The sequence below is a fragment of the Athene noctua genome, chromosome 23 (genome assembly GCF_965140245.1).
Source record: "Athene noctua chromosome 23, bAthNoc1.hap1.1, whole genome shotgun sequence".
In the NCBI taxonomy this organism is placed as follows: Eukaryota; Metazoa; Chordata; class Aves; order Strigiformes; family Strigidae; genus Athene; species Athene noctua.
In genome coordinates, this window is record NC_134059.1 from 1,606,870 (window position 1) to 1,884,740 (window position 277,871).

General features: G+C 54.6%; 9 protein-coding genes and 1 long non-coding RNA gene across 14 annotated transcripts in view; 7 read left to right on the forward strand and 3 right to left on the reverse strand.

Annotated features, from left to right (window-relative positions):
* The first annotated feature begins 411 nt into the window (after positions 1-411).
* On the forward strand, positions 412-10,075 carry LOC141969714 (uncharacterized). The gene is made up of 4 exons (XR_012635088.1): positions 412-520; positions 2,615-2,735; positions 4,092-4,133; positions 9,995-10,075. It is a non-coding gene; the product is annotated as an uncharacterized LOC141969714 (long non-coding RNA).
* A 123-nt stretch (positions 10,076-10,198) lies between these two features.
* Positions 10,199-24,259, forward strand: LOC141969736 (uncharacterized). Its single transcript, XM_074925814.1, has 10 exons — positions 10,199-10,212; positions 10,646-10,697; positions 10,840-10,965; positions 11,533-11,664; positions 12,849-13,001; positions 14,299-14,496; positions 15,128-15,287; positions 17,653-17,859; positions 20,326-20,466; positions 23,619-24,259. The coding sequence occupies exons 1-10, from the start codon at positions 10,199-10,201 to the stop codon at positions 24,257-24,259; spliced, it is 1,824 nt and encodes a 607-aa protein (XP_074781915.1).
* A 16,396-nt stretch (positions 24,260-40,655) lies between these two features.
* Positions 40,656-42,911, reverse strand: LOC141969737 (uncharacterized). The gene is made up of 7 exons (XM_074925815.1): positions 42,824-42,911; positions 42,193-42,264; positions 41,742-41,813; positions 41,480-41,551; positions 41,281-41,388; positions 40,991-41,098; positions 40,656-40,828 (listed from the first exon to the last, which is right to left on the reverse strand). Exons 1-7 carry the CDS (start codon positions 42,909-42,911, stop codon positions 40,656-40,658), a joined length of 693 nt encoding a protein of 230 aa, XP_074781916.1.
* Positions 42,912-48,534: 5,623 nt separating this feature from the next.
* LOC141969738 (uncharacterized) lies at positions 48,535-72,533 on the reverse strand. The gene is made up of 13 exons (XM_074925816.1): positions 72,401-72,533; positions 70,187-70,307; positions 68,920-69,042; positions 68,789-68,830; positions 62,827-62,920; positions 61,950-62,075; positions 61,251-61,382; positions 59,913-60,065; positions 58,418-58,615; positions 57,627-57,786; positions 55,059-55,265; positions 52,454-52,594; positions 48,535-49,301 (listed from the first exon to the last, which is right to left on the reverse strand). Exons 7-13 carry the CDS (start codon positions 61,341-61,343, stop codon positions 48,535-48,537), a joined length of 1,719 nt encoding a protein of 572 aa, XP_074781917.1. The 5' UTR covers positions 61,344-61,382; positions 61,950-62,075; positions 62,827-62,920; positions 68,789-68,830; positions 68,920-69,042; positions 70,187-70,307; positions 72,401-72,533.
* Positions 72,534-82,706: 10,173 nt separating this feature from the next.
* LOC141969739 (uncharacterized) lies at positions 82,707-87,973 on the reverse strand. Its single transcript, XM_074925817.1, has 8 exons — positions 87,935-87,973; positions 87,404-87,497; positions 85,447-85,518; positions 84,996-85,067; positions 84,734-84,805; positions 84,535-84,642; positions 83,341-83,448; positions 82,707-83,178 (listed from the first exon to the last, which is right to left on the reverse strand). The coding sequence occupies exons 1-8, from the start codon at positions 87,971-87,973 to the stop codon at positions 83,006-83,008; spliced, it is 738 nt and encodes a 245-aa protein (XP_074781918.1). The 3' UTR covers positions 82,707-83,005.
* A 25,920-nt stretch (positions 87,974-113,893) lies between these two features.
* On the forward strand, positions 113,894-120,459 carry LYZ (lysozyme). Its single transcript, XM_074925649.1, has 4 exons — positions 113,894-118,277; positions 118,621-118,779; positions 119,019-119,094; positions 119,494-120,459. Exons 1-4 carry the CDS (start codon positions 118,121-118,123, stop codon positions 119,552-119,554), a joined length of 453 nt encoding a protein of 150 aa, XP_074781750.1. The 5' UTR covers positions 113,894-118,120; the 3' UTR covers positions 119,555-120,459.
* Positions 120,460-122,087: 1,628 nt separating this feature from the next.
* CACNA1S (calcium voltage-gated channel subunit alpha1 S) lies at positions 122,088-172,699 on the forward strand. 2 transcript variants are annotated; one of them, XM_074925726.1, is made up of 45 exons: positions 122,088-122,432; positions 124,185-124,500; positions 129,226-129,331; positions 138,070-138,209; positions 138,788-138,921; positions 139,511-139,663; positions 139,946-140,151; positions 140,736-140,839; positions 142,545-142,693; positions 143,700-143,781; positions 144,263-144,423; positions 145,110-145,335; positions 145,868-146,075; positions 146,364-146,484; positions 146,977-147,091; positions 147,216-147,309; positions 148,080-148,149; positions 148,359-148,491; positions 148,775-148,904; positions 149,643-149,702; positions 150,326-150,432; positions 150,862-150,949; positions 151,212-151,319; positions 152,164-152,216; positions 153,140-153,286; positions 153,558-153,759; positions 155,156-155,314; positions 155,659-155,769; positions 156,271-156,354; positions 159,735-159,791; positions 161,747-161,875; positions 162,506-162,571; positions 163,040-163,131; positions 163,612-163,771; positions 164,315-164,442; positions 164,856-164,952; positions 166,315-166,417; positions 167,476-167,577; positions 167,693-167,817; positions 168,868-168,996; positions 169,714-169,913; positions 170,632-170,696; positions 171,174-171,283; positions 171,915-172,031; positions 172,266-172,699. In XM_074925726.1, exons 2-45 carry the CDS (start codon positions 124,340-124,342, stop codon positions 172,512-172,514), a joined length of 5,541 nt encoding a protein of 1,846 aa, XP_074781827.1. In that variant the 5' UTR covers positions 122,088-122,432; positions 124,185-124,339; the 3' UTR covers positions 172,515-172,699. The 2 variants fall into 2 exon arrangements, with proteins under 2 accessions (XP_074781827.1, XP_074781828.1); XM_074925727.1 differs by lacking the exon at positions 159,735-159,791.
* Positions 172,700-177,566: 4,867 nt separating this feature from the next.
* Positions 177,567-220,241, forward strand: KIF21B (kinesin family member 21B). Of its 4 annotated transcripts, XR_012635069.1 has the most exons (36): positions 177,567-177,662; positions 191,934-192,156; positions 192,517-192,699; positions 195,660-195,809; positions 196,039-196,173; positions 196,559-196,726; positions 197,222-197,337; positions 197,942-198,137; positions 198,542-198,731; positions 198,850-198,913; positions 199,385-199,609; positions 199,911-199,992; positions 200,488-200,605; positions 200,870-201,061; positions 201,683-201,882; positions 202,058-202,165; positions 202,608-202,676; positions 203,052-203,281; positions 203,692-203,839; positions 203,937-204,131; positions 204,949-205,050; positions 205,188-205,353; positions 205,653-205,713; positions 206,023-206,080; positions 206,599-206,804; positions 207,280-207,354; positions 207,523-207,636; positions 208,298-208,336; positions 210,123-210,259; positions 210,551-210,731; positions 211,625-211,789; positions 212,329-212,446; positions 213,198-213,368; positions 213,850-214,049; positions 214,485-214,745; positions 215,319-220,241. XR_012635069.1 is itself a non-coding variant. In XM_074925353.1 (35 exons), the coding sequence occupies exons 1-35, from the start codon at positions 177,625-177,627 to the stop codon at positions 215,371-215,373; spliced, it is 4,878 nt and encodes a 1,625-aa protein (XP_074781454.1). In that variant the 5' UTR covers positions 177,567-177,624; the 3' UTR covers positions 215,374-220,241. The 4 variants fall into 4 exon arrangements, 2 of the variants coding, with proteins under 2 accessions (XP_074781454.1, XP_074781455.1); XR_012635070.1 differs by lacking the exon at positions 208,298-208,336; XM_074925353.1 differs by lacking the exon at positions 214,485-214,745.
* A 4,345-nt stretch (positions 220,242-224,586) lies between these two features.
* Positions 224,587-229,487, forward strand: ELF3 (E74 like ETS transcription factor 3). Its single transcript, XM_074925486.1, has 9 exons — positions 224,587-224,690; positions 225,474-225,642; positions 226,119-226,340; positions 226,595-226,681; positions 226,775-226,894; positions 227,073-227,162; positions 227,806-227,922; positions 228,084-228,279; positions 228,424-229,487. Exons 2-9 carry the CDS (start codon positions 225,480-225,482, stop codon positions 228,542-228,544), a joined length of 1,116 nt encoding a protein of 371 aa, XP_074781587.1. The 5' UTR covers positions 224,587-224,690; positions 225,474-225,479; the 3' UTR covers positions 228,545-229,487.
* Positions 229,488-275,190: 45,703 nt separating this feature from the next.
* Positions 275,191-277,871, forward strand: part of GPR37L1 (G protein-coupled receptor 37 like 1) — a 5,944-nt gene continuing 3,263 nt past the window's right edge. Inside the window, exon 1 of the mRNA XM_074925263.1 lies at positions 275,191-275,919. Within this exon, the coding sequence (XP_074781364.1) occupies positions 275,224-275,919 (696 nt within the window). The 5' untranslated portion in view covers positions 275,191-275,223. The remainder of the gene's footprint in view (positions 275,920-277,871) is intronic.

The following is a 277,871-nucleotide window of genomic DNA, read 5'->3' on the forward strand; positions in this document are numbered from 1 at the left end:
GTCCTTCCCCCTCCCCTCCCCAGCTCTGACTTTACTCCTGGGCCTGCCCTGGCCGGGCCCAGCTCCAGCTGACCAGGAGCACACACGCCCGCCCCCCCGCCCCCCAGGCATCCAGCGGGCAGGAGAAACCCCGACACCTGCCCAAGGGCCCCAGGGGTGACCCCAGTACTGACCGCAGCCGGGCCGCAGCTGGAGCAAAGGCTGCAGCTCCCGAGACCAACATGGCCGCCGGTGAGCCCCGTGCCCGGGACTGCAGCTCCCAGCATGCCCCGGGAACCAACATGGCCGCCGGCGAGCCCCGTGCCCGGGACTGCAGCTCCCAGCATGCCCCGGGGCACCCGTTCCCGCGGTCTGACCCTGCGCGGACACCGTCCCCCGGCCCGGCCCCGCCCCCCAGCCCCATGGCCGCCTCCCCGGGCTGCTGCGGCCGGTGGAGCAGGGGAGAGGCGGGGGAAGAGTTGCAGGAGAAGAAGAAGAAGGAGAAAGAGAAGAGGAGGGAGGGACAGAGCGGCGGAGAGAGGTGGGACAGGGCGTTGGGCTGCTGGAGAGGGACGGGCGGTGGGCAGAGGGATGGGAAACGGGCAGTGGGACGAGGAGAGGGGGGGGAGCTGGGCAGGGAGTGGGGGAAGGAGAAATGCTGGTGAGGAGCCGGGCAGAGGGGCAGAGCGGGAGGAGGGTGGAGGGGAAGGGGACAGCGGGTGCAGGAAGGAAGAGAGTGGTGAGCCTCAGGACGGAGGGACAGCGAGAGGAGAAGGGCAGGAAGGAGGACAGAGGGACGGACAGACACAGGCAGGGCGAGTGAGCGGGCCGGGGGGCGAGAGACAGCAAAGGCACCAGCAGAGTGGAGGGACAGAGACATGGGACAGGGAGCAGGAGAGAGGGACGGAGGGGAGAGCAAGGGAGAGGCAGGGACAGAGAGCAGGGCACGGAGCAAGAGAAGATGGAAACAGTCCCAGGAGACTGAGAAACAGGGTGTGGGTCAGGACAAGGGTCCGAGAAGGACACAACAGCGATGGCCTCCGGGATGGAGATGGAGGAAGAGCAAAAGGGGATGGGGGGCAGAACCGAGGCCCAGAGAGAGGGCCCAGGCAGCTGAGCAGGGGAGACAGGGGGGAGAGAGGGGACAGGCTGCAGGAGAGAGAGGGAAAATAAGGCCAGGAAGCAGCACCTGGTGACAGAAAAAAGAGGACAGGGAGCGGAAGAGAGAGATGTGGAGAAAGGCAGAAAATAGCAACAGGCTATATCATGTCTATAAACTATGACAAAGGTGTTGGGGGCACCAGTTACCTGGAGGGATACTGAATGTTATATGTAATCTGTAATTTTTAATGTACTATAAAGTGAGTAATCCAAACTTGTTTTCAAAGATTTGAATGACAAACTGTAAGCTATTGATCCAGCATAGCGTGAAACAGACCTGTACCTGTTACCAGGAACTGCTGTGCTTCAACATTTTTCTTAGAGTTACCGATGAAATGCTACATCTAGTGCCAGAGGAAGAGAAGTTCCTGCTCACGCTCCCTGCAATTAAACTGTGGGCAAAATATGGATAAGGTGATTGTTCATAATCTTTAAGCTTTTCAGAGACACCTCATGCTGAAAAGATAATACCGTTGGAAGTACTTCAGCTTTGGATAGCCGTTTAAGTGACAGTTTTCAAACAAAGCCCTGTTTTTTAGTTTAGATTCAAGGTCTGTCCATGGGGTGGAGTGGGTGTGTTTTTTAATGGGGGTAGAGTGGGGAGAAGAGGGGAGTTCCTGCAAGACAAGGTGCTTTACTGCTTATCAGGAACCTGACTACAGATTGTAAAAAAGACAAGTTAATATAAAAGCTTGTTCCATAAGGAATAAGAAAGTATTGTTTGGGTATGCGTCTAGAGCAAGTGCTAGAAGAATGACAGAATTTTTTTCTTAAGGGACGTTGGAGTGAAGCAGTAGCTGTAGCAGTGTAGGCAAATTTCAGAGTAGCAGGATTTTGGGAAGTGGTGTGGGAATGATCCTTTTTCTCATCGCTGTTAAGGACCAACAGTTTTGGCCTCATGGCACTGCAATAACAACTGACTTTGAGGCTGAAGTGTAGTGAGTATTCTGTAGATTGTGAAGTTGGTGCTGCAAATTTGAAGGAATATCCTTGGGTATTGAAAGACTGCAGGCTAACTCCAGTGTATCCGCTCTGGGACAGGGCATTTTCTGCAGCCTGCTGGGATTTCTTGGTGGGCTTTCCTGGGCAATGCTGGTAGCGAGAACATGTCTGCTCTACCCAGATGCTTTGGCTTCTGCTCTTGTGAACAAGTTCTTGTTTTTTTTTCACAATAGTAAGAGCTATTGTTTATTCTAATTTGCAGCAAGAAGTAACACTTCTAGAGGTAGTTTTTCATAAAAGGTTTATGTTGACAACATTTAGTCCTACCCTGAATTACATGGCAGTTTTAGATGGACGGTTACTGGCTTTTCTTATAGAGGGAATGGCCAAATCCTGCGCTGCTGACACAACCCAAAGACAGCAATCTTAATTTACCACGGTGGGACCCTAGGGTGTGTAAACATTGACTTCAGAAGCCTTTAAACTTTTTTCTAACCTGTTGATACTGAGCACAATTGTTTTAACATCCCAGGTGACCCCCTCAGACCAGTACCATGTAATGGGGATCCTCGGCCCAGGCTCTCCACAGCAGGACACTGCACACACGGGATCTGCATCAACGACAGCGGTAACGGGAGAGGAGATCAAACATGGTAAAGTCCTTCCTGTGCTTGTTAAGTGATTTAAAAATGTAATCCTTGCTATATGAAACCACATCATCTGAATTGGTACCTAAGCACAATTCACAAGTGAAACGGTCCTGCCAGCATAGCGCTTTTTGAGCAGCAACAGTTCAGTGTTTCAAGCAAGAAGACATCAGAGCAATTAAAAAGGGAAGAGTGAACATGTATCTGGAAAGACAGTGCCTGGAGAGGCAGTTAATTTGGAGGAAGGAGAGATTGGAAGAGATCTCCAGGTCCATCAAAAGCTGACTGAACTCCATAGTAAGCAATGAGGGGTTGGCTGGTTGCTTCCTCCGATTCACGGAAACAGACTCTACAACTCGAATAGAGTTATACAGCAGGTATGTTTACTCCAGGGTGCGAGGAGATTTTTCTCCAGAAGGTTGCACTCCGACGGCACATTTTACCAAAGCTTATAGACTGTGCATATACATATTAATTGGATTACATAGCACAAATATCCATATGCATAAGTGAGGCTGGGTTAGTTCTAGAGGCTGGTGTCAGCAGTTTCTCTTTGCACCTGCCCATTGCCTCCTGGGGGGCGTCTCTGGGGGTCTGTTGGCGGAAGGCTCATAGTCTTTCTCACCTTGTACTTTTCCTCAGAGATTCTCTTAGCCAGTTTCTTGAACAAGCAGAGTGGTTCCAGAAGGTTTGCCACCTCTGTCTTATCTAAAACCACCAGTATACTAGTTCTACCACCCATACATGGCTACTACATCTACTCTATCCACTACAAAACCAAACTTGTTAGAGGGCATCTGCTTTCAAAGGACATGTCTCTTATTTTTGCTGAACACAGTGGCCCTTGGTAAGCTTTCACAGAACTGTCAGGGCAAGCAGGATTATTAAGCAATATTCAGAAATCATTACAAGTTGCTATAAGTAAATAAGTTGCCAAAGCAGGTGGTCATTTCCTTGTATCACCTCCTTTCTTTATTTCCCTTGGAAGGCTGTTGCAGCACCCAAATCTTCTAAGCATTAAGAAGTTTTCTTCCAGTTTGCAGCTTAAAGTTACTCAGGACCAGGCAGTACACATTTTTTCTGGTGCTCACACCCTTCAATCTTAGTAACTGTTCTCCCTAAGTGTTATTTCCCTCTCCTGCATTTACAGGAGTCACCCCACTCTTCTCCCACTTGCTTTCCTGGCCCGAGCAAATCCGGCACTCCTGACGTCAGCCCTCACGTCCGCCTGCCATGTACCTGCGATCCTTGAGAAGCGAACCTGACCCCAGAGGTCTGGGTTTTCCCACTGTGTGTGGGGGAAACAGCCTGACCCCTGGTTGGTGGCAGCAGGGTGTGATACTGGTTCTCCTGTCTCTGCAGATCCCAACAGAGAAAAGAGTTTTGGCAGGACGCCATCCTCAGGTGAGTCCCGCTGCAGTAGCAAAGCTCTGGTGCCAGCGTGTCCGTCGGTGGGATGCTCCAGCTGAGCTGAAAGGCAACTCGAGAGCTGGGGGAGAGGTACCCCCACTGCTGGGGCAGCTGCAGGGCAGCGCTGGCCGAGTTGCTCCGCCTTGTGTTGGTAAAGTAACACCAAGCTGATCCTGCTGCCACCATTTGCTCCTTTTGTGTCTGGATTTCTCCTGATGTAAATGGTGCTGGAGGGGCTGGCAGGGGAGAGAGCAAAGGAGGAGGAGGCGAGTAGTGAGGAGGTGTTGAGTAGCGAGGAGGAGGCGTGTAGTGAGGAGGAGGAGGGTGTGGTGATCAGTGGAGGCGATCAGGGAGGAGGAGGCGGCGGCGAGCAAGATCAAGGCCATGGCGAGCAGGGGCGGGACATGGCAGCCGGTGCCACCAGCAGCTCCCAGGCGCGGCCGGAGCCAGACCCAGACCCAACAGGCTCCTCGGCAGAGCTGCCTCTCGCTGTGCCCGGAGCGCTGGCCCTTCGACCTGAGCCACTCGCCGCCGTGGTGAGTGGGGCTGAGGGGGCTCCGGGGACCTGGGGATGGGCTTGGGGGGCTCCAGGCGGGGCGCTCAGGAGGGCTTCAGAAGGCCCAGAATCGCTCCGGGGGGACTGTGGAGGGCCCAGGGCTGGCCCGGGCAGGCTCTGGAGAGCAGGGGTGTCTGGGGGCCGGTCTGGTCACTGTCCCTCCCGCGCAGTCCTGGGCAGTGGCAGCAGGGGGGACATGGGGGCCGTGGTGCAGTCAGGGTCACCCCTTGCGCGTGAACTGGGTTAACTGGGCAGCCGTGCTCGTTTCCCAGCCTCGGCCTTTCGATTCTGTAAGAATAACGATGCGGAATTGAGCACCGCAAACAGCTGGAAGCCCTGAAGGTGTTTCCCGGCGCTCGGTGCGGGCAGAGCGGTGGTTCTGGCTGCGAGGTTTGGTTGGGGGGAGCCGTCGGGCGCAGGCCGGCGCCTTGAACCCGGCTCCTCTGCGCATCCCGGGCCCTTGCGCCGTGGTGACGGCGTGTGCTGGGAGCGGGGCCGTGGCCTCAGGCCTTCCCCTTGTTGTTGTCCAGCTTCAGAGCTGCAGGTTGTGAGTGTCAGCGCAGCCAAACAGTGAGGTTAGACAAAGGTTCAAGTCAGGTGAGACAAAGAGTAAAGAAGTAGTGTGAAGCCTGTGAGACAAAACCCAGGTGGATGTGAGCCGAGCATCCGTGGGGCAAGGTGAGCAGTGGTCTCTCTGAGGTCAGATGGTCAGGGCTGAAGGGGTCCTGCAGATTTTTCAGCAAAGATACGAGGTGATTTGGAGAGACTGTGGCCTCTCCCTCCCGTGGCTATGACTTGAGTAAAACGGTACGTGTGCTTCAGGGTTTGGTGGCCTTGGAAGAGACCAGTTAATTATTGTTGGGCTCCAAAGCCCCATCAAAATGTCGCCTGCTGTCTCGGGTCAGTTTGTTCAGTAGCCGTGTCCCGGCGTGGTTTCTGACAAGCCCGGCAGTAGTAGTCGAGGTTAATAACTGTGGAAGCCAGGGCAGTTCCTCGAGGTGAAGTCCCTGAGGCGCAGTGCGGGGCGGCGGGTGGCCCAGCCGTGGGCAGCGGCTCCCTCTCGGAGCAGGAGGGTCAGTGTACATGTGACAGAGCCCTGGCTCCTCACACAGCACCAGCCTCCTTTTGTGGAGACAGGGGATTGTTTTCCGGGCTTTTCATCTTCTGAATAGTTGGCCTGGGAGAGAGAGGAACCCGCTGGCCCTATCCGCTTAGCGTAAGCTTGGAGGCACCAAACAAAATAAAGATTTTTGCTGTATAGTGTCATAAAGGCAGCAGTTACCTTCTGGATGCCTGTACTAGCATGTAGATGGCAAAATCCCGTTCTCTGTGATGGGCTTGCACCATCTTCTAAGTCCTAAGCCCACATGGGCCTGTTAGGCCATTCCCAGCGGGGACTCACAAAGTCCTTACCATCAGGATTTAACGCCAAATCCCAGTTCTGCAGAGAACCACTTTGTCAGCATCGGCTTCCCTCTCTGGAGACTCTGACAGCATTTTATTGTGGAAGTGGGACCTAGGTGATGGTGGCTGAGGAGTTTCTTAGGGAGGGAATGGCAAGCAGGTGCCAGGTGCCTGGAAAGTCTCCTCAGAGGAGTCTTTGCTCCCCAGCGGAACGCGCTGGGCCAGTGCCCCTGCCTTGGGGGACTTTGAACTTGCTGTTTGTGGTTGACAGCCTGTGGTGAGACTTGTCCTGCCTGAAAGCCGGACGAGCCTTTCTTGTTCGTGTCCCAGCAGACACGGTGTGAGATCCAGCAGGTTGCTGGGGTGAGGAGTGGTCTCCCCCAGGGCAGGGCTGGCTGGCTGAGGGGCAGAAAGCTCCAGCTGGGGCGTACGACACTGGGGCTCCGGTTCCCCGTGACTCCACCAGTGCGGAGCTACAGCTTTGGGGCTCTCTTAGATTATGCCTCTGGGGAGCAGTCACTGATTTAATTGCCCTGTAATTATTAACTGCAAAGATTTGCTTTACAAAACTGACACGGGATGCCTGCTGTGACTTTGTCTTGATATCCTTTCAAATGAGCAAAAAATCTTTGTGATACACAGCCCTGGCCCTGAGTACAGTGTGTTGTGCACTGCAAGGTGAGAAAAACCAGATACTGGTAATAAATAATAGTGGCAGTGATACTACAATACAAATCCTGCTGAATACGGAGTTCCAAGTGGAAAGTTCCTTAATTGTCTAAAATCCTGGTCATCAGCTCAGCTCTGGTTTGTGTTTGTTTTTGTAATCCCAATTTGCTCTGTTTCAGTAGAATGGCCAGTTAATGCAAGGGATATGTAAATTGGGGAATATTCCTTTTTCCCATGGTATATGGTCCCTCACTTCAACATTCTAGACAGGTGAGAAGCAGAGATAATTTTGATGGTGACCTTTTCCTTTGAAACTCCAAAAATCTAATCTTTAATATAAAGTATATTCTCATCTACGATAGTAAGCAAGGTAAAGAACATTTATGGTTTAAAAAGTGGATGCCCATTGAAAATGTATTGTTAAAAGGGGATGTCACCACTTCTCAGCAACTCTGTAGTAAAAGTGCTACATCTGGAACATCCCCGCTGAAGAATTTTGAGGAGATTGCCTCATTTGAGTCAGTCTTGATTTGGTATGAATTTGGGGAACTGGACTCAAATTTAGGTGCAGGTGAAGGAGGATTTTGAGCAAATTAAAAAAAAAGAAAAAAAATCAGGAACAAACAGTGTACATCCAAGCATTTTAAATCACCTTAAATGAAATTACTGAACTATCAGTGATGTGAAGTTACTGTCTGTGATACCAGAGAAACAAATGCGATACTAGTTTTGAGAAGAGCTTCGACTCTCGTCTTGGAGGCTACAGATCAGTCGGTCTAGCTTCTGTGCTAGGAAAATTGTTCAGCAATTCCAGTAAATACCGAGAATTTGTAGAGAGAAGAAGAAACAGGATAAACAGCAGAGAAAAAGGAGTCCCAGAAATAAAAATTTTAAAAAAGACTTTTTGGGCTTACTATGATACCGCTGTAACAAACATTTTGTACAGTACTGTTTAAGACTGATTCTCCTCCTTTGCTGTCTGTTTTCCTAACACACATTTTTGTCAGTTCTGCACTTATATTTCTTGTAGAGGATTTAGGGGTGACATTCGTATGTAGCTCTTAAATATTTAAATCTCTGGAAGAAAGCTTCTCAGACATGAACTTCTGTTTTCCCTTTGCTGACAACATGTGCAGGAGCAGAGGACTAAATGAGACCAGGGGTCGGCTTTGCTCAAGAGCTTGTTTCTGACAGTCATGGAGGTAGGAAATCCGTGACGTTTCTGCGATAACTTGCTCTTGGGGAGGCGCTGCACAAGCCCCAGGCTGCGTTGCTCTGTGGAGCCAGCAATGAGCCCAGATCCGTGCTGCGCGGGTGCCAGCGCCCGGCGTGTTCCGTGCGGTGGCCCTGTGCCACTCTCCTGGGCGAGAGGGGCCTTCCCTGGCAGAGAGCTCGGGCTGCCCGCCGCACCGTGCCTCTGCCGAAGCCCAGGGCATCCAGCTGCCTTCTTTCCAGCGGTTTGATGGGTCTTGGTTGAGGCCCCAAACATTTCCTCCTTCCCTCCAGTACCTTTTTGAACCTTGAATTGAATTCAGCATTTTTGAGGACCAGCCCGTTCATCATTTAAATGAGAAAATACAGGTACAGACTTCTTTGAAACTGAAGTTACTACATCCCTCTGCTCAGGTGGGAGTTGCATTTTAGCTGCTTTTATGGTCCCTGAAATATTAGATGGAAGGAAGTCAATGAAAAGGAATTGGATTGACTTTCTCCTCTGCTGCTGTATGCAGCTGCCAGGTGATAGCATGAGTCAATCCTCAGCAGAACCAATGTAATCTGGTGGTTTCAAAGCGAATGCAAGCAGTGGATTCAAAAAGTAATGTAGAACAGTTACTGTAGTACCGGTGTTTCATCAATGTGCATAACAGGGTGAACTAACTTGTTTGTTTAAAGTTTAATTTATTGTTGGTAGGCTACCTGTGAGATTCTTGGGAAAGCGCAGATAAAATTCCTGTTAATCCATGATCTCTTTGGGTTTTTTGGTTTCTTTTGTTTAAATTGTTTGTTCTTTTGTTGAGCACACCTTTGTGTGTGGTAATTCAGCATAGCAACAGACATTTATCTTGAATTATCCTGTTGAAAGGTGTGTAATACAGGTACAGTGGAATTTAAATGTAAAGCCAAAGGAAGCAAAGGAGTTCAATCTCTTGTTGTGTAATTAAAACACAACCTGCCTAGAGAGCCCAAAGGTCAGACTGAACGTATTATGCAATAAATTTATGCGCTCACAAATGTGAGCGGACTTAGAGTATTAAAAACTGAAGCCTACTGTCACTTCCTTGGTTATTTCTCCTGTCTTCCAGAGGGTGAAGTCAAATAAGGTTGTATTAAGAACTACTTAAAACTGTGTCTGCTAATTATGGATGCTTCAGCTTTTGTGTTCGTTCAGCTCATACCTGAGGTTGAGTTTTTGGAACCTCTGCTCTTTGGTAGCTGTGATGGTTCAGCTCTGTTGGCTTCCCAGGGATGCAGGACGTGCCTTGGGTAGAGCAGGGGAGGGTCCTGCTTGGATGGGCTGCGTGGTCTGGTTCTTCCTTTGTTGGTCTTACAGCTTCTCACCAATAAATAGGAGAGAGGTGAATTTGTTCACTTTGGATTGTTCAAGGTACGCATTAGAGAACCTTGAGCATATTGACATGGGAACTGGAAGAGACTTGAGGAGGCCTTGCATTCATTTTTGTTGCTCTGGATACAGAGGAGGACTTGGCACCCCTGTGCCAGGGCTCTGGGAAGGGGAATAGCCCAGCAGAGAGGAGCCCGGCCCAACCCTTCTGGCCTCTACAGCAGGGCAGTCCCGGGAGTCTGCTGGACCGAACAGCCCTTCAGAGTGGGGGCAGTGCTGTCTGGTCGGTCTCTCTCAAGCCTCGGAAGCGCGCTCTAAAATCTCGGAAGAGTCCGTTATCCGAGGAGGCTGTTGCGGGGGTTGGTCTTGGAGGAGACCTCCAGGGCTGGGCTCTGCTGGAGCCTGTGCCTTGGTGGTGCTACGCCGTTCGGTGCTGAGCTGCTCTGTCTGCTGTAGACATCCCTTGTTTCTGACGGGAATCCTCCGGAGGCCGTAAGATGTTGCTTTTACATAATCTGATGGGCATTTACCTGGCAAAATGTTGGGCATGGTTCAATGAGACAGCATTTTGTGCAGCAAACGATTGGGCAGGTCTTTGTAAATGAAGCTGTAATGATTTGGCTGTCAAGGGACTTATATGCATCTGTATTGCTTTTATTTCAGATTACTGAAAACCTACGACAGACTGAAGGACAAACACTTGACTAAGTACGTCAGCAATACCTGGATAAGACAACATCATCAGAGATCAGGACTGGTGAGATTGAAAAATTTCCTTTTCTGAGAAAAAAAGAAAAGAATGAATTGTTTCTCTTAATATTGCACAAGTCAAATCACTGATAGTCCTGTTGTTCATTTCTTAGAAGTATGCGTTGTCATTGGTAAGAATTTGACCAGCCAAACACGTGCAATTCTGCTGTGCCAGATCAAAGCCACACGATCCCAAAGTTCTCCCCTACACCGTATCCCGCAGCAGCATTGATTCTCTTAGGTTACTGTTTCTCTTAGGTTTTTAAAATGTGACATCTAAGCATCTTTGACTCTAATAGCTGTTTAAATAGGTTCAGTGTTATTTTTTTAAAAGACTTCAATGGAAAACTGAAGGATTTGGTCAAGGTGAATGTGCTGGACATTTTGAAAAATACTTATGCACTCCTGGGTGTGACTCTGCTTAGCACAGGCAGATGCAACCCCTACGCAGTAGGAAGGCAAGTATTTAATTGCCCTCCGCTGACTTGGGCAGCGGCCCCTGAAGAGCAAGGCTGAGCCCACAGCTTTTAGGAAATGTGACTGGGGCTCTCCTGCCCTCTTCAGTTGGCTGATGGGGTCCCCGGGGTCAAAGAAACGACAATTCTGTGCTCGGAAGGTGAGTTCCAGCACCGTGGCAGAAGCAGCGGTGGTAACTGACTGGGAAGAGAAAGTAGCCTTTCTGGGGAATTGGGCTCTGTTTAAAAACACACCCTGTCCTGTCTTGTCCTTCTTAGTTACATTCTATTTGTTTATGGCAGATCTCGAAGAGTGGAAGAATCCTACCTGAGAAGGAATGCCAGCTGAATACTATAGAGGAGGAACACCTGAGATACACACGGGAGGGCCTGGCTGGCACCGTGTTTCGTAAGGCCCTTGGCATAGAGGTATGCATTGACCAGGACACAGGAACCTGGCTGCAATTAGCAGAGTAATTTAATCCTCAGCTCACACGTTCAGTGAATTTGGCTGAGTAGCTAATCTGAAAGAAAAGAAGAAAGACAGATGACTGAGCAAGGGAGGATGAGAGACAGAGCTGTCTGTCTGCAGAAGGGTTGTCAGCCCAGTGTGGGGCTTTTGAAAAGAAAAGGGAGGGAGGGGCAGCAGCCAGAGCAAGGAAGTGTCAGATGCACTCAGATTTAAGAGACCTTCAGCCAAGCCAAGAATCAGGAGATACGGAGAAACAGGCAGATGATTGAATTTAGGAGGATCAGCAGCTGGAGAGGACTGCAGGGAAATGAGTCAGAGGTGGGAACAAGTCTTGTCCCTTGTCTCTCTCCTTCTCCCCGTGATTTCCTTTCCTTCCTTAACCAGGCGTCCCAGTGTCACAGCTGTCCAGTGAAAGACAGCTGGCAGGCAAGCTCAGACGTTGCTGTTAGAGCTGGCAGGCCGATGCTGATGTGCTTCTTTCCCACAATTTAGTACCTCAGAGACATAAATTTCTCTTCTTTTAGGCGGGACCATCCAGAAGACCGGTGGGAAATGCCAGCTTTATGCACTCCCCTCATCCACCACCCGGTCCAAGAAATCATCGTGGGCTCTTCCCTCCCCTTGGCAGAGAAGCAACTGGTCGCTCCCAACAACAGGTGAGTTTTAGCAGCCACCCCGAAGGCGCTGGCGTGAGCACACAGAGCGCAGGCGTGCACGTAGGCCTGTGAGGTCTGACTGCCCCATCCTCCATCCCCTGGGGCCGACCTCCTGTTTGCAGGGTTGTCTCATTAGAGAGAAGTCTGCAGAAGCCGATGCTGCAGGAATGGCACATCAGAACGTGGAAAAAAAAAAATCTTTGTGATAAACCTGCTTTAATCCTTCCCTTTTCTCTGCCTTGTCGCCCAAAGCTAGGCCGGTGTCAGTACGTTAAGTATTGTTAATGGGTGCTGCGGCTGTAGGTGCGTTCACACGCATTCTAAAATCCTGAGAGCAATGGAGGTCTTTTAGAAAACAGAGGTGAAGGGGTGAAGAAAGATGAAAGCTCATGCAGAAGGCTGTGCTTTGGAGCTCTGGCTCAGAAACCTCTTCCTCTCTGTTAACAGGCAGAGAAGGAATGTTAATATACTCTTGAAATATAAGGATACTAACGTCTAAGGTCAGAGGCCAAATATATGGTTCAGTTTTCACCGGTTCTCGATTTCAGTGATGATCATGGGTGCAGACTGCAGTGAGATTTTCAGTCCTGAATAACCTCCTCTCCAGAAAGAGGACACTTGGGCCTGTAGTTGTGTGTGGTGGTGGACATCGTCACATCAACACTGATCCAAGGAGTCTGCCTGTTCTAAGGCAGCAAGTTAACTCGGATAAACAGGTTTTTAACTTGGTGTTCTGAGGGGTATACAAAGAAAAGCTGAACTAAAAAAGTCACAAAAATGCAGAGTATTGCACAAAAATAGGCCTGCTTTGGTGGTGCGTTCTCTCAGTGTGCGTGTGCTGAAGGCACCAAAAGGCAGCACGTGGCTGCGTTCCTGTGAGTGTCTGTGAGCTCACGTGTTTGCTTCAAGGCTGCACTGTGAAGAGACAGTAGCAAAACCTGGATTTATGGTCAAGAGTTATTCTGGATGCTCCAGTATTTGGATGCTTAATGAAAGATGCCTAAAGGGGCCTGGCTCTTTGGAGGCAGACTAGAAAATGTAATTTCCTGAAGGTACCTGAGAATCACTCATCACTTCCAAATATCTCAATCGGTGCTGGTTTTTTTTCCCCCCCCTCATGATGCTGTTCTGCACTGGAAACTATACGCTGAGATTTTGTAGCTGTTTTCTCTATTCTGTTCTAGACTTCCAGGCGACCACATGCAGCTCCAGGGGATCTGCAGCACTCACTCCATTTCCCACCACTTCCCATCTGTGCTGCAGTGGGGGCTGTAAATACTTCAACATCTAAAAAGAAGTGCCTGGCACCTCAACTCAGTCTACAGCCTGCCAGCAGGGTGAGGCCATATTTCATTCTGAAAATAATGTCATTTTAGGGACAGCTTTATAATACTGCTTTAGTACTGTAGTTCCCAGACCTGGTTAGTGCAGGCAACATGCCTTCCAAATGGTGATCAGCTTTTATTTAAACTCTCCTTGTTAACCTCCCCTTAATTTTCAAGACATTGACTTACTGGTCTAATGCCCAGTTCTTGATCACAGTGAGGAAAAATGTGGTGGCTTATCTTTTATAGTATAAAACCTCTGCATGCATAATTTTCTCCCTCCACATAGACTATCTGTTATGTCGAGAGGGAGGCAGCCACCTGGTTAACACCAAGAACTCAGGAATATTTCCACAGAGCCTTACAAGTTTTCACCTTCATCTACAGCTGCAAAGTAACAAAAAACCTCCTTTATTTTTTCCTGTTACCATTCCTCCTGCTAAGTCACACTGGCAGGTTCAGAGAATGAGAGCTTTTTGGAGTAGCCAGACATGATCTTGATACATACACAGTTACTTTCAGGTGAGATTTGGACTTTTTTTCTAGGAAAACATGGTGTAATTGGTTTTGTGTTAGGAGTTCCATGGGGCTGGAGGATTTCGGAATGGGGCTGTGACCGCTGCCTGGCAGACACTGGACGAATAGCTCCCTCCTGCATTTGCTCTTACTGTGATGGGCACCATCCTTTCTCCAAGAATTTGCCGGCACTTTCTGCTTCATGCTCCCTGCTGACAAAACAGCCGGATCAGTCACAGGTTATGCAGACATGATGCAGACCTCAGACCCAGAGCACACGATGTTTGTGGAATTTATTCTCTAGAGTTGCCTTTTGCTTTTCAGGGCCCTGGGCCTCTGTTTGCATTTCATCTGAAGGAGGACGAGACCTCCACTACAAATGGGAGAGAAGCGTTTTGAACCACATCTTGTGTAACTGATGCCAAATGACGTTACTATTGGGAGACCTTGGCTGCTTTGGAACTTGCTTGCCAGCGGAGGGAGCGCAGCAGTGCCGTGGGGTTCTGTCTGCTGGGGATCAGAACCCTGCACTACAAGCAGTACCCGGCTCACAGTGCTGTATATAGCTATGGGGGTGATGCTCCCAGGCAATCTGCCTGTTGCTTTGCAAATTAAAAGAAAGGGTTTTAGCACAGAAATCTTTTCCTGAACAAAATTGCAAGCACTCAGTTATGGAACTGTTCTAGAAGCATGTGTCTTACGAGGTGTAAAGAGCCATCAAACTATGGTTGGTTCAATACGCTCGGTCGCTGGTTTTGCATAACCTATTTAACTTGGTTATATGTTTTCACAGGAGGAAAGGAGCGAAGTAAAAGGTCCAAATGCGGTAAAATACATGACCAGTTTATCTCCCGTCGTTAACACCGGCCTGATACCGGCACCACCTCCACCCCAGCAAAAACGTGGAAACACAGTGAGAAGTGAGGTAACCAGAGGGAGAAAATTGTGTCCCGTCAGTGTGCCCACTGAGGCAGAGCACCCTCCGAGGAAGGTAAGTTAGCTCTGTCTACATCTCTGTTTATGTACAGGTATATAATCTTCCTTGTTGGTGTATTTGCCTAATGCTGAAAGATGTGTCTACCTAGTTTGCATAAAGATTCACTGAATTTTTGAAAGAAATAAAATTCCTAACTATTAAAATCTGTAACTGCCACCCATCTCTGTATATACTAAAACATTTGGTGTTTTTCATCAGCTGGGGGAAAAAAGGTGCTTGAACAGAAAAACCATGGGATCTCTTACTTAACACCTTCTGGTGTAGTCAGTCTGATCCTGTCTCTGACCATGTCTGAAATGCCTTGAGCGTACGAACCTTCATCTGTTACACTAGACCTCCAGCCAGTTTTAACTCCTGTGAAGGAAATGGTAGGAACCCTGGATTGGGAGGCGCGATGTGGGTCATGGTCCCTGCAATTTTGGGCAATTCGATGCAGTGGATTTTCAGTTTGAAATCTTTTCCTGCCCTTCTGCATATTACAAATCAGTTCCCAATTTAAGCAGCTCAAGGCCTGTCTTAAAAGACTGGCAGCCTCAAGTGTACGGCACACATACATGCTCTTTGTGTTCACCTTCTGTTAGAGTTGGAAGCTGACTGCATTTTTTTTGTGTATTTCCTGCTACAGAATTCTGGCGTCGTCTCCAGGTCCCTGGTACGCAGTGGCGCGCGTGTCACCGTGGCCTTGGTGGGGAAAAATCTCTGTTTACCTGGCAAGGCTGCTGGGGACAGGCAGCACTGTGGAGGGGAGAACCTGTGTATGTACAAAGGCAGACTACTGGAAGGAGGTAAGGGTGCAGAGTCAAAGAATTCATATCGATTCTGGCAACGTCTTTTTTTCTTTTGGCTAAAATGTTGGTGTGGCATCAAAATGACTTCAGCTGAGCTCAGTCAAGATACATGGATCCAGGGATTTTTATACCATCTTTTATACCATCTGCCTCCAGACTAAATGTGGATCTACTGTTTCATGATTGTAAGTGAGGTTAGAGTGACTTCTGCAAATTATGGTAGAAGGAACTTAGAGAACTAATTTAACAAAATACTGTAGCTTAGGTGAATTTCGTATAGAGACGTGTGGTTAATAAAGTAGTAGTAGTAGTAGTAGTGGTAGCAAACTGTCCTTAAATGGGGGTTGTCTCTTTCTGACTTGCTCCATCACATCATGTTGCTTATTACTCCAGAAGGAAAAGTGCATAATGGGAGCCCAATTCCCATCTCTCTGACGTGAGTGCAATCCCATAGCACCAGTAAAAGGTGAATTGTGTTCTGGGATCCTGGGAAGAGGCGATGGCTGGGAGATTGTCACTTGTGAGGAGGAGTGATTCCACCGATGACACCCCTCATTCCAGCTCACAGACCCCCTGTGCTGGCGTTTTCAGCGGGCGTGGGAAGATGGTGCAGAGCTCCCTGCGCTCCTGCCCGTCCCCGAGGCTGTGGGAGCACCGCGGCGTGCCCGCGGATCAGCTCATGGGCTGCTGGGCTGGCTCCCCGCTGTGTCCTCTGTGCCTGCCCCTCTTGTCCCCAGCCCTACTCACAGGCCTGCGGGAGTGACCAGTGTAAAGGGGGTACAACCCCGTCCCCCCGGCATGGAGGGGGGTGGCCGCCTCGGTGCCCTCCCGCCTGGATGCCAAGCGGTGCCCTTGCAGAGCAGCCTGGAACGGCTCCAGAAGCAGCATCTTTCCGGTGCCCGGTGTTGCCTGAGCCCAGCCGCGTCCGTGCGGGCCCAGAGCCGCTGGTGCTGAGCTGTGCTCATCTGGAGCCTCGGCTGCCCCTGCCAGGGGTGTCCCACTGCGGGGGCTCTGACGTGCTGCTGCCCTGCACCCGGTGGGCACGTGCCAGGAATCCTAAACCTCCTGTGCACGATGCCCACTCTTGTAAGGCAAGGGCGGAGTTAAGTTTGTGGAGATGGGAGGCTCTGCTCTCTGTTCTGCTGTGGCTGTGAGTGCCCAAACGGAGTGGCTTGTCACAGGGGTGCCCAGCTTGGCACTCTGGGGCTGGAGAGAGACGGGGCTGTTGTGTAGGGAGGAGGTGGGGTATTACCCCACAGAAAAAAAAAAAAATCTCCTTATTCCCTTAATTCTCATTGTCTGGGTAACTGTTTATCTGCCTAATTGGTTCTGCATCAGATACTTGTTATTTCTGTCCCTGGCATCTGTCACTTCAGTGTTTTAAAAGCACCGATCGAAAGAAAAAGAGGCGGGCAATAAAATCTGAAAGGTGAGAAGTGATGGCCATGAGGGACAGCTGGTGTGTCAGCGGTGGCAGCTCTCCTGCACCGTTTGGGTTTGTTGCCTCTCTGCTGCGCGCGCAGTGAGCTGGTGGTGGCAGTGGAATTACTGAATGTCACGGGGAAATCACTGACATCACCGTGCGCTGGTGCCTGGGGTTCCAACCGCGGCAGCTCGGCTGGGCAGGGGAGGATTCTTTAATGCGTACGCGTGGGGCCAGTCTGTACTACAGATGTGAGCAGAGCTGTCTGTGAGCTACTACAGCTTGTCAGGCTCGTGGCCTGGGACGGAATCCAGACCATGTTGGTGTGGAAATGGTAAATCTGTTGTAAGCCTCATTTGTATGAGGATTTCACGTGGGAGCTGAAGGAGGTACGGGAGCAGTGCGGTGGCAGAGTGTTCCTGCGCAGCACCCTTTGCCTGTATTGATTTAATTCATTCAGTTTGTAAGCCACTGCTTTGCTGATTAGCCATGTCAATCCACATTTGTCTTACTTTGTGCTGCAGTAGATTATCTTTCTCCAGTTTTCTCTGTTGCTGGCATTTTTTCTTCATTGCAACAGTTTTTTCTCCTGTAACAAGAGACTGTGTGGCATTTTCCTTCTGAGTTTGCCCAGTTCTCAGTTTTTCTAGTCCTTTCAGTGGCTAATGGTTTTGTTTGTTGTTTTTAATGTGTTGACCACACTTGATGCATCATTCAGTAGCTTTAGTGCTTTTTGCTATGCTGTTTATGAAGAATACGATGCTTTTTTATGATAATGTGCTGTTACTCTTCCATCTGTGGTCCTAGATTCTCTCATGGCATTAAAAAGACAGAGCAAATGTACAGGCAAAAGGAGACTGATGAAGTTAACCTCTGCCTGCTTAAAAAGAACTTTATTAGTTGTGAATTCCGTCTCACAGTATGATTCTTGTATTTTAGAGTACGATGATGATATTGAAGCAGAAGAGAGACAGATTGACGATCAAATGAGTGGAACATCAGAGTCACCCTCAGGTGATGAAAAACCTGACTTGGACACTGAAAAGGAGAGTGAAACCTTATCAGAGAAGGCATTGGAGGTCTCTGACAGTGAGAAGGATGAAGATGATAAATACTCTGACAGTGACTTCTGGGACAATGAACAAGGTTAGATTTTTTTCATACTGAGGCTTAAAGAAGTTGACCTGATGACTGTTTTACATTTTTTATGCACGTTTTACATTTTGCGCGTGCCCGGTACATGTTAAGGGGAAAACACATGAAAAAGCATGCAATTCCTACTGAATTGGGAAAAGATAGCTGTTTTATCTGTTATTAATTCAACCATCCGTCACTGAAATGCAGCAAAACCCACGGGCAGTGTAAGGGTGTGCCAGCTCACAGCAGACTTTGCTGAAGTGCACCGGTGCAGAAGTGGAGCTGGAGCCAGTCGGCAAATTAGCTCTAAATACTTGGGCAGATCAGCACTTAATGTCAGCGGTCACTGACGTCCGAGACCACTCACACCTTCGGAGGATAGGTGCTTTCACCTGAGAAGCCCCCGGCACACCCAGCGTGCCTCCTGGTGGTTTAGCAGTGCTGTCTTTAATGGCCCCGAGCAGCCAGAACCTCGGCGGCGTCCCCTGCCGCACTGCTGGCCCGTGCTGGCCGAGGGAGGAGATGCCGTCAGCTCGGCTCTCCCTGCTGCCTGCCTGGGATTATCTTCATCAGTAATCCCATGGAAAACTCGCAGGCAAGTTCTCATTTCTTAGATGAACAGCAGCATTCCATTCACCACGTCGTTGCCTCTTCCTTGGGGCAGTGTTTTAGTTCTTCTTAACTTTTCTCCTCTATGGCTTTGTGAGATCCTGAGCTGACTTCTGTGCCTCTTGCTTGTCATAATGTACCAGGATTTCTCCATTTCCTGCTCTTTCAAAATCAGTTACTTTACATTCCTTACATTTGACAGTCCTAATGTGCAAACCATTTCTCGAGTTAAACGGAAACTTTCACATTTGGATTTCTAGGTGAATTAAGCAATGGCAATATTAAGCAATACAGCTCGTTGTGAAAAGGTTGCAGCTGCAAGAAAGATCCAGTCTTTTTACAGAAAGTATAAATTCCACCAGAAATTCCAATTAGGTTTGAAACTTCCTTGCTTATAAAATCATTGCAGTGATCAAAAAGAATCTTAACTTTTGTTCTCTCGTGATAATGAGAAATAGCTTGTGATTCAGGAATAATCAGTACGATTTTCTGCTTGTTAGTGCATGGCATTATGAACTTCTCTGTGACTTTACTCAGCTGCCTCTCAAGCTCTAGCAGTGTGTGATGATCATTCATTCTCTTTCCTATTTGTTGATTTTTGATATTTTCCCCTTTGAAATGAAATCTTACTACTTTTTTCCCCACCACTGAACAGAAGAGGTGGAGAGAAGGGATAAAAAAGATGTGGGTTTCTCCCAACGGAGTAGTAATAATAAATTCATGAAACATAAGAATTCATTGGTAATTTTGAGGGCAAGAAGAGCTTTCTGCTTGAATGAAGGACTCCCTGAAAGTAGTATAGGTGGAAATATTCCAAGCAGCGTTAGTAGCAACTACTAGTTCCATTTTTTTAGGAGACCGGTAAAGTGCCTAATAGCTCTCCACAGTGGAAGATGTTTCTGGATATTCATTATTTTAAAAGTTTTTCTTTAATTCAACACCATTTTTTTTTAGCTATGCGTTTAGCTATGCGTTTTTGCACATCCTTAAGCAGGTCTTTTCCATTCTTTCTATTTACAAATTCTCCAAGACAACATGACCCCATTTCACTGTTGTTGGCTTCAGCTTTCATCTGCGTGTGTCCTGAAATTCCACATGCTCTGTACATTTATTGTGCTTTGAGGTCATCTGCCGAGCCTTGGGCCTGTAATTTTTTCAAAGAAATACTCGCTTAAGCTTAAGTATGTGTCTTAGTGTTGGTAGACCAAGATTTTGGATAGCAAGCTTTTGGGCATGGATGCTACGTTTCTGTGTTTCAGCAATCAGTACACTAATCCTCTTGTAAGCTATGAGTGCTGCTTTGGCAGAAATAACGCGCTAATAGCAATGGGATCTGGATCTTTATGAGTGCGTGTTGTGGACAGATTTTGTCTCATCTTAGTTCAGCATATGATGACGCTTGTTCAAGAGTGTCTGAACCCGTTGGGCCCCTTGGGTCAGTTCAGCCAGCATACAGAGTCCAGAATAAAATCCAGATAACTGAGGTGCCACAGATGTGACTTTTGCATACAATATTATGAGTCGGACATAAATAAAGAGCGTGTAAGAGGGACCTTGGCATTCAAATCCCTGTGGACCATAAGCCTGTGAATGAACTGGGGAGAATCGCTGACGGTTCCCCTGGTGCAGTGTGTAATCTGCACGTTGGAGTGGTTCTGTCTGTTTGTACTCTCGTCAGTGTCTGGGAGCGGTGGTGTTTTCTGGGACTGTGAACACACCTCCTGTCACAACAGAGGCGCGAGTCCGGGGCAGGCTGGAGGTGCCAGAGTCATTGCCAGGTGGTGGCTGCCCAGTCATTTGTGCCTCACGCCTTTTGCTTTTTAATGGCTTCTCTTTCCGGCTTCCTCTTTTGTAACTTTGTGATAGTTCTTGAAGATTGCAGTCCAGTCCAGGTGGAAACAGCAACGGCACCTGGATGTGGTCGTCACGTGTATTCTGAACCTGATGACTCCTGTCCAGATGTGGAAGAAGAGGTCCTAGAAAGTGGGGAGTATGATGCCAGTGAAGGTGAGGTTGGCTGTTGAGCAGGGATGAGATCTGATTCATCTGAAGTCTTTTTATAGAAGTGCTTGCCCTTTCCCTTTCCTTGCTAGTCTATCAAACCCTATGTCTGCTCTTTTCTCTCCTAACTTGTACAAAATTGGGTGGTGACTAGCTGGCTTCTGCAGTCATGTGTAGTTAACCTGTATTACAGTAAACAACTGCTTTGTTGGCAGCTGTAATGGTCCTAGGAAAAGAATCCAGGCCATGAAAAACTGGGTGCCAGTCAAGAAAAGAGCTGTGGAAAGCAGGAGTCTAGCGAGTTTCCCTTTGCTTCCAGGTAGCGCAGGGGCTCCTGGGGAGGTGAATGTCCAGGACAGGCAGGGTGGGACTGACAGATGGAGGGCAGCTGAGCTGCAGCCTCCATCTCCGTGCTGCGCCCCATTTGTCTCCCAAGCTCATCTCCTGGTGAGCAGTTGGCCTAATTGGCAGTGAGGAACCTTCAGCTCGGTCTTGGTTCCCTCCAAGAACGTTTCTGGTCCCTGCAGCCTGAGCCATTCATTGCTGGGAGCGTGGTCTGCCCGACAGAAGAGCCTTGCCTGTCACCCCGGGGGTGTTCCAGCCAGCCATCCTGCCGCGGCCATCAGCCGTACCGGAAGGTCACCTTAAGCTTCCGCTCCCCAGCGGCAGTGAGTCTGAAAAGCGAAGAAACCCACAGGTTAAAACTGACTTCAGTCTGCACTGCTGCTCTTCCATTTCCTTCTGCCATCCTCTAAGGCTCTAAGAGCTGGCAGGAACAGGCCAACTCTACTGTTTTTAAATTGCAAGTTGCGCACGGTCTTGTACGTTGACACATTAATCCCGGGTGTTGCAAGTTTGTTTTTCTGGTCAGCTGGGAGCCTTTTGACCTCCTTCCTCTATGTAGCCTAAGAGCACAGTCTTGTAAGGTGAGTTGTCTTTCATCTGGAGAGTGTATGCAGGAGGCTGGAGGTTCCTTCTTGTCTCTGGTCTGTCAGCAATTGTCTTTTTCCTCAGTAATTCTTTGTCAGGTGAAACTCCTTCTGCCTCAGTCCCATCAGCTGACTGCAGACAACAGTCGGTACCATTTAGTTTCAAAGCCTGGTGGTCTTCATGTGTTGGTCTTCACACGGATCCGTGTTTCTGATGCAGAGAGCAGGGTAGCGAAGATGTAGTTCCTGGGCAGCCCGACTTCTGTGGCAGTTGTCCCTCTGGATCGGGGTTGAAACCTGTTTGCTTCCCGGGGGGCAGGTGGTCTTTGGAAAGACCCGAATCTCCTAGTTGTTACCTTCTCAGGTGCCACGGTGCCTCATCTGGAATACTTTAATGCTGAAACAACCTCACGGTTGCTGTTATCATTCTGCCCAAGGCAAGACCTCACTTTACAGAAGGGAATACGTTGTAATCAGCAGCCAGAGTAAATAAACTGCTCTTTCTGCTAACGAAGCAGGTAAACAGGCAGACTATGCCATGCACCACACAGCATTTGGTTTCTTTCAGGCAAAATGAACAAAGCATCTATTTTGCAGGGACCAGCAAAATCCATTACATTAGACTCAGTCCGGTATAAGCAGCTGGACAGTTTGGACACTGTACTTTTGTGGAGAGAGGAATATTTACTCTGAGCTGGGATGACAGTTTGGGATGTTTTCATTTTGTACCAAAACTTCCCTTGGAAAGTTTTAAAATGATTTCATGTTACTGATGTTGGTAGTAGACCTGAGCTCTCCCAGATTCAGGAGGTAGGGTTTTCAGTGTGAGTGGTGTAAAAGTATGGTAGTGATTGATAACTGCCTTTTTATATCTATGTAGATATATATATATAATATGTATAAAAGAAGAAAAAATTTAAAATATAAGGTACAGAAAGCTAGTAGTGAACATAAGCAACAAACCTGGTGCAAGATGCGTCTTGGACGAAGGCATGATTTCTTGTATTGCAAAATGTAGAGTTTTTAATTATAATTTTGAAGTGTGGTCCAGTGTTTAGCGATGTGGGGTCTGGTGGGAGGAAGCAACCTGCTGAGCTCTCTCCTCTCCTTCCCCATCCTCCCTTCTCTTTCTGGAAACTGTCTTCCCAGCCTGTCCTGCCTGCTCCTGGTTCCTGCACTGTCTGCAGCCACCTGGGCTCCTTGTGCACCTTCCAGTTCCCTCTGCGGAGACCTGGGAGCGAGTCGGGCCCGGCTCTGAAGGGCAGGAAGGGAGGGGTGGGCGCGGGGAGCAGCGGGGCCAGGGGGAGGGTTGTGGCAAGCCGGACACGAGCTCCACTCGGCTGGCAGAGATGGGCCAGGCAAATAGCGTCCTCGAGGCCTGGAGCCTTCTCTGTCTGCCGTCCAGAAAGGGGCTCTGGTTGCACAGTGGGTTGCGCCAGCAAGCAGCGGAAAGCAGTAACTGTGGGGTGCAGCAGCAGTGCAGGAGGGTAAAACAAGTCAAAAGGAGTGGGAGATGATTTGGGGCAAGACAGCCTTTGCACAGTTTGGGAAAGGTAGCTTGGGAAAGACGTTGCTCTTGTTCCTTGTGGTGGCACAAAACTTCTCTTTTCTTCAAGAACCGGAACGTGCCGTGTTTGTACAGAGCACTGGTGCAGCAGCACAGGCTGCCGGGGGGGCTGCCTCGGGACAGACCCCACAGCACAGAATTCAGTGAGGGCACTGCCGTGAAATTCCCAGCGGGCAGGAATCGACCTTGTGTTATTCCCCTGATGTAATTACAGAATCCATGGGAAGCAATTACACAAAGAGCTGAGTATTCTTTTTCCTGTGTGTGCGTATTTTATGTGAGCAATTTACCACCTATTTCTTAACTTTTGAACATTACTGCCAAGCTTATAGCTACTTCGTAGACACACCTGGGCTCCCTGCTAGGCAGGTGAGGGAAGGAGGGAGAGTACAGAGGGCAAGCAGAGCTGTCAGAGTTGAAAGATGGTCGGGCATCGGCATTTTGGCTTAAATTGGTTATGCCAGATGCCCGAACAGCAGCACTAGAAACGTAGTCAGAGCAAAGGTGCATGATGAGAAGCAGCAGAGCCAGCTGTCGTCTTGTCACCATGCCGATGTCCCCTCATTGCTTGGGAGAGATAGCATCTTTAACAATAGCCCTGTAAACAGCCTTAACACTAACACAACTCTCAGTAAAACTATTGTTTTGTTTATATTTAATAGCACCAGACGGAACTTTTGTGGCAGAAGGAAGAAGAACACTTGATGTGCAGGAAGCATCAGAAAAAGCGGGACGAGAAAGGACGATGCTAGGGGAGACAAAAGCAATTGAGGAGGCACGTTTTGTTGAAGAGGAAGAAGTTTTCACCAAAGAGGCAGGAGAAGAAGTGGAACGGTTGGGAGACTTGCTGCCCGAGGACGAAGCAGTGGCTGTGCTGCAGGCAGAGGGTCAGCCTGTGGTAGAGGAATCTGCACCTGAAGAGAGTGCCATGGCAGAGGGAGATCCCAAAGGACAGGGGATAGGGAAAGGAAGGGCCTTTGGCATTGAGATGACACCTGGGGAACGGGGAGTTCTGGTGGAGGGGATGGAGAGCGAGGCAGAGCTCAAGGAGCGGGGAACTGGGGAAGAGGAGGTGCCAGGAGCAGGGGAATTGCTTGACGAGGAGGAAAGCAGAATGCAGCCCGAGGGACGGGGTGGGGCTGAGGAATGGTCTGAGAGTGATGAGGAGGAATCAGAAGAAGAGGAGTCTGACGGAGAGGAGGACATGGAGGAGGGAGATACTTCAGGGGAGGACGACATGGCAAGTGATATGTCTGAGGGGGAGGAGGACGGGGTGCAGGAGAATTTGAAGAGACAGATGTGAGGAGTCCTTTTTCTGAAGAAGAGGAGGAGATGGACGAGGTAGGATTTGAAGGGGAAGATGTGCTTGGTGCTCTGTTTGAGGGAGAGGAGGATGGGGATGAGGGAGAATTTGAAGGGATGGATGTAGCGAGTCCTTTTTAGGAAGAAGAGGAGGACATGGACGAGGGAGGATTGGAAGGGAAAGATGTGTTGGTGCTCTGTCTGAGGGAGAGGAGCACCTGGAGAAGATGTATTTTGCACGGTAGGACGATGCGGGGGTGGCCAGAGCAGAGTCAGGAGGTGGAGGCGAGGCCATGGGTGGAGCAGCGGGGTCAAGGGAGCTTGGCAGGGAGGGATCACTGCGGAGTGGGGAGCAGAGGTGGCCTGGGGCGGGGATGGTTGCTGGGGTTAGAACCGGGGGTCGACAGGGCACAGGGAGGGTGATGGGAGCAGCGGGGGGAGATAGAGAGGGCCGGGGTGGCAGCTGAGGGAGGGGCTCTAGGGCTCTGGGGGGACGGGGAAGGGGCAACCGATGGAGCTTGCGGGCGAGGGGCCAGCCAGGAGGGGTGTGAGGGGAGGGGCCGAGGACCAGGGCGAGGCGGGGGGCAGGGGGGCACAGCACATCTTTTGTTCCCACGTCCTTTGGAGAGCAGCTGAAGGCAGAAACATCCCTGAGCTCAGAGCCGAGGTGGAGCGGGTCTGCAGGAGCCAAGGAGCTGTGCCCGGGCACCCAGCAACACCTGACAGCTCCTGGGATGGGGCTGTGGGGGCCAGGACAGGCTGCAGGAGGGGACAGAGCAGGCGGGGTGAAAGCTGAGGGGGAGCAGCCAGAACTCTGTGACAACAGGGGAGAGGGGGGGTAGCGCAGGGAGAGCTGCTGAGGACACGAGCAGAGGAAGGACAGTCCCTTCGGAGGCGACCCAGACGCCCTGGGAGCTGCTGTCGGGGCCAGAGGAGCAGCAGCCCCGTGAGGCGAGTCCTGCGTGGGTCGGCCCCTGACCTGTGCCCGGTCGAGTCCCCAGGCTGGTCCCTGCAGGAGCAGCGGGTGCAGCACTTGGTCCCATTCCTTACGCTTCCCTTAAGTATCTGCTGCTGGCCGCTGGCGTAGGGGATGGTAAATCCTTTTGGGTGGCCGCTTCTGCCCCCTTCCCTGTTCCCGAAATCTCCTTGCAAATCCCTTAGTTCTGGTGCTAAGCTGGCGGCCCCTCAGCCCCTCGCCCCTTGCGGAGCAGCTCCCGCCACCCAGCAGTGCAGCCCCAGGTCAAGGGCAGCACCGGCTCCTCTGCTTGCTCTGGCAGCTGCTCCTAGTAAATCTCTTACAGTGGTGTATCAGTAGCTCGAAGCTTAGCGTGTTTTTTGTGAAGCTAATGTTTTTCTCGTTGGTTTGTAGGATGATAGAAGCCCAGATGCAGTTGTCTGCCCTCAGTGCAGGCCCAGGATGGGGAAGAAACTGTCCTCTAAGCTTCTGCTGCTGCTTCAGTGCTCAGTCCTGCAACATTTACAAAAAATGCTGCATATTTGTGCCGGTCGGGAGCAGCTTCTCGGTGTGGAGCAGACAACTGAAATGAGCCAACCCAGGAACCATCACTCCCTCGTGCTCATGAAGACCATAATTGCAAGGATTATTCCACAGCTGTCAGGCTCGCTTTCCTAAAACACAGAAATATTGGACCGGCTGAACCTTCCTTCCTTCCCTGGGCACCACGTGCTTCTGCCGTCTGTTGGGTGTGGGGCTGAGGGGAGATGTGCTGTGTGTGTTTGTGGTGGTGTTGACGTTCGTGTCCATCCATGCCTGTGTGCTGTGTTGTTCTGTCCGTCATCTGCGTCTCGCCTGCTGAGAGCCGGGGCTGTGTCTTCGCTGCAGCGCAGGGCAGCTCAGCAGAGCTGGGGGACGGCCGGTCCCGGGGGCGGCGGTGGCCTTGCCCAGGGGTCTTTAGGCTGGGGGCTGCCTCCACCCCACGCTGCAGGCAAGCGACCCTCGGGCGTGTGCGGGAGGGCTGTGCTCCCCTCGGGGACCCGGGCGTGTCGCTGGCCACACTCCAGGGCCTTCCCGGGACTTGGAAACATTGAGAGCTGTTAAATCCGAACCACTCCAGCTCCCGTTTATAAATGGTTCAAGCCCGGCCTTTTGCTTCTGCTGGGCTCAGGCAGGAGTAGCTCCCCGGGCCCACAGAGTCCGTGCGGGCTCTGCAGGAGGGGTGGTCAGAGCAGAGCGGTCCCAGCCCAGTGCTGGCTGCAGATCTCTGCTGCCGGAGCCCCCCCAGCTCTCGCGCAGCCCCGGGGGCTCCCCGAGACCCCGCCAGCCCCCGGCGCGTGGCAGGTGTTGCTGGGTGGCTGCAGGATGCTCTGCCCCGGCACGGCAGGGCCGTCACGGTGTGTGCAGGCTGGGAAACGGGGCTGAAACGAGCGGGATTTGGGGTGGATTTGACACTAAATCACTGAGGATCAGTCTACCTGGGAGAGGACCTTCAATCAAGTAATCGATGTTTGTTCCCTCCTGTGCTAAAGGCAGTTGCATTTGTTTTCAGTCTGGAGTTGATCTCTGCTTTCTAACGGAATATTTGTGCTGCTGAAGCCGTGTCACGCAGATCCCCTGCAAAGCAAATGCCTCTGGCTTGTGGGCATGACTGTGCCGAAGCCGCTGGCCAGCGCACGTAGGCGATGCAGTTCAGGGGCCACGGGTGACCAGTGGCGGAGGGGGGAGCACAGGGCTCTCCTTGGCAGGGGGTCCCCGGGAGTGTCAGGATTAAACCTGAAGCTGCGCTTGGGCAGGTCCCGAGCCACACTGCCTCATCTGAGCGGCTTCACTGAGCGCAGAGAAGACGCTCGAGGTGGGATGGTTGATTTGCCCGGCACGGGCCAGAGCTGGAGCCGTCTGCACGGCCTCTCCACGCACGCTCAGACAGTCCTCTCACTCTGCAAACCGGGAGCGGGGTCCCGGCTCCAGCCAGGCTCCGTGCCGTGCCCGGGAGCCGCAGCCCCCCAGGAGCCCCGAGCGGCCCCGTCCCGTGTCCCCGGGGCGGCGGCTGAGCCTCGGCCCTTCCCTCCCAGGGCCCAGGGCTCTTTCCTTGGGGGTAGAAGCACCTTTAGAGAACCCCGGCGCTGGGAGCGGGCTGGAGGGGCGGGTGGGTTGGCAGCGGCAGCAGACAGCTTCACTAGTGCCGCTCGGCCTTGGGGGAGAGAAGGCGAGTGGGGAACCACGAGGCAGCCGATCTGCCGAGGCGCTCGGGCGGCAGGACACCTGGAGCACCGGGCAAGTCCCAGAGGAACGGCACAGTAGTGGTTGGAGGGAACTGGAAAGCTGACAATTCCTTATTTAAAGTACTTATAAATGGCGCTTGTGCATAGGAATTTAGCAATTAGGGAATAGAATCCTTGGCTTAGGAACGTGTCGACTCATACAAGTTCTTGCATTGTTCTAAAAATCACACTTTGAATACTCTGGTTTTATAGAGAGAGAGGGAAAAAAAAAAAAAAAGATCAAGTTTCCCAAGAACACTCCACGATTTCTGAGCTCATACTGTATTGGTGAAAGAATCTGTTTTCTCTCGTGCTTCCTTCTGACAGCCACATTTACAGGATGGGTACAGGCGGAAACCACCCATACTCCATCCTGAGAGCTCACCCCCCTGCCATACCAGACAGTTTCCCCCCGCTCACAGATTCACCTTTTTCCTCACTTTTTGACACGCTGGCAATGCCACGGGCAGCTGCTTGGCACAGCGCAGCTGCAGGGTGACGAGAGCCCGACTTGTGCCTGGGACACTGCGCTGTTCACGTCTGGCTCCTGTAAGGCAACTGATTTCTAAACTGGTCGGAGGACTGGAACCAGACACGGAATTGAGCTGAATTTGGCAATTTCTGCTTCAGAGCCCTGCTGTGCTACTGGTGGTGTGGCTATCGAAGACGTACCAGCTGTGTGCTTTCAAAACAGGGGCATGCCTGTAGACTGAGCAGGTGGAGTTCTGGTAAGATGCAAACCCATTCAAATGGATAATTTTACGGTTTTGAAAATGCTACTCATGGTAATTTTTGCTCTCCTAACATTGCTAGTTAGTAATTAACTTCAAAGTGAAGAAAGGTAGGTGGCACTTAGGAAAAACAAGATGTGCGCACAAAAAAAACAAGGGGGGGCGGGGGCTAATATTCCACTGCATATCTGTGAGAAAAGCAAACTGTCCAGCAGTGTTGCAAAACTCGTTGCTGGCTCACCACAAAGGCTTTTTTTTGCTCCCTCAACTGTCGGGTATTCTCAGTAGCTTGTCCCTGGATGCTGCTGATGGTGCTGCGGACGCTCGCAGGGCTGAAAGCGCACCCCAGGACATTCAGCACAGGCTAAACAGATGCCTCTTGCCCTGCCGTGGGGTGGCACAGGGGGGCTCGCGGGCGGGGGGCTCGCAGCAGCGTTTTGTGGGCTCGGTGGTAAAAATGGAGTGTGACTGACCCGATTTTCACAGTGAACTGCTTTGTTTTGATGGACACAGTAGTCCTTGGTGAAATGCCACAGCAGAGTCTGGGCAAGCAGGTTTCTCAGCAATATTTAAAAACACTCTGAGTAATACTATAACTTGCTCTGAGTAAGTTGCGCAGCAGTTTTCTATAAGCAAGTAAGTAAATAAGTCCCCAAACAAGTCATCTCATTTCTCTGTATCACCAGAAGCCCAGGGGGTACCAGCGCCCAGGGCCAGCTGGCCCTGGATGGCCCCTCACGAGGGGAACAGGCCATGCCCACAGGAGCCTCAGGGCTCAGGGCAGCCCCGGCACCACGACCCAGGAGTCCTGGTTGCCACATGGTCCCCTGAGCCCGCTGGGACCCTCAGGCAGGGCTCTCACAGCAGCCCCCAGCCCTGTCCAGCCACCCCCCAGCCCAGCAGCTGCAGCTTTGGAGAGTGGACAGCCCCACTGTGTCACCGCAGTCGGGAACAAACCTCTCAACACCAGCGCAGCGTTCAGAAGCAGGCATTCCTTTATTCGGCGCTGGGTGCGTGGCGGGTCACGCACACACTGAAACAAAAGGTCATCCTTGATGTACCTTAAAGACATGAATGTTCATCCGGTTTTGGAGAAGTCTCCACCTTTTTGCCTATCTGCTGCGTTTCCATAATGCTGGCGTTGCAAACCTACACTACGCGTGCGCGGGGATCTCGGGTGGTCGTTTGGGGAGCTACTCCCCTACTCCTTTTCCCTTTTATGGTCACGAGTCTTTTGGGGACGATTTCTTCTCCTTGGATGTTTCCCAGCTCTGTTGTCTGGCCGAGCTGTTCTTTCTTACGCGCCTTGCTTCAGCAGCTCTGCCAGGATGTGTGTCAAGCTGAGGATATCTTCTCTGTAGACTTGAGTCGCTCAGGCCTCCTTGCTCCATACAAAGTTCGACGTTGTTTGGTAAAACATTTTCTCAACCACTGCAACCCTTTGGGAAGGAGCTCCTGAAAACCTTCCCCGTGCTGGAGAGCCGCAGGAGCGTGGGGAACAAGCTGCACAGCTCAGAGCTGACAGCCGCGGTGCAGCAGCCCTCCATCACGCTTGCCGCCTGTTGCCCTCAGCTGGGAAAAAAAGATGCTCTTGCCAGAGCGTCTCCTCTCCAACGCGCCCCTGCCCCAGGGCCGTGGCTGCGGGGGAGAGGCCGCACTGTGACGTCACAGAGCCCTGCGGTGCCACGCCGGGGTGTGCAGTGCTGTGCCCGGGCACCACATCAGACGTGCCAGCAGCGGCAGCAGCGGTAGCAGCGGCAGTGACGTGGTGCGGGTGCAGGTGCAGGTGAAGGGGACCATGACTCCCACGCTCATCCTCCTCCTGCTTCTGGTGGCCCTGCGAGCCCAGGGGGCCGGGGCCGCTCCGTGGCGAGCGCGGGCATTAGGTAGGTGGGCAGGTGAGGGCCAGCGCCCAGCCCTGGCAGCGTGGGGCAGCACCCACTGCACCTCGGGCTGACAGCGGGGCTGGGGTGGTGGCGGGGCAGAGCCGGGAGAGCCGCGGGGCCGGGCTGGGCCGGGCCAGCTGTGTCCAGCTCCACGGGCAGCGGGAGGCAGAGCCCAGGTCGCCATGGGACACACAGCCCCAGCCCACAGCCCGGGGCACAGACGGGGCAGCACTGGGGCAGCCTCTGGGCTCTTCTCCACCAGACACGGGAACAATAACGTTTTCACGGGGGCGCCTTTTCCGCCCAGAAACCACGTGCCAGGGAGAAATCCCCAGGGGCCGTACGTTTGTCCGTCCGGTGCTTGAGGGCTCTTGCACAGGGCCTGGAAACCGTATTTTGAAAGCCTCCGGGTGCAGCTCCCAGGTCACCCCGGCCCCTCTGCACCTCTGGAAATCTCCCCCCATGTCTGGGCCCCAGGGCATTACCTGACCCCCTGCAGTCGCTGCAGGTCACTGGGAAAGGAGCTCACAACCTCTAATGGGAACCTGCTTGCTTACAGCTGTGCCCGGAGCCAGTGGCCACTCGACGGCTCAGCCGGCTCTAGTCAGGGAGGATCAGGGCCATCCCACAGGTACGTCCCTTGAATGAGTGAGCACTCGGGTTTTAATACTCCGTTTGTGTGAAATTTCACTTAACACTCTCTCGGCCCACGCTCAGCCGTGCGGAAGAGGAGCAGAGAGGGACTGGATGCCGTGAGCACTCTGCCTTGCCAAGGAGCTCAGAGCTGGTGTGCACTCCAGGGGGTCCTTGCTCCCAACGCCTCTGTGCATGTTTGGTTTTCCATCCGCCTGCTCCAGGCACCCAGTACCTGTCTGCACAGCGCTCCTGATGGAGGGGGGAGACGAGTGCCACGGAGCACTCCCGTGTGGGAACTGCCTTCGCGGCCGTTCAGCCCTGCAGAGGTGTATAGAAATAGGTCCTGGGAGCTTCTCTGTTCTGTCTGTTCACAGAGGTGTCTGGAGGCAATGGCTCCAGGGGAGAAGCTCAGGGAGATCGCACGGGTACGTCACAGCTTTGAACTTCCTTGGAGAGCCGCCGGCTCAAAGCCCCGATGTGAGCGAGGCGTCTCTGGTGGCTGTGAGAACGTGGGCCTGCACTGTGTGTGCAGTGTCCTTGCGTGATCCACTTGTATGTTCTGCTGCTCGGTCATGACGGTGCCTGATGGGAATTCTTGTGGGTGTTTGGTTGCAGATGTGGGTACAGGGAGGGCTCTGCCAGCTCGTCGTGAAGATCCTGCGCTGGGGCTTCGCTGGCTTCGCAGGCGTGAGTAGTCAGCCGTGACTGACTTGGTAGACGTAGCACTCGTTTCCAGGATTGTATTGGTGAGAAATTTAACTCTGGACTTTCTGTTCAGGTCCTCAAAGAGCAAAGGATAATGCTGAAGTGGGACAACCCTCGCAGCGGTACTCAGAAGTCCTCCAGGAAATCCTGAAGGAGCTGGAACGGGCCGTGCCAGCCCAGGGTGGGTGTCTGTCCCTGTTAAGCAGAAGCCTTGGCAAGCTGAGGTTTTAGACGCGTGGAGGGACAAGGCGTAGCCTGCACAGTCGGAAGGGGCCGCCCAGAGCCTCCCTGCGGCCAAGCTCAGTTTCGGGCCTTGCGGGCGCTGTCGAGCTGCAGAGAGGGTCGACTCTCTGCTGGCAGTTGGGGTTCCAGCCGAGCCCCAGGAACCGCTGCTGCCCCAGTTACAGCCTTACTGGGGCCAGAGCTGTTCTGGGCAGACGGTGGTGTCCAGCTGGCCGGAGCTGGTGGTGCTCACGCCTTGAGTGCGGGAGGGACTTGCTGAGGAGCTGGTGGCTGCTCAGTGCTGAGGGGGCAGCACCCTGCCAGTGGCCGGCGGGGAGAGCGCAGAGGATGCGCCGGCAGCTGGGGCTGGCTGAGAGCAGCAGACAGTGCCGGGGCTGCAGGCCTGCCCTGGCCAGGATGGGAGCAGCCCCAGCTTCAGAGTCCAGCCCCGTCGTTCTCCTTGATGTCTGAGGCCTCTCGGTGACGCCTCGGTGTCAGGGACAGGTGAAAGCTGGACACCCAGCCTCAGGCCGGACACCTGACCTGAAGGCAGCGAAAAGGAAGGGCTGTGAATTCCGTCTCGGGGCCTTTATCTCTCTGCTTCTAGCTGTGCTTTGGAAAACTGGCTGGTGGTTTTCCTCTAGTTTTGGGGGACGGTGGGAAGTGCTGCTCAGAAAAGCTCTTTCCCCAGCGCGACGGGCGACAGCATCTTCCTGTCCTCTCTGAAGGACGTAACCTGCCATCACCTTGCAGGTTGCCAAAAATGCACTAAGTGGCGTGTGAACAAGACCACGTGCAGTCTCCTAGTCTGCGGGCAGGTCAGGATTTGCTGTCTACTGGTCAGCTGGAGAGGATCTAGCGCTGAAAGTTTTCTCCATGAATGACACCTTGTTTGCACTGGTGACCAGGTGCACCCCCAAACGTCCAGGCCTTGTTTCTTGGCACTGTGAATGTCTTTTGAGAAGTACTGCCCTCGGAAGGCACCATGATCCTGATGAGGAACGGTTACTTCTGCTTAATCTGACCTCCTTTCTTTCTTCCTAAAGGGAATGGCCGTGGTTCTGTGGAGAAGGAGGTGTTTGGGGAAGGAGGCCGCCAGGCGGTGCCAGCCTCTGCTGAAAGAACAGGGGCGGTTCAACCAGCAGGCGTGCCAGGTAATTGCTGTCCTTGGGTCACCCAGTGTCACACATCCAAAAAAGCCTGTCTGCAGGCTCTGCCCCCAGTGCCCGCTACGGCACACCCTGTCAGCAGCACAGCCCACCGCTCTTAGTGCAGAGCAAGTGTTTGAAAACCTCATCAGTCTCCTCTCTCTGCAGGCGCCTCGACGAAGCTTCGAGATCCCAGCCTGGCAGCAGCCGCTGTCCCTCGGCCCTGGAGAGCCGGACCGTCCACCTCGGCACCCCCGAGAGCTGGGACAGACACCAGCAGCCGCTGGAAAACTGTCCCGCTTACCACAGAGCCCCAGGGGCCGACTGTTCCTTTAGAATAAATTGATAAGGATAAACACAGACCAGGAGCGCACTTGTCCGCCTCTGACCAGCAGCAAACCCAGGAATTCACCCATTCTGGGCCGAAGTTCACCTCAGGGCATGAAGGTCAGCGAGGCTTGCCCAGCGCAGCCCCCCAGCCCCCCGACGCCACTCCTGGCCGTGGAGCAGCTCCGAAGGGCAGCACTGGGGAGCCTCTGAGCTGCGCCCCTGTATTGGGTCTGGCTGAACTGGAATCGGTTTTCCCCTATAGCAGCCCTCACGGTGCTGTGGTTTATGCTGGGAGCTGCAGGGTGTTGGCAGCACCCTGGTGTTGTGGCTGCTGCTGAGCAGTGCTTACACAGCACCAAGGTTCTTTCTGATATTTTCCCCAGTGGGACGGGGTGGGCAAGATCTTGGGAGGGGATACAGCCAGGACAGCTGACCCAAACCGACCAAAGGGATATTCCATACCATATGACGTCTGCTCAGTATAAAGCTGGGAGAAAGGAGGAAGGGGGTGGGGTCACCCTTGGTCCTCCGAGGCAGCTACTACGCGTATTGGAGCCCTGCTTCCTGAGAAGGCCTGACAGCGCCTCTCCATGGGAAGTAGAGAATAAATCTCTTTGCTTTCGCTTCCGTGCGCGGACTTTTGCTTTGCTTTGCTTATATTAAAACTGCTTTTGTTTCACCCACAAGGGTTCGTTTATCTTATTTCCCCTCTTTACCCTGTTGAGAAAACAAAGGGAAGGGGGGGGAAGTGATAGAGCGAGATGAGCGCGGTGAGGCTGGGCCCTCGGCTTGTGCTCTGCAGAGCGCCGGGGGTCAGGGGGGCCTGGGCGGACCCTGTGCGGGCTGGGCTGGTGTAAGGAACTTTTTGGACTTTTAGTATGTCTCAACATCGCTGTCTCCACGACGACCACCTCCTGACTCAACGGAGCAAACACACAGTCCCTGACGAAAACCACATCCGCCCTAGATGAGAACATCAGCAGTCATCTATCGAGCTGCGAGCGCGTGAGCCGGGTGGAGGGGAAACCGCGACGAGACAGATTGGCCCCTCACCAGCACGACCACCATGGACACCCAGGCATGCGCGCACGGAGGGCCACGGGGTGGCACCTACAACAACAAGCCCCGTGGAAATGGGTGGACAAACTGTGGGGACGGGGACTATAAAAAAGACAGACTGTGTACTCCTTTGTAAGAGGGAAACCAGCTAGAAGATGGGAACCAACAAGAAGAGGGGAACCAACTCGGAGCCAGGAACGTGGAGCATCATCGGACCGACAGAACATCGCCGGATCCCCAGTCGTGGTGGTGGTAATTAGTTGCGCCTCTACCGTGTTCTTGCTTAGGGATTCCAACCTTTTCCTTTCTTTTCCTCTCTGTCCTATCGCTCTTATTAGTTGTTATAGAAATAAAGTTCATAAGGTTATGCAGCATCTGACCTCGTTTGTGTCTTAATCTTGCTCTCGGGATTTTTTAAGAACCCTCCCCCGATATCGGGTTGGGACAGCTGGGCCTGGCCCCGGTGCCACAGCCCGGGAGAAACGCTCGAAGGATGGGCTCGGTGACAGCTGTCACAAACAGGTTCGCCTTACACCACGGTGTAAATCTGTCAGCGTGCAGAAGATGGCTGCAGCAAGGGGGACAGTCGAGAGAGGGTTGGGCGACTGCAAACTGCGGCGTCACAGCCTGGAGAACGGCTGAGACGGGTGATCCCAGCGTCAGGGCTGGGGTGGAGACCTCGCTTTCTCTGTGGTTGGTCTGGCAGTGTTCTGGTGAAGGGCACATCCTGAATTATCTCAGATCTCCTGCTTTGCCGTGGGCAATAGATGAGCTCTTTGCTATGAGATGAGAGATTTGCTCATAAAATTAAAAAAAAAAAAGTGAATCTAAACTTAGTCATGTTTGGTTTACAAAATTCCTCCTGTGCAGCATGCCATTATCCAAAGGTTATTACTTAATTTTTACGGTCACTTGGAGTCTTGGGTTTTCAAAGTATTCAGGTTATTTAGCTGATGTGATGGTTTAGGCCCTGCCGGGACTGGAGAACACGTTGCCATTGTCCCTCCCCACCCTCCGGTCAGACAGACTGAAAGCAGGCACAAACCCCCGGGTTGAAATAAGAAGAGATTTAATACAACAATGTGATAAATGACAATCTGAACAACAACAGTAGCAATAATAACAGCAATAAACAGCAATAACAGTAAACAAGACAGAGAAATACCGCAAGGACACATCCAGCCCGCCGCGCGTGCTCCCGTGACCAAAGCCACACAGGAAAGCTTCCCGCGCTGCCGCGCCGGACCTGACATCAGCATGGTCTGAATAACCCGGCTGGAGATCCCTTCCCCCTGATGGGGAAACTTAACCCTATCCTAGCTGAACCAGGACAGCTGATGTGTGATGTGCAATGTCCCCATGACAGAGTTCTCTTCATAGGATAGAAGAAAAAAAAAAATTGCACTCAATTTATTTTCTGAAAATTATACGTGGGTTTTGAAAACTGCTGATTTCTGCTGCTTTCCATGACTCTGTCTGGTTACACGATAAATATTAAATTCTAAAGCATTGTTGAATTTGATATCAAAACAACTGCTAATATTTTAAAACGCGCACTTTGTTCTCTTGGCTGTAGCAGAAGCCTGGTAAATCAGGAGGTGGTTCATGGTTTATTTCCACTGGACAGACGTTTTTTTCCCCTTCAGTACCGTCATTTTGAAATTTCATCTCACTTTTCAAAGATTGGCCGCTGGTAGGCAGGACTTTGTACAGCCTGGGAAAGAAAAGTGTGTCAGTTAGCTGCCTGCCCCAGGTCAGGCGAGGCCAAAACTTGCTCTGCTACTCTAATGCTGGGAGAAAAGAACCGGCTACAAAATACCTGTGTGGAGCTTGAATCTCTTGCTTCCTCTTCTGGTGCTTTTCATTACAGAACCCTGAAGGCTCATTCTGAAAACCTCCATCAAATTAGTTAACCTTTAATATGCCTGCTGTTAGGAAAAATGTTTTGCCTTGAAGGTAGATGTCCTGTGAGTCGTGGTACGTGTAATTTTTGGCCACGGATGGATGGAAAGACAGGCTTTTGTAAATACAACGTATGATATTGGTAGCACAGACCTTGAGGGGTATTTGTCTTTCAGGTTTTTGCGGGTAAGCGCCCTGCGCTGGCACGTGCGCTGTCTCTCGTGCAGTGTTTGCAGAACGTCTCTAGGAAGACGTACCAGCTGTTACAGCAGAGATCGAGATGCCTTCTGCAAACTTGATTGTTTCAGGTATCAGACAGGAATATAATGTTATTAGACAACGTGTTACGCTTGCTTATTGCTTTTCACTTAAACCGCAACTAAAATGCACATTTGAGCTCTTTGGTTTAATTTGCCAGGTTTATTTTCAGGAGTTAAATTCTGGCATCTCTTGCAGAGGGACTTGGAAAACCCAAAGTCGATCTGACGTAACTACTTAGACTGTGCCCCGCTCCCCCGCCCCGCCCTCGCCCTGGTCCTCGGCCCCTTCCCTCACACCCCTCCTGGCTGACCCCTCGCCCGCAAGCTCCATCGGTTCCCCATCTCCCCCCGAGCCCTAGAGCCCCCTCCCTCAGCTGCCACCCCGGCGCCGCTCTATCTCCCCCCGGTGCTCCCATCACCCTCCCTGTGCCCTGTCGACCCCCTGTTCTGACAACAAGAACTATGTACCTGACACCTTATTTCCCTTAAACCTGTGGCTACATAAAAAAAGCAGAAAAGCATTTAAGAGTTCCATACTTAAGAGAGCTGCATTTTATCACTCACATGGGCACGAATCAGACAAAGATGTCTCACACCTTGATGCTCACACCCCCCCGGGACCAACAGGACCTCAGCAACACCCAGGCTGTAAGATGGCTGGCCTGGAGCCTGACACCTCTTCCTTTCCTCCCCGGGCTTCCCAGAGGTTGTGGCTATCTGGGATGCGTGTCTGCATACATCCTGGGACAGCTGAAACTGGACAAGGTGGGCTGGCGTCTTGGTCCCCCTTTGCCCCGCGGATCCCAGGCCCTGGCGAGCGATCCCTCCCTGAGCATGGTGGCAGCACACCGAGGCAGCCCCGTGTGCCCACAGCTGCTTCTCGGTCAACCAGGAGGGAGAGACCCCGAGTCCGGATCTAGTCTGAGAAAGCGTTGGGCCCACAATGGGGCTTCCCTCTTTCCTGTGATCAGAGTGCAGAGTGAGCTGGGGCGAGGCCCGTGTTCTCCCGGAGCGACGGGGCACGGCCCGCGTGTCTCACGCCCAGCCTGGCGTCGGTCACATCAGACAGAACCAGCTGCACAGGGTTAGAGCTCCACTTTCTGGTGCTGGGGGGAGATTGCCAACAAAACCTCTGTGTGCCCACAAAGGGAAAGGGATGCCATGCCTGGCACGAGAGTCAGGAGGGTTAGTGCTGGGGAGCTGCAGAGGGTGGGGCTCACCCTTCTGCAGGCCTGTGTCAGCATTTGCTTTCCAGGTTTCAGTTCCTTGTTACCAGCGGAGCAGCGGACAAGGATTTCTCCACCCGGCACAAGGCGGGGGCTGCACAGGAAAAGCACAGGCCCAGAAGAAGTACAGGCACGGGCCCGTGCTGTCCAGGGCTGACCACAGCCCGGTTAAAATGCCCTCCCCGTGGGGCTGCTCCAAAGAGCTTCCTCCCGGCTGCAGACGGGTGTCCTGGCACGCTGCTGCAGAGACGGGCCAAGCCTTCCCTGCCTGTGCTGCCAGCGCAGGGGCCAGGCACCAGGCAGCAAGGCACAGGCAAGAAGCCTTCTGCCAGGCGAGACACTTGTGGGAAGGGATGCAAGGGATCCCTGCACTCACGCAGGAGAGACATCCGCTGGGGCCACTCGGGCTGTGGGGACTCGGGAAGGTCCCTGGCACATGCCCCACGTCTCTCGGGAGCTCGTTTGCCCCGTCGCAGGCCCCTTAGCGGGGAAGGCAGAGGATACTTGTGCACCCGCCCTCGCCTGTCCTTACAGCAGAGCTGAGGGGCACCTCTCCCCCATCCCGAGCCCAGTGGGGCTCAGGAAAGGCTCCCCCTTGCCCTGGGAAATGGCCCCCCCTGCCCCGCTGCTTCTGCCAGCCTGGGGAGCTTTGATGCCCAGTGAAAATGGGAGAGCACCCTCCCCACGCTCGTGCCCACTCCTCCCGGGGTCTCTTTGCAGGGGGCTCGCCCCGTGCCCAGGCAGCTCCCCCAGGACAAAGGAGACGGGCAGGCAGGGGCAGCTTCTCCAGCCAGGCCCACCGCTGCGCTCCCGTCATCCCAAGGCTGCAGGAGAGCGCTGCAGGTACGTGCCTTGCCGTGACTGCCGTGCTGTTTGAGACTCAGCAGAAGGCCCTTTGTGCAGAGAGCCCTCCTGAAAGGATCCCGTGCGTTCCTTGCAGCCATCTGTCGCCTCTGTAGGAGTCTGGGATGCATTAGACGGGAGTTAATGCAGACAGGAGGATTCAAGGCCAAAGGCAAAGCGAGCAGAAGAAGGAGCAGCTGTACAGATAGCAAAAGAATGAACACCTGTGGTCAGCAAAAGCAGAAAGAGCTGTGGTCAGCAAAAGCACACCAGATTGAACAAAGCAGGATATGAGATAATGAAGTTTTGGCAAGTTTGGGACTTTATATAGGTAAATCCAACTAATCGATGCAAACGCTTGTAGAAGCGTGTGGACAGCGCGTGTAGATAGCATGGAGACTATCAGAGGACGGATAAGCGCGTGTACGGGACTTAGCGTACCATAACCGTAACCAGAATCCGAGAATAAACGACCGATCTGATCATCCTATTGATGGTGTGTCGCTCCTGATCCCGCATGAGCAGAGACGCCGGCACACCTCCTTCAGATCTTCTTCCCAAAGAGGAAGGTGCTGCACACCCTCCCCGCCTGATCTTGCCCCCGGGGTTGTCACGAAGCGCTTTCTTCAGGCCAGGGGCTATGGCAAATGGACAAGTCCCGTCTGGGCGATGGCAGCGGAGGTCTTTGGTCACTCAGCTGCGTTTGCCATGAGCTGAGGAGCCTGGCGTGGCTGCAGGGCCCCTGATCTCTTAAGGGCAAAGCCGACCGCCCCGCTGGGGCAAGGGGCAGCAACGTGGGTCAGGCCCAAAGGAAGCCCCTCCAGGAGCTGAGACTAATCCTGCCTGCTGCTGCATTCCTGTCCCCTCCAGGAGGTCTGGCAGCTGCCTGCACAGCGGGAGCAAGCGCAGAGCCGGTGGCAAGAGCGGCGAGAGCAAGCACAGGCAGAACGGGAGGCGTGGGAAGCCCGGCCTGCAGGGGAGGACCGACAGCCCCCCTGGGTACGGGCAGCGATGGGTGCTGCGGAGAGCAGCAGCGACTCTCTCTGTCGGGGCACCCAGGGCAGCAGGTCTCCGGGGGATGGGAGCAGGACTAACTGCAGGGCAGGGCTTGGCCTGCTCATCCCCGTGGGGGAGAGGTTGGCGGCAGCATCCAAGGGGCAGGGGCAGCCCTCAGCCATGATGGCAGGCACGCGGGCCTGAGTCTCCTGGCTCCAGGTCCTGCTGCAGGCCCCTTTCAAGAGTCTTCTGGGAAACGGCACCTCTGTTTGCCATCTGGCTTGCTGAGACTGTCTCTTCCTTGGCAGGCACTCGGCTCCCCTGGTAACCGTCTCCAAAGAAGGGCTGCGCTTCCCCTGGCTCCAAGGCCCATCCCTCCACGGAGGGCAGCCCTGGGGGAAAGAGGGGATTTCTCTGACACCCCTCATGAGACAGCAGCAGGGTCTGCAGGCTGGCTTTGGGCTGCACCGACCCAAGGGGGACTGCCTGGGCACCCAGAAGCTGCTTTCCCTGTGACATGTAAAAGCCCTGGCGGCAGACAGAGGGATCCCTCTCATGGCTGCCTCTCCCCTCGCCACACCACAGAGCGTGTCCTTCCCTGGCACAGTCCTGCCCCAAGACACCTCGCCCCGAGGCGGGACACCTGCACGGGACACCCAAGGCCTTGGCTGCACTTGATCCAGGCCCAGCTGAGCAGCCGCCCCTGGGACCTGCTCAGGGGCTTGGCCACAAGGGGCCTCTCCCGGCTCACAGGCACCTCGCGGCTCCATCGCACGCAGATCCCATCCCAGGCGGCCGGAGCTCAGCCTGCGGGACTTCTCTGCCTCCTCCCTGCCCGTAAGATCTCACGCTTCTCTTTCTACCTCCCTGCACTAGATGCTGGTTCCGCAGCAGAGGGGAAACTCCCGGCAGGCTGTAGCAGTGCAGGGGCTAGAACGGATTGTGTCAAAGGACCACGAGAAAGGGGGTGACCCTTTCCCAGACTGCGGCGGTGCCAGCACTTCCCAGCAAGGCCTGGGCGCTGCGGGGCGCAGCTCAGGGGCTCCCCAGTGCTGCCCTTCGGAGCTGCTCCACGGCCAGGAGTGGTGTCGGGGGGCTGGGGGGCTGCGCTGGGGAACCCTCGCTGACCTTCATGCCCTGAGGTGAACTTCGGTCCAGAATGGGTGAATTCCTGGGTTTGCTGCTGGTCAGAGGCAGACAAGTGCGCTCCTGGACTGTGCTTATTCTTATAAATTTATTCTAAAGGAACAGTCGGCCCCTGGGGCTCTGTGGTAAGCGGGACAGTTTTCCAGCGGCTGCTGGTGTCTGTCCCAGCTCTCGGGGGTGCCGAGGTGGACGGTCCGGCTCTCCAGGGCCGAGGGATGGTGGCTGCTGCCAGGCTGGGATCTCGAAGCTTCGTCGAGGCGCCTGCAGAGAGAGGAGACTGATGAGGTTTTCAAACCCTTGCTCTGCACTAAGAGCGGTGGGCTGTGCTGCTGACAGGGTGTGCCGTAGCGGGCACTGGGGGCAGAGCCTGCAGACAGGCTTTTTTGGATGTGTGACACTGGGTGACCCAAGGACAGCAATTACCTGGCACGCCCGCTGGTTGAACCGCCCCTGTTCTTTCAGCAGAGGCTGGCACCGCCTGGCGGCCTCCTTCCCCAAACACCTCCTTCTCCACAGAACCATGGCCATTCCCTTTAGGAAGAAAGGAAGGAGGTCAGATTAAGCAGAAGTAACCGTTACTCATCAGGATCATGGTGCTGGGCCGCGGGGAGGCTCTGGGTGGCCCCTTCCTACTGTGCAGGCTACGCCTTGTCCCTCCACGCGTCTAAAACCTCAGCTTGCCAAGGCTCTGCTTAAAAGGGACAGACACCCACCCTGGGCTGGCATGGCCCGTTCCAGCTCCTTCAGGATTTCCTGGAGGACTTCTGAGTACGGCTGTGAGGGTTGTCCCACTTCAGCATTATCCTTTGCTCTTTGAGGACCTGAACAGAAAGTCCAGAGTTAAATTTCTCACCAATACAATCCTGAAAACGAGTGCTACGTCTACCAAGTCAGTCAAGGCTGACTACTCACGCCTGCGACGCCAGCGAAGCTCCAGCGCAGGATCTGCACGACGAGCTGGCAGAGCCCTCCCTGTACCCACATCTGCAACCAAACACCCACAAGAATTCCCATCAGGCACCCTCATGACCGAGCAGCAGAACATACAAGTGGATCACGCAAGGACACTGCACACACAGTGCAGGCCCACGTTCTCACAGCCACCAGAGACGCCTCGCTCACATCGGGGCTTTGAGCCGGCGGCTCTCCAAGGAAGTTCAAAGCCGTGACGTACCCGTGCGATCTCCCTGAGCTTCTCCCCTGGATCGCAGCTGGGAAGCTGCAGAGCCATCGCCTCCAGACACCTCTGTGAACAGACAGAACAGAGAAGCTCCCAGGACCTATTTCTATACACCTCTGCAGGGCTGAATGGCCGCGAAGGCAGTTCCCACACGGGAGTGCTCCGTGGCACTCGTCTCCCCCCTCCATCAGGAGCGCTGTGCAGACAGGTACTGGGTGCCTGGAGCAGGCGGATGGAAAACCAAACATGCACAGAGGCGTTGGGAGCAAGGACCCCCTGGAGTGCACACCAGCTCTGAGCTCCTTGGCAAGGCAGAGTGCTCACGGCATCCAGTCCCTCTCTGCTCCTCTTCCGCACGGCTGAGCGTGGGCCGAGAGAATGTTAAGTGAAATTTCACACAAACGGAGTATTAAAACCCGAGTGCTCACTCATTCAAGGGACGTACCTGTGGGATGGCCCTGATCCTCCCTGACTAGAGCTGGCTGAGCCGTCGAGTGGCCACTGGCTCCGGGCACAGCTGTAAGCAAGCACGTTCCCATTAGAGGTTGTGAGCTCCTTTCCCAGTGACCTGCAGCGACTGCAGGGGGTCAGGTAATGCCCTGGGGCCCAGACATGGGGGGAGATTTCCAGAGGTGCAGAGGGGCCGGGGTGACCTGGGAGCTGCACCCGGAGGCTTTCAAAATACGGTTTCCAGGCCCTGTGCAAGAGCCCTCAAGCACCGGACGGACAAACGTACGGCCCCTGGGGATTTCTCCCTGGCACGTGGTTTCTGGGCGGAAAAGGCGCCCCCGTGAAAACGTTATTGTTCCCGTGTCTGGTGGAGAAGAGCCCAGAGGCTGCCCCAGTGCTGCCCCGTCTGTGCCCCGGGCTGTGGGCTGGGGCTGTGTGTCCCATGGCGACCTGGGCTCTGCCTCCCGCTGCCCGTGGAGCTGGACACAGCTGGCCCGGCCCAGCCCGGCCCCGCGGCTCTCCCGGCTCTGCCCCGCCACCACCCCAGCCCCGCTGTCAGCCCGAGGTGCAGTGGGTGCTGCCCCACGCTGCCAGGGCTGGGCGCTGGCCCTCACCTGCCCACCTACCTAATGCCCGCGCTCGCCACGGAGCGGCCCCGGCCCCCTGGGCTCGCAGGGCCACCAGAAGCAGGAGGAGGATGAGCGTGGGAGTCATGGTCCCCTTCACCTGCACCTGCACCCGCACCACGTCACTGCCGCTGCTACCGCTGCTGCCGCTGCTGGCACGTCTGATGTGGTGCCCGGGCACAGCACTGCACACCCCGGCGTGGCACCGCAGGGCTCTGTGACGTCACAGTGCGGCCTCTCCCCCGCAGCCACGGCCCTGGGGCAGGGGCGCGTTGGAGAGGAGACGCTCTGGCAAGAGCATCTTTTTTTCCCAGCTGAGGGCAACAGGCGGCAAGCGTGATGGAGGGCTGCTGCACTGCGGCTCTCAGCTCTGAGCTGTGCAGCTTGTTCCCCACGCTCCTGCAGCTCTCCAGCACGGGGAAGGTTTTCAGGAGCTCCTTCCCAAAGGGTTGCAGTGGTTGAGAAAATGTTTTACCAAACAACGTCGAACTTTGTATGGAGCAAGGAGGCCTGAGCGACTCAAGTCTACAGAGAAGATATCCTCAGCTTGACACACATCCTGGCAGAGCTGCTGAAACAAGGCGCGTAAGAAAGAACAGCTCGGCCAGACAACAGAGCTGGGAAACATCCAAGGAGAAGAAATCGTCCCCAAAAGACTCGTGACCATAAAAGCGAAAAGGAGTAGGGGGGTAGCTCCCCAAACGACCACCCGAGATCCCCGCGCACGCGTAGTGTAGGTTTGCAACGCCAGCATTATGGAAACGCAGCAGATAGGCAAAAAGGTGGAGACTTCTCCAAAACCGGATGAACATTCATGTCTTTAAGGTACATCAAGGATGACCTTTTGTTTCAGTGTGTGCGTGACCCGCCACGCACCCAGCGCCGAATAAAGGAATGCCTGCTTCTGAACGCTGCGCTGGTGTTGAGAGGTTTGTTCCCGACTGCGGTGACACAGTGGGGCTGTCCACTCTCCAAAGCTGCAGCTGCTGGGCTGGGGGGTGGCTGGACAGGGCTGGGGGCTGCTGTGAGAGCCCTGCCTGAGGGTCCCAGCGGGCTCAGGGGACCATGTGGCAACCAGGACTCCTGGGTCGTGGTGCCGGGGCTCCCCTGAGCCCTGAGGCTCCTGTGGGCATGGCCTGTTCCCCTCGTGAGGGGCCATCCAGGGCCAGCTGGCCCTGGGCGCTGGTACCCCCTGGGCTTCTGGTGATACAGAGAAATGAGATGACTTGTTTGGGGACTTATTTACTTACTTGCTTATAGAAAACTGCTGCGCAACTTACTCAGAGCAAGTTATAGTATTACTCAGAGTGTTTTTAAATATTGCTGAGAAACCTGCTTGCCCAGACTCTGCTGTGGCATTTTACCAAGGACTACTGTGTCCATCAAAACAAAGCAGTTCACTGTGAAAATCGGGTCAGTCACACTCCATTTTTACCACCGAGCCCACAAAACGCTGCTGCGAGCCCCCCGCCCGCGAGCCCCCCTGTGCCACCCCACGGCAGGGCAAGGGGCATCTGTTTAGCCTGTGCTGAATGTCCTGGGGTGCGCTTTCAGCCCTGCGAGCGTCCGCAGCACCATCAGCAGCATCCAGGGACAAGCTACTGAGAATACCCGACAGTTGAGGGAGCAAAAAAAAGCCTTTGTGGTGAGCCAGCAACGAGTTTTGCAACACTGCTGGACAGTTTGCTTTTCTCACAGATATTCAGTGGAATATTAGCCCCCGCCCCCCTTGTTTTTTTGTGCGCACATCTTGTTTTTCCCTAAGTGCCACCTACCTTTCTTCACTTTGAAGTTAATTACTAACTAGCAATGTTAGGAGAGCAAAAATTACCATGAGTAGCATTTTCAAAACCGTAAAATTATCCATTTGAATGGGTTTGCATCTTACCAGAACTCCACCTGCTCAGTCTACAGGCATGCCCCTGTTTTGAAAGCACACAGCTGGTACGTCTTCGATAGCCACACCACCAGTAGCACAGCAGGGCTCTGAAGCAGAAATTGCCAAATTCAGCTCAATTCCGTGTCTGGTTCCAGTCCTCCGACCAGTTTAGAAATCAGTTGCCTTACAGGAGCCAGACGTGAACAGCGCAGTGTCCCAGGCACAAGTCGGGCTCTCGTCACCCTGCAGCTGCACTGTGCCAAGCAGCTGCCCGTGGCATTGCCAGCGTGTCAAAAAGTGAGGAAAAAGGTGAATCCGTGAGCGGGGGGAAACTGTCTGGTATGGCAGGGGGGTGAGCTCTCGGGATGGAGTATGGGTGGTTTCCGCCTGTACCCATCCTGTAAATGTGGCTGTCAGAAGGAAGCACGAGAGAAAACAGATTCTTTCACCAATACAGTATGAGCTCAGAAATCGTGGAGTGTTCTTGGGAAACTTGATCTTTTTTTTTTTTTTCCCTCTCTCTCTATAAAACCAGAGTATTCAAAGTGTGATTTTTAGAACAATGCAAGAACTTGTATGAGTCGACACGTTCCTAAGCCAAGGATTCTATTCCCTAATTGCTAAATTCCTATGCACAAGTGCCATTTATAAGTGCTTTAAATAAGGAATTGTCAGCTTTCCAGTTCCCTCCAACCACTACTGTGCCGTTCCTCTGGGCCTTGCCCGGTGCTCCAGGTGTCCTGCCGCCCGAGCGCCTCGGCAGATCGGCTGCCTCGTGGTTCCCCACTCGCCTTCTCTCCCCCAAGGCCGAGCGGCACTAGTGAAGCTGTCTGCTGCCGCTGCCAACCCACCCGCCCCTCCAGCCCGCTCCCAGCGCCGGGGTTCTCTAAAGGTGCTTCTACCCCCAAGGAAAGAGCCCTGGGCCCTGGGAGGGAAGGGCGGAGGCTCAGCCGCCGCCCCGGGGACACGGGACGGGGCCGCTCGGGGCTCCTGGGGGGCTGCGGCTCCCGGGCACGGCACGGAGCCTGGCTGGAGCCGGGACCCCGCTCCCGGTTTGCAGAGTGAGAGGACTGTCTGAGCGTGCGTGGAGAGGCCGTGCAGACGGCTCCAGCTCTGGCCCGTGCCGGGCAAATCAACCATCCCACCTCGAGCGTCTTCTCTCTGCGCTCAGTGAAGCCGCTCAGATGAGGCAGTGTGGCTCGGGACCTGCCCAAGCGCAGCTTCAGGTTTAATCCTGACACTCCCGGGGACCCCCTGCCAAGGAGAGCCCTGTGCTCCCCCTTCCGCCACTGGTCACCCGTGGCCCCTGAACTGCATCGCCTACGTGCGCTGGCCAGCGGCTTCGGCACAGTCATGCCCACAAGCCAGAGGCATTTGCTTTGCAGGGGATCTGCGTGACACGGCTTCAGCAGCACAAATATTCCGTTAGAAAGCAGAGATCAACTCCAGACTGAAAACAAATGCAACTGCCTTTAGCACAGGAGGGAACAAACATCGATTACTTGATTGAAGGTCCTCTCCCAGGTAGACTGATCCTCAGTGATTTAGTGTCAAATCCACCCCAAATCCCGCTCGTTTCAGCCCCGTTTCCCAGCCTGCACACACCGTGACGGCCCTGCCGTGCCGGGGCAGAGCATCCTGCAGCCACCCAGCAACACCTGCCACGCGCCGGGGGCTGGCGGGGTCTCGGGGAGCCCCCGGGGCTGCGCGAGAGCTGGGGGGGCTCCGGCAGCAGAGATCTGCAGCCAGCACTGGGCTGGGACCGCTCTGCTCTGACCACCCCTCCTGCAGAGCCCGCACGGACTCTGTGGGCCCGGGGAGCTACTCCTGCCTGAGCCCAGCAGAAGCAAAAGGCCGGGCTTGAACCATTTATAAACGGGAGCTGGAGTGGTTCGGATTTAACAGCTCTCAATGTTTCCAAGTCCCGGGAAGGCCCTGGAGTGTGGCCAGCGACACGCCCGGGTCCCCGAGGAGAGCACAGCCCTCCCGCACACGCCCGAGGGTCGCTTGCCTGCAGCGTGGGGTGGAGGCAGCCCCCAGCCTAAAGACCCCTGGGCAAGGCCACCGCCGCCCCCGGGACCGGCCGTCCCCCAGCTCTGCTGAGCTGCCCTGCGCTGCAGCGAAGACACAGCCCCGGCTCTCAGCAGGCGAGACGCAGATGACGGACAGAACAACACAGCACACAGGCATGGATGGACACGAACGTCAACACCACCACAAACACACACAGCACATCTCCCCTCAGCCCCACACCCAACAGACGGCAGAAGCACGTGGTGCCCAGGGAAGGAAGGAAGGTTCAGCCGGTCCAATATTTCTGTGTTTTAGGAAAGCGAGCCTGACAGCTGTGGATTAATCCTTGCAATTATGGTCTTCATGAGCACGAGGGAGTGATGGTTCCTGGGTTGGCTCATTTCAGTTGTCTGCTCCACACCGAGAAGCTGCTCCCGACCGGCACAAATATGCAGCATTTTGTGTAAATGTTGCAGGACTGAGCACTGAAGCAGCAGCAGAAGCTTAGAGGACAGTTTCTTCCCCATCCTGGGCCTGCACTGAGGGCAGACAACTGCATCTGGGCTTCTATCATCCTACAAACCAACGAGAAAAACATTAGCTTTACAAAAAACACGCTAAGCTTCGAGCTACTGATACACCACTGTAAGAGATTTACTAGGAGCAGCTGCCAGAGCAAGCAGAGGAGCCGGTGCTGCCCTTGACCTGGGGCTGCACTGCTGGGTGGCGGGAGCTGCTCCGCAAGGGGCGAGGGGCTGAGGGGCCGCCAGCTTAGCACCAGAACTAAGGGATTTGCAAGGAGATTTCGGGAACAGGGAAGGGGGCAGAAGCGGCCACCCAAAAGGATTGGAACCGTCCCCTACGCCAGCGGCCAGCAGCAGATACTTAAGGGAAGCGTAAGGAATGGGACCAAGTGCTGCACCCGCTGCTCCTGCAGGGACCAGCCTGGGGACTCGACCGGGCGCAGGTCAGGGGCCGACCCACGCAGGACTCACCTCACGGGGCTGCTGCTCCTCTGGCCCCGACAGCAGCTCCCAGGGCGTCTGGGTCGCCTCCGAAGGGACTGTCCTTCCTCTGCTCGTGTCTTCAGCAGCTCTCCCTGCGCTACCCCCCCTCTCCCCTGTTGTCACAGAGTTCTGGCTGCTCCCCCTCAGCTTTCACACCGCCTGCTCTGTCCCCTCCTGCAGCCTGTCCTGGCCCCCACAGCCCCATCCCAGGAGCTGTCAGGTGTTGCTGGGTGCCCAGGCACAGCTCCTTGGCTCCTGCAGACCCGCTCCACCTCGGCTCTGAGCTCAGGGATGTTTCTGCCTTCAGCTCCTCTCCAAAGGACGTGGGAACAAAAGATGTGCTGTGCCCCCCTGCCCCCCGCCTCGCCCTGGTCCTCGGCACCTCCCCTCACACCCCTCCTGGCTGGCCCCTCGCCCGCAAGCTCCATCGGTTGCCCCTTCCCCGTCCCCCCAGAGCCCTAGAGCCCCTCCCTCAGCTGCCACCCCGGCCCTCTCTATCTCCCCCCGCTGCTCCCATCACCCTCCCTGTGCCCTGTCGACCCCCGGTTCTAACCCCAGCAACCGTCCCCGCCCCAGGCCACCTCTGCTCCCCACTCCGCAGTGATCCCTCCCTGCCAAGCTCCCTTGACCCCGCTGCTCCACCCATGGCCTCGCCTCCACCTCCTGACTCTGCTCTGGCCACCCCCGCATCGTCCTACCGTGCAAAATACATCTTCTGCAGGTGCTCCTCTCCCTCAGACAGAGCACCAACACATCTTTCCCTTCCAATCCTCCCTCGTCCATGTCCTCCTCTTCTTCCTAAAAAGGACTCGCTACATCCATCCCTTCAAATTCTCCCTCATCCCATCCTCCTCTCCCTCAAACAGAGCACCAAGCACATCTTCCCCTTCAAATCCTACCTCGTCCATCTCCTCCTCTTCTTCAGAAAAAGGAATCCTCACATCTGTCCCTTCAAATTCTCCCGCATCCCCGTCCTCCTCCCACTCAGACATATCACTTGCCATGTCGTCCTCCCCTGAAGTATCTCCCTCCTCCATGTCCTCCTCTCTGTCAGACTCCTCTTCTTCTGATTCCTCCTCATCACTCTCAGACCATTCCTCAGCCCCACCCCGTCCCTCGGGCTGCATTCTGCTTTCCTCCTCGTCAAGCAATTCCCCTGCTCCTGGCACCTCCTCTTCCCCAGTTCCCCGCTCCTTGAGCTCTGCCTCGCTCTCCATCCCCTCCACCAGAACTCCCTGTTCCCCAGGTGTCATCTCAATGCCAAAGGCCCTTCCTTTCCCTATCCCCTGTCCTTTGGGATCTCCCTCTGCCATGGCACTCTCTTCAGGTGCAGATTCCTCTACCACAGGCTGACCCTCTGCCTGCAGCACAGCCACTGCTTCGTCCTCGGGCAGCAAGTCTCCCAACCATTCCACTTCTTCTCCTGCCTCTTTGGTGAAAACTTCTTCCTCTTCAACAAAATGTGCCTCCTCAATTGCTTTTGTCTCCCCTAGCATCGTCCTTTCTCGTCCCGCTTTTTCTGATGCTTCCTGCACATCAAGTGTTCTTCTTCCTTCTGCCACAAAAGTTCCGTCTGGTGCTATTAAATATAAACAAAACAACAGTTTTACTGAGAATTGTGTTAGTGTTAAGGCTGTTTACAGGGCTATTGTTAAAGATGCTATCTCTCCCAAGCAATGAGGGGACCATCGGCATGGTGACAAGACGACAGCTGGCTCTGCTGCTTCTCATCATGCACCTTTGCTCTGACTACGTTTCTAGTGCTGCTGTTCGGGCATCTGGCATAACCAATTTAAGCCAAAATGCCGATGCCCGACCATCTTTCAACTCTGACAGCTCTGCTTGCCCTCTGTACTCTCCCTCCTTCCCTCACCTGCCTAGCAGGGAGCCCAGGTGTGTCTACGAAGTAGCTATAAGCTTGGCAGTAATGTTCAAAAGTTAAGAAATAGGTGGTAAATTGCTCACGTAAAATACGCACACACAGGAAAAAGAATACTCAGCTCTTTGTGTAATTGCTTCCCATGGATTCTGTAATTACATCAGGGGAATAACACAAGGTCGATTCCTGCCCGCTGGGAATTTCACGGCAGTGCCCTCACTGAATTCTGTGCTGTGGGGTCTGTCCCGAGGCAGCCCCCCCGGCAGCCTGTGCTGCTGCACCAGTGCTCTGTACAAACACGGCACGTTCCGGTTCTTGAAGAAAAGAGAAGTTTTGTGCCACCACAAGGAACAAGAGCAACGTCTTTCCCAAGCTACCTTTCCCAAACTGTGCAAAGGCTGTCTTGCCCCAAATCATCTCCCACTCCTTTTGACTTGTTTTACCCTCCTGCACTGCTGCTGCACCCCACAGTTACTGCTTTCTGCTGCTTGCTGGCGCAACCCACTGTGCAACCAGAGCCCCTTTCTGGACGGCAGACAGAGAAGGCTCCAGGCCTCGAGGACGCTATTTGCCTGGCCCATCTCTGCCAGCCGAGTGGAGCTCGTGTCCGGCTTGCCACAACCCTCCCCCTGGCCCCGCTGCTCCCCGCGCCCACCCCTCCCTTCCTGCCCTTCAGAGCCGGGCCCGACTCGCTCCCAGGTCTCCGCAGAGGGAAGTGAAGGTGCACAAGGAGCCCAGGTGGCTGCAGACAGTGCAGGAACCAGGAGCAGGCAGGACAGGCTGGGAAGACAGTTTCCAGAAAGAGAAGGGAGGATGGGGAAGGAGAGGAGAGAGCTCAGCAGGTTGCTTCCTCCCACCAGACCCCACATCGCTAAACACTGGACCACACTTCAAAATTATAATTAAAAACTCTACATTTTGCAATACAAGAAATCATGCCTTCGTCCAAGACGCATCTTGCACCAGGTTTGTTGCTTATGTTCACTACTAGCTTTCTGTACCTTATATTTTAAATTTTTTCTTCTTTTATACATATTATATATATATATCTACATAGATATAAAAAGGCAGTTATCAATCACTACCATACTTTTACACCACTCACACTGAAAACCCTACCTCCTGAATCTGGGAGAGCTCAGGTCTACTACCAACATCAGTAACATGAAATCATTTTAAAACTTTCCAAGGGAAGTTTTGGTACAAAATGAAAACATCCCAAACTGTCATCCCAGCTCAGAGTAAATATTCCTCTCTCCACAAAAGTACAGTGTCCAAACTGTCCAGCTGCTTATACCGGACTGAGTCTAATGTAATGGATTTTGCTGGTCCCTGCAAAATAGATGCTTTGTTCACTTTGCCTGAAAGAAACCAAATGCTGTGTGGTGCATGGCATAGTCTGCCTGTTTACCTGCTTCGTTAGCAGAAAGAGCAGTTTATTTACTCTGGCTGCTGATTACAACGTATTCCCTTCTGTAAAGTGAGGTCTTGCCTTGGGCAGAATGATAACAGCAACCGTGAGGTTGTTTCAGCATTAAAGTATTCCAGATGAGGCACCGTGGCACCTGAGAAGATAACAACTAGGAGATTCGGGTCTTTCCAAAGACCACCTGCCCCCCGGGAAGCAAACAGGTTTCAACCCCGATCCAGAGGGACAACTGCCACAGAAGTCGGGCTGCCCAGGAACTACATCTTCGCTACCCTGCTCTCTGCATCAGAAACACGGATCCGTGTGAAGACCAACACATGAAGACCACCAGGCTTTGAAACTAAATGGTACCGACTCTTGTCTGCCGTCAGCTGATGGGACTGAGGCAGAAGGAGTTTCACCTGACAAAGAATTACTGAGGAAAAAGACAATTGCTGACAGACCAGAGACAAGAAGGAACCTCCAGCCTCCTGCATACACTCTCCAGATGAAAGACAACTCACCTTACAAGACTGTGCTCTTAGGCTACATAGAGGAAGGAGGTCAAAAGGCTCCCAGCTGACCAGAAAAACAAACTTGCAACACCCGGGATTAATGTGTCAACGTACAAGACCGTGCGCAACTTGCAATTTAAAAACAGTAGAGTTGGCCTGTTCCTGCCAGCTCTTAGAGCCTTAGAGGATGGCAGAAGGAAATGGAAGAGCAGCAGTGCAGACTGAAGTCAGTTTTAACCTGTGGGTTTCTTCGCTTTTCAGACTCACTGCCGCTGGGGAGCGGAAGCTTAAGGTGACCTTCCGGTACGGCTGATGGCCGCGGCAGGATGGCTGGCTGGAACACCCCCCGGGTGACAGGCAAGGCTCTTCTGTCGGGCAGACCACGCTCCCAGCAATGAATGGCTCAGGCTGCAGGGACCAGAAACGTTCTTGGAGGGAACCAAGACCGAGCTGAAGGTTCCTCACTGCCAATTAGGCCAACTGCTCACCAGGAGATGAGCTTGGGAGACAAACGGGGCGCAGCACGGAGATGGAGGCTGCAGCTCAGCTGCCCTCCATCTGTCAGTCCCACCCTGCCTGTCCTGGACATTCACCTCCCCAGGAGCCCCTGCGCTACCTGGAAGCAAAGGGAAACTCGCTAGACTCCTGCTTTCCACAGCTCTTTTCTTGACTGGCACCCAGTTTTTCATGGCCTGGATTCTTTTCCTAGGACCATTACAGCTGCCAACAAAGCAGTTGTTTACTGTAATACAGGTTAACTACACATGACTGCAGAAGCCAGCTAGTCACCACCCAATTTTGTACAAGTTAGGAGAGAAAAGAGCAGACATAGGGTTTGATAGACTAGCAAGGAAAGGGAAAGGGCAAGCACTTCTATAAAAAGACTTCAGATGAATCAGATTTCATCCCTGCTCAACAGCCAACCTCACCTTCACTGGCATCATACTCCCCACTTTCTAGGACCTCTTCTTCCACATCTGGACAGGAGTCATCAGGTTCAGAATACACGTGACGACCACATCCAGGTGCCGTTGCTGTTTCCACCTGGACTGGACTGCAATCTTCAAGAACTATCACAAAGTTACAAAAGAGGAAGCCGGAAAGAGAAGCCATTAAAAAGCAAAAGGCGTGAGGCACAAATGACTGGGCAGCCACCACCTGGCAATGACTCTGGCACCTCCAGCCTGCCCCGGACTCGCGCCTCTGTTGTGACAGGAGGTGTGTTCACAGTCCCAGAAAACACCACCGCTCCCAGACACTGACGAGAGTACAAACAGACAGAACCACTCCAACGTGCAGATTACACACTGCACCAGGGGAACCGTCAGCGATTCTCCCCAGTTCATTCACAGGCTTATGGTCCACAGGGATTTGAATGCCAAGGTCCCTCTTACACGCTCTTTATTTATGTCCGACTCATAATATTGTATGCAAAAGTCACATCTGTGGCACCTCAGTTATCTGGATTTTATTCTGGACTCTGTATGCTGGCTGAACTGACCCAAGGGGCCCAACGGGTTCAGACACTCTTGAACAAGCGTCATCATATGCTGAACTAAGATGAGACAAAATCTGTCCACAACACGCACTCATAAAGATCCAGATCCCATTGCTATTAGCGCGTTATTTCTGCCAAAGCAGCACTCATAGCTTACAAGAGGATTAGTGTACTGATTGCTGAAACACAGAAACGTAGCATCCATGCCCAAAAGCTTGCTATCCAAAATCTTGGTCTACCAACACTAAGACACATACTTAAGCTTAAGCGAGTATTTCTTTGAAAAAATTACAGGCCCAAGGCTCGGCAGATGACCTCAAAGCACAATAAATGTACAGAGCATGTGGAATTTCAGGACACACGCAGATGAAAGCTGAAGCCAACAACAGTGAAATGGGGTCATGTTGTCTTGGAGAATTTGTAAATAGAAAGAATGGAAAAGACCTGCTTAAGGATGTGCAAAAACGCATAGCTAAACGCATAGCTAAAAAAAATGGTGTTGAATTAAAGAAAAACTTTTAAAATAATGAATATCCAGAAACATCTTCCACTGTGGAGAGCTATTAGGCACTTTACCGGTCTCCTAAAAAAATGGAACTAGTAGTTGCTACTAACGCTGCTTGGAATATTTCCACCTATACTACTTTCAGGGAGTCCTTCATTCAAGCAGAAAGCTCTTCTTGCCCTCAAAATTACCAATGAATTCTTATGTTTCATGAATTTATTATTACTACTCCGTTGGGAGAAACCCACATCTTTTTTATCCCTTCTCTCCACCTCTTCTGTTCAGTGGTGGGGAAAAAAGTAGTAAGATTTCATTTCAAAGGGGAAAATATCAAAAATCAACAAATAGGAAAGAGAAAGAATGATCATCACACACTGCTAGAGCTTGAGAGGCAGCTGAGTAAAGTCACAGAGAAGTTCATAATGCCATGCACTAACAAGCAGAAAATCGTACTGATTATTCCTGAATCACAAGCTATTTCTCATTATCACGAGAGAACAAAAGTTAAGATTCTTTTTGATCACTGCAATGATTTTATAAGCAAGGAAGTTTCAAACCTAATTGGAATTTCTGGTGGACTTTATACTTTCTGTAAAAAGACTGGATCTTCCTTGCAGCTGCAACCTTTTCACAACGAGCTGTATTGCTTAATATTGCCATTGCTTAATTCACCCAGAAATCCAAATGTGAAAGTTTCCGTTTAACTCGAGAAATGGTTTGCACATTAGGACTGTCAAATGTAAGGAATGTAAAGTAACTGATTTTGAAAGAGCAGGAAATGGAGAAATCCTGGTACATTATGACAAGCAAGAGGCACAGAAGTCAGCTCAGGATCTCACAAAGCCATAGAGGAGAAAAGTTAAGAAGAACTAAAACACTGCCCCAAGGAAGAGGCAACGACGTGGTGAATGGAATGCTGCTGTTCATCTAAGAAATGAGAACTTGCCTGCGAGTTTTCCATGGGATTACTGATGAAGATAATCCCAGGCAGGCAGCAGGGAGAGCCGAGCTGACGGCATCTCCTCCCTCGGCCAGCACGGGCCAGCAGTGCGGCAGGGGACGCCGCCGAGGTTCTGGCTGCTCGGGGCCATTAAAGACAGCACTGCTAAACCACCAGGAGGCACGGTGGGTGTGCCGGGGGCTTCTCAGGTGAAAGCACCTATCCTCCGAAGGTGTGAGTGGTCTCGGACGTCAGTGACCGCTGACATTAAGTGCTGATCTGCCCAAGTATTTAGAGCTAATTTGCCGACTGGCTCCAGCTCCACTTCTGCACCGGTGCACTTCAGCAAAGTCTGCTGTGAGCTGGCACACCCTTACACTGCCTGTGGGTTTTGCTGCATTTCAGTGAGGATGGTTGAATTAATAACAGATAAAACAGCTATCTTTTCCCAATTCAGTAGGAATTGCATGCTTTTTCATGTGTTTTCCCCTTAACATGTACCGGGCACGCGCAAAATGTAAAACGTGCATAAAAAAATGTAAAACAGTCATCAGGTCAACTTCTTTAAGCCTCAGTATGAAAAAATCTAACCTTGTTCATTGTCCCAGAAGTCACTGTCAGAGTATTTATCATCTTCATCCTTCTCACTGTCAGAGACCTCCAATGCCTTCTCTGATAAGGTTTCACTCTCCTTTTCAGTGTCCAAGTCAGGTTTTTCATCACCTGAGGGTGACTCTGATGTTCCACTCATTTGATCGTCAATCTGTCTCTCTTCTGCTTCAATATCATCATCGTACTCTAAAATACAAGAATCATACTGTGAGACGGAATTCACAACTAATAAAGTTCTTTTTAAGCAGGCAGAGGTTAACTTCATCAGTCTCCTTTTGCCTGTACATTTGCTCTGTCTTTTTAATGCCATGAGAGAATCTAGGACCACAGATGGAAGAGTAACAGCACATTATCATAAAAAAGCATCGTATTCTTCATAAACAGCATAGCAAAAAGCACTAAAGCTACTGAATGATGCATCAAGTGTGGTCAACACATTAAAAACAACAAACAAAACCATTAGCCACTGAAAGGACTAGAAAAACTGAGAACTGGGCAAACTCAGAGAGAAAATGCCACACAGTCTCTTGTTACAGGAGAAAAAACTGTTGCCATGAAGAAAAAATGCCCGCAACAGAGAAAACTGGAGAAAGATATCTACTGCAGCACAAAGTAAGACAAATGTGGATTGACATGGCTAATCAGCAAAGCAGTGGCTTACAAACTGAATGAATTAAATCAATACAGGCAAAGGGTGCTGCGCAGGAACACTCTGCCACCGCACTGCTCCCGTACCTCCTTCAGCTCCCACGTGAAATCCTCATACAAATGAGGCTTACAACAGATTTACCATTTCCACACCAACATGGTCTGGATTCCATCCCAGGCCACGAGCCTGACAAGCTGTAGTAGCTCACAGACAGCTCTGCTCACATCTGTAGTACAGACTGGCCCCACGCGTACGCATTAAAGAATCCTCCCCTGCCCAGCCGAGCTGCCGCGGTTGGAACCCCAGGCACCAGCGCACGGTGATGTCAGTGATTTCCCCGTGACATTCAGTAATTCCACTGCCACCACCAGCTCACTGCGCGCGCAGCAGAGAGGCAACAAACCCAAACGGTGCAGGAGAGCTGCCACCGCTGACACACCAGCTGTCCCTCATGGCCATCACTTCTCACCTTTCAGATTTTATTGCCCGCCTCTTTTTCTTTCGATCGGTGCTTTTAAAACACTGAAGTGACAGATGCCAGGGACAGAAATAACGCGTATCTGATGCAGAACCAATTAGGCAGATAAACAGTTACCCAGACAATGAGAATTAAGGGAATAAGGAGATTTTTTTTTTCTGTGGGGTAATACCCCACCTCCTCCCTACAGAACAGCCCCGTCTCTCTCCAGCCCCAGAGTGCCAAGCTGGGCACCCCTGTGACAAGCCACTCCGTTTGGGCACTCACAGCCACAGCAGAACAGAGAGCAGAGCCTCCCATCTCCACAAACTTAACTCCGCCCTTGCCTTACAAGAGTGGGCATCGTGCACAGGAGGTTTAGGATTCCTGGCACGTGCCCACCGGGTGCAGGGCAGCAGCACGTCAGAGCCCCCGCAGTGGGACACCCCTGGCAGGGGCAGCCGAGGCTCCAGATGAGCACAGCTCAGCACCAGCGGCTCTGGGCCCGCACGGACGCGGCTGGGCTCAGGGAACACCGGGCACCGGAAAGATGCTGCTTCTGGAGCCGTTCCAGGCTGCTCTGCAAGGGCACCGCTTGGCATCCAGGCGGGAGGGCACCGAGGCGGCCACCCCCCTCCATGCCGGGGGGACGGGGTTGTACCCCCTTTACACTGGTCACTCCCGCAGGCCTGTGAGCAGGGCTGGGGACAAGAGGGGCAGGCACAGAGGACACAGCGGGGAGCCAGCCCAGCAGCCCATGAGCTGATCCGCGGGCACGCCGCGGTGCTCCCACAGCCTCGGGGACGGGCGGGAGCGCAGGGAGCTCTGCACCATCTTCCCACGCCCGCTGAAAACGCCAGCACAGGGGGTCTGTGAGCTGGAATGAGGGGTGTCATCGGTGGAATCACTCCTCCTCACAAGTGACAATCTCCCAGCCATCGCCTCTTCCCAGGATCCCAGAACACAATTCACCTTTTACTGGTGCTATGGGATTGCACTCACGTCAGAGAGATGGGAATTGGGCTCCCATTATGCACTTTTCCTTCTGGAGTAATAAGCAACATGATGTGATGGAGCAAGTCAGAAAGAGACAACCCCCATTTAAGGACAGTTTGCTACCACTACTACTACTACTACTACTTTATTAACCACACGTCTCTATACGAAATTCACCTATGCTACAGTATTTTGTTAAATTAGTTCTCTAAGTTCCTTCTACCATAATTTGCAGAAGTCACTCTAACCTCACTTACAATCATGAAACAGTAGATCCACATTTAGTCTGGAGGCAGATGGTATAAAAGATGGTATAAAAATCCCTGGATCCATGTATCTTGACTGAGCTCAGCTGAAGTCATTTTGATGCCACACCAACATTTTAGCCAAAAGAAAAAAAGACGTTGCCAGAATCGATATGAATTCTTTGACTCTGCACCCTTACCTCCTTCCAGTAGTCTGCCTTTGTACATACACAGGTTCTCCCCTCCACAGTGCTGCCTGTCCCCAGCAGCCTTGCCAGGTAAACAGAGATTTTTCCCCACCAAGGCCACGGTGACACGCGCGCCGCTGCGTACCAGGGACCTGGAGACGACGCCAGAATTCTGTAGCAGGAAATACACAAAAAAAATGCAGTCAGCTTCCAACTCTAACAGAAGGTGAACACAAAGAGCATGTATGTGTGCCGTACACTTGAGGCTGCCAGTCTTTTAAGACAGGCCTTGAGCTGCTTAAATTGGGAACTGATTTGTAATATGCAGAAGGGCAGGAAAAGATTTCAAACTGAAAATCCACTGCATCGAATTGCCCAAAATTGCAGGGACCATGACCCACATCGCGCCTCCCAATCCAGGGTTCCTACCATTTCCTTCACAGGAGTTAAAACTGGCTGGAGGTCTAGTGTAACAGATGAAGGTTCGTACGCTCAAGGCATTTCAGACATGGTCAGAGACAGGATCAGACTGACTACACCAGAAGGTGTTAAGTAAGAGATCCCATGGTTTTTCTGTTCAAGCACCTTTTTTCCCCCAGCTGATGAAAAACACCAAATGTTTTAGTATATACAGAGATGGGTGGCAGTTACAGATTTTAATAGTTAGGGATTTTATTTCTTTCAAAAATTCAGTGAATCTTTATGCAAACTAGGTCGACACATCTTTCAGCATTAGGCAAATACACCAACAAGGAAGATTATAGACCTGTACATAAACAGAGATGTAGACAGAGCTAACTTACCTTCCTCGGAGGGTGCTCTGCCTCAGTGGGCACACTGACGGGACACAATTTTCTCCCTCTGGTTACCTCACTTCTCACTGTGTTTCCACGTTTTTGCTGGGGTGGAGGTGGTGCCGGTATCAGGCCGGTGTTAACGACGGGAGATAAACTGGTCATGTATTTTACCGCATTTGGACCTTTTACTTCGCTCCTTTCCTCCTGTGAAAACATATAACCAGGTTAAATAGGTTATGCAAAACCAGCGACCGAGCGTATTGAACCAACCATGGTTTGATGGCTCTTTACACCTCGTAAGACACATGCTTCTAGAACAGTTCCATAACTGAGTGCTTGCAATTTTGTTCAGGAAAAGATTTCTGTGCTAAAACCCTTTCTTTTAATTTGCAAAGCAACAGGCAGATTGCCTGGGAGCATCACCCCCATAGCTATATACAGCACTGTGAGCCGGGTACTGCTTGTAGTGCAGGGTTCTGATCCCCAGCAGACAGAACCCCACGGCACTGCTGCGCTCCCTCCGCTGGCAAGCAAGTTCCAAAGCAGCCAAGGTCTCCCAATAGTAACGTCATTTGGCATCAGTTACACAAGATGTGGTTCAAAACGCTTCTCTCCCATTTGTAGTGGAGGTCTCGTCCTCCTTCAGATGAAATGCAAACAGAGGCCCAGGGCCCTGAAAAGCAAAAGGCAACTCTAGAGAATAAATTCCACAAACATCGTGTGCTCTGGGTCTGAGGTCTGCATCATGTCTGCATAACCTGTGACTGATCCGGCTGTTTTGTCAGCAGGGAGCATGAAGCAGAAAGTGCCGGCAAATTCTTGGAGAAAGGATGGTGCCCATCACAGTAAGAGCAAATGCAGGAGGGAGCTATTCGTCCAGTGTCTGCCAGGCAGCGGTCACAGCCCCATTCCGAAATCCTCCAGCCCCATGGAACTCCTAACACAAAACCAATTACACCATGTTTTCCTAGAAAAAAAGCCCAAATCTCACCTGAAAGTAACTGTGTATGTATCAAGATCATGTCTGGCTACTCCAAAAAGCTCTCATTCTCTGAACCTGCCAGTGTGACTTAGCAGGAGGAATGGTAACAAGAAAAAATAAAGGAGGTTTTTTGTTACTTTGCAGCTGTAGATGAAGGTGAAAACTTGTAAGGCTCTGTGGAAATATTCCTGAGTTCTTGGTGTTAACCAGGTGGCTGCCTCCCTCTCGACATAACAGATAGTCTATGTGGAGGGAGAAAATTATGCATGCAGAGGTTTTATACTATAAAAGATAAGCCACCACATTTTTCCTCACTGTGATCAAGAACTGGGCATTAGACCAGTAAGTCAATGTCTTGAAAATTAAGGGGAGGTTAACAAGGAGAGTTTAAATAAAAGCTGATCACCATTTGGAAGGCATGTTGCCTGCACTAACCAGGTCTGGGAACTACAGTACTAAAGCAGTATTATAAAGCTGTCCCTAAAAGGACTTTATTTTCAGAATGAAATATGGCCTCACCCTGCTGGCAGGCTGTAGACTGAGTTGAGGTGCCAGGCACTTCTTTTTAGATGTTGAAGTATTTACAGCCCCCACTGCAGCACAGATGGGAAGTGGTGGGAAATGGAGTGAGTGCTGCAGATCCCCTGGAGCTGCATGTGGTCGCCTGGAAGTCTAGAACAGAATAGAGAAAACAGCTACAAAATCTCAGCGTATAGTTTCCAGTGCAGAACAGCATCATGAGGGGGGGGAAAAAAAACCAGCACCGATTGAGATATTTGGAAGTGATGAGTGATTCTCAGGTACCTTCAGGAAATTACATTTTCTAGTCTGCCTCCAAAGAGCCAGGCCCCTTTAGGCATCTTTCATTAAGCATCCAAATACTGGAGCATCCAGAATAACTCTTGACCATAAATCCAGGTTTTGCTACTGTCTCTTCACAGTGCAGCCTTGAAGCAAACACGTGAGCTCACAGACACTCACAGGAACGCAGCCACGTGCTGCCTTTTGGTGCCTTCAGCACACGCACACTGAGAGAACGCACCACCAAAGCAGGCCTATTTTTGTGCAATACTCTGCATTTTTGTGACTTTTTTAGTTCAGCTTTTCTTTGTATACCCCTCAGAACACCAAGTTAAAAACCTGTTTATCCGAGTTAACTTGCTGCCTTAGAACAGGCAGACTCCTTGGATCAGTGTTGATGTGACGATGTCCACCACCACACACAACTACAGGCCCAAGTGTCCTCTTTCTGGAGAGGAGGTTATTCAGGACTGAAAATCTCACTGCAGTCTGCACCCATGATCATCACTGAAATCGAGAACCGGTGAAAACTGAACCATATATTTGGCCTCTGACCTTAGACGTTAGTATCCTTATATTTCAAGAGTATATTAACATTCCTTCTCTGCCTGTTAACAGAGAGGAAGAGGTTTCTGAGCCAGAGCTCCAAAGCACAGCCTTCTGCATGAGCTTTCATCTTTCTTCACCCCTTCACCTCTGTTTTCTAAAAGACCTCCATTGCTCTCAGGATTTTAGAATGCGTGTGAACGCACCTACAGCCGCAGCACCCATTAACAATACTTAACGTACTGACACCGGCCTAGCTTTGGGCGACAAGGCAGAGAAAAGGGAAGGATTAAAGCAGGTTTATCACAAAGATTTTTTTTTTTTCTACTTTCTGATGTGCCATTCCTGCAGCATCGGCTTCTGCAGACTTCTCTCTAATGAGACAACCCTGCAAACAGGAGGTTGGCCCCAGGGGATGAAGGATGGGGCAGTCAGACCTCACAGGCCTACGTGCACGCCTGCGCTCTGTGTGCTCACGCCAGCGCCTTCGGGGTGGCTGCTAAAACTCACCTGTTGTTGGGAGCGACCAGTTGCTTCTCTGCCAAGGGGAGGGAAGAGCCCACGATGATTTCTTGGACCGGGTGGTGGATGAGGGGAGTGCATAAAGCTGGCATTTCCCACCGGTCTTCTGGATGGTCCCGCCTAAAAGAAGAGAAATTTATGTCTCTGAGGTACTAAATTGTGGGAAAGAAGCACATCAGCATCGGCCTGCCAGCTCTAACAGCAACGTCTGAGCTTGCCTGCCAGCTGTCTTTCACTGGACAGCTGTGACACTGGGACGCCTGGTTAAGGAAGGAAAGGAAATCACGGGGAGAAGGAGAGAGACAAGGGACAAGACTTGTTCCCACCTCTGACTCATTTCCCTGCAGTCCTCTCCAGCTGCTGATCCTCCTAAATTCAATCATCTGCCTGTTTCTCCGTATCTCCTGATTCTTGGCTTGGCTGAAGGTCTCTTAAATCTGAGTGCATCTGACACTTCCTTGCTCTGGCTGCTGCCCCTCCCTCCCTTTTCTTTTCAAAAGCCCCACACTGGGCTGACGACCCTTCTGCAGACAGACAGCTCTGTCTCTCATCCTCCCTTGCTCAGTCATCTGTCTTTCTTCTTTTCTTTCAGATTAGCTACTCAGCCAAATTCACTGAACGTGTGAGCTGAGGATTAAATTACTCTGCTAATTGCAGCCAGGTTCCTGTGTCCTGGTCAATGCATACCTCTATGCCAAGGGCCTTACGAAACACGGTGCCAGCCAGGCCCTCCCGTGTGTATCTCAGGTGTTCCTCCTCTATAGTATTCAGCTGGCATTCCTTCTCAGGTAGGATTCTTCCACTCCCCGAGATCTGCCATAAACAAATAGAATGTAACTAAGAAGGACAAGACAGGACAGGGTGTGTTTTTAAACAGAGCCCAATTCCCCAGAAAGGCTACTTTCTCTTCCCAGTCAGTTACCACCGCTGCTTCTGCCACGGTGCTGGAACTCACCTTCCGAGCACAGAATTGTCGTTTCTTTGACCCCGGGGACCCCATCAGCCAACTGAAGAGGGCAGGAGAGCCCCAGTCACATTTCCTAAAAGCTGTGGGCTCAGCCTTGCTCTTCAGGGGCCGCTGCCCAAGTCAGCGGAGGGCAATTAAATACTTGCCTTCCTACTGCGTAGGGGTTGCATCTGCCTGTGCTAAGCAGAGTCACACCCAGGAGTGCATAAGTATTTTTCAAAATGTCCAGCACATTCACCTTGACCAAATCCTTCAGTTTTCCATTGAAGTCTTTTAAAAAAATAACACTGAACCTATTTAAACAGCTATTAGAGTCAAAGATGCTTAGATGTCACATTTTAAAAACCTAAGAGAAACAGTAACCTAAGAGAATCAATGCTGCTGCGGGATACGGTGTAGGGGAGAACTTTGGGATCGTGTGGCTTTGATCTGGCACAGCAGAATTGCACGTGTTTGGCTGGTCAAATTCTTACCAATGACAACGCATACTTCTAAGAAATGAACAACAGGACTATCAGTGATTTGACTTGTGCAATATTAAGAGAAACAATTCATTCTTTTCTTTTTTTCTCAGAAAAGGAAATTTTTCAATCTCACCAGTCCTGATCTCTGATGATGTTGTCTTATCCAGGTATTGCTGACGTACTTAGTCAAGTGTTTGTCCTTCAGTCTGTCGTAGGTTTTCAGTAATCTGAAATAAAAGCAATACAGATGCATATAAGTCCCTTGACAGCCAAATCATTACAGCTTCATTTACAAAGACCTGCCCAATCGTTTGCTGCACAAAATGCTGTCTCATTGAACCATGCCCAACATTTTGCCAGGTAAATGCCCATCAGATTATGTAAAAGCAACATCTTACGGCCTCCGGAGGATTCCCGTCAGAAACAAGGGACGTCTACAGCAGACAGAGCAGCTCAGCACCGAACGGCGTAGCACCACCAAGGCACAGGCTCCAGCAGAGCCCAGCCCTGGAGGTCTCCTCCAAGACCAACCCCCGCAACAGCCTCCTCGGATAACGGACTCTTCCGAGATTTTAGAGCGCGCTTCCGAGGCTTGAGAGAGACCGACCAGACAGCACTGCCCCCACTCTGAAGGGCTGTTCGGTCCAGCAGACTCCCGGGACTGCCCTGCTGTAGAGGCCAGAAGGGTTGGGCCGGGCTCCTCTCTGCTGGGCTATTCCCCTTCCCAGAGCCCTGGCACAGGGGTGCCAAGTCCTCCTCTGTATCCAGAGCAACAAAAATGAATGCAAGGCCTCCTCAAGTCTCTTCCAGTTCCCATGTCAATATGCTCAAGGTTCTCTAATGCGTACCTTGAACAATCCAAAGTGAACAAATTCACCTCTCTCCTATTTATTGGTGAGAAGCTGTAAGACCAACAAAGGAAGAACCAGACCACGCAGCCCATCCAAGCAGGACCCTCCCCTGCTCTACCCAAGGCACGTCCTGCATCCCTGGGAAGCCAACAGAGCTGAACCATCACAGCTACCAAAGAGCAGAGGTTCCAAAAACTCAACCTCAGGTATGAGCTGAACGAACACAAAAGCTGAAGCATCCATAATTAGCAGACACAGTTTTAAGTAGTTCTTAATACAACCTTATTTGACTTCACCCTCTGGAAGACAGGAGAAATAACCAAGGAAGTGACAGTAGGCTTCAGTTTTTAATACTCTAAGTCCGCTCACATTTGTGAGCGCATAAATTTATTGCATAATACGTTCAGTCTGACCTTTGGGCTCTCTAGGCAGGTTGTGTTTTAATTACACAACAAGAGATTGAACTCCTTTGCTTCCTTTGGCTTTACATTTAAATTCCACTGTACCTGTATTACACACCTTTCAACAGGATAATTCAAGATAAATGTCTGTTGCTATGCTGAATTACCACACACAAAGGTGTGCTCAACAAAAGAACAAACAATTTAAACAAAAGAAACCAAAAAACCCAAAGAGATCATGGATTTACAGGAATTTTATCTGCGCTTTCCCAAGAATCTCACAGGTAGCCTACCAACAATAAATTAAACTTTAAACAAACAAGTTAGTTCACCCTGTTATGCACATTGATGAAACACCGGTACTACAGTAACTGTTCTACATTACTTTTTGAATCCACTGCTTGCATTCGCTTTGAAACCACCAGATTACATTGGTTCTGCTGAGGATTGACTCATGCTATCACCTGGCAGCTGCATACAGCAGCAGAGGAGAAAGTCAATCCAATTCCTTTTCATTGACTTCCTTCCATCTAATATTTCAGGGACCATAAAAGCAGCTAAAATGCAACTCCCACCTGAGCAGAGGGATGTAGTAACTTCAGTTTCAAAGAAGTCTGTACCTGTATTTTCTCATTTAAATGATGAACGGGCTGGTCCTCAAAAATGCTGAATTCAATTCAAGGTTCAAAAAGGTACTGGAGGGAAGGAGGAAATGTTTGGGGCCTCAACCAAGACCCATCAAACCGCTGGAAAGAAGGCAGCTGGATGCCCTGGGCTTCGGCAGAGGCACGGTGCGGCGGGCAGCCCGAGCTCTCTGCCAGGGAAGGCCCCTCTCGCCCAGGAGAGCGGCACAGGGCCACCGCACGGAACACGCCGGGCGCTGGCACCCGCGCAGCACGGATCTGGGCTCATTGCTGGCTCCACAGAGCAACGCAGCCTGGGGCTTGTGCAGCGCCTCCCCAAGAGCAAGTTATCGGAGAAACGTCACGGATTTCCTACCTCCATGACTGTCAGAAACAAGCTCTTGAGCAAAGCCGACCCCTGGTCTCATTTAGTCCTCTGCTCCTGCACATGTTGTCAGCAAAGGGAAAACAGAAGTTCATGTCTGAGAAGCTTTCTTCCAGAGATTTAAATATTTAAGAGCTACATACGAATGTCACCCCTAAATCCTCTACAAGAAATATAAGTGCAGAACTGACAAAAATGTGTGTTAGGAAAACAGACAGCAAAGGAGGAGAATCAGTCTTAAACAGTACTGTACAAAATGTTTGTTACAGCGGTATCATAGTAAGCCCAAAAAGTCTTTTTTAAAATTTTTATTTCTGGGACTCCTTTTTCTCTGCTGTTTATCCTGTTTCTTCTTCTCTCTACAAATACTTGGTATTTACAGGAATTGCTGAACAATTTTCCTAGCACAGAAGCTAGACCGACTGATCTGTAGCCTCCAGGACGAGAGTCGAAGCTCTTCTAAAAAATAGTATCGCATTTGTTTCTCTGGTATCACAGACAGTAACTTCACATCACTGATAGTTCAGTAATTTCATTTAAGGTGATTTAAAATGCTTGGATGTACACTGTTTGTTCCTGATTCTTTTTTTTTTTAATTTGCTGAAAATCCTCCTTCACCTGCACCTAAATTTGAGTCCAGTTCCCCAAATTCATACCAAATCAAGACTGACTCAAATGAGGCAATCTCCTCAAAATTCTTCAGCGGGGATGTTCCAGATGTAGCACTTTTACTACAGAGTTGCTGAGAAGTGGTGACATCCCCTTTTAGCAATACCTTTTCAATGGGCATCCACTTTTTAAACCATAAATGTTCTTTACCTTGCTTACTATCGTAGATGAGAATATACTTTATATTAAAGATTAGATTTTTGGAGTTTCAAAGGAAAAGGTCACCATCAAAATTATCTCTGCTTCTCACCTGTCTAGAATGTTGAAGTGAGGGACCATATACCATGCGAAAAAGGAATATTCCCCAATTTACATATCCCTTGCATTAACTGGCCATTCTACTGAAACAGAGCAAATTGGGATTACAAAAACAAACACAAACCAGAGCTGAGCTGATGACCAGGATTTTAGACAATTAAGGAACTTTCCACTTGGAACTCCGTATTCAGCAGGATTTGCATTGTAGTATCACTGCCACTATTATTTATTACCAGTATCTGGTTTTTCTCACCTTGCAGTGCACAACACACTGTACTCAGGGCCAGGGCTGTGTATCACAATGATTTTTAAGACTGCTCTTGCTCATTTGAAAGGATATCAAGACAAAGTCACAGCAGGCATCCCGTGTCAGTTTTGTAAAGCAAATCTTTGCAGTTAATAATTACAGGGCAATTAAATCAGTGACTGCTCCCCAGAGGCATAATCTAAGAGAGCCCCAAAGCTGTAGCTCCGCACTGGTGGAGTCACGGGGAACCGGAGCCCCAGTGTCGTACGCCCCAGCTGGAGCTTTCTGCCCCTCAGCCAGCCAGCCCTGCCCTGGGGGAGACCACTCCTCACCCCAGCAACCTGCTGGATCTCACACCGTGTCTGCTGGGACACGAACAAGAAAGGCTCGTCCGGCTTTCAGGCAGGACAAGTCTCACCACAGGCTGTCAACCACAAACAGCAAGTTCAAAGTCCCCCAAGGCAGGGGCACTGGCCCAGTGCGTTCCGCTGGGGAGCAAAGACTCCTCTGAGGAGACTTTCCAGGCACCCGGCACCTGCTTGCCATTCCCTCCCTAAGAAACTCCTCAGCCACCATCACCTAGGTCCCACTTGCACAATAAAATGCTGTCAGAGTCTCCAGAGAGGGAAGCCGATGCTGGCAAGGTGGTTCTCTGCAGAACTGGGATTTGGCGTTAAATCCTGATGGTAAGGACTTTGTGAGTCCCCGCTGGGAATGGCCTAACAGGCCCATGTGGGCTTAGGACTTAGAAGATGGTGCAAGCCCATCACAGAGAACGGGATTTTGCCATCTACATGCTAGTACAGGCATCCAGAAGGTAACTGCTGCCTTTATGACACTATACAGCAAAAATCTTTATTTTGTTTGGTGCCTCCAAGCTTACGCTAAGCGGATAGGGCCAGCGGGTTCCTCTCTCTCCCAGGCCAACTATTCAGAAGATGAAAAGCCCGGAAAACAATCCCCTGTCTCCACAAAAGGAGGCTGGTGCTGTGTGAGGAGCCAGGGCTCTGTCACATGTACACTGACCCTCCTGCTCCGAGAGGGAGCCGCTGCCCATGGCTGGGCCACCCGCCGCCCCGCACTGCGCCTCAGGGACTTCACCTCGAGGAACTGCCCTGGCTTCCACAGTTGTTAACCTCGACTACTACTGCCGGGCTTGTCAGAAACCACGCCGGGACACGGCTACTGAACAAACTGACCCGAGACAGCAGGCGACATTTTGATGGGGCTTTGGAGCCCAACAATAATTAACTGGTCTCTTCCAAGGCCACCAAACCCTGAAGCACACGTACCGTTTTACTCAAGTCATAGCCACGGGAGGGAGAGGCCACAGTCTCTCCAAATCACCTCGTATCTTTGCTGAAAAATCTGCAGGACCCCTTCAGCCCTGACCATCTGACCTCAGAGAGACCACTGCTCACCTTGCCCCACGGATGCTCGGCTCACATCCACCTGGGTTTTGTCTCACAGGCTTCACACTACTTCTTTACTCTTTGTCTCACCTGACTTGAACCTTTGTCTAACCTCACTGTTTGGCTGCGCTGACACTCACAACCTGCAGCTCTGAAGCTGGACAACAACAAGGGGAAGGCCTGAGGCCACGGCCCCGCTCCCAGCACACGCCGTCACCACGGCGCAAGGGCCCGGGATGCGCAGAGGAGCCGGGTTCAAGGCGCCGGCCTGCGCCCGACGGCTCCCCCCAACCAAACCTCGCAGCCAGAACCACCGCTCTGCCCGCACCGAGCGCCGGGAAACACCTTCAGGGCTTCCAGCTGTTTGCGGTGCTCAATTCCGCATCGTTATTCTTACAGAATCGAAAGGCCGAGGCTGGGAAACGAGCACGGCTGCCCAGTTAACCCAGTTCACGCGCAAGGGGTGACCCTGACTGCACCACGGCCCCCATGTCCCCCCTGCTGCCACTGCCCAGGACTGCGCGGGAGGGACAGTGACCAGACCGGCCCCCAGACACCCCTGCTCTCCAGAGCCTGCCCGGGCCAGCCCTGGGCCCTCCACAGTCCCCCCGGAGCGATTCTGGGCCTTCTGGAGCCCTCCTGAGCGCCCCGCCTGGAGCCCCCCAAGCCCATCCCCAGGTCCCCGGAGCCCCCTCAGCCCCACTCACCACGGCGGCGAGTGGCTCAGGTCGAAGGGCCAGCGCTCCGGGCACAGCGAGAGGCAGCTCTGCCGAGGAGCCTGTTGGGTCTGGGTCTGGCTCCGGCCGCGCCTGGGAGCTGCTGGTGGCACTGGCTGCCATGTCCCGCCGCTGCTCGCCATGGCCTTGATCTTGCTCGCCGCCGCCTCCTCCTCCCTGATCGCCTCCACTGATCACCACACCCTCCTCCTCCTCACTACACGCCTCCTCCTCGCTACTCAACACCTCCTCACTACTCGCCTCCTCCTCCTTTGCTCTCTCCCCTGCCAGCCCCTCCAGCACCATTTACATCAGGAGAAATCCAGACACAAAAGGAGCAAATGGTGGCAGCAGGATCAGCTTGGTGTTACTTTACCAACACAAGGCTGAGCAACTCGGCCAGCGCTGCCCTGCAGCTGCCCCAGCAGTGGGGGTACCTCTCCCCCAGCTCTCGAGTTGCCTTTCAGCTCAGCTGGAGCATCCCACCGACGGACACGCTGGCACCAGAGCTTTGCTACTGCAGCGGGACTCACCTGAGGATGGCGTCCAGCCAAAACTCTTTTCTCTGTTGGGATCTGCAGAGACAGGAGAACCAGTATCACACCCTGCTGCCACCAACCAGGGGTCAGGCTGTTTCCCCCACACACAGTGGGAAAACCCAGACCTCTGGGGTCAGGTTCGCTTCTCAAGGATCGCAGGTACATGGCAGGCGGACGTGAGGGCTGACGTCAGGAGTGCCGGATTTGCTCGGGCCAGGAAAGCAAGTGGGAGAAGAGTGGGGTGACTCCTGTAAATGCAGGAGAGGGAAATAACACTTAGGGAGAACAGTTACTAAGATTGAAGGGTGTGAGCACCAGAAAAAATGTGTACTGCCTGGTCCTGAGTAACTTTAAGCTGCAAACTGGAAGAAAACTTCTTAATGCTTAGAAGATTTGGGTGCTGCAACAGCCTTCCAAGGGAAATAAAGAAAGGAGGTGATACAAGGAAATGACCACCTGCTTTGGCAACTTATTTACTTATAGCAACTTGTAATGATTTCTGAATATTGCTTAATAATCCTGCTTGCCCTGACAGTTCTGTGAAAGCTTACCAAGGGCCACTGTGTTCAGCAAAAATAAGAGACATGTCCTTTGAAAGCAGATGCCCTCTAACAAGTTTGGTTTTGTAGTGGATAGAGTAGATGTAGTAGCCATGTATGGGTGGTAGAACTAGTATACTGGTGGTTTTAGATAAGACAGAGGTGGCAAACCTTCTGGAACCACTCTGCTTGTTCAAGAAACTGGCTAAGAGAATCTCTGAGGAAAAGTACAAGGTGAGAAAGACTATGAGCCTTCCGCCAACAGACCCCCAGAGACGCCCCCCAGGAGGCAATGGGCAGGTGCAAAGAGAAACTGCTGACACCAGCCTCTAGAACTAACCCAGCCTCACTTATGCATATGGATATTTGTGCTATGTAATCCAATTAATATGTATATGCACAGTCTATAAGCTTTGGTAAAATGTGCCGTCGGAGTGCAACCTTCTGGAGAAAAATCTCCTCGCACCCTGGAGTAAACATACCTGCTGTATAACTCTATTCGAGTTGTAGAGTCTGTTTCCGTGAATCGGAGGAAGCAACCAGCCAACCCCTCATTGCTTACTATGGAGTTCAGGCAGCTTTTGATGGACCTGGAGATCTCTTCCAATCTCTCCTTCCTCCAAATTAACTGCCTCTCCAGGCACTGTCTTTCCAGATACATGTTCACTCTTCCCTTTTTAATTGCTCTGATGTCTTCTTGCTTGAAACACTGAACTGTTGCTGCTCAAAAAGCGCTATGCTGGCAGGACCGTTTCACTTGTGAATTGTGCTTAGGTACCAATTCAGATGATGTGGTTTCATATAGCAAGGATTACATTTTTAAATCACTTAACAAGCACAGGAAGGACTTTACCATGTTTGATCTCCTCTCCCGTTACCGCTGTCGTTGATGCAGATCCCGTGTGTGCAGTGTCCTGCTGTGGAGAGCCTGGGCCGAGGATCCCCATTACATGGTACTGGTCTGAGGGGGTCACCTGGGATGTTAAAACAATTGTGCTCAGTATCAACAGGTTAGAAAAAAGTTTAAAGGCTTTTGAAGTCAATGTTTACACACCCTAGGGTCCCACCGTGGTAAATTAAGATTGCTGTCTTTGGGTTGTGTCAGCAGCGCAGGATTTGGCCATTCCCTCTATAAGAAAAGCCAGTAACCGTCCATCTAAAACTGCCATGTAATTCAGGGTAGGACTAAATGTTGTCAACATAAACCTTTTATGAAGAACTACCTCTAGAAGTGTTACTTCCTGCTGCAAATTAGAATAAACAATAGCTCTTACTATTGTGACAAAAAAACAAGAACTTGTTCACAAGAGCAGAAGCCAAAGCATCTGGGTAGAGCAGACATGTTCTCGCTACCAGCATTGCCCAGGAAAGCCCACCAAGAAATCCCAGCAGGCTGCAGAAAATGCCCTGTCCCAGAGCGGATACACTGGAGTTAGCCTGCAGTCTTTCAATACCCAAGGATATTCCTTCAAATTTGCAGCACCAACTTCACAATCTACAGAATACTCACTACACTTCAGCCTCAAAGTCAGTTGTTATTGCAGTGCCATGAGGCCAAAACTGTTGGTCCTTAACAGCGATGAGAAAAAGGATCATTCCCACACCACTTCCCAAAATCCTGCTACTCTGAAATTTGCCTACACTGCTACAGCTACTGCTTCACTCCAACGTCCCTTAAGAAAAAAATTCTGTCATTCTTCTAGCACTTGCTCTAGACGCATACCCAAACAATACTTTCTTATTCCCTATGGATCAAGCTTTTATATTAACTTGTCTTTTTTACAATCTGTAGTCAGGTTCCTGATAAGCAGTAAAGCACCTTGTCTTGCAGGAACTCCCCTCTTCTCCCCACTCTACCCCCATTAAAAAACACACCCACTCCACCCCATGGACAGACCTTGAATCTAAACTAAAAAACAGGGCTTTGTTTGAAAACTGTCACTTAAACGGCTATCCAAAGCTGAAGTACTTCCAACGGTCTTATCTTTTCAGCATGAGGTGTCTCTGAAAAGCTTAAAGATTATGAACAATCACCTTATCCATATTTTGCCCACAGTTTAATTGCAGGGAGCGTGAGCAGGAACTTCTCTTCCTCTGGCACTAGATGTAGCATTTCATCGGTAACTCTAAGAAAAAAGTTGAAGCAAGCAGTTCCTGCTAACAGGTACAGGTCTGTTTCATGCTATGCTGGATCAATAGCTTACAGTTTATCATTCAAATCTTTGAAAACAAGTTTGGATTACTCACTTTATAGTACATTAAAAATTACAGATTACACATAACATTCAGTATCCCTCCAGGTAACTGGTGCCCCCAACACCTTTGTCATAGTTTATAGACATGATATAGCCTGTTGCTATTTTCTGCCTTTCTCCACATCTCTCTCTTCCGCTCCCTGTCCTCTTTTTTCTGTCACCAGGTGCTGCTTCCTGGCCTTATTTTCCCTCTCTCTCCTGCAGTCTGTCCCCTCTCTCCCCCCTGTCTCCCCTGCTCAGCTGCCTGGGCCCTCTCTCTGGGACTCGGTTCTGCCCCCCATCCCCTTTTGCTCTTCCTCCATCTCCATCCCGGAGGCCATCGCTGTTGTGTCCTTCTCGGACCCTTGTCCTGACCCACACCCTGTTTCTCAGTCTCCTGGGACTGCTTCCATCTTCTCTTGCTCCGTGCCCTGCTCTCTGTCCCTGCCTCTCCCTTGCTCTCCCCTCCGTCCCTCTCTCCTGCTCCCTGTCCCATGTCTCTGTCCCTCCACTCTGCTGCTGCCTTTGCTGTCTCTCGCCCCCCGGCCCGCTCACTCGCCCTGCCTGTGTCTGTCCGTCCCTCTGTCCTCCTTCCTGCCCTTCTCCTCTCGCTGTCCCTCCGTCCTGAGGCTCACCACTCTCTTCCTTCCTGCACCCGCTGTCCCCTTCCCCTCCACCCTCCTCCCGCTCTGCCCCTCTGCCCGGCTCCTCACCAGCATTTCTCCTTCCCCCACTCCCTGCCCAGCTCCCCCCCCTCTCCTCGTCCCACTGCCCGTTTCCCATCCCTCTGCCCACCGCCCGTCCCTCTCCAGCAGCCCAACGCCCTGTCCCACCTCTCTCCGCCGCTCTGTCCCTCCCTCCTCTTCTCTTTCTCCTTCTTCTTCTTCTCCTGCAACTCTTCCCCCGCCTCTCCCCTGCTCCACCGGCCGGAGCAGCCCGGGGAGGCGGCCATGGGGCTGGGGGGCGGGGCCGGGCCGGGGGACGGTGTCCGCGCAGGGTCAGACCGCGGGAACGGGTGCCCCGGGGCATGCTGGGAGCTGCAGTCCCGGGCACGGGGCTCACCGGCGGCCATGTTGGTTCCCGGCGCATGCTGGGAGCTGCAGTCCCGGGCACGGGGCTCGCCGGCGGCCATGTTGGTCTCGGGAGCTGCAGCCTTTGCTCCAGCTGCGGCCCGGCTGCGGTCAGTACTGGGGTCACCCCTGGGGCCCTTGGGCAGGTGTCGGGGTTTCTCCTGCCCGCTGGATGCCTGGGGGGCGGGGGGGCGGGCGTGTGTGCTCCTGGTCAGCTGGAGCTGGGCCCGGCCGGGGCAGGCCCAGGAGTAAAGTCAGAGCTGGGGAGGGGAGGGGGAAGGACACAGACCCCCCTGGGCACAGGCACCGGGCAGCCCTGCCCCCGGGAGCCCCCCCAGCATGTTGAGCTGTATTGAGGGAATCCAGCCTCCTCAGCCAGATGACAGAGACTGGGAGAATGACCTCCCCGCAATCCAGGAGACAGTCAGTGACCTGCTGCATCATGTAGACACACACAAGTCTATGGGACCAGATGGGATACACTCGAGGGTGCTGAAGGAGCTGGCTGGGTGCTCGCCAAGCCACTTTCCATCGTTTCCCAGCAGTCCTGGCTGACCGGGGAGGTCCCAACAGATTGGAGACTGGCCAATGTGACGCCCATCCATAAGAAGGGTCAGAAGGATGATCCAGTAAATTACAGGGCTGTCAGCTTGACTTTGGTGCCTGGGAAGCTGATGGAGCAGCTCATCCTGAGTACCATCGTACAGCACATGCAGGACAACCAGATGCTCAGGCCCAGTCAGCATGGGTTTAGGAAAGGCAGGTCCTGCTTAGCTTTGCAGTGAATTAGGCAGAATAACAAGAGAGTAGACAGAAGTTGTGGCACTGGAATAAACATTCCTCGAAGCTGACAGGTGAACAAGGACGACTGGCAAAAAGAGGCCAAACCGTGGCGATACATCAAACGTGGGAAATGGGGGCGATGTCTATCTTATTTTGTTTTGTAACAGTTTGTGAAGGAATTTTTGACATTATGCTAGAACAAATATTTGGGTAACATGGGCAAATACATCTGGGATAAAGGATATTTGTTTGAGTCTGCTGATCAGGGATACCAATTAAACTCAGACACCAGAGTGAAAAGAGCAGGCATATTTTACTAGAAATAACTAAATAATATTACAAAATAATACAGAAAACATACAGTGAGAAAAGACACAATAGTGCACTTAAATAGGAAAATACAGGGTAATGCATCAAATCATTACTACCTGAGAGAGAGAGAATAGTGATTAAGAAAGAGACATGACCACTCACATACTTTACCATCACCCAGCCCTGCAGGTGCTGGGCAGCCCCGGTTACAGCGAGGGTTTGGAGAACATTTCCCTCCAAGTGGGAAATCCTACGCGGTGCCTGCACCCGTAGCTGAGGCTTCCAGAGTCGCTGTGAGCGGGTCCAGCCTTATAGACCCAAAAATCAGCAAGCCAGAATAGCTGGCACCTTTGTTTTAAACGGAAATACCTGGCTTCAATCTCACATTAGGTTCCCCCCAGAGCCTGGCCAGGGCTCAAGGAAGAAGCTCAGGGAGTTTCTCTGTTTATCTGATGGGATTATGCACAAGATCTCACATCAGGTCTCGGGGACAGACACCTGCCTCCGTGACTCGGTTGTTCTATTCCCATACAAAGGAAGGGAAAGATACATTCAAGGTAGCTACATCCTCCATGCATATTTCATTAAGGATTACGTTCCGAGTTAGCAGTTTCAGTTCAGGGCCTGTTGCTCAGGCTTCAACACTTCCACCTTTTACATCAGGATAGGTGGTTTATTATAACTTAGTATAATACCTGTTAGCACAATGGTTATCAGTTATAAAATATACAGGATTCATCTATAGGTCAACTCTGGCTTGGGCCTATTGTCCAAGCCTTAGCACTTCAATGATCCTTTTCGAACCTGTTTAATTGGCACCCCGTTGCGGGAAAATGAAACTCATTTTGGTGGATATTGGAAACAACAGAGTGTGAATCTGACGAGCGATCAAAGCGATGACGGTTGTTTCATCACAAATATCATCTATGTTTGGCCGTCTATGCCTAACACAGCTTGGCAAAAGACAGTCATTGAGAATTTAAATCAAACAATTTCTTTCCCTTTGCAAGAATTGGATTTGTTGGCCAGTGTTGCACCTGTTGAGTATGTTAATGTTACTAGGCTGCAGTACTGTGATAACGTGGTTCCCCAAATCCAAACAGTGACTGGCACAGGAGTGGTTTGGTTTGGTGACCTGTGGCGTATTAGGTTAGCACAGGATGGACGCAAAAATTTATTTGTTGGTGTGATGGTTTGACTTTGGCTAAAGGCCAGGTACCCACCAAGTCGCTCTATCACTTTCTCCCCCCTTTTCCTCTTGTTTTTTAAACAGGGCAAAGAAGGGAAAGAAAATAAGACAGACCAACCCTTGTGGGTGAAACAAAAGCAGTTTTAACATAAACAAAGCAAAGCAAAGGTCCGCACGCGGAAGCAAAAGCAAACAGATATATTCTCTACTTCCCACGGACAGGCGATGTGGGGCCTTCTCAGGATCGGGGCTCCCATATGCGGGGTGGTTGCCTCGGAGGACCAAGGGTGACCCCACACCCTTTCTCCTTCCTCCCAGCTTTATACTGAGCAGACGTCACAGGGTCTGGAATATCCCTTGGGTCAGCTGGGGTCAGCTGTCCTGGCTGTGTCCCCTCCAGAGATCTTGCCCACCCCGTCCCACTGGGAGAAATGTCAGAAGGAGCCTTGGTGCTGTGTAAGCACTGCTCAGCAGCAGCCACCACACCAGGGTGCTGCCAACACCCTGCAGCTCCCAGCATAACCCACAGCACGGTGGGGCTGATGTAGGGGAAAACCCATTCCAGCTCAGCCAGACCCAGTACAGTCTCCACCCCTTATTCCATACCATTTACGTTATGCCCAGGTCCCACATAATATTCATTTATCCATTCCATAAGCTTTCTTCACTCCTTCAGATGTTCAGTGACTTGGCTCCCATCTGTCAAGACAGATGCTCAGGACAGAAGTATGCTTGATGTTGGACTCCAGCACCGGCTAGGTTTGGGTCGTCATTGCACGCATCTGGTTCACTCTTCGTCGTTCCTACTTCCTCCATCACGTCCTGCAACATACAACTCATCCCACAGATTACTTTCCCCCCAAGGTTAAATGTCCTTGAGGCACACACTGAGTAGTCCCACCCTCCCGCATTACCCACCAAGTACATCCAGGTCCCTGAGCAAAGACAATCCCACGAGTGGGCTTGCCTTTTCCCAAGGGAGGAGCAATCCGCACTGCCTTCCCCAGCCATTTCCCTGTGTGTGCTACAGGGACCTTATCTCCTCCCACAGGATGAAGGGGGTTTGTTTGGGCAGGACCAGGACGGTTAACAGATCCTCTGGTGTTAATTAGCCAAGTGGCTTCTGCTAAATTGATAACCCCGTGCTTCCAACATGCTCTCATCATAGTCTTCAACAGTCCATTACATCTTTCAATCTTTCCAGACGCTTGTGGGTAATAAGGGATGTGACACACCCACTCAATGCCGTGTTTCTTTGCCCAGGAGTTTATAAGATTATTTCGAAAATGGGTCCTGTTCTCTGATTTGATTCTTTCAGGAGTACCATGCCGACATAAAATTGGCCTTTCAAGACCCAAGATGGTATTTCGGGCAGTGGCATGATTTACAGGGTACGTTTCAATCCAACCCGTAGTTGCTTCTACCATGGTGAGTATGTAGCGCTTGCCTTGGCGTGTTCGTGGCAGTGGTCCAATAGAGTCAATCTGCCAGGCCTCACCGTATTGAAAACTCAGCCATCGCCCTCTGTTCCAGGGAGACTTTACTCGTGTGGCTCGCTTGATTGCAGCACATGTTTCACATTCGTGAGTGACCTGTGAGATGGCCTCCATGGTCAGGTCCACCCCTCCATCACGAGCCCATCTGTACGTTGCATCTCTCCCGAGATGCCCTGATGTTTCATGGGCCCATCGAGCTACAAACAGCTCACCCTTACGCTCCCAGTCCAGGTCCAGCCGAGCTACTTCAATTTTGGCAGCTCTGTTTGCTTGCTCATTGTTTTGATGTTCTTTGGTGGCACGCCTTTTGGGCACATGAGCATCTACATGACGTACCTTTAGAGCCACGTTTTACACTCGGGCAGCGATGTCCTGCCACAATGCAGCAGCCCAGATGGGTTTACCTCTGCGCTGCCAATTGCTCTTCTTCCACTCCTGTAGCCACCCCCACAGGGCGTTAGCCACCATCCAGAAGTCCGTGTAGAGATATAGTACTGGCCACTTCTCCCGTTCAGCGATCTTTAGGGCTAGCTGGATCGCTTTTACTTCTGCAAACTGACTTGACTCTCCTTCTCCTTCAGTGGCCTCAACGACTTGTCTTGTGGGACTCCACACAGCAGCTTTCCACTTCCGATGGCTTCCTACCACACGACAGGATCCATCAGTAAAGAGAGCATAACGCCTCTCATCTTCTGGTAACTCGTTATATGGCGGTGCCTCTTGGGCACGAGCCACCTCCTCAGGCAATGCTCCAAAATCTCTACCTTCTGGCCAGTCCATGATCTCTTCCAGGATCCCTGGATGGTTGGGTTTCCCCAGTCGAGCCCGTTGCGTGATTAATGCTACCCATTTACTCCAGGTAGCACTGGTTGCATGGTGTGTGGAAGGGATGTTTCCTTTGAACATCCAATGTAATACAGGCAGCCGTGGCGCCAAGAGGAGCTGTGCTTCTGTACCAAAAACTTCTGAAGCAGCTTGAATCCCCTCATGTGCTGCCAGTATCTCCTTTTCAGTTGGAGTGTAGTGGGCTTCTGATCCTCAATATCCCCAGTTCCAAAATCCTAATGGTCGACCTCGAGTTTCACCTGGTATCTTCTGCCAGAGGCTCCATGTGAGTCCGTGCTCCCCAGTTGATGTGTGAAGTATATTTTGCACAGCTGGTCCTGTCTGAACAGGCCCAAGAGCTACTGCCCGAGCTATCTCCTGTTTGATGTGCTCAAAGGCTTGTTTCTGCTCAGGACCCCACTCAAAATTGTTCTTCTTTCGGGTCAGTTGATAGAGAGGGCTCACAAGCTGACTGTAACCTGGAATATGCATCCTCCAAAATCCCACAAGTCCTAGGAAAGCTCGTGTTTCCTTCTTGTTGGTCGGTGGAGACACAGTTGCTATCTTGTTGACAACATCCAACGGCACATGACGGCGTCCATCTTGCCATTTTGTTCCCAAAAACTGAATCTCTTGTGCTGGTCCCTTGACCTTGCTTTTCTTTATGGCAAACCCAGCTCTCAGAAGAATCTCAATTACTCTTTGTCCTTTCTTGAACACTTCTTCTGCCTCATTGACGCACACAATGATGTCATCAATGTATTGTAGATGTTCAGGGGCATCACCCTTTTCCAGTGCAGTTTGAATTAGTCCGTGACAAATAGTGGGGCTGTGCTTCCACCCCTGGGGCAGTCGGTTCCAGGTATACTGGACACCCCTCCACGTGAAAGCAAACTGTGGCCTGCACTCTTCTGCCAAAGGAATTGAAAAGAATGCATTGGCAATGTCGATTGTGGCGTACCACTTGGCTGCCTTTGACTCCAGTTCATATTGGAGCTCTAACGTATCTGGTACAGCAGCACTCAGTGGTTGCGTCACTTCATTCAGGCCACGATAGTTTACTGTTAACCTCCACCCTCCGTCAGACTTTCGCACCGGCCATACTGGGCTATTAAAAGGCAAACTTGTCTTATTGATGACACCCTGGCTCTCTAGTTGACGAATCAGTTCTTGGATGGGAGCCAGAGAGTCTCGGATTGTACGATACTGCCATTGGTGCACGGTCCTCGTAGCAATTGGCACCTGTTGTTCTTCAACTTACAAGAGTCCCACAACAAAAGGATCTTCTGAGAGGCCAGGCAGATTAGACAACTGTTTTACCTTCTCTGTGTTCACACTGGCCACACCAAAAGCCCATCGGTATCCTTTTGGGTCTTTGAAGTATCCCCTCTTGAGATAGTCAATGCTCAAGATACAAGGGGCTTCTAGGCCAGTTGCAATGGGATGTTTTTCCCACTTGTCCCCAGTCAAGCTAACCTCGGCCTCCAGTACTGATAGTTCTTGACAGCCCCCTGTCACTCCTGAGATGCAGATAGGTTCTGCCCCTCTATAACTTGACGGCATTAGTGTACATTGTGTCTCGGTGTCAATTAAAGCCTGGTACTTCTGTGGATTTGATGTGCCAGGACATCGAATCCACACTGTCCAACACACCCGATCATCCCTTTCCTCCTCCTGGCTGGAGGCAGGGGCCCTCTATTCCCGGTCTTGGTCACAGTCTTCACTGTCTGACTCCTGCCGTGCCAGGCCGGAGGTTCCTTCTTCAGGATCAAGGGAGGTGATCTCAGTCTTTCTGTATCTGGGAGATCGCTGGTTACTTCCTTGTGGTTTTACACCAGCTACATTAACAACCTTCTTGGATGTCTTCTTGTTGGCAGGGGTCTTTCCTCGCAATTCATGTACACGTGCTTCCAACTTAAAGGTGGGTGACCATCCCACTTCCTCATGTCCTCCCCCTGGTCGCGCAGGAAGAACCAGAGTTCGCCACGTGTCATGCGCCTTGGCTTTCCTTTCCCCCTGACTGGGACAGAAGAGAAATGATTTCTTGGGGAGCTGCTAACATCCAGGGCACTCGCCCGTAGAGATGAGGAGGTACCAAGACTCTCTTCAAAGTTCTGAAGCCAGGAAGAGACTGCCTCCACAGTTGGCGTACATCTTAGTCCTTCTCCTGCATCCATTTCGGGGTAGTGCATCGTGGCCAAGCCGGCAGAATACGAGGATGGCGCACCTTTAATCACCTTCCTCCACATGGCCCGTGTGCATGGGACATCCTCTGGATTTTTAGGGGCTTCATCGTTATCTGGATCACCACAGATGACTTCCAGCACTGCTAATTCTCTCAGGTACTGGACACCTTCATCTGCAGTAGCCCACTTCCCTGGGGTGTGGTCCATAAGATCTTCCTTGAAAGGATACCTTGCTTTAACACTTGAAAGGAGCCGTCTCCACAGTCTGCAAATTGCTGTCTCCTTTCCAATTCCCCTTTCAATTCCTCGATTTCTAGCAAGGGAACCCAGCTGTTGGGCCTCCTTACCTTCCAGCTGTTGAGCATCTGCCCCATTATCCCAGCATCGCAGCAGCCAGGCAGCGATCCGCTCACCCGGCTGGCGGCAGTAGTCTTGCTGCAGATCTCGCAGCTCTGATGACGTCAGGGACCGGGTAGTTTCTGCCTCCTGTTTAGTTCTGTTATTCCCTCTTCTGATTCCTTTGCTGAAGGACCAGCTTCTTCCTCTTCTTTCTCCTCCCTTATTAATCGAGGGTATGGGCCTGTTGTTCTCCTTCTCCGTTGTTTCTTTTCTATTACTGGGGCAATCTCTGTTGTTGTTATTGTTTGAGTTCCCATGTCAACCACAGTCATTTGAGAGTGCTGAACTGCAGCTCGGTAAGCACAGGTACAGCGCTAGAAGTTGGTGATACTCATTGGGATAGGCAAGGCACCCCTCTATCAGGTGATGGGTCAATTTTGTGGGGTTGCTTGCCTGTTCAGGGGTGAGATCTCAGGCTACAGGAGGTGATAACCGTCCTAGGAATCTGCCCAACTCCTTCCACTCCCCCTGCCACCCAGGAACAGGCCGCCTCAGGGCACGTTCTGGTACGGACTCACGCAAAATTTGCCTTCTCTTACACCAAAAGCATACCGAGCTCCACACAACCCACAACAGGCGAACAGCATTAATAAAGAGTATCCATGAGCTAACATAAGGATGACTAAGTACCTCGGGAGCCTGTGAAATAAAACCACTCATGATGTTCCCAATTCCTTGCAGCATGTTCCCGAGCTCAACAAAATAAAGATAAGCAGCGCAATAAACAAGCCCGTGACCAGCACAAGAGCTTGTTGCTTAATAACTATTATAGCTGCAGCACATTTAATACAAAACTGCCGTTGTTTTGCCCCATGTTGGGTGCCAAAATAGACTGTGATGGTTTGACTTTGGCTAAATGCCAAAGTTGCTCTATCACTTCCCCCCCCTCCCCTTTTCCCATTCTTTTCTCAACAGGGCCAAGAGGGGAAAGAAAATAAGACAGACCAACCCTTGTGGGCAAAACAAAAGCAGTTTTAACATAAGCAAAGCAAAGCAAAGGTCCGCACGCAGAAGCAAAAGCAAACAGATTTATTCTCTACTTACCACGGACAGGCGATGTGGGGCTTCTCAGGATCGGGGCTCCCATATGCGGGGTGGTTGCCTCGGAGGACCAAGGGTGACCCCACACCCTTCCTCCTTCCTCCCAGCTTTATACTGAGCAGACGTCACAGGGTCTGGAATATCCCTTGGGTCAGCTGGGGTCAGCTGTCCTGGCTGTGTCCCCTCCAGAGATCTTGCCCACCCCGTCCCACTGGGGGAAATGTCGGAAGGAGCCTTGGTGCTGTGTAAGCCCTGCTCAGCAGCAGCCACAACACCAGGGTGCTGCCAACACCCTGCAGCTCCCAGCATAACGCACAGCACCGTGGGGCTGCTGTAGGGGAAAACCCATTCCAGCTCAGGCAGAGCCAGTAGAGTTGGTTATCAAAATGTAACAGGGTATGGGTGTGTCCTGATCCCGCATGAGCAGACGGAGACGCCGGCACACCTCCTTCAGATCTTCTTCCCAAAGAGGAAGGTGCTGCACACCCTCCCCGCCTGGTCTTGCCCCCGGGGTTGTCACGAAGCACTTTCTTCAGGCCAGGGGCTATGGCAAATGGACAAGTCCCGTCTGGGCGATGGCAGCGGAGGTCTTTGGTCACTCAGCTGTGTTTGCCATGAGCTGAGGAGCCTGGCGTGGCTCCAGGGCCCCTGATCTCTTAAGGGCAAAGCCGACCGCCCGGCTGGGGCAAGGGGCAGCAACGTGGGTCAGGCCCAAAGGAAGCCCCTCCAGGAGCTGAGACTAATCCTGCCTGCTGCTGCATTCCTGTCCCCTCCAGGAGGTCTGGCAGCTGCCTGCACAGCGGGAGCAAGCGCAGAGCCGGTGACAAGAGCGGCGAGAGCAAGCACAGGCAGAACGGGAGGCGTGGGAAGCCCGGCCTGCAGGGGAGGACCGACAGCCCCCCTGGGTACGGGCAGCGATGGGCGCTGCGGAGAGCAGCAGCGACTCTCTCTGTCGGGGCACCCAGGGCAGCAGGTCTCCGGGGGATGGGAGCAGGACTAACTGCAGGGCAGGGCTTGGCCTGCTCATGCCTGTGGGGGAGAGGTTGGCGGCAGCATCCAAGGGGCAGGGGCAGCCCTCAGCCATGATGGCAGGCACGCGGGCCTGAGTCTTCTGGCTCCAGGTCCTGCTGCAGGCCCCTTTCAAGAGTCTTCTGGGAAACGGCACCTCTGTTTGCCATCTGGCTTGCTGAGACTGTCTCTTCCTTGGCAGGCACTCGGCTCCCCTGGTAACCGTCTCCAAAGAAGGGCTGCGCTTCCCCTGGCTCCAAGGCCCATCCCTCCACGGAGGGCAGCCCTGGGGGAAAGAGGGGATTTCTATGACACCCCTCATGAGACAGCAGCAGGGTCTGCAGGCTGGCTTTGGGCTGCTCCGACCCAAGGGGGACTGCCTGGGCACCCAGAAGCTGCTTTCCCTGTGACATGTAAAAGCCCTGGCGGCAGACAGAGGGATCCCTCTCATGGCTGCCTCTCCCCTCGCCACACCACAGAGCGTGTCCTTCCCTGGCACAGTCCTGCCCCAAGACACCTCGCCCCGAGGCGGGACACCTGCACGGGACACCCAAGGCCTTGGCTGCACTTGATCCAGGCCCAGCTGAGCAGCCGCCCCTGGGACCTGCTCAGGGGCTTGGCCACAAGGGGCCTCTCCCGGCTCACAGACACCTCGCGGCTCCATCGCACGCAGATCCCATCCCAGGCGGCCGGAGCTCAGCCTGCGGGACTTCTCTGCCTCCTCCCTGCCCGTAAGATCTCACGCTTCTCTTTCTACCTCCCTGCACTAGATGCTGGTTCCGCAGCAGAGGGGAAACTGCCGGCAGGCTGTAGTAGTGCAGGGGTTAGAACGGATTGTGTCAAAGGACCCACGAGAAAGGGGGTGACCGTTTCCCAGGCTGCGGCGGTGCCAGCACTTCCCAGCAAGGCCTGGGCGCTGCGGGGCGCAGCTCAGGGGCTCCCCAGTGCTGCCCTTCGGAGCTGCTTAACGGCCAGGAGTGGCGTCGGGGGGCTGGGGGGCTGCGCTGGACAACCCTCGCTGACCTTCATGCCCTGAGGTGAACTTCGGCCCAGAATGGGTGAATTCCTGGGTTTGCTGCTGGTCACAGGCAGACAAGTGCGCTCCTGGTCTGTGTTTATCCTTATCAATTTATTCTAAAGGAACAGTCGGCCCCTGGGGCTCTGTGGCAAGCGGGACAGTTTTCCAGCGGCTGCTGGCGTCTGTCCCAGCTCTCAGGGGTGCCGAGGTGGACGGTCCGGCTCTCCAGGGCCGAGGGACGGCGGCTGCTGCCAGGCTGGGATCTCGAAGCTTCGTCGAGGCGCCTGCAGAAAGAGGAGACTGATGAGGTTTTCAAACCCTTGCTCTGCACTAAGAGCGGTGGGCTGTGCTGCTGACAGGGTGTGCCGTAGCGGGCACTGGGGGCAGAGCCTGCAGACAGGCTTTTTTGGATGTGTGACACTGGGTGACCCAAGGACAGCAATTACCTGGCACGCCCGCTGGTTGAACCGCCCCTGTTCTTTCAGCAGAGGCTGGCACCGCCTGGCGGCCTCCTTCCCCAAACACCTCCTTCTCCACAGAACCACGGCCATTCCCTTTAGGAAGAAAGAAAGGAGGTCAGATTAAGCAGAAGTAACCGTTCCTCATCAGGACCATGGTGCCTTCCGAGGGCAGTACTTCTCAAAAGACATTCACAGTGCCAAGAAACAAGGCCTGGACGTTTGGGGGTGCACCTGGTCACCAGTGCAAACAAGGTGTCATTCATGGAGAAAACTTTCAGCGCTAGACCCTTTCCAGCTGACCAGTAGACAGCAAATCCTGACCTGCCCGCAGACTAGGAGACTGCACGTGGTCTTGTTCACACGCCACTTAGTGCATTTTTGGCAACCTGCAAGGTGATGGCAGGTTACGTCCTTCAGAGAGGACAGGAAGATGCTGTCGCCCGTCGCGCTGGGGAAAGAGCTTTTCTGCGCAGCACTTCCCACCGTCCCCCAAAACTAGAGGAAAACCACCAGCCAGTTTTCCAAAGCACAGCTAGAAGCAGAGAGATAAAGGCCCCGAGACGGAATTCACAGCCCTTCCTTTTCGCTGCCTTCAGGTCAGGTGTCCGGCCTGAGGCTGGGTGTCCAGCTTTCACCCGTCCCTGACACCGAGGCGTCACCGAGAGGCCTCAGACATCAAGGAGAACGACGGGGCTGGACTCTGAAGCTGGGGCTGCTCCCATCCTGGCCAGGGCAGGCCTGCAGCCCCGGCACTGTCTGCTGCTCTCAGCCAGCCCCAGCTGCCGGCGCATCCTCTGCGCTCTCCCTGCCGGCCACTGGCAGGGTGCTGCCCCCTCAGCACTGAGCAGCCACCAGCTCCTCAGCAAGTCCCTCCCGCACTCAAGGCGTGAGCACCACCAGCTCCGGCCAGCTGGACACCACCGTCTGCCCAGAACAGCTCTGGCCCCAGTAAGGCTGTAACTGGGGCAGCAGCGGTTCCTGGGGCTCGGCTGGAACCCCAACTGCCAGCAGAGACTCGACCCTCTCTGCAGCTCGACAGCGCCCGCAAGGCCCGAAACTGAGCGTGGCCGCAGGGAGGCTCTGGGCGGCCCCTTCCTACTGTGCAGGCTACGCCTTGTCCCTCCACGCATCTAAAACCTCAGCTTGCCAAGGCTCTGCTTAACAGGGACAGACACCCACCCTGGGCTGGCACGGCCCGTTCCAGCTCCTTCAGGATTTCCTGGAGGACTTCTGAGTACCGCTGCGAGGGTTGTCCCACTTCAGCATTATCCTTTGCTCTTTGAGGACCTGAACAGAAAGTCCAGAGTTAAATTTCTCACCAATACAATCCTGGAAACGAGTGCTACGTCTACCAAGTCAGTCAAGGCTGACTACTCACGCCTGCGATGCCAGCGAAGCTCCAGCGCAGGATCCGCACGACGAGCTGGCAGAGCCCTCCCTGTACCCACATCTGCAACCAAACACCCACAAGAATTCCCATCAGGCACCGTCATGACCGAGCAGCAGAACATACAAGTGGATCACGCAAGGACACTGCACACACAGTGCAGGCCCACGTTCTCACAGCCACCAGAGACGCCTCGCTCACATCGGGGCTTTGAGCCGGCGGCTCTCCAAGGAGGTTCAAAGCCGTGACGTACCCGTGCGATCTCCCTGAGCTTCTGCCCTGGATCGCAGCTGGGAAGCTGCAGAGCCATCGCCTCCAGACACCTCTGTGAACAGACAGAACAGAGAAGCTCCCAGGACCTATTTCTATACACCTCTGCAGGGCTGAACGGCCGCGAAGGCAGTTCCCACACGGGAGTGCTCCGTGGCACTCCTCTCCCCCCTCCATCAGGAGCGCTGTGCAGACAGGTACTGGGTGCCTGGAGCAGGCGGATGGAAAACCAAACATGCACAGAGGCGTTGGGAGCAAGGACCCCCTGGAGTGCACACCAGCTCTGAGCTCCTTGGCAAGGCAGAGTGCTCACAGCATCCAGTCCCTCTCTGCTCCTCTTCTGCACGGCTGAGCGTGGGCCGAGAGAGTGTTAAGTGAAATTTCACACAAACGGAGTATTAAAACCCGAGTGCTCACTCATTCAAGGGACGTACCTGTGGGATGGCCCTGATCCTCCCTCACTAGAGCCGGCTGAGCCGTCGAGTGGCCACTGGCTCCGGGCACAGCTGTAAGCAAGCAGGTTCCCATTAGAGGTTGTGAGCTCCTTTCCCAGTGACCTGCAGCGACTGCAGGGGGTCAGGTAATGCCCTGGGACCCAGACATGGGGGGAGATTTCCAGAGGTGCAGAGGGGCCGGGGTGACCTGGGAGCTGCACCCGGAGGCTTTCAAAATACGGTTTCCAGGCCCTGTGCAAGAGCCCTCAAGCACCGGACGGACAAACGTACGGCCCCTGGGGATTTCTCCCTGGCACGTGGTTTCTGGGCGGAAAAGGCGCCCCCGTGAAAACGTTATTGTTCCCGTGTCTGGTGGAGAAGAGCCCAGAGGCTGCCCCAGTGCTGCCCCATCTGTGCCCCGGGCTGTGGGCTGGGGCTGTGTGTCCCATGGCGACCTGGGCTCTGCCTCCCGCTGCCCGTGGAGCTGGACACAGCTGGCCCGGCCCAGCCCGGCCCCGCGGCTCTCCCGGCTCTGCCCCGCCACCACCCTAGCCCCGCTGTCAGCCCGAGGTGCAGTGGGTGCTGCCCCACGCTGCCAGGGCTGGGCGCTGGCCCTCACCTGCCCACCTACCTAATGCCCGCGCTCGCCACGGAGCGGCCCCGGCCCCCTGGGCTCGCAGGGCCACCAGAAGCAGGAGGAGGATGAGCGTGGGAGTCATGGTCCCCTTCACCTGCACCTGCACCCGCACCATGTCACTGCCGCTGCTACCGCTGCTGCCGCTGCTGGCACGTCTGATGTGGTGCCCGGGCACAGCACTGCACACCCCGGCGTGGCACCGCAGGGCTCTGTGACGTCACAGTGCGGCCTCTCCCCCGCAGCCACGGCCCTGGGGCAGGGGCACGTTGGAGAGGAGACGCTCTGGCAAGAGCATCTTTTTTTCCCAGCTGAGGGCAACAGGCGGCAAGCGTGATGGAGGGCTGCTGCACCGCGGCTCTCAGCTCTGAGCTGTGCAGCTTGTTCCCCATGCTCCTGCGGCTCTCCAGCACGGGGAAGGTTTTCAGGAGCTCCTTCCCAAAGGGTTGCAGTGGTTGAGAAAATGTTTTACCAAACAACGTCAAACTTCGTATGGAGCAAGGAGGCCTGAGCGACTCAAGTCTACAGAGAAGATATCCTCAGCTTGACACACATCCTGGCAGAGCTGCTGAAACAAGGCGCGTAAGAAAGAACAGCTCGGCCAGACAACAGAGCTGGGAAACATCCAAGGAGAAGAAATCGTCCCCAAAAGACTCGTGACCATAAAAGGGAAAAGGAGTAGGGGAGTAGCTCCCCAAACGACCACCCGAGATCCCCGCGCACGCGTAGTGTAGGTTTGCAACGCCAGCATTATGGAAACGCAGCAGATAGGCAAAAAGGTGGAGACTTCTCCAAAACCGGATGAACATTCATGTCTTTAAGGTACATCAAGGATGACCTTTTGTTTCAGTGTGTGCGTGACCCGCCACGCACCCAGCGCCGAATAAAGGAATGCCTGCTTCTGAACGCTGCGCTGGTGTTGAGAGGTTTGTTCCCGACTGCGGTGACACAGTGGGGCTGTCCACTCTCCAAAGCTGCAGCTGCTGGGCTGGGGGGTGGCTGGACAGGGCTGGGGGCTGCTGTGAGAGCCCTGCCTGAGGGTCCCAGCGGGCTCAGGGGACCATGTGGCAACCAGGACTCCTGGGTCGTGGTGCCGGGGTTGCCCTGAGCCCTGAGGCTCCTGTGGGCATGGCCTGTTCCCCTCGTGAGGGGCCATCCAGGGCCAGCTGGCCCTGGGCGCTGGTACCCCTTGGGGTTTTTTCTTGGATATGAAAATGTGTCCTGCGTCCCAGGAGCTGGGTGCATACAGCTCCAGCCCCAGCTCCCACAGGGCCTCTCTCCCGAGCTGGCTGGAAATGCCACTGCTGTAAATTAGCCCGTTACCTTGAACCAGTCCCCTTTGGTAGAACCTCTGCTCCTTCCCACAGGATCCTCTTGTGGCACCAGGCTGGCAGATTACGTCCTGGGCTTGGGGGTGCTATCTCTTTCTTGGTGTTACATGGCCAGAGCCCTTGTCCTGGGCCCTTCTCACAGCCCCACTTCTGCTTTAGCCCTGTCCCTGGAAAAGCGTAAGGCTGGCATTCATAAACTGGGGCACAGCCCAGCTCTGCAGCCACAGCAGTTTATGACACCCGCATCTGTCACCCCCTGGGCGAGGACCTGGCTGACAGGCTTTGAGCTAGTTTACCCGGAGTCTGAGGCTGAAAACTAGGGTGCAGCCAGGGAGCAGCAGAGCTCACAGCCCGGCCTCTCTGATGTCTCCAGGAAATTTTCTTCTCTGCTCATACTGAACTTGTAAATAGAAGAATGCCAGGGGCAGGTTCTGATTTAAGACCCAGTGAAAAGAAGGAACCAGGAGATAAGGGAGTGAGTTACTCCAACTTTGCATAAAGAATGGCTGCCTAACAACTATACCTTTGAAGAGCAGCTAAAAGAGTAGTAAGAGGGGAACATTCTGTCCCAGAAGGCACCAGATGCTTGGATGATTGTCTGAGAAGTATGAATTCAGCAAGAATCAGCAATAACTGAAGGGAAAGGGAAAGGCAGTGAGGTGGAGGGGGGCAGGGGGAGACTGTGACCACTGACTCAATCCAAGACCAAAAAGAATTGGCCCCCCCATGCCTGTAAGGATCATGTGTGCTAATTTACACAGAAACCGAGGGTAATTTAAATATAACTAACGAATAGCATATGGAATGGTAATTACAGACCCATGAGTGTAATCTTAGATAGGTTTTTACTAACCATGTAACAAGATGAATAGGCTGCAGTCCCTTTGTGTAGCATGCTAGGTTTGTGGAATTATCACCTGGCCCCCATCTTTGCACAGAAATGGCTTAAACTGATATCTCAGCTCTGTGTGTGAGATTGGATTTTTTGCACGCAGGGTAGTGAACACTGAAGGACAACAAAAGCCCTGTAAGAATTAACAGAAAAACACACTACTCCTATTACTATAGGAACTCACAAAATCACAGAATTGTCTAGTTTGGAAAACACCTTGAAGACCATCTAGTCCAACCCAGCACTGACAGTTCCCAACTCCCCCAGATCCCTCAGCGCTGGCTCAGCCCGACTCTTCAACCCCTCCAGGGATCCCGGGGACTCCCCCCCTGCCCTGGGCAGCCCACTCCAACGCCCAACAGCCCCTTCTGCACAGAAATCCTTCCTCAGAGCCAGCCTGACCCTGCCCTGGGCAGCTTGAGGCCATTCCCTCGGGGCCTGGCGCTGGCTCCTTGGCTCCAGAGACTCATCCCCCCTCTCTGCACCCTCCTGGCAGGGAGTTGCAGAGGGCCAGGAGGTCTCCCCTCAGCCTCCTCTTCTCCAGACTGAACCCCCCCAGTTCCCCCAGCCGCTCCCCAGCAGACCTGTGCTCCAGACCCTGCCCCAGCTCCGTTGCCCTTCTCTGGCCACGCTCGAGTCATTCAATGGCCTTTTTGGGGTGAGGGGCCCAAAACTGAACCCACTCAGCGAGGGGCGGCCTCACCAGTGCCCAGAACAGGGCTCAGATCCCTTCCCTGTCCCTGCTGGCCACGCCAGTGCTGACACAAGCCAGGATGCCATTGGCCTTCTTGGCCCCCTGGGCACACTGCTGGCTCATTATCAGTCCCCCCCAGGTCCCTCTCTGACCGGCAGCTCTCCAGCCACTCCTCCCCAGGCCTGTAGCCCTGCTGGGGGTTGCTGTGGCCCAAGGGCAGCCCCCGGCATTTGCCCTTAGTGAAACTCCCCCAGTTGGGCTCAGCCCATGGCTCCAGCCTGGCCAGGTCTCTCTGCAGAGCCTCCCTACCCTCGAGCAGATCAACACTCCCACCCAACTGGGTGTCATCTGCAAACTGACTGAGGGTGCACTCGATCCCCTCGTCCAGATCATCAATAAAGATGTTAAACAGGAGTGGCCCCAAAACCCAGCCCTGGGGGACACCACTCGTGACCGGCCGCCAACTGGATTTAACTCCGTTCACCACAACTCTTTGGGCCCGGCCATCCAGCCAATTATTACCCAGCAAACCGTGCAATCATCCAAGTCTCGAGCAGTCAGTTTTGCCAGGAGAATGCTGTGGGAAACGGTGTCAAAGGCCTTACTAAAGTCGAGGCAGACAGCATCCACAGCCTTTCCCTCATCAATAAGCAGGTGGCCCTGTCGTAGAAGGAGATCAGGTTTGTCAGGCAGGACCTGCCTTTCCTAAACCCATGCTGACTGGGCCTGAGCATCTGGTTGTCCTGCATGTGCTGTACGATGGTACTCAGGATGAGCTGCTCCATCAGCTTCCCAGGCACCAAAGTCAAGCTGACAGCCCTGTAATTTACTGGATCATCCTTCTGACCCTTCTTATGGATGGGCGTCACATTGGCCAGTCTCCAATCTGTTGGGACCTCCCCGGTCAGCCAGGACTGCTGGGAAACGATGGAAAGTGGCTTGGCGAGCACCCAGCCAGCTCCTTCAGCACCCTCGAGTGTATCCCATCTGGTCCCATAGACTTGTGTGTGTCTACATGATGCAGCAGGTCACTGACTGTCTCCTGGATTGCGGGGAGGTCATTCTCCCAGTCTCTGTCATCTGGCTGAGGAGGATGGATTCCCTCAATACAGCTCAACATGCTGGGGGGGCTCCCGGGGGCTCTGGGGGTAGGGCTGCCCGGTGCCTGTGCCCAGGGGGGTCTGTGTCCTTCCCCCTCCCCTCCCCAGCTCTGACTTTACTCCTGGGCCTGCCCCGGCCGGGCCCAGCTCCAGCTGACCAGGAGCACACACGCCCGCCCCCCCGCCCCCCAGGCATCCAGCGGGCAGGAGAAACCCCGACACCTGCCCAAGGGCCCCAGGGGTGACCCCAGTACTGACCGCAGCCGGGCCGCAGCTGGAGCAAAGGCTGCAGCTCCCGAGACCAACATGGCCGCCGGTGAGCCCCGTGCCCGGGACTGCAGCTCCCAGCATGCCCCGGGAACCAACATGGCCACCGGTGAGCCCCGTGCCCGGGACTGCAGCTCCCAGCATGCCCCGGGAACCAACATGGCCGCCGGTGAGCCCCGTGCCCGGGACTGCAGCTCCCAGCATGCCCCGGGGCACCCGTTCCCGCGGTCTGACCCTGCGCGGACACCGTCCCCCGGCCCGGCCCCGCCCCCCAGCCCCATGGCCGCCTCCCCGGGCTGCTCCGGCCGGTGGAGCAGGGGAGAGGCGGGGGAAGAGTTGCAGGAGAAGAAGAAGAAGGAGAAAGAGAAGAGGAGGGAGGGACAGAGCGGCGGAGAGAGGTGGGACAGGGCGTTGGGCTGCTGGAGAGGGACGGGCGGTGGGCAGAGGGATGGGAAACGGGCAGTGGGACGAGGAGAGGGGGGGGAGCTGGGCAGGGAGTGGGGGAAGGAGAAATGCTGGTGAGGAGCCGGGCAGAGGGGCAGAGCGGGAGGAGGGTGGAGGGGAAGGGGACAGCGGGTGCAGGAAGGAAGAGAGTGGTGAGCCTCAGGACGGAGGGACAGCGAGAGGAGAAGGGCAGGAAGGAGGACAGAGGGACGGACAGACACAGGCAGGGCGAGTGAGCGGGCCGGGGGGCGAGAGACAGCAAAGGCACCAGCAGAGTGGAGGGACAGAGACATGGGACAGGGAGCAGGAGAGAGGGACGGAGGGGAGAGCAAGGGAGAGGCAGGGACAGAGAGCAGGGCACGGAGCAAGAGAAGATGGAAACAGTCCCAGGAGACTGAGAAACAGGGTGTGGGTCAGGACAAGGGTCCGAGAAGGACACAACAGCGATGGCCTCCGGGATGGAGATGGAGGAAGAGCAAAAGGGGATGGGGGGCAGAACCGAGTCCCAGAGAGAGGGCCCAGGCAGCTGAGCAGGGGAGACAGGGGGGAGAGAGGGGACAGACTGCAGGAGAGAGAGGGAAAATAAGGCCAGGAAGCAGCACCTGGTGACAGAAAAAAGAGGACAGGGAGCGGAAGAGAGAGATGTGGAGAAAGGAAGAAAATAGCAACAGGCCATAGGACAGACTGGGAGGAATGAGGAACCACAGACAGGGAGTCAGACAGAGAAAGACAACATAGTGATGGGCTAAACACAGGGAGGAATTAAAAAATGGGGGCAGGGATCCAGACAGAGAGCGATAGGATGCACCAAAAAGAGCAGTTATGGGTGAGTGCCCCCGTTTCTCAAGCGCTCCCCCTGAACTGCATTACTGGGAGCCTCAAGAAAGGTGCTGCCTGCAAAAGCCCTGCCCTGGGCCCAGTCCTGTGCACTAATATTGGTGCTGATCATCACACTACAAAATGGCCAGGACGGGAAAAAAAGCTCATCTGGGGGAAGAAAAATTGCCCAGCTTTTTTTTTTCTTTGTCTGCTTGTTTGTTTTGATTTTTAAAAAGTATGATGTAAGCTCTAAATACAACCTGCAAAGGAAAAAGGAACCGGGTGTGACAGGCTGGACACATTTAAAGGCTGAACCCATTCAACAGCTGCACAAACCATCGCTAACTTTCACTGTGCACATTCCCCCCCCGCCTGCAGGTGCAGGCAGCCTCCCTGTGTCTTGAGTGTTCCCCAGCAACAGCACCAGCAGGCAGCTCAAAAAAACGTACTGCCTACAAAAACTTGAGCACATTGTTAGTGATTTCCTATGGTGATACAGAGCTAACCCTTTCATTAAATGTGGTGTTCAGCAGATGAGTTTGGTAGCAGAAGAAATCCCACTAGAAAGGCAGGCTTCTGCTTTAAACTACTTTGAACAATAGCAGGAAATCTAGACAAATGTAAATTTAATTAGCTTGATAATTTTAAGATAGATGTAAAATTTAAAAAAAAAATTAAAAAGATGGCAGTGATGATGTTGCTCAACTGTCAGAAAGGCAGCACAGTAAGAAATACTTCTCATTGTGCGTTAAGGGTGGAACATCCAGTACTGATTGAATTCAGTAGTGAAAGCCCTCGACTGTTTGGATATGGGATTTGCCCCAAAAGAGTTTTGTTTGAAAATACTATAAATTAAAGCAGCGGCTTGCCAGACTCTTTGAAATTATATGGAGTACAATTACAAGATTGTTTGCAGGATGCATTAGCCCCACGAGGGGGGAGACAGGCAGGGGGAGGACCCATCACTTGGGGAGAGGTAGCTCAAAACTTAATAAATTACAGCCTGAGAATGGGCCTTACTGAGGGAACAGGTAAACCTAAGCCCTTGGTGTGCAGAATTGAACAGCAGGAAAACCTGTCTCCTCCCCCTCTGCAAGTCTTTAAGGGCAAAGAGAAACCTCTTGTGGGCTGAGGGAGTTGGACAGAGGATTCCCCAGGGCTTAATGGATGGTATATCTGCTGTAGTTTTAGAAAAGCTCATCTGAGCCTGGAAAGTGAAAAGAAAGGTGCCCCCACAACCACACAGACCTTTCGGGCGAAGGGAGGGACAGAACTGAAACCTAACGAGATGGTGGTAATTGCCTCTCAAACACCAACTGCCCCTGAGAGGACCTGATTGATTTAGGGTCAGTAAACTGGACACACCATCCCCAGTAAGTGAGCCGAGGGATGGCGGGTGGGTCCACTTAAGGATGCTCACAGAAAATACTTAGGGAGACTTTTGATTTCCTTTCCCCTTGGCCCCCTTAAAACTCCAATTACATTTCTAGTAGATATAGGTGCTCAGATTTCAGCACTCCAAGCTGATGTTGCCAAGCACTATGGCATAATTGCTGACAAAAAGCAGATCTGAGTTACAGATGTTTTCGGGGACTCTAAGCCACAGCTGACTGCTCAGGTGAAATGCTGGTTACCTGGGAATGAAACCGAAACAGAGGCTGTTATGATTCTGGGAAATTTTCCCACAAATATCCTGGGACTTGACCTATTGAAGGGACAAGCCTGGGTGGATTCAAAAGGAAGGGAATGGAAATTTGAGTCCCCAACTGCCTCTACAAGACTTCTACAGGAAATGCCTGTGCTTCTTTTACTCTGCGCTTTGCTGGGTAAAAATCTGGCTGGATGGCCGGGCCCAAAGAGTTGTGGTGAACGGAGTTAAATCCAGCTGGCGGCCGGTCACGAGTGGTGTCCCCCAGGGCTGGGTTTTGGGGCCACTCCTGTTTAACATCTTTATTGATGATCTGGACGAGGGGATCGAGTGCACCCTCAGTCAGTTTGCAGATGACACCCAGTTGGGTGGGAGTGTTGATCTGCTCGAGGGTGGGGAGGCTCTGCAGAGAGACCTGGCCAGGCTGGAGCCATGGGCTGAGCCCAACTGGGGGAGTTTCACTGAGGGCAAATGCCGGGGGCTGCCCTTGGGCCACAACAACCCCCAGCAGGGCTACAGGCCTGGGGAGGAGTGGCTGGAGAGCTGCCAGTCAGAGAGGGACCTGGGGGGGACTGATAATGAGCCAGCAGTGTGCCCAGGGGGCCAAGAAGGCCAATGGCATCCTGGCTTGTGTCAGCACTGGCGTGGCCAGCAGGGACAGGGAAGGGATCTGAGCCCTGTGCTGGGCACTGGTGAGGCCGCCCCTCGCTGAGTGGGTTCAGTTTTGGGCCCCTCACCCCAAAAAGGCCATTGAATGACTCAAGCGTGGCCAGAGAAGGGCAACGGAGCTGGGGCAGGGTCTGGAGCACAGGTCTGCTGGGGAGCAGCTGGGGGAACAGGGGGGGTTCAGTCTGGAGAAGAGGAGGCTGAGGGGAGACCTCCTGGCCCTCTGCAACTCCCTGCCAGGAGGGTGCAGAGAGGGGGGATGAGTCTCTGGAGCCAAGGCCCCAGCACCAGGCCCCGAGGGAATGGCCTCAAGCTGCCCAGGGCAGGGTCAGGCTGGCTCTGAGGAAGGATTTCTGTGCAGAAGGGGCTGTTGGGCGTTGGAATGGGCTGCCCAGGGCAGGGGGGGAGTCCCAATCCCTGGGGGGGTTGAAGAGTTGGGCTGAGCCAGCACTGAGGGATCTGGGGGAGTTGGGAACTATCAATGTTGGGTTAATGGTTGGACTGGATGATCTTCAAGGTCTTTTCCAACCGTGATGATTTTGTGATTCTTCCTTCTGAAATTGTTAATGTGAAACCTTACACCTTACCGTTAGGTGCCAGGGAGGGGATCACTCCAGCAATAGCAGAGCTGCAGGAACAAGGGATAATTATCCCAACTCACTCACCCTATAACTCTCCGATGTGGCCAGCCTGTAAACCTCACGGAAAGTGGCGACTGACAATTGGCTATCGGTGACTAAATGCCAATACAGGTCCTCTAACAGCTGCAGTACCTGACATAGCTGAACTGATTGCAACCATACAGGAAGAAGCCCACCAGATCTTAGCAACTATTGATGTAGAGGATACCTTCTTTATGGTCCCCATACAGGAGGCAGACAGACATGCCTTTGCCTTTACATGGGCAGGCGTGCAATTTACTTTTACACATCTCCCGCAGGGATACTGCCATTTGCCGACCAGCGCTCATTATGCACTAGTGCAGGAGCTTGCTCAAATCCCTCCTAGGGAAGGGTTCAGGATATATCATTATATTGATGATGTCCTGATCGGTGGCTCTGATGCTGCCGCAGTGAGACAGACCCGGACAGAGATAATCACCCACCTAGAAAATTTAGGGCTCCAAATTCCAGCCAAAAAGGTACAACTCCCATCCTCCAAGGTAAAGTTTCTGGGTATTTGGTGGCAGGGAGGAACAGTGTGTATTCCTCCAGAAACTTTAACTACTCTGAAAGAGGTAAAGAGGCCTGGAAATATGGAGCTGCAACATGCCCTAGGCTTGCTGGTATTTTGGAGGAAATATTTCCCTGATTTTTCCATTATAGCTCATCTTTTATATGATTTGACATGCTAAAGGGCTATTTGGGACTGGATTCCCATCCATGAAGAAGCCTTAAAGATGTTAGTCTTTGAGCCTGGAGTGTATCACTCCAAATTGAGTGGGGTTTTGCAATTCATGGAGTATCCATCCATATGTAGCAACATGGGCCAGAGGGTACAACCCGCCCTATAGGGTTTCATTTGCACGTGTCATTCAAAGACAGAAAGCGTTACTCGATCTGGGAGAAGGGTCTTTTCGTGGTTAGCCTAGCTTTTCAGGAAGCTGAAAGAATCATATGGCAGCAATCGATCATTCTACAAGGAGCCTTTAAAGACTTGAAACCAGTGCTGGCCAGAACCCCCCCGCCTGTGGGAGTTGCGCAGCGAGAAGCAGCGAGGAAGTGGTGAGCACGATTAGATCATTATTGCCACATGCACCAGATAGAGGAGGGGGCACCTAAAGTGCTCAAAATACAAGATACACCCTCCAATCATCCTGAACCCCCTCTCTCATACATAAAACCTGCTTCCCCGTTTGAAACCCACCTACAGAATCAGTGGGTTCACTGACGCATCCTCTAGAAGAGAGGGAAGGGTATGGAAATACCGAGTGGTAACACTGCATGTTGACTCAGGGGACTGAGTCCTAACAGAGGGTGAGGGAAGTGCTCAGGTGGGAGAGTTAACAGTGGTATGGAGCGTGAGACTTAAAGAAGCTGAGACTACGGAACCAGTATTTTTTTACCCAGACTCCTATGCCGTATTCAAAGGGTGTACCCAATGGCTCACATGTTGGAAACAAAACCACTGGGAAGTAAATCGGGTACTGGTGTGGCAGCATGAGAAGTGGGAGGAAATCTTAAAGACTGCAAAATGGAAGTCCTTTTGAGTAGGATGGGTCAATGCACACCAGTCGGGAAATCACCCCACCTACCTACTAAAAAAGCAGGTGGATTCAATGACCGGTTTGACAAGAATGGCTGCAGAAGGGGAGGAGGAGGTACTGGAATGGTTGCATGTAAAGTGGGGCCATTCAGAAAGCGAAGATTTGTTTAAAGAGGCAAATAAGCAGGGGGATGGTCTGTAACCAGGGAATTGTGCAATACCATTATTTCAGCCTGTAGTCTATGTCATACTCATCTGGGAGAGCACAACCCTCTTAAGGACCAACCCCTCCACCTAAGGGTCAACAGAGGACTATGGGATGCCTGGCAGGTGGATTATATTGATCATTTTGGACTCTCCAAGGCAAAATGCTCTGTATTAGTGGGGGTGGAAATAGTGTCGGGCCTAACCCAAGCAGAAGCTGTGGAAAGTATGGTGAAGGGGTTAAAACATTGGTTTAGCTGCTTGCCTAAGCCCAAATCGATCCAGTCAGACAGTGGTAGTCACTTTACTGCCAGGGTGGTTCAGGTGTGGGCTCAAGATGAAGGAATCAGTGGATTTTCCATACTCCATATTATCCCCAAGTGAATGGGGTTGTGGAACACACCAACACGCTTCTAAAGTGGGTCCTAAAACCCCACGATCCAGGATGGTCACAACAGGTGCCAGATGCAGTAATGAAGATAAACAGCTGGTGGGGAATTCATGGATGCCCACGACTTATCGTGTTCTGTCCTAAGCCTGTATCCATATTCACCAGGAAAAAAGAGACTAAAGACCCTGCAAACCCGCTCCATTATCCTGGACAACTTGTTCTAGTAGACTTGCCCACCATGGAGCAAGTACCCCTAACCCTAAAAACTCACATCAATATTTGTTCGTGGGTGGCTACTGATGCCCATGGGAAAGAATACCGTATCAATACCAGGGATTTCCCCTTCTTTCTAACCATCATTCTTTTGTTATGTAAATATTTGTCTTGCAGGGTGTTGATCCTAGATGAGAGGGGAACTATGTTACTTTTAGTGCTTTCAATGGTTATATGCATTATTGGCTAGTTATTATTTGTAATTTGCTTAAACTATTACAAGGGAAAGACATTTTGGGAGACCTGGTGTTCAGTCTTTGTCCTTGCAGTGTCAGGACCATGGGGTGACTCCCCCAATCTAGCCTGGGACCTAATTCAAGGATTCATGCACGTTTGGAACCAAATTTATCAGGGTGTATATAGAACATTACCAGCCTCTGCCAGAGATGGCTTTAAATTCACCATCAGCCCAGTCAGTCTCACTGCACTGGTTCTGCAAATTTAACCCAGGTGTTCCAAAACATCTCAGGAATTGATGAGGCTGCAGAAAGGAACACTGTCAGAGGAATATGGCAAGGCCTGAACACATTCTATCAGGCTTCATCACATGTCGTATGGGAGAAGTTGTGGAATCATACTTGCTGGGTGTGGAATAAATCATTGCCAATTAATTACAATCAACAATGATATCCATATCCAGGAAATTTTACAGGTACATTTAAGGAGTCCACCTATTGGAAGACTCACCCAGAGCTGTGTCTTAAGTTACTTTATTGGGAATCGCCTCCAAAACTAGAAAAGCCTGTGAGTCACCCATGGCTGCACACTGGTGCTTGCAAATACCAATCAGGTTTGGGGATGTAACCAGTTACAGTGCTTGCTCATAGAGCTGGGTGTGGGCCTGACACCACCACACCCACCAACAGCAAGGTGAGGTAATCAAAGACTGGCTGGAGGGGTCTGATTCCACAAATCAAGCATTAATGAATTCTACCTGAATATTAAATTTTATTCCCACTTAAATCCTTAGAGTATGGCTGGATCAAGATGTTCTGTCGGTTTTCCAAGAAGGTGCCCTTCAAGAGTTTATTTAATTACACCATTACTTCACACCAAAAACGAAGAGGGCTTAACGGCCCTAGTGATGCCAGGCACATCATCAGTGAGGTACTACATCCAGATTACTACACCTGGGAATGGGCTTAGAAGCAGCCATGTTACCTGCTAATGTGATTGTATAACCTCAAATAGTATCGGAAAATTTAAAAAGCCCCTTGGCAGTGTCTCCCACTCATTTCCCTGAACCCCAAACTTTGGTTGCAGCAAGACAAACTGCCCCATAGCCAGACACTCAGGTGCAGAGCCAAGTCTCTGCAGGGAAAGGGTTTTTCTCAGCTCCGTCAAGAGGGGGAAAGCCGCACAAAGCTCCTGCGCTTCACAGCTGTGAGGAAAAACAGCCCTATAGAGATCTGTGTGATAGCAAGTGAGAACAGGCCTGCTTTCTCAGACAAAGAGAGATCAAGGTCCACACCAGAAGACTGATGAAAAGCAGTCTGCATTTGCTCAACCTCTTTACTACCCTGGATTATCTTTATTCTGTTTCAGAAGGTGCTCCTGGAGCATTGGCTGCCCATGGCCTGGATGAGCGAACGGTCTGCTGGGTCAAGCACTGGCTGGCTGGAAGGTCCCAGAGAGTGGTGGTCAAGGGAGATAAATCCAGCTGGCAGCCGGTCACAAGTGGTGACCTCAGGGCTCAGTGTTGGGACCATTTAGTTCAACATCTTTATTGATGATCTCGATAAAGACACAGAGTGTGTTATCAGTAAGTTCACAGATGATGCCAAGTTAAGCAGGAACGTTGATCTGCATGAGGATAGGGAGGCTCTGCATAGAGACTTGCATAGATTGGATCGGTGGCCAATATTAATGGGATGAGCTTCCACATGGCCAAGTGCCAGGTCCTGCAGTTGGGCCACAACAATCCCCTGCATGGCTACAGGCTTGGAGAGGTGTGGCTGGAGAGCTGTGTGGTAGAAAAAGATCTGGGAGTTCTGATTGCCAAGCAGCTGAACATGAGCCAGCAGTGTGCCTGAGTGGCCAAGAAAGCCAACGGCATCCTGGCTTGTATCAGCAATAGCGTGGCCAGCAGAAGCGGGGAGGTGACAGTCCCTGTGCTCTGCACTGGTGAGGCCACACCTGGAGTGTTGTGTCCAGGTTTGGGCACCTCAATACGAGAGAGATCTGGAGGGGCTGGAGCGAGGGCAGAGGAGGGCAACGAGGCTGGGGAAGGGCCTGGAGAATAAATCCTGTGAGGAGCCAGGGAAGGAGCTGGGAGTGTTCAGTGTGAGGAGGAGGAGGCTGAGGGGAGCCCTCATCCCTCTCTGCAGCTCCTGACAGGACATTGCAGAGAGGCTGGGGCTGGGCTCTGCTCCCAGGGGATCAGGGACAGGACAAGAGGGAACGGCTGGAAACTGCAACAGGGGAGGGTCAGAGTGGGCATGAGGGAAAAATGTTTCCCAGCAAGAGTGGTCTGAGAGTGGCACAGGCTGCCCAGGGAGGGGGGAGTCCCCATCCCTGGGGGGGTTTAAGGGCCGTTGGGATGAGCTGTGGGGGATGTGGGGTAGGGGAGAACTTTGTAGAGTCGGGCTGATGGTTGGACTCGATGATCCTGAGGGGCTTTTCCAAGCTGAATGATTCTGTCATTCTCTTTTGGGGAAGAGCTGCTGTCAGTGTTGAACAGTGTGGACAGAAATCGTGTTCCTCCTGGTCACTGCTCTGTCAGCCCTGCCTGTCAGCAGCAAGCTTCCAAAATGGTGGCTTTTCAGCCTGAAAAGGGAAATACACCTGTGAGGGTGTTTGCCCAAGACTTGGATCATTGACAGCAACTACAGGCATCGCTGGCAACCCCAGACAAATAACTGTCTCTTGGTGATGTGAGCTGCAACGTCAGGGTGGGGTGTGGATCCTAGCCAAAACTGGTACAATCCCCACCTCTTATTTCATACCATTTCTGTCATGCTCAGGTCCCACTCTATGCAGTACATCCTCATTAACTACCCCTCCTCTTTCTGTAGTTTGATATATACACAGATGCAATTCCTTTAGTCAGTTGGCCAGGTGTGGCCCATAGTAAATTGTTCATAAAATGTGTGTCTAGTTCATTTTGTGCATGGCTTTTGTCTCCATTTGTTATAGTGGTCACTTAGGACCGGAGGGTTGGTGTGTTGGGTGGAGTTATTTGAGCACCAAAGGTGGCTCAGATTGGGCCACTGCTGTACTTTGGGTTGCTTATTGTGAGGCTCATCCTTGTCAGCTGGACTGGTCCCTGTGTCATGCTTCCTATAGCAGGCAGCTCAGATCACGGGTCACAACAATTTAAAGGTATGTCCATTACAGGTAGTGACAGATGTTTCTCCAGGTACCCATGACATGGATCTCAAGTCTCCCTAAATGGTGGATGCTCTACCATCCACTTCTGATTTCTGTGTACTTTGGGAAGCGAAAAGAGGGTGATTAGAAAGGAAGCCCTTTTGTTACTTTATATCAAATGTCACAGTCTGTCTTTATACCAGATATCACTGTTTGTATTCCATGATTTTAGAGGACAACATACTCTCTTAATTAAGCTTTATTATGAGCATGTTAAGATATGCAAGAAATAAACTTGACAAACAGCTCCATCTCCTTTGTCTATTACATGAATTCATTTATTCACGGCTCAAGTCATAAGGTTTTATAATTTGTAACTTTTAATTCTTTTAATTCATGCATTTGTGGGTAAAAATAAGTTACCTAGCTGGTGGGGAGAGTGCTCATCCTTCCTCCTGGGTCAAGGTGCAGGCAATCCCCTGTATCCCTTTGGGAAGCACAAAAGCCTCAGCAGTCTAGCTGCCGTTGTATCCCCTTCAAAGTCTTTTGGGGTAAGCTGATAATTTTATACCTTTCAGCTTGGAAGTTTGGTCTATAGTATTTCCATAAATTAGCAGATTCTGATGAAACTGCCAGACAATCAACACGCAAAGATGATGGCTGCAGGAGACAGCTATCTGCAGGTGATAAATGGCTATGTAATGCCCCTTTAGCTCTTTCCAGGCACCATCCCACCTATCATGGTACTCTTGCTTTGACCTAATGTTTCTGCTCTCAGCGTACATCTGGCCTTAGCATGAGCTGTGTTAGCCAAAATCTGGAGTTCAGTGAACAGTCACATGGATATAGTGCACTTCACGTTTGCTAGTAGCCATGATTAATGATTATGCTGGTAGCTATAGTTACTGCACATACGGAGAGCGGTAAGAAATTCATAAAGAATAGGCTTTGATTTCCAAACCCTAGAATTTATGTAGAATGTCCTGGACCATAAAGACAATGTCTGTGATTGTGTGGAGGATGAGTTATTTGACAAAACTGACTATTTGATTATCTATCTTGACAATGAAACCAACTTTTGAGTGTCCTGAACGTGAACTACCTTCATTATAATACTAAAAGACACACCCACAGGTCAGGAAGACCCCTGCCCAGGTTAAGACCCTTCCTGTGAGCATGCATAGGAGTAGAAGCATTAGGTGAGCCGTATTATAGTTGTATGTTAATCACTAACCAATCGGTATTGAATAGGTGTGTCTGGAAAAGTACTAACCTCTGATATTTGTGTATAAAAGGAGCATGAAAATCTGATGTTGGTGTGCTTGATTTGTGGAAAAGTCCACTGAGCATTGAGGCCTGAATAAATCTCTCCTGAATGTGCTAAGATTGTGTTACTGCACACCAGACACAAATCTGCTTTTCAGATAATGACACCAAAGAGTTCCGTAAGGAAAAGTCAGGAGAATTTGATCCCTTTGTCTTTCTCTTGAGATTCATCATCTGAGATTGTGAAGACTTCATCAGAAACCAATACAAACATTATCCTGAAGGCTTCACACTAAATTCTTACGTGAGCAAATGATACCAGCATCCCCTTCATGTGAGTATATCTGGTTCCTGTGAGGCTTCCTGGGGTAGGAAAAAAGATAGAATTCAATCCCCACACACTGGAACTCTTCAGTCCAGATTGGACCTTCTGGTTTTTTTTAAAGAGAGCTCCTTTCAAGATGGACAGAGCCATCCCACATTGTAACTGAGTGTGGATCACACTGGCAGTTTTGGGACTGAAGTATGTATCACAGACTGTCTTCAGTGTTTTTCCATTTCTTATGCCCACAAACCCTGAGCAGGTATTCTCCAATTAGCTGAGGTTCAACATGATCTACAACGTCAAAAAAAGCAGGGAGTTTGTCACATTCCATGGCACTTCCATACCCTCTTGAATCACCTCATTTACATATGTATTTACATTTGTCCTTCAGTAAAATCATGCTGTTCAGTCCTATAAGATGAAAAGCAGTCAGTTTATGTTTATACTGATTCTGTGCCATATCCATTAGATCACAATTGTCAGCAAAATCGTTCAGGGTTACATTCAATTTCAACATGCTTTATAAAAACTTCTCCAGTGTGAAAACCAGTTCTAAGGAATGGCTAAACCTGGTGCCAAGTAGTCTTTAGTCAATATGAAATGTCTCTAGTTTTAGCTGTTTGTGGAAACCAGCAATCTAAGCATTTTAAATTAAAAAAAAAAAAAAACAAAAAACAAAAAACAATCCAAAAACCACCCCAACAAAAAACCAACACCAACAACCACTAAATGAATTAAAAGCCTGAATGCTGATTTTGGAGGATGCATGGGTGATTGGTCGTATCCAACCTACCTCTTCTAAACACCTGATATTGCACAGTGGTTATGTGTATCCCAGAGGGAGGAGAGTGAAAGCTACAAGTCAGGGATTAAGACTGTGCTGGCAGAATGACTGGAGACCCCTACTCCTTGACTATGGGTGTGTAGTGAGAGACTAATTTGTGCCAGAGCTTAGCACTAGTGACTAAAGTAAACAAAGCCTTAGGCCACATGAGTTGTACTTTAACCTTTGTTTTTATGAAACTGTAATCAGTAGATAAGGAAGTATAAGTAAAACTTTAACTACAGGATATTCCATAACAAAAGATAAGGAAATGTCTCAAGACAGACAAAAGGGTGCCTGGAGGCTGCTAGAGCTATCAGAAGAAGAGAAGACCTCAGACTCCATGAACAGGTGCCATCTGGAAATCAAGTGACATATAGAGACTATAAAATCCTGTAAGAATTGTGAGGCAGGGTCCTTCTTCAGAGGCACCCAGCTTGAGATGTAACCAATATTACATATTAAACATAGTGGAAGAAGGAACTCTTGATTCTTTTATTAAGCAGAACTGGGGATAGCCCTGTTGCGGTGGTGTCTGCATAGTGCCTACCATAGTCTAGGTGGTGACTGCGTAATTCCTACCACAGATGGCCAAAGCTCAGAAGTTGGTGGAAGGGTCTGTGGAGGGATATGGTCTCAATTACATATTTTCTACAAGCTGTGTAATGAAATTTGTGGTTACTTTCCTCGGGCCAATTTTTCCTCCACCACCGTTGCCTCTTCTCCTTGTGTAGCTCCATATGCTGCATTTGTGGACTATATTGTTAAATATCATCTGCCTTGGTAATTTCCTTTTGATTCTGGATGCACCGATAAGGTTCAGTGCTGGTCATCTGGAGGAATGGGATCAACCCATCAGTGTTGACATTAACTGAGTGCTGGTTATATTTGGGTGGGTATTAGTAAAAGCCCTTATTCTGTGGCCAGCTTCGTAACTCCGTCTTTGGAGTAGAAGTTCAGACTTGATTCTGACTGGGCCTACACAGAGTAGCACCAGCAGCATCTATCAAACCAATATATGAGGAACCTCCTGGGTCTAAAATTTATACTGATTAAACTCTAATGGATCAATAAGAAAGCCCCTGCATCCTGAAATCTACAGGATTTAACTATTCTGTAACACGCATGCTTCCCCCACCCCTGCCAGCCAGCTCCCTCAGTAAGAAGGCTTCTGCAACCTGACAATGAGATGGGGTTTGGAAGTGAAAAAGCTGAGATCTGCCTAAACCCCTAACACTCCTCAGTGTATCCTACATTAATTCCCCAATGATCAGGCAGAGCTGAACCTGTCACAACCCACAACATGCACTCAAGGACACTGCCTTCCTGTTGTTTTAAAGCTGCCCCAGGTTTCAGTCCCAGCCAGGGTTTTTTCCTGTCAGGTTGCAGGGTTGGGTTGTAACATCCTCCAGAACAGAGGGAGAGACGTGACCTCTGTACGCCACAGAGACCTGCCTGTGTAACTCTGGTAGACCTCCCTGACGGAGTCTTACAATCTTTTCCTTTTAATACCCAATACCACAGAAACTATAATCCTACCAAATACATACAAGACTCAAGGGTGCAAGGTCACTGTTGTTACTGTTCAGAATAGAAGTAGCCTGCAGACTTCATCTGCATAACAAACAGCATTTTTCTAAGCCAAGGCACACAGGTTCACACCTTCATTTGCCTGCCTAACAGACATTCTCACACAGGCTTGTCTTTGATTAATATGCGGATCTAGCCTTATGTTAACAGTGTTGTGAATCCACATTGATCCTTTCATGTCTATTTTGCTTGCTCAGCAATATCACTCTTGCACTGTGCTAACCACTTCTGCTGCACTGCAGCTCGTATCTTCCTGCTGTGGTCACAAACTTGTTACACCCTTTTACACATTGTACAGGCTCTGACCAGAATGGAGCTAATTTCCTTCACAGCAGCCTGTGTTGTGCTGTGGTTTGGATTTATGCCTAAGGCAGTGTTGATAACACACCAGTGTTTTCGCTAGTGCTGAACAGTTCTTGCACAGCAATGTGACTTTGTTTCTCACACTGCCCCCCCCCCCCCCAGTGAGTAGGCTGGGGGTGGACAAGAGTCTGGGAGGGTTCACATCCAGCACAGACGACACTGACTGCCCAAAGTGATGAAGGAATTACTGACTAGCAGCAGGATGCAAAAAGTGTTCTCAACACATGGGTTCTGCCAAAGCTGAGGGAAGTGGGCTTTGCCCAGAGCATGGGAGGGTCACAGAATCATCCCGGTTGGAAAAGACCCTGAAGCTCCTCCAGTGCCACCATGACCCTCACCCTGACCCTTCCCAACTCCCCCAGATCCCTCAGCGCTGGCTCAGCCCGACTCTTCAACCCCCCCAGGGATCCCGGGGACTCCCCCCCTGCCCTGGGCAGCCCATTCCAACGCCCAACAGCCCCTTCTGCACAGAAATCCTTCCTCAGAGCCAGCCTGACCCTGCCCTGGGCAGCTTGAGGCCATTCCCTCGGGGCCTGGCACTGGCTCCTTGGCTCCAGAGACTCATCCCCCCTCTCTGCCCCCTCCTGGCAGGGAGTTGCAGAGGGCCAGGAGGTCTCCCCTCAGCCTCCTCTTCTCCAGACTGAACCCCCCCAGTTCCCCCAGCCGCTCCCCAGCAGACCTGTGCTCCAGACCCTGCCCCAGCTCCGTTGCCCTTCTCTGGCCACGCTCGAGTCATTCAATGGCCTTTTTGGGGTGAGGGGCCCAAAACTGAACCCACTCATAGAGGGGTGGCCTCAAACCACCCTGCTTTGCCTCTTCAGATATATCACTTCTGGAGTCCTCATCTCTTACGCCTGCATCCTTTTATATCCTTTTATATCCTGAGGATGCTATCAGCTCACTGAGGACACACAGTCCCTTCCTCCTGGTGGCTGTCACCATGCACTACACAACAGCCAGTTAAATTTATGTCCTGCCATTGTAACACTCACTGAAATACAGCAAAATGGTGTCAGTACTTACTGCTCTGGTTTAGACTTGCACACTCAAACACGCACACACCTCTTCTTTCCGGGCTCTGGTTAAAGCTTTGCAAGGCTCACATGAGTAAGTGTGTGGAGAGCTCAGAGTCCAGCAATAGTCAACCTCCCCAGGGTGAGTATGTTTTGGACAGCACACCTTGTTTCTTCAAGAGACTAATTTTTTAATATCAACACTAGCCTCTCAGTTGGTTGAATACTGCCAATGATTAATATTTTTGCCACCAAGAGAACAATGGCTTGATCTACCTGAACGCTTCCACAGCATCACAACCAGTACAAGCCCTGGGTAGCTCTGCAGCTGTTTTTCTCCTGAGTAGATTAAGATGCCATCTCTAGACATTCACACGCTTCCCCCTCTCTCAGTCCGCTTACTATGGTCCAGGCAATCGGTTTGAAGGACTGCAGGTGGACCAGGAATATCCCAAGAGGTAGGAGGAAGATGTGGTGAGTTTGCGAATCTTTATTACTACATCTGTCTAATCTGGTGACCCTGTGCTGATACTCAGACCTCCTCCCCCCTCCTAATACATGTACATTCCTTGATCAACAGGACATCTCATCAAGTTACTTGGTGACACAAAGAGGCATTAATTTGGTAGCATGCCCAATCATCAGAGCACCCACTGCAGCCAGAGAGCTATGGCAGCAGTAATCGTGACCTCGCGGGGATCCCTCCCCCATTGCTTATAAACACACTCCAGCAGCCTGAGCAACTGCAGTCGGTTGACTCCCCCTTGTCCCTCCAGAAGAGTATCTCATTCACTGGGTTGCAGGATCAGGTCATTGCTCCACACACGGCTCTATGAACCACTTTCCGAAGTCCATCCACCCCTGTCAAACTGGGCAGCATTTACAAGGTACATGGTCCCAGATTGCTGAGATCACTGCCCTCCAAAGCCACCAGTCACACACTGCCTGCTCTGCTTGCCTAGCACCACCATAGCCACTGCAATAGGGTTTCGTGAGGGCACAGGCTGTAAGTTTTCCATGAATTCTTAATTTCATCCTCTGTCAATTACTGTGAGTAGTGACATGCTGGGGAATGATGCTCACATGCCCACAAGTCTGCTTAACAATGGTGAGAGAGGCTGCCTGACTGTTTTGTTTGTTTTTTTTTTTTTCTTTCATCATCACAATCCCAAATAGCACCATCCAAGGTTTCAGGATGCCAGTCTGCAGCAGCCCAGATATTCTGTCTGTGCGGACTGCTCCCAGAGCAGCCCAGGTGGCGATCCAAGCTCCAAGCCACAGGGTCATGGTACCATCCCATCTTGTCCTGGTCATCTTCCCACTCCGGTCCAGTATTCTCAGTTTCTTTTTAGACCCTTTTCCACCAGTAATGCCATACTGCTCACAGAGCGTTCACATCTGCTCCCAAGCACCCAGGCAGTGGGGACCCACCACTCTTGGAAGTCCTGACTCAGTGGAAGATCCACAGGGTACATTTAACACTGTCAGATGCATAAAGACAAAGCACACACACAAACAAATAAAAAAACAATTTCTAAAACAAGACTCAAAGGGTCTTTCCAGAAATTCAGAGCTAAGAGAATTATTCCAGTTATAAGCTATGATAAAGTTTTCCTGCCTTCTGCATCATCTACTGTCATAGTCAAAATCATCTGATTCAGGGAATTTAATTTAAAATGAACTTGCTGGTTCATTGGTATTGATATATGACCTCTATTTTAGTTACTTATGTTAAAGAGAAAAAATAATCAATAGATGTCTAACTACCACCTCTCGGCTTACTATTTACATAAAACCCACAACTTTCCTCATTTCTTCATGTGGCACACTCTTACTGCATCCCAACACATGGCAATTCATTAACTCCTTCTACAGTTTAAACATTTATTGACCTGACCAGGAGATGACTGTACATCGAGGAGTCTGTGACCCAGGTTAACTCTGAGCTGCGCTCTGCCATGCTGTGCTGCATGTCCGGTGTCCCTCAGGCTGTGTTGGGGGGCACAAACCCTTTGGCTGCAGGACAACCCCAGCAGCTCACTGTAACAGAGGAGACTGTGCAGCTCCCACTCAGTGCTGATTGTCATGCTACCTGCATGGCCTTGCCTTTAGCTATCAGTTCTCATGTAAACATCTTCTAGAAATAGAGTTGTTTTCTTGTAAGGAAATTATAGAATAGCTTGAACGATCAAAAAGGAGGAGTTTCCCTGCATGAACAGGCTCTGCACAGTGCTGTGGGAAATCCGTCCAGGATCCCTCTGATGCTGCACTGGGACACACACAGGGTATCCAGCATCCGAAGGGATTTGCTATTGATATTACTCATCTGTGTTACTACAACGTCTATTTATTAAGCCATTGGTTGTCAGGCATTTCTTATGGAGAGCTAGAAGGAAACCTGCACTGTTCTCCTCTTTCTCCCTGATCTCCTTCCGCCCCAGCACAGAACACTCTGGCAGTGTCTGCCTTTGTAGTCAATACACAACCACACTGTGGACAAGAACAAAGGGCTTTTTGCTAGGTACTCCACCTCTAACAGTGACCATGAGCTGAGAGACAAGAAAATAATCTAGAAATATGTTGGTTTAAACCTGGACTTCAGTGGAAGCTCTCAAGAGTTCCCAAGAGGAAGGCTGCATTGTTTGTATTTGAGAAACATTTGTGGGTTCTTCTTCATGAATATCACTGAGCCTTTTTTCCTTTTTTTTTTTTTTTTTTTTTTTAAGTTGGGCAATTTCCTGTAATACACAACAGCAGTGAATTCCACAGTTCATTTATATAGAAAGAAAACTACATGAAAACTAACAAATTAGTCTCTTCCAAGTTTGAGTGGAGTAAAATAACTTCAATTAGTATCTTCCAATTTGGGGCAGTGAAGACTACAGCAAAAGGAAAGTTTAGCCACCAGGTCAACCTCCTACACCTGTGAGAACAGCAGCTCTGCTTCACGTCCCCTTGTTCTCTGCCAGCAGCACCAGTGAGAAGGTGAGGAATGCCATGGAAGGAAGGAAGCCTCCCATCAGCCAAGACTCTGACTGAGTGACAAAATTTTACAGTGACAAAATTTTACAGCAAGTGCTGACTTCCAGTGAATTGCAGAGAGGTTGCTGCTCACTGCATATGCAACCCAGACCCAGGATCAGACTCTCTGCAGATGGCTTTGCATGAGATTCCCTGTGATCATGGGGTTTGCAGAGGGGGAAAAACAACCTGGCTTGGTGTGCACCCTGACCTCCCTGATGTGTGCGGCTCCACTCTGGGGTGGGGAAGGCAAGGAGCCTGGTTATTCAAACTAAGCACTGGGATGTCGTGTTTGGTTGGGTTTACGGGTGATTCTGATTTAGAGGGACTCAGTGTTTGCTGCACTGGTTCCTCGATCAAGCACATACACGGAGGCTCTGAACCCATGATTACTCTTTTGCTGAGCATAATCACCATTGCAACTATACCTCACTGGAAGGGTAAAAGTGACTTGTCTAACCATAATCTAAATGCAGTTCATGTTCCCTGATAGCGGATGAAATGCCTAGCATTTGGTACAGTCTCCTTCAATACAAAGAATATGATTTTTTATTCATTTCTGCATAAAAAACCCCATCATTCCTAAAACATGTCACTGCCTCAGATTAGTTATCCCTGTGATAACTATTTTGAGACTTTCTGCTTAAAACCTGAAAAGTCAGAATGATCATGAGGTGTCACTTCTCATTGTCTGTATTTGCACAGAAAATCAAGATCAAACAAGTTTTTTCTCTTCTGCTCCACAGTTTTCTACACTGACCTTAGCATGCTGTTGTTACGTAAGAAAAACTCAAGTGTAAAGATGGCTTCAAAGACATGCACAATAGAACGTGACCACCAATGACCTTGCCTGTACAAGAGGATCTGCTGTTAGAAGAAACCAGACCAAACCAGCCGAAAGCACCAAAGTTGCAACAAAAAACTAGTGCAAACTCAGCTAACAAATATGCATTAAGCCTGCTTGCACACAAGGGTCACATGAACAAATACTGAAAAGTGGATGGTAACAAGTGGTGCCATGGCCAAAGCCAATAGGTTATGTGAAGTGTAAAAGTGAGTATGTGGATAGTCTTAAAGTTGTTTACAAAGAATCAAGAGCATTACATGGGGTCATTCTCAGGCTCCCAGCTGAGAGGCACCTTTATTGCTGGCAATAAGGGCAATTGCTGGTTTTAGCTGGTGTGTACTTCTGCTGCCCTCTTTTCAGTACCAACAATGAACTAGAAGAAAAGAATAAGAATGTGAACATGTCCTTTCTGCCAACAATTTGGCAAATGTGACGGATATGTTCAACTCCTAAGCAAGTTGGCTGTAGTTTGGTTCACGTTCATAAAGGAACAACAGGACTCATGATCAAACATGAACCTGTGGGCATAATAGCCCTGGACCATGGACAAGAACATGAAACCAGTTTAAAACAGATTATCAGAGACCCCCCAAGTACAAAAAGGGTGCATACACTTGTGGTTTGACTAGCAGCCAACTACATAGCACTATAAATATTATCAGTCTTAAATAGAACTTGAGATCTCCCTCCCTAGCAGCTGGCTGCACAGCAGTCATCTCCCCTTGAGCAGAGACACTGCTCAAGGTTACCCCTCGAGGCTGAGAATCCCTTACCTGGCACCAGACATTGATGGGTTGGTAGGTGACATTTTTCTGCATGCATGTAACATTTGGGTAAGTACAGTGTAGCAATACATATCTATAGTTTAAGCAATAACTTTTATATCCCATATCAGCTTTGTGTAGTAAATAATAGTGTTCACTGCCAATCCATCTGTACTTATTAAATATTTTTACATATGTAAATTTACTGATTAGAACCTAATAACTAAGTACTGAATCAGATCTGTATGAGTGATCTCTGACAGCAACCCAGACGGGACACTGAAGGCTTCCAGCCGGGTGAGTGTGGCTACCTCATGAGACACAGGCAGCAGTGGGCATGTCCTTGCAGGATCTGCATCCATCGGGCAGGTACTAAAACCAGGGGTAGCACAAGTCATGAGATGTTCAATAGGTAGGGAAAAATGGCGTTTGTTGCTGGCAGAAATTCTGGAAAACTAGAAGAAAATCAGTGAAACTTTAGGACTCAGTGAAGCTTAAGATATAGTTCTTTGTCAGGACAAGTGCCCTGCTGAAACTCGGGAGGGGACACCCTCTGAGCAGTGGCTCCTGGAAGGTTCATTTGATATGAGCAAGCCGGCCTTTCTTGTGTCAACTCTTGGGAGGATCAAAAACCTCAGCAAATGAACTACTGGTTTGTCTCGAATAATTGGTCTTTTAAACGACCAGGGGGATATGGGGATTCGGCTAAGATAAGACAGATGCTAGCACAATAAAATGCTGGGAGACCTGAGTCTAAATTCTCCCCCTGCTCTGCTTCACTCTGCACCTGCTACTGCTCAGGCCCCTACGCTGTACCCACTGCTTCCTCCTGAGAGTCACCCTCCTGCTTTGCAAGCTCCTATGATTGGGATGGTGATGGCTCATCTGCACACCTGCTTATAAGGGGTTTTTTAATGATGGCACCTTGTGAGTGTTTTAAGTACGTACTAGTAAGCCTGCTGATCTGTAATAAGCTTGAGAGCTGAATGACTCCTCAGTGACCATCCTTTGTAGTGTTGTGATATAAACTGTTGCATGTACAGGCTGGGAGGTGTAACCACTCTCTAACAACCCTTCTGATGTTAATGCCCGGGTCTTGGTTGAAGGTACCTTCCTGTCTGCGTGGTCTATCAGATAGGAGTCTTGCAGGTATGTAGGTGCCAATATTAGAGAGCCAAGACTCAAGTTTTATAGAATCATAGAAAAGTCTATGTTGGAAAGGGTCAAAGGAGATCTGTTACAACCTCCTGCTGAAAGCAGGAACTTAGATTAGGTTATCCAGGGCCCTGAGAAGCAAAGTCTTGAGGATTTCCAGCAAAGCACATTCCACCACTTCTCTGAACATTGTATTCCAATGTTTATTTGTTCTCACAGTGGAGAATTTTTTCCTATTGCCTCTTGTCCTATCACCCTGCATTCTTGTGAAGTACTGTAATCTTCTCCAGAGATAACTTTTTTGGTATTTGAAAACTGTAATTAGATTCCCCCTGCACTTTCTTCTCTTTAGACTGAACAAACCTAATTTCTTCATCCTTTTAGCATAATTCAGGCGCTACCATGCTCTAATTGTCTTGGTGGCCCTTTGCTGGACCTTCCTTTACTACTGGTGGTTTGTCTTTTGCTTCACTGCTGCTTCTTGGCACAGAGACTCGGTCACTGATCATACCTTGGTGAAGTTCAAGACAAAGAAGGTTTTGAGTACTTCAGCCTTTTCTGTGTGATTTTTAAGTAACATCTTATAAATGATTCTACTGCTAGCATCTCTAAGATTATAAAGAGAAACCATTAATTAATCAGTCAGTATAATTAGAAGGAAAATGCCTATGCTATGATGATTGAAAAGTAGACTATTTTATTAATTTGTCCTAATATTATTTAGTCACCTAGTATGAGCTGCTGAGAATACAGATTGAAATTTCATACCTGGTCTGGAACAGAATCAACAGTTTCAAGACAGTGCAGGGAGGAATGCAGCATCCAAGTGTATGCCCAGCATTTATTGTGCGCAGGTGGATCTCTCACTCTTTCTGACTACCTGTCAGTCTCTGCCTTGTTGGTGAGATTTGACACAATGAGTTTCTGATCTTTCAAAAGCAATCTGACTTTGAAAGTGAGAAGAGAGAAAGAGGGAAAGGCAGACCATGCGCATTGGGAGATGCAATGTTGTTAGCAGTTCTCCCCAAGGAGACAGGCCATGTGTTCTAGTAATCCTAACGATATCTGCCTTGATGATGTTCATACACACCCTTTGTCAGTTTAAAACCTTTGCCCCTTGTCCTGTCACTACAGGCCTTGGTAAAAAAGTCTCTTGTCATCTTTTCTATAGGCCTTTATATATTGAAAGGCTGCACTAAAGTCTCCCAGGAGCCTTCTCTTCTCCAGGCCGAACAACCCCAATTCTCTCAGCCTTTCTTCACTGTAGAGGTGTTCCAGAACTTGGAACATTTCTGTGGCCTCCTCTGGGCCTCATCTAACAGAACCATGTCTTTCTTGCACTGGGGACTCCAGAGCTGGACACAGCACTGCAGGTGGGGTCTCACCAGAGCAGAGTAGAGGGGGAGAATCACCTCCCTCGACCTGCTGGCCACACTGCTTTTGATGCAGCCCTGGATATGATGGCTTTCTGAGCTGCAAGCACATGTTTCTGGCTCATGTCCTTAACTCACCAGTATCCCCAAGTCCTTCTCTGCAGTGCTGCTCTCAAGCCATCAATTCCTCAGTCTGTTCTGTCAGTGGGGATTGCTCCAACCCATGTGCAGGATCTTGCACTTGACCTTGTTGAAATTCACGATCTTTGCATGGGCCCACTCCTCCAGCCCGTCCAGGTCCCTCTGGATGGCACATCCCTTCCCTCAAGTGTATTGACTGCACCACTCAGCTTGGTGTCATCCACAAACTTGCTGAGGGTGCACTCATCCCACTGACCGTGTCACTGATGAAGATATTAAATAGAATGGACCCTTGAGGGACAGTGCTTATCACTGGTTTCTACTTGGACATTTAGCCATTGACTATAACTTTTTGGATGTGGCCACCCAGCCAGTTCTTTATCCATCTAACAATCCATCCATCAAACCCATTTCTCTCCAATTTAGTGGCAATAATGTAGTGGGGGACTGTAAACACAGGGTACCCTACGCCCCATCATCCAGATAATTAATGAAGACACTGAACAGAACTGGACTCATTACTGACCCTCTTGGATACACCACTAGTTATTGGCCTCCAAATGGGCTTTGTGCCATGATCACTACACTTTGGGCTTAATCATTCAGCCATTTTTCAATCCACCTCAGTGTCTGCTCATCCAGTCTGTCCTTTATCAGCTTCTCCCTGAGAATCTTTTAGGAGACAATGTTGAAGGCCTTTCTGAAGCCAAGGTAGACAATATCCACTGCTCTTCCACCATCTACCAAGCCAGTCTTTTCATTGTAGAAGGTTATCAAGTTGGTCAAGAATTATTTCCCCTTGGGAATCCATGCTGACTATATTGTGTTTTTACATTCCTCCCAGGTTACCTGTCCCTGGTCCCACCTTCTGTATACTCCCTTTTTATGTCTGAGTTTTGCCAGGAGCTCTCTGTTCATTGATGCATCCTTCTGGCATTTTTGTCGGGATGAACCCCTCTTGAGCTTGGAGGAAGGGATCCTTGCATATTAACCAGCTTTCTTGTGCCCCTCTTTCCGCCAGGGCCTTATTCCATGGGACTGTTTCAAGCAGAACCCTGAAGAGGCCAAAGTCTCCTTGCCTGACATCCAGGTCTGTAATACTGCCTTTGCCCCTGCTCCTTCCTCGCAGGATCATGAGCTCCACTATCTCATAGTTCCTGCAGCCAAGGCCCAGAGCCCTTCCCTGTGTGTGAGTATAAGCTCCAGCAGAGCACTTCTCCTCATTGGCATCTTGGTCATTTGTATCAGGCAGTTTTTATCGATGCCATCCAGGAACCTCCTGGATTGCTTATGCCCTGCTGTGTTGTCTCTCCAACAGATCTAGGAGTGGTAAAGTCCCCCGTGAGGACCAGGGACTGCAAATTTGAGGCTGCTCCTATCTGTCATCCACTTGTTCTTCCTGGTCAGGTGGCCAATAGCAGATACCACTACCTGTTCTCTCTTTAATCCTGACCCATAAGCTCTCAGCTGGCTCATCACCCATCCCCAGGCAGAGCTCCAGGCACTCCAGCTGCTGCCTCATATCAAGTGCAACTCCCCCTCCTTGTCTTCCCATCCTGTCCTTCCTAAAGGGCCTGTATCCCTCCATCACAACACTCCAATTGTGAGTGATCTCACCATGTGTCCATGATCTCAACAAGATCATAACCATAGAAATGCATATTTCTGATTCCTCAAGCTTACACCCTGTGCTGCTTGCGTTAGTGTACATAAATGCTCAAAACCATGATCTATTTGTCATAATGGGCACTGGTTTGAACAACTCCTCTGAAAGTTTCTTCAGTGTTAATCAAGAAACACAGCAGAATTAACATCAGATACCTTATCACTAAAGGTGGATAAAAGGAAATCAAAATAGTGGGTGACCAGTTCACAACTTTGAACTATGTTGACATTTGTGTGGGAAACATGGTAGACTGGTGCAACATTTTGTGGGAAGTAGAGCTCTGAGGAAGCTGAAAGCTTGGTTTAGGGAAGGATTTGGTGATTATTCTCCATGCAAGTCTGTATTTGTGCAGAGCACTAACAATCCACTTCCTCTCTGGCAGAGGAAGAATACAGGTCTGAATGTGTGATTTCAAGAGACTCTTTTCCCCCATGGGAAACTGCCATGAAGGGGAAAGTCACCCAGAGCAGCTTCTAGAACTGAAATGAGGACCTCCTGAGAACATGAGTGGTACAGTCAGATATGTGGGAAGCTGCACAGGTGTGACAGGAAGCCTCTGTGGATGAACAGGGGAAAGAGGGAGGTCAAACACACACACAAAAGATGAAAACAGGATGCAGAGGGTGTAAGAAGGGATGAGCTACCCAGAAAGGATATAGAGACATTGCCCAAATGGAGCTGGCATTTGGAAAGCTAAGTTGGAAGTGAAACTATTGAGGGATATGAAGGGTAACAAAAAGGGTTTCTAGAAGTATGTGGGCAGCAAAAGGAAGGCTAAGGGACATGTGGGTCCATTGCTGAATGAGGCAGGGCACCTAGTGAGAAATGATTTGGAAAAGGCTGACCTCTACTTACTGAATTCTTGGCCTCAGGCTTTACTGATGCAACCTGCCCTGAGGTCCTTGTGCCACATGACAGAGTCTGTAGAAGAGAAATACTACCCACAGTAGGGAAGATATGGTTAGGGACTGTCTAAACTTCCACTTCTTTCTGTAACACACAACGGTGGCACAGACTCGACCAGGTCCGTAGTGGGAGAAAAAGTGTGCGATAGCCCCGCCAAGGCCAGAGCTCCCATAGTATGTGGGACATGCCACCCACTAGCACTGTGGTCAGCTTCACTGATGTGGTGCATCACTGGTGTGTGTCTCAGGTCAGTTCATCCTTCATCAGCTTGTACTGTGGAAAGTATCTATGAAAAAAGCTCACTGGCAAAGATCGTGAGGAGAAGCATTCACTGATTTGCTGGAGTACATCTGACAGTTTTGGGGTAACAATTATGTCTTTGTGTGACTCTCTGCTCTGACATTCCTCTAACTATGTCTGTGAGCTGCCCATCCAAACAATACTCTCCCAGCAAGCAGAGATAACCATCGTTATTTCTTTGGTTTGCCTCATTCTACTTCTATCAGTAAAACTGAAAAGGGAGAACTCTTTACAAGCAATGATACAACCAAAATTTCCCTAAAGACATGAAAAGCCCAGTGTGAGGTTGACACCTGAGTAATTTCTCCCCAAGGCAATCTCCAACCTCCCATGGCAGCAACATTTCCCATCTCCAGCATTTTTCATCTTGGGGCCTGGGGTCTCCTTTCCACAGAGTTGCTCAGTGATATGAAAACGCCAGACAAATGCATGGAGAAAGAGTTTCTACCACAGCTCCTGCCAGGAGCCTTGAGACACTCCACCATGACTTAGAAAGAAACGTGGAGTGCTGGGAAGGGTGGAAAGTTCCCAGCTTTGAGCAGGACTTGGTCCTGCCAGGCATGGGGTGGACAGGGGCAATGGTTGGGTGAGGCTCCAAGCAAAAAGTCACTCATTACAGGAAGGAGGTAAAGATTTATGTCAATTCACAAGCCAATTTTGAAAGGAATGGTTAATTAGATGGCTGACCTAAAGGAAATTACACTACTGGAAAAGGCATTGTGATAAGATAACTGTACAGTAGTGGAATTTGTATAATAGACAATGACACTTTAATTATTCTAATACAGAATAAACACAATCATAATAGAACTGATATAATGTATAGTTAGAGTGCCAATATTTTTTTAGGACATGGGATGGGCTGAAGTACTTCATGCCACCTGTACCTTAGCCTTCAAATGCAAGAGCTGCTTGCAGGTCTCCACACCTGCCAGTGAGATTCAGAGGGCTACACACGCTCTAGACTTGACATTAGGAAGCTTTTCTTCAACGAGAGGCTAGTCAAACCCTGGAACGAGCTTCTTGGAGGGGTGGTCGATGCCCCAAGTCTGTCAGTGTTTAAGAGGCATTTGGACAATGCCCTTAATAACACACTTTAACTTTCAGTCATCCCTGAAGTGGTCAGGCAGTTGGATTAGATGACTGCTGTAGGTCCCTTTCAACTGAAATAGTCTATTCCATTCCATTTCATTCTAGTCTATTCTATTCACAGTAGCTGAAGCTCCATGTAGGAATGCCTTAGAGATGCTGGACACTCACCAGTCCGTAATACCCCGTGGGATCCCTCTGAAGGTGCTACAGTATACAGTTAATATCGTTGTGGCTGCTCTCCACCATCTCTGGAAAGCAGTGATACTTTGAGATGTACTCGGTCGCTGGTAAAAAAATCAAATGTGATGCCCATGTTTAAAGAGGTGGGAGGGAAAAAGGATCCAGGGAACTACAAAGCAGTCAGTTTCACCTCAGTTCTTGGGGGGATCATGGGTTCAGTTCTCCCAGAAGCCACTGCCAGGTACATGAAGGACAAGAAGGGGACTAGAACCAATTACCGTGGATTGACCAAGGGCAATTTGTGGCTGACCAATCTGATTGTCTTCTAAGATAAAATGGCTGATTCTGTGACTGAAGGGAAAGCAGTGCTTATGCACCTTCCCTCTTCCTAAGGTTTCCAACACAATATCCTAGATGAGAAATGCACCTTTGTTTTAAGTGGAAATATCTGGTTCCATTCTCACATTAGATTCCCCCAGAGCCTGGCCAGGGCTCAGGGGAGAATCTCAGGGAGTTTCCCAGCTTATCGAATTGATTTATGGGCAAGGTCACATGCCACGTCCCAGGGCCAGACAACTGTCTCTGTGGCCCTGTTATCATGCCTATACACAAAGAAAGATAAGGATATATCCAAGATAAACATGTTTAGTACAATACCTATTAGCACAATGGTTATCAGTTATAAAATATACAGGATTCATCTATAGGTCAACTCTGGCTTAAGCCTATCGTCCAAACCTTAGCACTTCGGTGCCCCACCCTTGCAGGGCTAGCATCGTCCAGTAACTGCCTTTGGCTTTTGGCCCATTTCCTCGTTGGCTCATTACGATAAAGGCCTCTCACACTACCCATGGCATGTTTGGCTAGCCACTTGGGCCTCCTCCTGGGAGCAGGAATAAAAGGCTGGAATTGAAGGCAGTCCTGACAGACAGACAGCTCAAGTTGCTTTGGCACTTCCTTGCTGAGGACTGCATGATGAGAAAGTCAGTGCTCTTTTTTGGCTTTCTTCTTGTCTTCCTTGGTTTGGCTTTGCCAGGCACCCAAGGAAGAATCATCTCCCGATGTGAATTGGTGAAGATCCTTCGTAAGCACGGCTTTGAGGGCTTTGAGGGCACAACAGTAGCTGACTGTGAGTATAATGAGCTTCCACTGCATCTCTGCCTATACCACCCTTGTCCCTCTCAGCTTCTTTGTAATCTTTCAGCAGTACTATTCTGTCCCTCCATTCCTTTGATTTCACCATCTCTCTTCCTCATTCGCTTCCCTGCCCCCTTCTATTGCTTACACAACAAACACCCATCCAGAGCTTTATCCTTCCAAGCATTTATCCATCCATATCTCAGACTTACAATATCACCAGTTTAATTACCTCTCCAGCTCTTCATTCATCCTTGAGCCCTTCATCTCTTTCCTCTTATTTACCCTGAGCATACCTTAATGTTCCTTCTTTGGGCTCTCTCTTCCTCCTGCAGGGGTCTGCCTGGTGCAACATGAGAGCGGTTACAACACTAAAGCGTTTCATAACAATGGTGCGAGCAGGGACTATGGGCTCTTTCAGATCAACAGCCAGTACTGGTGTGATGATGGGAAGACTCGTGGATCCAAGAATGCCTGCCATATCCGTTGCTCAAGTAAGTGGCGGGACAGAACAAAGAGACTTTCTTCATCCACTCTACGAAAGCACCCTCACATGTCCATGACAACTGTGTAGCAGCTGCTCTGAGCATTTCTCTCCCAGGGTCCTTCTATTCATCCATCTCCTCAGTATCCCACTGCCCTTCCTGATGAACACCTTTCTGTCTGCCCATCTACCCCTGCTCTCCCTCTACCCCTCTTATCTCCATACTGACCTTTTCTCCCTTCTCTACAGAACTTCAAGATAATATTGAGGATTCTATTCGGTGTGCCAAGAAGATTGCCCGAGAGGCTCATGGCCTCAGTCCCTGGTAAGGATATCTGCAGTGGGCACTGGGGGAAAGGGGCAGAAGAGACAAAAGAAAATCCTGCTATTGACTGGTGGTGGTAGTGGGGACAATGGGGGAGGAGCTGTATTTGGTAAAGTTTAGCACAGTCCTCCTCCCAGAGCTGAAAGGAAAACTGAGGAGTCATGGCTCATGGCATCTGCTCTAACTCCCTACATTTCCCTCCCCTCCCAGAGCTCTCCCTTTTGTTTTCTTGCCCTTCTCCTGGCTGCCTAGACTGCACTCATCAGAATTTTCGTTGATTCATATCTTTCATGCCCAGTTTTCTTCAGCCAAGATTCTCAAAGACTAACCAAGTTTGTTTTTATAACCAATGCGAACATCATCTAACTCCTCAAATTACATCATGTTTTTATTTTCCAGGTACGGCTGGAGAGACCATTGCAAGGGCAGAAACCTGCGTTCCTATGTCAGGGGTTGCTAAATCGTTACACAAAGAAGTGACTGCTCTCTCAGGATCACCAGTGGTGAAGGGTGAGGGTGTATGAAGCAAAGGCTAGGGAAAATGCGTGGTGTGGGGAATTAAAAGCAGTGTATTAAGGTAGACAGGGTGCTGGCTATTGTTAACACTGTGAGGACTCTGTACTACTGCAATGCAGGTAAAGAACTTAAAGGCTGATGGTTTAGTAGAAACAAAACTTAGTAGAAGTGCATTACAGGTGGAGTTTCTGCCATTTACTTGCATACTCAAGGTTTTGTTGACCTGACCAAGAGGGCTTACCAACATTCAGGGTTTCTCTGTCTCTTTCTCTCTTATTCATCCCTCCCTTCCTCCCATCCTCTTTTCCTCCCTTCATCCCTCCCTCCCTTACCTTCTTTCATTCTTTTATTCTTTCTTATCTGTGTAGAAAATATGAAGATGAATGAATGCTGTAATAGTTATGAGACCTGCATGATTGCAGTTGCCTTATAACTAGGACACAGTTGCTGACTGAGGTGAGTAGTACAGGTGGCTGACAGAGAAAGATAACTATGCTTGCTCCTTAAATTTATCTGAGCATCTGCTCCTGGCTGGTGGGAGAGACAGAGCACTGAAATGTATGGACATCTGGCCAGGCTGAATATGACTTTCCTTATAATTCTTTGAAGTATGAGATCAAACACAATCTAGGAAAGATGTAGGCAGCACCTCTGTGATGAAATAATGGGTTGGGAAGCCCATTAGGAAAGGGAATTTTTTGCCATTTAGGACATGAGCCCTTTTTCCAAAAAAGACTGAATCCAGAAACAGTGCACAAACAGGTCACGGCACTGAAACCATGTTTGCTTCTTCACCGGCTTTGTTTTGCTGCTTGGTGAGCAGTGCCTGCTTTTATGTTTATGCAATAAAGGGATGTTAACTCTTGTCTTATGTGAATGTATAAACTATGAAAGGCGTATTTGTTTCATGGCTGAATCTAAGAAAGAGAATATGCTCAAAGTAGCCTAGTCAGACCCTCTTTTCCAGCTACAGGGCAGACAGTGGTTCTTTCTCCCCCCGTGACCCAGGAGACTTCATTCTCTCATTAAGTAGCCCAAGGCAGAGCTATCTTACATGCTGGCTTGCATGAGTTTTTTGAGAATTTTTTTTTTCAAAATTTGGTGGGTTTTTTTTTTTTTTTTTTCAAAAAAACTTGTTACTGCAGGTACTTTCCATCTATTTGGGGATCTGAAAAACCTTCTGGGTTTTGGCTTGTGGGTTCAACCCTGGTAGAGGGATGCTTTGTGTCTACCTAAAAATTAAGCCCACGTGTGCATTTCCAAGGGACATGCTCTACAAGAAAAGATCAGGGGCTGTGGAAGGCAACTCTCTGCAAATGAAACGTGTTCTTGCTGGGAGCTGCTGAACCCTGCCACAGCTCCATAAACCCAAATCCAACTGGTAATGGGACTGAGCATGGGCTCCCAGTATGCACACACATACACACACACACAGAGGCCAACGCATCTGTAGACACAGGTACATGGGTATGTACACGCACATATATACACATGTATGTACGGCTGTTCAGTGTGAGGAGGAGGAGGCTGAGGGGAGCCCTCATCCCTCTCTGCAGCTCCTGACAGGACATTGCAGAGAGGCTGGGGCTGGGCTCTGCTCCCAGGGGATCAGGGACAGGACAAGAGGGAACGGCTGGAAACTGCCACAGGGGAGGGTCAGGCTGGGCATGAGGGAAAAATGTTTCCCAGCAGGAGTGGTCAGAGAGTGGCACAGGCTGCCCAGGGAGGGGGGAGTCCCCATCCCTGGGGGGGTTTAAGGGCCGTTGGGATGAGCTGTGGGGGGATGTGGGGTAGGGGAGAACTTTGTAGAGTCAGGCTGAGGGTTGGACTCGATGATCCCGAGGGGCTTTTCCAACCTGAACGATTCAGGGATTCTGTGACTGGCCACGCACAGACACACACACTCCGCACTCACAAACAGCACAAGCGGCCTCATCCTGCTCCCCTCTCTGGCTGATCAGAATGAAGGTCCCTTAGTCCTTGAGTGGGAAAAAAATACACACAGACATGGGGATGCGGATGTAGGCGAACAGAGGCCACGTGTGCGGCAGCTGCCCTTGGATCCCACCCGGTGTCCCCAGGCGCTGGCACCGGGACACACCGGCCCCGAGGCCGCAGCCCCCTTCGATGCTCGGAGCCCCCCGCCCGCACACGGGGTCTCAGCGGCGCCCCCGCCACCTCGCGAGCTCCCGCCGTCCTCCAGCAGCCGGGGGGGCCGCTCACGCCCACCCCGAAGGTGCCCGGAGTCTTCAGGGACGTGTCCGAGGGGCCGGGAGCCGGAAGGGGGGCGGGAGCGGAGCGGGGCCGGCGGCGGGGTCAGAGCCGGGAGCAGGAGCCGGGAGCGGGGCGGAGCCGGAGGCGGGAGCGGGGCCCGGCCCCGCGGTGCCGGTGGCGCTGGGGCAGAGCCCGGGCCGGAGCAGTTCCGGGCCGGCCGCCTCGCCCCGCCTCGGGCACCGCCGGCGCGGGAGGGCCCAGCCCCGGCCGATGGTCCCCGTGGGCGGTCGCGGTGTTCGGCTGGTGCGTGCGGGGCCGGGCCGGCTGCTGCCGCCTGTGCGTCCGGCGCGGGCAGCCCCGAGGGCCGGGCAGGGCCGGGGCCGGAGCGCGGGCGGCGGTAACATCCCGCGCTCCGCAGCGGCTGGAGGAGCCGCGCCGGCGGGGCAGGGCCTCGTCCCTGGCTCCCGGCCCGCCTTCGGGCCCTCCTGAGGCCGGCGCTTTGTGCGGCGGCGGCAGGAGATGAACGTGAAGGCCTGCGAGGTGCGTGAGGACGACGAGGATGGTTGCGAAGAGGTTTCAGGGGGAAGGAGCCTCTCCCCGCCAGGCAGGTAGGAGCGCGGAGCGGACCGTGTTCGCTTAAAGCCGCGCCGGAGCACGGCGGGGGGGCGAGTGGTTGCCAGCAGCTGCGCGCAGGGTGCGTGAGCGAAGGGGTGTAGAGGGGAGCAGAGAGGCCTTGGGTGGTCTCTCCAGAGCCTCTGCCCGCCCCAGGCTGCACGGCCCTGGCCCGGCTCGCCCTGGCCCGGCTCGCCCTGGCCTCTTCCTCTGAGACTTCTCCAGGGGGAGTCAAAGGCAGATGTTTCTCCTCAGGATCACCACTAGATGGGCCCCACATCCTTGCTATCCCTGGTCAGGTTCTGCACAGGCAGCAGCAGAAATGCGGCTCCTGGCTTTCGCTAGGGTTTTGGAGGAGGACTGAGGTCTAAATGAGAAATGGGAACCTGCGTGGGCCTACCTCATATGGAGACAGGGCTGGAGCCCTCAGAGGAATGGTTTGATTCTTGATTCGCACAAAATGCGGCAGAGTGCTGTAGGAGGGGGCAGGTTACTCATTTAACCCCTCTACAGTTGAGGGCCCCCTCCTCCAAAGTGCATCAAAACTGGCTGAAGCAGCTGCAAGAGCTGCTCTCCCGGGCTGTCTCCCTGCTGTGGGCAGGTAGTGATCAGATCCCTCGGCACTGTGGCCCTCCTGGCCCTCGGCACAGCCTGCTGCAGAGCTGCAAAGCCACTTCCCTCTACAGTGGAGTGACCCTGCAAAGCAGTGGAGAGAAGGTGTGGAGCCAGGCAGTGTGCTGCAGTGGGCAGCAGCTCCCTGGGGTGTGTGGAGTTGGCTGGGGCACAGCTGGTCAGTCACATTAGATTAACATCTCTGTAGGACAGGGATGCCACTGCCATGGGCCATAACTGTAAGTAATAACATCACTGCAATTATTTTACGGACACAGTCCAGGAAAACCCCAAGAGCAACCCTTCCTGGTGCCTCAGTTTCCCCTGCTATGACAAGGTGCTGATAACCTGCCTCTCTCTCTGCCTGCTTTTCAGCTCTGGAGTTACCATAACTGTTCATATCATTTGTCAACTTGGGCTTCCCCAAGCCCAGCTGGACTTTCCAGGACACAACCCAGCCTAGGCTGTTGGGTTCCTGCATCCCCAGGCATCCTCCAGACCCTGCAAGCAGGACTGGGAGGTGAGGCTGAGCCAGAGGCTGTTTGAGCAACCAGTGCCAGCCAAGGGTTTCTTCTGCTCCTCCAGAAAAGCAAGCCAGAGCACTTTTTGGACTCACCATGATTCCCTGAAGCTCTGAGCTTGAAGTCAAAATCCCTGTCAGTGAGGTGGACCCATTCCCAGAGGCCCTACAGCCCCAGGATCAAAGGGCCCAGGGCTCAACTGAACAGTTTGCACCAAATGAAAGTGAAATCCTGCAGAGGGAGAGGTTAGTTGATCAGTTTGTGGGGTAGCCTTTGGGAACTGGCCAGAGTCAAATTCTCCATCTCGCTCTGAAAAATTTAGCAAATGGGGCTACAAGTATTGCCTGAGACAGCCCAGTTTGGGCAACGGAGGCCGGGAGAGCTGAGGAAGGACCTGACGTGGGACAAAGGCTCTTTTCTATCCGGGTGCCCATCTTCCCACTCCCAGCCCGGGTCAGTGGCATGCGAAGCACTCGCCTGCCTCCCAATGCACTGGGAAAGAAGCAACAGCTGCAGGGGCCCTTTTGCTGCCTCAGTAGCTGTGACAGCACCCGGGAGCCAGGCCGGGATCTAAATTTAAACTCATGCTTTGTGTGTTTGTACGTGCGAGTGCAGGCTCCAGTCTCCACTCCCCCACCACCTCCCGCGGTGTGCAGAGGAGACAGGCTCCTCAAGAAGGGAGACCCAGAGGAGCTCCAGCTGGCTGGGACCTGGGGAAGGGAACTCAACGGTGGGGCAGGAGGAGCAGAAACAGCTAGGGGAGAAACACCATGGAGCCGCCTTCTCCCCAGGATGACATGAAGAAGAGGCAACAGAAGGAGAAATCCAAGAAGCCAGTGCCACCAGTAGCACCCCGGCCAGCCAGGGCTCTGTTCTGCTTAACTCTGCAAAACCCACTGCGGAAGGCATGCATCAGCATCGTGGAGTGGAAGTATCCTTCTGCCTGCGTGGGCTTGGGAGCACCTGTGTGTGTGACTGTGAGCAGGGGGGCTGGGGAGGGGTGCTGGGGAGCAGGACCCCATGAGCTGCCAGCAGGAGAGCTGTCAACCCACTTTAAGCCTGCGCTGGTTGTCTCATCGAGTCTGTAAAAGGTAACAAGGCACTTGGGGAGCTCTGGTAGGATGCGTTGGCAAAGGCAATGGCTGTGCAGGCTGGGGTTGTGAATAGGCTTGTGGGGGGAGCTGGGGCTGGGAAGCGGGTCAGGCCATGGGGACCTTTGTAGGGTGGTGCAGGGACAGGCAGGGACAGCCTGGGTGGCAAGGGACTTGTGGGAGGGAACATGTTTTGTGCTGGGGAGAAAGAGGGGACGGCCTGCTGGGAGGGGAGAGGGTTTGATGTGTGAGGAGGGGGCACAGTGCCCATCCTGGGGTGGGGATGGGGCTAGGCAGAGGAGGAGGGCCAGGCTGGGGCAGCAGGAGCTGAGGATGGAGCTGGGGACAAAAGGCTGGCCCAGGGGAGAGGTTTGGAGGTGGGTAGCGAGACCATGGTGAGCTGCTTGGGATAGCTCTCTGTGAGTGTCACTGCTTGCCTCATCCTGCAGCTGCTCCCTGCCCTGCTGGGGGGGCTGACCGGCATCCACCAAATCCTTCCTGACACCACTGTCCTCTCAGCCCCCCTTTCCCATCCTTCCTTGGCACTGCTGTCACAGGTGAAAGCATTTGTGAGTGATACTGTTCAGAGGGACAGTATCTCTCTGTGCCTCTGTCTTAATTTAGGGATGAGTTTTGGGTGGTTACTCTTTGATTTGTCGTCTTTTCATTGGAGCCTTATAGCTCAGAAATGTCAAAATGTCATGTTTCTGCCACCCATCCAGGAACTATTTTAGGCCACTAGATACTGCTTTGTTCACCTGTATTTTAAAGAACAGAAGAGGATGGGAGATGGAACATTTCACTCTGGCTTCAGTGAAACATCTGGGCTCAAGCAAGAATGATGGAATTTGGGGATGTTTCCAGTAAATCCAGTTCTTCCACCCCAACTTTTCTCATTTCAGTTGCTGGACCTACCTGCATGTTCCTGGCCTTGGCAGGATCACCCCAGCCCTGGCCAGACTCTGCTCCTCCTGGAGATGGCTTGATGGCCTTAGACTGGCTGTGTTGCTGGACATGTGGGGACACCAAACCATCCCCTTCACTGCCAGAGATGCCAACTTGTTCAAAGCCCAGTGTGCCTGTTTGCAGGCAGTCCGGGCATGCTCACGCCTCTGGTGGTGCTGTGCTGGCCATGGATTTTGAATCCTTGTTGCTTTCCTACGAAGGAGCTCTCTGTGCTTTGAGGAGACGGAGCAGAGCTAAAATTGGGGAACACTCCATTTCTGCTTCTCTGGCCTGAGGCCTGGGTTGTTCTACAAGCACATGGAAGGGAACTGTGTCTGTGTCTTAAATAGGCACTGAGTATGGAAGAAACTTGTGCATACACCCTGGTGGCAGGGGAAAAGCTGGAAATAGGACTTACATCTTCCAACATGCTCAAACACATTCCTCCTCCCGGGCCAACACATGCCAGAGAGAGTGTGCAGCACAGCGGGGGGTCTTTTCCCACACTGGTGCCCTGGACAGGGTGTGTGGAGGGGGGAGGTGGGTTTCCCACCAGGAAGGTTGCAGGTGGTTCTGACTTGTGCAGGACGAATGATCCAGGGCATCAGGTTTCTCCAGCACCTCTCTTGTGCCTGGCTGTATTTATACCCAGATGCACCTGGCTGCCCTTGTTCAGGGATCAGTGTTTGCAAGGCCTGACAGGGTCGTTCCAGATCCTGCGGGTTGTTATGGTCTTCAGGGCCAGGCAGTCTGCCAAGGACAGATTAGCTGTGACCATTTTCTGTGGGGATACCTGTGATCTGGGTTCAGTATGGCAGTACAGTTCTTTGGGCCCATCTCTGCTGTACAGCTTCTGCTGTCAGAGCTGGGCAAAGCTGAGCCACAGGCGTGAGACAGGGTCTTTTCCCTGCAGCTGGAGAGTGGGGAGTATCCCCACACTCAGCCTAGGGTGGGTGAAAGTCAGGCTGGCTTGAGACAGAGGAGTTTTTATGCTGAAATTTGCTCACATCTCAAAACCCAAGTTTGTTAGCACAAGGAAATCTGGGTGCTCTGCCAATTGCTGGATCTTGTGTGCTTGACAGCTAGCCTAGCATGTTGATGGTTGCTGGGACATGTCTAGTTTTGTGGTTTCACACTGGTGTTCCAGGTTGTTTTGCAGCCAGGAGGACTTCAAGGCAGATGGGTGCAGAGTCTGGGGACCCTGGGGAGCCACAGAACTGTAAGGCACTAAGGGCTTAATTCCTGTTGCAAGGCAGATGTTGGGACCCTTGGGTGCTGTGTGGCAGGAGGCTGCTGGAGAGAAATTTCAGGACAGGGAGATAGTGATGTTGAGGTTCTGGCTAAGTGGCAAGAGACAGAGGCACCATGCCCAGTGAGACTACATGCCTCTTTTTTTTTTGGTTCAACCTGTGCCACTGCATTTCTACCTAATAACAGTGCCAGATTGCAAGCAGCAAGCTGATTCCAGCTCTGGTTACAAGATAGGTCACCCTTCGAGGAGGGCTGCTCATCTCACCCTGTTGGGAAGCCTCTAACCCCTGGGCTCTGCCCCATTACCTGGAACACAGAGGCAAACAGCTTTTCCAGCTGACTTTACGTTTTAAAGTGTCATCAAGTTGATGGATAGAAGGGTCCAGAAAAAGCAAAATAACCTGTGATGAGCATAGGACATGACTGACAGCACTCAGCCAGCTCAGCAGGCCAGTATGGAGAATGTGCCCTCGGTGCCCCTTGCCGTGTTGTGCTGGATTGGACAGTGGTATTGGCCACTGCAGCCCAAGGCAGGCTTTAGCATAATTATCTGGAAAGCAGAGCTAATTAGTTGATTAACCCTGGTGTAAGGAAGCATCAGGATGGCTGCAGGGTCTCTCTCCTGGAGTGCTGAGTTTTGAGGCCTGTGCTGGGCTCTGCAGTGCCATCGGTCTGTATGGCTGAGCTTGTAGGTGTTCCCAGAGAGCCTGTTCCTGGGTGCTGTTCTCCTTTGGATGGTCTACGCCAAATGAGATGGGGATGCTGGAAAATCCTGTCTTGTACTGGAACCTCTGTACCCGCTAGATGAGATTTTCCAGTTTGCCCGTGATGTTAGCTGCATGTGGGGGTGGGGATGAGAGATCTCAAAACAGTTCACCGGGGTGGCCATGAGTGTGGATGTTGCTGGTAGGACAATGGAGAGGAGAAGTGGCTGGAGGGGAATGTGATGGTTTATGTCACTATTTGTTGATTTACACTGTAGGTGGATCTGGCCCAGTGGGCAGCCGGAGCAACATTTTAGTTTCTTCCATCTGCTTTTAGTTTCAGTGGCTTCCAGGGGTACAGCCAAGGCAAGTGGATCAGGGGCAAATGAGATGTACCCATCAAGGAACATTGGCCAGGAAACTTGGAGATGAGCATTGTGACCAAAAATGTTTCTTGGAGGTTTTTGCATCATGCTGTATCCAGCTGTCTTCTGGCATCACTAGGCCACTAGTGGCCTTTGCTTTTAGGTATGAGCATAGCTGGGTGGTGTGTGGCCAGGCACAAGCACTTCAGAGCTGCAGCATGGGCCTGGATGTGACCAGCGTAGGGGAAGTAAAAGATGATGTCTGTCTTCTTCTGACCTACTGTGCTGATGTCTGCTGTACTCCCAGGGTACTACTATAGGGTGGCAGATTTGGACCATGCTGGGAGGAAGAGAAAGTGAGGTCCCTGGGGTGAGAGCCTGACAAGGTCCTAGAGCCAGAGACTGAGCTGTTTGGGGGCTTCAGGGACATGATTGCTGAAGCTTGACCATGAAGTTTCATTGGCCCAACAGAGCAGTGACAGTAGCAGGAGCCTGGGAGTGACCAGGTGTCCATCCTAGGGCCTTCAGAAGGAAATAGCAAGTTACCCCATTTGTTCAGAGATGTCACAGGGCCCAAACAACACAATTTCACCTTCTAAGGAATGGGACAAAGTTCAGGCTGAGCGCTCTGGTTGCTCCTAGCCCTTGGCACTCCTGGAGATAGTCACAGGAGCCCTGCCTGCACTGGGGCACTGAGGCTGTAGGACACCTTGGGGACATTAGCAACTGGATATTCTGCTAGAGGAGACCCTGGCTGAGCTGTCTTGCCCCTATATACCTTCTAGTCAGGGAGACGTGGCCCACCTGAGATCTGTTGCTCAACAGTGTCTCCCTCATGGATGCTGAGTACAGAGGGAGCTGGCACCAGCATCCTCCAAAGGGTGATGCTTTGGGTAAATGCCTACATTATGCAAGAGGGTCCTGACCCTTCAGGATGATTCACTGAAGGATGAGGAGGGGGAAACTATCACCTCTCCCATCCGTATGTTATTCCTCCAGTGCAGCTTTTTACTTCATGCCTCCTCCCCATAAATCCTCTGCCAAAGCTGTCCCTCTCCAGCAGCCGTGTGCTGAGTGACCAGGCCTTGTGGCTCATCCCGGCCCATTCCCTCCCTCCCTGGGGACCCAAGAAATGGGCAGCAACTGAGGATGTGCAGAGAGTGAAGTCTGACTGCTCTCTCTGGTGCTCTGCCCCAGTGGCAGATTGTTTCTCCGTTCCCCACACATACCCAGGGGGGTCAGGGACAGGGCTGTACCTGCTTTTTTGTTCTTGTCTCTACACCTTAACGCTTCCCCTTAGACCCTTCGAGATCATCATCCTCCTGACCATCTTTGCCAACTGTGTTGCACTGGCCATATACCTGCCGATGCCTGAGGACGACACCAATGTCGCCAACTCCAGCCTGGTAAGGCTCAGCCCTCCTCGTGCCCTCCTGGACAGCCAGGCGCTCGCCTGCGAGGGCTCTGCAGAACTGCCGCTCAGCGCAGCGGGGTGCAAGATGGTGTTAACTGTAGTGGGGGCATCTTGTCTGCTGCTGACCTGTGGGGCGCAGCTGGGTGTCATCGGTCCAGTGAGAGATGCTGCGAAGTCAGAGGGAGGCAAAGTGGTGGAGAAACTGTGGCAAAATGAGTTTTCAGAGGGGCTGAAAGCAACCCTAGGTTGAGCTCAAAGGCAGTAGATTGGTGTGTGAAGTACACAGGAAGGAAGAACTGATGCAAAAAAATTAATTAATTCCCTCAAATTTTATCATCACACTTCCAAAAGAAAACATCCTGTTCCAGAAAGGCTGAAATGTTTTGTTTCAGCATTTTTGGAATAAAATTTTCTGACCTTTCATTTCAAAACTATTTTAATTTTGCTACTTTTTATTTAAGAGGGAAAAAACCCATTTCTGTTAAGCAGAGAGGTTGCTCCTTTCCAATCAGTTATTTCTTTTTTCCCCAGTCACTCCATTTTGCCTGGAACAAGATGTTTTGATGTGATCCAGATCAATAGTTTGCACTATTTTTAGTTTGCCACCTCTTTCTCCTCTTCAGATCCCCACTGTGGTTCAATCCACATTGATTTCCATTGAGAGTTTGAGTTTGGTGACTCAATCAAAGCATCTGTATACACCCTTTTGTAATTAAATGTTCTTGTCTGCTAATTTCAGGACTGCTCTGTGTTGGGATGTTGTGTGCAGGTATTGCTGGCAATTTGTGACTTAAAAAAGCACCTGTCTGGTGCTTTGCCTGTTCCGTAGAGTCTCTGCAGGGAATAATACTAAAGCAGTCAAAGAATCTGAGATACAAAATACAAAGTAAGGTTTTACTTTTGCAGTTTTTAGTTCTTTGAACTGCTTTTGTCTTTTTCCCTCTCAACGAGCTTTTAGTGGCAGTGAGTGACATTTACTTCTAATTTCCTTGGAAAAAGGGGTCACTTGACAGTGTGTTATTACGTCTTTTAAAAATAAAACCGTGAAAGGCCCACAGAGGTGGGGAATTAAAAATACCCACAGAGTTAATTCCTGAGGTGTTCATTCAGCCTCCCTGTGCAGTGTCTGACCAGCTTCTTTACACTTGTGAGCTTGGTGCAGAGTTAAGCTCTGGACACTGGTTTTGGTTTGTTCCCTGCCCAAGGGGGCATAAGGGGATTTGAAAGTTGCAGTTACCACAGCTGAGAGATTAAAGAAACAAAGCAAAACTGGAGCGGGTTAAGGCACAGTGAGGATGGGGGCTTCCTGCTGGGAGGGGGGTTTGGATTTGGCTGCGGCCAGATTGTCTGTGAGGGTAGAACTGGAGAAAGCCCAGCAGTGTATGGCGCTGTGCTGTGATGGGGCAGCAACCCGCCCCCAAGTGCTCCTGCTCCCTCCTCGACAGGGCCTGGTGCTGCCCAAGAAGGACCAACAGCCTCTCCCATTAATGGGGGGCAGGCAGGTGTGTACTGAGTAATGTCATGTATAAATGAAATTTCATCTATTTGTATTTATTGTATATTAGACTATTTATGCTAAATCCTATTGGGGGATTTTTCAGCCTGTTGCCATGCCAACAGCCCTCTGTACCAGGAGCATGACAGCCCCAGGCTTCTGTTCTTTCATCCCTGCTCTTCATGCCCCTTTGTCATCATGTTCTGGTGGCTTTGTAGGAGCAATCCCAGCTAAGAGCTGAGCCAGACCTTCGTCACCTCAGCTATCAGGCTGTGCTCTGCACGGGGCGTGCAGGTAGTGCAACAAAGGCCTGTTGGAGGAGTTTCTTCCTGCAGCTGAGAGATGCTGCAATGCCCCTAATCTCCCCCTGTCACTTTTTAAATTGCCTCTGTTCGTTGCCTAATCCTCTCTGGAGAGGATTGAATTTGTTTAAATCGTTGAGGAGGCAAAAATATGTGAGGGGAAACTGAATCAGAGCAGTGGGGACATTGTCCCATGTTATCTGCGGAGGCAGGGCCGAGGCTCAGTCTCACCAGAGCTTGCTGCTGATGGGTGTGCAGGAGCCTGTCCAGCCCAAGCCTCCTTCAGAGAAGCCTCCTGCATCCCAGGCACTTAATGCAGTGAAAGCCAGGCTGCTCTAAAGCTGAGGGTCTCCAGCAAGGAGAATCTCGGGAAGGGAGGTTCTCCTGGGAGACTTCTTGCTGCCACTTTCTTTCCTCAAGGTTGGAAAACCTAGTGAGCAGCCACGCTTGTGACTGTCTTCCCTGGATCACCCAGGGAAGATCTGCACACAGAGTTTACACTAGATTTAGAATTAGTCTCATGAAAACCTTGTTAACTAGAACTCATTTTGGGCTATGAAAAATCTATATTTAATAACCTGCAAATCTTTTATGAATCCATTTCACCTTATCCTGGAAGAAATACCGTTGTTTAATTTCAACATATTTAATTATTATTCTTTTTAGATTAGATTTCTTCTAGTCTGGAAGATATTTTTTTGGTAATACTGTTTTTGTCTAATTTTGTCTAGTTCTAATGAAATCAAAATATTTTCTTTGACCTTGATGAAATGATTTAGACTTTTCAACTTGATCAAAAATATACAACATTTATTTGACTTGAGTTTCCAAAATTGTCAGTGAGCTCCAAATTACACTGTTTGTCTTTCACTGGAAGTCTTGCTTCAGGAGCAAGAAAGTTCAGAAAGAAAGTATTTAGCAAGGCAGGTTATTCAAGGGGATTCACCCAAGAAAATACAGATGTCTGCATGTGAGCTGGCTGCCTGGACTTCGTTTATGGTCAATGGAAAAATAAGGGCAAATTTAGAGTAGAGTTTGTCTCCTAGGGCAGTTGGTCTCCTCCTGCAGTTCTGGTGGGTGGTGTTTGACATGCTGCACACGCTAAAGTACCTATTTTTCCCCCACTAATGGGACCCAAGGGTGACTGCTTAGAGGAAGGCCACCCTTTCAGAGCATCCAAGAGCAGCTGGGCTGACTCCCATGTGCTTTGTAAGAGTATTGGGTAGAACATGAGGCCTGGTGGGTTGGGGACAGAGCTGAAGCTCAAGATATGCAAAAGACACTCTTAGTAACACAGGTAATGGCCTATGTGTGGGCACTCTGTTAGTATCGCAGATAACAGCTTTGTGTTTAGGTAGAACAGGGGTTTAATATAAAGGAGCATGCTTCTGAAAATCCAACCATTTTGGGTGTATCTCAGCCACAGGGGTCAGGGGACCCTTGTGTTTTAAAGCCTGAACATGGCCCCAGACACAGTTCAGTTACAGGAATATTGGCATCTGATGCTGTTGCAGGTGTTCTACACCTCCATCTGCTGCTCTGGAGGGATGTGACTTGCTTGTGGGTCCTGTGTAACATCTGCCACCCCAGGACTGTTTCCTGTAGCCAGGGGTATCTCCAGTGGCACTGAAAACAGCTGTTTGGGCAGCTGACTCTGTGTAGCAGTCCTGGAGCAGAAATTGCTGGTTCAGGGCTGGTTTTGAAGAGCAAGTACCTGCTGTTGGGTGTCTGTCTCATGAGGCTGGCATGGGTTGCTGCTCACTGCAGGACAGTCCTGATTACATGTGGCTTTCGTAGAGCTAGATCACCCTTGATCATCCTCTAATAGCTGTGAGAATAGACCACACAGCTGCACATCTCCATGCACAGACTCAGTACATGGGACTTCAGAAACTACTGTTGCTCTTGCACCCAGCAGCTTGAGCGATGCCCATAAAGATGGAGCTGTACGAGGTTCCCCTGCCTCAGTCTTCCCCTTTGTTCTGGGCTGGGACCGCTGTCAAGGGCTGGCACCCCGCCCAGCTTGTGGCTTAGCAAACCCAGCAGCCTCCCTGGCTCCACCTGGGGGTTTGGGTAGGCAGCTGAGTCAGGCCCCCTGATCTCTCTGCTGCTGTCCCTTCCTGCCCTTACTTACAGGTGCTTGGCCACCCTGGGAGCCTTTTCATATACAACCCCACCATCACGAGGTTGCACTCTTTAAGGCTCCCTTCCCCTGTGGACAGAGCTGGTGAGAGGATTTCACCTCCCCTTTGCACGAATCCCAGCTGTGACTTTTGCTGCCTGTTGCTGGTGCACAGCTCTCACCCTCCAGTTGGGCCAGCAGAGCTGACCACTTGTTCTGAATGTCAGTAAAAATACAGCAGTTTCCCAAGCCTGCTCCATCAAGGAGGATGCCCCATAGTCCCAAGCTCCACAGCAAGGCTTCTTCTGAAGGGACCTTGTTGACTGTCTGCTCCCAGCCCTGGAGGAGGGTGGGTCAGCTGCAGCTCTTCTGGGTTTCTCTTCCTGTAGCTGGGCTCTCCACACCCTGGGGCTGACAGGTGTCAGCTGTACTGTGTCCATATCATTTTCCTGTCCGTGGTTTTTCTGGCTGAGGTAGTAGCACTCAGCAAAGCCTTTTCAAACCAAGCAGTCCAGGGATAACCCTCAAGAATGCCACCAAGGTGTCCCACAGACACCTGACCAGGTGTGAGACAGCTGGTGTGACAGAGAAGGGACATGGAGCAATGAGGAGCTGTGGACAGTGAGTGAGACACAATGGGAACAACTTGTCGTAGGGCCTGGCCTCTCTGTGCTTGCATAGCTGCTGGAGAGTTTTACTGCTTTTTTGGTTCCTGCCTCTGCAGCCCTGGGGTTTGTCGGTGACTTGTTTATGGGAAAGGAGGAACTGTGGCTGGGGGATATGGCAGGAAAAGCATCACAAAGCAGCTGAGGGTGGAGGAACCTCTGAAGATCGAGTCCAAACACATGCTCTAAAAATTTTATGCAAACAGTTCAAAAACTCCCCCAAATTCTTTCCTGCATGTCTCTCCATCCCAAGCTCTCCCCCTGCTATGACAGGCTGCTGTGAGAAGCAGAGATGTTTCTATCCATGTCTTTTCCTGGCCATGGTTCAGAGCAGCCCTGAGGAGCCTGCCTGCCTTCCCATGTGCCCTTCCCATGCCAGGTACCAGGGTTTCCCACCACGGACTCAAAGGAGCCTTGCTCCAGCCCTCATTTTTATCTTGGTTTCCAAAGGAAGGGGAGCCTGCGAGATTACTGTAACATTCGTTATCTGTCCTGTCCGTTTCTCCCTGTCTCATCTGCATTCAGGGGAAGGGGAGAAAGACACAGAGCTACTCGTTTTGCAAAGCATGGTTGTTACAAGCCTCTGGAGAACACCCTTATGAGTGATTTATGTTTAAAAAGCCCTTACAAAAGATTTCAGTAGCACATCTACTTGCCCTGCATGTCTGGGTGCAGACCAGACATGCATTCTGGGTGCCCCATTGGTGCACATACAAAACCCATTTTTACTGAGGAAGATGGTCAGACACTGGCATGGGTTGCCCAGGGAGATTGTGGAGTCTGTGGAGATATTCAAAACCTGTGTGGACAAATTTCTGAGCAAGCCATTATAAGCTGACCCTTCTTTGAGCAGTGAGGGCTTGGACTAGGTGGTCTCCAGAGATCCCTGCGAGCCTCAGACCTCCTATGACCCGTGACACTGCCTCAGCCATGGCAAGGGCCACCTCTCAGCCTAGCAGTGAAGGGTGGTGGGAGACAGCGGAGGTGATGGGCGTGGAGCTGCAGGGGAAAGGGGAGCAGGGCCTGACTGTGACTGAGGGGCTCTAGGAGAGGTGCAGGGGCTGATGGTGCAGGAGCAGAAACAAATGGCACGGAGGAGGGCAGGAGACTGGGGACAGTTTGGAGGGGTCAGGGAGGAGTGTGAGTGCTGCTGCACATGGATGTCTTCTGCTGGGAAGCAGGGGTAGCTCTCTGGTTGTGCTTTGGTCACACTGTCCCCTCACCATGTATCCCCAACTTTGTCCAGCTGGGAGACTATCCAATCCCCGTTCCCCCTGTTCCCTGGGACACAGAGCTGGCACTCATTCTGGAGAGCCCTGCGTGGCCACAGGGGCTGGGAACTGACATTGCTGAGCAGGCTGGAGCTGTGTCATGTTGCATTGCATTAGCGTGGTGCACACTGTTATTCCTGCTGCTCTGGGGCTCATTCAGCACCCGCAGGTCAGGTTACTGTGTCCCCTAACATGGTTGAAGCATGTATGGGTGTAGCAGCCCGGTGTTACAAAGACCTGCCTCTTGTTGTAGTGGCTTTTTGAAGGCTGTGATCTTCATACACCCAGTCCCAGCTCTGCCATCATGGGTTGCCAGCTCTGAATTCTGGGGGTGATGAGGTGACGGTGGGTTGCAGTGGCATAGAGTGGGTACTCAGCTGCTAGAAGCTGGCCAGGGCTTCAGTGAAGCCAGTGGAGTTGTGCCTGTACATGGTGTGTGCCTGGCTCACAGGGTCTGCCATGGCCCTGGCACAGGGTGGCTGCTTGGGTCATGAGTTCAGTCTCTGCTGACCTGCAGCGTGGGCAGCACCAGAGCTGGGGGAAGTCTGTGACTGTTTTCTTCTCAAATCAGGCTGGGCACATGAAGTAGGTTCTGCACCAGGTGCAGGACATGCCGTGTTTGACCTGTCTGCCAGGACAAAATACCACTTAGCTTCCTGCGGCTGGTACCTGGAGGTGGCAGTAAGTTTGCCCTGGCTCAAGACTTTGCTTTGTAGCTACATTACCAGTATGTTTCCTGCAGCTGCACCTACCACTTGGACAATCCAGAGAGGGTTTGCCATGACCTGCCCCACTGAAAGCCCACTGACAGCAGCACTTGATAGATGTCTTCATAGTCAGGGGACTGTCTTCTCTTGCTCCACAAACATCAACACTTGCCCACAGTTTACAGCCAGATTGGCTGGGGGAACTGGACCCACAGCTGTAGGACAGGTGATGGGGGATCCCTGTAGCCAATACTGCTGGATCACTGCCCAGAGCCTTCATACTGGCCATGCCAAGACTTTTCCTTGTGCTAGAGGGGTTATACCAGCAGGACAGATCAGGGTGATCCAGCTCCGTGTATGCTGGGTCTGCAAAGCACAACAGTGAGCTGGTATTGCAAGGAAATTTGCAATTACTGCCTCTCCCAGGATGGAGGGAATGTAACCAGGTTACAGGGGGCTGCCTGCTGGCCCTCACTCTGCCCAGGTTTGAACCTTGCAGCTCACTGGCTGTATGTACATGGTGGGCAAACACCGTTGGAGCTGGCCAGAGCACCATTCATGTCCTTTGGGCTTCTCAAAGGGACCTTCAAGGAGTAGTAAGTCACCTTATGATTCTGGGCAGGGGATTTTTAGAGGAAGATCCCTGCTAGTCAGAGACCCTGATTCTGTCCTCCTGGATGAAGTGCGTTAAGGAATTAACTTTTGCAGTGCTGGGGCCTGACACTCACCGCCTGGGTCTTGGCATCTGCAGGGCTGCTGTAGCTTGCAGTGGACCCCCCCATTTCTCCTCCATTTTCAGTAGGGTTGATGCCCCACCACACCACTGGCTGCTGGTGCAGCTCTGCAGTCCCTCTGTACCTGAAATGATCCTCACGATATCATTTTATATGTCTGGGATTGCCAGGACAGACTTTTGGGACAGACTAGAGGTTATCTGTCACTGATAAGGGGGAGAGGTGAGCGGTGTTGAGTTGCCTTAGCTAAAACCTTGAAGACGGAGCCCTGCTAACACCAAAAATCACAATGCTTACGTCTTTACTCTTACCATTGCTGCCCTCAGGTCCAGCAAGGAACTGGCACTTCTATGGGTCATACAGGGACACTTGGTGTGGCCACTGCTTTTGGACATGGTAATTGAGCAAGCAGTGCTGCTATTTGAGTCCTCACCCTGGTTTCTTAAACAGACATCATTTTCTATTTGGCAAGGCAGAGGGACTGTGGAAGGAAGATGTGCTCACAGCGCTGCAGCCTTCCACAGTGAAGACCTGCTCCCAGTTTGGTCTGCCTTTCTGGGTGCAATTCACTGCAGAGCCTGAGCAGGGATACTCCTTGCCCTTCGCAGGGTGCAGATGGAGGAGAGGGGCCATGGAAAACCAGAACTATAAATAGCCCCATCCATCTGGCTGCTTTGGAGGGATTTTAATCCCAGTCTGGAAAGGGCCGTCAGCAGCAAGGGCAGTGATCGTAGTGACAGGCAGAACCAGGTGAGCACAGGCAGCTCTTGGCTGCGTTCCAGGGAAAGATGAGTTATTCTGGGCCCTGTGGCTGCAGGGCTGTGCCGAGCCCCTACAGTGGGGTGCCAGGTCCCACCTAGAAGTGGGTGCAATGCCTCTGCCCAGCAGAGACCTCAGACCAGTTTCTAGCAGCTGTTTGCCAGGCAGACATCTGGCATTAGGCAGGAGCTCTTGAGCCCAAGGCCTCACTTCCATGGGAGCACAGGGCTCAAGGGAAGCCATAATGCAGCTGCTTGTCCTGTGGTGACTGTGTTGTGTCTCCAGGACAGACTCAGCAAGCCCTCAGCTGAGGAGGAGAAGAAGGTGTCTGTGCTGCCTGTGGAAGGGTGAGGCAGCAGGGAGGAGAACCAGAGATGTGCAGTGCCCTGGGCCAGGCACCTTTGGGTGCTGGGTTGACAAGTGGTGGCTTCGCCAGTGTAGTTTGTAAGAACACCCGTAGTCCAGGGGCATGGTCCTGGCAGCGTGCTGTTGAAGGGATGCAGAGGATCATGTTTCAAGCCAGAGAGATGCCTGGTGTGTGGGGGGTCACAGATGGGTTGACAGCGGGGGCTGATCCAGAGGTGCCAGGGGCCACCCTGCATGGTGGTGATGCCAAGGGAGGTGACAGTCTGCTCTAATGGCCTATCGTCTCCTGCTTGCCTTCCTAATCCCCAGGAGAAGATCGAATACGCCTTCCTCATCTTCTTTGCCATTGAGGCGATGCTCAAGATAATTGCCTACGGGTTCCTTTTCCATACGGATGCCTATCTCCGAAACGGCTGGAATGTGCTCGACTTCTCCATCGTGTCTTTAGGGTAATGCAAGGAGGGAAAGCTGCTGGTGCTCAGCTTGTGCCAGGCCTGGTCCGTAGCTAGTCAGCAACATTGATTTTTCTAGTGACTGCAGTGGGTTTGGGGGCAACTTGTAAACTCAGTTCATGGCCTTCTCCCATGCGCCCCTTTTCCATGCCCTGACATCCCCAGGGATCCTCTCTAACTCCTGTTTCTTTCTTCCTGTCTGACTCCTTAATACCTTTTAGGTCTCCTTTCCCTGGAGAATGGGAATGTCATGGGCTCCTCTGGGGTTTGGCACACAGGGAGAGGGTCCACTGGGCACCAGAGCATGGGAGGACCCTGACTGCTCAGCAGTGGAGGTGGCACCCAGCAGAGCGGTGCTTGGCCACAAGTGCACCCAGGAGTTGAACAGCCAAGAGCTGTTCCCTGGGTCAGGCTGACCACGGCTGGCAGAGTCCTGTCCCGTGCTTCCCTGCCCACAGAGCTCTGAATCCTTAGTACAGATTTCTTGGTCTCCACCCTCATGCCCTTCTCTTTCTCCCTGTCCTTCCTTCTGCTTCTTCCCCTTCCTTCCCTGCTCTGTGCCCTGGCTCTTTCAGGCTTATCACAATGACCCTGGAGCAGGTCAATGCGAAGCAGGGAGGGTCTTCGGGTGGAAAAGGCGGCTTTGACGTGAAGGCCCTGCGAGCATTTCGTGTGCTGAGACCCCTGCGCCTCGTGTCTGGAGTGCCAAGTGGGTGCTGGGTGCCATGGCAGCATGAAGGGCTGGAGGGTGGATTGAACCCTGGTCAGGGTTGGGGGCCATGGGGCAGGTTTCTTGTTGCTGCTGGATCAAGCCCAGCCACAGGGTGGGTGTAGAGGAGCCACAGGTTCTTGCTCATCCCTACAGCTTGCAGTTGTCAACACTGGGGATCTGCAGGTTGGCACACATAGAGCTCCCTCTGTGGCTCAGTGTCAGCAGCTTTGGGTGGCCACTGTGAAAGAAGCCAGGACCTCACTCTGGGTTCTCAGGGTAGGGATCTCCTTCTCCCATAACTCATGTGAATACAGCCAGGATCAGAGCAACATAACAAATGGAGGGGCATGAAGCAGCCTCCAGCACTGCCTGGTGCCTGGCTCTGCTGGAGTCTTCCACATGCTTGCATGATGTGCAGAGAAAAGGTTTCTTGCTTCAGAGATGTCAGTCCCAACCTATCTGTGCCCCTCTTCCCTTGGCATGGGACATGTCAGAGGCTGTTTGTCAGAGGGGCTGGCAGGAATGCAAGGTGCACCCAAAGTTGTTTTGGAAGTGGTTGACCTCCTCTCCCTTCTTCTTGGTGCAGGCCTTCAGGTCGTCCTGAACTCCATCATCAAGGCCATGGTGCCCCTGCTCCACATCGCCCTGCTGGTCCTCTTCATGATCATCATCTATGCCATTGTTGGGCAAGAGCTCTTCAAGGGCAAGATGCACAAGACCTGCTACTACCTCGGGACAGGTGGGCCTGTGGCAGGGCGGCAATATGGCAAAGATGTCTCTGTGGCTGCTGTGGGGACCACAGAGGTTGTGTGGGTAGCAGAAAGTCTGGTCTTCCCAGCGTCAGGCCTGGGAGTGTGGCAGGACTGAAGGAGGTTTGGTACAGCACATAGCTTGGTGATGGTACATGGTGTGAGGAGGTGGTGAAAGGGGCCCCTTTCAGAAAGCTGCAGGAGGCTGGGAGGTGCTGGGACCTGCTGTACTTGGCCTGACCTGCTGCTCATACCATGGCTTTCCCCCCCAGATGTGATTGCCACGGTGGGATCAGAGAAGCCAGCTCCGTGCACCAGCTCTGGCCACGGGCGACACTGCAGCATCAATGGCACCGAGTGCCGAAGCGGCTGGCCGGGGCCCAACGACGGTATCACTCACTTCGATAACTTTGGCTTCGCCATGCTGACTGTCTACCAGTGCATCACCATGGAGGGCTGGACTGAAGTCCTTTACTGGGTAGGCTCTGGTAGTTTGTGCTTGGTGCCCAGTCCAGCAGAGGTGACTGCTGGTCCTGCCCCAGAGCAGGGAATTCCCTCCAGGACACAGGACCCCATAGGAGGACCAAGTCTCTCCACCAGTGAAAAGCATCCTGTCCCCACCCAGCTTCATACTGTGATGCACATCCCATAGTGTACCAGGCACGTCCACTGCACCTCTGCAGACACTGCCCAACTGTCCTCGCTCTCCAGATAGACAGGAGGGTGCTCCAGCTCCCACCTCTGTGAAGGGCACAGACAGTGGCTGGCTGGTGGATGCTTCTGCAGCAAAACCCCATGTTTTGCAGTCCTTGGTAGACTGTCTTACTAAGGCTTAGGCATGGGGTTGATGTTTAAATCTGCTCCCAAAATTCTTGGCTCTAGCTTTACCTCTGCTAAACCAGATGCAGAGCCATAAGGAGCCAGAGCTCAGAGTCAGGTTTATCTGCTGCCGTGGCAAGCACTCACTTTAGAGGGGGCAGAGCTCCCAAAGGCTGTTTGGGGAGCCCTAAGGGTGGGCAGACAGTGTGTTCCGAATGTTTCATCTGCCTCTCTCCTTGCCAGGTAAATGATGCCATTGGGAACGAATGGCCCTGGATCTACTTTGTTAGCCTTATCTTGCTTGGCTCGTTCTTCGTTCTCAACCTGGTGCTGGGGGTGCTCAGTGGGTAAGTGCCACTGTGTCCTTTCTGCCAGTGGATCAGTGAGCATGATCAGAGTGTGGATACAAGAAAAAAGCCTGGAAAATTTTCTGTTCCTTTTTCTCTCCCATTCCTCTCCCTTTTTTTTGCATGCTTGGAAACCCTGAGCCTTGAGTTACTTCTTGTGTTAGTGTGCATGACTGAGATTTTAGCTCGACACTGAACACAGAAATCTTTTCCCTGTTGCACAAGCAGCTGTCAGCAAACACAGCCATGGAGCACATTATTAGGTGTCTGTACTGTGGTCTGCCATCACTCACAGCAAAAGCTGAGCAGGGGGCTCCAAGTATCAGTCCTTACCCCACAGCTGTGGGTTGAGACACCCATTTGCACCGGTACCCACAGTGCTGCTGTCCTGTTGTGAGCAAACACGATATCCTTATGGCCAACCTAACACCTTTGATGTGAACACAAGGAATCCAAGAGAATTATTGTTAGTCTAATTAATTATTTGACAGTCTCACCCAAATACAACCATGAGCTATCATCAGTCTGGTTACAGTGATCCTAACACTTCTATGCCAAATGACTCGGCTAGTGCTAATTCTCACAGTAGTACAGTTAAAGCTGCTTTGCACAAAATTTCTCTGGTGCAACACTCAACGCTCTAGTGCGTTGCTGTGGTGAGGTGCCAGCATCCTGACTTTGTTGCTGGGAAGTGTATGTTGTCCTTGGGAGTGAGGGGAGCTTTTCTTCTCAGTTCTGTGTGGGCTCAGGTGTTTTTTTATGTTTCAATCCTGTGTGTGCAAGTGGATCACATCATCTCTATTAGTTCACAGGGTTAATTATACCCAAATTACTTGGATTTGTTAGTCCTCTTCTATGACAAGAACCATACAACTGCACAAGGTTAAACAAATTTTGTGTTAATATAACTAAAATAAGCTCAAAACCACAAGACAGACCAGCAGCACCTGACCCTTGTAGGAAGCTGGCTGTCACAGCAGGATGAGCTGGACAGTAGCCATCTGATCCTGGAGCAAGCTGCAGGCACAGCAAAAGTTTCTGAAATATTTTTGCAAATACAGCTAAAGTATGCTTGAGATCAGGAAAATCCAGATGAGGCCTGACAAGTCTTGAGGCTTAGTATGTCTAATTATTGTTATAATGTCTGAGACCTATTGCTAACGTGGCAGCACCAGATTGGCTGGACAGCAGATCTACAGTCCTTCCAGTTACCAGGAGAGAAAATAAATTAATTAAAAAAGGATGAGGAGAGAAGGCAGACCTGTCTTTTCTATGTTACTGTGAAAAGAGTGTCTTGTTTACTTGCCGTGTGATGAGCTCACCTCCCCCACATGGAAAGCTTGGGGCAGCCTTCTGTCCCCCAGATGGGTGAGACCTCACTTTCTCTAATCCTTAGCAAGGCTGGAGATCTCCCACAGCATCCAACATCTAGCGTTAGCATCCTGCAGCAGGGAGCTTCCCAGAGCAGCCAGTGGTGGGGAAGAAACCCTGCCTGCTCTCATGCGTTAGGTAATGATTCCCCATGATCTTGCATCATGAAACAGGGCCAAGAAAGAGGAAAGTCACTAAAGCAATCTAGTGGTAGCACTAGGTGGTGGGGTATTCCAGGCTTTTTCTACAAGGACTGGCCTGGCACAGGGCTGTGGTACCTGCCCCCCACACTGTCCCCCTCCTGAGTCTCACTCTGCTGCTTGCCTTGTCCCAGCGAGTTCACCAAGGAGCGTGAGAAGGCCAAGTCACGGGGCACGTTTCAGAAGCTGCGGGAGAAGCAGCAGCTGGAGGAGGATCTGAAGGGCTACATGGACTGGATCACCCACGCTGAGGTCATGGACAGCGACCGAGCCAGGGGAGAAGGTACCAGCTCTGCTTGGTCAAAGACCTTTAGCATGAGGGTTGGATTCCTAGCACTGACCATCCTAGCGAGGCAGGGTAGAGACCTCTGGAGAAGTCACAAAGACTCGTTTTGCTTGAAAATCTATGAAACGAAACGCTTTGACTTCTGCAGAACAGTTTCCTTTCTCTGTTTATTTTTTCTTTGCTGAATCATTTTATTGAATTTGATCCTAACTCAGCATAACTTTGCCCTCATGACAAATCTCACCACTGTATTCAGTATTTGCAGACTGCCAGCAAGGTCTGGGTCTCCTTTGGCAAATTGCACTTGAAATGGCCGTGAGAAGCCATGAGGAGCATGTACACTTTTGTGTGCAGAGGCAGATTGCATGGTTACTAGCTCGCACACTTAACAAGCATGAATTTACTGCCATTGCTTGACAATTTTAAGGAATTAGAAGTAGCTCAGGGAAGGAAGTGGATAAACAGGCATCCAGATAAAGTCTCAGCAAGGCCTGGGGAGCTCTGCCACTGACCTGCTGTATCTGCTACTGCAACCCTGCCTACTGAAATAACTTCTGGTGCCTCAAGCTGAGTGATACATGTGTGCAGAGATCTTTGGGAAACAGTGGAGAAGACAAAATGCCTCTTTCACACCCGTTGCCAGGGCTCTTATAAACCTCCTGTTCAGCATTTACTGTCCCCAGTTTTCTCCAGTTTTCTCCATGCTGGGAGTACCTCGCACTGAGGGAGCCTACGTACACACTGCTGTCTCCTCAGGCTGCCTCTCTGGCTTGCTGCTGCTTCTCTGGCTGCAGGGCAGGTGTTCCTGGTGCCTCCTACTTGGTTTGCACCTGACACTTGAAATCTTCCACCCAAACTCTTGCTGCTGTCTCCCTGGGATGACATTTCTTGATTCCACTTCTGATGGGGAGGCTCTTTCTGATGTGGTCCCAGGGGGGATTCCCTCCCACCTGTTCTTCTCAAGGGCTCCAAGGAAAGCCTGGGATGTCATTTTTTTCCTTAGGTATGATGCCATCGGATGAAGGAGGATCAGAGACAGAGAGCTTGTATGAAATTGAGGGCATGAACAAGTGGATTCTCTACTTGTAAGTATACTCTGGTTGAACCATCCGCTGCGTGGCATGTGGGCTGCACAGTTTCTCATTGCTGCCCTGGCTGGGCCAGGCTTTCTTGTCACCCACCAGTTTCTGGGGGAGAGCTAGGGACCATGTACTCAGGAGATGCAAATATTGCAAAGAACAAATGGAATTTTGCTCTGGTACTGGCAAAAAAGCCACTTCAGGGTGAACAACCTCTTCATTTTGGGACCAGGCTCCAAGCATCCTCTCATGGCCCATGTCTTTGATTTAGAAACTGGGCCTGTAGCAGCCAGCCAGAGGTGACTGTAGGCCAAAAGAAACAGGAGGTCTTTTTGTGTGAAGGAACTGCAATGCTGAGTGAATGCCAGGGGCAGGGTTATGTTTCGCAGCACCTTTCAGGGACAGCCCCCGGAGAAGTGAGCAGGGGTGGCTTTGCTCTACAGTCTGCAGGCACAGCCCCAGGCTGACCCTTTGGATGTCTCTCCAGCCGTCAGTGGAGGCGTTGGAACCGAATGTTTCGTAGGAAGTGCAGGGATGTGGTAAAGTCCAAGTTCTTCTACTGGCTTGTCATCCTACTGGTGGCACTGAACACCCTCTCCATTGCCTCTGAGCACCACTTCCAGCCAGAATGGTTGACACAGGTGCAAGGTGAGCAAAGAGCCTGAGGGGGAGAGAGGGCTGGGGACACCCTGGAGATGTGTGTGAACTCTTACTGTGCATGAACAGCCACACCGACATGGCACAGGGGCTGTTAGACATGTGCAGACTGGCTCAGACACACAAACACAGCTTGCACACAAGTGTGTGTACACCACCCCCACTGCACTGGCATACAACTACACATTGAACGCGGTGCATACAGTTATACCTGCACAGTGTATGTATTCCCAGGGACATGGGTTTGCGTGGTGAACACATACAGTGTATACATTTATACCTGTACACACATAGTACACACAAACACACACTGCACTCACTCCCGCAGTGCAGCCACGCACATTTATGCAGCGGTCACACTGCGTGCACCCACGGACACGCAGACTCCCTGGAGTACAGCAGTGCACTCACGCACACAGCCCAGTACTCGTGCACCCACTGTGCTGACTCACATGCCCCGTACAGCAGCTCTCATGTACAAGCACACGGTTGCACGTCACCCGTCTCCTCATCTTCCTCTCCTGTGTGCTCCCTGAAAAGCAGCGTTTGCTGCAGCTGCAGCTCAGGTCACGGTCGGCAGAGAAGGGAGGTGAGCAACACTGCCCTCCTTCCCTTCCTGCTGTCCCACGCTGAGATTAAGAGGTTCATGCTCTGATGGGTTGGTTCTCCTGCCCCAGACAATGCCAACCGGGTGCTGCTAGCCCTCTTTGTGGCTGAGATGCTGCTGAAGATGTATGCGCTGGGCCTGCGCCAGTACTTCATGTCGCTCTTCAACCGCTTTGACTGCTTCGTGGTGTGTGCGGGGATCTTGGAGACCATCTTGGTGGAGCTCGGCACCTTGTCGCCCCTGGGTATCTCTGTGCTGCGCTGCATCCGACTGCTCCGCATCTTCAAGATCACCAGGTGGGTGGGAGCTCTGGGTGCTGGTGGCTCACGGTCCTCAGGCATCACTGGCCTTCTCCCTGGGGAAGGCTGCAGCATGAGTAGAGCTGGTAGCTCCTGGATGGAGGAACAAGGCCAAGCTCTGTCTCCAGTACAGGGTCTGGGAGTGTTGAGGAGGACAGAGCAGGGCTTGCTGGAAATCTCCTGGGGTCCCTCTTGCTTTGTGTTCTGGGGTGTTTTAAATGGGGTTGCTGTGGGCCAGGACTCCTGGCTGCTGTTTCTGGCACCAACCTGCTGTGTGTTCTCCCCTCTTCCCCATCCTGCCTGCTGGTGCCTGTGCGGGCAGCAGGGTGTCTCTCCTGTCATGCCACACCTGGAGCTTCAGTTCCACCTCCTGGGTCTGGCTGGAGCAGTCCCAGTGCCCAGCGTGTGAGGAGTGCTGGTTCAGAGCCCCCCATGCTGGGCACATCCGCCCTGGGCCAGGTGGTCTGTTCCCTGCAGCCTGCCCACAGCTTTCCCCACTCCGGCACACTCCTGTTTCTCCTCTCCCCAGGTACTGGACATCCCTGAGCAACCTGGTGGCTTCCCTGCTCAACTCGGTCCGCTCCATTGCCTCTCTCCTCCTCCTCCTCTTCCTCTTCATCATTGTCTTTGCACTGCTGGGCATGCAGCTCTTTGGGGGCATGTTTGACTTCGAGGACATGGAAGTGCGGCGCAGCACATTCGACAACTTCCCCCAGGCCCTCATCAGTGTCTTCCAGGTATGAGGCTGTGGGAAGTGCTGCGGGGGCTGGAGGACAAGCTGCTGGGAATCTCACCTGGGCTGTGGCTCTCCTGGCAAGAGGTGGGGATGTGGGAGATGATGTAGCTTTGAGACAGGAGCAGGGAAACACAGTTGGGGTCACAGTAGTGCCGGTTCAAGGCTAAGCAGGAAGGTGGGCTTTGGCCCCTAGGCTGTGAAGGTTTGGTGCTGGAGCCAGGAGGGCAGGATCAAGCTATGGAGTTCTGCTGTGGGGGCTCTTGAGTCCACATTTCTGCTCTGCTCCCAGATCCTGACCGGAGAGGACTGGAATTCAATCATGTACAATGGGATCATGGCCTATGGGGGCCCGTCCTTTCCTGGCATGCTGGTCTGCATCTACTTCATCATCCTCTTCGTTTGTGGGAACTGTATCCTCTGCCTGAAAAGCCAGGCCCAGGCTCTCTGTACCCAGCTCCATAACATCAGCTCCACAGGACTGTGAAGGTGGGGAAATGGGGGCTTCCTTAAGCTTTTCAGGGCTTGCCTTAAGCTTGTCAGTTCTGAATAGCAGGGGAACAAAACAGAGGCTTCAGGGCTTGCACTGGAGGGTGGCTGGGGTCCGGAGTCTGGAGGAAAGCACACCGCGGGGCAGGTTTGGATGACTGGCAGGTGTACATTCATCGGTCAGTCAGTGCAGTAACAAGTCTGAGCTGGACAGACTGAGCCAAGGCAGAGAGAGGGCAGCCAGCCCAGAGCTGAGTACTCACAGGGATGGGCGCAGGGTTAGGGATCACCAGCCAAGGTTATCTCATGGGCTCAACTCCAGGAAGGTTTCTCAGGGCGCCCTGGAAACCATGGACAGCTCTGGCCACATTCTCCAAACAGTAACCACGTTCATGTCCTTAGCACTGTCCCTCCAGATATCCTCCTCAATGTCTTCCTGGCTATCGCAGTCGATAACCTGGCTGAGGCCGAGAGCCTGACGTTAGCCCAGAAGGCCAAAGCAGAGGAACGCAAGCGGCGGAAGATGTCCAGGTGAGTGCTGCAGTCCCTGGCAGTGGGAGCTCCCAGACAGGAGCTGTGGTGTGAGGGCACAGAACAGCATTGCCTGTGCCCCTACCCAGAGTTCAGTTCCTGCTCTTCCCTCCTCTCCGCTCAGAGCTTACCCAGAGAAGTCTGAAGATGAGAAGCAGATGCTGGCTAAGAAGCTTGAGCAGAAACCAAAGGGAGAAGGGATTCCCACAACAGCCAAGGTCAGTTCTGGTGGGGCTGAGCTTTGGGGAACTCCTGGTGAGGGACCAGGCTCCTCTCCCCACCAGCCAGGAGTAACAAAGGCTTGGAGCCAGCCTGGGTCTGGATTCTTCTGGGCCAGAATCGCTCCTCTCCTCAGCATCCTCTGGTGATGGGGGCTCTCTGGACCCAGGCAGGACATGTTGCCTGATGAAACAGGCCCATGGCTGAGGATCCTCTTCCTCTGATTCATTTCCTTGGCCACAGCCAGTTGTCAGTGGTTGAGGTGGGCAGGTGCACACCAGTGTGGAGAGGAGCAGAGCAGGTCAGCAGCACCCTAGACCTTCGTTATGTCCACACCAGCACACTCTGTATGAAAACCCTCTGTTCAGCTGTGTTGACTGTTCCCAGCTGCTGCGTAAGCATCTGGCCAGCAGCTACTTCCCTATCCACCTTCCAGAGATGCCCCATAGGAGCTCACCCAGCAGTCACCCTGTGTCTTATTCCACCCATGGTATAGGTGCATGGCCCCAGGCTTTTGCCCAGCACACATTCCCATGTCCTCTCCTCTTGGTATTGCTCTTTGCTCAGATTGCAGGATCCCTGTGGTGTTTCCCCTCATCCTACTCCATCTTGGGCCAGGACTCCATGTGCTTGGTGCTGTACAGGCCAAATGCAGAGACACTGCCCCACGTGGCTTCCAAGATGAGAGCGTCTGGCCAACATGCAAATTTGACAGCAGTAGTGGCATACACAGCTGCATGTCCTCCTCTCTGTCTCTCCCTTGTTTCAGTTAAAAGTGGATGAATTTGAATCCAATGTCAATGAGATCAAAGACCCCTACCCTTCTGCAGACTTCCCAGGTAAGACTTGTCCCTGGCAGACAGCGAGAACCTTGGCTGTGTGAGGAGCTCAGGATGTGGTGATCCTCTGCCAGCCACAGGGTCTTGAGGGTCCTTCTGGCACAGATGCCAGACCAAGATTACAGGGTCAGAGAATTGTCCATAAGGTCACATTACCTCTCCCTCTCTGGGTGATTCTTTCCTTTTCCCTCCTCATGGCCACCCTGCAGGTGATGATGAGGAAGATGAGCCTGAAATCCCCCTGAGTCCTCGGCCACGTCCGCTCGCAGAGCTACAGCTGAAAGAGAAAGCCGTGCCCATGCCTGAAGCTAGCTCCTTCTTCATCTTCAGCCCAACCAACAAGTAGGCAGTGACCCTTCTCCCTGTCTTGTGGAGGCAGGCCTGGGCCAAATACCTCTGGCACCAGCCCTTCCCAGTGGGGTCCTACTAGTGTGTAACAGCCAGCTCTGAAGGGAGCCAGCTCCCTGGGACAGGTCTCTGTGGAAGGGCTGGCACAGACACCCCTTCATGCCTAGGGCCTTCCTGTCCTCCAGGTTTAGCCATAAGTCTCTTCCAGGCTACCATGGCCCTATCTGATGTCCCTCTGGCCCCATGGAACTTCTCATGCTGTTTCTGTCCCTGGCAGGTTTCGGATGCTGTGTCACAGAATTGTCAATGCCACCTGGTTCACTAACTTCATCCTGCTCTTCATCCTGCTCAGCAGCATCTCGCTGGCAGCTGAGGATCCCATCCGGGCTGAGTCCTTCCGCAACCAGGTGCCCGTGTAGCTGTGGAGGGTTGGGATGGGTGGGGGAGACCTCATGGAGATGCCCTAGTAAGCAGAGACCTGCTTGCCAGAGGTCATGCCTAGGCAGGTGGCTGTGATTTCATCCCTCCGTCTGGGAGGGCAGTACACTCTGGGACAAGAGGCTGGTTGTTTTTCTATTCACAGCATAGCTGGGACGAGTTTTCACTGCTCCATGTCTCAGTTTACTTCTGGGTGAAGAGATCCACCTGACAGTGTGTGCGAGGTTACCTTGGTTCAAGGCTGTTGTGGCTTATTGAGGATGGGAATATCCTGTGTGGTGGCAAACTGGACCACTGGTATGTGCAGCCCCCTGAAATGCTGCTGGTGTGGAGCCACACAAGGCACAAACAGGTCTGCACCCCTGCAGTGTCTGGCAGGGACGGGGCGGGTCCCACGAGACAGCTTCCCAGAGCACTCAGTGCTTTGGGGGATCAGATGCTTTCAGATGAATCAGGCCAAACGTCATTCACTTGGAAACTGAGAACTTGGTCCCAGGCTGCACGCTGGATCACACACTGGGGAAAATCAGCAAAGCTGAGGGAAGTTCAGGAGTGTTCTGGGCACGGTTTGCATGGTCTGTTGAGCTCGATGGGCTCCCCAGTGTTCAGAGTGGAGAGCAAAACTACAATGTCAGGTTGTCTGAACACACTGGAGCATTTCCCAAGTCACCCAAGTCTCATCCAGTTCTGGTGCTTTCTGTCCTCAGATTCTCGGATACTTTGACATTGGCTTCACCTCTGTCTTCACAGTTGAAATTGTCTTGAAGGTGAGTCCCTCTGGCCTCTGGTCCTGGCCATGCACATGACCAGCAGACAGGTCTGGACTGTTCTGGCTGTGAGCACTCATGCTATTTGGGCACAAGCTGGAGGTCTCAGCAAGGAGAAGCTGCCGGCTGATCCTCATGGCCCCAGAGTTCATGCAGTCTAGGTGGTATGTGACCTGTGCCAGAGGCTGCCTGTCCCTTCCAGTGAGGTCAGGCAGCTGAGTCAGCTGTGCTCTGACACAGGGACAGATGGGCCATGGCACCAGCATTTTCATTCTGACATGCTCTTAAAAAATTTAAGAAAGAGAAAGTAGTGGAAATCTGTGGAGTAAAATGGCAATTCAAGCAGCTGCTGCATGTTGCTCTCACTCCAAGTCTCTTTACTCGTTTCCTCTTTAATTTGCTGAATGACTGGGAAGTGTTTTGTCTCCAGTTGGTACAGTGCAGAGGATTTCCAGCTGAAGTCAGCTTCTTGCCTGGCTGCAGTGGTAGAGGTCTGAGCAGGATAGGGTCCCCAGGCCATGGAGCTGTGGGAAGCCCCTCGGGCGTTGTCCACCCCAATGCTGTGGAGGGACCATGGCCCTGACCCCTGCCTGGCCTCTCTTCTAACTCCTTCTGCTCCCCAGATGACAGCCTATGGTGCTTTCCTGCACAAAGGCTCCTTCTGCAGGAACTCTTTCAATATCCTCGACTTGCTGGTGGTTGCTGTCTCCCTCATCTCCATGGGAATCGAGTAAGCACCTCCACGCTTCGCAGGGTGGGCACTAGTTTCTTTAACCTGGCCGGGCAACTGGTTGCTGCAGCTCTCTGCTGGATGGAGGAGGAGTAGCCAGCTCAAGGCATGGGCACTAGTCCACATTTTAGCATCCGTAAAATCATGCTGAGGGGGACAGGGCACAGACAACTGGGAGGCAGGGAGGCAAACTCATTGAGTGGCAAATGTGAAGATCTGGGTAGGAATTAAATTTGGAGCTGCTTTCTCCAGCTGCCAGCGTCCCTCAGCCTTATGTGGAGTGATGGCTTAGTGACACCTGCATGTCTCTGCCATCCCTTTGACCCTCACTTCTGGTCCCAGCCTGGCCTCCATGGCTTCTTGGTGGAGCTGTGCCAGGCTGGTCTGGGCAGGGGAATCTCCCCATCTCAGCTCTGCCTTCCTCCTCAGGTCCAGTGCCATCTCGGTGGTGAAGATCCTCCGGGTGCTGAGAGTGCTGAGGCCTCTGCGAGCCATTAACAGGGCAAAGGGGCTGAAGGTGAGAGGGAGGCTGGAGCTGGGGGTCCTCAGCCCATGAAAGTCCTCACAGGAGGTTATGTGACAGGTGTCATGCCCTGTGGGGTTTGGGGGACCAGGAATCCCGTTCCCACTCCCCATCTGTGGAAGGGATCTGCCCCATCCCACTGCTCTCAGCAGGCTCCCATCTTCCTGGGGCCCATCCTGCAGTGAGAGGGTGTGGGACACGCAGCAGGGACTTGCCCCAGCCGTGCTTACGTGTGTGCTGTCCTTGACTTTCTCAGCACGTGGTCCAGTGTGTGTTCGTGGCCATCAAGACCATTGGTAACATTGTGGTCGTCACTACCTTGCTGCAGTTCATGTTTGCCTGCATTGGGGTCCAGCTCTTCAAGGTGAGAGGTGTCTCAAAGGGGCAGGAGAGACGTCCTGCTCAGGCACATCCTGGACAGGCTCTATGACTAGAAGTCATAGCCCTTGGGGATGGTGTCTCCCAGTGTTGAGGTCAGCACAGGCCATACTCTCTGTGCACTGCAAGACCCACCTGCACCAGACCTCCTGGCAGTGGGAGGAGAGCAAGAAACACGCAGGATACTGCCACGTCCAGACAGCACACGTAAAGGGACCAGCTGCCTTCACCTCACTTAGTGCCTCAGTTTCCCCTTCCTAAGGCAGCAAGTACTTCTGACTTCCTTTGCACTTTGGATGTAAAGTGTTTCCTTTTTCACAGCACCACTCTTGCTCTCTGAGCCTTGGCTGCTCTAAGGCAGAGCTGGCCCTGGCTGAGCTCAGCTTTGTTCTAATAATAGAGCTTAAATTCCTAACTGATGGGGGAGGAGCTTTCAGGACACCCTGCAGACTGAGCAGACCTGTCAGCATACCTTAACTTTTAGAATTCTGTGGTTACTGCTTTCTTTCCTATTTTCCAAATAGTTGGCTCCCAGATAGGGTGAGTTAGATAGGTCTCAGCTCAGGGCCCTGGAAGATTTGTATCCATCACTAGGCAACTTATCTCAGCCTGGGATTGACCCCAGGGTCTGCCGTGGCTCCTGAAACACCCTGTGAACTGGCTTGCATTGGCATGCTGAGTGGGGAAGCCAGCGGTGGGGTGAGGCAGGGGCTACAGTCACCGTGGAGGCAGGGTAGGGACTGATGGTGGGCCGTGAAAAAGTCAGAACTCCCCAGGGCTTCTGAAGTCACAGCAAAATCCTAGCTTCTTCTGATCTCTGTTAAATGCAGGGCAAGTTCTATAGATGCACAGATCCATCCAAGATGACAGAGAAGGAATGCAGGTAAGAGCTGGCTGCAACTCAGCCCCAGCAGGGCAGTGGCCAGGGATGGGAGGGGGGTGTGTGGCAGGGGCCACTTGTGTTCCTGCATGGGGATGTTGCATGCAAGAAGCAGAGCTGAGGTCTCATGCTGTTCTCCCTCACCCTGGAATAAATCAGAAGCAAGCAAAGGGCTATCCTGCCCTCCCAGGGACCAAAGCTATCTGGAAAAAAAGGATCTGGGGGTTCTAATTGCCAAGCAGCTGAACATGAGCCAGCAGTGTGCCTGAGTGGCCAAGAAAGCCAACGGCATCCTGGCTTGGATCAGAAATAGTGTGACCAGCAGAAGCAGGGAGGTGACAGTCCCCCTGTGCTCTGCCGTGGTGAGGCCACACCTGGAGCGTTGTGTCCAGTTTTGGGCACCTCAATACGAGAGAGATCTGGAGGGGCTGGAGCGAGGGCAGAGGAGGGCAACGAGGCTGGGGAAGGGCCTGGAGAATAAATCCTGTGAGGAGCCAGGGAAGGAGCTGGGAGTGTTCAGTGTGAGGAGGAGGAGGCTGAGGGGAGCCCTCATCCCTCTCTGCAGCTCCTGACAGGACATTGCAGAGAGGCTGGGGCTGGGCTCTGCTCCCAGGGGATCAGGGACAGAACAAGAGGGAACGGCTTTAAACTGCGACAGGGGAGGGTCAGAGTGGTCAGAGAGTGGCACAGGCTGCCCAGGGAGGGGGGAGTCCCTATCCCTGGGTGTGTTTAAGGGCCGTTGGGATGAGCTGTGGGGGGATGTGGGGTAGGGGAGAACTTTGTAGAGTCGGGCTGAGGGTTGGACTCGATGATCCCGAGGGGCTTTTCCAACCTGAATGATTCTGTGAAAGAGCCCTGGGCCAGCACCACAGCAGGTGGGCTGGAGGGGGCTCTGCCTGGTAAGCACAGCATCCCTTCTGCTGCAGGGGTTATTTCATCAACTACGTGGATGGGGACCCTACGCAGATTGAGCTACAAGAGCGTGTCTGGTTGCACAGCAACTTCCACTTCGACAACGTCTTCTCAGCCATGATGTCGCTTTTCACTGTCTCCACCTTTGAGGGCTGGCCACAGTGAGTCTGGCTGTGTGTGGGGCCTCTGAGGGACAGGTCTGTGCTGGGAGCAGGTCACTGCAGCAGGCCTCTGCCATGGTAAAGAAAGAAATGCTGCCCAGGCGGAGGAGCAGGGCTAGCCATCCTGGCAGTGGCTATGGAGCTGACAAGGTCATCTCAGCAGCCCTGTCTCACCATTGTTGGGTTTGGGATGGCCCAGAGGTCTCCATAACCTTCAAGAGGTCTTTCCCACCTAATTAAATTCTCTGTTGCCTTGCCCTCCCTCCTGCAGGCTGCTATACATGGCCATTGACACTAACACGGAGGATACAGGCCCTATCTACAACTACCGGGTGGAGATTGCAATGTTCTTCATCATTTACATCATCCTCATTGCCTTCTTCATGATGAACATCTTTGTGGGCTTTGTCATTGTCACCTTCCAGGAGCAGGGGGAGAGCGAGTACAAGAACTGTGAGCTGGACAAGAACCAGGTAATGAGACTGCTGGGCTAGGCCAAGGCGGAGCAGCCCTGGAGCTGGCCCTGCTGAGCCTGGCTGCTTTGGGTCAGCCTGTAGTGGTGGTACTGCAGGCACAGATGAGTTGAACCTGCCCCAGGTCACTAACCTGCTGGACCCACGCCTGGCACAGCGCAGGCCTCGCAAGGGGAAGGCAGAGGGGACCAGGGAGCGGGTGTTCCGATGTGGGTAGGGTGCCCAGACTGAGCTGAGGCAGAGGGTTCTGCCCAGTTCTGGGCTCCCCAGTACAGAAGCAACATGAACGGACTGGATTGAGTCCAGCAAAGGGACACTGAGATGATTGAGAGTCTGGAGCATCTGTCATATAAGGAGAGGTTGAGAGCTGGGTGGTGTTGAGAAGGCACAGAGGGATCTTATCTATGTGTATAAATACTTCATGGGAGGCTGTAAGGAAGATGGAGCCAGGCTCTTTTCAGTTGTGCCTAGTGACAGGACAAAAGGCAGTGGGCACAAACTGAAGAAAACAAGAAATTCTCCTTCAACATAAACCCTTTTTTATGGTGAGTGTGGTCAAGCACTAGAACAGGTTGCCCAGAGAGGTTGTGAAGTCTCCATCTTTGGAGGTATTCAAAACCCAACTGGACACAGTGCTGGGCAGCATGTTCTAGCTGGGCAGGGAACTTTGTCTGGACCACTTCCAGAGGAACCTTCCACTCCCAGCCCTTCTGTGATGATGTTATGCTGTGATTCGGGCTGGGGACATCAAGACTGAAGGCAGCAGGAGCATGACTGGCATTGTCAGAGGGCATGGCACAGGCTGGGGAGGACAGCTAGAGCGGGGTGCTTGCTGGTCCGGAGGAGGTGCTGGCACGCTCCTGTGCTGAGTGAGCCTGCAGAGACAGCTCGGGCACTGTGAGCTGGAGGTGCTGGGGGTGATGTGAGCTGCACATGAACCCAGCAGAGATGGACCTGGCCTGCTGGGGAAGGAGGGGCCTGCTCAGCACCTCTCAAGTGCAGAGAGAAAACTCAGTGCCCTCTTCACTTCTGGTTCATGTGATGTCTTCAGGAGGCTCTTGGTCAGCCCTGAGAGACCCTGGGAAAGTTCTGTGGTAACCAGGCAGGCTCAGGACTGGAGGGGTTGGTACACGGGCAGCATGGCAGCTTTTGGAGGCAAGCAGTGGCTTTGGAAACTTGATCCCATATGAGTGCCCTGGGGTGTGTTGGTTGGAAGCCCAGCAGATACTTGAACCATCACTGTCCCTGGCCCGTGTGGCTGGGCTGGGAGAGAAGGGGGGATCCAACTTGTGTCTGTGGGGACATGCAGTGTTGCCAGTGGTGCTGATTCTGGGCCTGTGCCCCTGGCCCTGCCCTGTGCCCCACCGTGGGGTCACACCTGTGCTCCCCTCCCCAGCGCCAGTGTGTGCAGTATGCACTGAAGGCTCGCCCGCTGCGGCGCTACATCCCCAAGAACCCCTACCAGTACCAGATCTGGTATGTGGTCACCTCCTCCTACTTCGAGTACCTCATGTTCTTCCTGATCCTGCTGAACACCATCTGCCTGGGCATGCAGGTAAGGGGTACAGTGCCCTCCACGGGTGATGGGGGGTTGTCCAGGGCAGTGGATGGACTAGCTCAGCCCTATCACCTCCAAGAGAACTGGGGAGGAAAGAGGTCTTTCCTACACAGCAAAGCTTGTGGTGTGTGCTCCTGGGGATAGGGGCAAAGTGGGACTGGTTTGATGTGGGGACCCCAGAGAATGGGCCGCAGGGGGTAAAATTTCCTTCTTGCTGACCACTGCTGAGCCATAGGTCTGGGGGAGGCGGGGCGAGTCCTGTATCCAGCACATGCCTCTGAGCTCACAACAGAGGCTGGACCTGCTGTGGGCTAAGAAAGCTCCTTCTGTCTTCTCCTCAGCATTACAATCAGTCTGCAGAAATGAACCACATCTCGGACATCCTCAATGTGGCTTTCACCGTCCTCTTCACCCTGGAGATGATCCTCAAGCTCATGGCCTTTAAAGTCAAGGTGAGAGGAGGACATGGTCTGGAGAGCAGGAGAGGGCCTCAGGTGAGGCTCAGGGAGTCCATTTACACAGCATTTGGAATCTCTGGAGTACAAGCACCCCCAGCCCTGCAACTGCAGAAAACTCCTTGTGACACCCTTGGGGACCCCCATGCGCAGGTCCTGTTAGTTTCTAGAAGGACTACTGTTTGTCAGGGCTACCCTTGCTAGCCAAATCCAAGCCAATCCAGCCGGACATTGTTCCCATCTTCAGGGTTATCTGTCACTGGTGGGGACATAGGTCTACCCACCTCAATTCACCCTCCTTATTTCACACCATTGCAAGACAGGACAAAACAATTGACCAGTGGGTAACAAAGTCTGACCATCGTCCCTTCTGGCTCTCCCTGAGGTGCCAGAGATCACTGGTGATCCTTCTGGCACTCCTTCCTTTTGGCCCCAGCATCTCTCTTCTTGATTTAACTCTTGAATGTTTGCTCCTTTTCTCTGACTTTTCCCTGGCAGGGTTACTTCGGGGATCCCTGGAATGTCTTCGACTTCCTCATAGTGATTGGCAGCATCATTGATGTCATCCTCAGCGAGATTGACGTAAGTGTCAGGCTGCTCAGGCATGAAGGTGTCCTTGCAGAGCACCAGTGCCAGCACTGCCTGAGGCAAGACAGGGATTTCAATGTGGCTCTGCAGAATGCTGGTGTCCTCTCCTCGCTGAGGAGGGACAAGCCAGGATCAGCCTGCGGCATGAGCATGTGGAGATCACAGCCATGGCCCTGTGGACCTTAAAACACCGTTTAAACAGAGGGGACCATCCCCAGCCAGCCAACGTGAGACACTGCCCCCTCCCATCCCCTGGATCTATAGGCACTGGGATCCTATGGAAAACAGTCCACTCGCTCAGGACTGGACCATGAACAGCAATGCCAGCCCCTGCCCACTCACCCTGCCTGTCTTCCCCATGCGTGCACCTGGACAGGCAGTCACCGTGTTCAGCCTCAGATCAGTGCAGGTGGGAAGAAGAAGGGTTCCCACAGCCTCCTGTACCTACAGGACACTCCTGTCCCATGCCGGGGGAAGATCAGACACGTCAAATTTCAAGGCATTTGCTTTGCATGTGTCCCTTCATACAGTGACCCATACATATACACATACTGACTGTATATGTGTGTGTGTGTGTATAACTGATACACTATTTCAGAAGCTCTGCACCATATAAGCTGCGTGGCTGGGTGGCTGCAGGCAGTGGCTATATGGTAAGTGCTCTGCTAGGAGCATTTTCAGAGCAGTGCTAGGAAGCCAGCGTGCCACTGCCTTTCATAGCACTGGGACATCCACAGCCCATGCCTAGCCCTGAAAATGCCCCTCTGCACTGGGAGAACATGTGCTGCATTTAGCAGATCTGATGGTAACTCTAGAAGGAGCTGTAGGATCAGGTAGATTATAGATTAACCCTCTCTAGTGACTTCGCATGCTGTCTCCTCTCAGGAGCAGGGCTTGCCGGCTCCAGTGCACTGCAGGGCTGTCTGGCAGAGCTGCTGTCACTGCCACTCCTGCACAGGGTGACCTTCAGCTGTTCTCTGTGCCAGGGAAAAGAGGATGATCAGGGGCCCTTGGTGGCAGTCACCTTCTCTGGAGGGTGGCCCAGGCCTCACAGAGCTGGAAGGAGCAAAACCATCCACCATCCTCCCCTGTGACAGCAACATGCTCCTCCCTGCACAACTCTGCACGTCAGTACTGCCATCCTCTAGTCTCTGAGCTTCTCAGCCTTGACAAGCTCCCAGATTTCGTGCCAGTGCCAGCAGCTTTCATCTGTCACCAGGTCCTCCAGGACCCCATCCTTGGACCACCAGTTCTCTGTACCTGTGATCTGGTTTCCCATTGCCTGTAGGGTATCATTTCCAAGTGTTCTACCTCCTTCCCCATCCTGTTGTTACTCAGAAATGAAGTTCAAAGGGTGCTCAAGGCCCTGCATCAGGCAGAGATTTTCAGTTCCCATGGAGCGAGGGAGAAGGTCAGTTGGCCCAGGTGCCAGGGTACTGCCGGGCTTGGCCGTGGCTCTGTGAGGATGCCCAGGGACACAGGTCACAGGCACCTGAAGGAGCCTGGTGCCCTGGCTGCCCTGGCAGGGACTGACCCAGGCCCTGTGCTCTGTGTGCCACAATGCCCTTGGCAGTGACAGGGCTGTGCAGAAGGGCCGGACAGGATTTCAAGAATGATCCTATATGGCCTGAGCTTCACTAGTCCTATCCCCCAGTTCTGGGTGCTGGGGCACTAAGAGCACTGGTCTCCCCGTCCCCAAGCTCTTCAGGGACCTCTGTCACAGGCAGTCCTGCTCTGGCAGGCCTCATGCCCCAGTGACCTCCTATGTCCCCTCCTGAGAGCAGAGCCACTCATGCCTGCCCCAACCTTCCTCTGTGTGCTTTCTTCTCCAAACCACATCTCTCCCAGCATCGCCAAGTTTTTCCCAGCCATCTGGCTATCTGGTGATGTGCAGAGGGATTAGGATTGGAGGGGGGGCAACCTCACCCCTTCCAGTAAGTCTCCTTCCTGCTGAGAGGTCACTGCAAGGTGGGTCTGTTACCTCTGGTCCCCAGGAGCTGTTTGCCACCACTGTACCCATCACAGATCACCTTGCAGGCACAGGCAGACCTTGGGGGCTACAGTGTTTTAAGGAGGGTGTCCTTTACAACACAGGCCTGCCCCGTGGTGCAGGGATGGTGGGTGACAGCTCACAGCAGCTGAGCCATTCCTAGTGGCACCTAGGCACACGACTCTGGTTTGCAAAGTCTGTCCTCTCCTCTCTTTCCATTCTGCCTCTTCTCTCCTCCCTCATGTCTCTGTGTGTGGCTATCAGGATGAGGTGGTGGGGAGAGCTGTGCTGTCAGGAGCCCTCTGCTAGCCACCACAGCCAGGTCCTCACGGTCATTGAGTTTCTCCAGATCCCAAGGGGTATTGAGGGGTCTGGGACAGGAGGGAGGGAGGGATGGAGCCTCGCTGGCAGTGCTACCCCAGGCTCTGAGGTGTAGGGGGCTGGCAGTATCCATACTGCTGTGTAACTCCTGCCACTGCCTGCCCTGGAAGCTTGGCCCCTTTGCAAGGCCCGACCCTCCCAGCCTACCCAAAGCCTCCTGCAGCCACTGGCTGGGCCCCCAGGACCGAGGCTGGTCTGTGCAGGGGGTGCTGGGGCTGGGCCACCCCACCAAGGCTCAGGTGTTGGTGTCTGCACTGGGAAGGAGTCTCCCTGCCCCAGAGTATCCTAGGCTCTCTGCAGAGGACTGTGTCTCCAGCCAGCTTTGAGAAGTCTCAGGGTTTGTGTGTGTGTGTGAGCGAGCACTCCCCTGCGTGTGAATGTGTGTGCCCTGTGTGTGTGCACACCAGCAGTTCCTGCCTCTTGGTTAGTGAGTGAATGGTGCCAGGCCATGGTTTGCCTCCTCCCAACACATGGGACTACCAGTCTCCGAGCTCTGTCCCAGCAAACCTGCACCAGTTTCATCTTGGTGTTGGAGCAGCTGTGCTGAGAGCAGCCTGGCTTGCTGCAGAGGAGCCATGAGTTGGCTCAAGCTGGTCACCTTGCCTCCTGATCCCACCTGCCACAGCCCCGGGGGTGTCTGTGAGAGGCAGCAAAACTATACAGTCCTAAGGTTTGGCTCAGATTTCCTGGCCCATATACCCCTGCCCCAGACATAAATGTCACAGCAGGTGAAATGCAGTGGGGCACAGAAGTGGGTAAGTCCCTCATGATCAGTGTGTTTCTCTGGCTAGCCATCTACTGTCTCTGCCCCTCAAAAGTCACATCGCTTTGTCCGTGAGCCCAAGTGATGGGAGGTCTCTGCCTGTCCTTCCCCTGTGCTCCTCTTGTCTCCAGTGTCCATCTTACTCTTTCTTCTGTGTCTGTGTCATCTTCTGCAACCACCCATCCCTCCCTCCCTCTCATTCCTGCCTCACTTCTGCTGACTCTCTTGTTCTCTTGACAGACTGTTCTTGCATCCAGTGGTGGATTGTACTGCCTGGGCGGAGGCTGTGATAGCATTGTAAATACCAGCTGCATGTGCTTGCGGTGCACCCCCTCCCCTTTGCTGCCCATGGCCCTGCCAGCCTGCCTGCGGCCGGTGTTTGCATGTGTCCTGCATGTCACTAAGACACGCCAGACCCAGCTGCTCTCTGGGGTGCAGCTCTCCCCTTGCTAAGAAGGACTTGGGGCGAGACACCCCCCATGCAGATACCCCTTCCCACCCTGAGATGTGCCAGGCTGTTCCCCAGCCCTCCTGGGTCCATCTGCTAGCCCAGCCCTGCCCTCCCACCATCCCACCCATCAGCACCGCCATATCTCACCTGAACAGAACATCTAACAAAGGTGTCCCTGCCTGTTGAGGGTAGGGCAGTTGGCCTTGGTTCCTCTGACCATCCCTCTGTCAGTGCAAGGCCTGAGGGGATTTGCCTGCATGAATGCAGCCTCTGACACTGTTAGCCAGAGAAGTGGTTAAAGAGGCAGCTGTTGCCTAGTGCCTTCCCCCAGGCTGTGTCCTGTGCCGGGGGCTGAGACAAGCCTTGCACTAGTGGCGGAGACCACCATGGTGTTGCAGTGGGGTGAAGGTGCCCTGGGTTGGCATGTAGGAACTATTGTAGGGGCTCTGAAAATGGGGAGGGGCTGACTGCAGGGTCCCATGTGCTGGAGCCTCTTCCCAGGGGTTCCAGGGCCCTGGTGCTGGGAACTCTGGAGGGCAAGCTGGCCTTCACTGGGCACTGTCCAGGCCCCGGTGGTGGGGACATGGTGCACTGGAGCTGATGAGAAGTTCCTGACCACTCTGCTCACTGGGCACAAGGAGAGCAAAAAACAAAAGAAAGGGAGGTGGGGAGAGGGGATGGTGTTTTCCAGCACAGCCCTGGGAACTCAAAAATGCCAGACTGGGGAAGACAGAGCTGCTGGGAGGGGTGGTTACAGCTGTGTTTTGTTGCCCTGGAATAGCTGGGAGTGGGTGGGCTGGGTGATGGGGGTGAGTGGGATCCAGTGGCAGCAGCCAAGCTCTGGGAGGCCGAGGGGCAGTAGAAAAGGTGCCCCAAGCAGGGATGGAGTCAGGGTGGACAGTGCCTGGTGGAGGCCGGGAGGGTCCGCTGATGGTTCCTGGTGGCCCAGGCTGGGGCTGAGGCTGTGCCATGCTGCAGCAACCAAGGGATCAAGTGACAGCCCCCAGCATCTCCTAACTGCCAGTGTCCCAGGTGCTCTTGGACAAAACCTGGCCCTTTGAGCCCACGAGCTGTGCCTGCTGGCTCCCCTCCTGCCTGCCTGTTTTGTCCTGAACGCAGGAGTCCCCAGCCCTGGGACCTGGTTCTTTGCCCCTCCAAGGTGGGATCTGCAGCCACCCCAAGAGAGTAGGCATCACTGCAGGTAGGGCTGACACTGGGCAGCACTGGCCCAGAGCCACCCTGCCTTCAGTCCCTTCTTTGGTCCATGAAGGCCCTGCTGGGACATTCTCAAACCACCCCTTCTGTGCTTAAACAGCCAGCATTAACCCTTCATGTGCCTGGTGCCTGGCCTACAGCTCGCCTTACAAACAGGCCCTGAGGTGGGAGCATCCCATACGATACCTGCGTGGTGAGAGCCTGTCCTTGAGTGGCCCTGTCTGGCGTGGGGTGAACAGCAGAGCTCTCCCTGCCCACGTTACAGCATGCCATCCCCTGCAGTGTCCCACCCCCCGAGCTAATGGGAGTGCTCTCATACCCATAACCAGGCGTCCTGAGCAGCCGGTGGGCCAGAGATGTGAGACAGTGGGGCTGGGGAGAGGAACTCACTGGGAAGTCTGGAGGGAAAGTGCCAGCACATCCCCTCCACAGTCTGGTCCTTCATGCAGGCAAGGGCTGTGGGGACCATGACTGGTGCCTGGCGGGGGGAATCTTGTTACTCTTCCCCCCCAGGACCTGGACCCCACCTTCTCTGCCTGGAGGCATCAGCAGCCGCTGCCCTCCAAGTGTTGTGCTCTGCCTGCAGGACTCTGATGACAACTCCCGTGTCTCCATCACTTTCTTCCGCCTGTTCCGGGTGATGCGGCTGGTGAAGCTGCTGAGCCGGGGGGAGGGTGTCAGGACCCTCCTGTGGACCTTCATCAAGTCCTTCCAGGTATGTTGAGGAACAGTGCTCCCCTCTCAGACAAGCACATGCCCTGGGCTGTCAGCAAGCTCTGATCCTCAGGCTAGCGGGGCGAGCAGTGTGTCCTCACCAGGCAGAGCAAAACTCCTGTGCTGGCAGGCTGCTGGTGTCAGGCTGGACCAGGGCTTGTGCTGTGTAGGAGAACACGGGTGGGAAGAGGTCGGGAGTCTCCCTGGCTGACACCACCACGTGTCAGAGCTGGACTGAGCAAGCGGGCAGGGCCTGTCAGCCCTGGTCCTAACAAGGCTGGGCTCTGCACTGAGTGAGTAGCTGAAGCGTGTGCTGCAGCATCTCAGCACACAGCTGTTGAGCCTGGGCAGCTCCCTCAACCCTGGGCATCTGTGGGTTGTGCTCAGCCTTCATCCCAGCAGCACAGACCCAGTACTCCCTGAGGTTGGCATAAGCCTGTCATGCATGAGAACTGCAGAGTGGGGCTAGTGGGAGGGTGGGTAGAGGAACAGGCAGAAAACAAGCTGTCCCCTCCCCACATGGAGGTTGGGATGCTGGCCTCACGCAGTAGCTCCAGACCCAGCCTCCTGTCCCTGGGTTGCCTTGATGCTGGGCTGGTATCTCACATAAGCCATGGTCCTTTTGTCACAGGCTCTGCCCTACGTAGCCCTGCTGATTGTGATGCTTTTTTTCATCTACGCTGTGATCGGGATGCAGGTGAGAGGCACAGGGGTGAGATCTGGTTTTGAACAGATGCCCTGAGCCTGATAGCAATCTGGGGAGATGGAACAGAGAGGGACTAGGTGCTCTGATGGGCACTCCCTGGGACTTTGAACACAGTGGGACCAATTTACCCTGGTCTCCAAGGATGTTTACAGCCCCATCAGCCTCCTCCCATCCCCGGGCTGCCGCTAGGGCAACAGAGGCTGCAGAAAATAGCACTTTTGGAGTCCGTGGCACAACCTAGACACAGTCACAAGTGCTTGTGCTTGGTTCATAAGACCTTGTCTCCTTGGCCCAGATGGAGTACACTATAGACAGGGGCATTTTCAGCTTAGGCAGGAATGCCCAAGGAGCTCATGAGCCCCTGAGCACCAACACCCCAGTCTCAGTCTCTTTTGTGGACACCCAAAGCTGAGTAAACAAGGAGAAAGGGTGCCGGGGACCTGACAATGTGATTTACAGATGTTTGGGAAGATCGCCATGGTGGACGGGACCCAGATCAACCGAAACAACAACTTCCAAACCTTTCCACAAGCTGTGCTGCTGCTCTTCAGGTCAGTCTTGTCTTGGTGAGCAAGCAGCTCTAGAAGGGAGCTGGGCTCAGAGTCAGCATGGGAACCTACCAGCTTGGAGTGAGGGAGACCAGCGTTTCTGTAGTTGATTTCTTTTTTGCCCTACAGAAAATTTCTTGCAGCAGTGAAAGCATTTCAGGAGTGGCTGTTGGTTTGCCTGGTGTAGCTGAGCTGCAGGAGAGAGGGGCACTTTGGGTTTTCTATTCTGAATGTTTCAGACTGGATTTTAGTTTGTGAATTGTGAGGAGACTCAAGGGGAAGCACGAGCTCATCCCAAGGCTGTCCTTGACTCCAAACACTTCACTTTGGAGCTTCATAACAGACTCACCACGGCAGCACAGCAAGCCCAGGATCCTGACTGCTCCCTTCCCAGTGGCTGCCTGTTCCTGTGCGCGGGGCTGGCCGCAGCCCTCCCTGCGTGCCCAGGACAGGCAGGGACCGGCCGGCATCCCCTCTCCCCAGGTGTGCGACCGGTGAGGCCTGGCAGGAGATCCTGCTGGATTGCAGCTATGGCAAGCTGTGCGACCCTGAGTCAGACTTTGCCGAGGGCGAGGAATACACCTGCGGCACGGGCTTCGCCTACTTCTACTTCATCAGCTTCTACATGCTCTGCGCCTTCCTGGTATGCAGGGCTCCCTTTGGCACCCTGGTGCTGGCCCTGGACAGTGTCTGGTGTTGAGTTAGCCTTGCGTCTTGTGGGGCTGAGCCCACAGCACCCTCTTCCTAGGGGCATCATCCTCCAGCCCATCCACCCAGACATGCTGTGAACCCAACACTGCGCTCCTGTAGGCCCCAGGACCCTCTGTTAATCCCTTCCCATTGCCCCCATGTGCTGCTGTCCAGATCTGTCTGTGTTGGCTCTTGCAAGGGTGGAGAGGGAGGAGATGCCCTGTGTCTGCTGCAGTCTTTCACATGATCTCCTTGGGTGGGAGGTCCAGCCCTGCATGGGGTGACCCACAGCATCCCCTGGCTCCAGGGGAACCCAAGCCCCTTCTCCTAAACACATCTGCCTCTGTTTTCCCATGGCCATGGCTGGGGCCCACGGGCAGCGCTGCTCTGCTCCATGCTGCCAGCTGTGAGGGTTGTCACTGTCCTGCCCAGGGACCTACTGAGTGCTTGGCCCTGCCCTAACTTGGGTCCTTCACACCCGCTTCTCTGCCCTCAGATCATCAACCTCTTCGTGGCTGTCATCATGGACAACTTTGACTACCTCACACGCGACTGGTCCATCCTTGGGCCCCATCACCTGGACGAGTTCAAACGGATCTGGGCTGAGTACGACCCCGAGGCCAAGTGAGTGACAGGGGGTGAGTGGCACGGAGGGGGTGGGCCATGAGGAGCCTGGGATGGGCTGCCCTGAGACACACAGGGCAGCATGAGCTGTGGCACTGTCTAAGAGTTAGATCCCAGCGTCTCAGAGGTGGCATTCCAGGGCTGATACAAGCCATCAGGATGTATGGGGACACAGGACTTCCAGTCCTCTCTTCATCCAGCCCTGGTGATGCTGCCAGCTCTTCCCATGCCGCTGTGCACCTTTATCTGCTGTCTGGTGCCACAGGGAACAACTGCTTTTCCCAAGAAGAGAATAGGGAAGTGTAGGGATTTGCCCACCACTGGAACACAGGACAGGCCACAAGGATGAACCCACCCAGCCCCTGCCCAAACCACTGTCCCCCACATGCTGATGCAGTTTGTTGCCTCTGCAGGGGCAGAATCAAACACTTGGATGTAGTAACTCTGTTGAGACGTATCCAGCCTCCCCTGGGCTTTGGGAAGTTCTGTCCTCACCGTGTAGCTTGTAAGGTAAGAGCCAAGGCAGTGGCAGGGTCTGTGGGAACAAGGGCATCTTTCCCAAGCTGTCTGTGCATCCTCCCAGGGAGGCCAAGGGTGACGGTACAGCCAGATTCCCAGGGTCCTGGTTTATACATGTGCTCTGACCTCTTGTGTTTAATGGAGGAGAGTGTTCTGGGGGTGTGGAGAGATGCTGTTAACCTGCATGGAGCTGATGTGTTTCAGACTTGCCTGTGCTCACCCCCACACCAAGGAGGATGGCACCAGTGGGTTGGTCTGTGTCTGGAGCCCTCAGTGCAGAGGGACTCCCAAGCCATGCTGGGGTGCCCCACACCTGCATCTCATACAGGAAGGCAATGCTGGGCCTGAGTATCTGGCCACGTCGAATGGGCTGTAAAAGTTTGTTTCCAAGGGCTGATAGCACTGAGGGAGCTGGAAACATCAGCATGAGTACGATTTTCCTGGCTTAGCTCATTCTGCACAAATCCAGGACCTGTGTGAGGCTGATGTGTAAAACGACATGGGCAGGGTCTCAGGGACTGGTGTAACCCCCCCTCATGGCTCTTGGGCAAATTCATTAGGAGGTTTGGTTCCCAGATCCCTCACAGCAGCCTGGGGCACTTTTTGGAGTATGGAGCAAAACACGGAATTAATCCCATTTCTCTGAGAGCAGTGCTATGTCTCTCACTGGCTTGTGGTTTAGTCTGGAGAAAAGGAAGCTCAGGGGAGCCCTTATCTCTCTCTACAACGACCTGAAAGGAGGTTGTATTGAGGTGGGTGTTGGTCTCTTTTTCCCAAGTAGCAAGCGATAGGATAAGAGGAAATGGCCTCAAGTTGCAGCAGGAGAGGTTTAGTTTGGATATTAGGAAATATCTCTTCACTGAAAGGGTTGTTAAGCACTGGAACAGGCTGCCCAGGGAAGTGATTTGAGTCACCATCCCTGGAGGTATTTAAAAGACCTGTAGATATGGCACTTGGGACATGGTTTAGTGGTGGACTTGACGGTGTTATGTTTACAGTTGGACTCGATGATCTTAAACGTCTTTTCCAGCCTAAATGATTCTATGATTTTCTCCCATGGCACTGGTGCCCCGTAGGTGGGGTTATTTCCACATATCTGAGCTGGCTCTCCTTGCAGCCTGGCCTGGTTTATCTGGCTGGTTAGGACAGGGGATGTCGCTGCCCCTGGCCCCTGTGGTGCCAAGCAGTGGTGCAGAGCCCCGTGGGCCTGGGTGGAGCTGGCAGGGCTGGGAGGGCTCATCAGTGCCAGGAGTGGAGCCTCTCCCCAGGCAGCGTGACTGCCCTGTGGCCAGGACGGGCTGTGTGTTTGTGGGGAGCTGCTGCCGGGGCTCACACTGTGGGCTTGCTGTGCAGCGTCTCGTGTGCATGAACATGCCCCTGAACAGTGATGGCACCGTCACCTTCAATGCAACCCTCTTTGCGCTGGTGAGGACAGCCCTCAAGATCAAGACAGAAGGTAAGTGCTGCTGCTGTCTGCCCCTACGGCTGGAGGGGGGGAACCTTGGGGAGTTCCCCTTGGGGCTGGAGCCTCTGGTGCCACCCTCGGCTTCGTGCTATGAATTATCTCATCAGACCAGAGACCGTGGACACATGATGGAGCTGCTCGGGCCAAGCCTGCAGGACATTATTCGTTGCAGGCCCATGTGTTGCAGCCCTGAAGAGTGAACCAGTGCAGCCCCAGCTGTGTAACCACCCTGAACAGCTCAAGAGCAGTTCCGACCGAATTCCCACCCATGGCACAATGCGCAGCCACTGGCCTCCCTTCCCACCCTGTAGAGTGTAGCCTGATCTCCCCCTGCCCCCAGCACAGCACCACCTGCTCCAGCTCTGCGTTTCCCCTTGTGTTTATAATCTCAGACTGGAATGGAAGGGGATGGGTTCTCTTTGAATTTAGCTGTGCTGGGGAGGAGTTGCTTTCCCCCCTTTCCTTGCCAGCAGCATGGGTTGCAAAGCCCTGCTTTGGGAAGATGCCGCAGCAGCTGGTTCCCAGGCTCTGGGTTATGCCGTGTCACACGGGCAGCTCCGTGGCCAGGCTGGGGCAGGCAGCGCTGGCAGCAGGGGAGGCTGGGCAGCGGGGGCTGGTGTCTTCCAGCAGCATGGCATGGGTGTCCTCCCTCAGCTGGGGCGGGGGACATGGCCTCACAGTGGGGGCAGCTCTGGGAGGAGCACAGGAGGTCTCCAAGCATGCCTGGGGACAGACTGCGATTGCAGGCAAGCAGGAATGCTAAAGCCTCTGAGAGCACCAAAGGGGAGGTTGATATCTGTTGTTAATCACCAGAACAGAGGTGGCACTAACACTCCACCCATTGGCCAGGTCTGACTCGCTCTACAGTTAAGGTCTTTTTGCTAAAATCAAAGCCTCATCCTTATAAAGCTCATTTTTGCTGGGTGGGAGGCTGGAGAGGAGCTGTCACACCCTGGAGAAGTCTGGCCAGGTTTTCACATGCTTTGTCTTCAGTGATGTTCACATTCCCCTGGGACTGAACTGCTCTGTCCTCCTCGCTTTTCTCACAGGTAACTTCGAACAGGCCAATGAGGAGCTCAGAGCCATTATCAAAAAAATCTGGAAGCGAACGAGTATGAAGCTCTTGGACCAGGTCATCCCACCTATTGGAGGTGTGTCACCTGCTGGTACTTCCCAGAGGGGCAGAGTGACACACGCCCAGGGCCTCATGCTCCAACAACTTGGGGCCTTACGATGGGCATATCCATTTGGTTTCCTCCCCTACAGATGATGAGGTGACAGTGGGAAAATTCTATGCTACTTTCCTCATCCAAGAGCATTTCAGGAAGTTCATGAAGCGCCAGGAGGAGTATTATGGGTACCGACCCAAGAAGAACCCTGTGGAGATCCAGGTTGGTAGCATGTGGGTGGCGTTGGAGGGGTGACCCATCCTGGGGACAGGGTGTGGTGGGAGCTCTGCAGATCAGGGGAGAGGCTTCCCCCGGCTCAGGAAAGTCCGGGGTGACTTGGAGAGGCAGAGCTGCAGTGACACATAGAGGCTGCTGTGCCTCAGGCTCTGGAAATGAGGTGGCCCCAAGTGAACCAGCGCTGAACTGGCCACGAGCACTTCACTGCTGAGGGTGACCTCAGTCTCCAGGGTGCAGGTGACTCTGGAAATAAAGGAGATTTTTGATTCTGCCCACTGACTTCAGCCACAGAGAGGGCTCAGTAGGGTCTGATACCGCACCAAGCAGTTCTAAGACCTGGAAACCACAGACTGATGTTTGGGCCAAATGCTGCTCATCCAGGCCTTTATCCACCTACTTTTCTCCATTTCCAGGGTCTTCTCCCTTTTCTCACCTTAGCAGTGTTGCGGATCATTCTGTGTGCATGGTGCTGTCTGTACCATATCATTGCCCAGTGCAACATCAGGTGGAGAGGGGCTGATGTGGCTGATCTCAAGCAGGACTACTGCAGTCAGAGAAGCCTGCACAGCAGCCCTGAAGGATGCTGTCTGGGTGGGATGGGAGAGGATTTATGTGCCTGGCCAGAGCAGCTGGGATGTCCCCAGCCTCTCCTGACCTTATAGGGAGGAAATCACTTGTAGGGTTAAAAGACCAGGCCCAAAGGTGCAAAACAAGGAAAAGAGCCAGGCCACAGATCAGATAACTCCAGATCAGGATCAAAGGCACAGCTACCCCTTGGGTATCACCAGCCCAACTCTTTGCCAGGTTGCCCTTAGCATAACCCTTTGTGGGACAGCATTAGCCCAGAAGCTGTTTCCCCAAGCACAGATGCAACCAGTTGCAGAGTGACCCATAGCCTGGCACTGGTAGGAGTCCTGGCAGGGCAGCATCCCTTACCAGGTGAGCATGCTTCATCACCTTTCCCTCTCAAAGCCCAGAGTGAGAGGGGTGGGGGGGGAGCAGACCACATCCAGCTGTTCCTCTTGTCCTCACCAGGCTGGGCTGAGGAGCATTGAAGAAGAAGCTGCTCCTGAAATCCATCGGGCCATTTCTGGAGACTTGACTGCTGAGGAGGAGCTGGAAAGAGCAATGGTAGAGGCTGCCATGGAGGAAGGGATATACAGGGTGAGTGCAGCCCTCAGGGCACCCCAGGTGGTGGTGGTCCCACCCAGCCCCCATTTTGATGTGGTGGTGGTGGGTCAGCATGGTGACCAGCAGCTGGCAGACAGTCCAGAGGTGAGCCTGGCCATGAAAGACAGCGTGGAGCACAAGGGTGGATCAGCAAGCACTTTCCTCTCCCTAAGTATCAGGACATCCCGGTTGAGTCATCCTGGGCAACCTGCACTCTGCCTCAGTTTCCCCTCTGTAAAAGGACCCTGCTCATATGCCTGGCAGGGTTTGGAGGGCCCCACTCACACCTTCTGCCAGGCTGAGGCAAGACAGCTCAGGTGCCATCATCATCAGAGCAGGAACAGTTCACTTTCTGCTCCCTGGAAGTCTCTGGGACAGCCTGGGCAGCTGTGGTGTTGCAGGGTTGCACCTCCTACTGTGTACGGATGTGCCACCAGCTGGGGCTGTCCCACAGAGGTGGCAGGGTTTGTCACGCACAGGGCTGGCTGTCATCCTAGTGCTGTTGCGTGACTATCACCCCTCAGTGCCTCAGTTTCCCCACCTGGGCAGTGAGGCTTTTGAAACCATGTGGTCTGCGAGGCCTGAGCAGAGAGAGACGAGCAGAGAGACTGCAGTTCCCATGGGCACCCCCACATGTCTCCTGCCATGGGAATGACCCCAGAGCAGCTCAGAGCTCCAGGCCTGCCCTGATGCCCTCCCTGTTGGTTGCAGAGGACAGGTGGCTTGTTTGGCCAGGTTGACAGCTTTCTGGAGCCCAGCAGCCCTCTGCAGCCCCACGTGGCCAGCCAGAGGCCCCTGCAGTTCACAGAGATGGGCAGCGAGGACCTCGATTCCCCTGTCTTCCTCGATGACTTCCCCCAGGAAGGCAACACCAACGTCAACAATGCCAACAGCAGCGACTGGTTGGAGGGGTAAGGGCTGGTGAGCCTCGCGTGGGCAGGCAAGGAGGGGCAGAGCTGGGCCATGCCCCGGCAGGGCTGTGCTGGCAGCTGGCTGCACATTGGTTTTGCCCAGGGGTTCTTCATGGATGGGAAAGGTCTGGGGAAGCAGGGAGGTCCCTGCAGACTGGGAGGCATTGAGCACTGGCTGTGGAAGTGGCTCCATGGACACGGGAGCTTTGTGCAGAAATTCATCCCTTGGGGTGTGAGCCAGGGCCCAGGCAAGGGGACAGGGAGGGCAGACACCCCGCACTGGTCCCCAAACCCCAACCTGGCACTCCCAGAGATGTTGCCAGAACATGCAGAGTGGCTCCATGTGTCTCTGCACATCTAAGTGTGATGCCCTTCCTGCCCCCCTCGTGCTGTGAGGATCGAGGTGTACAGCAGGGCTCTGGGGATCACAGGAGTGACCCTTCCCTCTTCCCCACCACTCAGAGTGCCAAGGTGCAGACAGGGGCCACCAGCACCTGCCTGGCCTGGTTACAAGGAACAAGGGTCACCAGTGTAAGAGGGTGTACTTAATCCTACTTCTTGGGGTCTCCACTCTGTTCCTCCATCCCAGGTGCCCCTCCTGATCTGCCCCCCAAGTGCATCCCTCAGGGTGGGGAAGGTGGGGAGGGCTGCACCCTTGGGTGGGGATGGTCTTGGTACATTGTCCTGCTCAGGCTGACCACTTGCCTGCCCTTGCCAGGATGGAGTATGAGGATGAGGTGCTGAGGAAGACGGTACCAGCAGCACCCAGGCGTCCAGTGCGGGGTGAGTCTCAGCATCGTTCTTCTGGGGGATCTTGACCAGCCCAAGGACTAGCACAGGGGGAAGGGACTGATGTTGGCAGGCAGGAGGAGGAGACGCAGACCCCAACACCTTGGAGGTCAGCTGACAACCCCGAGCACAGTGGGACCTGTCTGGGGAACTCCAGCAGACCCTCCTCCCACCTTCCCACCCTCCAGGGTGATGGAGCATGGAACCAGTGCTTTGGGCTGGGGGAGGACTGGCCACCCCCGGGCAGCAGGGCCACAAGACTGTGTTCGTTTCCACAAACAGGGACTTCTCCTTTCCAGCCATGAGTGAGGAGCCAGCACAGGGCAGTGGGCAGGCGCTGGGACTCTGGTTGGTCCTGAACTCCTAAACCCTTTGGTTCCCCCAGTCTAGTTAACCCGTTCCCAGCTCTGGGTGGCAGTGATGTCCTTTGCTCTTGTGCCCATCTGATGTCCCCATCTTTCTCTCTCCCAGAGCACAACCACCCCTTACCCATGGAGAGGCTGCAGTGGAGGATGAGCAGGAGGCAGGGGGGCACCTCTAGGGGTCACCCGTCATCGGGGCTGCACCTTCTTCCCGAGGAGGTAAAGGGGGCAATGTATGTCGAGAGGCAGTGTGCAGGGGACGTGGGTGAACCTCCCTCCCCTCCTGGGAAAGGCTGTCGCAGCCATGCTGGGGAGGAGCTGGTCCCCGCCATGAAGCCAGGATTTTTGGGCTGGGTCTCCAGGGTGCTGGTGCAGGACAGGACAAGAGGTCTTGCAAGAGCTGGACAGTCATTTGCTGGAGCTTCCCTTTCTGATCAGCTCAGGGAAGGAGCCAGGCCCCCTCCCCGCTGCTACAGTGAGCACAGGGTGCTCATCCAAGCTGGGACAGTTCAAAGCAGCATCTCTCTGGCTCCCCGGCTGCCTCCAGAGTCAGGGCAGATAAAAGGGGTATGTCAGGTTTGCTCCCACACTCCCCTGGCTGCCCTTGGCTGGTCACAGTGCCTCATCACCCGGGCAGTGCCAGGGCAGGAGGTGAGGGCTGGCTCCCAGCTCGCTGCCGCCATGGCCCTGCTGGTCCCATTGCGGGTGGTGCCCCGACCCCAGGAGCTCCAGCAGGGTGGGAGCATGTGTCCAGGCTAGGGACAACACCTGCAGCTCCCACGTTAACACGGAAGAGATCTTCCATGGGTGTCGCCCAGACCCAGTCAGCAGCTCTGCTCCTCTCACCCAGCTGCGTGGAGGGGATGGCACTGTGACAGGAACAGCGTCCAGCTCGGGCTGCCAGCGGGGTGACAGCGGTCACCCAAGTACATCCTCCACCCCGGCCATCACCTTCCTCATTCAGGAGGTAAGGCACAGCCTGGCAGAGGGAAAGACAGTGCTGGCAGGGAGTGAAGGGGGTGGGCAGGGATGCCATGCTCATGCCAGGCTGGGAAGGGGGTCAAAGCTTAGCTACAAGAGTGAGCAGCAGGTAGGTGCCAGTGCAGATGGCAACAGGGAAAAGGAGATGAGGGTGGGTGCAGCCAGCAACACTCGTACAGACTGAGCACACACCGGGCTGTGACCCCATCCTCTGCTGCAGGCTCTGATCTCTGGGGGCCTTGCGGCTCTGGCCCGTGACCCAGCCTTCGTAGCAGTGACCAGGGATGAGATGGCAGCCAGCAGCCAGTTGGAGATGGACGAAGTGGAGAAAGCAGCCGTGGAGATGCTAAAAGGAAGAGAAACATTGCAGGACACAAAAAGTGGCTCTGCCCCCCAGGACACCTCAGCTGCATCACCAGGCAGCTCCCCAGCCCCCTCCCAAAAGACCATCGCTGCCACTCGCCTGTGAGCCGCCTGCCAGTGCTGCCCAGCAGACACGGTCCCTTCAGGAGCTGGCAGGGGGTTACTGGAGCGGTGCCACACTGCTCTCCCTCTCTGCCCGGGGTCCTGGTGGGCTCTGTCCAGCTGCAGGAGGATTTTTGGGCCGTGTCTCCAGGATGCTGGTGCAGGACAGGACAAGAGGTCTTGCAAGAGCCGGACAGTCATTAAAGTGTTCCTGCTGTGTGACTCCATGGATCCCCCTGTCCCCTCCTTCCTCTGCCACGCTGCCTGCACAGCCCGTGTCCACGCTGCTCACTGCCCAGCCCAGCCTGGGGAGTGGGCTGCACACGTGAAACCACATTAACCAGAGGTGGCAGGGACCTGTGGCCGCCTCCAGTCCCCATGTGGAGGGAGGTCTGTCTCTGCTCCCAGGTGCTCAAGCCTCAACCAGTCCTTTTGAGGGTGCCAAGCTCTGGGGGTCTCCTGATACCCCAGCAGCTGGACCCAGTGTCCTTATGTGTCTGTGGGAGCCTGTTCCTCCAGCTTGCAGCCAAACCTGTTCCTTGGGGAGAAGGACAGGTGGCTTGGGCAGATCTGCCTTGGGCCAGGGCAGCAGGCAGGGCCAGGCTCGGCACCACAGTGAGGCCAGGGGGCTTCTGGGCTCAGTCGCAGCTGGGTAAGAAACGGGATGGGATGGGAGTGGAAGCACGTCTGTGTTGGTGCAGCAGCCCTGGGCCTAACCATGAGGAGAGTCGGCCACTGCTGTGCGATTTTTGTCACCTCAGCTGTCTCCAAACCCAGCTCTCGGGCAGCCACCGCTCAGCCCAGCCCACAGGAGGGTCCCATCCAGCCTCCAGACATCCCCACTGCTCTGCAGGGGACAGGGGTGCCACAGCCAGGAGAGCGCGGGGAGCACAGCGCTTGCTGCCTGCCCCTGCCAGCACTGCCTGCGCTCTGCCCGCTGCTGCCTGTGCACTGCCCGCTGCTGCCTGCCCCTGCCAGCGCTGCCTGCGCTCTGCCCGCTGCTGCCTGCGCGCTGCCCACTGCTGCCTGCATGCTGCCCACTGCTGCCTGTACTCTGCCCGCTGCTGCCTGCAATCGAGTGGCAGGTGAGGTTATTCCTCTCGGGGAATGGGTCTGCCCAGGGGTTACACCTCAGTGCCCCAGGCGGGGTCTGGGTGCCAAGCCCTGGGGCAGCCTCTCCCCAGGGGACCCTCCCCAGAGGGCCTCCAGCCCAGCCCAGCTGGGCAATGCAGGGCTCTGCCTTGTCTAATATATATTAAAATGCAGCAAACGAATGTGTCCCAGGGGAGGTGCTGAATCAATAGAGCCCGCCTGCTCTCCAGCAGGGCATTTATTTGTTAACTTAATAAAAGGGAAATGGCTGTGGCTGAGCTCCAGCTGCAGCCTGAGCTCCGGAGAGCCCATCTTGTACAGGGGGGACGTGGCAGCACAAACAGTTTTCCCCCAAGGGGATGCAGGCGATCAGCAGGGATGGGGTAGGGGCAGCATCACTTGCTCTTGCTTCACTGCCCCGGGCAGGACGTACCCCCCCTAACAGACACACAGACACATCCACCCGCTCCTGAGGAAGGGCAGGGGAGCAGTTGCCAATGAGGCTCTGGCATCTGGTCTGCCAAGGGCAGGTCAAGGACGTGCTTCATTAGTTGCAAGGTGAATGGCGATGGTTTCCTGCTCCCTTCAGTGAGGTGGGGGCCGCTTGGGCCACTTCCCAAGGCAGGTGGGTGCTCACCAGGGACTCCAAATACAAAGGGTGACACTGGTGGGGACATACTGCAGTGATGGGTCAGTGCCTCTGCACCCTCCCCTGGCGTCTGGGACTGCACAAGGGCTGATTTGCCCCAAACTAGTGTCTGGGGGATCTTTCTTGAGTTGATTTCTAGATGAATTGGGGAATAGATATGGCTTGTGACGTGGCTGGCACAAGAGTGAGAGCAGGAAGGTGGGGGCAGAAGCACCACGGCACAGTCACTGCCCCTCTCTGGCGCTTTAACAGGGAAGGGTCCAGCCTCAAAAAATGGCATTTCAGGGTGGAAAGTCTCCCCCTGCCCAGGTGTCCTTGCAAACATGGCCCCCAGGGACAAAGGAAGATAAAACCCAGCTCCTCACGTCCTTGCAGGACCACAGAGAGGCTGTTTACTGCTCATCCCCTGATGCTGTACCAGCACGAGGTCCCCTGGATATTCCCATCCCAGCAGAGGCCAAGGCAGCTCCGCACGTGGCGCGTGGCCCTGGCACCTTGGGAGCCCTGGGAGCACGAGCAGCAGCAGCAAAGGGTCGCTGCTGTTCAGGTGAAGGTGTCCAGACACCGGAGCAGAGGGTGGGCGCTGGGCTCTATGCTGGGCACAGTTCTGACCTCATCAGCTGTCAGCCACCGGTGCTGGCATGTCCTGGCTGTCCCAGAGCAGATGGGCACCTCTCCCAGGACACAGCCTGGGCTCATCAAGGTAAACCTCAGTGTGCCTCAGTTTCCCCTCATGCTCCATTGCTGTTCACCCTGACATCACAGAATCCCAGATTCATCTGGGTTGGAAAAGCCCTTGAAGCTCCTCCAGCCCAGCCATGACCCTCACCCTGACCCTTCCTAACTCCCCCAGATCCCTCAGCGCTGGCTCAGCCCGACTCTTCAACCCCTCCAGGGATCCCGGGGACTCCCCCCCTGCCCCGGGCAGCCCATTCCAAAGCCCAACAGCCCCTTCTGCAAAGAAATACGTCAGCACCAACCTGCAGAGCTGGGGTTCCACTGTAGGTCCCACACCCACTTCAGGCTGGGAGATACTTTTCCTGCCGAGCCAGAGGCTCCTGGTGTCCTTGGGCAGCACAGGCTCTGCCCATGCTGCTGGCACAGGGCTGAATGTCCACCCCGCAGCAGCCCCAGCAATGTGAAGGTGACAGTGAAGCCAGGACAGGATTCCTTCAGCTCCTTGGTGCCTGCCTGTCCTCAGTCCTGCTCCCCAATGGGCCCTGGACACGTGCCCCTCGCTGGACACCCAGGAGGAGCTGAAAGGATGGAGCCGGTGGCCCTGTGGGCATGGTGCTTGGCCCCCGCAGCCATGCGGTACAGCCTGGGCCTGCTGGAGGGCCATGTCATGCCCACACCATCAGCCTCAGCCCCTGTCCTCTCAGGATGGGCTCTTGACACGGCCTTGGGCAACCTGCAGGGCCACAAACCCTGTCTCCCCAGTGTCAGTGGCTCTGGTGGGAGCACCCAGCTCCCCACTGCCCTGTGCTGGCTCCTGCTGCTCAGCGGTGCCACCTCTCTGCACCGCAGAGCTCCGGACGGGACCCGGTGAAGCCGTGGAGGGGTTTGAGTGATGCCAACCATGTGGGGAGAAAATTCCCGGGAGTGGTAGTTCACCTCCATCCTCCTCCAGGCTCTCCTGCTCGCAGGGGCAGGGACCTGCAGGGTCCTGCTCTCTGTCCCCTGTCCCAAACCAAGTTCCTGCACCCCAGAGCAGGCTGGAAACATCCTTTATGGCACGGTGGGCTGGAGGGGTTGCTCCAAGGACCCCACCTGGGACTGTCATTAATGCTCTTGCAGGGAGGCCTTTCCCTCCTCAGTGCCAAGCGTAGTGTGGCCTCATCAGCGGTGGGTGGCTGGGGACAGCGTGTGGGTGACAGTCCTGCCCCGCACCACTGCCCCCCCTGCGCGCACCCCCAGCAGCCCCGTCTCCACGCAGGGGCTGTTCCAGGCTGCCCCGCTCCTGCCGCTGCTGCCGAGCCGCCCTTGGCAGCCCCTCGCTGCGACGCCCCGTGTTTGTCCGCTCTCGGGGAGCTGGGGGCACCTGGCGGGCCGCGGTGGCGGGGGTGGGCTGTCACCGCGGCGAGATCCACTCCCTTGTGTCGACTCGGGGGCAGGAGTGGGCAGAGCTCCAGTGTCCCCCCCACAGCACCCAAACCAGCAGGGCTGGCTGTGGGCATCTGCCGTGCGCACCCGGGGGTCGGGGACGGGGCAGGGCAGGGGAGCAGGCAGGAGAGGCCAGGCCGGAGCCGGGGGAATGAGGTTCTGTGTGGGACCTGGGTGCTGCCGGGGCTGGTGCGGGAGTCGGGTCTGGATGGGCGCTACAGCGGGAAGCACTGGGCAGCACCAGCCTGCACTGGGGTGGACTGGTCTGTACTGGGATGGACCGGGCTGTACTGGGACGCACCAGGCTGTACTGGGGTGGACCGGGCTGTACTGGGATGGACCGGGATGCACAGGGATGCACCGGGCTGTACTGGGCTGGCACTGGGATGGACCAGACTGTACTGGGCTGTACTGGGCTGCCCTGCCCCGGACCGCGCTGTGCCGGCAGCGGGCTGACAGATGGGCTCCTCGGGCTCCCCCGCCCCGCCGGGGTTCGGCCACACCGGGATCTGCCGGGGCCCTGCCCCTTCCCGGGGACGGGCAGCGCCCACCCCGCGGCATCCAGCGCTGCTCTCCCGCCGGTCCGGGGGGGACCCTGTACGGCCCCGGTACAGCCCGGCACAGCCCGGTACAACCCGGGTACAGCCCGGTACAGCCCGGCACAGCTCGGTACAGCCCCGGTACAGCCCGGTACAGCTCGGTACAGCCCCGGCACAGCCCGGTACAACCCCAGTACAGCCCTGTACAGCCCGGTACAGCCCGGTACAGCTCGGTACAGCCCCGGCACAGCCCGCTACAGCCCGGTACAACCCCAGTACAGCCCTGTACAGCCCGGTACAGCCCCGGTACAGCTCGGTACAGCCCGGCACAGCTCGGCACAGCCCGTCAGGTCCCCGCACACCCCCGGCACACCCTGGTACAGCCGTGCAGAGGTGGGAGCGGGGCTGCTGGCCCGGCAGGCGGCAGCAGGGACCGACGGGGAGAGTGTGAGTGAACGGGTGAGTGAGCGTCTGTGTCTCTGTGTCCGTGTGTGTCCCACGGCGGGTCCGTGCCGGTGCCTCGTCTCAGGGTCCGGCGGTGGGTGCGGGTCTCCCCGCGTCCCCGCGCTCCCTCCCCCGCTCCGTGTCCGCGTGCCAGCAGTGGGGGCGGGGCGTGTCCCCAGGCCCCGCCCCCCACCTGGGCCCGCCCGCCCCGCCCCGCCCCCTCCCGCCCCCTCCCCCCGGGAGCTCTCGGGCAGCGGCGGCCGCGGGGCCGGGGCCGGTGCCGGGGGATGGCGGCCCCGGACAGCTGCGTGAAGGTGGCCGTGAGGTGAGTGCCGGGGGGGCCGCGCGGGGCTCGGGGCATCCCCCAGCACAGAGGGCTCGGGGGGCCCGGCGCCCAGCGGCGGGGCGGGGGGGTACGGATGCCCAGCTCGGCGCTGCCCATCCGCGGGGCACTGAGTGCCCCCCCCGGAATCGGGTTTTGCCCCCCCCCCCCCCCCCAAGCCCCACTACCGCCGCTATCCTCCCCACCCCCCACCCCGCATCGTTTCGGGGCTGCTCCCCCCCCCCTCACCCCCCCTCACCCCCCCGCCCCCCGCCGCGATGCCCAACTCCCCTCCCCTGCGGCGGGGGGGTGGCGGGGCTGGGACCCCCGCGGCCCCTTCACCTGGCTGTCGCCAGCCCTTGCAGCTCCGCAGCTCCCGGCTGCGCCGCGGGTGGGTTTGATCCCCCCCCCTCTCACCCCCCCGCGGTGGTGTCAGGCAAGATGCCGGAGGGTGTGGGGGGTCCCTGCCTGCCCCCCCCCGTCCTTCGCCCTCCCCCCCCCGTTAGGTGGCAGGGGAGGATGCGGCATCTCGGTGTCCTTTGTGCTGACTCCGGGCCGGGAACAATGCGCCTCCCAGACCGCGCACCTCAATAAGGGAGATGCCGGCGGCATCTAATTCATGGGGGGGCTCGGGGGTGGGGGGGCGACGACGACTCGGGGGGGAGCTCGGGGGGCGTCGGCAGCCGGCGGGGCAGATCGCGCATCGTCTGCAGAGCCCCCCGCGGGCGGGTGAAACCGGGGGGCTCTTTGTTAGCGCCGTGCCAGGCTGGGTGTGTTCCGCGCCCCGCCGCTGGGGTCCCGCGGGCCGGCGCTTCCCGCTGCCTCGGGAGGAGGAAGGAGCCCCCCCGGGGGGAGAGGGGGACGAGCCCCGCCGAAGCCCGCGGGAGAGGCAGGGAGGGGCCCTGCCCCGCTGCCACGGCCGGAGCTGCCGTCCCCGCGTGGGCAAGGGACCGGCCGTGCCGCCCCCCCCCGCGAGTCTTCCGGGCAAGCGTGAGCCCGGCCTCGGCGCCTCTGGCGCGGGGCGAGGGGGGCAGCGGGACCCCCCGGCCCAGCCCCGCGGTGACACCGCGCTGCCTTGTGTCCCACCGTGGGGCTGCAGGGTCACCCGGGGGGGGGCAGGGCGTGCCGGGTCCCCCTGCCCGCACCCCTCGGCACGAGGCCGGTGGGGGTGCTGATGGCTGCGGGGGGGCTGCGTCAGTCCTCGGGGAGGCTGTGCGGAGGGCACGATGCTGGCCGGTCCCTGCCTGCCTGGGCAGAGCGAAAGCACAAAAGATGCGCCAGTGATGGAGGGAGAGGGGATGGGTGTGGGGCTGTGCGCTGCGAGTGTGCACGGCTGTGTGCGTGTGCGTGTGCACCAGGACACCTCCCAGCGCTCCTGCCCCTCTACTCTTCCCGTCCTGGGAGCAGGCGATGGTGATTTTCTGCCTTTCTCCGTTTGAATCGGGGCCAGACTGGTTTTAAAGGATGGGGGAGGTGACAGCATCCCTCGGCTCCTGGGGTGCCTGGGCTAGGGGTGTCCATGCCAGGACCCTGCCTCAGGGACCGAGTGTTGCTGGGGGTGGCGATTTCCTGCACGCCGGACTCTTCCCGTCCTCCATCATGCATTTGTCTCAGGATGAAGCCTTTTAACAAAAGCCCGGCTCAGGGCCTGGGGTCCGTTTTGCCCAGGAAATGAAGCGGGTGCTGCTGGGGATGATGGCTGTGGAGTCATTTCTGCTGGGCTCTTCCCACCTCATCCCTTCGGCCCCTGCCAGCAATGGGCTCCAGGCCTGTCCAGTGCACAGGGAGGTGGTCACAACTGGGAGGTGACTTGAACATGCAGCATTGCAGTGGGGCAGGGGTGTCCGTGGTGAGGATCTGGGAAGCAAGGGGAGGTCCAACTCTGTCCCAGCCCCTCCTTGGGGGAGCGAGCTGGCACCCCACTTGGTGCAGCCAGTGGATGCAGGGCAGCTGGGGCGATGCGGTAGCGAAGGTGAGCTGGCAGGACAAAGGAGGAGGGCTGGGAGCAGGGATGCTGCGAGACAAAGCAGGCAGGTTGCAGCATCATGTGGGAAGGTGGCTCCCGAGGATGGGCTGAGTGTGCAAGGGCCGAGCTGCTCGCCTGCGGACTAACTATCTGGCTTTTCTGCCAAAGCAGACCCAGGGGGCTGATGTTGGGTCCCCTCCTACACTGGGCTGGGAGCAGAGCAAGGTTTTCCTTTGTGAGCGCTTGTGACACCCCACTGGTGGAGCAGCCAGGCTGCCCGAGTCTCTGAGACTTCTCACCCTCTGAGCAAACCTGCTCACAGATTCCACCTCCCTCGGCCATCAGAGCAGGGAGGAGGTTGAATGCCTCTAGAGTGCAGCAGGACATGGATCAAAGCTCCCCTTTTGTCCCTTTATAGTAACATGAATGTGCCAGCTGTGCCATTTCTTCAGGTTCTCTCTTTCTTCAGTGTATCTGTGTCTGTGCTGCTGATCACCCACTGGAACCTGGGGAAGGGCTGGGGACACTGGGAGGTGATGAGGGCTTTGGAGGAAGGCACCGTGTTCTGCTGGGGTTAAATGGCTGCGTGATGGGGATGGTCCAGCCCATGTCAAGAGGTCGTGCTGCAGCCACCTGGACTGTAACTGGGGCCTCACAGAGCCCTCGGGGTGGGAGGCGCTGGGACAGAGGAGCAGGGGTGGTGGGGCTGTTGGGGGGACCCCAGTTCTTCCTGGATCTTCCGGCCTGGCAGAGGGAGGCATGACAGACGCTGTGGTGCCTCACTGTCAGCTTCAGGGGTTCCATCTCCCTCTCAGCAGAGCCCTGGCTGTCCTGTCGGCAGGGCTGGTCCAAAGGACCTGGGTGCTGAGCCACTGACTGGGGCACGTTATTTAGGCTTCCTGTGTGCCAGGAGTGAGATGGCCGGTACCTGCTGCAGCGCTGCTGTTGGCAGAGGGAAATGCAGGCCCAAGGGCTGCTCCTGGCCCAGGGGCTGATTTGTACCCACACCTCGTACCTGCAACTCAGACCTGCACCATTCACAAAGGCAGGGCAGCATCCTGCCCTGCCTCCTGCCCTCCCTGCAGGCAGGGTCTGCCTTCACTTGCCCACCAGCGTTAAGCCTGGTGTGTTGCTTCATGGGCGCGTCTCAGCTCGCTGGCTCTGGCGGATGCCGCTGGGGAGGAAGCGGCGGGGCCGAGCTGCCGGCAGCGGTGGAGTTGGGCGCCCGCGTGCCCTGCGCCGGTGTAACGGTCTCAGCTGGGAAGCAGCTGCCTGCCACGATGGTGCTGAGCGGGGCAGCCCGGGAGCCCTCTCCTTGCTGCTGGGGGGGGTTTCCTCAGAGCCTGGGGAAGGCAGCAACTGCTGTTTCCTTCTGTAGGTGACCTTCAAACGGTGGCTGCAGTGCAGCCAGTTCGGCAGCTCTCTGCTCGTGCCCTCCATCCTTGATTTGAGGCTCCTGCCTCCCCTTGAGCCTCATCAGCACCCCTCCCTGCAGCACCCAAGCTCCCAGTCAGGTGCTGTCAGCTCCTGCAGTTGCAGCGAGCCAGGGGTGCAGTGGGGGGAGCGGGGCTTGCGGTGCTGGTTGCAGGAGGTGGAGCCCAGCCTCGCTGCACACTGGTGGTTTTGCTGTGTCAGGAAGAGCTAATGGCACATATTGACCCAGTGGCCATTAAACTCCTTGGCCCGGGGAGGGCTGAGAAGCCAGGCTGGCTGCAGAAATGCTCCCTGAGGGCACTTTCAAACTGCCCAGCTCATCACACCCTCTGTGGCAGAGCTGCCCGTGGCACCCGAGTGCGCCTGGCTGGCTGCAGAGACTCAGGAAATGGAGCTTGTGAAATTGGGGAAGGAAGTTGAGTCGGATTTCAAGTTTATTTAAACCCTGCAACCTCCAGTGCTCTGCTGCTCTCATAAACACTCCTGCTGTGATGCTCTACACTCCACGTGGGCAACCCAGTGCTAGCTGTCTCTTGCCCTGGGGAGCTGCGCCTACCTCCTCTTTGGGAAGAAGGATGGGATGTGCCACTTGGGACAGGACAGACTCGTGCACCCATCGCCATGTGCCCTGGAGGGTCTCGGTTCACTGGGAGTGGGCTGGCAAAGGCCAGGTGCTGGGATCACCTGGGCTCCTGGCCCTGCTGGGATGGTTTCTGCAAACCTGGAGCCACCAGGACCAGCTGAGGTCAGTCCCTGAGGAGGCGGACTTGTTGTAGCCCTTCTAAACCAGCTCCTCCCAGGGCAGTTTTGGGTCCAGATGGAGAGGTGGTGTGAGCCCCACTCGTGCCACACTGGTGCACATGCTGCCCAAGGGCTCTGGTGTGGAGAGGGGGGGTACAGCCTGGTACCACAGAGTGCTGCTGCAGCTCTGAGCCCCTTTGGTGTGGTCCCAGGGGGACACTGTGGAGTCTTTCATGGGACACTTCTCCTGCCATGTCTGGCTGGTTTTGCTCAGATGTCACAGAGCTGCGTGGGAGAGAGAAGAGGCAAACCCACCTCACTGGTGGGATGGGTGGGATAGCCTGTCCTGGTGTAGTGGCACAGTCCAGCCCTGGGGTGCCCCATCTCCCATCTGTGGTGGCTGGGAGGCTCCCTGGCCAGCAGCCTTGATCCCAGAAAGGAAATATCTCAGGAGGCTGCTATAGCCTGGGGGTGCTGGGCAGGCAGAGCACTGGCATGGACACCCCCAGCTACTTTCCCCATCCTTTGCCTTTACCAAGGGCAGCTCAGCACTGGCAATGGCCCCCTCGCCATGTCCCAAGGCTGTTTTGCTGCTGTGCTGAACCCATCCGGGTGAGCTGCTGCACTTTGGTTTCACTTTGGCTCTTGCCAGCCCCGGTGTGACACAGGGGTGTGCGTGCTCTGGGCTGCCAGCGAGCAGGGTTAAACTGGCCTCCCAAGTCTGGAGAGAGGTGTCGGGGTCTGTGGCGGGTGGGGGGATCCACGGGGTCTGGGAGGGAAGTGCTGAGCCCAGGTGTGTGGGCACGAGCGTTTTTCTGTGCCTGGCTTCAATCAGGCACGTACTGGCTGGCTCTTACAGCGGAAACGTTAGAAGGGGGATGGAGAGGGTGCCGGTGCAAAGGGGGAGCGCGGCCGCACCCCACGCAGACACGCCATTGCCTGCGGCACAGCTCGGAGCAAAGCAGCTTTAAGAGGCTTTTGGTGCCTGCACCCATTACCCATCAGCAAGGGATTTAAATATGCCATGCTATGAAGTCTCAGGAATTTGGGAGGCTGGGGCTGTCTCTAAGTCAGAGGACGCAGCCAGCTGCGGCTTTCCTGCACCAGCAGTGAAATGGGGGCAGGAGAAAATTGCAGGAGATGAAGCTAAACAAAGCTGTCGGGAACATGGATCCTGGCCCCCCGAGAGGGAAGGTGATACCCCCACTGAGCCCGGTGCTAACCGAGGAGCCAGCCCCGCCGGGCAGCTGTCGTGCTGGTGCTGCGGGGAGGGGGGCTGGCCCCAGTGGTCCCATGGAGCTGTTTCCTGCTGGAGACTGTCAAAACAGTCCCTGTCGTTGGTTAAACAGCCGATGGGTTTGGGATGTGGGGGATTGTGAGGGCAGCTGCTGCCGGGCTCTGCTGCAGATGATCAGCACGCTGCAGGGTGACTTCCCACCCAGGTCGAATGCTGATGGGTTTCTGCTGTGGCTTGGTGTGAGGGAAGGCAAAGGGCCTCCCACCACCCCTTCCCCTCCCGGCAGAGCAGGAGCTGGTCCAGGGATGTCCTGGCATATCCCCATGTCCCTGCTGGCTCTGCACTGCTGTGAGGCCAGGGCTGGCTGGCAGCCTTACCCCGCTTGGCATCTGCCCCTCTGCCCTGCTCCGTGACACAACGTGGTCATCATCCCCATTTCTAAGTGAGGGTTCATGGCTGAGCCCGAGCTCCCACAGATCCCAGCAAAATCCTCTTCCATTCTTTGCAGCTCCCTGGTGCCAGGACATGGTGGGGAGGTTTTTTTGTCACAGCTTGCTGTAGCCAGGCCTGGTCCCAAGCGTCCCTGTCCCATGGTCCCCCCACCCCACGGCGCCATGAACACCTCCCAGCCCATCCGCCCCTGCCTGCCTCTTGTTCTTAGTGGGCAGCTCTGTGGTATCCTGGGGGGTGGCTCAGCAGCCCCCCTCCAAGCTCTGGGTCTGTTCTCCCAGTGTCACCAGCCTCACATCTGGACTGGCACGGAGGGCAAAGCTGTGGATGCTGGCACTGGGGCAGCCCATGGGGCATTCCTGCACCTAACTGGCCCTCCCTGAGGCTGAAAGATTTGATGAAGTTTCTTCTGCCCCTGGGCTTTGCTGCAGCCGGGGCCCCACAGGCTCTCAGCCCCCTCCCTGGAGAGCACAGCCTGACCTTTAGTACCAGGCACAAAACCACTTCTAACTTCTCTGGGCTTTTCCTTCCTCCTCTGCCACAGGCTGGGCCACATCTGGGTGCTGGAGCCCCAGGACCCAGGTGAGTGCTTGGGGGTGGGGGATGGAGGGGCAGGAGCACAAGGCTCAGTGGGGCAGTGTGGGATGTGCCGGGTCTGTTCCGCACGCTCTTCCCCAGAAGTCCCAAAGGTCCTGTGAGCTTCGTGTGAACGTCTGTGCTGGGGGGTATAATGACCCCAGTAACCCACTAGCAGAGGCCTGTGGGTATGCTGGGGGCGTGCTGCTTGGATGGCAGGAGTGGGCTGTCTCCATATCTGCTGGGGAGACATGAGCAATGCTGGGGAAAAAAGGAAAAACTGTTGTGTTGGGGGAGAAAGGCTGGAGCTGGCTCCTGGTCCTTGCCTTCCTCTCTGCCCTCCAGGCACTTCCTTGGCCCAGTGTTGCTGAGAGGCACAACCCAACCCCTGCCTGTGTTAGGACGGGGTTCTCTCAGGCCATGTCACTGTGGTCTCTGCTCATCTGTTACTTCATGCTGTACCCACCTGAGGAGGACGTTAGGGCAAAATGTGTCTGTTCCCTTCCCAGCTGTGACACCAGGTTTGCTTCTGGGTGCCTTGTAGCATCGCCCACCCTGCTGGCCAAGGACGTGAGATTTTGGGGAAGGGGAAAGTGCAGAGGCACCTCTTTTGTGCCACTGGCTCTCTGCCCCCTGTGGGTTCTGGGGTTGCAGCATCTTCTGCCAAGATCAGGTGGCTTCCTCAGTGGCAGTCAGCCTGTCAGGGGGCTGCAGGCGTGCCTGCTTTCGGGGGGCCAGGAAAGCCTTATCTCCAGTGTGGATGCACCAGTACTGGGGTGCGACTGGGACATGGGGACCTCACAGGGACGCTTGGGAAAGGGAGAGACCCTGTGGGTGTGATTCACTGTCTTGGGAGGAAATGGGAGCCTTAGTACCCGGGTGGAGAATTGGAAGGGGGAGCGTGTCTGTCTGTCCCCGTTGGACCTGCGGCACCTCTGTGCCCCTGTGGGGTCAGGCCAAAGGCCCGCCAGGCCCAGAGTCTCTCGGCGAATGATGGTTTCCTATTGCTCTCCGGTAATTGCTGACGCTGCTGCTGAGCCGGTGGTTTCGTGGCTGTTCCCGCGTGGTCGGAGGGGAGCGGGGGCCCTGCCGGGGTGTGCGTCGAGTCATGTGTGCTGCCACACGTGTTGCCTTGCGCTGCCCACCCTGCCTGGGGTTCTGGGGCCCTGCAGCCCTTTATGGGTGACTGTCCTGGGTCTGTTGTTTGCAAATATCCTTGTGGTGTTTCCCAGCCTCTTTTGGGCAGGTCCAGCATGGAGCTGATGTCATTGCCAGGCACTTACGGGGGTGAAGGAGGAGTCCAGGGAGATCACAGGCTTGCTCTGCTGCTGCTCCCCTCTAGGCTGGGTAACTCATGAGCCTGTGCGTTCCCTGGGCCCTGCCTTGGGCTGGCTGTCCCCGGGTGCTGGGTCCCCATGCAGGCAGTGCGTTCCTTACCCCTGACCCACGGTGGGTCTCTGAGCAGAGCAGATGGCAGGGCTCAGTGCCGGTGTGCTCCTGCCAGAGCTAATGAGCCGCACATGGCAGCTGCCAAGGCCTGATTTAAAGGTTTCCCTAAGCCTGGGAAAGCCTGCAGCAGGAGGATTAGGGGAGGCCTGGTGGGGTTCTGGGGTCCAAGGCAGTGGGGTTTGCTGGTCAGGAGAGCAGGCTGGGCACAACCAGCACATCCGTGTAGAGGAGCTGTACTGGGGTCACTTTCTCGGCGGATGGGGTGGGGTGGAGGCAGGTCATGCTGCTGAGCTGTGTCCAGGCTGCCCCATGCACACCCCAGCCCTGCCCAGTGCTGCGGGGCTTGGGGACCCAGCAGCCGGGGAGCTCCATCTTGCCCCTGGTGCTGGTCCACCCTCTGCTTTGGCGGCGTTTGGCTGGAGCACAGGCAGCGATCGGGCAGCATGGGTGGCTCCAGGCGAGCTGAGCCCAGCGCTTTCTCGTGTTGTGCTTGCTTCTGCTAGGAGGGGCCTTGCTATATCTCTTAATTGGAGCGTTTGCTGACCAGACCTGGCAGTCCCCAGGGAGCCTGATTCAATTTTCTCTGATTGCTGAGCCGCTTCCGTGCTGCGGTAATTAAATGCTTAACTTTGTCTTGATTTGGGTCCAAAGCAACCTGTGTGCAAACAGCCAGCCCTTGGCAGCCAGCCCTCTCCAGGGACGCCATGCTCAGGGGGGAATGGGGCTGGGGGCGTCCCTTCCTCGGCAAGGGGGCAGATCCCCCCGTGGGATTGAGCCACACTGAGCTGAGGCCTGGGGAGCCACTATCTGCTGGTGCGGGTGGGCAGCCCCCCGCATGCTGTGCTGGTCTGGATATAATGGGAAAACCTGGAGCACTTCGCTCTGACCTCACCCTCGTGATGCTGGCAGCACCCAGCTGCCTGGAGAGCTGCTTGGCCAGGCTGAGTGCCCCATACACGGCCACTCTGTACCCCACAGGGCACACACTGTCCTGCCTGTTGGATCTGTGCTGCCCGGGGTTAGCCCATAGGATGGTCGAGGGGAGCACAGGACTGTGTTAGAGCTGTGCTTCTCCTGGCTGCCCCATGCTGCTGGGTGGGATTGCAGGGCAGCAGCAGAGCATAGAGAGCAGGTTTGGGGCAGAGGAGAGCAAAGCGTGGGGGAAGCAGAGGGGGCAGCGAGGCTAGCAGATGGGCTGTGTGTGAGTCTGGGCTGTCTGGCAGGTGCTCCTGCAGCTCCAGTCCTGGGGAGGCTGGAGGGAGCACAAGCAGGGCAAACACGGGTGATGCAGGGAGCAGGGATGGGGGAGTGGGGACAGGAGCGGGGTGAACGCAGGTGATGCAGGGAGTGGTGATGGGAGCAGGATGAATGCAGGCAATGTGGGGAGCAGCGCCAGGCGCTGCCCGGGCTTGCCCAGCCCGCCTGTCCTGGCAGGCACACCTGCAGCAGCCGGGCTGCGTGGCTGGTAGGGGTCTGCCAGCTCCAGCCCATGCCAGCAGAAGTGCCCGCAGCCAGGTGGGGGGCAACGCCCCAGACCCTCGGCAGGTGCCAGCACTGCCAGCATCGTGGTGGGCAGTCGTGTCCCTCTGGAGATGAGGTGGACAAAGAGCAAGTGGCTCTGAGCTTCTGGAGCCTGGCACAGACAGGGAAATTGCCGTGGAGCTCTTCCACCCGCCGCTCCCCGGTTCTTTGGCTTGGCTTCCTGGGAAACCAGCTCTGCCTGGCTGGGCAGCCTGCTCTGATCCGGCCTTGGAGGGGAGAGGAACATCCCCTTGCAGGGGTCTGCAGGTAGCCAACCTCCCTCCCAGAGGGGTCTCTGAGGGACAGGAGCTCCCTGTCTGGGAGCAGTCTCTGCCCATCTGCAGTTACAAGGTTGTGTAAAGGCATTTGGAGCTGGGGGTTTGCCCACACCCCTAGTCTGGAGTGGCTGCCCTGCAGCCCCCTGCCAGCACTGAGAAATGTTGGTGAGCGGGTGTGTGCTCAGCTGCCCTGGGGAGCTGGGACAGCCCCTGCTTGAGGTCGGTGATGCTGGGTGATGGGTCTGGGGGATTCCCTTTGCTCCCCTGCCCATCATCTCCTGCCCGGTGGGATGGCTGCCCTGCCCCAGGGGGGTGCGGCCCGGGGGTAGCTTGACCTGTGCCTGGCTGCGGGTGCAGGCAGTTTGGTGTGTGGGGGTGTTGTGGCTCTCACCGCGGGCAGCAGAGCTGTGGGGATGTGCTGCCACAGCTTTGGCAAGGTGCTGGGGGCCAAAGGATGCTCTAGAGCCCCGGGGGGGTTGCCATAGCGGTGAGCTGGGAAGGGGAAAACTGAGGCAGTAAGGAGACAGGGTGAGATGAGGACATGAACCCAGCAGCCCATGTCAGAGGAATTGTGCATTTCTGTGCAAGGAAACAGCCTCCCCTTGGTGCACAGCGGGGGCTGAGTGGTGTCTGCTGGTGGATGCAGCCCTGAGATGGGGATACTGGCTGTGCCCAGTGTGGTGAACCCCATCTCCTGCACTGGCTGCAGGGATTGAAATGTGGGGACAGGCACGTCTCTCCCCAGGGGGGATGCTCCTGCCAGGGTGGAGGGACCCTCAAGCCAACCCTACAAGGGCTGCCTGTGGGAGCTCCCTGCCCCGTGGTGCCCATCCGGCACTTGGCTCCCAGCCTCGCTCGGCACCCCGTGCCCAGCCAAACGCTGGCACAGGGCAGCGGCCCTGAACAACTCGGCCTTTGTGCTTACCGCTGAACACACCCGTGTGCACGCCGAAGCTCCTTGTCCCTCGGGGAGCAGGACCCGCTCCCCCCTTCCTCCCAGATGCTCTGTCATCCTGGCAGCCCAGCCGTGGAGACGGCGCTTTCACAGCCTGCCAGCACGGCAGGGAAGGGAAGGACAGAATCAGGGAGGCTCCCAGCCAAGGTCCCCTTTGTGTCCCCATGTGACTGCAGGCTCTCCCTGGCATACACGCTGCTTCTGCTACCGGGTTTGGATGCTGATGCTGGAGCAGGCAGGCTCCTGCTGTGCCACCCATCATCACCCCAGCAGGAGCTGCTGGTTCGGGAAGGAGCGGTCTCCACCCCTGCCTGTGCCTCTGTCTCTGTCTGGGCATCCATCTGCCTCCCAGCCCTGTGTGTGGGGTGCCTGGGGCTGGGAAGCAGCCAGATTTGCTTGGCAGGAGCACTCAGCCGGGACGGTGCAGCTCTGTTCTGGGTGCTCAGTCCCTTGTCACCATCCCTTCGAAGTGATTGGTGTGCGGAGGGACGGGAGGTGGTGGCCAGGCTCATGGTGCTGCTGTGGTCCTGCTGGGTGTCTCCTCTCTGGGTATGTTGCCGTTGCCAAGGTTCATTTGTCAGCATGGGCTGGAGGGAGGTGGGACTGGCACTGATCGTTTTTTCTTGCCCTGGGACAGCCTGTGTCTTCCGCACGCCAGCTTTGAGCAGGATTAGCAATCACCTGTGCCAGCATGGGGGTGGCTGGGCACAGGCTGCTTGATGGAGCTGGGCCTCTGATCTGCTCCTGCCTAAGCTGGGAGGTGGTGAGGCAGCACCCCACTGGTTAAGTACTGGTTTATTTTGATTGCTGCTTAGCAGAGAAGTCCCTAATTGCCACGTAACCACAGGAGCCAGTGCCATGGGCACACAGGAGACAAGCTGCACTCTCTATGGGTGTCCCAGCCGTTTAGGACAGGGTACACTAGTGTGTTTGGCTCTGCAGTGGGTCCTGGGCACAAGCTGTCCTTCTGGCTGGTGGCTCATGACCAGGCACATAGCAGGGTGGCTGGCTGTGTACAGATGCAGGTGAGGGAGCAGCTCCATTGTCCCGCAGATTGGGCCCTAACAGCATCACAGCCAGTTCTTTGGACCCACAGACAGACAGGACATGACCAGCGTCTTTTTTGGCAGAGGTAGGTACAAGGAGTGCCAGAATGCTCTCAGATAGTGACTTTATGACCACCAAAGTTTCTGATATCTATTGCAGAGCAGGGCAGCTGAGGCAGAGCACAGCAAGCACTGCCAACTCCCTCAGTGTCACCTGGTGGGGTTGAGGACAAGGGCCAAGGAGAGAGCCCATGCTGGCTCTGCAGATGCTTATGTGATGTTTGGAGGAGGTATTGTGGTGCCTGGGCATGACTTGAACTACACGTGAACACCTACTTGGCCCAACGAGGATCTTGCATTGCCCAGTGCCTGGTGTGGTGGTGTTCCTCCTGGGAGGGCAGGGATGGGACACCCTGGTATGGGAGAGCCAGTTCAGTTAGATGTTGGGGAGCAGGAGGAGCAGCTGCATTGGCCTAGAGGAACCCTTTGTGATGTCTCTTGGTGGCCATGTAAATCTCCTGTGATGCTGTGTGGCACCTCTGTGCTGTTCCATGTGGGGCTGTGGCTGCTGATGCTCGTTCCCATCTTCCTGCTTCATTTGTTCTCCTCTTTTAGTGGCGGTCCATAGTATTCACACACCACTTGGCAGCAGCTCCCAAGGACATCTCTGGGTGATGTTGGCCAGTTGCCTGGAGAGCAGGACCCTCCACATCTCTAGTCACCCAGGGGAGACAGGACAGCACGCAGGAGCATGTTGAGGACTGGCTCCTGGGTCCCCTTCAGCCCCCATAGGTCCCCTGGTTGTGAGAGCCGGGATGAGTGATGGGGCCCCTTGGGTGCTTGGAGCCATCTGGGCAGCGAGGTCTGGGGAGCAGGAGTGGGGGAGACATCAGTGTTGGCGTGTGGAGAGCTGGAAAAGCCCAGCATGGCCAGGCTCTAGGCAGGTGTCCAAATGCCCTATGTAAAACTCATGTGCTCACCTCCCTCCAGTGCTGCTGCTCATCCTCTCTTCCAAACCCATGCGCACGTATTTTATCACCTGGAGAGAGTGGGGGGAAAAAAAGGAAGAAATCTTTTGCTGAAAACCCTGTTCTCATTTTTCTTGTGAGGAAAACAATTTTCCAAAAATATCGTGGTTCCAGTTTGTTCCTCTGCCTGTTCCCTGGGGACACTGTCGCTGTGCATGTCTGGGGTGGGGAGAGGGGGAAGCGCATTATGCTGGTCAAAAAGTAATTAAAGCTGGGGTTAATTTTCATGAAGGAGGGTGGGACCCTGGGAAGGCGACGGGAGTGAGTCTAGGACTGAGCACATCAGAAGCTGCTTTCTATTGTGGCTGCTGAGCTAAATATACCCACGGGCGCCCATAGCTGTTCCCACATGTCTGCTGCGCAGGCTCTGGCCGGGTGAGTGGGGTGCTCCCGCTGCTTCCCCCCCACCAGGGACACCCCGTCCCCCCAAACACAGTGGGTTTTGGCCCTCCTGGGCTTTGCTTGCCCATGGCCGGGCTGGCAAGGAGCCGTGTCTCGTGCAGAGCCCCAGTCTGTGATGCCTCTGCTGCGGTCACTGTGCCGGCTTGCCAGCAATGCGGCTTTGCAGGAATTAATAGCTGTGTTTATGAAGCACCCAGGGAGGGGAGATGTGCAGTCATTAGCTCTAATGAGAGCTGTTTGCCGTGGCGCTTGGCTCTGTGCTCCCGCTTTCTCCATGAGTCCCCCGGGACCAGGCAGCTTCCCGCAGCTGCCACATCCACCAAAAGTCAGAGCTGCTGCAGCTGTAACATGCCTGCGCCCAAGCAGAGCTGGGTCCAGCTGTTCTGTACCCAGATTTCTCGGGGTGGGGTTGAGCATGGTGGGTGGGGATGCGGCGGGTCAGTCGTGTGTGTGGCCAGAGCCAGGAGCCCAGCGCAGCCTCCCCTGTCCTCTTCCCGTCTGCCGCGTCCACGGCTGGGGACAGCCATCGGGCTGGGCGGTGGTTTGGTTTAGGCGGTTGTTTTGGTGCTGGACTATTTTGTCGAGTTCCTGCATTTTGCATTTCCAGCCTTTGCAGCTGCAGTTTGATCTCGCTGCCTCTCAAGCGAGCGCAGCTGGCTGCAGTGCATCCCACTGCCCACTCGTACCCTGGCAGTCCCCATCAGGGCTGCCTCGATGTGTTGATCCGTGTCTGTGTGCAGCCCAGAGCTCGCTCCTGGCTGGGGGTGTCACGGTGAATGAGCCAGCACAGGCGTGGGGAGCCTGGCTGGCCCTGTGTGGGCCACGCTGGGCTGTGTTCAGCTGTTGGTGCAAGGGCAGTTTTTAGTGCAGGCTGCATGTTGTTACCAGGTCTGCCCGTGCCGTGGTACCCAGACCTGACTGTCACTGCGGCTGCGGAGGTGGCTGGTGGTATCGTTGGGATGCACCAGCCTCTTTTCTCAGCCACAAACAGACCAAAGTTGTCGCTGGGTGAGGAGTTGAAGCATCCCCTGCACTGTTTGCTCCACGCTGCAGGCAGAGGTGCTGCTGGTGCCCTGCCCACAGCAGCCATGGTCCCAGTGTGGGCCACGCTCACATCCTCAGGACCAGGCTCGTGTCTCCGGGACTGGGGTGAGCCCCGAGGCTGCCCTCAGCCCACTTCTCTTCCTGCAGGATCCGTCCCCAACTGTCCAAAGAGAAAATAGAGGGATGCCACATCTGCACCTCGGTGACGCCTGGCGAGCCCCAGGTGCTGCTGGGGAAGGACAAGGCCTTCACCTATGACTTTGTCTTTGACCTGGACACATGGCAGGAGCAGATCTACACGACGTGTGTGGGCAAGCTCATTGAAGGCTGCTTTGAGGGCTACAATGCCACTGTGCTGGCATACGGCCAGGTATGTGCTCTGCCCGCTCCTGGGGCTCTGGCTTGGGCTCTCCTGCAGCGCTGAGTGCTGGGGATGCTGAGACGGCCCCTGCAGAGGTTAGGGAAGGTGGGGGCTGTATAAGCCTCTGGTTGTGGAGGGGACAGAGTTGTCCCTGGGCTGGGTGAGAGCTGGGGTAGGGTCTGGCCTTGGGTGGAAGGAGAGGGAGGCAGGGCTGGGGTGGGAGCATGGGAGCCTGTGTGGTGGTGGGGATCAGAGGGGCTCACAGAGGTGTTGGGGGAGCCTGGGGTGGCAGGGGGAGGTGTGGGGCACAGTGAGCAAAGCTGAGCCTGGGAGGGACCAGCCAGCTCTCCCATTGCTGCTTTTCTGCAGACTGGCGCGGGGAAGACATACACCATGGGCACCGGCTTCGACATGAACATCTCCGAGGATGAACAGGGCATCATCCCACGGGCCATTGGCCACCTCTTCAGTGGCATCGAGGAGCGCAAGCGGGCGGCACAGAGTCAGGGCGTAGCAGCACCCGAGTTCAAAGTCAGCGCCCAGTTCCTGGAGGTGGGTGACAGCAGGTCCAGGTGACACTGTGGCCCTGTCCTGATCTTTGCTCAGTTCCCCTGTCCTGGGCTACTTAAGTCCTCCATGTCCCCTCTGCTCCCTGGCTGAGCTGGTCCCCGCAACAGGCGTGTGGCTGGGGATGCATGCTAGGGCAGAGGAGACTCAAAGCACCTGAATGTTGTTGACTTCATGATGGCCACAAACGGGTGGCACTTTCTTGGCTGCAGGGACACCCGCCCCCCCACCTCCTCCCCACCGTGAGGAAGGGGCTTGTGCCTTGGTCCCCTGGAGCTTCAGGGGGCTCTGGGCTAGCTTATTCCTGTTTGAGGTCACGGGTAGCGGCATACCTGCCCCCCTGGCTCTGGACCAGTGTTCCCAGTGAAACAAGGAGAGGGAAAAGTGCCACTCTTGTGGGGATTTGAGGAAGAGCTGCATTATTTCCCATGTCCTTTGCTGCATCTTTGACCTTGAGAGTGCTTCAATTGCATCCTCTCCCGCCTCTGCTTTGGCGTCTCCATTTCAAAAGCCTTTTCTATTAACCGCTTCTTTCCCTGAAGAAGTTTGTCCCAGGAAGCCTGTGGACCTTATGTATCTGCAGTGGTTTCCCTGTGGGCTGGCCCTGGGGTGAAAGTGCAGAGAAGCTCAAGATGGGAACTGTGTTATAGGCCCTGGTGAGAAAACATAGGGTGGTGTTGAGCAAAGTTGAGCTCCTGAACAAACTTCATCTGGTTGGTGTCCTGATCTGGGGTACATCCCAGAGGACACAGGCAGGCAGAGGGAAAGGCCCTGTGCTGTGAGCTTGCCACCATGTGGCTTTGGTGGGCATCCCATCTGGGTTCCTCCAGATGTCGATGACCTGGAGAAGGGAAGCAAGTGCCCAAAGTCACCTCCTAGCCTGGAGGGCTGACCTCCTTGCTGGAGAAATCTTTCCCTATCAGCTTTCCACCTTGTTAGCTCCCTCCCATGGTGCTGTTGTGCCCAGCCACATCCTTCCCTCCCCACCACTTGTCCTGTCTGAGGTTCTGGCTGTCTTCCCACATGTCCTCAGCCTCGTGGGGCTCTGCTCTGGGGAACCTCTGGGCTGGGATGGAAATGAAATGGATGAAATGCCTGCCTGTGCTGAAGTCCTTCTGGGGTGAACCTCGTCAGGCTTTCTCCCTGCTGAAGAGTCCCCTATCACTGTTGGGGCTGGGGCATAGTCCTGCCTACCCTGGGCTATAGGATTGGATACTGGCCTTCACCCATGCGACACTTTCCCTTCTCTTTCAGCCCCCCATATCTGCCCTCTAGGAGATCCTCTGCTGTCCAGCTATAGTTTTCCTTGCCTCAGTTTCTCCCAGTTTGGGATGACCCAATGCTGCCCCCAGGAGCTGTGTGACCTGTTAGCTGGGGTTGGAACATATGAAGGATGAACACTGGGGAGGGGACACCTGTGCTGCTTCTGTCCCAGGCGATCCTGGAAGCATCTCTGCAGACCAGAAGTTCCAGTGCAAGCCCAGGGGCACCTGGGGGTGATGGAGCAGTGGTCCTGTATGGGGTCACACCAGCTGCCCTGGGGATTTCCTGTAGTCTTTCTCTCTCTTCAAGACCTCTGTACCCCTGGTGGTTTTGACTCTCAAAATAGCCTCAGAGATGTTTTTCTGGTGACTGCAGTGGAGGATGGGAACAAGACTTCCTCTACTGTGTTTCAGAGCTGCTCATGGTCATGCTTCCCCAGCTAGCTGTGCCCTGTGGGACACTGCCAGCCCCACGGTGGGGGGCTTGAAGGCTTTCCAAGGGCCCTGTTACATGGAGGGGAGAGTAAAAACCCGTTGCCTGATGGTCTGGTGACCAAGGCCATTGTTGGAGCTTGTCGAGGGCTTTGCCCGCTAGTCCACCATGTGGTCATGGACATCAAACCAGGAGCTCTTGTGCCACTGTGCCAAGACCTGTCTACAGTCACCCTTCTCCAGGCAACCCAGGGAATGTTTTGGGGAGATAATGGATCTCTTGTGCCAACGTGGGCACATGGCTGGTTACCAACCCTGCTGTGCCAGCAGTGGTACAGGATTTGGCCTTGCTGATCCCCGTCCTGTGACTCTCGTCCTGTGAGCAGGCTGTCAGAGCAGGGTTTTAGCCCCTGTGGAGCCCGTCTGCACCTGGGGCAGCCTGGGATGGATTAGACTGATCCGCTCTGCTGGCCAGGAGCCTCTGGTCCTTGGGTGACCCTGCTCTCTGTGCTGGGATGTGGGTGCCAGAGGGTGACGTGGCATTGAGTGCTGGTGACAGAGGGGCAGACAGGCAGGGGTGTCCCTCTACCCCAGGGTGAGAGAGAATGCTGTCAAGATATGAATGGGGCCATCCTCTGTCAGCTCTGGGTCCTCAGGGTTTTTCCTGCTTGTCCTGCACTCCCTGGTCCCCCTTGTCCCCTTTCCCCCTGGCAGAGGTGACCTCAGGGAGCTGTGTTGGGAGAGGGGCTCTGCTGGCTTGTTGGCCAGGGGCTCTCTGGGTAAGCAGAGAAGGCTGGGGGGGACACGTAACTCCCAGGTCTCCACTCAGGCTCTGGGAACAGGGCTCTGAAAGTGTCCTGGTTCATGCACAGCTGCTTGTGTGGGCCAGGGCCAGGACAGGGTCAGACAGCGGGAACCAACCCAGACTGCGGCTCAGAGCTTTGCGTGGCAGACGGGCTCACGTGTCCGTGCCTGCGCACACACACCGTTCCTTCTGGGCGTCCTGTCCTAGCTGGGTACCCACACGTGCAGGTCACAACTTGCCTGTACATCATCCATCTGCTTGTGCGTCCTGTCTGACACTTGCAGGCCCACCAGCTCTCCTGGTCAGCCTTGCCTAAGCATCCAGCGGTGTGGCCTGGTCTCCTGGCTCTCAGGACTGCAGCAGCAGGATGTCGGTCCCGCTGTGCCGGGATCTAGCAGCCTCCTGCTTCCTACTGCTCACCCTGTACTTGCTTCTGCCCCACTCAGCTCTACAACGAGGAGATCCTGGACCTGTTTGACAGTGCCCGCGACCCTGACGCACGCCACCGCAAATCCAACATCAAAATCCACGAGGATGCCAGTGGAGGCATTTATACCACAGGGGTCACATCGCGCCTCATCAACTCGCAGGACGAGGTGGGTGCAGGACAGGGCAGACATGGAGGGAAGGCAGCTGGGTGCCCACTGGCCAGGGATGTGCTACATGGGGACAGACAGGCGAGGTGGGGACAGAGGATGGGACAGAGCAGTCCCGGGGTGATGCAGGGAGAGGTTGCTGTGCCCACTGGGCTGTGGCAGGGTGCTGTCCTGACTCCCTAGAAGGGTCCTTCAAGGTTTTTTTCTTCCCTCCCCTATGTTATTTTAGCTGATCCAGTGCCTAAAACAGGGCGCTCTTTCCCGCACCACTGCCAGCACTCAGATGAACGTGCAGAGCTCCCGGTCCCACGCCATCTTCACCATTCACCTGTGCCAGATGCGAGTGTGCACCCGTCCAGAGCTGGTGAGATGTGCTCCTGCCTCGTGGCTGGGCTCTTTCTGGATCTGATACCCAGGCAATGTGTGTGGGTCCCTTGGAAAGGGAGAGGGTTTGAAGTCTTGCAAAGAGAGGCAGGGCTTTGTCTTTCTTCTTTACAGTCATACCAGCATTAGCATTTACTGGGAGCTGGGATGAGGTCTGCCCTGGAGCAGCCCCATCCAAGGCAGGAATGGTCTGGCCCAAGGAGTGGCCCATAGCAAGCTTCTGTTAGAATCCTCTCCCCCATACTTAGGGGTGGGATGCGGGGGGTGAATGCTCAGGCTTTTGCTGATGTCTGAGTATGGTCAAGGGGGCTCCTGCTGGCTCTGGATCTGTGGCATTGACCCTCTCCCTATGTGCCTGGCCGCAGGTAAACGGGGAGGTGACCAGCCTCCTGGATGGAGCCCAGCCCACTACCGAGTATGAGACCCTCACGGCCAAGTTTCACTTCGTAGACCTGGCTGGCTCCGAGAGGCTGAAGAGAACGGGTGCTACCGGCGAGAGAGCAAAGGAAGGCATCTCCATCAATTGTGGGCTGGTACGGCCCTGGGCACCCGTGTGCAAGGGGAGTGGGGAGGCAGGGCCTGCCTGGGGGAGCCTACAACACCTTTGGGTCCTGCTTAGAGCTGCTCGGGGCTTTTGGGGTTGCTGCTGTCTCTGCTGGCATTCATGGTACCTGGCCCTGTGGGCAGGAATATGCCCAATCCAAAATGCCAGTGGCAAGGGCACAGCTCTGCTGCTGAGGGGAGGAGTACAGCTGGGCACAAGGGTGCAAGTCCCCAAAAGGTCAAGGTCTGTTCACTTGAGCTTAAAAAAATCTCCAGGGCATGTGTTCCTCAGTGCATGTGGGAGAGAGGCCCAGGCCAGGGAAGGGGGGTGAATGCTGAGACTGCCAAGGGAAGCTCCATCCCTCAACCTCTTGCACCCCAGACCTGTGCTGCAGCACATTCCCCAGGCCTGATGTGCTGGCTATGTGACAACTGTATTCTCAGTAGGGGTTGAATTGGGGGGGGGCTTTCCTTTGTGTTGGTAGCTGGCCTTGGGGAACGTCATTAGTGCCCTTGGAGACCAGAGCAAGAAAGTTGTGCATGTGCCCTACCGTGACTCCAAGCTCACCCGCCTGCTGCAGGATTCACTTGGGGGCAACAGGTAAGGGGGTCCAAGCTGAGCCCTGGGAGAGGACTGCAGGGGCTGTCCCCCTGCAAATAGGGCCGAAGGTCTGTGAAGCCGTGGAGGAGCTATTTCAGGACTCAAATGCCCCATGGCTTGCCCGGTGGGGAGGGGATGCCTCTTGGCAGGCAGTGTGTGACTTTACAGATGTAAAGACCTTGGCTCCTCATGAGTCCCAGACACAATTAGCCAGCTTTGGCAGAATTAGCTGGTGCAAAACTCTCTGGAGCCCTTGCAGATCTGGAACTTGGCAGGTGGTGTTGCCCAGTATGGGACGGATTGAATTCCCTGCCTGCTCTGGGGGTATTTCTCCCAAGAGCCCACACTTCCTCAGCAATCCTAGCATGTGTGTGCTGGCTGGTGGAGGGTGGCTTTGCTCCGTGCTGTGTTGTTCCTGTGGTCTTGCTGGTGCTCTGTCTCTGGGAGGGACTGAACCCATTTTATACCTTGGTTATAAATCACAGAAGGGCCTGGGAGGGGTGTCTGGGGGCACCTGGCCTGTGCTGGGTCCCAGGTTTTCAGTTGCTGTGTTGGCTCAGGGTGAGAGAAACTGTCCTTTCACCCTGAACTTCACCTCCCCAAGCCAAACCATCATGATTGCCTGTGTGAGTCCATCTGACCGGGACTTCATGGAGACCCTGAACACGCTCAAGTATGCCAACCGGGCTCGCAACATCAAGAACAAGGTGGTGGTGAACCAGGACAAGACAAGTCAGCAGATCAGTGCGCTGCGGGCTGAGATCGCCCGCCTGCAGATGGAACTGATGGAGTACAAGGCGGTGAGTGATGGAGCAAGCCTGCAGAGGTGTGATGGAGGCAGGAGAAGAAAGCTGCCTCCTTGTGTTTGAATTGGGGCCATTTTAGTGGGAAAGACCCTCCTGTCTACCATGCTCTGCCCCTACTGATAGGGGTAATTGCTAGGAGAGGTCAGGAGGCTTAAGAGATGGGAGCTCAGCTCCTGCCCTGCCACAAGCAGGACCTTGGGCAAGTCTCCTGGGGATGCTAAGGCAGGGAGAAGCCTTGAAGCATCTACCACCCCCTGCCTGTGGAGCTCAGGCCTTCCTGGTCCTTACATTAGTCCCTGGCCCTGCTTTGGTGGCTGAGGCTGCCCCCCAGGATGCAGTGGTGAGCCCCCCTATCCCAGCTCACTCTGCACTCAGGGACTCCCCTCCTGTCCCCACAGGGCAAGCGGGTCATTGGGGAGGATGGCACGGAGGGCTACAGCGACCTTTTTCGTGAGAACGCCATGCTGCAGAAGGAGAATAGTGCTCTGCGCATGCGGGTGAAGGCCATGCAGGAGGCCATCGATGCTATCAACAGCAGGGTCACCCACCTCATGAGCCAGGAGGCCAATCTGATGCTGGCCAAGGCAGGTGAGGCTGGGTTAGTGAGTGCATGGCATGGCGGGTCAGCCCAGCCAGCGTAGCTGGGATGGGTGCTGTGGTACAGCCCATGTCTTGCCTTGATCCACCTCTGCCTCTGCTCCTCCAGGTGATGGTAATGAAGCCATTGGTGCTCTCATCCAGAACTACATCCGGGAGATTGAAGAGCTGAGGTGAGCTGGGTGTGGGAGCTGTGAATCACCTGGGTCCCTGGGCTGGTGGGTGCTGTGGTGGGATCTGAGCCCAGGTGTGGATCACAGCTCCATGCCTCCAGCATCACTGGGGTGAGTTGTAAGCCCTGATGGAGTAGCAGCTGACTACACTGCTGCTACACTGGGCTGTAGGAGTCCTGGCTTTGGTGCCAGACAGGGCTTTGGCTGTTGTCATGCTTTGTGTGGCCACTGATGGAGAGGGAGATCTTGGCGGGAGTGCCTGGTGTCTCCCAGGCACTGCTGGTCCCCCAGAGCTGCATTCATCCCAATCTCTTGTGTGATCCTGGGACCCTGTCCTGCAGCATCCTGACCTGACCCAGTATGAATGGGAATGGTTTTGTGGTGACTCTGTCCCTGGCTCACACCATCCTAAAACCCTCCAGGGACAGTGGGATGTCTCCTCTTTGACCACATCCCATCTCCACTCCCTAGGACAAAGCTCCTGGAGAGTGAGTCCATGAATGAGTCTCTGCGCCGCAGCCTCTCACGTGTCTCTTCCCGTCCCCCGTACTCCATGGGCTCATCCCCAGCATCTGGCTTGGCTGGCCTGTGCAGCCCCGCTGCTCCAGTGGAGACAGAGGCCTCTGATGTCCTCCGACGGGCCAAGCAGGACCTGGAGCGCCTGAAAAAGAAAGAGAGGAGGCAACGGAGGAAAAGGTGAAGGCAGCTGCTCTGCAATGTTGGGAAGGGGGAGGTTGCATGTTGGTCTATCTGTCCTTGTGGGATCAGGTATCCTGACTCCCCCATCCATGCTAAAGTCAGAGCACCAAGACAGAACCCAGATGCCTGGGTTCCCCTCCCAGCACTGCCTTGCCCTTGGTCTCCTTTTCCCCCACCACATGATCCTGGAGGCTGTTTTTCCCAAAGGGTCCAAAAGCAGGAGGCAAGGGGGGCCCTGGAAGGACCCATCCCTGGGCTCTCCCACACTGAGACTCACCAGCACCCTGTTCTCCCCCAGCCCAGAGAAGGAAGCATTTAAGAAGCGGCAGAAACTGCAGCAGGACAATGGGGAGGAGACAGATGAAAACGAGGTGGAAGAGGTGAGGAGGCTTCGTGCTTATACCGAGTGGGGTGTCTGGGTGCGGAGCATTGTCATCACCCCATGTGGGAGAGGGACCAAGCCCAGCCTAGTGCTGCAAGCAGGCTGGAGAGGTCGTGGAGCCGAGGACTCTGTGCTGCAGGAGCAGGGAGCTGGATGCTCCCCAGCCAGCCCTGCTGTGGAGCGAGGAGCCCACATCTTTTTGCGCTTGGTTTCAATAAGTGTAGGTGAATGGGGGTTGGGTGATGCAGTGCTGCTCAGCTGAGAGAGGATGGATGCAAGGATAGATGGGGCACAGAGCTGCTCCTCTCAATAGTGTACGCTGGGGGTCCAGAAATGGTGCTGCAGCCCCTGGGCATCCTGTGTGAGAGGCTGAGTCCTGTTGTGGGGGCTACAGTCCATCACTGTGGGGTGAACTCAGGTTTAGAGGAGGGAAGAGCTGCAGAGAGAAGGGCAAGGCCATGCTGCAAGCTGAGGTTAGGCACTTGTGTCTTAGGAGGAGGAGGAACAGGATGAGAGTTGCTGTGAGGAAGAGGATGGACGTGAGGATGAAGATGAGGACTCAGGCAGTGAAGAGAGCCTGGTGGACTCGGACTCGGATGCAGAGGAGAAGGGTAAAGTGCAGAGCCACACATGCAGCCCCAGGGTATGGCACTGAGCTCTGGTCCTGGGAAGGGATCTGCTGGGATGCTGCAGCCACATCTCCTCTGGGGGGCTTGGAAAAGCATGAGAGTTGCTGTAGGGAGTCTCCAAAACTTTTTGGGGTGCTGCGATGTGGGTTCCCATTGGCTCCCTCTGCTTGTGCTGTGGCTCAGTGAAGCCGTAAGAGCAATGGTCCCCCATCCCTCCCAGCCTGACTGTTCCCTACCTGCCTCCAGCTGTGAATTTCCAGGCTGACCTGGCAGATCTGACTTGTGAGATAGAGATCAAGCAGAAGCTGATTGATGAGCTGGAGAACAGCCAGCGGCGCCTGCAGACCCTCAAGCACCAGTACGAGGAGAAGCTGATCCTGCTGCAGAACAAGATTCGGGACACGCAGCTGGAGCGGGACCGGGTCCTGCAGAACCTCAGTGAGAATCACTGCAGTGTTGGGCCCCAGTTCCTGCTCCTGCCTAGCTGACTCAGGGTTAAAGCATCCACCCCCTGCTTGCCACACTCGCTCTGGTAGAGCTTTGCCATCTCCCTGCCTCTGCTTGAACCCCTGGGACCTGCAAGACCCTGCTTGTCTTACCGTGGGAGCAGGACTAGTCAGCTGGAGAGGTGGCTGGAAAGGATGCTGAGGCAAAGCCTCTTATAGCCCTGAACTGGTGAACAAAACATGAGATGTGGGAGTACTTGGGGAAACTGATGTGCTGAGTGGCACATGAAGACCCCCAAAACTGAGTAGTATAGCTGATCTCTAGGCTCAGCAGGGCAGGATTACCCGTCTGTAGATCTAGATCTGCAGCTCCTCTCAGCCCAGCAATTGTTCTTTAACCCACTGTCCCCACCCTGCACTGAGCCCTAGTTTATCTCTTCCAGCAGGTTCCCTCAGATAGTCCCCGGCCTGTGATGGGGCCAAAGCAGAGGGGTGAGGGAGAGGTCTGGCGGGATGGGGAGGGAGTAGTGGCAGGTGCCTCCAGGCAGGGTGTGTAGGTGAAGGAGGAGCCCAGGGTGCGTGGCCATCTCAAGCCCTCTTCTCTCTCCCTCAGGCACTATGGAGTGCTACACGGAGGAGAAAGCCAACAAGATCAAAGCAGACTATGAGAAGCGGCTGAAGGAGATGAACCGGGACCTGCAGAAGCTCCAGGCAGCCCAGAAGGAGCACGCTCGCCTGCTCAAGAACCAGTCCCGCTACGAGCGGGAGCTGAGGAAGCTGCAGGCGGAGGTGGCTGAGATGAAGAAGGCAAAGGTACCTGGACATGCCAGGGCAGGGAGGACAGCCCCTGGTCAAGTCTGGCTCTCTGCTCAGAATTGATGTTTTCCGCTCCTGGTGACAAGTGCAGGACATCTTCTGTCTGTCTGTCGGGTGGGTGCCCTGGGACAGTCAGGTGCCCGCACCGACGTGTGGTACCTTCCTGTTCCAGGTCGCGCTGATGAAGCAGATGCGGGAGGAGCAGCAGCGGAGGCGGCTGGCAGAGACCAAGAGGAATCGGGAGATCGCACAGCTCAAGAAGGAGCAGCGCCGGCAGGAGGTGAGAGCCCAGCCCACGCACGTGCTGCTGCTGGGTGTCCCTGTGCAGAGGGAAACTGGGCTGGCTGGGAATGGATGTTTGTCCTGCCCTGGCACTCTGAGATGCTCATAAATATCAGTTGGTGAAGCTCGGGGCCCTGCTGGACCCATGGTCTGGCCAGGGGCTGTGCAGCCCCAACAGAGCACACCTGGCTGAACAGCTCCCAAGGGGTTCCCACAGCTCCCAGCATGGCTGTGGGAGATGCTGGGAGCTCCCCACCATGCATAAGGGGCAATGTGCCATCAGGGCCAGCCTCGAGGCTGGAAACCTGCTCACCATCAAAATCAGGAGTAAGACTGTCAGTGCCAAATTAACTGCCCCAAGCTTTGGTGGTGGGAGTGCCAGGACTCCAACCATCGCTGGGGTGTCTGGGCAGGACCCCAGGGATATCTCTCTCATGCAGTTTCAGATCCGAGCTCTGGAGTCTCAGAAGCGGCAGCAGGAAATAGTGCTGAGGAGGAAAACCCAGGAGGTGAGAGGGGGAGAATTTGCTTCCATGTACCCTCCACTCCCCGTGGGGGTCCTGGCCCCAGTGCTTGGCTCCTCCAGACAGAGCCAGCTCTTGGAAGTGGGTTTCCCAAAAGGGTGGGAGGGTTTTTACAGCTCAGTAACCTGGTGGGAGATGGTTGCAGGCAGCAGAGGAAGTACCCATCTCCTGGGGTAGCTGAGCCCAGTGGCAGGGGATGAGCTATGAGGGAGAAGGGGGAAACCCATGAGGCAAAAGGACCTGGGGCTTTGGGTCTCCAGAGCTCCCACTCTTGGTCCCATAGGGACCTGGGGTGACTGCATCAAGTTTGGACGGGGGACACCTGTCTGACACCCCCTCCTCCGCCCCTTCCCTGGGCAGGTCTCAGCACTGCGCCGTCTCGCCAAGCCCATGTCAGACCGGGTTGCCGGCAGGACGAGCCAGAAGTCGGCCATGCTGGATTCAGGCGCAGAGGTCTCGGCAAGCACCACCTCCTCCGAGCCCGAGTCTGGCGCTCGGTCTGTCTCCAGCATCGTGCGCCAGTGGAACAGGAAAATCAACAACTTCCTCGGAGACCCCTCGTCCTCCATGAATGGGGCTCGGCCCACCAGGTCAGGGCAGGGACTGTGTGGATGAGTGATGAGGCATCCCAGGACTCCCACGTCTGGCTTTTGACCGGTGGCGGAGTTTGAAGGCCAGCTTCTTATTGTGCATTTGGCCAGTGTTAAATCACTGACCAGTGACAGGCTGTGCTGGCAGCGTGTGACTGACTGTCACCTGGGCTTGAGCCCAGTGCTGGCCTTCCGTGAGTATTAAATGCCACCGCACAAACCCTGCTAGGCTCATCTTTTGCTCCTCTTTTTGCTAAGGGGCAATGGAAAAGTTGGACAATCCAGAAATGGTGCAGATGCCTCCTCCGCTCCTGGCCAGCCAGACCAGGCATTCTTTTGGGCCCAGCACAGTTTTCCAGGTGTGGTGTGGCCGGTTGCCCATATGTGCCTCTTCTCCCCTCTGGCTGTAGGAAGAAGTTCCCCAAGAAGGGGACAAGCCAGACCTTCAGCAAAGCCGCCCGCCTCAAGTGGCAGTCGCTGGAGCGGCGCATCTTCGACATTGTCATGCAGAGGATGACCATTGTCAACCTGGAGGCTGACATGGAGCGGCTCATCAAGGTGACCATGGCACTTAGGACAGAAAGTGCTGGGTGGTGCGTGTGGGGCAGGGGGACCGCCATGCCGACAGTGCCAATCCCCCTCCCTTTTCCCCCAGAAACGCGAGGAGCTGGCGCTGCTGCAGGAAGCATTGCTGGGCAAGAGGGCGAAATTGCAGGCAGAGAGCCCCAAGGAGCAGAAGGGGCTGCAGGAGCTGAACGAAGAGATTGAGGTGCTGGGAGCCAACATTGACTATATCAACGACAGCATTTCTGACTGCCAGGCCACCATCATGCAGATCGAGGAAACGAAGGTAGGCAGTTGGACTGGGCCCAGCTGTCAGGGAGAGAGCAGGAGCATCCCTGAGAGGTGAGAGTGGCTTTGGGTACAGCCAGGCTGGGTGTCCCGCAGTCCTCCTCTGAGCTGTGTCACACACTCGGTGGGGCTGCACCTGAGTCACTTCTCGTTAGGTGGTTAATTGTGGAGCAGAGTGCTGCCAGGTCCTTGCACCTCCGAGGACAGGCTGTCGGTGCCCTGCACCCCACCACCCTGGGATTACAGGGAAGCTGCAGCCCCTGTCCGGCCCATGGGGCTGGCGGTCACTTGTCCCTGTTAGAGTTGTGTGGTGGTAACATCTCAAAGAGGACTGTCTTTTCTTCCAACAAATACTGCAGGTTTTGTGTCCAGTTTTGACACTGGGCATGTTGCAGAGATGCTGTGCAGCTCCCAACTCCCCTCTAGTGGCTGCGGCCTGGGCTGGAGGCTGTGTGCTGTCCCTGGCTTGTCCCCAGCTGTCACCGAGATTGATGGGAAGAAGGGGCTGTTGTTAGTTCACACTAACCTTTGGGACAGTGACTTGATCTGCTGTGGATTTGGGTGAGGCTGGTGTCTGCAGATTAGTGGCTAATTAAATGTGGGCACCAGGATTTCTGTAGCAACACAGGAGCCCTTCAGGTTGTGTTGGCCATCTCCATGGCCAGATCTCCCCAGCAGTCTCTTGGGCAGACTGAGGAGGGCGAGCGTCAGGCCTGGGCAGGGCAGTGGGTGTGCTGTGCTGACCACGGAACCCGTCCTACCCCGAACAGCAAAGCTTCCCCATTGCCTCCAATGCCCGTCCCTCCATGTTTCAGGAGGAGCTGGACTCCACGGACACCTCAGTGGTGATCAGCTCCTGCTCCCTGGCTGAAGCCCGACTCCTGCTGGATAACTTCCTGAAGGCCTCCATTGACAAGGTGCGGGGCCAAGCTGGGACCCAGACACGTGATGGGATTTCTCACAGCTGGGGAGGGGAGCAGGGTGCCAGGGTAGAGACGTGGTGGTGGAGACCCAGAGCACCCGCCTGAGGCCCGGCATGGCCGTCCTTCCCCAGGGGCTGCAGGTGGCACAGAAGGAGGCCCAGATCCGCCTGCTGGAGGGGCGCCTGAGGCAGACGGACATGACCAGCTCCTCACAGAACCACGCTATTCTGGATGCCCTGCGGGAGAAGGCCGAGTTGCACCCAGAGCTGCAGGCCCTGATCCACAATGTCCAGCAAGGTGGGACCCGGGGCTGGCGCATCCTTAGACAAGGCATGCTGCCTGCAGGGCAAGGTGCCCCACTCATGCCAGCCCCCCAAGGAGCACCTGGACGTGCCGTAGCTGGGACCTGCATGCCCAGGGCTGCCCTGAGGGCAACGATGGGGGTGGGATGTGTGCTCCAGCCACCACACAACAGGGACAAGGACCGGGTCCCCCCTGCCAACTGCCTGCGCTGCCCCCCTGCCACCAGTTCAGACAGGGCTTGGCACGATGGGGTCCCCTCTGCACTGCTGATGCACTGTCTCCCCCCTGCACAGAGAATGGCTACACGAGCACAGACGAGGAGGTCTCGGAGTTCAGCCTGGCTTCAGATGGGAGGTGAGCACTCAGTCCAGCCCTGCCTGAGCTGGTGCTGGCTGAGGAGGCCAGGGGTGGGGTGGGATGTCTGATGCCACCCATGGGACCTCATGGATGGACAAGCCTAAGCTTTCCCGTGTTGCCCAGCCCTTGGGGAGGGAAGCAGAGATGTCTCTTAGACTCTAGCAGGGAGTGAAGATTAGGTCATCCCTTGGAGAAGGGGCGCTGGGAAGTAAGGAGTGACCCAAGGAGTGTGGTGGGCCGGTGGCACTCAGCTCTTTGAAAGGAGTTTGGCACTGAAGTTCCATCTTTGCTCTCTTCTCCTTGCAGCATCTCACAGTCTTTCACCATGAAGGGCTCAGCAAGCCAGGATGACTTTAAGTTCAAGGTTAGTTGGCTTTTCTGTGTGGCCTCGTCACAGGGAATGGGAGGAGGGATGGAGGGGCATGTTGTTCAGGGATGCTCCAGGCCTCTGCTCTGTAATCTGACTTTTGGAGAGCCAGGACTGGCATAAGGCAGTATGGCTGGTCTCTGGGTGGGGTCATCTCTAGACAAGGGGGAACCAAGGCCTCCTGGTAACCGTGGTCCTCTGAAGCACCAAAAACTTGGGAAACATCCACCACATCAGCCAATACCCTGCAGATTTGAGTGGGCACCAAGGAGGTCCTTGTGCAATGCTGCATCCACTGTGGGCAAAGGTGGGGGAAAGTGTCTGTTCTGCACAGGCTGTCACATCTGCTTAGAGTATGGAGAGCTGGCACTGTGATGAGCATCCCAGTATGATACAGGGGGAACTCAACTCTGTGGCCAGAGAGCGTGAGCTCTTCCACCCCACAGCTTTCTGGCTGCTGCTGCTGCTGTCCTCCCCCTGTGCTGCCTGTGCCTGAGCACTCTGCCCTGCTCTAGGGAGAGCCCAAGCTCTCGGGGCAGATGAAGGCAGTGTCGGCTGAGTGTCTAGGACCCACACTGGACGTCTCCACCAAGAACATCACCAAGTCCTTGGCATCCCTCATGGAGATCAAAGAGGATGGCATCAGCTTCTCCATCCGAGACCCCTATTACAAGGAGAAGGTGTCACGCACCGTCAGCCTGCCCACGCGAGGAAGCACCTTGTGAGCATGGGGTGATGGGTCTCTGGGCATTGGGAGGCTCGTGGAGTCATGGCCATCAGGTGGGGAGCTGTGCTCTGGCTGTGGACTTTCAGAGCAGTGAGGGTGAGCTCAATCCTGCATCTATCCAGACTTGTTTGCAGTAAGCAGTGGTGGATTTCTCCAGCAGGACTTTGAGACTGTCTAGGAGTGTTTTGGTATCCCCTGCAGATGGAGAGAAGGGTACTTTAGAAGGAGGGAAAGAAGGGGGGGGGGGGGGGTGTGCAAGGTTCCCTGACTCACTGCCCTGGGTTGTCAGCCTTCTTGAAGGCTTCTTGAGTTGTCAGAATCCTCCGCACTCATGCGATGACTTGAGGCATCTTCTGATCTTGTGATTGTGACTTCAGGGCAGCCCAGCTTCTCCATTTGCTTTGCTAGGGAAGGATGTTGGTGTTCATCATGGAGGGATACCAGCTGTGCTCTGTTTCACTTGCTTTAGTCCCAGGCAATCTCGTGGCTCAGACACTTCTCCTCTGACAAGGAGGAAATCCTATGACCGTGGGCAACCTGCCAGGTGAGCTTGGGACCTGGAGAAATGGCAACATGGGCAGGGAGAAACTGGGTGGCCCAGACAAGTGTTCCAGTGCTGGCTGGACCAGCTCTTGCTGGGCTGTGCTGTGCCAGGCAGCTGCCAGGTGAGCAGTTCCCAAGTCATGTGTCCCTCTAATCCTTCCTGTTCCAGGCCTCCAGATGTCGGCTTCACACCTCCTTCATCCCCACCCACCCGTCCACGCAACGACCGCAATGTCTTCTCTCGTCTCACAAGCAACCAGAGCCAGGGGTCTGCCTTGGATAAGTAAGTCCTGATGGGGCGGGAGGGTCTGAGTGAGGGGGACCCATAACAACAGCAAATGGCATGTACCGGGGTCCCACAGTGGGGTGTAGGAGCACAGGACCTGGATCGGCTCCAGCCAGCCTCCTGCCACCATTTTCACTCCCTGCTCTTTTCCATGAGGGAGCAGATGCTCTGCAAGGGCTATGCTGGACCCTGCCTGCTGATTGTCCCCTCCGACCTGGCTACCTGCAGGAGCTTGCAGTCCTGGCCTCTGGCTAAGCCTACTGGGAGAAAGAGTGGTGCCAGACAGGCCACTGGAAAAAGCTATGGAGCAAAATGGGATGAGGTGGGATGGCCGACAGACTGGCACCAACCCACAAATGCTGCTCCAGCCTCCCAGCCTCCCCCTGCAGCAGGTCAGGCCACTGCCCTCAGCTCGGAGCATTGCTAGCAGCGCTGACGTTCCCTGATGGAGACCTGCTGTCTGATCCTCACATGCCCTCCTGCTCCTCTGCTCTCTCCCCTGGTTCTCCATGTGTGCTTCTCTTTCTCCCTCTCTCCCTTCCTCCTCTCTGTCCTACACTGGCTTGGATGCAATAACAATCCTCCATCTCTGACTCCTCTGCTGCCTCTTCTAGTCTGGGTTTTCTCTCCCATAATCCTGCTAATTTTCTGCCCCTAGGTCTGATGACAGCGATTCCTCTGTCTCGGAGGTGCTGAGGTATAGACAACTTTCTATTTATTATCCCTTTCTCCTCCTCCTCTCTGTCTCACGAGTCTGCTCTCCCTTGTCCCTGCATGCTCCACCTGCACCTTGCTGCTCTCCCCCAACTCCCAGCTTGTGTGTGCTGTCCTCTGTTGGCATGCCACCTCTGGTGTCTGATGCTGTCCCCTCGGTTGCAAGTTTGTTCCTTCTCTGATTAGCCCTTGGAAGCGTGATGCTGGGGTCACCTACAGGCACTGGCTGGTTTGGGGTGGCAGCATGTTCTCCACCTCTGATGGGTTCTCGTCAGTATGATGCCACTATGTCCCATCCCGTTGCCCAGCTCTCCAGCAGGATGGTGTGATGCTGAGGAAGGGGGCAAGCAACCCTGGGCACTCCCAGTGTGTCCTTCTTGCAAGCATCTTCCAGGCAGATATCTCCAGGTGCTCCCCACACCTGGTTGTGCTTCCCTGTGGGTAGGTAGATCTCTTTCCCAAAGAAACCGCGTCAGATTGTGGTGCAGAGCTCAGCCTTGGGGTTAAGGTGCTCCTGGGCTTGTCCCACTGCACCATCCTGCCTACAGAGGTTTCCCAACATGAAGGCCACCTTTCCCCCATCCTTGAGGAGTATCAGCCCTCCAGCACCCGACTGTCCCTTCACCTTGACCATGCCCTGAGATCCTGCAGGTGCCCAGTCACTGGGGCAGTGGCACCAGACAAGTCTGTGCTGTGTTACCTTGGGCAATTTGCAGTCAGGCAGCAAAGTCCATTGGTAATATCTCACCCCGAGGAACCAGGGTTCCCACTTAGATTAGAAACGCTAGGGGTCAGGGGAGGGCTGTTTAATTTGAGTTTGTAAGTAAGTGCAGCTGCTTGCTGAGAAAGAAAGCTCACATGCATGTGATTTCCAAACCCAAATTAATGAGCCTGTGTTTGTCCTCATGACTAATATGACCTTATGTGGCCTTGGGTGTGCCCTTCTCCAGCCCTGTGCCTCAGTTTCTCTGCCTATAAGAAGAGGCTAGTACAACCCCCAGGGCCCCACGGCCATGGGGAGGCTGTGCTTTGGGGCGCCAGCTGGGGAGAGCTGTTGGTGTCCATGCACACTGGGGTCTGGAAGGGTAGGGCTGGACGGTTGGTCCTCAGCACTCCGGGCACTGCTGAAGTGGAGGGCACTGACACATGCTGTGTCCAGAGGGACAGGCAGCAGGCGTCCCTTGGAGGGAGGTTTGGCAGGGATAGGTCCTCTGCTCAGAGCCAGCGGTGGGTGCAGGGCTTCCACAGGGATGCTGGGTGCAAGTGCTGGTGCTGTCCTTTGTCACCCTTCCAGTCTTATGTGAAGGGGTAGGGCCCTGTCTCCAAATGCCACAGGCTGACAGCCCCCAAGGAACTGGGGTGCTGGATATTGGTACCCTGAAACATTTATCCCAGCAGAGCTTAAGGCTGGAGAAGGTGAGGTTTTCCCACACTGACCTGAGGACTGATAAGCTGGCTCCTTGGGTCTGTGCTGGCCAAGCAGGAGAGGTTCAGCATGAGAGCAGAGGCCACCGGGCAGTCCCCCTTTCCCAGTCTGTACTGCTGGGGCAGAGGCAGTAGGCAGGGACTGCTCCTGGGGAGATTCCCAGGGTTTCCATGAAGACTTGTGCTCAGACATGCCAGCTTCAGATGGAGGGGCCATCACACTGCCAGGCAGTGGAAGATGGCTGGGGGGAGGCAGCTCTTGCTCTCCCATGTCCCTGGGACTGTGTAGCATGATACCTTTCCACACACACCCCACCATGTTTGTTCTTTCTTTCCCACGCAAGGGGCATCATTAACCCGGTGGGTGGCACCAAGAATGCCCGGACAGCACCGCTGCAGTGTGTCTCTGTGGCAGAAGGACACACCAAGCCTGTGCTCTGCTTGGATGCCACTGACGAGCTGCTTTTCACTGGGTCCAAAGGTGTGTGATGGACAGAGGGTGTGGGGATTGCTGGCCTGCAGACGCTATGGGAGCAGGTCGGCACGGGGGAATACATGAAGTGCTGGGCACCATGGGGATGGTTCCTCCTGGGCCTCTTTTCTGTCCTCAGTGTTGAGCCTTGCCCTGCACTGCCCTGGTGGCGGGGCTGGCTGGCTCCTTTCCTCTGACCCTGTGGGTGGTGGGAGGCAATGCTCAGAAGGGGTATGGCCCACAAGCCACCATGTCCACCGCCCCCCCCAGCCTGACACTCGCATGTTCTTTCTCCCACAGACCGGAGCTGCAAAATGTGGAACCTCGTGACAGGCCAAGAAATTGCTTCCCTCAAGGGTCACCCAAACAATGTGGTTTCCATCAAGTACTGCAGCCACACGGGGCTGGTGTTCACTGTGTCGACATCATACATCAAAGTGTGGGACATCCGGGACTCAGCCCGGTGCATCCGCACCCTCACGTATGTGGCAGGCAGGAGGGAACCTGGGCACTTTGGGCATCTCTGGCTTTGCAGAAGCCAGTCCCAGGACCTACTGGGGCTGGGGACAGGGCCAAGTGGCAGCTGCTTTAGTGCCGGTTTGCAGTGCTGCATCCTTAGAGAGTAGGGAGGTTGGGAGAAACCTTGGGGTGAGTGGACCCCTGGGACCTCCTGCAGCGAAAGCTCAGGATATAGAGCTTTGAAGAGATTTGCAGCTGCTTCTGGGGGTGGCCAAGAGAGCTAGCAGCTCCACAGAGGAGGCACAGCCCCTAACAGCTTCATGGCTGAGTAAAGCACAGGCTTTCCAGTGGGAAACTTGGATCGTTATGAGGACTTTGAGGACCAGAAAGGAGCATGGGACAGGCTGTCTGTGGTCTGCCAGTCTGGAGCAGGGCTCAAATGTTAGTGGAATATGGCAGGGCAGGCCTACCAGCTTGCTCCAGCATACAGCTCCTTCCTCCATCCAGCCTTGGCTCATCTGCCTTGGCCTGAAGGTGCTTCTTCCTTGGTGCAGAGGCTAAATACTTCTGGCTCCCTATGCTGACTGCCAGCACTAGCCAGCTCTTCCTGCAGGTAGCAAAGAGGAATGGGAGGAGAGAAGAGCAGCCCTCAAATGGAAACCAGGACAGGGTACTCCTGTGTCAGGCACACACCTGACATCCTTGGCTCCCTCTGCAAGCAGGGCACTGGCCTAGGGCACAGAGGTCTTGTTGATCCCATTGTGGACAGAGAGATGGTGATAACTCTATGGCCCTTCCCTGATGTGAGCCCCACCTGGGCCAGCCTGGAGCCAACAGCCCCACGCGGTTCATCCGTGTGGCCTCAGTGTCTCTGACCTCTGCTCATCCTCCCCCCTTGACCTCTCTCTCCCATAGATCTTCTGGACAGGTGATCTCTGGGGATGCATGTGCCGGGACCACCACCCGCACTGTCACCAGTGTGCAAGGGGAACACCAGATCAACCAGATTGCTCTCAACCCCACTGGCACCATGCTCTATGCTGCCACTGGTAACTCTGTCCGCATCTGGGAGCTGAGCAGGTGAGCAGGTAGTGCTGGGGTGGGCAGGAAAGCTTAAAGATGCTGATTGGACACTCTTGGCTCAGAGGGGCCTGAAAGACACCTCCTAGGGAAAGTAAAAGCCTTTTTAGCAATGGAAGTTGCTTGGAGTAAAGACTTTCAGGACCCTTTCCTATTTGTCTCAAGGAGTGATGAGCAGCAGTGGAACTACTTGGGATGGGGGGATTGCCCGTGAGCTGGGAAGAGCTTAGAAGGAGAGGAAAGACATGTGTGATGAGCAGCAGTACCCCCTGCTTTTGCCCTTGCCCCCCTCCTTGCCAGGTGGGCACTGTGCTGCTGACCCCTTGCTGCAGCCTAGGCTCTGTAGCCAAATGCTGGCATGCCCCAAGGCTGCCTTCCTCTCCTGGCATCACTAAGAAGAAGGGCTCACAAGCCCTCAAAGGAGGGAACAATCCCTACTGGGGTGCTCCAGGACTGTGGGGGTCTCTGCCTGAGGGAGCCCCTTGGAGGAGCTTTGGCCACCTGGGAAGGGGCTTGTTGACCCATGATATTGACTTCAGGTTGCAGCCCATCGGGAAGCTGAGTGGCCACATCGGGCCTGTGATGTGTCTCACAGTAAACCAGACGGCGAGCAACCACGACCTGGTGGTCACAGGCTCCAAAGATCACTACGTCAAGGTACTCTCCTCTGTGAAGGGCAAAGCCCTGTGTCCCATAGGGAAGCCCAGATGTTAGCAACCCCTAAGGTCTCTTCTCTCCTCCTGAAATCTGAGCCCAGATTTTGTTTCTACATCTGCATGTGAGGTTTTTGCATATCTCCTCACCCCAGATCTTGCCTTTTGCGTGATCCACAATACAAACGCACCTTTGGAGATGGATTTGAATTTCTCATCCTTTGGGCTCTGTGGTGGTACTTGCGTGTTATGGCTGACCCAGATGAGCAGCTTGCCCTGTTCTGCTCAGTTCTCCTCCCTGATACAGATGGTTTGCACCTGCTTGTTCACAGCTCCAGCAGAGCAAGAGCTTGTTCCTTCCTTTTAGTTTTTTGTTAGTTTTTAACAGGTTAAATTGAAGCTGGCACCAGGGGAGTGAAGAGGGATGGTGAGATAATGAGGGAGGCAGGATCCCACTCTTCTGACAGCTGCAAGCTGTTAGCTTGGCTCATAGAGGTGTGTGAAAGCTCACCATGAGTAAAATGCAGCAGAATGGGGGCTGCATTTGCTGGCCTATGTCCCCTGATGGTGGCAGGACCCCTGGAGAGACCTCAGCCCCAAGAAGGCCTCCATTGGCCAATGCCCACTCCCCTTTCCGCATCACTCTGGGTCCCCGGGGCCTAGAAAACAGAGGGTGATGTCCAAGTTCTCCAAGAGAGGGTGATCAACTGTTTCCAGTGCCATCTGGGGTCTTTCACTCACTGTTTTTCCCCCAGGTGTTTGAGATTGCTGAGGGCACGGTGGGCAACATTGGCCCCACTCACAACTTTGAGCCCCCTCACTATGATGGCATTGAGTGTCTGGCCATCCAGGGAGACGTCCTCTTCAGTGGCTCCAGGGACAACGGCATAAAGAAGTGGGATCTGGAGCAGCAGGAACTTATCCAGGTCTGGAGGGGAGCACAGAGCACAGGTCCTTGGGGTAACATGGAGCAGAAAAGTGTTGCTGTTGGGGGTGTGGGGGGACTTCTGTTCAGGGACTGGTGCCCGTGTTCTGCATTGAGCTAACCAGGAAGGGCACTCCCGTTCCTGGGAGTCTGGCAGTGCCTGTGTGAGGTGGCTCTGTACCCCGTAAGTTTGTGTTGTATGGCACTCGGGATTGCCAGCTCCTCTGGGCACACAATTGCAGTGCTAGGTGTTGCGTTCCTCTCTAAAGACAGGATTGTTGTCTCCTGCCCAGGGGAAAAACCAAGCCACAACTTTTGAATCCATCCCCTTGGCCTTCTAACTTTGCATCACTAGCCCCACAGTCCAGATAAGCCCTGGGGTGACAGTGAGAATCTGAACCCTCCAGGTTGGGTGCCTGAGGCTGCTGGTGGTGCTGCAGATGAGGTTGGTGATCAGCTCTGTTCTGTGTCTATACCTGCAGCAAATCCCTAATGCCCACAAAGACTGGGTCTGTGCCCTGGCTTTCATCCCTGGCCGCCCCATGGTGCTGAGTGCTTGCCGAGGAGGCATGATCAAAGTCTGGAACGTGGACACCTTCACCCCGGTTGGGGAGATCAAAGGGCATGACAGCCCCATCAATGCCATCTGCACCAACTCAAAGCACATCTTCACTGCCTCCAGGTGAGCCCTGGGCTTTCTGCTCCCCAGAGCCCCTGGGAGGTGGGAGACCCCTGGGTTGAACAGTCATCCCTGGGCCTGGGTGGGTTTGTGCTGAGTGGACGGGGAGGGAGGGAAGGGGGGGAATCTCGCAGTGTTCTAGTCCCTCCTCTCCTTCATCTCATCTTGCCCACCTTAGCCTGCCCCGTGACACGGCCTGCCCCTGCAGTGCCGAGAGCTGTTCCCCCGGCTGTCCCCTGCCCACACTCTGGTGACGCCCTGGGTTATCCCCCATGCAGGGACCCCTCTCCCCCGGGGCTGGGCATCCTCTGCTGCTCTTGGGGAGCTCTTTGGCAGCAAGACTCTGATATCCTCTTTTCCACCATGTCCCTTTTCTCCCTTCCTTTTTCTCTGTCTCTCTCTGTCTCTCCTCCTCCCCACCTCCCATCTGTGCCACAGTGACTGCCGGGTAAAGTTATGGAATTACGTGCCTGGGCTCACCCCTTGCCTTCCACGACGCGTCCTTGCCATAAAGGGCCGTGCTACTAGTCTGCCTTGACCCTTCTGCTCTTTCTGACTCTTGCTCATGCACTCTTCTTCTGTCTTTTCTTTCCTTGTCTCTTTCTCTCCATCTCTTTCTCCCTCTGTCTTTCTCTCTGTTGCTTGCTTTTGCTCCTCTCTTTTTCTTTCTTTTTCTCTGGTCTGAGCTGCTTCTTCACGGTATGAAACTATTTTGCGTTTTTCCTCACTTGATAAAACTTTGCTAGAAGTGACTTGCTCCTTTGTCCCAGCCATACCCCCACATTGTTTTGGTTTGCTTTTTTTTTTTTCCTTGCTGAGTGCCCACATCTACTGTGGAAGCCATGGCCTGCCCACACCCTTGCATGGATGGTGGGGCAGGAGTCAGCAGCCACCCCTGAAGCAGCCCATGCTCTGGGGAGACCAAGCTTAGCAGCTCCCTGTGGTATCACTGCTTTGACCTAGTTAGAGCTCATTCAAGGGGTGTAGGAGTCCTGTTGTCAGGGTCAGCCCTGGAGGTCACCATTTCCCTTTGTCCCCAGCTGCTGCTGGTGGGGTGAGCTGGAGGCTGAGCCCCATTGGGCCTGTCTGCTCCCCAGAACAAATTGGGCAACCTCCTGACAAGAGAAAAGGGCCTGGGAGTCTTGTGGGCTGCATGCTGCCATGGGCTGGGGGTGGGGAGTGTTTCTCCTCGCAGTCCCTCTCCACGGTGTGTCTGCAGGGCTCCTGCAGGAACCCCTGGGTCATGCCATGCCTCTCACCTTTGTTTCTCAGCGACTTGACCGTGAAGCTCTGGAGCGGTAGGAGGCTACCCGCAGGGTCAAACTAGGAACTGCAAAAAGACTGGAAGACATGACAGGAGGGTGAAGGTCAGGGTACCTCTCCCTCGCTTTCAAGACCTGGTCATCTACAGGAGCTCAGCCCAGGGATAGGGATTTCTTTGTACCTGACTCAATGGGGTGGACAATGTCCCATCTGGTACTTTGAGCACTGCCAGCTCCTGTGAGGAGGCAGCTCTGTGGAGCACTGACAGCTCCACCTTCCCTCCTGCTGAGGTTTCTTGATGGTTTTCCAGTGACAAGGAAATGTTTCATCTCTCTTCTCACCCACACTGCTGTAACACCTGCCAGGACTTCTGGGGGTCAGAGCTGCTTGGCTCCTTCTGAGACACCCAACTCCCTCCTGCCACCATGGGCTCATGTGGCCTCCACCGAGATGTGCTGCTTCTGTCCCTGTTGGCTTCAGGGCTGGTTCCTGCAGGAGTCTTTCTCCACTCCATGGCCACAAGGACATTTGGTGTCTGCTGCTTCTTTGGAGGCGTTACTTGTGGGACAGCCTCTCTGCTGTGGAGGGTCTGCAGAAGGATTTCCAGGTAATCCCATTGTTTCCCATCCTCTGTCTACCTGTCCCCAGTGGTTGGTGGTGTGCACCTCTGAGCTCCTTTGCCACATCCAAACTCTGGAGGCATGGCAAGCCTGGGAAGATCTCTGTCCAGCTGCAGTTCCCTTGGACATTCTCCAAACCCCAGTGATAAACACAGCTGACCCATGGCTCTCGGGCTCTTCCCTATGTGCCCACCCTGCTCTGCAGTGGGGAAGGGAAGGGCTGCTTAACCCTGCTCTTGACACCTTGGCCCTCAGCAGGGTTTTGTGGTGGGTTCCTGCAGCATGTTAACCCCCTTCAGATGGAGAAATGAAGCAAGAACAGAGGTTACAGGGCAAAGAAGCCAAGGTTGGATTGGTCACCCCCACTCCTGTGGCCCATCTTGTTTTGCCGTCACTGGGAGCTGGAAGCTGTAAATCCTTCCCCCAGGCTCTGCTCTCAGCCCTCTACCTGGGAGGGGGCTAGCTCAGGTTTGGCCGTCAGCCCCTGTGGATCCAGGAGCCGAGAGGGCCCAGCAAGACCTGGAGGATGGACCAGGTTGGGGTCAGCTTTCAGGAGCAGGGTGAGGAAGGGGTTGCACACACTGGTCTCGCACAAGTCCCCTGATTCACCCCGTATTTGAAGGACAATCCTGCAGTGGATGATCTCGCACAGTCCAATCTCCATGAAAGGCTGGGGGCTTCATCCAGGAGTGTTTCCACAAGGATGCAGCTTCTCCAGGCTCCCTCCTCTCCCAATCTCCTATTCAAGGGGCTGGTAAGGCCCTGGTCTCACACTGAACCTTTCCTCCATCTCTCTTGAGGCCTTTGGACCATCCCTGGCTCTGTCCCGCCCTGGGCCAGTCAGGGCTTCTCGTGGGATGGCCGAGGAGACCCTGGGATTGGTGCTCTTGCCTCACACACTCTCACTTCCCTTCTGTCACAGAAGCAGCAGCATTTGAACTCAAATATAAGTATTTCTCCACATGATCCCACCAGCACTGAACTGGAATCTCAATGGCCAGAGGCTCCAGGACCCGTCCCATGAAGCACAGACCAGTTTCCCTTTGCTTTCTCCAACCATAGTGACTCGTGGACCAGCCCCAGATCATTTGCCACCAGCCCTTGTTAAAACCATTCCGAGTGGAGCATGGGAATGCCTCCGCATCCTGAAAGACAGGAGTAACACTATTGCTTTGATGGGGGGGATTGCCTTTCAAGGGGGGAAAAATAACGATCCTACTGGCTTGCCTTGGTGGAGGGCATGATGGCATGTGTGGGTGTGACACTGCCCAGGACAGTGACTGGTCCCTTGTGATCCACCCAGGACCACGGCTGGTGGAGAAGTGGTGCCAGTGCTGGCAGCTCTGGGCTGCGTGTGCCCGGTGGGACTGGAGGGGGCAAACAAAACTGCACAGGGCGCCATGTCCACCAGAGTAACACACAGATGTAGGGGCTGGAGGAGGTGTTGCCCTCCAAGCCTGTCTTGGAGAGGGTTTCTGCTCATTCCTCATCCGGTTTAACCTTTGCTTGGCTGGAGGTGGGGGGGTGTTTGTAGCCAGGTGTACCTTGTGCATCTGTGTCTGCTCCAAGATCTCCAGTGCCTGACCTGAAACCTCTCGCTGCTCCCTGTTGAAGTTGGTGAAGGGACCTGCTCCTGGGGGCTTGGGGTCAGACCTGCCTTGCCTTTTGCCACCAGTTTCTTCCTGTGTGTAGGCTGAAAGTCCTCCTTAATTTCCCAGGGCTGAGTGGTCAATGCTGGGTGATGCTGAACATCCCCCTCAGTGCTACATCCAGCAGCACATTGTGGTGGCTTCAAGGCTTTCACAGCCTGCAGGTGAAGGGAGCAGCAAGTGTGCAGAGAGGGGGGTTTTTGAAGAAAGGGGTGACTGTGATCCCTCTGTGTCTGTGTGTATGTCTTAGTATCTGTGTGGGTTGGTATTTCCCATACTGAAGAGTGTTTCTTGTGTTGATCTGGTTTAGCTACCTCACGGTGCAAGCTGGGTGCTGTCATCACTGGGTTTTGTTTTGGGGAGTTTATGTTTTTAGTTTTTTCTTAATTATTGTTATAGTTTTGACACTTGAATTCATCCTGGGGACACGTGGCCTCACCCCCACCTCACTGCATGTCTGAGCCGCCCCTTGTGTCCCCCTCCCCGCCTCCTTGTGGGTAGTGCAGCAGGACCAGCATCCTGCTCTCCCCTGTGCTCCCAGCTCTCACCTTTGCAGTGGTGAGTCACATCCCCCACTGAGTCACAACACTGGTATTTTGCTCCCATTGCTGGTGGGATGCTTGGACTGAGGCTCGGTGTTGTTGCCATTAGCTATTGGGTTGATTTGCAGCCTGGCATTGGTCCCTCTTGTCCCTTTGAAGGATAGAAAGGGACCTCTGAAAGGCTCAGCTCAGCTTGTATTCCTGCTTCTGCTCTCACAGATACTCTCTGTGGATGCAATGAAGCCCTTCTTGTCTGGGTAATGTCCATGCAAAGCACATCACTGGAATGGGCTGGTCCTAGGCCCCATTTTCCAGAGCCTGCTGTAATTCGGTGGCAGCCTGAAGCAGCAGGGAACTGGTGCTGTAAAAGCCTCTGTCCAGGGTGGGGGCAGTCTGTGAGAGAAGCTGTTTCTCATGTGATGTTTGATTTTTCACCCCCAAAATGTCGTTGAATCTAAGCCCTGTCCTAGGCACTGAACATAAACCAGGGTAACGCTAGAGCCCCCAGATTACCCCCTGCTCGGGGCTGGGGAGGTGACACAGGGCCGTACCCTGCTCCCCTGGCACAGCTCTGAGCGATGCTGTCAGTTTGGAGGGGCAGGTTCCCCCAAACATTAAAGCACAAGGTCCCAACGTGTGGGTGGTCTGGCAAGGGTGGTCCCTTGGACTCTGGTCCTTCAGAGCTCAGACTGGGGCTGTGGGCTTGGACAGCTAAGGTGGAGGTGGGGCTGGGGATGATGGTGAGGGCTGTTTGCCAGAGGAAGCAGGTGAACTGTTTCATCCTTTCGCACTGTGCTGGGCTGCTCCCTTGGGACTCAGGACTTGCACTGCTGCACAGTTTAAGTCCCTTCTTATGGTCTCTGAGCCCCCTTTGCCAGCCCCTCCATTGCAGGGGCAGTTTGGAGCTGCCTTCACACCATGCACCTCATTTTCCTTCACCCTTGGGTGCCTTGGTTTGTCCTAAGGGTGCGACGGTACCTGCAGTCCAGGGAGGTCCTTCCCTTCCTCAAATCGCTGGGTGATACTTTTGTCCCTGGGGCCTGACTCTTGCTCCATGGGTCTCCTCCCTCCAGCACACAGGGGCCAGCTCCAGCCTTTGCTGAGGGCATAGTGCTGGCGCACAGCTGAGCTTTGCACACAAGGTGTGGAGATGACTCAGGAGCCCAAAAGCACTGGGCCCTCAAACCACTGTGAGCCCCCAGAGAGCTGGGCACAGCCCCTGCCCTGGCAGCCCCAGCTCTCACGGCACAAAGGGGCGGGCTGGTGGTCCCTCTCAGCCTGGCCAGCTGCAAGGAGCCACAGCACCAGGGGCCTGTCTCCACCAGGGACGTTGTTCCTCTCCAGCACCTTCAAGTTCAGCTGCTGTGGGGTCTGGGATGCTGCCTCCTACCGTGGTGCTGCAGAACCAGTGCCTGCTCCCCTGGGCGCTTGCCCAGAGTCCCTGTCTGAGTCCTTCCCCTGTCCCATGTGGATGGGGGGATCCAGGTACAAACCCTGCAGAGCACAGGGCTCCCACTTGCTTTTCACAAGCTCACTGGAGCTTTACCACAAGCTGCACACCCTCCGGAGCCCCCTTCACCCTCCTGAGGAGGGAAGGGGGGCCCTGGCCCCTCCACATGCTGCATGGTGCTCCAGCTGTACCGGAGGGAGCCCAGCACAGCCCTGACCCCCCAGGCCCTGTTCTGGCTGCCTGGACCCCATACCCAGAAAAGCACAGGCCTGCACCTTCCTCCTGCCCCCAGGGGCTTGTCCCCTTGTCCATACCATCTCTGCCCTGGTACCTGCCAGCTCTTCTGCATCCCCCACGTCTTTGAACCACCCAGCACCCTCCAGTCCAGCCCTGTGGCAGGGCTTGGGCAGCTGCAGCGTCACATCACCTGCTCCGTCACCCCTTTCCGCTGCACAAGTATTGCAAATAGCAGGTGCCTTTTCTTGCTTGGAGCTGTTTTCTAGAGGCCAGCTCTTGTGAAGGCTTTTTTTTTTCTCTGCTGGGTTGTGCAGCCCAGCCCCACGGTCTGGGTTTGTCAGAGGACAAGGCGTGTACGTATACTTTATACCTCGATGTGTTCCTGTAAATAGTGTAAGTTATTTTGGTCTCATGATGTACATGTTTTTTCAATGGCTGTGTTTGTTCTTTGCCTTTTTGTCTTCACAAATAAAATGTACTGAGATGAAGTGACTGCGTAGCGATGGGTTTGGAGAGGGGAAGAGCACAGCTGGGAACTGCCCATCCCATCCTGGTGGGAGTGGGGCTGGGGCTGGGGGAAAGGTTAGGTGAGCTGCTGCTGCAGCCCAGGAGATGTTAGAAGGTGACCTGCATCCTTCCTTTCTTTTTCTTCTTTTTTACATTCAGTTTGGAAAACACCCTCAGGATCACCGAGTCCAACCCTCAGCCTGACTCTTCAAAGTTCTCCCCTACCCCACATCCCCCCTCAGCTCATCCAAACGTCCCATAAACCCCCCCCAGGGATGGGGACTCCCCCCTCCCCGGGCAGCCTGTGCTGACCACTCTTGCTGGGAAACATTTTTCCCTCATGCCCACTCTGACCCTCCCCTGTGGCAGTTTCCAGCCGTTCCCTCTTGTCCTGTCCCTGATCCCCTGGGAGCAGAGCCCAGCCCCAGCCTCTCTGCAATGTCCTGTCAGGAGCTGCAGAGAGGGATGAGGGCTCCCCTCAGCCTCCTCCTCCTCACACTGAACACTCCCAGCTCCTTCACTGGCTCCTCACAGGATTTATTCTCCAGGCCCTTCCCCAGCCTCGTTGCCCTCCTCTGCCCTCGCTCCAGCCCCTCCAGATCTCTCTCGTGTTGAGGTGCCCAAACTGGACACAGTCCTCACAGGCCCTGAGTCCGCAGGGGGGAACTTAAGGGGCTGAGGTGGAGGAAGCACAGGCCCAGCCCGGCTGGCTCGGCCCCTCCATCCTGCCGAGGAGGAGGAGGGGAGGAAGGGTCCAGCCAGGTAGTTTCAAGCCAGTGGCAGCCCCCCCCCGCAGAGCTCAGAGCGTGTTCCTCCCCCACCGAGGCGCCCCCAGGTCCCCGCGCCGGCAGCGCCCTGGGGCTGCGGGCGGTGCTGCGGGGCAGGGGCTCGGGGGTGCCCACAGCCCTGCCCGGGGCCGGGCGGCGGCCCTGGGGACAGCCGGCAGGTGGCAGCGGCGGCCGCGGCACGGCGGCGCCCGGGGCTCGGCGGAGCTGCTGGGGCTGGGGGGCAGCAGGGACCCCCCGCGCTGGGCAGGGGGGGGCCGGTGCCAGCGTGTGGTGCTCGCTGCGCACCCAGAGGTGACCCGTGTAGTGACCGGCTGTGCCCCCCTCGCCCCAGCCCCAGGTGCTGCGGGGCGCGGACAGGGGCAGCAAGCTGTACCCCCAGCGCCGCAGGGCAGGGCCTCAGCCCCAGCAACCTCCTTTCTCTTTCCCATCCAGCCAGCACTGGTTAAACTGGTTGGACAGAGCAGCTGAGCAGGGAGCTGCCAGCCGGGGGCCGTGTCCACACTGACCACCCCGGATGCGGTTCCTCCTGGCACACACCCCGCTCCACACGTGGGGCACCCCACACCCTGCTGCCACTGCAGGGCGAGAGCTGGGGGCCCCCAGCCCTGGGCTCAAAACACCCCTTGGGGTGCTCATCCCAAGCCCAGGGCCACCCCGGCCCTAACGGTGTCTGTGAAGGGCTGGCGGCACCCAGAGCCACACCAGTCCCCAGCACCGTCCTGTGACACCCTCAGGCTGTGTCATGGCTTATCTTGGTGTGAATCCCCATACCCACAGCTGCACCACAGTGCTGCAAGGGCAAACAGGATCTGTGGGGCAACAAGTGTGGTGTTATCATGGGCCGAATTACATGGGCAGGTAACAGCAGTAGCATCCTCCTCCCATCTGATGTCCCAGCCACTCACTGCACCACAGGTACTTTTTCTTGCTGACCCTTGTGTCATCAACTCGCTTCAAACTCACAACCACCTCTTTCTCACTGCGGCAAGACACCAAGCCTAGGGTGGCAGCACCCTGTGCCATGCTCCCCACATGCCTGAAGGTGCCCTGGCAGCTTGGACCAGCAGCAAGAGGTCAGCAGGGGCACATCCCTGGGAGCCATCAGCTCTGGCAAGGAGATTGTGGCAGCCCTCTGCCAGCCATCCTCAGGCTCAAAGAGGAGTTGCCCTGAGTCCATCAGTGCTGCAGCTTCTCCTCAGCAGTGGAGTGTCCCACGGGCACTGTCCCTCAGCTTGATGCTGCCCTGCGGCTCTGGGGAGGGCATGGGGACACCCCGAGAGAACCTTATGCTCTCCAAGTCCCTGTCCCAGGTGGATGCTCCCCGCACTGTGATCTTCTAGCCATGGCCTTTTATAGGGCCTGGGTTGTGGCACATCAGTTGAGTAGATGGGCAGGGAAAGCCATTTCTCCTGGTCAGTAAAGCAGAGGGTGCCTGCAGGGTGTTGGGAAGGATTGCTCAGGCTCCACTGACTTCCTGGCTCCCAAACACAAGCAGTCTGGGCCCCAGGAGGACTCAAGAGGGTTCCGAGTATGTCAGGCACACATCGGGGATATCACCCACTGAGGGCACTTCTCCCATCAGTGCCATAGCCCAGGTGTGTGGACTGACCGTGGCACTTCCCTGGGGTCTGCTGTGGGCCTGCAAAGAAGGGACACCTGGGACAGGGGATGCTCGGTGTGGTCCATGCCAGAGAGCCCCATCAGATCCCCCAGGGTGGGGAGAGCTGTGAGTGGGCTGAGCAGGCTTTGGGCAGGAGACTCCTTAGCCTGTGGTCCAGGGCATGGTACAGAGCTGCCATGTCCCACCCTGCTCCAGAGATACCTGCATTTCAGCAGCGGGTGGAAAATGCTTCCCCAGGGGCAGGTTTCTAACCACAAGCACTGGAAGCCCAGTCAGGTGGCCAAGTCCCCAGGCACAGTGGAGCCTTGGGCTCAGTTCTGGCTGAATGCAGGCTTAAGGCTCTATGTCTGCCCAGCACCCATGTTTCCCCTTCATGGTCTTGGCTTGCCCTGTGGGAGCCATGGCAGGGGCTGCTCCTGGGTGTGGGGACGTCCCTATGCTCTGTGGGATGCTGAGCCCGGGAAACAAAAGGGCCTGGCAGCACCCAGCACTCGTGACTGTGCCGTGGAGGAATGAAGCTGGGGCAGGTGATCAGCTAGCGTGACCTGGTGCCTCCTGGCTGGCACGCTGGCCCTGCCTGCCCTGGGGCCACAGCACGGCATGGCAGGCAGGGTGACATGACAAGGGGGATGGGGCCCACAGCCACCCTGCCCTCGCTGTCCCATGGGCCGAGCTAGAGCATCCATGTTTGCGACAATCTGTCACCACCTTGTCACAGGATGGATTGCTACCAGGCACCAGTTTGAAGTGACAAGGACCTAGCGGTGGCTGTGTGATGCCAGGGTCTGCCCTGCTCACACAGTGCCCTGGGTTTGTGCCAGCTCATCTGTAGCATGGATGTTACCGGCTTGGCAAAGCACCAGCACTAGCCAAATGGGTGCCAAGTTGTTGACTTGGACTGGCCTGGGGCTCCTGTGCCAGCACAGGGTTAAAGCCAGCATGAACATATCCAGACAGGGTCCCAAGTATCCCCTGCCAGAGGGTGAGAGCCACCAGAAAGTAATTCCCCAAATGCATCTCACAACCTTGCCTTGTCCCCTTGGCACGTGTCCCTGGTGAGTGTACATGTCTGCCTGTGCCAGGCGCTTGTGAAATGACAAGGAATGGGCCATCACAGCTCTGCAGCCTGTCCCAGACCTCCCTGAAGGCAAAAATTGACCCATCCTAACAGAGCGAGCAGCAATACTCAGGCATCTGCCTGGTCTTTGGTCCATCCCCACACAGGCCACCCATCCACACCTGAGTGCTGCTCCCAGCATCTGCCTGGCTTGGTCACTGGGTCCTTCCTCCCGCTCTGGGAGAAGCTGGGCCTGTGCCAGACTGGGGAGTAACTGAACCTGTTCTCCAAACGTGGCCGGGGCACCCATGCGAGCAGTGGCTCGGTATGAGGGCTGGGCTGCCCTCCGGAGCGGGGGGATGCCACATGGCGGGGTGGGCACCCAGGGCACCACTCCTGGCCCTTTTGCCGCAAGCAGAGCCCCAGGGAGGGATGCACAGCCCCCAGGGCCCGCTCTGGACCTACTGGGTGTGTTTGCTTGGCAGCGGCAGCCAAGTGAACCTGCTGCTGCGAGCAAACAAACACAAGCCAGGCAAACAGCAGTGAAGAAAACACCCCACGAAGCTGGTGTGGGTGAAACTCTGGGCACCAGCAGGGCAAGGGCTCTGACAATGATTAAACTGGCCAACCCAGATTTCCCGGCAAGGCAGCGCTGGGCTGGGACCGGTGGTTCATATTATGCAAATCACCTGGATCTGGAAGCATGAACGTTTCGGGCTGGAATTCCCCTCGGGCCGCCAGATCGCGTTACCCCGCCCGCTCTATAAAAGAGGAGACGCGCAGGGCTTGCCCATCGGCACCAGCCTCCCCGGGCCCATGAGCAGTGGCTAGCGGCCGGGCAGGGTGCACTTCGTCTCCCCTCGCTGCTCTCTGGATTAGCTGCCCCCCCCCGGGATTGCCATCGCAGAAGGTACCAAAGCTTTTTCGTCCGGGGCCTGTTGATATCCGCCAGCCCAGGACGGCTGCTTTGCTCCCCTCCCCGTGCATCTTCGCTCTCACCAGGGGATGCGCTTGGTCGTCCCTCACTGCGCGCCTGTTCCCGCACCGCAGCTGCGAGCCCTTTCAGGGGCCCAGTGAGACAGCAGTCTGGAGAGCCTCCCTCGCTCCAGCCCCCAGGTTTTGTCAAGCGAACAGCAAGATTTGGCTCTTCCACGAGGGCCAGGAAGGGGCTTGGTCACCTCCTGGCTGCAGAGTTACGGGGATGTGCTTCTTGCGACAGGTTGAGAGGACTGGAGCTGCCAGCGCCACGATCTCTGCAGCGGGCGTGGGGCAGCGGCTGTGCCAGTCCCAGCACTGCTGTGCCGTGGGGCTGGGGGAGTGCTCGGCGGCTGGGTGCCCTGCCACACCATTCTCTGCCAGCCACCCGCTTGCTGTCCCTTTGTGTTGGCTGGTGAGGCCAGGCTGCTGGGGACTGGGGCTACTCTGCAATCACCTTGACTGACGCTGTGTCCCCGGTTTGCTCCAGCTCAGCCTCCCTCGCTCCCGGCCCCCGGGGCGGTGGTGAGTCAAGCCCCAGCCCCGGCCGGCGGGTGCTGGGTGGGTGTTTCTACAGAAGTGACCTGAGAGGTGACGATGGGTGGAGGGAGGGAGAGCCTGGCCTCACCCAGCCCAGCCCCAGGGATGCTGCAGGTGCTGCGGGCTCAGGTCCCCGCCACCTCCTTGGGCCTGGGCTCACTGTCGTCTCTTGGCACAGAGCTTGATGGCGGGATCTTGTGAGATCAGCAACATCTTCTCTAACTACATCAGCGCCATGTACCAGCCGGATGAGGCGCAGCCGACCCTGGACGTGCTGGGACACCTTGAGGATGACAGTACCCTGGGGCTGAGCCTCCCCGCCAGCCAGCCCCCGGCACAGAGCACAGGTAGGGTTGGGGGAGAGGTGGTCACTGTGCAGGGGAGGCAGCATGCAGGGCAGCAGCAAGGCAGTGCCACTGGCTTGGATGAGCACTGTAAGGTCCAGGTGCCACTGGGGAAGGTCAACAGCTTGCACCATGCCCCAGCTTCCCCACGGGTGTGTTGGCTAAAAGGCTGCGGGAAGAGACCCTGGGTGGCACAAGGTGCAGCTTCTTGGAGCTCATCAGATGCATATGGGGGATGAGGGATTCCTTTCCCTCCTCCCCAGGGCTCGCCAGGATTTGGAAGCACAGTCCTTGTGCCAGGGGTCTCCCTCTGCCAGTGGGACCATCATGGGATGGCCCTGGGGAAGGCATGGGGGAGCACACCAGCAGAGCAGGGTGGATGCCAGCGCAGAGGGGACAAACTGCACCGAAACCAGCGGATGGCACACAGCGCTGGCACAGCCACCCTGCCCCTCAGCCCCGCTCTCTGTCTCTTGCAGACAAGCCGGAGTGGTTCAGTGAGCTCCCGTACTTCTGGACCAAGGTGCAGGTGCTGGAATGGATCAGCTACCACGTGGAGAAGAATAAGTATGATGCCAGCTCCATTGACTTCTCCTGCTGCAACATGGATGGGCACGCGCTCTGCCACTGCACCCGGGACCAGATGCGCCTCATCTTTGGGCCCCTGGGGGATGAGCTCTATGACCGCCTGCATGAGATCAGTGAGTGTCCCAATGTCCCCTTCAGCTCCAGGCCTGGCAACTTGAAGCTTGAGCTGGGAATCCCCCAGCCCAGGACCCCATGCGTCCAGGGCACTGCGGAGGCTGCCCGGGGGAGGCTGCACTGGGGAGACTCTGCAGAGGGATGTGAGGGCACAGACCAGAGTCCAGGGCAGGGCTGGGCTCAGCTCCCAGTATGCACCATTCCCCTTCATACTGAATACGCATCGCTAATCCCAGTCCCCCCACCCCTGCAGCCTCTGATGAGCTGAACTGGATCATTGACTTGCTGGAAAAAGAGGATGCGACTTCCCAAGAGACCTTCCTGGACTCCAACCACCTGGGTATGAGACGGTCTCCAGCCAAGCCTTTTCCCCAGGGACCACGTGCCGGGGCAGGCAGGGTTGAACCCTTCTTCACTTCTCTGCCCCTTCTAGAGCTGGGAAATCCCTGTGCCAAGGAATTCCTTGAGGACATGAAGCCCACAAACCCTTTCCTATCCACAGACTTCACCTGCTTGCCTGGTGCCATGTCCCCAGGCAGCTCTGATGTCTCAGGTCAGTGTTTTGCCCTGCAACAAGCTCCCTTTGCTTGCGCTGATCTGGGAGATCAGCGGGGAACTGCCCCACTGTTATGGGCAGGTTTGCAGGGGCCTGGGGCAGGGGGGTGGGGGGGAACCCAGGGGAAGCATCTCAAGATACCAGCAGGTCTGAGCCCTGTCCCTTTGCTTCCTAGGGCCTGTGATGTCCCACAGCCCCAACTCCCAGGACTCCGGTGGAAGTGACCTCGACCTCGATCCCACAGAAGCAAAGCTCTTCCCTGATGGTGAGTTGTTTGCTTCCCACTGGGAGCTGGGAAAGGAGGGCTTGCTCCTGGGCGCTTCCAGCAACTGCAGAGAACATCCTGTCTGGCAGTGATTTAGGGACAACACCTAACATCCATCCCAACACTGGGAAGGAGGTGTGGGGGGGTTGATTTTCTGTGGACCATGGGTCTGTTTCTCTCTGTTGAGCATGGTAATGGTGCAGGCGCTGGGGCAGAGCTGGGGTACCAGGGCAGCAGGGAGCTCGGTGGGAAGGGGTAGGTGGTAGGGTGAAGGCTGCAGCCAGAGATCCTGGGCACTGAAAGCTGTTTCAGTATTGATACCAGCTGGTGATGATACTGGGGATGTTGGGGATGCAAGGAAGCAGCAAGGTTTGAGGAATGAACAGCATGCTGCTGCCCTAAGCATGGTGGCACAGATGAGGGTGGGACGAGGCTGGAGGGAATGGGGAGACCTTGATCACAGGGAGATTATTCCCTGGTACCCGGGCCTGAAAAGAGGGTGCAGTCCCTGACCTCTCCCCATGCCCCAACCAGCTCTCCCCTGTGCTGCTCCTGAAGTCAACATCTCTGTGCCCAGTGAGGGGCGAGCTGCAACCCCGCAGGCTCGGCACAGTGTAACATGTCCCCTTGTCTGTGTGCACAGATGGCTTTGCAGGGAGCAAGAAAGGAGATAGCAAACATGGCAAGCGGAAACGGGGACGGCCCAGAAAACTCAGCAAGGAGAGCAGAGACTGCCTGGAGAGCCGGAAGAGCAAGCACTGTACGTGGACCCTCCAGCCCAGGAGCTTGGCTCCATGGCGGGGAAATGGGAGGAAGGGCCATGTCCACTGGCCATGCCCCTTGGCAGGGGTGTTTAGGGATTTCCAAAGTGCAGGAACCCTCAGCATCTTCCCTGCTATACAGCTTTCTTTCCTCTTCCAGCCCCAAGAGGTACCCACCTGTGGGAGTTCATCCGAGACATCCTGATCCACCCTGAGCTGAACGAGGGGCTGATGAAGTGGGAGGACCGGCGGGAGGGCGTCTTCAAGTTCCTGCGCTCAGAGGCGGTTGCTCAGCTCTGGGGCCAGAAGAAGAAAAACAGCAGCATGACCTATGAGAAGCTGAGCCGAGCCATGCGGTAAGTGCCCTCCCCTGTCCCTGAAGGGGACCTGTCCCCCAGGGCTGGGTCAGACCCACCAGGGCTCACTTTCGATCGCCCACAGCAGCTCCCCAGCATGTGGGGCTGCATCCAGAGCCCTGATTCCACCTCCGTCTCCTCCAGATATTATTACAAACGAGAAATCCTGGAGAGAGTCGATGGGCGACGGCTGGTGTACAAGTTTGGGAAGAACTCCAGCGGCTGGAAGGAGGAGGAGGTGCTTAACCGGAACAAGGAGCTGTAGGAGACCTGGATGAGCCAGGGACTGACCAGCCCCTTGGGGCCAGCCCCAAGCTGGGCTCCTTGGCAAGAAACTTTGCCTTCAGCTGTATCTGGAAGCTGCTGCCCTGTGCAGCGTGTGAAATGCCGACCCTTGCATGGGCACACTCGTGTGTGATGGTGACTGCCGTCACTGAGCTGTTTAAAGCTAATATTTTGGCTCCAGTAGGTTATTGTAAACCGTTATTTCCCTCGCTGGATTTGTACCTCCGACTGGAGTCACAGTGACTTTGGCTGTTTCAAAGCCTGGACAAACACAAAGGGGAAGAGAAGTTCCACTGGCAGCTGGCATGCAGGGAGAGCCCAGCAGGTCTCCTGCTGTCACCCACCTACTGCCCGGGCAGAGGGGCAGCACCACCGTCTCACCTGTGATCGGACGGACCTTGTCCCAGATATGGGGTCCTCCCCTGTCACTGCTTGCACCGTGCTGAAGGTGCCCACCGTCCTGTTTGCTCTGCGTGCAATGGGTGAGGGCCCCCCCGCCATGCAGCAGCTTCTCAGTTTGGCACCTGCTGAGAGAAGATGGGAACATTGTGGAGCTTCACCTGGCCCTGGAGAGCCCTCAGGGGGGAGGGGACTGGGGACAGCAGGACCGCTCTGCATTTCCAGCCCAGCTGCCTGTATCTGGAAACAGGCTTTTTCCCCAAAAGTAGCTTCTAATTTATGTAAGACCAAAAAAAACCACAGAATGAATGTACAGATATATTTTTTCATTTGTAAGATGTTCCCGTGTGAGAATGTACATTGTAGGGCACGCACGTGTCTTGTAGCAGGTGGTGATGCTCAGCTGGACTGAAGCAGTGTCACAGGGGCACAGACTGGCTCTGTGTCAGCCACAGGAGGGGGATGCCAGCCCAGCCACGCACCCAGCAGGTGCATGTGGTTTCCTCCTTTTCAAATGGGAACAGAAGCGGAATAAATTGTTGTTTGTTTGGGTTTTTTGTACCTCCTGTCATTTTGCTTGTTCTTCTTAAAGACATAGTGGGGATCAGACTCATGTTACCTGGGATGTCCCATTGCAGGAACCCCATCTGCCACCACCCCTCCTGCCTGCTGTGTCCTGGACTTACCTGGTCATCCTGGCACGGGGTCACAGGATCTTCCTTTGGATGAGGTGGGCTGCTTGTCCCTGGGCTGGTGGGAGTGAGATCTGGAGGCCTTGTCTCAAAGCCAGCCATGCAGGGGCCTCTTACACCCACTCCCAAACCCTGGTCCTCCTGAGGACCCTCCAGAATTACAGCCATGGCACTCATCTTTGCAGGAGGGTTTTCCTGGAGCACCAGCTCCAAGCCAGAAGCAAATTCCTGGTCCCAGAGCCCAGTCTGTTGTGGTCTGGTGGGGGTGGGTCTCTCAGATCCTTCCACATTAAGGTCCCCAGACTGGCTCGGGGTCACAGGCTGTGGGAGGACCTCCAGCCCCTCTCTGTCCAGTGCTTTCTTCTGAGGCGTGAAAGGACATAAAGAAGCAGCACAGTCACTACAATATGTTTAAGGCTTTCTCATCTTCCAGTCTGGCTATTTGGGAGCCTCTCCTAGGACCTGAATGCCTCTCAAGGACCACACCTTCGGCAGGGGGGACTGCTGAGGCCTGACAGTGTGGACAGCCCAAACACACGGTCTGCCCCTTCTTGCCAACAGCTGCACCAGCCTTCCCCAGATAGCACAGCCATGAGGAGGCAGAGAGGGTGCCCCAGGGGTGCTGGGAGGATATCTCTGACCCACAGGATGTCTGTGGGGCTGCAGGAGGGAATTAATGGGATTGGAGGGAAGAAGGTGCTCAGGTATGTTCCTACCATGAGCTTGACAAGCAGTGGTCCATGCATCGCTCCCGGCTGGCATGCATCGCCTGCATTTCGTCATGAGTCTTTCTCAATGCTGCTGAGCACCAGAGGGTCTTGTTGCCACCCCAGCCTCTTGCTGGTGTACAGGACCCTGCTGAATGTGGGCATGCAGAGGGAGAACTGCTCAGCTCCTATTCACCCTCTGAGCTGGGAGTTTGACCAGGTCTGGAATTCCCAGGCAAAAGCAATGCCATATCCTTCTGGAGTGACTAAGGAGGGGAGCCAGCCCACCAGTGGTGGGGGTGAGGGGAGTTTTTGGAATGCCCCTAGGCAGTAAGGGTGCCTTGCAAAGCCTGAGATTATTTTTTGGCAGAAGGACCCAGGTATTGTTCCCTGACTGCCCTTCATTAGTGCCAGAGACATGGTACAGTTAAAAATCATCCATCTCACACTTGCAAGAGTGACCTGATGCAAAAGAAAGAAATATAAGTCCTTCAAAGCAAGGTCTCACATGGACCATCTGTGCTGTCTCCCCTGAGCTGTCCTGGCTGTAGCAGCTGGAACTACACCCTGTCTGCCTGGCCCCAACTTGAGGGTGAGGATGGTGGCTTAGAGCATCCCCACTGCCGAGCCACTGTGCTGCTGGGGGAAGCCCAGGCCGCTGCTTCACCAGGATGTGGATAACAAGAGATGGTTCCAAGGGCTGGGGGAACCACAGACCCTGCTGCAAGTCTTCCATTTCACTTTCAGACTCCCAGTGACCATGGCCCTGGGCACCCTACTTCTCTGCCAGCAGCCCTCAAGTTGTGGGCTCAGTGGAGGCTGAAGGACCACCTGGAGACGCTGCAGTAGCATCAAGGGCATGGCTCACCTGCCTTGCCATGGGCCAGATCCAACCTCTTCTGGGTTCAACTGTTGTTTATATGTGGAGTTGCCTTGCTGGTCCAGCTGGGATGCCTGGTCTCCTGTGTGGTCATGCCATGCCATGTCATCCCATGCCATGCTCACCCTTGCAATTCAGCAAGACATAAGAGGGGGTCTGCAGTCATCCAGAATCCCAGGGATGACAAAATTGTATGGAAGACCTCCATCTCTTGCCTTCTAATGTGCTGGGATGAAGTTGTACTGCTCCCAGATCCACCTGCTGAGATAAGGCCATCAAGGTTGCCCTGTGGTGCAAGAAGAGGTCCCAGTCCCTGGGTGTGAACCAGGAGCTAGTCCGTGGTCTGGGCTGCAGCCAGACCTCCGTCACGTTCCTTGCATAACCTTCCCCAGGGAACAGGTTTTCCCAGCTGGTGTCTGCTGGCTCCAGCGGGCGGAGAGTGCTCCGGGTCCATCCCCAACCTCCTGGAGCAAGGAGCAGGCTGGACCTGGACGGGTGGTGGGAGGGACAAGGCCGAGATTCTCAGGCTGCCCATGGAAGCAGCATGTGTGGGAGGGGGCTGGGAGGGTGCTTGGTGGCAATCAGCATGTCCGGGGGAGAGGACACTGAGCAGGACAAGCCCAGGTCTCACAGGAGCAGTCTGTGCTTCTGGCTGCTGTGCCTCCAACTTTGGGGCTGTGGGCGAGGTGTTTATTCTTCATCAATAGATAAACCTGGCAGGTTGGCAGGGAGAGGGGAGCACTTTGTCACGCAGCCTGCTGCCCTGCCAAGCGCACCTTGTTTGCTCAAGCAGTTTAATTTCTTTCTCACTGCGGTTTGTGTTACTTAACTGGCCTGGGACAATGTTTAACCAGCTCCGGCAGCAGCAGGGAACCTGTCTGCCTCTCCTCCCATGCCCCCGGTGTCCCCACCACCCGCTACTACCACCTCACTGCCATTGCCAAGTGGGGGGCACACCAGCTTGGGGCAGAGGCATGCGGTCCATAGACCCCTCAGCTGTATAGGCACCCTGGGCCAGAGGAGGAGAAAGAGGCAGGGGTGTGCAGGCATGGGCTGGGGGACCAAATCCTGCAGCCTTCCATGGAGCCTGTGTGGGTCTGTGGTGTGAAGAACAAGGGAGGGCTGAAGGAGGGCGAGCAAAGCCAGACGCACACACATGCACACGTGCACACTCTGACACACTCAGGGTAACCCCTACAGTGACCTCCAGGCCTGTATTAAGCCTATCCATCAGAGCCTCCCAGCACGCTGGCACAAAAAAGATGTGATTTAATTGCTTTTTTAATCTCCCTGGAAGTGCTTGGATTTTATGACTGTGGCAAGTGATAGGAGAAAATGGAGAAAAAGAGGATTTTCCTCAAAAATAACCTCCCCTAACACACGTACACTGGGGTCTGCTGCGGGACTTTCCCCACTGGGTGATCTCAGGTTGAATATATTTCTGGTACACTGTTCCCATGGAAATATTTTGGTTGCCTTTCAAGTCTGAGCAATAAGTGGGGTTTCTGTCCCTTAGGACTACCCCTGTCAGGGACACAGGGGCCATTGCTGATCCCTGGTCCCAGTTAGGGAAGAGAAGGGCAGTTTTCCCTGGCCAGTACTTGTCTGGAACCCATGGACCTAAAGCAATCTGCTGCAGCTGAAACGTGGCAAACATGGGAACAGAGAAATGGGGCAAGGGGAGACGTTCTGGCTGGGCCAGCAAGAAGGTGTCCAATATCCCACCTGTCAGATCATGAACTGCCCCTGAGCACAATGGCATGACCTGATTTTCCAGCTGAGCAGGACTGTGGCCATCCTCACAGGGGATCAGGCTGGACAGGAATGGGGTGGGAACGGAGCGGGGGGGGGGGGGCAGCCTGCGGGAGGCAGAGACCATCTCCCTGGGATCCCCCACTCTCCCTTACACTCCCACTGCCTTTTCTTCAAGCTCCCTGCAGTCCCTACTGGCTTTCACCCTTACCCTCCTGCCTCTGGCTCAGTACAATGGGGGAGCATGACTGAACCCCATACTGGGAGCGACTGAGGGTGTGGGGTTCCAGTTGCCTTCCCACTGTCCTGTGCAAGGGAGCTCCCAGTAGCACAAGAACAGAGACTGGCCTCAGTTTCACAGAGAGGGCAGGAGGAGAGAGCCCAGGCTTGGGATCAAGGCAGCACTTGACCCAAAAGGAAGGTTGGCTCAAAACATCCACTGCCTTCTTTCCTCAGGGGAAACATTTCTTTGGACGTTTCTTTGGTGTGTTTCTCCCTGGGGTACCTGGTCAAGGTGGGAATCAGCCCTTCAGACTCTGGAAACAAGATTGCAGAAAGAAAGGAAGGTGTGTGAATTGTTGGGTCTGGTCCTCCTAAAAACATCCAGGTGGAAAAAGTCTTGGAAGCCTATGGGAGACATTTATTGCAGCATTGTTCTGCAGCTGTGACAAGAAACCCTCTCCCTGATGGATTTCACCTGGTGCTGACCTGGCCAGTCCCTGACCGGCCCCAGGCTTGCTTTGTGCCACCTAGGCTAATATATCCCAGGTTTCAGGACTGCCTGTACCTGGAGGAGGTGTGCAGGATTTGACATGGACAAAACCAGGATCCAGAGTGCCCAGAGTCTGTCATGGAAATTTTTAGAGAGCAAACGTGTCAGACAGTTTGGGCTGCCCAACTCTTTTGGGTGCTTTCCCAACAGTGGGCCAGATTAACAATCAGCTGGCATAAATATGCCTGGAGAAACATCCTCCTGGTGGGGTAGCCTATCTGCAGACTGCTGAGGGGGTCTGGGAGCAGCTAAGGTTAGTGCACAGGGATCACAGTCACAGTCGGGGCTGTGCTCTAGGGACAGACTGAGCTGGGGACAAGGTACACCTTGAGGATCAAAGGCATTGCATGGGAAGGGATCTCTGCATGTATGGGGGTGGGTTGCGGACCTGGGAGGGGTCTTGTGGATGGAGCTTTAGGGGTTGTGCTGGGGGCAGGAAGGCGAATGCTGCTGGGGAACAAGCGGTAAGAGATGGGGGTGTTCTCTGCCTTCTGGAACCTGAATAATATGAGGGGAGGGCTGTTGCTCAGGTGTGACAGGGAGGGCAGAGTTACTGACCAGGGGGTATATATCCCATGGAAGCTAGCAAGGATCGTGCTGCCAGGGGTTTGTAGCAGGGTGCTGCTGTGGCAGGCTCAAGCCCAGCCTGGTTTCAGGGCTGGGCAGGCATGCCTGGGGCTGGGCAGGCCCCCCAGGGCTGCGTCCCTCTTCCCCCGGGTAACAGCAGTTACCTGGGCTCCCAGGCAACGCTCCCCCTTGCCTTGCAAACCAACAGTTTCTTTGCTAATTGCTTCCAGAAGTAGCTGCCCTGGGGGTGTCTGGCTCGTTCAGGAGAGCTACCCGCTGATGGTAACTCATCTGTTAAAACCCTGGGCTGTTTGGTTGTTAAACAAGAGAGAGAGGCTGTTCCTGCTGTAGGAACAGGGAAGCCGCTGTGGTGGCTGCCTGGAACCAGAGACAGCAGGTGGCCAGCAGGCCGGGCATGCTGGGGAGCAGCCCAGGGCACGGGGGTACCACCTACACGCCTCCTCCTGCCCGTGCCCATCTCCCCTTTCCCTGTGGTCAGCACTGCATCCAAGCATCTGCACCCCACCCATCCCTTGCCTCCAGCCTGAGCTCCCAGGGGTCTGTACTGGGAGGTCCTCTGCTTGCCTCCCTGGCACTGCAGCACATCCACCATGCACCTGGAGGGCTTGGGCTCCCCAAATAGTTAGATACTGGTTGATTCCATGGTGCAGGCGTGGCAAGGCAGAAGCTGCCCCGTCACCCACGGGGAGGGATCGTGCCAGCTCCATCTGTCCTGTGCTGTGCTTGCTGCTTCTCTGGGACCAGGGCTCTGCGTGTGGCTTGGCCATGCTGCATGTGTGGCTCCTGCTGGCCACACTGGCTGGTCCCTGCTCCTCAGGGACAGACCTGGGGACCTGCTCCCAGCTCCCTTCCCCTCCCTCCACCACTACTATCAAAAATCCCAGTCCTGTTTCATTGTGAAACAAAAAGAAATGTTAATCACATTCTTGTTTCCTGGCCAACTGTACCCTTTGTTATCCACCAAACACGGCAAAGAGCCTGGCACTGCACCAGCTTGCAAACGGCGTCACTGGGCAGAGAGCACAAGCTGGAAAGTCCAGGAATGAGAGAGTATGAACTGAAGGTCCCGACCGAGCTCATGTCATCAGCAGCAGATTGGCAGATGCTGAAGAGGCTTCCCAGGGTTACTGCAGCCCAACTCCTATCGCACATACATTTCACTTCAATGGAGCGATGCTTCCTGAGCTCTCCTGCCTTCTTACAGGGAATCATTTCCTCTGGAAACAAACCCAGAAGCCCTCTGTCAAACCATCAGGATGTGTGATCCTGAAAGCCCTGTGAGGGCATGGGGATGGGGACAGTTGCAGACACCAGCTGTGGGATATGGGGGACAGAGCTGTGTCAACTCATGGGCTGCAGCTCCCAGCTGATATTTTCTTTCCTCCAGCTTGTGCGGATTCATTTCACGGTGAGGTCTCCAGTAGCCCTGATCTCCTCCATTCATTGTTCACCCTCCCGCCCTGCCATGGATATGTGCTCACCTTTAAGTTTTCAGCTGAGAATCCAGGTAGTCAATTAAGGTGTTTGAGCCCACCAAACCCCTTTGGGTACATTCTGGCCCCAGTTCAGCAAGTCACTGGTCATTGAGCTACTCCTTGAAAGCCACAGTTTAGAAATCCCGAATGGCCAGGACACTCCTGGCCTGACCTGCCTTGCTGCAGCATGAGCACAGCTGTCCCAGCTCCCCACCTTCTCCTGCTGAAGCACCGCAGCACCCCGTGACAGAGCACAGGAACACATGCAGTCAGAGAGGAAGGAAGAGGGGAATGAGGTGGTGGAGAGGGATGGAAGATGCGGAGCACTGGTGTCTGAAACACCTGAGAGAAGATGCAAGGGAGTGGTGGCAGCTGGAAGACAGGAGCTGACCACCCTGCTGCACTAACACATTCCTGAGTGCCTGCGGAAGCCAGGCACATGGGGAACCATTTGCTGAGGATTTTATTGTGCCCATCAGGCTTGGATGGAGAGCGCAATCTCTCTCTGGATGCTCCAAGAAGAGCTCTGGGGTGTTCCTGGCCTCCAGCACCAGGTATGGCATGAGAGCTGGCACTGGTCAGCAATGTTACAAGAGCACCTGGGAGGGACATGGAAACCATCACACAGTCACATGTCACTCTGTGGTGGGTGAGGGAGGTCAGGACTGCCATGGCAATGGATGGGAGCATCACAACCCTCCTGTCTCTATTTCTGTCAGGCTCAAGGTGTCAGTGAGCAGAGATGAAAGACATGTATAATGAAATGTCTAGCTTGCTGTACCATATGGCATGGCATGGTATTTGCCAGATTTTGCAGCCTGCTGGCCCCTGAAGTTGATGTCTGGGACAGTGGGGACATCCCCTAGCTCAGCCTCTTCCAAAGCTCCTGTACTACAGCACCAGAGAGCATAGCTGTACTGCAGGGCAGGGTGACCCCCGCCAGCCCAAGTGATGTATTCTGTCACTGGCCACAAACATCAGAAATTTCCAGCTGCCTGGTGTCTGTACTGCAGAGACAGGGGTGGCAGTGCTCTGCTGAACTGTGGGCACACCCGCTGAGCACGAGACACGCTCTTGCATCAGCTGTGCTCTCCTCCAGAGCCCCAGGGCAAAGGTCTGCTTGGGGTGGCGGTGGCAGAGCTCCCGTCTCCAAAGGATGGGGTGCGTCGGGATCTTGGCTGAGATGAGCTGAGAATCTAGTCCTGGTCATCCCAACACAAAGCCTTTGAGGATGTCCCTTCACATTGATCTGCCTGGGGGGCAAATCCCCTTGTCTGGGTTTTCTTCATTCAGGGGACTGACACCGAGGGTGGCGGAGTCTTTGCTGTCACAACACATCCCAGGGCAAGGTGACCCCCATCTGCTGGCAAGCTCCAGTGACCATGGTGTCCAGGCCAAAGACACCAGTCTCAGCTGGGGCACATCCAGCTGGCCAAGGTGCTGTCATCATGGAGTAATGTGGTGGCAGCTCCTGTGAGATCTTCAGTCTCTCCAGAGAGCTGGCGCTCCCCTAGTCTTTTGCCTTCAGGACTGCAGGTGAGCAAGTCCAGGCCTGAGTCTGCTTTCAGGCGAAGGGTGGGTCCTACAAGAGGATCTCATTGCTCCAGGCCTTTCCTAAATGAGCTGAGTTTCAGAGCACACTTTGTGGGACCCACCTTCACCACTGCCATTACATAAGACAATTTTTAGGGGGCCAGCAGGCCGAGCTGATAAGAAGCCCAGTGCCTAAGCCATAGAGAGGTGCTGCTGAGCTTGAGGGGAGACAAGGACTTTGCGGCCAGGTCTTGCAGGATGAGACCATAGAGTATGTTCACGAGCTGCACTGTCCCAGTGAGATCTGCATGCCCCAGCGCTGTACTCCACCAGGACAATCTGCACCTGCACTAAGGACTGCCTCTGCGTTAGTGGCACCAAGCACTTGCTGGTGCATAAGCAGCATCTGATACAGTGGCCACAGTGTGGCTAGTGCCCATCAGGTAATTTACACAAGCTTCCAGATGTGGAGGTGCCAGAGAGCTGCGTATCCCAGTTTTCTTCCCTGTAAATTCCCCGTGTACCCAGCTGAGCACAGGAAGACCTGGCTCTGTCTGGCACCAGCCTCCAACTGGTGCCTTTCTGGCGTGCTGGCCCAATTAGGAGCCAGGGTCAGGGTGGGTGGCAGGTCCACGAGGATGGGCAGAGAGTGTCTGGCCCCAAATCAGCTTCTACAGGTGGCCAGGATGGGCTGGTTGGATCTATAGGGACAGATGGGCACTGTCTTCCCCTGGGCACACAGGGGAAGCCCTTCACCTTCCCCACCCCAACAGAATGGTGGGACACAAGCGCAGGTGACCCCACTCCAGCCATGGAACTGGGAGAAAGGGGGTCCCGGGGTGCCTCAATGTGCCTTAGGGGTTCTTTGAGCACAGCAGGAGAGGAGAAGGGCACACAGAAGGGCTGAGTGTCTGTGGGCTGCAGTCCCCTCTCCTTGGGCACACTCCAGCCCTGAGGTTTTCCAGAGTCTCTGGTGCTGGGAGACCTTCTCAAGTCATCCCAGGGAGCATGTCCCAAGGGTGGCTCTGGCTGCAGGCAGGTCCCCAGCCTTTGTGCCGAAACCCATCCCTCCCGCATCCTCCCTTCCCAGAAGTGACGGTGGCAGTGGCAGGCAGCCAGCCCCACCTGTCTGACAGGTAGAGCAAGGGTGGGGGCAGCTGCTGGCACCCGCTGCCTGCACGCCTGCCTGCACGCCTGCCCCAACCTGCCGTGGCTCTGCCAGGGATGAGGAGCGGTGCCCCTGGCCAGCAGTGACACCCTGCAGGGACAGCACAGCTCTGCCCCTGGCACAGAGGCAAATTGGGAGGCAACACACAGCTGCGTGGGGAAATCCTGCACCCACAAGCACACTCAGTTGCACACGCGTGACCGCACACATGGGGTGACACAGCGACAGACACTTGCAGCCATCCAGCTATGGATGCATACAGATAGATGCAGAGTGCATTACACTGGTGAACAGTCACCAGCGCAGACACACAACTGATGCGGAGTTAGGGACATGCTCAGTTACACACAGATATGCACAGTGTGGGGGCTGCAGGCATGCGCACAGATACACGCAGAGTTACACACTGCATTACTCAGGTATGTGATCAGTTACACACATGGTTACTCATATGCAGTTACTCACACAAGCCCCCACACAACTCCTCAGCCATGGGCACACACACCCCCTCAGACAGGCTGCACCCAGCATAGTGGTCGCCCAAGTTGCGCTTGTGTCCTGTTCCCACCACCCACAGAAGATGGGTGCCCAGGTGTCCCCAGGCCCCAGCCCCGCTGTGGGAGACCACTCACGCCCCAGCCTGTCTTCTTGCTCCCAGCTCCCTGGGTTGGGAAGGACTTTGGGATGGGCAGAAACCCCTGCGGGGTCCTAATGGGGCCAAGGACTCATGGTGGCGTGTCATGCCCCGCTCCAGCCCTAGGCCAGCTGGAAGCAACAGGCAAGGGTACCTGAGAATACAGGGTGAGTGCTCCCTGTTTTGGGGCAGCAGGGAGCCAGCCCCCAGCCCTGCCTGGTGAAGGTGCAAGCAGACCATGGGTGGACTCTCACCCATCCCTGGTGCTTTGGCAAGAAGTGGCAATGCCAGGCCTGTACCTGTGGGAGTTCTGTCCAGCACCTTGACTGCTCTGGCACACATCCACCCAGTGTGTCCCCAGCAGAGACCATGAGGGCCCATTCGGGGCATGGCTGGGCAGTGTCCAAGGGCTGTGTGATCCCACAATGTTTATTTTCCTAGTTTCAGTCCACAGGGACCTATTGGTGACCTGAGGTCAGAGCTGCAGGGACAGACTCGCCTGGGGTCAGAGACCTCCAGCACTGACAGCATCTCAGCAGCGAACTGAAGGTCACAAACAACCTCCAGAATCCAGCCAGGCTGCTCCAGCCCCAGGTGACAAGCCTCAGCATCTTGCCCAGCCACTTGCAAACAAGCCAAACAGCTCAAGGTCTCCCAGACTGGCTGCAGGCATCTCAATCCCCTTGCAAACAAAGCAGCGGTGTGGGCTGTGCCTCTCTCCACCAGGCAGAAGGAGGGTCCCGTGTCCTCTTGCTGCTCCTGCCTGTGAGATGCAACACAAAGATCCCATGGGGTCCCTCCTTGGCCCTGCACCTTCTCTGCCTGTGGGGTGCTGCCAAAGCTGCTGCAGCTCCCTGGGTGCCCCACAGGCTGGGGTGACAGTGCCATGCAGCTGCTCAGGCAAAGAGGTAGGTGGGCACCCCTCTTCTCCAGCCAAGCCAACTACAGCCGGTCATTCACACACCAGACCAAGCTACTGCTCTTTATCTCAGTTTGCCCAGGCAAAGACCACCAAGCATCCCTGGGGCTGTGGGGTGAGCAGGACATGCGGGTCCCAGAAAGCAGGGGTAGTGTGATGGAGTTCACTTGGATGAAAGCAGCGATCAGGTCTGCCATGAGGCAGACACATTGGCCAGGGTTCACAGTAAATGACTGCAGCTGGGAGTTGGGGACGGCTGATGGTGCAGCACAGTGAGAAGTCGCTTGGCACCATACAGACATCCAGGGTGGTGGGGAGACCAGACGCTCACCCTGGATCTACACCAGCACTTTGGGAATCTAGATGCAGAGCCTACAACAGTATCTAGCTTGATGTCCCCCCATCCCCAAACAGTGAGACCAAATCCCATTTATCATGAGGAAACAGGCACCTAACACAGGGTGTGCCACAGAGAAAGCTGGATGGGGAAGGGGCCCTTGGCTGCAGCTCCCATGACCCTGTGATTGTCCCACACTGTCCCTGGGGTGACGATGAGCTCATTTTGCTGTCTTACCCTCCTCGCTGCATGCCAGGTGTTTTGTCATGAGGCAAGAGGAGGAGTGGGAACAGGTTATTCAAGGTCTGCGGGGGCCCGGAGCAAGCAGAGGTGAGCACAGGAGCTGGGGTGTCTGGGTTGTGCGAGCAGGGCAGTCGGGCAGGGTGCAGCCCCCTCCTCTTCCCATGGGAGCTCCAGGGAGGTGGGGACTGGGGAATCCAGCACCGGGCACTGCTCTATAGCCATGGGGCATGGATTGGGGGAGCGGCAGACTTTGTCCCCGCCTACAAGGTGCGGCAGAGAGGCTGAACAGTCTGCAGGGCATAATTACCATCAAGGCCGGAAAAGGCGGGTTCGGGTCAGGACGGGTCACATTTGGGTCAGATCAGGAGACCTGACCTGGATGGGATCAACAGAAACTCTCTGTGATGGGTTTTGCAGCATGAAAGCATCCCTCCGCTGCCTGGGACAGAACCTCCTCCCTTGGCAGTCAGTGTGTCCCTCACTTTCATCTTCCAGGCCTGAGAACCAGGGGGACAAATGTCCCCAGAAGGATCAGAACATTTTCCACAGCCCCAGGAGCCCCTCCTTCCCTCCCCAGCCTCTTCTTTGCCAGCTGATCACCAAACTGGGCTAACTTCTTTTGGTGGGGCCACAACTGCAGGGCTCAGGGACCAGGCACAGCAGCCCTTCTGGTCTGACATCCCAAGGCACTGGACCTCCTGGACACCTTGGAGACCTGGCCATGCTTCACATGAAGCTGTCCTTCCTCTTCCTCTCCAGCAGCTGTTTTTCCTGCTGCCATGGCCACAGCCCCTGCAGACCCCCGCTCACCAGATGAGCCAGTGGGGAAGCTGCAGTGCTGCCCCCTCTTCTCCTGCACCATACACCCCCCTCTGCCCACACAGAGCCCTCACTCCTCTCATGCACTCCCCCAGCCCTGCACACATTCTCCCCATCCCTTCAGCCATCTTTTCTGTGTGCTTATGTGCCCACACATGTGTGCCAGCCCCTGGGACTCTCTGGTTCTTCTCCCCTTTTTGCTTTTGGGATCCCATAAACACAGTGAACCTGCAAACACCCATCTTCTCCCCCTGGGGTGTGAACCGGGGTAGCTCAAAACACATGTCTGCCAGTTTCAGCAAGCCTGAGGCTCTTCTCTAGACACAAAACCTGTGGGAAAGAGAGGGAAGGAGCATCCTAGGTACCACAGTGTCCCCCCATCCATATCCGTCCCTGCTCTACCCCTCAGGCTGGTGGCTTGGGTGTTGGAGGAGGTCTTGGCTGCTGGCCCAGAGGATCCATTTGGATGAGTCAGGGCTGGAAACCTGGTACCACATGTGTTGTGTACAGAGAAGATCTGGACTTGTCCAAGGCCTCCATTAAACAGAGAAGGGACTGGGGAAGCACGTGAGAGCTGAGGATGCTCCTGGGGTCCACTGGCCCCATGCTGCCCCAGGCCTGCCCTGTAGGGGCAGAGCCAGCCCTGCAACTAGCACACAGCCAGATGCCAGCAAAGGGCTGCTCTGGCCACGCTGCCGATGGGTCCATACCCAGCCCAGGGCAGGGGGCCAGCAAGGGACCTCTGCCCTCAGGGTATGAGTGACCCCATGGGTCCCCCTTCTTGTGGACACGTCAAGCATTTCCTTAAGACCATGTCTGGTTCTTGCTGCAGCCGCTTGCCTGGGAAGTGATTGCAGCCCCTTCCTGCCCTGATGATGATTGGAAATTTTATCTTTTCCAGCTGAAATATGTCCACAGACACTGCTGTACATTCGCTTCTCCTTGTGCGACCTTTGTCCATAGCCAAAAGACCTGTCCCCCACTCCCATGAGCCTGTGTGACAGGGCTGCACCCAGACCCCGAGATCTGGAGATGAGGGGGAGAGCAGAACCTGAGGGCACCTGCCCTGGTTAGGGGCAGGGAGATGCTCTGGGGAGAGATGACCCCATATGGAGAGCTCACAGTGAGGTGGGCACGTAAGCAGTGCAAAGAAGAAAGGGTTTGGGAGAACTGCAAAACTGATGTCGTTCCACAGGCACAGCCAGGCACGGTTCAGCTGCATGATGCTCTGTGGAGCCAGTGCCAAGAGCTGGTCCTGGGTGCCTCCCTGCCTGACCTGGTGAGTGGAGGGACCCACCTGCAGCCTCACGCCACCACCACTGATCCGGAGGTGGTGTCACCCAAGTGCTGTTTGTGTTGTGGGAGGTTTGTGTGTGTGTGTGTGTGTGTGTGTATGCATGTGTACGTGTGGGCAGGGGCCCCAAGCATGGAGCTGAGCAAGGACGTCATGTCAGCCAGGGGTGCGGCACCACCCAGACATTCATTTTGCAAATAGCACGGGGTCATGAACTACATCAAGGGCAGATGTGGGTTCTGCCAGCACCCAGGCTGAACCGCACCTCCTCATCCAGGTCATCTGGGGAGAGCAGAGCGGCAGTGGGGCACAGGGGGTGGATGGGAGGACACGGCAAAACCCTTGGCACTTGGACAAATAAAGAACACCACCAACTTATGTGAAACTGAGATGTTTTGGGAGTGAGGATTCCCTCCAGCCAAGTCCCTGGCGGGTTTGTAACAACTGGGATCATGTTCCTGCTTGCCTCCCCCAGCAATGGGCACATGGACCTGGGGTTCATCATCTCCTAGCTGGACTCCTGGCAGAGATGCGGGAAGACAGGAGGTTCCTGGCACCCACCCAGATCTCCAGGGCAGCTGGGAATCTTGCATTTTTGCTGGGTCTCCCAGGGCTGCTTGCTGAGGGTGGCCAGGCTTTTAGCTCAGTTTAGCCATGGTGCTCCCCAGCACCACTTACTTGTTCCTTGATGCAGCAGCAAAAGCCAGGAGCCAGATGTCCTGTCTGAGGTGCCCCTGCCTGCCTGCCCTGGCTTTAGGAGCACAGCTCACCCCCTGCCCTTACCACAGTCCATGGCTGCAGTGGCTGGGGACCCCACTCTCTGCTACTGTGCCTTCCCATCCCAGCCATCTTGCAGCAGGGGACATCAGGGCACATCACAGGAAGACCCCAGGCCACCCCATCAACCTGAGCTGGTGGCTCCCCAGGACAAGAGTGACCCACACAGGAGGTCAGGCATGGCCCAGCCTCTCACCCTGCTGGGATGTGTCAGCTCCTCTGGCAGCTCTGGGAGGTCTCTGAGCTGCAGAGGGCATTTAGGGTGCAGAGGTGGCTCTGTACCTGGCTGTGGCTCAGGTCTGCCACAGGAATGGGACCCTGGGGAGCTGGGGCAGCCCCCTGCCAGCAGCACAGCTGTGGGACTGGGGCTTCAGGCTCTGGGGAGCCACTTCTTTTCAGACAAATACTGTTCCCTGAAACTAATCTGCTTGCAAATCTTTTACTCACAGAAATAAAAAGCAACACTGAGAGCAGCAGGAGACCCCGTACCAAACCCCATTTTGAAATCCCTCCTTTCCCCCCACAGCCTGGAGCCCTGTGGTCCTGCTCTTTCACAGTATTCATCTGCCCAGAGCATTCTGCTGTGGCACAGAGCCTGTGCATCCCCTGGACAACAGAGCTAGGGCTTAGCAAGTGTGGCAGAGCTGCTTTCTCCTTTTAACACAGGACTGGAGGAGATACCCACCCCGGACAAAGACAGCACTTTGTCCCCATTCCCCAGAGAAAGGACAAGCTTCCAGGGAGGGGAAGGGCTGCAGAAGACCTTCTGAACTTCACTCCTATCTTCCTGGGAACAGGGTAGTTCATACAGCACCCTTGGGCAGGAGCCTTGCAGCCTTGCAGGCTTTGCCCAACACTGCCACACGTACCATGGAGTTTGTAGGCTTGTCCCCAGCCCTGCACCTTGCTTCCCGTGCTGCTGACTCATAGCATGACCTTGGGTTGGCCACCGTGCCTCCTTGTGTCATTGGGCTTCCCAAGAAGTGGGCTTGGCTCAGCAGCTGGCTGCCGGGCAGTGGAAATTCCCCGCCTTCCCCCCATCCCCAGGACCTGCTCTGCCTTGGCACCCAGGCATCCTGAGAGCTCTCAGGCCTAGCGGATCTTGCTCCTGGAGAACAGCCCACGTCCTGACTTTGCAAAACCCCTACGGCCCTGGGGATGAGCAAGCCCTGACAGCGCCGGAGGAGGAGCCTGGCTGCAAACACTGGTCTCTTTGTAATGGCTGGGAGCAGGCGAGTGCCAGGCTCCTGGTATTTATTTATTTATGGAGGTGAATGCTAACAGCTTGTTTGAAAGGAAAACGTGTACCTCGGGGCCCTGCGGGCAGCTGTTCCTCCCCTGTGCCTGTGCCCCTGGCCCCTGCCAGTGCCAAACCCTGGCACCCCACACCGTGCCCCACAGCAGGGGCTGGACACGTGCCGTGGGCAGTGGGAAGGGCTCAGAGCTCCCAGGTCTCACCCAGTCCCCAGCCCAGAGCTAGTGGCCCACCCCCACCTCACTGCAGGCTGTTGGGGAGGGGTGAGTCTGCAGCAAGAAGTGAAGGTTAGCAGAAGCCCTGAGCCCAGGGTCCATGCAGTGCTGTCCCTTGGCCAGGATCTGATGCAGACACCACATCCAGCCCTTCAGGGCTTGTCTGGATCTGCCCCAGCCTGGACATGAGTTCACCCCAGATCTGGACCAGCCTGCAGAGCACCCTGCCCGCAGTGGGCAGCTCCTCCTTGCCTTTGGCTCACGACTGTAACAAAGATACTGCTGGGCTGCAGCAAAACGGTTCGTGTGACACCTGATGCCATGTCTCCCAGCATCACTCTAGTCCTGGGACTGGGGGCAGTGGGCAGAGAAGGAGAAGAGCAGCCAAAATAAGTGAGGCCACAGTTAGGAAAAGGAAGGGTCTTGGTCAGCTTTGGACAATTCTGTGGCCAGAGGAGCTTTATTTCTACCTAAGGCCAAAACTACAGCTCTTGGCTGCCATAAGACTTCACTCCCATCAGCTTGACAGCAGCAGAGCTCTTCGTGGCATGAGCTTGGCTGGCCAGACCCGCTCCCCACCCAAGGTACAGCTCGCTTGCCTGTGAAGCCTGGCTGCAAACAGGAGTGTCTGTGTGTTTTGGGGGGCAGGTCAAGTGGAAAGGTAGGTTTCCTGGTAGGTTTGCTCGAGGGAAATGTATACCTGTGTGTAACCTGGGGCTGTGGAGAGACACTGTGTGAGTGTTACCCCACTAACCATGGTGTCACCCTGGCTCCCGCCTTGGTCACCCCATTCCTGGTTCACCTGGGCACCTTCTTCCCCTCCCTCAAATCCCTGTGGGAGTTCCTGGCGGAATCACACCTGGATGCCCTTGTGCTGATCATGGCTGTAGATTTGTCTCCATCCAGGAAGTGCAGGAATTTCGAGTCAGGACCAGAGACCGGGCACTGCTTCTCCAGTGCCACAGCAGCCCGAGGTGTTTCGGCAGCACATATTCTGCACTGCTAGTGTCCTGCGGAGCAGAATGCTTGCTTCTTGGGACACTCCAACTCTCCAGCCACTGTGGGAGGATTTAAGGATGAGCAGTAGGATGTGATGGTGTGAGTGCGTATGGTCCTGCCCCGCCGTCCTGCTGCAGCTTGACTGGCGATGCCCTGACAGCACACCACCATGGCCCTTCTAGCAAGGCTGGGACAGGTTCAGTGTGAGCAGGTGAGATTTAAGCTAATCAGCAGGAGAAGCTGGTCACCAACAGTGCTTTAGGACCAGCTCCAGTGAAGCAGTAGGATCACGTCGACCTACTGCAGCTGCTTCTCTGTGCACAGTTCATGCTGGTGATGGGGTGGCCAGAGCCAGCCTGGACCTCCTCCAGCCTTGTCTACACACAGAGTGCTGGACTTGGCTGGTCTGGAAATGGCCACAGGAGGGCAATGACCACATGAGACACCCAGACAGTGCTTGTAACAAACTATATTGATTGGGACCCCCTCCTGCATGGAGCTGGTAAACCCACACAACCCCGTGGGTCATCCTGCAAGTGGAGATCTGCACTATTTGTTCTTTTGCTGCTATAGCACTGGCTTTCTTCTAGTTTGACTTAAACCAGTTCACAAGTGACATAAATGAGCACATCAACCATCCCATTCCTTCTGAGAAAAGACACTAGCACCAACCAGTATAACTTTACTGCCTTGAATTCATGCCAGATGGAGACTGCAGTGGTTTTGTGATGTCATCATCGGACCTTGGTCTGTAAATGTCTTCACATTATCCTTATGGACTTGGAGAAATCAGTTCAAACAAGCCCATCCATCTGATCAGTGCCATTTCCCAGTGGGCACTTGACTGGGACAAGACTGATGACTCTGCTATTGGCTGAGCTGGCAGCACCAGGGACCTGGGGTTGGGTTCTGGGCTGCTTGTGAGGTCTCCCTGGCTATTAGCCCTAGCTAGCTGTGAGCCTGCAGCCATCAAACAGGAGATAACAAACCCTAGCAGCAAAAAACTGCCATGGCTAAGATCTTGTCCCTGGGACAACAATGGCATGGAAAAGGGATGGTACAGGCTCAGGACAGCTAGACTGTGATGGACCCAGTGTGTACACTCCCTCCTGGCACCCACTCTGTCATGGCAAGTGGCCTTTCCCATGTAGAAATTCTTATCACCACCACTATCACAGAGGCATGACAGCAACACAGGGTAAAGCAGATGTCTTCACCGCTGAAAGCAAGGCTGGTGAATCTCTCACCAGATCTCCCTACCTTGCAGCCTCTCAGCTCAAACTGGATCTGCATTTCTATTGCAAAGCCTGCAACAGGGAGGTGACAGTGGGGACACAGCCAGCAGTGGCCCTCACTGCCAACTGCTCATGTCTCCCTACACGCTGTTTGCTCAGCACCGGGTGCCGTGTGAAGGCAAACACAGTTGTGTTGGAAGGAGCAGAAATGAGGGCAAATAGAGGCACAGACACCCCCCACACCCCCACACCCCCCCCCCAATGTGCACCCAGCCTCCTGCTGCGGTGAGTGGTGTTTAGGGTGTTCCCAGCACACAGATGGAGCTGATGGCACGCCAGGGCCCTGACAGCCCCTTACCTCTTCCCTGAGACAGCTCAGAGCACAGGAACCACTGCTGAAGGGTCTCTTGACCCAAGAGGAGAATTGCATGACCTGTGGCATGGGAGACCTCAGCCCAGGGGCTCCAGCTGCTGCAGCCCCAGCAGTGTCCCCCTGCTCAGCCCCAAGCCGCATTCACAGGGTGCAGATCTAAAACTGTGCTGTGTGAGCTAGGCAGATCAAGCTCCCAGGGCCAGAGGAGCTGGTGGCTCCTGAGGACACAGGGACAGTTCCTAGTGGGAGGATGGTTGATGCTGTCACGCTAAATTTGTCATCTTCCTGTGCTGTCCTGAGAAGCAGAACTTGCTGTGGGGGAGTGACCCTGTGCCCCACTAGCAGTGTCCCCACACTCCACATGCAACACCCTGCTCTTCTCTCTAAGTCCCGGGCACGTCCCATGCCAGTGTCACATCTGCAGGCACAGGGGCTGGGCTGATCCACCCCTGTCCCCCTCCACTCTCAGCTGCCTTTGGCTGCCCTGATGGAGGGGAGGGAAGGGAAAGGCTGAAGCATCTCCCCAGCACTGCCTGGGGAAGGATGAGCTGGTTCAAACCAGGGGGGGCTGTGGTGGGGTCTCATGTCCCCATCTGAGACTGACATATGTTGGCTTGGTCCCATGGCTGAGCATTCTAGGGCCCTGCCTGGCAGGACGGCCTTCACCAAGGCAGCAGCACCTGGGGGAGACAAGGTGTCCATTCGACCCCAAAAGGGCCATGCTGGGCCTGTGCACACTCAGCTCCTCAGGTACCCGCAGCCCATGGCCAGAGCTGACCCCGCACCAGTCCAGGACCTGGCTGACCCTTGGCCGTAGGAGCCTCTGAGCCAACATAATCACCTCCTCGTCCTCTAATTAGCACAATAATTTGCTGGGGAGCCGTGCTAATTTCTCATATGACGTCCCAGGACAGAGACAGTCCTAGTTTTCCTCCTCACACCTGCTAAGCCTGACCTGCTGAGAACACACCCTGCTCACCTCCTGTGTGTCGCGGCAGGCTTTGCTCTCTGCTGGACCCGTAGGCAGGCAGCTGCCTGGCCTTGCACTTTGGAAGCTGTTTACACCTCTCAAAAGGGAGCCTGAAATGTATTCTCACCCCTCCCTGATGTACCTTGTAGGTACCAGCCAAGGGGACTCAGCATCCCTGCAGTGCCAGGAGCTGCGTTGACCCAGACTGGAGGGATGTGGCCATGGGGAGCAGGGCCTGGTTGCATAAGAGCACTGATATTTCCAGGGCCACCTCTGCCTACTTAAAGCAGACAGAGAAATGAAGTGTGTTCACAGGCTGATAGCTGCATGAATGAGGTGTGTCTGCAAGATAATGATGGTGGGGTCTGAAGTCCAGGAGATAAGAGACTGAGGAAAGCAATCTGGGGAGCTGCTGATGGGAGATTTCAGGGTCTTGCAGAGGGAGTAGAGCAGGTTCCCGGTGCACAGCGCTGGGGCCACCAGGTTGTGCTGGGAGAGGTCAGGTCCCCACTAGCCACAAGTTCAGCACGTGGCTCTGGCTGCCACCACTCTGCTCAGCTGTGCAGCCCCAGAGCACAGCCCTGGCAGGGGGACAGGGGGACATCACCAGGGTTGTGCTGGGAGCAGTTGGGAGTGCCCAGTCGGGGACGGTGGGAGGTGGGAGAGGGCAGAGGCCCGGCTGGGGCTCACGGCAGGCAAAGCAGGGCTAACATTGCTCTGCCAAAGCTCCCCACGCCTGCCCTTCTGTGCACAACGGCCCTTTGTCCATGCCCGTCACAGCGGGGATGATGTCCCTGCTGCTGCCACTGCTCCCTGAGCAAATGCTGAGCTCCACAGCCCCAGTGTCTGTCACAGGCAAAATGAGAATAATTAGAAGGAGGTGCCTTTTATTACAGGTGTCTCTGAAAGCCTGGCAGAGTCCTACCCCGGGGGGCCCTTTGATCTCAGCCTTTGAAACCCTATAGCTTTGCTGACAGAGCTGCTCTGTGTTTCCAGGTCACCGGGATGATCATTTCCATCTGGGAACAATGAGCTCTTTATGCCACTGTGCGTGCCGGACACTCCCTGCGCTGAGCGGACCCGGCAGGGAGGATGCACCAGCTGTACAAACCCTCGTCGGGGTCAGCTCCTTCTCTGGGTGCATGACACAGCGAGGGACAGTAGTGGGACGAGCCCACCCAGCTCATCATCCTCATTCCCCATGGGAAATGGGAGGCTTTTAGTGCCAGGGGGTCAAATTCCCCCAATGCATAGCTGGGAGAGAGAGCTTTTCATCACCAGGATGTACCACAAAATCTTCCTGCTCCTCTGGGAAACCCCTGCACATCCCCAGCCCCAGCAGTTTAACCCAAAATCCAGCCTCTGGGATGGGGCAAGCAGGCACATGGTGGGGTGCACATAGCAGGGGGTTTCTGTCCCTCCCCATGCATCCCACCCAACAGCTCACTGTGAGGAGCAGGACATGTCAGGGCTCCTGGAGCAGGTCTCTGAGCAAGGGCACTGCAGCGTGAGCACCTCTGCTGTGTGCTGCCATTAGAGAGGAAAGCTCCGGGTATTGCCCCTGGGACAGCAGCTCCCCAGGCATTGTCCTGGGGCCCCTCACAACTCCAGACTCTGGGTGCTCAGCCCCCTGTGCCCTGCTGGTGCCCCAGGCAGCAGGATAAAGCCCTAGGACTGTATTTCTCAGGGCAATATGGACTTTGTTGGTTGGACAGCCCTGCTACACAGCCTGGGAGCTGGTGATCTGGGGACAATCCCAAGAACAGAGAAGGACTGGGGGAGAAGAAGCCCCTCAACACCCTGTTGGCCCTTGTCCCAGTTCGAGTCTTTGCTGAACTGGAAAGACAGCATCTGAAAAAAACATTGTCTTCAAGGTCTACATGGTCTGTCTCTGTGCCTTTCCCAGCTCCACAGCCTTCCTCAGCTCACCTTCCTCTCCCCGCTGCAACCTGCCCGGCTCCCTTGCCTACCCTGGGGGTCTGTACCTCCACCCTTCTATGGGTCCCAGCTTGGCATGGGGCTGCTGAAGGCTGTGGCTTGCAATTGCCTTTGTCAAAACAACACATTGTTGTCCAGCAGCAAGCATGGACCGGTCTTGCAAGTTCCCTTGGTTGTGACAGTCAGTTTTGCTGGGGAACAAGGCAAAATTTTGATTAGATGAGCTCCAAGGTCTGGTCCCTGGGGAACAAGGTGTCCCCATAAATGCTCTGGGAACACACACTGGGGACGTGTCTGGGTTCAGCCTGACTCCTTTGGGCTGTGTTTGAGTGATGGTGATCACCCCCATACACTATGGCAGAGCCAAGTCTCCTGTGGCTGTTCTCAGCCTGAGGAAGGAAACAGTTTGTCCCTGGGGAAGTCAGCAGCATTAGCCACTCTCTTCCATGTTCCAGCAGCACCTGGCTCCACTGTCGTACACTGGCCCACCTCTCACCTGCACCCACAGAGGCTTGGCAGACCCTGTGGGATGGGCCGAGCTGAAGCCGGAGCACAGATCCTGTGGCAGCAGCTGCTGTGGAGACGGTGGTCATGGAGACTGACTGGCTGATCGATTAATGGATAATAAGAACAGAGCCAGCAGTGTCCTTGTGTGCCATTTCTGGGTGCGTTTGTTGCCCTCCCCTTGTGCTGGATGTCACCTGGTTTTGCAAAGCAAATCTGGGCTGCACAGGGGCGGTGGAGGGGGACACCTGCTCGTTTGCCAGGTAAATTCCCCAAGGAGCAAAGCACAAGCTGGGGCCAGTGGCCAAATTCTCTGCCTGGCCCCACAAATCTCGTGGGTGTCTACAATGCCGAGCTCTCTCCAGGCAACGCGGCCAGAGCAAAGGAGCGTCTCTCCCCTGCCGAGCCCGGTGTGCACATACCTCAAATACCTGGATGCAGGCATCACCAGGAGTGCTAACCCTTTCCTACTCTCCAAACAGCAAAACCCGCCTGAGCGATGGCCTCCCATGGGTGCCACGGGCCTCCTGGGCACCCCAAAGATCCAGCACTGTGTAGGCACTGCTGGCACCCACTTGGGCAAGGAGCCAAGAGCATCCATGGTCCCAAAACTCGTGTGTCCTCGCTGCCTGAGAGCTGCTTCACTTCATAAACAAGCTGGAGGGCAACTCACCCTCTTTAAAACCTGCCATCCATATGCTGCTGCAACCCCTCCTGCACTTTGATTGCACCTCCCTCCGGCAGCCCCAGAGGCAAGGATGCTTCCAGCTGCCCCAGCGAAAAAAAAAGTATAAAGGGTCCACTGCGGGGGGGGGGGGCGTTGCAGCAGCTGTTTGCTGTTGTGAAAGGCCCACCACACTCCCTGCAGCTTCCTCCACTCGTGCATGCAGCCTGGCCAGATCTGCACTCCCAGGCAGCGCCCACCTCGTGCTCAGGCCATGGTGGTCTGTCAGATGTCCTGCACCCAAACCTGGTACGTGCAGGGGTGGTATGAAAGGACCCTGGGGACAAATCTACCCATGCCACATGTGGCAGTTTGGGCCAGGTAGTTGATCTTCTGGTTCAGTACAGACAACCCAGCCCACACTTCACATGAAACATCCCTGGCGGAGGGTGTCTTTTCTGCTGGAGGCTGAGATTCAGCTGAGACTGTCAGAACAGACATGAAGCTGCTCATGCATGTCCGGTGCTGCATGACCATTTTGGCAAGCATGTGGATGCATCTGCCTCTCTGTACATGCGTTAATGGGTGGGAGTCTGCATGCAACTGTGTCCCCACATTGCTTGCAGGTGTTTGCATGGTCTCCTGGCTCTGTGTGCTCTCTGCAGGGATGGATGTATGGAGAAAGAGGATTAGCTTATGCCTGCCTGGGAGCTGCAAGTCCTGCTCTTTCTCCATTGTAGAGGACTCCACAAGATTTCTGCACTCTCTTCTCTTTGCCAGGTCTTGCTTAACCCACGCTAAGAGCTCCTCCTGCATCCTCCTTCAGGCTTCTGCCTGACTGTCTGGCATCAGGCAGCCCATGCTGCAGGGTCGGAGACCTGGATGTAGCAGACAGCCTGGGACTGGCTGGAGTAGATCTCTCCCTGAGCCAGCCTGCCTACTCTGACCATGTCTGAAGACTCACATAATTCAGGTCCAAGCTCTCAAGAGTCAGACTTCACAGGGGTATGTGTGTGTGTGGTCTGAACACTCTCAGCCACGTAGGCTGCCTGGCCTTTCTACTGCAGCTCCAGCTCTTCACAGACCTGCTCAGCCCATGGTAAAGCAGAAGGTTTACAGAAAGGGGTAAAACTGTGAGCAGGATTTTACTGTGCCTGAGACCAAAGGAACTTGTGCTTCCATGGTCCCAGGGCTTGAGCAATGTATTAGATGAGGCATAGAAGAGCACATACACAGCATGAGCAGTGGCATCAGGCCAGGCGTGGCTGTTAGGGATGCTGGGGTTACACTCATAGCATGAGCAGTGCCATTTTGAATCCTTGGCAAGTGGTCCAAAGGAGTAAAGGGGCAGGTCAACCTTGAAACACGGCATGAGATCATGGAGGTGTCTCTGGAGGACACTAAGGGTGAGCTATAGGTAGAGGCAGTACCTGGTGCACACTGTACTCCAGGCCCCTTGCTAGGCAGAAGGGTGGGATAAAGTCTAAGCTGCCCAGGGGTCGCAGGAGATTATTGGCTGTTCCCTGGAGAGGTGGATCCCAGGAGACTTGAGGGATTGCTAACCCAGGCTTTCCTTGGCTGTGGGTCCTGCCCACTGGCCCTGTAGCCCAAGAGGCTCTGCCATGTGGTGGCTGGTCCAGGCTGTGCCAGCCTGAGCACAGATCTCTGCCACTGGCACCCTCCAGGTGGTTGTTTTTCAGGTGACTAATAGTAAGTGCCCAGGTGACAGGGCTGGTGCTGGTCCCTGAGGGCAAGTTAAGCTGCTTGAGCTGGGGATACAGCTCTGAGTGGCAGAGCTCTGCTACACTTCTGATGCTTTGTCCTGTGGACACAGCATGGAGCAGAGCCAGGTCTAGCACCTTTGCTGTGTTGCCATCTCCCCAGATGTTATTGCTGTTCCAGTACTGCCAGCTCCTGAGAGGAGTTTAAGGAAACCCCAACTTGGTGTTGAGACCAGATTTAGATCTTGTGGCTGCTGAAGGAAGCCTGCTCCAGGGCATCTTCTAGCACTGAGCACCCAGTCTGGAGCAAGCTTCCAAGATGACAGGCATCTTGTTCAGTCCCAGGCAGCCTGGCTCATGCTCAGCAAGGCTGCTCACAGCCACAGGGCAGCCCCACACTGGGAAAAGCCATGGCAAAAGTGTCCAGGGTGATGATACACACCAGCGTGTGCAGAGCATGGCTGCACACCACAGATAGCCTGCAGCACGCTACCCAAGGGATAGGGAGATCCCTGTGGCAATCAAACCAGTAAAGCAGAGGAGGACATTGCTCTGGGCTTTACCTGCCTGAGACAGAACATCTTGGTAGCCCCGAGAGATGAGCTTGCCCCTTGCCTCCACCCCTCCAAGATCATGGACTGTGTCTGGACCCTCTCTGGGTGTGCAGGAATGAGCTTTTCCCAGTCCTGTGCCCTTAACACAGCACAAACATCCTCAGGCCATGCTGGGTGGTGGGGTGAGCCAAGAGCTGAGCCCCCGTGCTCACACCTGCCTCCATAAACCCAGCGCTGGCAGCCTGCACTGCACTGTGCCCAGATGCTGACCCAGGAGCTGCACAAGGGGCAGGGATGAGCCCCAGCATTGTCTGCATAGCCACCAGCTCAGGGGGGCCAGCCTGGACCCCCACTAGACCCTGCATCTCCTCCCACCCAGGCGTGCTGGGGTGCAGAACCATAGCTGGGGTCTTGGAGCAGCCCAGACTGGGATAGCTTTGGGGACCTCCCCTGGTGCTTGCAGCCAGCTCAGCGCCCTGTGCCACGGGTCCTGGTGTCACGCTGCACCAGGCGGGTGGCAGCACCGTCCTGGCACGCTGCTGTGGTGGCTTGTTTCTGTGCCAGGGAACTGCATCACTTCAGAGCAAGTGCAGAGGAGCTGAAGTCCTCCCTCGCATGACCTTGGCACAGCTGGCTCTTCTCAGAGGCAGTGAAAAGTGTAGAGATGGCCTTGGGGGTCTCCCACCACCAGTCCCGGCCTGGTCCTCGGTGATGAAGGAAAGGTGGGGCCAGCTGTGCACTGCTGCCAGGGAAACCGTGCCTGCTGGCTCAGAGAGGCAGAGCCAAACTCTCCAGGCAGAGCAGGCAGCATGCCTGCACTTTTTTAATCTGTGCCTTGCTTTGTGAGCTGCATTTGCTCTGTGCTTTTGTAGGAAGCACTTCAATCTCCCAGCAGCTTTGGCTGGCTCTGGGTCCACATCCTGGGGGTAACTGGGAGGAGTGTACTGCCAACCCTCTGCAAGGTGGAAAAACCATTCCCAGCTTGGAGATGCCTGTGGGAAGCTGTCCTCCCAACACCGGCCTGTGCGAGACATGCTCAGCCCTGCAGAGGATGTGTCTGGGGTGTTTGTCCTCTCGCAGGCCGCTGGTAAACTGAGTCAGCTGCCTCCAACCCAGGAGACCTTTTACCATGGGTGTGGAAACTGAGGCAGGGTAGAGGTTGTGACTGACTCTCATCTTCAGGCAGTGCTGTGGAGGGGCCGGGTCCCCGCACCATGCTGCATTGCCCGCCGGAGGAGGGGACCCCCACTAGTGCCACCTTGCAGAAGGGGGCAGGCTGCCTGGGCAGGGATGACGTCGGAAGGAGCAGCCTGGAGCACGGGATGACTCAGCTGCAATGTCGGGGTGTGTGGGGGGGTGAGGCCAAACCCAGCATTTCGCAATGTGTTTACCAGGACCCGGGCAGCCGGTGCCTTCCAGGACGAGCAGCCCATCCTCCTCAGCCCCGAACCTGCTCTCCAGGCTCAGCCGGGCAGAGGAGGGACCGTGTCCCCACCCCAGCCTCACTGGCTCATGGTGGGGAGCTGGGCGAGGAGCCCCTGGCCAGCTCTGCCTCAGCACTGCTGGCGCTCAGCGCTGCCCGAAGGGAACGTGATGCACCACGCCGAGGCCAGGGAGCTGCTCCCAGGGCAGCTGAGAATGGCTGGGTGCGCTGGGACACGGCCCCAGTCCCCGGCAAGGTGGGGGCACATCGGAGCATTTACATCCACATGATGTCATCCCAGGGAGAGAGACAGAAATCCCCCTGCTTTCCTTACACTGTTTGCTAACTGGTGTCCCAACCACCCGGCCACGGTCTGCCAGATACCAGATTACGTGTCCAGGGTGGGCGGGACACAGAGATGAGGGGCAAGTCCCTTTTTAATGGATGGTTTTAGAGCAAATATGTGCTGTTTTGAAAAATTTCCCCAGAGGAAAGCCAAGGACAACAGATCCAGTAGTTTTTTATTTCATTTCAGCTTCTTGTGGAGCTTGAGACGGGAAATGCTCATCAGAAGCAGAAACGCCAACATCTTTCCACAGTGAGCTGGAAAGGAGGATCTCAGGTGGCCACCATCTCCCTGCTTTCTTCTTGGCTTTGCTGCTGCAACACTGCTGGGGATAAACAACAAACGGCAAGGGTCACCAGCGCTCCTGCAACCCACTGCAACTGGGAGTGCCTGCTCTACCATGGGCAGGAGTGTCTGGCACGTCGGGACCCCCGGAAAAGAGATTCTGAAGCCACTGGTGGAGAACTCGGGTGCTTTTGACAGGTCCACATTGATTTCTACCACAATGAATATGGGGCACCACAGAGCAATGCCCTCATCTGCTGAATTCTGCTTGTGCCTGGCCAGCCAGGACCCTTTGTCATGCTGTGCAAATGAACTGTTTTCAGCAGTTAACCTCAAAACGCAGTTCCCAGTTAACCCAGTTTGGCTCTGGGCAAGGCTGAGCCCTCCAGAGAAAACCACATGTGGGTTCATCTCCCTCTGGCCTCTTTTCTGGCCGGTTTCCATCGCGTGATTCATGTCAGTTCCCAGCGCCAACGGCTGGGAAGGGACCTGTGTCATTGCATTGTCCCTGGGATATTTATTGCTTGGTTACCAAACTAGGTCCAGGCTGGCAGGAGCTCACATTACAGGCAGGAGGCAGAAACTGGCGTCCCCAGGCTGGCAGGAGTGGTGGCAGGGGCAAGGTGGGCAGCTGGGCAATACTTGCTGCTGCTGGAGACCAGGCTCCTCCAACACCGCGGGGCTGTGGGGGTGAGTGGCGAGGGACGGCTGTGCAGTGCCATGGCTGGGCATCACGTTCAACACCTGCTCTGGCTGCCTGGGGAGGGCTCAGCCACCCTCGCTGTTCTCTGGGCTCCTGCTGGGCACTCGCTCCTCCCCACCAGTGCCCAAGCATTCACCCCGGCTGCTCTGCTGCCCCAGCTCCATAGCAGAAACACCAGAGAGGGCAGGGCCCACACATGAAAGAGAAATGTCTTCATCCACCCCATGCCAGGAATATCTGCCCGCAGGGCGTGTGCACCCGTGGGCACGGCAGGTTTTGCATAGGCTGCTTCTCAGGGATGGGTGCCCAAATGTGCACCCAGCACAGCCCACCACCCCTTCCTCTCCCAGTGCCAGTCGGGGGTGGCTCCCCCTTGGCTTGGGCTGAGCTGCAGCCTTCCCACTGCAGCAGGACCTGGCAGGCTTCTGACTCCTGCAAGATAAACAAATAAAGCTCTTGCCCCTATCCCTGGGGTCAGAGGGTGTCTAAAGAGTTAGGGGAAGTGCCACATGGTACATCCAGGGGCCACCCATGCCTGTAAATCAGTAACAAAGCCAGCAGGTCCTTTGCTGCTCCTGTTTTGCCACTCATGTGATTCTCCTACCTGCAGCCTCTCCCCTCAGATGGAGGACAAGGTGACTATCGACTGTCACGTTGCCCCGGGCTGCCACCACCCCGCAGCGTGGTGGCACTGGGGTGTGCACCAACAGGCGTATGGGGAGCAGGGCATGGGGTGGGGTGGGCTCCTTTCTTGCGGGGGACCGTGCTCACCCCGTGCTCCCCATGCTGAGTAGCAGATGGCTGTGGCAGGGCATGCTCGGGTTGGGGGCTCAACCCTGGGACACAGACCTGAGCCTCTTCTCCTTCCTGCAGTCCTTATTTACTTAGTGAATCCCCTCATTTGGGACCTGCTCTTCCCTGACCACTTCTCATCACCCTGTGAGTATGTGGCATGGATTTACCCAGCTGGCAGCACCTTGGTGGTCTCCCACAGATGTCACTCCCTGGAATACAACCATCCCTCCAGCAAGATCCAGGGACTGAAATAAATTTTATTTTAATTATTGTATCCGTAACAGTGAGGGACAGGGGGCACAAAAAAAATCCAAACCAGTTTCTATGGCAACCAGGAATAATCTCCTTGGAGACAGTGCCATCTCTGCCAATCTCCAGTCCAGAGCCCAGTGATATGTCAGTTCCCTGGTATGGGGGACAGCATGGTACATTGCCGACAAAAAACCTTTGAAAAGCCCCATGATCCCCAAAGCAGAGGTTGCATACAGCAGCGTCCCTCGGCTACAGAGCCCTCCCCTCCCCAAAATGCTTCTCCTCCTCTCTGCACCAGCTCCCTTTGCTCACTGTCCCATCATGCTCTGCAAAAAACAGAGCCCGCAGGAATTCCTGTAGTTTCACAGCTGGGGGAGCGGGACAGGGACCAGCCCTCTCTCAGCCTGTGAGTCAGCAGCCAAGCCTGCATCACCACCAGCTCTGCTGCAGATGAGTGCTCCTCACCTCCTGTCTCACCCTGGCTTGGGTGCCTCTGCCCCATCCCTGCACCTCCCTGAGCTCCGATGGTGGGTGATGGAGCACTGCTCACCCTGCTGCACAGTGTCAGGGGTGTGGAGATCTCGCTGGAGCAGCCCAGCAGCCCACAACTTCTGGGAGAAGGCAGCATGTGCTGCATCGTCTCATACCTACATGGGGCAACGCAACATGGGGGTGCACAGAACTCCACCACCCATCCCTGGAGCAGCCAGAGACTCATCTACTCCGAGGTAGCTCATGGCACCGCATGACACAAAACCCTCCTTGCCCACAGCTGGAGAAAACCCCAGAAGGGGTTACCCTGAGAAGTTGTAGAGACATCATCTGGGCACGGTCCTGGGTAACCTCCTCTAGCTGACCCTGCTCTGATCAGGCATGTTGGGCTAGTTGATCTCCAGGGGTGCCTCCAACCTCAACCTTCCTCTGACCTCCACTTTGGAGACCTTACAGCTGTGGGGAGGGGTCTCTGTGCCTCCCTGTGTCCAGAGTCCCACCGGAGCCATCTTCAGGCTGGGGGAGGGGATGTCCAGACACCCTTCAGGCTCCAGGTATGGCACAAGCCAGTCATCTCAGTTTCAACTATTCTGACGTCATTTTTTTTCCAGCAACAGGAAATTCTGATTCCTGAGTAACCCTTTATGTGTAGTCCCTCCTGATTGGCTCCAGTGCAGAACAAGGTGTCTCCCAAGGCCAGTCAGAACACAGCTACCACTCCCATAGGTGTGTCAGCCACAGGCAGTCTCTGATCGGCTGTTGGGGTCTCTCGTGAGGGATTATTGGTGAGAGCTTGGCTCTGATTCACTGCTTCGGTCCCTCCTGGAGGCTCACTGGTTTTCATGACTCGTTCCTTGCTGGGACAGCGCCTGGTGTCATGGCCGAGCTCAGTGCCCTGGCTCATGGGGGCAGTGGATGTCCTGTGGGGCCAGCTCCTGGGGACACAGCAGAGCCTTCCCTTGGCTCGCCCCATGGGCGCACACTACGTTGGAGGCAAGCCCAGGCACACACATCCCAGTGTGGGAGCTGGTGTCACAGCTTTAGGATGCTGAGGATGTCCCTGTGTCCATCCTGGGGATCACCGTCTGCTGAGAATGGCCACCAAGGGCCTGGGCCAGGTTTTAAGCATCAGTTCCCTGTCTTGCCTGTTCCACTCTGTGATCTCAAAACAAGCCCCAGAGCCTGAGAAAACAGAGCAGTACGGGTGGAAAATTATTCCTGGCTGCAGTCCTGGGAGCTTTAAACAATATCTCTGATTCCTTAGGAGAACAGTGGAAGGGAGCAGCTCCATCTGTGCAGCAGAGCGTGGAGCAGGTCATAAAGCACGTGGGCCAGCAGAGGCACTGGACAATGGGTAATGAGAAATGGGGAATGGGTATGAGGCATCACTTTTGTTCCTTCCCTCCTTGTTGTTGAATGTCCCTTTGTGGCATGAGGTCAATCAGCACAGCACATGAAAACAGAAAAGTCCTTTCCTATACCATAATACCCACACAGGGGGTTTCCTGGGAAGCTCTGTCTTTGACATTATCAGACACATACTGACTTAACTGGTAATCATTTGTCACCATAAGGTCTTTCTGTAGCTTTTAATGCCATCAGCAGCACCAGCTCCAGAAAGTATCCCCGTGAGACTCAGCTGGTGACCTCAATCTGTAGAGAGCAGTTCACTGCCAAAATCACTCTGACTCTTCCCCATAACACACTGCTAAACCACATGCCGTGGATCCCCCGATAGTCAGCAGCACCACCAGTGAGTTCCCCAAGCCTCTGTGTGAAGACATTTCTCCGGGTGAAGGTCCTGGCATTTTTTCCCTCCATTCATGTGAACTATCATGTTCTGAAATTTTCTTCTGCTGGCATCCCCATTTGAGGGACCTCATCTAACTTCTTCACTGTTAAGGAGTCCAGCCCAGGCAGCCCCTGCATAGCTCTGCAGGGAACAACAATGCGAGGGATTCACCTCACTTCTCTTGTAATCTTATCTTTCCTGAGTGTTCCTGTTTTACTCCACCATTTGTTGACTCCAGCCTCTTTGGCAGGCAACCATCTTTTGTGTACTTAAAAAAACATTTGAAAGTTAGTTGTTATGCCTTTAGCAAATTGTTCCTCAAAAAACATTTTGGCTCGCCTTACTGTGGTTTTACATTTCACTTGCCCAGGTTTACACTCTTTGCTGTTTGCATTGTTTGGACATGGCTGTAGCTTATTCAAAGATATCACTTCCAACAGGCTCCCATACTTGCTTTTTAAAAACATTTGCTATAATACTGCTAGAATCTCTTTAGACAGACATTGTACATTTACTCTGTGCCTCCAGCATCATATTTACATAACATCCAAAGTTTTACTCTTTTGGTTATTCCTTTTAATTTTTTTTAATTTCTCGTTTTCTTAGTTTCTATTTTAATAATGTCCCTTTTCTTTGCACATAACTATTGCTGCAGATTTTATGCTGCTGGTTTTCCTGTCCAAGACATCGTTATGATCATCAGAATAATATTTTGGACTAGGTTTGTTGTGCTGCTTGTAGAGATATGTAATAGAAATTCTAAGACTGGGATAGAGAAAGTGTGTGTGGGAATTGTTGGGTGTGAAAGCAGCAGAAGAAACCCTGAGAACAAAATGATGAGAATTGCCTGCACTGATAACCTGATGAAGCACAATCAACATCAAGCAGATGCTGAGGAATCTGCATCAGGCTGCAGTTTGATAAGGCCTGGGTGTAGATGACTCACCAGCAGAAGACCCGTGCTTTGATAGCAGGAGGATGGCAGCAAGATACAAGCACATCCCTTACATCTTCCTCCTCCCCCAAACACCATGGTGGGTCCTGTAAAGACACCCACAACAAGGAAGCCCAAACAAAGGGTAACAATCCTGCCTGAGGCTCTTGGAGGATGAAGTGTGCAAGGATCAGAGGCTAAAGAAGCTGCCGTGTAAATGGTTGATTCCTAAAGGGTATAAAAGACCTGTTGTCACCAGTTTGCTGTAGCCAGTAAAGAGGAGCCCATGAGATACAGTGAAGACCCAGCTGCTAGCATCCCTCATACTCAATGCTGCACACTGAACCTGATCAGACCCCTTGTTTGGGTGACTGTGGGGATGAATGAAACTGCGAGAGAGGCAATGTGAGAGACTGAGTCAGTCTGGTTTCAAATAAAAATCCCCTTCATCAAGGAGTTTTATTATATTAACATCATATGGTGTGCCTGGTGCAGGGATCAGGCGGTGCTGAAGTGGAAGCATGAGCCCCAGCCTGCACCCCGTCGGCATGGCCTTGAAGGGCTTTCCTAGGGCTGGTCTGCACCCAGGCCGTGGGGGCTGAGATGCCAGTGGTACCTGTGTGTATTCAGTCTCTGCAACACCGCCTGGTGACTCGGCTGGGTGTATTCCTGGAACTGAGATGCATTTGCCCAGCACAGTTGCTTGGGGGCTGAGGAACTGAAGATGCGCTGGCCAGGCTGACGATGCTGCTTCCACCAGCTGCTAGGGACACACTCTTGGAGGGTAGGGTTGGATCCTGCAAAGAGCCACCACAGTGGCTCCCAGCTGGAAATTGTGGTTCAGAAGGTAATGGCTGGTGCTGTGCAGTGCTCTCTGCCCAGACACATAATAATGCTTGGGAGAGGGTCTGTGCTGCCAAACAACCCAACTGCTGAAACCCAGCACGTCCTGTGGCTGGACAGGCTCACCCAGGAGAATACCCCTGCTGGGTCACCCCCAGTGCAGGGACCTGTGGCTGGGAGGGAAAGGGGCTGCACAAAGGGTACCACTGCCCCAGCAGAGGTGGTGTGTGTGCTCACAGCAAGGTGGGCATGAGGGCTTGTGACCACATCACCCTGCAGGGAAAGAGATCACCCACAGACTCAGGGATCCCCTGGCACTGTGGGGCAGGTTGTTGTCCTTCCTCTGCCACCCGGTCCTAACTGCATTCCTGCAAGCTGACTCACGGGTTTGCAGATCCACCTACGCCTGCCCAGCAGTCGGGAAGGGCTCACCTCCTCCTTCTGGCACCACAGATTGGCAGGACTCTGCCGCCCAAGGTCAGAAAGGTGTTCAGGATGGGGAAAGGGGGAGGAAGAAAACTGGGTACCGTCGCTCAGGCTTGGAACTGCAGCAGATGCATCTTGCAGGGCTCCTTGCTCCTCTGGGAGGAGAAGGTTCCCCCTCTGTGTCCGGGCACTGCTTTTCCCACTCACAGTTCCCCCAGGGTTTATCTGCCAACAGGCTGCTGCTGTGTGGACAATCTGGGTGTTGTGCCACTGTGCTGACCTTGGGCTGGCTGGGCACATGGCTGTTGGGAGCTGGTCCCCCTGCAGCGGCTGGTCAGTGTGATCCCATCTAGATGTCCCAGGCTCAGCATCTCTCCAAAGCAGACTCCAAGGAAACTGCAGAAGCACCAAGTGACTGGCACCCTGCAGTTAATGCTCCTTGTCACTTTTCAGTCATGGAGTGGGAAAAGATCAGTGAGTGCAGAAGTGTCCATCCATCCTCCCAGCTGAGGTCAGAAAACTCACAACCTCAAATAAAGGACAGGAAGAAAAGTGAGAAAATTGTAATAGTGAAAAGAGAAAAGTCATTTCAGCAAATACAGAGCCATTTAAACAAAGCTCATAAAAAGAGGTCCCCAAATACATGTTTGGGTTAGGGACCAGCGGTGTCTCTGTCAATGGCAGAGGAGATGAGATGGGCAGAGAAAAGCTTCACAGACTAAAACACACATGGACAGTGGAAATAGCATCCTGTCTCCAAGTGCCAGGAACCATCTGGGACCAAAACTCAGAGTCGGAACTGTCTCCAATGAACCACAGACCTCCTGACCTGGGCCGTGGCACTGATCAAACTGGGCTGGTGGAGATCAGAGCAGAAATGCAGGAGAAGAAATGACTTACTCCTGAGCATGTAACAGAACTCCGTGACAGACCTTGGTGACAGGGGATTTCTATTTTAAACAAAACTGACTCATACTCTCAACTTCTTGCTGGTCTCTCTCACTCTCAGCCACCCCCACCCCGATGTGTTTGCACAAGGGGTATGGCCAGGTCTTCAGCCTGAGCCACAGAGGACAGGGGTGACAAGTCAAGTCCTCTCTGCATTGGGTCCTCTCAACTGGCAATGACGAACTAGATATCGGGCAGGTTTTGGACAGGCATCAACAGTTATTGTTGCAGGATTTTTCACCTCCAAGCCTTGCTCACTTCACCCTCCACAAGACTCAGGCAGAGCTGCTCTCTGTTCATCCTCATTTTTGGCTGCTATCTGTCAAATTGCTGGGTTAGGAGGAAGACACAGGGCGTTTGCTGGCATCACCCTCCTGTTACAAGAATGCAGGCCTCCTGGGCTCAGCACGAACACTGCATTTCTCAGTGTTTATCAGTTTACCTGTGGTCACTTCCACTGCTGGTTACTGATACAGGCCATTCACATAATCCCTGGTGTTTTCTGGAGTTCTTTCACATTGGGATGTTTCCATCCATGCTTCAGACAATTTTTTAATCTTGGTTACAGTCTACACTATGATCCTGCCAAGATCCTTGCTTTGTGCTCACCAGTTCTCAGTTCAACCTGGGATCCACTGAAACCTGTCTGAGTATTTGATAAAGGAGCATTTACATTACTGCAAGGCTAAAGAAGGCCACTCTGCACAAAACCCAGCAGATTTAAGAGGGTTAGATCTGGTCCAAGGGTTTGCTGAGTGCCCAGCAAATTAGCAAAAAACTCTTTAAGTGAAGTTTAGTTTGGCCAAGTGGGGTTTTAAGACCTTTTTAAAGCTCTAGGTTAAAAGGTAATCTGAAGAACGTCCCTTCTTGCTTCTTTTGGAAAATGTCCTATTAAAAAATCTTCCAACTGCTTTCCTCAACGTGTTATTTCTAAATCCAGCATCTTTGGTGCAACTGGCTGCTGCCCCGTCCCAGTGAAGACAGAGCCATGTGTACCTCACGTAAAGGGAAGGGGCATCCTCACATGCACCTTTTCTCACAAGTCTCTGACTAGTTGAGGCCACTCTCCACCGGCAGGAGTGTCCTTGCACTGCCTGGCAGCGTTACCACCTGCCTGGCAGCCTGCCCCTTTAGCGCCCCCGGAGCCTGACACCGTGCGAGCTCAAATACCTGCCCGTGGGAGCTTATCTGCCAGTCTGCAGTGCGTGCTGGGAGTGGGGTGATGGCCCCAGATATTCCCACGTTTTATGGGTTTTCTAAGCCCACCACTATGAGGTTGCAGGAGCCAGGCACGCAGGGCAGGAACACCCTGGCTGTGCCCTGCTGGCTCTGCTCAGTGCTGGCTCTCTGCTTCCTGCTCCCTTCTCTGGGGGCTCACTCAGCACCCTGCAGATAAAGGGATGTCGTGTCCTGAGGTGCTGGAAATCCTCCAGTGTTTTGCCACATAGGATGCCCATGGGGTATTGCCATTTGCATCCCACTCTTTCTCACCCCCTCTGCCTTTGCTCTCTGCTGGCAGCCCCAGGATTGCTCACACACAGTGAGATCAGATAAAACGTTTTATTTTATGAGTGTTCCAGCAAGGAGAAAGAGACCTGCCAGGCTGGGCAGGACCTTGTCCTGCCTGATGAGCTCACCGGCACAGCCATGATTAGGGCACCAGACTTAAGACTCCATTGCAGGACCAAGGGACCCTCTGACCCCAGTATGAAGAGTGCCCAGGAGTGTGCTGGCATTGTGGCCAGTCCTGAACCTCTGCTCTCCATCATGTGATCCATCTTTTTACCTCTCCCATGCTGGGGTAATTGCAGTCCATGTGGCTGGTGACACAAAACAGCATCCTCCTCCTGCAGAGCACAGTGTGTAACTCTTCTGCAGTTTGGAGACAGAGATGTCAGGTGTTTTAGGGAAAAGAAACAGCACCTCTACTTTTAGGCCAAAGGGACTCTTGAAGGGCCTGGAGAATAAATCCTGTGAGGAGCCATGGAAGGAGCTGGGAGTGTTCAGTGTGAGGAGGAGGAGGCTGAGGGGAGCCCTCATCCCTCTCTGCAGCTCCTGACAGGACATTGCAGAGAGGCTGGGGCTGGGCTCTGCTCCCAGGGGATCAGGGACAGGACAAGAGGGAACGGCTGGAAACTGCAACAGGGGAGGGTCAGACTGGGCATGAGGAAAAATGTTTCCCAGCAAGAGTGGTCAGAGAGTGGCACAGGCTGCCCAGGGAGGGGGGAGTCCCCATCCCTGGGGGGGTTTCAGGGCCGTTGGGATGAGCTGTGGGGGGATGTGGGGTAGGGGAGAACTTTGTAGAGTCGGGCTGAGGGTTGGACTCGATGATCCCGAGGGGCTTTTCCAGCCTGAATGATTGTGGGATTCTGCGACTAAATCTGCCCAGCAGCAGTGGCTGCGATCCCCATGGGAAACACGCCTGTGACATGCTGCCCATCAGTCTGAACATACCCTCTCTGCCTGTCCTGCACCTATCAGGAACCGCTCGATCTGTAAGTGATCTTCAGCAACAGTAGAGGTCAGAGCATGTCCCAGGGACACTCTCTCCCCCTGTCCTGTATGTGCTTGTGGCATCGCACTGCTGCATCTGGTATATCCCCAATCTGGGGGCTCCAGATTCCATCGCCTGGTGCTGTGGCCTTGCTCTCTGCTGCTCACAAGGACACAAGGTCCAAGGCTGGCTCTGTTCCCAGGTGGTGCATCTGACTCTGTGGAGAAGGCAGGGAAGTTCCCAGCATGATGGTCAGGACATGGCAGGCAGCAGACCATGCCCATGGCCTTGCTGTCAGGGACAGGAACAGAGGGGTGAACAGTCTGCCTCAGGCACCAGCCCCTGACAGCTCCAGAAGTGTTCCTTGGGGCTTGACAGGTTCTTCCAGGAGACAATGGCCCAAATCCTGGCAGACTTGTGACATCTGCCAGCCAAGTGTTCTGTCTTACCAGCTTCTCAGCAATTGCCCAAAGCTGTGAGTAGCAGAAAGATATCCCCCACCTACAGTCACAAGTGCCATCAGCACCAGGCTGCATTTACTGATGCATCACCAGCTCCTCAGTGCTGGTGAGCCAGCTCGCCTCACGTCACCTGTGCAGCTGCCACACCTGGGAGATACCAGCAGGACATGGTTGTGTCACCTGGTGACTAAGGGCCACGGGCTTCAGTGTGAAGCCGGAGCTACTGACCTGAATCTAGGGGAGAACATCTTGCAAGCTGCTGCCTCCTGCCTTATTGCAGCATTGAGAAGCTCCAGTCCTTCGTGGGCTGCTGGCTGGTGGCCGTGTGGGTCAGTGTCTCAGTGCTGAGCAACACACCACGTGGAACGGAATCACAAGGAGAGCGGAGAAAACTGCACAGGGACCCTGGGGTTTCCTCCGTCACTGGGGAGAGGACGATGTATCCCTCTCACTGGGCAGCTGCCATGGCCGTGGCTGTCACCTCTGACTTGCAGGTGGCAAGGCCTGGAGCCTGGGGTAGATCGTGCTGGTGGCCTCAGGAATCCCGCTTGCACCTCTGTGCTTGTGGTGGGCCTTGCTGATGTTGGGGGAGGTGTTGAGGAGGGCAGCTCCAGCATCAGTGGAGCCCATCTCACCCACTTGTGGCTGTGTCCTCCTGGCTAACGGACACGGCCGTGTGGATAATGGCCGTACGGGTTAACACACTTGGTCAGGAGATTTTTTTCCTCCCTGCATCATCCATCATCCTCTAAGCACCCCAGGCAGTACTACAGCCCTGGAAAACAGGACTTCTAAGGCAAAGGCTTAGGAGATTCCCTTCCTGTACTCTGCCCTCTCCTGAGCCTGGTCTGTAGATACCTTCAGAGCACACCATACCAATTGTGAGCACCTCTGGGACCTCACAGAGGTCCTGCCCACCCAATCATCAGGCCAGGCCTGGCCACACAGCATCAGCACAATGCCAGCACCAGTGTCCAGTGCTCTGCAAGGGTCACAGGTACCAAACCTGCATGGCGAGCACAGACAGATGCCCATCTCCTCCCACAAGCTCCTACCTCCAAGGATCCTGGCACAATCTTGTCCCCCATTTCCTTGGCCACAGCAATGAGGATGTGACCAGCTCTAGGGGACACCCCTGGTCCTTGGGGTCTTGGTGTGACCCTGCCTGTATGTGGCTCCAGCAAAGGCTCCTCTGGCTCCAGAGAGCGGGTCCATCGGGAGGGGGTGTCTGTCTGTCAGGGCATGGGCACAGCCCACCCAGATGGATGGACAGGCTGGGGGCCGTGAGGACTGCCCTGGGGACGCAGCCATGCCCTGCCACCAGGACAACTCCAGGGTGGAGGACAGGTTTCAGGGGGGCTGATCCACTGTGGTGGTGGCCTGGGTGGGGGAGCATGGAGACCCCCCAGCCCCGCTGGGGCTTGGAGAAGGGAGGGCAGTTGCAGGGGTCTTTGGCACAGGGTCCCCAGGCCCAGACCTCATTTGCATGAAGCAGGGAATTTCCCCATTTTTTTCTATCAGCAAGCAGCCGAACTTTCTGCATGGTGACCTTCGGCCGCACCTAGGGTGGGGCACTCGCAGCAGCTGCCAAATGTCACTGTGGTGCCCTGGTCCCCACTGGAGGGCTGGGATCCATCCCTCTGTGCAGGCAGTGCTGACCGGGCTGGGGCCAGCCAGAGGGGGAAAGGATCTGGACCCTGTCCCCAGCACCCACTCACTGCTGGCTCTGAGCACAGGCAGCAGGCAAACCAACCCTGTCATCTTCTCTAGCATGTCCCTCAGGGAGGGCAGGGTCCCCAGCCACCCCTGGGCATCGGTGGGGTTGATGCCTGGGCAGTTCCCGCTGCCCACCCTGCTGCCAGCCCAGGGTGCTGACACCTCACCCGCAGGAAGGGGCAGGGAGTGGCACCGGGTCTGTGGTGTCTGATGGCAGATGTTGGCATGGATGGACATTTCTGGTAGTGCTCAACACCTCACAGGATCAGGCCCCAGCTGTTGTGGCCAGGGGCTGCCCATGGATGCAGAAAGAGCATATCTGGTCAGGATGGTGCCTGGTTTGAAGGCAGGCTGTGGGGGAACAGGAAAGACCACTCAGAAGACCAAGTCTGGCTGTGGGGTGGGGCAGAGGTGTCTGAATGGCACCTCTGTGAGCATGGAAACCTGTGGCCATCCCCCCCACCAAGGAGTTCACAGCCCTGCCAGGCTGCCTAGAGCAGGCAGCCCCTGTGGGCAAGGCTGCCTGCGCACGGGGTCCCCCTGAATGCACCACAGCCTCTCACAAAGCCCCCGGCCCACAGACACCCTGCTGCAGGGGACGTGACCCTGGACCACCCTGCTGCCAGCCTTGAAGCCCAGCAGCCCTTGGCCCCCTGCACGGGGGGGGCATCGCCCCGAGCAGCAGAGACTGCCCATATGCCAGCTCCCTCCTCGCGCCTTTCCAAGGATATTTCTGATAAGTGCAAATCACCTTGACTTTTGCTCTGAGACCTTGAACGGTTTGGGTAGAGCATGGACGGGGGCCAGCGCTGTGCCTCCCTCAGGACAGCCTCCGTCTTTCTGCAGGCAGGTTATTTTCCACCGGTGTTTCCCCAGCGCCCAGGTTTTGGCCGGCGGGTGGATTGCAGCCACAGGTCACCCAATCTGCCTCTCCCTCTGCCGACACAAGCCGGGATGGCAGCCCTGACACAAGTCACCTGGCACAGGCTCTGTCCTTAAAGCTCCCCCAGACCTTTCTCCTGCTCATCTGCAGCCCCAGCTGGGTTTTAACCTCCACGGCTGCAGAAGGAGTTGGGATTCACTGAGAGCAGTCAGGAACATGAAGCATCCTGAAAGTGGTACTAGGAAACAGGGGATGACATAACCTTGCAGCATGGTTGTTTTCACCAGTGCTCCAGCTGACGTCCCCCAGGACCTAGAGGGAATGCTACAACAGCCCACGGCAACGGTCACCCCAAACCCAAGCTCTGTGCAGCTCTGAAGCCCCCAGCTGCAGCGCTTGACAGCCAGAGCAGGGCACACAGCAGCAAGGGAGCATGAGGATTACCCGAAAGCAGGGAAAAACAAAGGAGTTATTACTAGAGCCAGAGGGACTGAACTGAGGCAAATGGAGAAACCAAATACCTTGTCCCCCAGGAAAAGAAGGTGATGGACATGAAGATGGTTTATTTCCTATTATACTTATGAGTGGGTTTGTCCCAAAGTTGCATTTTTGCATTTGTGAGTCCTTGTGCATTTACAGGGAACTTGGGAGTGAAACACCAAGTGAGCTCCAACACAGGGGCCAAGCTCAGGGCCTCTCTGAACGGCCTCTCACAGCTTCCAGACCCATTTTATTGCACGGGAGAATACTGCCTTTGCCCTAAGCTGAACTTGCCTTGGGTTCTCCGCTCCTCCCCTGAACTCAACACGACCGCCGTGTTGCAAACAGAAAAGCAGCTCCTGCTCACATGGGCTGATAACACTTCCCCGCACAGCCAAGGCTGCATCCAGCACCGTGGCCCCGACCCACGGAGAGCCTGGACATCCCCGCGGTGGCCCCTGCGTGGAAGCCCCAGGAACTCGCTTCCTGCTGTGGCTCAAAGAAAATCCCACTGTCATTTTCGTTTCCTTGCTGCAAAATGGAATTGAGTGCTCATGTCATGCTTTAAACCAGTGACTGCTGGGAAACTTGCCCACAGGGAGCAGAGCCAGAGTCCTGCCGGGGGCCGGGAAGGCCATGAGGTGCAGGTTTGCTCCGGTAGTGCTGGCTGCAGCGAACTCAGCGCAGGGGGGCTGCAGTCAGACTGGAGAGGCTTTTCATGAGCACCAGGAAGGAGGTGCAGGATCAGGGGAGGGGGAGCTGCAGGTTTCAAAGCCTCTCATGGCTCCCGCGTGCAGCTGGCTGGCACCATGGTGTGCTGGGAACAGCGGGTCACACATCACAGGCTGCTTCACCCCGAAATCCCCCAAATTCTGCACTGAACCATTGCATACCACCCCTGCCAGAGACAGCAGCTTGCAGGGTCGGTGCCATCGAGATACTGATGGGAACTCCAAACTGCCCCATAAAGCCCTGAGACAGGCTTAGCCCAGCACACCAGGAGTTAATTTTGAGACCCAGAAGCCGGAGTGAGCGCAGATGCTGGGCTGGTCTCAGCAGGCTTCTGGAGGGCGTGAAAATCACACGGGAGCATCTTCATTCAGGACAAGGGGTCATAGCAGTGGTGGGGAGCTCCTCGCAGTGCCCCCCTCCCGCAGACCTGCCTTCAGAGCCGCAGCTGCCTGAGCGCCGGGTTTGCCTGCACCAGCTGTCTGTGTTTACCGTGTCCCCTCCCTGCCCTCTCCCCCCTTTCCAAGGAGCCATGCAGATCACTCTAAAGCACAGGGCAAACAGGCGTGTACCAGCCTTGTTATTGCTTTGCTCCCACACAGCCCAGACTGTTTGGTGGAAACAAAAAGGAGCCGTTTTCCTCCTCTCATTGGGCACTTGGGGCTTGTCTGCCCCCCCTCGTCACCAGAGGAAGGGCGAGGTGCCGCAGGGTGAGGGGCACCCGCAGTGGCGGGGATGGTGGGTTCTGGAGCAGCTCGTCCTGCCATGTCTGCAAAGCAGCCAGAAGAGATCCCCTCCTGCTATGCACTGTCAGAGGGAGCTTGGGGTAGCCCTGAGGAGCTTATCAAAGCTCGCCAGAAGACACACAGAAGCCTCAAGAGGTTTCTGACATTTATACTGTGTTTTCATCAACGGAGAAAAATCAGATGTGAAATTGAGTCTGAGCATGCCCACTCTTCAGACACTTCAGGCTGTAGTTACAGGACACTCTCACCCACTTGCAGAGCTCTCGAAGAGCTGAGCTACGCTGGGTCTAAGCTCACTGTTGGGGTCTGATGAGGGACGTAGCGAGCAGGGGATGAGATGGACAGCTCTGGCATCTCCCAGAGCCCTTAGTGAGGACACTCTGTGACACAATGGCTCAGCAGAGCACAGACCTGACGAGCTGGAAGTGCACAGCAGCAGGAGTGGGGCCATGAGGAGAGGAGCAGGGCTGCCGGAGGTCATGGATGGAGCCTCACTTCCAAGGTGCCAGGGCAGTGCACGCCATGGGGAAGAGAGCAGCTTGTCCCTGCCACCCTGCTGCCCTCCCAGCCAGCCTGCAAACTCAGTTCGGCATCACTGGTGCTGTCACCTCCTGGCAAAAATGCTTATCCAACCCACAGACAGTCTCATGCCAACTGTCCATCTCAGCACATGGCATTACACTCGCAGGCATCTTACTGCTGCCCAGACTTTCAAGCTTCCTCTGTCTCAGCCAAGCCCCTGTGCTTGAATTAGAGCACTTCTTCTCCTCAGAAACCACAAGGGCAGTGAACAATGTTGTGTAGACTGGGACTGGACACAGCTCACCCTTCATGATGGTGATGCTGGGGCCTGGGTAGAAGGACACTGAGTCTTCCAGAGGAGGCAAGAAGGGAGTCAGAGAAACTCATCAACTGATGTGGGGGGTCCCAGCTGCCACAGACACTGCCTGCTCACACACCCTGGAGGGTGCTGGTACCCTCACTATCCCCTCCGGCCAGGGAAAGACAGTCCAGCAATGGAATCCAACACAGCATCTCCCTCACATCCCACTGTGTCCCTGCTGAACCATCCCCAGCATCTGGCAAGCCATGGTGGGACGTGCACACGGTGGATGGGAGCTGAGGCAGTTGCTGGGTGGTTTTGTAATTGCCCTTGGCTGCAACAAAGCTGTCTTGCTCCAATGGAACAGCTTAAAAAAGTCCCAGAATGGGGAAGATCTTTGACGTGGTGCAATGCAGGCTCAGAAACACTTTTGACTTTTGCCCCTTTTCTGTCAGATGATTTTGGATGTTTTGCTGATGGTTCCTCTGGGCCACAGGGTGGGGAGATCCAGGTCTCGGGTAGGATCTGATTTTTGTGCAGATTTGTCCAAAACTTGGAGGGTTGAATGAAATATCTTGAAAGAGGGGATTTAGGAAGAAACCTCCCCTGGGTCACAGTGGAAAGCTCTGACTCAGATAAAGTACTTCCAAGGAGACATCTGCAAAACCCAGACACACACTCATCTCCCGAGAAACAGACTCAGCCTGTCTGTGAATTTAGGCTGGAGAAGATAAATGTGAGCTTCCCAAATAGTCTCTGGAGCTGTTGTCTGGCCCTCAGTTTGGGGACTCACACTGTCTGGAAGGTCCTGGATAGAGGGAAGGAAGAGGAGTATCTTGGAGGCTGCTTGGATGACGATTCCCTGGGTGACAGAGCCCTCCCGAGGTCACTCCTGTGCCACTGAAATGCCACCTTGCCCCAGTGAACTCTGCTGTTGTCTTCAGGCAGCTCCGTGACACACCCTGCCGTTGTGCAATGGCCATGAAATGGATCTAAAAATAGCTCCCTCTCCTCGCAGAAAAACACCTGGCTGCCTTGCAGCAGTGTGCCAGCACCTTGCCGCATCCCTCCTGGCAGGCTGATGTGGACACTGAGGAAAGACCTCATCCTCCTCCTCTGTGCTCCTGGGCCAAGCCCTGCCTTGCCTTTGTTCATCCCTCACTGAGCTCTGTCACCAGGCAGCGTGGTTTTCCTCTGAGCCTCACGTGGGGACTGATGCCATCAGTTCTGCTACCTGGCCTTTGCAGAGGGAGCTGGGAGCAGCACTGGAGGGTCACTGAGGACCAAATTTGTGTTATCTGTCCTTCAGTTAACGAGACAATTAAAATGCTGGTAGTGCTTGGCTGGACAAGTTGCCTGTGACGTGGCTCTACTGGCATCCCCCCATCAGAACAGCACTGTGCCTCTGTTGCAAACTGGAGACAGTTCAGCTCTTTTTGGGGTTTGTTCTCTGCTAGGGAGAACACTTGGATCATTTATGAATGGGATGGTGGGCCAAGGCCAGAGCAGTCATGAATTCTGGGGTTGGTCCCCTGATCTTTCACAGATTCTCTTGTGTCCTTGCAGCCAGAGCACCTGGAGCAATTGGCAGCCCACAGCAGTCCTGCATGATCCCCAGACTGTCACTGAGCTCAGGCTGAGCAATTCTCCCTCTGGCAGACGGGCTCACTAGTGTCAGACCAGTGATCACTTGGAGGTGCCAGTCCCTCCACACCCAGGACAGACCTCAGGCATTGCCACTGTTTGCTCCTGTAGAACCCAGCAAGAGCTGAAATCCTCATTTCCCTGTTGGAAATAGCCAAATGATGCTCAAAAATCACAGCGTTATGGAGAGGCAAAGAGCAGCACCTGGCTGCGGGAGAAGCAGCGTGAGGAAGAAGAGCAGCCAGACACAGCTGCCAGCTCCTGCCTGCAGAGCCCTGGGCAAAGTGTTGCTGGCAGGACCTGGGGCTGCAGGCAAAAGCGCCAGGCTGCAGGTGTGCCTCCCTCTTCTGTGGCCTTTGCTGATCAGCACTGTCACACACAGTCGAGGAATGGTTCCAGTGCAGGAGGGATGAGCCAAATGATTCGGGAGCAGAGGCTCCTCCTGCCTCATCCTGCAGGGACAGGAGTCCCTGCCAGCCCAGCTGCGGTGGCCAAGCACCAAGTATGTGATTTTGAGCAGAGCAGGAGCATCCCATCACTGAAACCCGTGTCAGCAGGTGTCCTGCTAGCTGTGGTCACGTTCTCACCTGGAAGGGGCAGCCTTTGAGTTCTGGGACTCAGTTTTCCTGCGCTGGTGCCAGCGGCATTGGCTGTCCCACCGCAAGAGGCCCATGTCCCCCTCAGTGCCCCAGAACATCAGCACAGGGGCCCCTCTGGCTCGGGGAGGAGCGGGCATGGGGCCAGATGGAGATGGCAGGGGGGTCCCAGCCAGGGGGAAGCTGGTGTTTGCTGGTGGTGGTGGGATGAGGTGTCCCAGGCTCTGCCACTGTCCCATGCAGGGGAGGGAAAAACTCCTTGAGCTGCTCTGGTCTGGGGTAGCCCCACTGCTTCCAGCCTGGCGTGCACCTCCACGGACTGCCTATGTGCCACAGGGCATGTCCCCAGAGGGGACCCTGGTCCCTCCAGTCCCACAGTCATGGGGAAGAGGTGGCAGCACAGGGAGAGATAGGAGCACAGGGGAATAGGAGATTAGGAGGAGAGGTGGTGGGTATGGGGAGAGGTGATGAAAATGGGGAAAGATGATGGGTCTGGGGGAGAGATAATGGGTATGGGGAGAAGTCATAGGTACAGGGGATCAGGGATCTCAGTTGTGTTCAAACCCCTGTCCCAGAGGGGAAATCAGTAGGAAAAGCAGCAACAAACCTTGGGAGAGCTGGGCCTGCAGATCTGACACGCCGATGGAGTGAGGAGCATCACCTGAGGCCCGCCAGTCCATCCTCTCACCCCTCACCTGAGGAGGTGGTCTGGCTGTTTGAGGGCATCCTGAGTCCAAGCTGAGTGTGCAGGGGACGTGCCACACGGTGCCCAGTGCCAGACCTTGGGCAACCTTAGTGCCACCTGCTCAGGCAGGGTCTGGGAGAGCTCAAGTGGGAAGACCTGAGCTCAGCAACCCATCCCCAGTGCCAAGCCATGGGCAGCCTTTGTCCAGCTCGTTCTGGGGGGGTGTTGGGGGGGGATGTTGGGGATGCTGGGCAGATGTCAGGGATGTTGGGGATGCTGGGTGGATGTCGGGGGATGTTGGTGATGCTGGGTGGATGTCAGGGATGTTGGGGATGCTGGGTGGATGTCGGGGGATGTTGGGGATGCTGGGTGGATGTCAGGGATGTTTGGGATGCTGGGTGGATGTCAGGGATGTTGGGGATGCTGGGTGGATGTCGGGGGATGTTGGGGATGCTGGGCTGTCCAGCCTGGTAGCTGTCTCATCTCAGCGGAGCTTGGCAGCCGCCCCGGGCGCGGGGGGGTGGGGGGGGTGGGGGGGTGACCAGCAGAGGGCCCGGCGCTGCCGCTCCCCAGAGCGGCTTTTATTTTGCCCAGAGCTCTCCGGAGAGCCCAGAGCAGCGGCCGGAGCCGGACAGAGCGGCTGCTCCTCCGGACGGCTCCCTCGCTGCCCGCAGCCCCGGCGTCCCTGTGATCGGGGCTGCCCTGTCTCCCAGCAGACGCTTTCTCCGGAGGGTGCGGAGGGGACGATGCCTTCGCCGCCGCCGCCGCTTGTCCTCTTGCTGCTGATGCTGCTGGCACCGGGGGCTGCGGCGATGCGAGGCAGGGCTGGGCAGCCTGGGGAAGGCAGCACCCACCGTGGCCAGGGTGCAGATGGAAGTAGGACTCTGCCGACGATTTCCCGGGACAGTCCAGAGGTCCAGGTGATGAAGGAGAGGCTGCGCCGGGGGACGGAGGAGGACTCCAAGTCAGTGCAGCAGTACGTGCCGGGAGTGCGGGTGGAGTTCCCACGGCCCCTCAACTCCGCCAGCCTGCACCCAACCAAGGCCCTGCTGCCATCCAGCACGGACCCATCTGAGCAGCAACAAGGAGTCCCCACGGACGGGGAGGGGGCAGAGCCCCGAACTAACCTCACCACCGTGTCCGACAAGCGGTTGCAAATCCAGAACCCCTTGTACCCGGTGACGGAAAACTCCTACAGTGCCTACGCTGTGATGTTTCTGTCTCTCATCGTCTTTGCAGTGGGCATAATCGGAAACCTCTCTGTGATGTGCATTGTGTGGCACAATTACTACATGAAGAGTGCCTGGAATTCCATCCTGGCCAGCCTGGCTTTCTGGGACTTCCTTATCCTCTTCTTCTGCCTGCCCGTGGTCATCTTCAACGAGATCACCAAGAAGAGGCTGCTGGGGGACGTGTCCTGTCGCATTGTGCCCTTTATGGAGGTAAGGGGCTGCACAGGGCCCTGGAGGGCTCAAGGACTCGTGTCCCCTCTGCCCTCTTGCTTTGGGGACAGTCCATGCTGCTGGTGGCCTGGCACAAGGGCTGTGTGCCCGAGAACCCAATTGCGTGGCACAGCAAGGAGCCGAGGGATGGTCTCAATATTGACGTTCCCTTTCCTTTGGCCTCAGGCCGTTCCTCAGGCTCTGTAGCCAGCACCAGCACTGTCAGGGCTGGGAAGATGCCATGAAACCTTCCTTTGTCCAGCCAGCATGGGGGCTTCTGTCCATGGGGTCCCTCTGTCTGTCTGTCCCTGTCCCAGCCTGACACCCCACAGCCTGTGGGCTCAGCCCCACATGGTGCTGGCCCAGCACTGGCTGTGGTGGACTACTGAGGATGGCCCCAGGGCAGGGGGCTGCAGGTGGGGCAGTAATGGGGTGGAAGAGACCGAGAGTTAGATTTGGTAACCTGAGATCTTTGATTGTCCCCAAGCCTCACACGTGATGGTTTGGCCACATTCAGGGTGAGCTGTAGACCCACTGAGAAGGCTACAGGGGCTGTGGTGATGGGAAGGCAGAATGAGCAAAAATGCCCCAGATGGTGTGATTTTGCATGGTCCTACTCTTGCACTGAAAACAAACCTTCACTGTGGGGCATGTCCCATGTTGCAGGGACAGCTGGGATCCGCTGGTCCCCTCCATGCTCACGTACGACAAACAGACCCAGCCTGCCTGTGTGTGTTCTCTGGGGCTCCAAAGCCCAGTTTATTGAAGAAAGGTGCAAACACAAGATTGGAAGAGATCAGATACACTGTCAGGTCCACCTTCTCAGGCTTGGTCAGGCCAGACAGGGTTCAAAATCTGCCCATCCCACCGAGTGTCTACTCCCATGGTCAGTGCCCCCGACAAGACATAGAAATACCAGCTGCAAGCTGAGGCCATGGCTTGTGCTGGAGGGCCCCAGGGCTGCTACCTTCATTCTTCCCAAACCTGATCAGGATGTGTGAGAGCACTGACACCCCTTGGCACCCATGCCCAGGCCAGCCCTGCCTTCCCAGGGCTGTCACCAGGCTGAGATATGACCTGGCCTTCAGTCATCATCAGTCTGGTCTGTGCCCATCACCAGGACTCAAGCCTGATCAGAGAAATAACAGCTGGAGGGAAGAGAGAGCAGGCCTTGGCACTCAGACAGGGAAAGCTCGTGGCTGCAGGGGCCTCAGTCATTACAGGCAAAGAAATGATCCCAAGATATTGACATATCCCATCACAGTCCCCTCCCCAACATCCCCCTCCCTGGTCCAGCTTCTGCTGGAGAGTGGGACCCAGGGCTCTGGGGTGGAGGACCTGGCTGCATATCACTCCCTGTGTGGCTGGATTATCCTCTCTTGCTTCACCTGACAGCAGCTGCAGGTTGGGGTGACTCCAGCACAGGCTAGAGGGGGGTAGACATGGGTCTGAATGGGCTGGCACAGCCCCACTGCCAGGGCTGTGAGGTGAGCAGGTCTGAGGCCACCGCTGCAGCAGTGGTCCCAGTCTGTCCTGCTGCTCCCCAGTGCCAGTGCCCTTGTGCAGGGTCTGCGGAGGCACGGGGGCTCTGGGACTTTCATGGGCAGCTTGGCTGTGCAGGCCCCTAGCAGGGGACCCCAGCAATTCCACTGGGTTGTTTGGGTGCAGGCCTGGGGTGATGGACCTGCACCCACAGCCCTAAACCTGCAAGTTCCAGCCTAGCACAACAACGGGGTGTTTGGTGGAGAGGTGCAGCCCTCGCCTCTCTGCACTGTCTCCCCTGCTCAGCAAGAACCTCTTCATTTCTGGAGATGTCCCACCCCAGCCTCTTACTAAATGCAGTGAGTGCCCCGTCCCTATCCTCCCCCTCAGGCCCCTGATGTCACAGCTGAATTGAAGGAGGACTCAGAGAGGGGAGGAATATGGACCCGTATTTGCCCAGGCAGGCAGGC

Coding starts and splice junctions, on each gene's coding strand:
- LOC141969736 (XM_074925814.1), top strand. Junction 10,698..10,839: donor GACAATTCTGTGCTCGGAAG/GTGAGTTCCAGC, acceptor TGTTTATGGCAG/ATCTCGAAGAGTGGAAGAAT. Junction 15,288..17,652: donor AGGCAGACTACTGGAAGGAG/GTAAGGGTGCAG, acceptor CTTGTATTTTAG/AGTACGATGATGATATTGAA.
- LOC141969738 (XM_074925816.1), bottom strand. CDS start 61,343: ATGCACTCCCCTCATCCACCACCCGGTCCAAGAAATCATCGTGGGCTC. Junction 58,616..59,912: donor GTCTACAGCCTGCCAGCAGG/GTGAGGCCATAT, acceptor ATGTTTTCACAG/GAGGAAAGGAGCGAAGTAAA. Junction 49,302..52,453: donor GGAGTATGATGCCAGTGAAG/GTGAGGTTGGCT, acceptor TATATTTAATAG/CACCAGACGGAACTTTTGTG.
- KIF21B (XM_074925353.1), top strand. CDS start 177,625: ATGGCGGCCCCGGACAGCTGCGTGAAGGTGGCCGTGAG. Junction 196,174..196,558: donor TGTGCACCCGTCCAGAGCTG/GTGAGATGTGCT, acceptor GCCTGGCCGCAG/GTAAACGGGGAGGTGACCAG. Junction 211,790..212,328: donor CGCATCTGGGAGCTGAGCAG/GTGAGCAGGTAG, acceptor TATTGACTTCAG/GTTGCAGCCCATCGGGAAGC.
- CACNA1S (XM_074925726.1), top strand. CDS start 124,340: ATGGAGCCGCCTTCTCCCCAGGATGACATGAAGAAGAGGCAACAGAAG. Junction 145,336..145,867: donor CGCATCTTCAAGATCACCAG/GTGGGTGGGAGC, acceptor TCCTCTCCCCAG/GTACTGGACATCCCTGAGCA. Junction 148,150..148,358: donor CCCTTCTGCAGACTTCCCAG/GTAAGACTTGTC, acceptor GCCACCCTGCAG/GTGATGATGAGGAAGATGAG.
- LOC141969739 (XM_074925817.1), bottom strand. CDS start 87,973: ATGTTCCCCTCTTACTACTCTTTTAGCTGCTCTTCAAAG. Junction 84,643..84,733: donor GCTTCGCTGGCATCGCAGGC/GTGAGTAGTCAG, acceptor CTTTCTGTTCAG/GTCCTCAAAGAGCAAAGGAT. Junction 83,179..83,340: donor TCAACCAGCGGGCGTGCCAG/GTAATTGCTGTC, acceptor CTCTTTCTGCAG/GCGCCTCGACGAAGCTTCGA.
- LYZ (XM_074925649.1), top strand. CDS start 118,121: ATGATGAGAAAGTCAGTGCTCTTTTTTGGCTTTCTTCTTGTCTTCCTT. Junction 118,780..119,018: donor CTGCCATATCCGTTGCTCAA/GTAAGTGGCGGG, acceptor CCTTCTCTACAG/AACTTCAAGATAATATTGAG. Junction 119,095..119,493: donor GCTCATGGCCTCAGTCCCTG/GTAAGGATATCT, acceptor TTTATTTTCCAG/GTACGGCTGGAGAGACCATT.
- LOC141969737 (XM_074925815.1), bottom strand. CDS start 42,911: ATGACTCCCACGCTCATCCTCCTCCTGCTTCTGGTGGCCCTGCGAGCC. Junction 41,099..41,280: donor ACGGGCCATGCCAGCCCAGG/GTGGGTGTCTGT, acceptor TTCTTCCTAAAG/GGAATGGCCATGGTTCTGTG. Junction 40,829..40,990: donor TCAACCAGCGGGCGTGCCAG/GTAATTGCTGTC, acceptor CTCTCTCTGCAG/GCGCCTCGACGAAGCTTCGA.
- ELF3 (XM_074925486.1), top strand. CDS start 225,480: ATGGCGGGATCTTGTGAGATCAGCAACATCTTCTCTAACTACATCAGC. Junction 225,643..226,118: donor GCCCCCGGCACAGAGCACAG/GTAGGGTTGGGG, acceptor TGTCTCTTGCAG/ACAAGCCGGAGTGGTTCAGT. Junction 227,923..228,083: donor GAGCCGGAAGAGCAAGCACT/GTACGTGGACCC, acceptor TTCCTCTTCCAG/CCCCAAGAGGTACCCACCTG.